We start from the raw sequence: 236,475 nt of genomic DNA, 5'->3' as shown, positions 1-236,475 counted from the left end.
GTTCGTGGCTCTGCCCTCGACAGGGGTTGAGGTAGAGTAAAAGTATTGTCCCCCTGAGAGGGTATGTGAGACACCTCATTCAAAGTATATTTATATCTACTTCTATTTTAACTGCAGAACATTTGTTCACTTTTAATCTCTGGCTAACCTTACAACAATCAACAATAACTAAGTGAAGGGTGTAAATCCTGATGTGGGAACTCTGCAGGTAGCAGTGGTACCTTCAGTCCACTTGGTCCCTAGTATGGGTGACCTTTCATTTGTTACTGGCGATCTATATCCCCATTTTTATATCGTGTCGTTGCCAAATAATCAGATATTTTGAATGTTCTACAACTAGTTTTAAGTCAATCTGTGACATATTGCTAATTATTACACTGTACTTGTTCAAGTCACACTGTGACTGAAATATTGCCGACGTGACTTACTCACTCACTCACTCACTCACTCATTCACAGTCAGCAACTTGGTACAGTATCATTGGTGGGACTATATCCATTACTCCGCTTCCTCATAGGTGGTCAGATATGAGAAGTGATGCGTATTAATGAGGTCAGTTGAAGGGCCCAGACTTCGTGGCCACTACCGTTGGCGAGGTGGGAGGCGCAGTATACTTATCTATCTGCCTGCATTTAGTTCAGTTTGGGGCTCTCGTGGCTGTCTGCGAAAGTGAGGTATAATGATCTGCAATTTGTTTAAACAATATCTACTAGGACGTGTCCACTGACAATAACATAAGTCAATAATTTCAAATATATATTTTATGTACCATGTTTTTCGTGCGTTGTAACTCATCAATTGAAACGATTACACAAATAACAATTGACATTGATTTTCACTCCATTTCATAAACTGCCTTCGTATTCATTTTGGACATTAAAATGACATTCTATTAACGAAACTAATACACAAAATAAATTACGAAAAACAGAAAAAATAAATCGATCCCTTTTGAAATCAAATACAAACTTTGCCAAATGCATACAGGGATCCTTAAATGTTTGGGAGTTCATTAGTAGCACCGGTATGTTGCAGCTAACATGTCTCTTACATCGAAAGAGTTAAAACTTTACGATAAATATCCAGTGATTGACATCGTGAGCATCGATCCACGCATATGGGATACGATGACATGCATCAACGAAGTCAGCGAGACTGACCACACAGCTCCGTTGGTCGCCTCTTACGACAAGCATGGTTTGCTGAAGACCTGTTCTACCCCGGATCCTGACTGGTCGTGGGACACGTTAATCCGGTTTAGACAGTGTATTTGATGATTAACATTAACATAGTAAATACGGTACCGTGCGTGCGTGCGTGCGTGCGTGCGTGCGTGCGTGCGTGCGTGCGTGTGTGTGTCTGCTTGTACTAGTCCGGACTTCAGCTGAGTGCTATCTCACGGATAATACCTCAGTCTAACCTGTATATTTCTCTCCGACACATTATACAGAGTCCGAGCCGACCAGTTCTAGTTTTATCCCCTTAATGTCGAGCGCCAGGCAGGGCAAGAATAAGAAGCATATTTAAGTAGTAAACCTATAAGCAGCACAAACCATTTCAGGTTCTCATTTATTATTGCCTGACAAATTCCAAACATTTCATAAAACATTAATCAGTATATATACATAATAAATACATTCATTCAAAACTCTTTCCATAATCATAAGAATTCTCCGCTAAAAACTGAATTCAATGGTTTATGAATCATTGTCAAATAGTGATGATATGAGTTGATCGCCTTAAGGTTGGCGTATCTTGTCCCACCGGTAACACCGTCACAAACCGTTATGCGCTATCCATGAAGCAGATAAGAAGCTGTTAAACAGATTTCCACCATTCCGGCAATCGTCTAGAAGTGGTTTCTGACCACCCATCTGTTGCTGTAGAATGTAGTGTTGAAGTCCAGACGTCCTTGCAGCTCTTGTGCCACCTTGTCCTGGTACCAGGCCTCTAGGCAGTCGTAAGCGAGGTGGTGGTAGTCGTAGAAGAATTTGTTGGCAAAGAGTTGGGGCGAGGATGTCATCCGAACTAGATCACCGACAGAGAAGACACATATGGCACGAACAAACTTCCCGGAACATACAGTAGGTTGGTACCATATCTTGTAGCGGGTCATCAAATCGTGGAGCCCGTCGTCCACATCTCCTGCATGTGTAAATATACAAGTCATGATAGAAAACACAAACAGCTTCGCAGAAAAGACAAAGATTAGCAAAACATTTTAGAAATGTATGCTTTGGTAGACACTTAATGACAGTCCTCTGTTTTCTCTGCACTTATACGCAGCCGACTTGCAGATGAATTTGAAACTAACAATTGTGTTTAGTTTCAACAACATCGGTAAATGCGCTATCGTGTCACTGGATTGTCTGATCAAGACTCGATTGTTTAAAGGCATTCGTCGTATGGAAGGGGTACTGCGGTGCAGCGTTGGGCAAAAACACTTTCTTTATTATGCCAAAGGGGCGGTCGGGTAGCCTAGTGGTTAAAGCGTTCGATCGTAACGCCGAAGACCCGGGTTCGATTCCGACAAGGGTACAATGTGTGAAGCCCATTTCTGGTGTCCCAATTGCTGGAATATTGCTAAAAGCGGTGTAAAACCATACTCACTCACTCACTCACTATTATGCGAAGTGTTTGAGTGGCGGGTGCCGCCAGTTGGGCAGGACATGCTCACCCTTTTCGAGAACACCTGGTGTCATCACTGATTTTTAGTGATCAATTCACTTACTGTTCACCACTATTTTGCCTTTTACATCCAATGAAATACGTTTCGGGAGATGATCGAGACTAATTAATTATTCTCTTGACCTTTAAATCCATAGTTTAATAAAACTGAGCGCCACGTCAAAATGAGAAGCAACTGCCCTCATTTCCAGATATCGAATGGTTGTTTTAGTGTTTTAGGCCTATCGTTGTTCTCGAATTGGAAAGAGGAAACTGTTATATACCAGTTCCGATAAAAGTCCGAAGTGATGCTCTTTGAGATGCATATTTGTGTTATAGTGCAAACCATTTCAATACTTTTAATTAGAATAGTGCAAACCATTTCAATACTTTTATTTTACATTTCATTTATCTAAATACCTAACTGGATCAATATGTTTCCAAGTGCACCGAAATTCTATGACCTTTGTCTGTTTAATATATTCAGCAAACATTCGGCGTTCCCCTCTTATCATAAGCCCCTCCGGGCAGGACCCTTAATCTCCAGCGCTATCTATCAATTTTAATTAACACCTCCTAACGTCGCCGGATCTTACGTATATACATACACGTGGGACAATGACCTTGCCACACGTTATGTAATACCTCTCTCTACAAAACCCGACTGACATGGTCAGTCAGAGAGACAACCCGGAGACAGCCAGAAGATCGACTCGTGTAAGTGACAGAACGGTTCTCCCACCCGGGAACATTGGCCACTCGGTTCCGGTGTGCGTTCTGTCACGTTCTTATCAACATGTACCTTTTCGACTTATTCCAAACCATCAACAATAAACATGGCTGCTGTCGTCTTAAACTTCACCCCTGAGTTTTGTCTTCCGTCATCACCCTGAGCTACCATCTGAGGGCCGAAACGTACGCCCTTGGACAGATGATGGAGAATAATCCGGGTAGCGTGAGTTTGCTGTGACTCACGCACGATCCCCCTACCCTAACTCGCAGCAAAGCAAATGGTAGTTCAAATGGGAGACAAAAAGCAGCGTCAAGCCAGCCGCCATCTTGACGGGAGAACGAAGAAAATGACAGACAACAGTCCAGCCAACCCGATCGTCAGCAACAGACAGCAGCCCAGCCTACCCGAACGTGATCAGCAACAACGACATCCAGACAATATTCATGTAACCATGCTACGAACACTCAAGATCAAGTCGACCAACGTCAAGATTCTTTAGCAAGTGCCTACCGATATATGTGCGTGTGACAATATATTTGAACTTTCGTTCCAACTCTCAACGTGTATTGTGCTTATACGTATTTTCACGGACATTCTTGTTCCTATAAGGTATGTTATGTAATCAAGTCATTATTGTTTCGTTGTCTTAAAATTTTGTCATGTTTTTCTATAACACTGCAAACACGAAAACGTCGTTTTTTTCCGTATATGGTCATTGGACGGAAAAACGACTAAATATTCATTAAAATTGATTAATTGGTCAGCGTTTAGAAAGTGTCCAGAAAAGGGTCGAGTTTTTCAAGCGTAAAATGGACGGAAAAACGATGCTTTTTGCTCTGCCTTGTACAACTGTTAACGGCCAATCAGATGGCGCTGGTCCCCCGACGCACGTGATGTCCAAGGCTTCCTTTCGGAAGCTTTAGGTTTCGTATTTCTGGCATGCCTTGCTCTAGTATCTCTCGCGCGCAGTGCAGCGAGATTTGCTGATAAGCTAGTTTTAGGATATGTTACATGTTAATGGAATTCAGACACGCGCCAAGAAGTCAAACCAAACAATGTTACTAAGTTTATTGTGGTAACGGCTATGTACAGTTACCCCTATCGGATAATGGGTTGTGTTTCATTTGGTTATAACAATAACTATTTTTTTAATGTGAAGTTTACAAGATATACGACTTGGACGCGAGGTCGGTCTCATGACGTTCTTCACGTGACTGTATTCTTGAAAAGGTGTAAACACTGACTACTTCCACATTCCTGGGGAAAACCATTGGAATTCCCTAGTACGAATTCATACAGAAGCGTGGTTGCAAGCCCATTTAAGGATACCCTCGCTACAACCCATCCCAGAGAGAAAAAACACGAAAAAAAATCCAAACTGTCGCAGTGACAATTTACAGAAATCTATGAATTTACCTTAGTATCTATTTGACACATCTTCACAATCACCTTTCAATGATCGGCCAATTGATCAGTGATGCCAAAGGTTTGAAATAGCCACAGGTTAATTAACAACTTCGAAAATATCTCCCGTCACGTTTATCGTGTCGGCCATTTTGACGTATTGTACTTGATGTAAATGTATTACGACGCTCTGTCATTGTGATTGACTTACTGAGGTAATTCTGTAAAAGATCTTCTCATCTAATGAGGATATTGTTTGGAATATATTTCTTGTAAACATACTAAAACGTGTGTTCCTCGCTTTGGGGGGAACTATTTTATTCCGGGGTGGCCCATTAAATCTAGTAGTAAGTCAAGGCACCATGCGTGATCTGTTATTTTATGTGTTTAAATTACGATTTGGGGCGTTAATAAAATACACTGACGCAAGTATATTCTATTCAAATCAATTGGCTAATTGAATATGCTTTCTTTTACATATTACATAACATCACTGCACAAAATATGAACAGTTGCAGTAACACACTACGGTAATCGCATCAAACATCATTTTCAACTGTACAGTATATCAGTATTTCAGTTATATCATGGTGTATCAGACTGATGTTGGATAAAAATCCGAAGTGGTTCAGGTCATCCAATGGGTGTTCGGGAAAAGGTGAGCGTATCCTGCCACACAAGTGGCACCCGTCACAAACACATGCAAGGACAAGTCAATTGTTCACCTGAACAAAGCACGGAAACACACAATGATGCCCGTCCTCAGTTTTACCGAGCATGTAAATTATTTTGTCCGTCAAAAACATGGACGAGTATAAACAATATGTTCATTCACGTAATACATGTCATACATTTGACAAAATGTATTGACTCGGAGAATTATTGTTAATCACAGCGTATGCATTTGAACTCATCACCCATCCCATTATTGATAACCCTTCTTGAAGATCTATGAAATCAGAAGCTGCAACACTCTATCTTTTAACTGGCATGTCAGACTTCTATTTCATTACTCAGCTTTATTTGCACGGATTACTATGGAAGGGACATTGTCTCGTTGTAGCATTGTCGCATTGACGCCTTTACAAAAACAAGCAAAACGTGTCTAAATTAACAAAAGCGCGACAATTGGCCATTTGTCGCATTGTCGCGTGTTCGCATTGTCGCTCTTTGATAATCCTTTTCTTTATTTTACAAAAGGGCGACGATGCCGTAACGCGACATTTTCAAGGTCAAAATATGTCTCGTTGTCGTATTGTCGCCCCATCACAAATGTGTATAAAAGGCGTAAAGTTCAGTTATTGTTACAGTTAGGAAGTTCAAACTGATAAATGTACGTCTTGAAATGAAAACACAAGTCCGTCCGCGAGTCCATAAAGTTTTATTGTGAGCTCTTCTCTAAAAGTGCTTAGTGTTCAACTCCCAGTTCCAAACACGTAGTACCTCCTCAATAATCCACATACCTCCAGTGCAGTGGTCTTCCGGAAGATCTTACTCTTGACCGTATTAGACAACTGACGAGGGCATTGCCTAAAAGTAGGGCCGGGCCGGGCCAAGACGGGCCAAAGTGTTATTGGCTAATTACTTCATTATCGGCGATCATATATTATTATTGATGCAACATACACACATGACATTAATGAACAATCACCAACCAAAAACGTGAAACATAATTAGGTATTTCGGAGTAAATCGCTTGAAATCCAGAAAGTGGAGCTGTGTGTAAGCGTCGCTGATCTAGGTAACATGTAAAAGAGCAATCGTTAAACGAAATAAGATTTGAAACGTATCAAATACTTCTAGCTCTCGCGATATAAATTTCCATCTGTCGGCATAGTGTTTATATTTATAGGATAGTACTTTATCTATGTAAATACCACTTAATAATGTCACTGTTCATCGTGTATAAAGCAGACACGTTGGTTAAAGTAGACCTCTTCTCCCCATACTCTCAACAGTCTCACAAGTGTTCGGTCCAACTTGGCCCGGGCTGTCAAAATCAACTTAAACCTCACAGATGTAACATGAAATGGATTCACACCTATAGATTAGTATTATATCTACCTAAATATCTCTTTATAGTGTCTCAGATCGCGTTTTTTTTTAAAGAAAACAAGGTGCTCAAAGTGAAGCCCTTTTCCCTCTACATTCTCAACATAGTCTCTATCAGAAGTGGTGCTCGGTCCGACTTGTCCCGGGCTGTCAAAATCAATTATACACACAGATGTATCATCAAATGTGTTAATATCTGTAGCTTAGTATTGTATCTACATATAAAACACTTTATAATGTCACAGTACATCGTATTTAAAGAAAACAAGGTGCTCAAAGTGAAGCCCTTTCCCCTCTAGATTTTTTACTGTATTTTCTTAAGAAAATTCCTGTTAGAAGTGTTCGGTCCGACTTGGCCCGGGCTGTCAAAATCAACTTTAAACACACATATGTATCTTAAAATGTGTTTACATCTATAGATTAGTATTAAATCTACCTAAATACCACTTTATAGTGTCTCAGATCGCTGTCCTTAAAGAAAACAAGGGGCTCAAAGTGAAGCCCTTTTCCCTCTACATTCTCAACATAGTCTCTAACAGAAGTGTTTGGTTTGTGGTAGGTCCGACTTGGCCCGGGCTGTCAAAATCAACTTTAAACACACAGCTGTATCATCAATGTAGACGGAAAAGGGCTTCACTTTGAGCACCAAGTTTTCTTTACATACCGCGATCTGAGACACTATAAAGTGGTATACAGGTAGATATTATATCATTTTGTCTTGGAACATCTATAAGATGTACAGCTACATGTATTTACCAAAAGAAAGAATCTACGTTTTTACTTCATTAAATAAACATTCACTCATTGAACATCTCCAACAGTTTTGTCCATGTTGAGATCCACTGAAATGGTTAGTTCACTTGTTACATTTATATAGAACAGAACGATATTTGTGATTAAATATGATTGTGGATACATTTACCTAGGCTATATTTTAAAATTCAACAATAGCTTGCGTGTGGTTTGTTTGGAAGCATAAAATCAACTATTGTTTGTAAAAACCATTTGTGTGTGTTAATATATATGTTTTTTAAAGGAAGAGGTGTTTGAATAAATAATTATTTGTGTGTTCACAAACCCCTATCATGTAATTATATTTTCCTGAATAACATGTTGTTTGCATGTAAAATAAATGTCCCTGTTCACCTATGTAGAAAGTCAATAAGCGAAATAAAACTGAGTAACAGACTGTGTTTTATAGATCCATAGAAATACGATTGCATAGACGATCAATTCAGAATACAACAGGTGTAAAGTGTGGCTAATTGACATGTATCTCGATGACTAATTGAAATGTATTTCGCAGGTAATAATCAATAAACATTGTGACAGAAAAACAAGTGAAGGATTGAGTTGAATTTTAGTTTTGCGAAAAAGGTCCGTGGTTTCTGTGGATGAAACTAAGTTTGACAATGTTGCAAATGATCACCTTCTTTGACTTCATTACGGATTCCTCAACCTGTATCAAGGAGAATTGTTTACAGTTAAGTAAAATTCTAATTAAGATTTCTTAAAGCTGTCACGGTGGCAAATTCAAACTTCGATATCATGGTACACAGTTCTATTGTAAAGTCAGATTGGGAGTTCAAATTGGCGCTATGTATTTTTATCTCGAATTTGAAATAAGCGGTTAAATTTATATGTTTTGTTTGTTTGTGTTTTTGTTTAACTCAGCAATATGCCAGCTATATGACGGAGGTCATGCAAATAATCAAGTCTGGACCTGCCAATCCAGTGATTGACATCACGAGCATCAATCCAAACAATTGGGATAAGATGATATGCATCCAATCAACCAAGTCAGCGAGCCTGACAACCAACCCGATCCCGTTAGTCGCCTCTAACGACAACCATAGTCACCTTTTAATGCTGAAGATCTGTTCTAACCCTGATCTTCACAGGTCCAAATCTATATGTGAGGTGAGGTGAAATTGGGTTTAACGTCGCGTCCAAGATTATTGCACTTATATAGCGACGTGCATGCACGTGTATGTGTGGCTGCTTGTGCCGATTTATAGTGCTAGCTCACTGAGATACCATGCCGCAGTTTAACATGAATACCCCACTCAGACACAGTATACTGACTCCGAGCCGACCAGTCCTTGTTTTAGCCCCTTAATGTCGAGCGCCAGACAGGGTAACAACAAGTACCATCTTTTAACGTCTTTTGGTCTGACGCGGCCGGGGATCGAACCCCGGACCTTCCGCTCTCCGGGCGGACGCTCTACCACAAGACCACGGAGGCGGGCCTAAATCTATATGTATTTTTATGGTGAGGCGGTCGTGATCGGAGAATAGGTTCGAGAGTTCGGTACACACATTCGTGGTCAATATCTCTCATGTTGTGGATGATAGGGATTTTGTCATGTTTTGAAGAAATGCTTTTGATGGTACACAAAACGTAAGCTTTACCTCGAACATGCTAGTTCCGGTCACAAAATATATGCTTTATCTTTTACTGATTTTTGTATTAATAACATTACAACGTTTCACAAGGTTACAGACTCCAAGGATTCATTAAAGTGCATTTTAAGCACCTAAAATTGACAACTAACACCCTGATCGCAAAACTCCTAACGATTTTTACTAAAAATAGATACGAAAACTTTTGCTGAACCCGAGATTTGAATGACTGACAAATCCGTACTTTCTTGTTTTCTCATACATAAAACTGCAGTGTAAACATGATCTAACATGGCTTAATGTGGAATGTGCCTATGATTGTAAACTTTCCATATTATTCCAAATTGTATGCATACACATGTGTCATGTCTTTATTTGGTTTTGTGTCTCTACCCGCAAACATATGTGGCAAGATACACCTTCCATGATAGTGGACGATGTGGACACTGACGAAAATTTCTACAACATGTCCAAACATTCCCAAACAGACAGAATCATATGCTTTCTGAAAGTCAATCCAGCACATCGTTGTTGTCGTTGTCGTTTTTGTCGTCTACGTCATCATTATCCTTCAAGGATAGTGGACGGTATGGACACTGGAATATTTCGAATATTTGGAAATGTGTGCATTTTAATTAATATAAACACTATTTTAAGCGTCAGGAAACGGGATTTTTCTTGTCATGAATGGCGAGTATAACAACTTGGGAAGCTAGCTTGACATTTCGTTAGTACGGTCCTCATACTGTCTTTGCCTTGTTTCTCCTGAATCTCATTAGTTTCAAAAGAAACAGATAAATCGGTCATACAATGCTTTCATTGGATTTATCAAAAAGGACCATATCAGGTTTGTTCGCTTGGATACGTCTGACTCTGTATTTGGGCGTATTCCAAAGAATTTTATATGTAATTATCATTTCCCACGACGCCCTCTGCATATTCTGGGTGGTACCATTGATGGTCTCGGAGTCAAAACCACGCAGTACGGTAACAAGAGGATCGAACCATGCCAAAGATACTGTGTTTGTGTCAAGCTGGACATCAACTTTGACACAAAATCACACATTGACGTTTTCGAGTAACAAGTGACTGGTTCTAGGTCGATTTGATATGGCACTTCGCTTGATTGACACTCATTTCTGTACCGTCCAGCACCATCAACAAAATAAACATTAACATTGATATTCAGTACTGCATCAATGGGTCGTTTAGGAAAATCCATTGAATGACTTGTTTTCAGTCTTGACATGCTTCACAAGAGGATCTTCAGATAAATAAATATGTGCAATAGTGCACGATTAAATTCAATCATGAAAGGCCTCCTTGTTAATCACAACACAGACGTTAAAATATGGTGATCATCCTCATCATAAACAACTATCATCATCATTATCATTATGATGTTTATGTTCCCGTCAGAGTACATCGTATTTAAAGAAAACAAGGTATAGATATAAACACATTTGATGATACAACCGTGAGTTTAAAGTTGATTTTGACAGCCCGGGCCAAGTCGGACCCAACTCAAGCCAAACACTTTTGATAGAGACTATGTTGAGAATGTAGAGGGAAAAGGGCTTCACATTGAGCACCTTGTTTTCTTTAAAAAACGCGATCTGAGACACTATAAAGAGATATTTAGGTAGATATAATACTAATCTATAGGTGTGAATCCATTTCATGTTACATCTGTGAGGTTTAAGTTGATTTTGACAGCCCGGGCCAAGTTGGACCGAAAACTTGTGAGACTGTTGAGCGAACCGAACCGAGACACTTTAAAGTGGTATATAGGTTAATATTATACTCGTTTATAGATGTGAATACATTTGAATATACATCTGTGAGGTTTAAGTTGATTTTGACCGCCCGGGCCAAGTCGGACCCAACACTTCTGACAGAGATTTTCTTAAGAAAATACAGGAAAAGTGTTTGACTTTAACGGACCAGTTTTCTTTAAATACGATGTACTGAAACATTATAAAGTGGTATATAGGTAGATAAAATACTAATCTATAGATATAAAACACATTTGATGATACATTTATGTGTTTAAAGTAGATTTTGACAGCCCGGACCAAGTAGGACCCAACACAAGCCAAACACTTCTGATAGAGACTATGTCTAGGATGTAGAGGGAAAAGGGCTTCACTTTGAGCACCTTGTTTTCTTTAAAGACGATGTACTGATATATTATAAAGTGGTATTTAGGTGGATATAATACTAATCTATAGATGTGAATCCATTTGATGATATATCTGTAAGGTTTAAGTTGATTTTGACAGCCCGGGCCAAGTCGGACCCAACACTTCTGACAGAGATTTTCTTAAGAAAATACAGGAAAAGTGTTTGACTTTAACGGACCAGGTTTCTTTAAATACGATATACTGTGACATTATAAAGTGGTGTATAGGTAGATATAACACTATTCTATAGATGTAAATACATTTGAAGATACATATGTGTGTTTAAAGTAGATTTTGACCGTCCGGGCCAAGTCGGACCCAACACAAGCCAAACACTTCTGATAGAGACTATGTTGAGAATGTAGAGGGAAAAGGGCTTCACTTTGAGCCCCTTGTTTTCTTTAAGGACAGCGATCTGAGACACTATAAAGTGGTATTTAGGTAGATTTAATACTAATCTATAGATGTAAACACATTTTAAGATACATATGTGTGTTTAAAGTTGATTTTGACAGCCCGGGCCAAGTCGGACCGAACACTTCTAACAGGAATTTTCTTAAGAAAATACAGTAAAAATGCTTCACTTTGAGCCCCTTGTTTTCTTTATATACGATGTACCGTGACATTATAAAGTGGTATATAGATAGATTTAATATTAATCTATAGATGTAAACACATTTGAAGATAGATTTTTGTGTTTATAGAAGATTTTGACCGCCCGGGCCAAGTCGGACCCAACACAAGCCAAACACTTCTGATAGAGGCTATGTTGAGAATGTAGAGGGAAAAGGGCTTCACTTTGAGCACCTTGTTTTCTTTAAATACAGCGAACTGAGACACTATAAAGCTGTATATAGGTAGATATAATGATAGTCTATAGATTTAAAGACATTTGATGATACATTTGTGTGTTTCAAGTGCATTTTGACAGCCCGGGCCAAGTCGGACCCAACACAAGCCAAACACTTCTGATAGAGACTATGTTGAGAATGTAGAGTGAAAAAGGCTTCACTTTGAGCTCTGTGTTTTCTTTAACTACTGAAATATGAGACAATAAAGTGGTATATAATTAGATATAATACTAATCTTTAGATATAAAGAATCTTAGGAACTTGAGAAGTGCTTGGACAGTTATTAACACGTGTCGTGTCAGTCCTTTGACATTCGCGAATATCCACTTCCAGAAAACATCCTGTGTTGGATTAACACGAATTAGTAAAGATTAATTAGCGATGCCCAACACGTTAATTAATGAAAGAAGAGTAGTCAAAACACTGTCGTTTCCTGCCCAGGACATCACGCCCCTACACGCCAAGGTCGGTGAGAAGCATTCTAATCAAAGAATACACAAAGTCAATACACAGTCATCTCGGCTTGGACACTCGCCCCGTGCAGACGTGTCCTTCCAAGCTCGCTACCCACGCTCAACTATGAGAGACATCGCTCTGTCGCTACCGAGGGAGCTAGTTGCCATCCTGGAGCCCTTGCTGGCTTTCAGGGTTGGGGACTACTCCCTCAGGACTTCCTACAAGTCCAACTCCTCCACCCTCTCCATCTCCTTTGACTTAGGTCAAAGAAAAAGGCCTCTGGTCAAAGCTCCGGCCAAGACCAAGCCTAAGGAGAAAACCACCCCGGCCCTATCCCTGCTGCACCACGCCCGGTACAGAAGGCCAAGCCGCCCAAAGTGAAGAAGGCTCCACCAGTCGCCGCCATGGAGATCCAGGAGAGCCTACCCACCACCCCTCCGCCCCCAACAGCAGCATTGGAACTCGCTCCCCTCGAATCCAGAGGGGAGGAGCCCTTTCGCACGCCTGTAGGGACAGGACACGGAAGGAAGAAGAGAAAGAGGAAAAGTATCTTCTCCCCTGACCCCCCCCCCCCCCCCCCCCCCCCCCCCACCCTCCCTCCCATCACCACCTACAAGCAAGACCACGGAAACACAGACCGCCGTAACACCAGGCCCCTCCCTCAACACCAGCCAAGTCCAAACCGACCCGGTTCCGGAACCAGTTGTTGAGGAAGACGTCCGTGTCGACCTTGCCCAGAAGGCCAGTCTCATCCTGGAGCAGCACTAGGTCCACCCTAAACCCTGCTACCAGCATGAGAGCGGCAAGGTATACCCCAGCAACCGCCCACGACCACCCATGGTGCTGGTGCAGTACTGGGGAGAAGAGAGATTTGAACATGAAATCCACAGCTACCAGGATCTCTCGGATTTCCTGGTCGACTGCGATCTTCAAGTCAGCCCCCTCTTCATCACCAACGCCGCCGCCCGCCTCACCACCGCACTGTTCCAAGCTCTTTTCCATATTATTATTTTTCTCTCATCACCCCCTCCTTCCCAGCCAAAACACACACCCCTAGATTATCATTTTAGGTTTACCTAATTTACATTTTTTGGGGTCGCACTTCTTTATTTATTCATTATTCTTTTTTCCCCCAATAGTATAAGTGTTTCCCCGTGTGCGAGATACGCTAAAGTGTAATTTATTACACACGGAAAGCGCAAGTTAAATCTCCGAATGAACGAACGAGCACAGTCAAGACACTGACTTTTCTACGAGACTCACGGTATGTAGTCATAATCATCAGTTTATTACATTGTTGAAGGTGCATATTTATTCAAACTCAATTAAATGAGCAAAACTATACGTTTGTGGACATTAGAGATCTGCCTAGATATGCGCGTTTCGTTTTATTATTCTGCAATCCATTTTTAGGATTACCCGCTGGCCCGGCCCGGCCCGACTTTTCTTGGCCCGACTTTTAGGCAATCCCCCACTGACGAGTGCACGCCTGACCTGTGACCTCGTTGCAACCCTCGTGATGTGTTTGCCGAAGGGAGAGGTGTAGGAAATGTGTGCTCCAGCCCAGCGCAGAGCTCGCGACACACTGTATACTGATGTATACAGTATATTGCAGTTGATATACTGTATACTGCATGTGATACATATTTGCGGAAACGTTACAACTTTCAAGATTCAAGATTCAATTTGCATATATTTCATATACAACAGACCGCCGTCATATATCACTGGAATACTGCTGAGAGCGGCGTTAAAACAAATTGTTTTCATAATGGAGCGCTGCAGTAATTTAAAATAGAACCGTATACATATGTACATGTAGTACCAACTCACTCTATTTGTTTCGAATATTCAGCAGAAAATATATTATTAAGCAGGTCTTTGGGAAAAGATATCAGATTTTTATAAGCAGCCACATAGGGATGATAAAGGACCCCTCGCTGATTAGGTTCTTGTTTACTTAAGAGCAGAGTTGGCCATGTTAGATGATATAACCAAAATCCAGGCGCTCCGGCGGGGGGCAAGCTGGTCTTGTTAGTGTATGGTATGAGCTGTGACGTTGACCCAAGAGAATAATGTAAAACATGAGACCAACTCAAGTCTATAATGATTGGGAAAGTCTAGATTTCCACAGCTCTAGCCTGAAATTAAGAATTGTTCTATGCTCCATTTTAATTGTATTATTTTCATTTTGTAGACATGGATGGACCAACCAGGAAATTAATTGATGGAATATTAATATCACATGTTACCACTGATCCAGTTAAATTCATCACACAATAATAAATTAGTATTTGACATTACGGCATTTGATTATTAGGGCATGATCATGTACATGTTCACTGTAGTAATGTACACATCAGTCAACTTGATTATAATTTTTATCAAAGTGTAGCGCGGCATCAAAGATTACTTTATGATATCCTCACTTGTCATCGATGTATTGACATCGAACAATGGACGGCAATTCGAAATTCTTATGGATAGCTTCAATAGGGACAGCGCCGGTGTCAGTACAATTTTCCTAGTTAAAATAAGTATCTACAAAATATAATCTGAAGCAGACAAGAACAATATTTTTTTATTAATGCTTACTTTCATGGATAGAATTAAGGCAATCTAGGCTTGCCAATTGCAAATCGTTCTAGGCTTGAGCTGGATTCCTTTTAAATTTATTCTGTATGGTCTGGGAGACGAACGGGCGTCAGTATCGCATGGAGAACTGGGACAGCCTTAATCAGTGTAATCGGATATGTTGTGGAGTTTCGGTTTTGGGATGTTTGCTGAATATATAGAATTGCGAGTTATGTATACTCTGTATTCTTTCGTCATGGTAGCATATATATATTCTATGTTGCTTTTTGAATTATCCACAAATAATGAAAACTACAATGTAAACCTCTCTCTGGAGATATGCAATAATACTACTGAAGGGCATATCTGAAAAATGGGACTTCTCGACAAATATTTCTTTCTTAAATACTACCCATTACAGGCATTGTGATCAATATATCATACTTTGTACAGTTTAAAAGTCAAATAATGGCAAATTGTGTATCTTTCTACATTTTGAATTAATTATATTTTCTGAAATAAAACCTCTGCATCAGATAGTGATATACACGAATATGATATATACTATTATAAATGAATTATCAATTTCGTATTATGAATTAGATAAACAGAAATATGATAGTAAAACAAATTATTTTAATCTATTCTTGTGAGTAGGTAACGAGAGATCTAGGCAACGCACTAACGTAGCCATTTATGAAAAATGAAATATTAAAAGTTTAGGGGTGTGAACATGCACATTGAATGACAGGGAAGAAAGCAACGCAATAATTAAATTATGAATCAAATTATGTTATAAATATAACAGAATATTTAGAAAATATAAGTTTAATTTCTCATTGTTGGAAGGTGTTTAATAATTATATAGATTTTGTTTGATTGTTTGTTGTTTAACGCCGCACTCAGCAATATACCAGCTATATGACGGTGGTTGGTAAATAATCCAGTCTGGACCAAACAATTTAGTCATTATCATCAAGAGCACCGATCTACGCATTTGGGATACGATGACATGCATCAACCAGGTCAGCGAGCCAAGTCGCCTTCTTAGAAGCATGGTTTGTTGAATGCCTATTCTAACCCGGATCTTCACGGGTATTTTTTTAAATAATAAGGTACAATGAAATTCTGTATATGTCCATAATAAGTGTGTATAAGTAGATGGATAATATGTCCATACACGCCAAGTAAATGGTATATGCATTAATTTAAATGCAAATGATTCAATGATGAGTTCTTTCACAAGTCCATAGTTCAAGGCATGTGTTTGATATTCATAATAACTCCACAAAAGCTACACAATGGCAACAAAACGGTACCAGCATAACAGATACCAATAATACATGAGATACATATAATTACTTTAAAGTTAAAACATGTATCTAAATAGAAAATTAGAAGGATACACTTCCGACATTTTTCTTATTTTGTTTTCGTTTGGAGAGAGAAGTTGTGATTGGTATCTGATGGGTGCAAATAGGTGTTCCCTTCCGCCCAGGCCTTGCGGCAATGCCATAGCCCAAAATGAAACAAGCCTTGTTCAACAGCTTCAGACTCAAATTTCTATCCCACTTGGGCTCCTTTTAAATTTAAATATAATTTCTCGTGTCGATATGTGTCAGAAGAAATGAAATATTACAGCACTGGTGAATAGGTTATATGCGCATGTCAGCGTCGATCCTATAATATCCCTTTATGCAAAATACATATATACTGATGAATTAACGTAGTAATACTACGCAAATATATGTCAAGATGCATACATCAGTATCATCTCGTGATCTTAATTCGTGCTTTGAGCCCTTTTTCTACCGGAGATTCTGGGGTGTTACATCACACCAGAAAGCCAGGTCCAAATTCAAGTCATAATTTCATGGTCCGTCTTGTATGTTGGAAACCAATATCGCAATATGGCTAAATATTGCTGAACGTGGTATTAACCCGATTACTCACATAATTATTCCATTTTCTACAGTCATCTACGAACACTATCTTTAAGGAGGTATATCTGTATCATCCAAATGTCCATACATATATGTCCACATTTATATGTATAAAGCAAGTCATCCTGCACTCTTCCTTAAAAGATAAATGTTAAGCATTTCCTCTGTATGGATTTATATAATGTAATATTGTTTTAATGTAATGCTGATGCAGTAAACGTACCACAGACCTAATGCTAGAATAGCATCTAATTTCTGAAATGAACATATTTTACAGAAAAAAACAGTTGTTTAAACAATACTTATAAAATATAAGAACAAGGAGCCAAGAGCCAAATATTGGGCTGTGTTGAACATATTTGTTTCGGGGTCTTATGACAGACAAACCTGATGCCTTTAAGTGTAAAGATAAGTAAGTATAGATGTTGTACATATTCAAATATGTTCGTGATTAACCCAACCTTGAAAAATATTGAAAGATGAGTGGTAACTATTTACGCCATTATTTCAAATTAGAATGAGAGCACATCAGGAAAGCATGGTACTTTAATATACGTATCTTGTTAACCCAATATTCTTTTTTAAGTAAGAGCAGCATGTATATCGAGAGTATAGGTTTGGTGCGTGACTTATCACACAGTACTTTCAGAAAGTGTGCATATTCTGTTTATCGGTAATAAATAACATAAGACGATTCATACGGGTAAATACGATTTACTTCAGAACTAGTATAGATTATTTAAGGTTAGGGGGAAATGTATGTAATTAACAGAACTTTGGCCGGGTTTGAAGGATTTGGGTCCTGGCTTGGGCTTTGTGTTGGACGTGTAGACGGCATTTCCAGGTTTGACGTATCAATGACAAAAATGATGTCAGATGCAATTTTCTGCCTTTTCGGGTGAACAATTTGCTTGCCTTTGGATGTGTTTGTGGCGGGTGCCACTAGCGGATCGGAATGAGCTCGCGTTTTTGCGAGCATCCAATGTCATCATTTATTATGATGAATCATGAAACATGCTCCTGATGTTGTCGCAATGGTGCAGTTGGCGCTACTTTTGGCAAGGGTTTCTCATGATTATGGAAATGCTTATGTCGCTTTTGTTGACCGATAAACATGAAAAGATATAATGTTAGTGTATTTGGTCATGTAATTAAGAAACAAACGACGAGTGGGAGTTGTTTATTGTACGATAAACAACGACCGAGACTCGTTTATTTCTATATGAGATATCAACATTACGTACAGCCTCTTTTAGGGTGTTAAATTAGGAAAAAATACACGCTTTACAATATTTACCCGTACTTAAATAATGATGATTCCTTGAATAGAATCCGACAGCGGCCATGCTAGATAAATCCATTTTAGGATTTGAGTTTGGTCCCACATATCGTCACAATTTTCTCGTCAATCATCTGTACCTTTTCTCCCAATACCGATTGTCATATCACTCTCATTTTCGGATTCTCCAGCAACATTTATTGGGAACAACTCACTAGACACATACCTCTCAAAAATAAGGTCAAATTTACAAATTTTACTTTTCAAGTTGCGAGTGCATGTTCGAATCTCAATAAATGACGTCATGATAGAACAATGTTTTATCGTGAAATAAATATCGCTTCCTTCTTTGTTCTTTGTGATTTATCGCATAGCTATCTTATATCATCAAATGCCAATTTCTAATTGCTTTATCATGACGTATCCGTGTCATGTAGCAATAACATACACAAATATCGTTGACTTCGACGTTGAATAGTGTCATGAAATCTGATTATCCTCTTGTGTGCAATATTTCTGGTTGATAAATCTAACATATTCTTACTTTAAGAATAGCGACTATACATTATTATATATCCCTTATCAGGTCTCTGTAACATTTGCAAAATGATACAAATATAAAAATACAACTGAACCTAAATGTAATGTTTTAATATCCTTACGTTGCTGAGTGCAGCATTTAACAACAAACAAACAAAACATAATATATTTAAGAATTATGTTAACAATTCCGATGCTAAAAATAATCTCACAATCTCCATATACCTCTTCTCTCTCTCTTTTTCTCTTTTTTTTAATAATCTGAAGGAATAATAATGGCAATACTATCATAATTATCATCATTATTTATGTTACTTATCCTCAAGTGAAGTAGTCCTTCACACTATACATTCAGTGAAGAAGCCCATGAACATATGAACTATGTAACATACATTCATGGAAATTAGATGAACAGTTGAAGTAAGCAAATGATATTATTCGGTCGAACGTCTATCAGCCATCTATTCTATTCATGAAGAACATTTCACGTGGGACCAACAGAGGGAATTATGACTATCGACTTGCTAATTATTTTTTATATTCATTCCAGCTCAAACGATCTATTGGCTTGATTTATTGTTATGGTATCCACAAAATAAGTAGGATCCGATTTTTTCCGTTTTTGTTGAAATAAAACTGATTAATATTTGCTGTTTACATATCAAAGTGTGCGAAATTGTTACAAAATGTTTGCCCACAGCAAGGCTACGGATCCCCAACATATTGTGCTAGGCACAGTATCACTGGACTGAGGGAGGGCGGTATTCCTCCTTGTGGGTCACCTGCTTGGCAATATGGGACGGGAAAACTGCAGGGGGTGAGGGCAGTTAAGTTGATGGTACAGACAGATAAGAGAGATCATTTTACAAATGTCAAACCTCAGTCCACAAAGGAAGAGGCGAAAGCTGAAACTTGGTGAGGTTTACCGAACAAAGGCAGTTATTTCTAGTTTCTTACTGACTCTCGAAGATACATTTAATAAAACAATTAATGCGTGTGTGTGTGTGTGTGTGTGTGTGTGTGTGTGTGTGTGTGAGGTAGAAGAAGAATTGTACACCATAAAAATGGCTACGTATGTAGTTGGGGTAGATATGTTGAATGCCCGGCCAGTATGACCTTTGAGTCACTACAGTTTCAGTCATTAAAATGCGTAAAACAGTATTTGAGTGAAAGAAAACACTATAAGTGAGTGAAACAAAAGACCTCAGTACAGGCACACCCAGTCCCCCAACCCCAAGTCTGCATGTATCAATACTCATACCTGCCACATCCTCAACCACTTAACTTACTCACACAATGATCTGACAACATGTTCGCCAACCCTCGTATCACAACGCATGCACGCACGCATGCACGCACGCACGCACGCACGCACGCACGCACACACACACACATCACATTCTTCTTTCCCCACCATTATGTCTACGTCAGCCATCATGGATCCATACGCATGCTTTCATACATAATCCATCCTCCCACCATTCCCCAACATCCATCGAACTATAACTATATCCGCCCTCATGTATCGGTATTCGTGCTTTCATACATACATACACACCCCTACCATTCCCCTACATCCATCGCAGTATAACTATGACTATAACCGCCTTCGTGCATCCGCACTTATGTTCACCTTGCATTGCATATGCATCGAATTACACGTTTAACATATCGTAAATATTTTACAATATGTACATATTATATATCAGCAAACAGAGATTATTATAACGCAATAGATTTCATCCGTCAAAACATCACAGAAAGAGGGGCAGCCTGGAATTTTACAATGGCATCTGAATGCACTAAGACGTTCAACTGGTCAGGAGGTGAGAGTTGCGGAAGATTACGGTAAACTTCAGTTACAGATTTCCATTACGAATATCTAAAGTATGAATAAAGATCACAGCTTGCTATGACGTGTACTTCATGCCGGCAGAATTAGCAATGTCCTTAGCTCTAAATTGTATGTCTAAATGCTTATGTAGACAAAGACCCAAATGTATATAGGCATGACCATATTATATTCTACGCAAATATCACCACATTTAAAAACAAAGCTAGATTGAGTCTTTGAAGGGCATTAAGAACTGATACACACAAGGAAAACTATTTATGGATGTCAACGGAGGAACACTGCGTTTCGGAATATATACTTTCTCCTTCATCAGGTGCATATTATTAAATGCTATGAGGCAGAGAACATATATTTGTACCTGTAAGAACAACAAAAGTAAAAAGATAGCAAAGAAGGGAACGCAACAAGGGAAGCCAACAGTTAACTGGCATGGCGCTGATTACACCGCCTCCCGTTTGCCCATTGTCCATTTCCCATTACCAATCATTCATAAGTTAAGTTTTGGCTTTAATTTGTCCATTGATAATCAACCATCAACGTCTATTATTTCCACCCTAAAAATATGTAGTTTACTAAGAAAGTGGTATCCAAATATAATGTGTGTTACTGTTGACCACTTTCTTAAAGGCATTGTTGGTTCAAAGCTTTCGGTCATAGAAGCCGTGCCATTTTTCTCTTGTCAGAGGAGTACACAAAGTATACGTCATCTGGACTAACAATTTTGGTTCGATGGCTGGGTTAGATCGCCAACTTTGTGTTCTGGCGATTGGGTGCCTCACTCACAGTGTGGGTTCAAATCCCGGACGGGACTCAACCCAAGAAAGTACGAGAATCTGTACTTTACTCAGAAAGTGTTATCCCAATTATAACATTTGTTGTCAAGAAAACACAATAAATGTATATTCGGCTTTGGATGGGTAATGATATCACAGACATATACGGATATTGATGATGACTTGGAGGAGCTTCGTAACGCACGTCTTCTCAATTCAGGGATTGGTAAATCCAAATATGTGTGTGCGCGTGCGTGCGTGCGTGCGTGCGTGCGTGCGTAAATATGGGCCTGTTGGATGTTACATAAAACATTCATCTTGAGCGGGATGGTAGTTCGAGTTGGATTAGCATGTTAACTATATGATCTTCTTTAGGCAGAGAATGCCGCGCATGAATGTATTGATGAAATTCCTAGGTACATGGGGCCTTTTCGTCCCCAGGAATACCCACAGTGGAGACTTCAATGGGGATAGGGTGTACACAATGTGCTACCTGGTAGATTGTGTGTCATCAGATCGGACAACGTTGGTCTTTGACTGATTGTGGCGTAAAACACACTTATTCATTTAATTATATCGGAAATTGAATGTTCATCTTAATTGTTATTGTTGAACATGTAATATATTTTTAAAGAAATAAAACAGTGACATAATAACTACAACTTTATGTGAGCGCGAGAAGCTTTTTTGGAATGAGATGAATAAGTCTTATAAAGTTTAAGCTTCTTCACAACCGTGTAACTATGAATTGACTTTATTGGGTAATCAAAAAAGAGATAGGACCTAAAATAGCCAAATTTCATACGATTTCACTTGTCCGCCATCCTGGATGCAAAGGCGAAAACATTTCAGCGCGTTTGAAGCCACTGAGAATGCCCCCTGCAGAGTTGGACGAACATTCTGCGGTGGCGCGGCTGAGTTGACCAGAGGCTATCAGCAGTGTTTCCTGTCGAGGTTATTTAGGTCAGTTGTTTGTGTGTGTGTGTGTGTGTGTGTGTGTGTGTGTGTGTGTGTGTGTGTGTGTGTGTGTGCGTGTTTGCGTGCGTGCGTGCGTGCGTGCGTGTGGGGGGCTGGGGGCGGGGGGGGGGGGGTGAGATTGGGGGGATAGATGATAGATTTAGCAACATGTAAGGTCATCTTGAGTGGGAGGGTTCGCAGATGGATTAGCATATGAACTATGATTCTCTTAAGGCAGAAAATGAGGATCCACGATGTTCGACCTGGTAGAAGTGTGTTATCAAACCTCACATCATTGGTTTTTTGACTGACTGTAGCGTCAAAACAAACTCATTCATGTACTTGAACTGAATGTTCATCTTAACTGTTATGGATAGTCACGGAGCCATGATCCAGAGAACAGGGTGTCATTAGATAGAAATAAACTAAGTAATCATAGGATTACCAGAAAAACGGGGTTTTACACACAAGCCAATAAACTTCGCTCATTAACACCAGAGTAAGTCAGTACAAGATTGAAAACTGCCCCATAATTATGTATGACATGCTTGTCGGGTATTGCTACATATATATGTGAAAACAAAGTTATTAAAATGAAGAGCAAAACTGATGAAAGTTAACAATAAACGTGTATACGTGTTATATCGTCACTGCAAAAATAATGATTGTTTGTCTTTAGTATTAACATTCAAATACGTTATATCTGTATTAGCGATATTGTCTTTGTTCCACCGGTGAGTCAGCGTTAGCCGTACTATCTCGTAGTATAATTGAATTTCTGAAGACATCACGATACAGTTTTTACGATGCATCACGTCTGCACTAGCGCTTGATAACAGCCTTGTGTTTGGGTGTTTCAGTGGTTTAAATCGCTGCCCTTGATATTGTTGATTAAACTTTGATACTATGAACAATATAATGTTATGTGAGAGGTTGACTTTAGAACGGTAACATACTAATAGTATATAGGATGACATAAACAGAACAATGAGAAGTTCGTCCAGATTAGTGTATAGGCAACATTTAATAATTAAAATAATTACATTCAACAACTCCCCTTTTAAGTCCATTTTCCTGACTTATAAGTAAATGCAAGAACAATCGGCCGGAATACAATGTATAGTTCAATCGGCCGGAATACAATGTATAGTTCTTGTCCACTTCCATATGACTATAGAGCATACAATAAGCTATCGGGTCCCGTTTAGATCGGTTTGGGTGGCAGCCTAGATAGCCATAGAATAGTTTCATCTTGGAATCTCCCATATCACTGGGGATCCTCTTCAATTTAAATGGAGTTACTCGTTACGATTCCGAACCTTCACGTGACTGTGTTTATGAAACATTGTCAAATAGTGGTGACATTAAATCTAGGAAACAATACGCGAAATCGCGCATGCACAGAACGGAAAATTTGGTCAAGGCATTAAGTAATCCGCATGCGCAGAACGATTGATTTCAGGACTTCCGCTAAGCGCTTCGAGTGCAGCGTCAAACGCGGGCCTGTAATCTAACACGCGGGGACTGACCAATGAAATCTGAGAAGTAGAAACACCGGTAGACGCTGTTGCTTGATTGACAATGTCAATCAAGAAAGGGAATAGCTTAACGCTATCGTTCTCTCCCAGTAAATTCCGATGTCAAATAACGACGTTATTTGGACGGAAAAACGATGGTTTGAAAACGTCCAAATAACGTCGTTTTTCCGTCCAATGACCATATACGGAAAAAAACGACGTTTTCGTGTTTGCAGTGTAATGTGAATGTATTGCAATATATGTATTGTTATCAGAGGTACATCCTTATCAGATTAAGTTTTTGAAATCGGCTAGGCTCTTACTCTATTTGTGTCCTACACCCTACGCTTATACGCATTTAGTGCAGATCCACGATATCTGCGGGTTTCGAGTCGTCCCATACAAATCAGACTCCCGGTTTCAAGGATTTTTCTTTTAATTTGTGGCCCCATAACCGTTACTATAGACAATAGCTTTCACAAAGTTATCCAATACCCTATAATTTCCTGCTTATAGCTTCATTTATTCCTTTTTAAGTATGTAAGCACTGAAATTATTTGTACTCTTTGTGAAAACTGATAAAATCGATGTAGTAGCAGCGTTTGTAGAAGTATAATAAGTTAGGAAGCCTCGTTGCTTACCAAGCTTATTCAGTGGAGATTGTATATACAGTCTATATCCTACTTCTTCGTTTTGCCAACGTGATTTTGTGCTTAATTATGATACCGGCGAAAATTATGTATATTCGTGCGATCAACCGTAAATGGTCTCTGGCACACAAAATACGATTTGTTCAAATATCTTCGAGACAATTCACATGATTGAATTTTTCATTACATTCCAGTTTAGACTTTTGAAGTTGGTTAGGTTTTGCATACACATTCTACCTTTTAGCGCAGATCACACTTCACATCTGCTAGCCTTGTCGAGTCTAGGCTCACAATATAAGACTCCCAATTTCAAAGATCTTACTGTTATCATGAAAATATTACTTTCATATGCAAACGACAACGCTTTACGAACATTATGTTTTTGTCCCTACGTCATCAGTCTACTTTACTTCAACAATGTTTATTGTCTGTTTCAATGTGATACCTGTGATCTAGCAGTCTGGTATTCCGACTGTAAGGGCGACCGCGAGCAGGATGTGCTGCTCGATGGAAACTCGTCCAATGTTCTTTGTGTATGAGCCGGAATCTCCGCTCACCTGTATTTTGTGTGTACGAGCCGGTACCTCCGCTCAACTTGTTAATGTTATGTATAATTGTTTCACCGATATTGACAATGTTGTTATTCACTTATTTACTTTTACACGCCTGTACATCTTATCTACTGTCATTTCATTCATCCCAGTCAAGTGTAGTGCATGAAGCAACCACTTGTCAACATGTCATTCTCACTTGCATTGATCTGTACTTGTACTTGTACTCCATATTGTCATTATTTTTAAAAAGCTTTTGAGGACAAAAGCTCCACGACGTTCAGGGGTACTGTTATAGTGCAAACCATTTCAATACTTTTAATTAGAATAGTGCAAACCATTTCAATACTATTATTTTACATTTCATTTATCTAAATACCTATCTGGTTCAATATGTTTCCAAGTACACCGAAATTCTATGACCTTTGTCTGTTTAATATATTCAGCAAACATTCGGCGTTTCCCTCTTATCATAAGCCCCTCCGGGCAGGACCCTTAATCTCCAGCGCTATCTATCAATTTTAATTAACACCTCCTAACGTCACCGGATCTTACGTATATACATACACGTGGGACAATGACCTTGCCACACGTTATGTAATACCTCGCTCTACAAAACCCGACTGACATGGTCAGTCAGAGAGACAACCCGGAGACAGCCAGAAGATCGACTCGTGTAAGTGACAGAACGGTTCTCCCACCCGGGAACATTGGCCACTCGGTCCCGGTGTGCGTTCTGTCACGTTCTTATCAACATGTACCTTTTCGACTTATTCCAAACCATCAACAATAAACATGGCTGCTGTCGTCTTAAACTTCACCCCTGAGTTTTGTCTTCCGTCATCACCCTGAGCTACCATCTGAGGGCCGAAACGTACGCCCTTGGACATTTGTTTGAAACGTTTGTGTTGCCAAAGGGGTAGCCTTGCGGTTGAATCGTTCGCCATACAATTGCTGGAATATTGCTAGAGGCGGCTCACTCACTCAATAAACCGTGTAGCGTCAACTGTCGGGCCATCCGACACCCATTATTTCCACCTGATCCCAACTTGCGTCGCCACTTGTTGTACTGGACACCATGCCCCGGGATCATGAAAGTGGTCTTAGCTCAAATTTTGCAAAGCACGAATTTTGTCTTAAGTTTTTAAGATTTTGCTTAGCTAAGATTCGGTCTAAGACTGGATCTTGAAACGGTTTTAGCAAAATCTTAGCTAAGTCTAAGTCTGAGACCGTCGTCATAAGGACACGCGCACGTTATACCGTACTACGGTAATCATTGGATTCCGAGGTTTTCTGACGCACATTTTCCAGAGATCGGAAAAGTGAAGGTTGTGCGAGAATTGCGCTCACTCCTCACTGGATCTTCCTCTGGCTATAAAATTACGCAGAGATGTAGAATATTAGATTTCCTATCTGATCTTGTAAATTTAACTGTAAATATTAAACCGTAAATGTCAGCATGTTTACAAGGAGGCTGCGAATATCTAGACACTGTTTGGCGACATTCACAAACATACACACACACCTTTATAAGACCCTGGAACCTTGAGGTGAGGGTTGTAGTTGAGAGTAGCGAAGTAGGTTTCATCTGGGACGCCGGTCTTCTTTACCCACGTCAGTAAGTCACGTGACACATTATTGTGAAGAAGGTAGTCGACGTACCCCCGGGATGCAGCGATGTGAACGCTACCTTTCCGTGGTTTGATGTTGTGGGGAGGGTCTCCACGGCCTTGCCATCTATTAAAATTAGCACTGCAAGACAAGACAAGAGCAACACATTTAAATTACTACATTGCTGTATTAGCATTGCACCTTGCATTAGTGCAACACCTTTAAACTGCTAAATCGTTGCAGTACGCCTTGCATTAGTGCAACTCGTTTTGGCTGCTAAATTGTTGTATTAGCAGTACGCCTTGCATTAGTGTAACTCGTTTTGGCTGCTAAATTGTTGTATTAGCAGTGCGCCTTGCATTAGTGCAACTCGTTTTGGCTGCTAAATTGTTGTATTACCAGTACGCCTGGCATAAGTTCAACACATTTAAACTGCTAAATCGTTGCAGTACGCCTTGCATTAGTGCAACTCGTTTGGGCATCTAAATTGTTGTATTAGCAGTACGCCTTGCATAAGTGCAACACATTTAAACTGCTAAATCGTTGCAGTACGCCTTGCATTAGTGCAACTCGTTTGGGCATCTAAATTGTTGTATTAGCAGTACGCCTTGCATAAGTGCAACACATTTAAACAGCTACTTCGTTATGATGGGCTATTGGAAGTACGTATTGAATATTATCCAGGTTCGCCGTTCTAAAATATAGTAGCTGAAACCTGAAGAACGACAACAGCATTGTATTTATGTTTATTTTTACAAACATAAAGACTATTAAATAATTAAATATCAAGCCTCAGAAGGTGAAGATTAACAGTTCCGTCTCACAACATACCCACGAGAACTATCTTATAATGATTCCCTAACGAGAACAATCCCCAGAACATGATCTCCTAACAAGATAATCACGAGAACAATCTCATGATGATTCCCAAACGACATAACCTGGAGAACAATCCCATTATAATTCCCTAACAACAAAGCCACGATAGTGAGTGTGTGAGTTAAAACTCAAAGTCACATTGGCAGTATTTCAGCCATATCGTGACGGGAAGTTATACATTAATAATACATATCTTTTAGACTTAATAAAACCTGTCATCAGCAAAATAACTAGAATAACTAGAATATAACTAGATTTAATACTAGTTGAGAACTTTTGTAATAATCAGTAAACAAGACAACTGAATGTAGATCACTATACGTACAGTACCTTTGCTACCTGTAAGGATCCCAGCAGGATTTACATAATTCTTTCAGATGTTGGCGATTATTGACAAAGTTAGCCAAAATTTAAAAGAACACATATTCTACGATTACAATTGTGGCAGATATGAAACTACTTTGAATGGCGTGGTCTTACAAACCCTCTCAGGGGGACAATCATTTTACACTACTTGAACCCCTGTCGACGGGACAGCCAATAACATTCTCAGTTAACAAATTTCTTTCTACCAAGTCTAAAAAGATAATTTATTAATTACAAAACATATGTTTCAAAATGTATTTAACAATTCTGTTTCTTTTAAAAAACCAAGAATTAAATGAGAGCAGATATCAATAAAAGATCCCTTCATCAAACTTTAAAATAGTTATATCTTGTGATGGAAAATGAATTCCATGTTCTTGCAAACACAGCCAGTAAGTTATATTGGTTTATAATTAGAAGGGTCAGTATGATTACGGCCAGGTTTCGGTATTGACATTATGACAGCATTTCGCCACGATTAAGGGAACTTATGCGTTGTCCAGATATTATCAAATATAGTTAACAATGTCTCTAAACAGGAATCAGGTAAATGTTACAGTAACTGATAGTGGATATTATCAGCACCTACACCATATCATGAGCTTGCCCTAAGGCAGTATATAGCTCAAGAATGGAAAAGATTTCATTATAATCTTCACATTAACGGAATTAAAATTAATTTTCTTTCTTGTTGTTTAAATTTCTGAAAGTTTGGGGTATACTTTGATGCAGATGAATATTTGCCTAACGTTTCTCCTAATGTATTTGCTGTATCAGATTTATCAGTTAATAAAGTGTCACCATCTTTAGATTTGGAACCTTTACCTTTAATCTTTGGCACTATATTCCAAACCTTAGGCATAGGTGTTCGGGCACTTATTTGAGAAACATAGTTTCGCCAAGATTTATATGGTCGACGAGCTTTTGCATTTTAAATATATATAAGTTATGGACAATACGGTGGTGGCGGAAATATTTCTCTGCCTAATACTATCTTTCCTAGCTTGTTTACAATCAGTGTTAAACCATGGTTTACGAATATGTGGAATTGTAGAGGACTTTGAAATACATTCATCAGCAATTGTATTTAAAGCGCCAGAAAAAAACTGAATAGGATCAGCAACATCACTGAAACAGTCAAGAATAAGTGTATTTGATCATAATATTTAAGATAAAGGCCATTTTGCGTTTGTAAAATTTCATCCCGTAGTAGGTAGAATATCAGATGGATGTATTGTTTTAATGATAGTTGGGAAAAGGTCACTGCCACAAAAGTAATTGTGGACTGACCATTCAAAATCGTTGAGTAGGTTAGAATCAGTTATAGATAAATCTAGAGAAGCGTTGGTTCCAGTTGCAGTAAGCAGATCAGTGCTTGAGTCACCATTAAATATACTTATTTCATTATTGGAGATGAAATCCTCATTAATTTTAGCTTTAGTGTTTGTACCACCCCAGGGGGCACGGGTGGCCCAGTCGTCTAAGGCGCCGCGATTCGCAGTGCAGAGTTGCGTCCCTTGGGCACGCCAGAAACCTATGATTGTGGGTTCGAATCCCGGTTCGCCCCGATTATGCTTCTAGGTTTGTCAGCACCATAACCGTGCTCGTGGGTTTCACCGATGTTGTAAACGTCTGCATCATCTTTCCTCCCACATTAAGCTGACACGCTGCCATATAACTGGAATACTGTTAAAAGCGGCATTGTACCCAACTCACTCACTGTACCACCCCTGATTTGGTTAAGGTCATTTAGATCACTCGTGATCAGACAGGGCTTGGGAAATTGATCACAGAGAGCTTGAAGAGCTGACGAAAACGGAATATACAAAGAACACAGAGTAAAAGCACCGTTCAAAGTAAGTCGCACTGCAACGGCTGAGATTGATGTTAAGTGTAACAGGGTTGTGTTGTGGTGAACAACATTGAGGATCCTCCAGTGGCCCTTTCACCCGGGGGAGAAAAATAATGGTATGCATAAAACTGACGTAAATTAAAATCGTGTGTCTGCTTTAGATACATTTCCTGAAAAAAGAATGCTGATGGTTTAAAATACTGGACTAACATATGTAATTCATTAAAGTTAGTCCTTAATCCTCTATGATTCCACTGAGCAATATCATTTGAAGAAACTATCTTTTCAGGGGGATTGATTGGTGATCTATCCCGCACTTTCCTTGAGGGCGACAAGCTGTGTGCCCTAGGGTGCATGTTTTCAGGCACATCCACGTCGTCAAGGGATCCAAACTTAATAAATAGTTAGATCTGGTTATTTGACCACTTAGAGGCTCTGCCACTTTGATATAGATTTGAAGATTCTGCTCTTAGTTTGGTTTTACTTTTTACAACCTGCTTCACACTTGTTCCAGATTGACCTTGTTGAGAGGGCTGAGAAAATGATTGCTCTTGATAAGAAAGATGATGACTGTGTGTGAACTAAAGAGAGATTCGGTGTATTAGAAAGGGATTCTGTAGTTTGAGTGGACTGCAAATGTGAATAAACTTGAGAGTGTTCTGTGTTGACCCACGTCAAGTCCCTCTGGCAGCTTATTGATGCTGTGGTTAATTCGGGAGTTGTTTCGAATTGATGTTCCGGTGATAGAAACATAAGTTTATTTTAGTTCTGGAGTTTGAACAAGTTGTTTTGCATAAGCAAAACAGATGTTTCTGGTAAGTGTGATTGAATTGTGTTGTTTCCAAAAAGATGTTTTAGAAAGATGAATGACTCCTGGAACAAGTCGCTGTCACAATCGTCTGTTTGATGTGTTTTCTCACCAAAGTGAGCACACGTAACAGACAACGTGCAAGTGTTCACACAATGACTGTACTTTTGGCATTTGAAACATCGTAAGGCATTGGGAATGTAGATTTCAACACTGATATTGCAGTAACCTGCCATAATGAGTTAGTTGGTTAAGGTTGAGAATATTTACGGGTTGGGAATCTGTTTCCATACAGAACACCTTGGTCTCTCATTTCTGACACTATTTCAGTTTCAGTCATGTCTGTGAACAAGTGATCCCTGTCTCGCACAATTCCTTTGCAGGTACTGAGAGTTGACCAAAACTGGAACGCCGACAAACGAAACAGTTGACATGAGGTTAGTGAATTGCTAATAACAAGAAAAAGAGTACATATATACACTTCTAGAAAGTCAAGTTGTTTTCTCAATATGCACAAACTGAGCTCTAAGAATGGCAAACCCTCAGCATGTAGAGTACGTTGCGTCCCAACGAGGAAGAAGATGGCTTTAGATACAGACTAAATAATACGCGACTGACATGTGTCCACTGGGGATGAGTAAACAGGATGTACTGGTAAATGTACAACAATTGGTGAGTTTGTTAGAAACCTGAATCCACACAACCATCCAGCAGAAGACATAACAGCCAGATTCCTGAACACAGTCCGTGAACAGAAGAAACTGAAAGAATCAAACTTGCCCAGGATTTGCAGACCTCCCCAAAGCACATTTTGTTAAATCTTGGGTGAACTGTTTAGGTTTCAGAAAAAAATTAATATTATATTGTTCATCTGCTGCTGCAGTACAGAACAATTATTTCTCTGAAATAATTTGCCGACCTGTCAGATTTCAGGTATATTGCTTGTTGACTGTATTATAATATGATATATTTGGTCTTTGTGTATATTAAATCTATTCAACTCTTACACTGTTAGTGGTCATAAGTTTCTTAAACTGTGACAGTTTGGAAACTTAAGATATTGCTGGGGGCAAGGGTGGCCTAGTCGTCTAAGGCGCCGTGATTTCCAGAGATACGTTCCTTTGGCAGAAACCTATGATTGTAGGTTCGAATCCCGGTTCATCCCGATTAGGTTTCTAAGTTTGTCAGCACCATACCCGTGCTCGTGGGTTTCACCGAAGTGGTGAACGCCTGAGACCTGCATCACCATGATATAACTGGAATACTGTTAAAAGCAGCGTTAAACCCAACTCACTCACTCACTTAGATATTGCTTATTTATGAGTTCATATCGCTGTTCGTGAAAAGCTTCACATTGAAATAAATAATGAAATTCATCACCCACAGCGACTGAATCGCAGAGTGGACACTGGCGGTCTTCCTTGGGAATGTTCAGCCATCGACCAGTTTCAATGGGTAATCTGTGATTAGTAGTTCTGAATTTTAATAATAGGGAGAAAAACTGATTTTGAGAGCAATAGATATTTCTCATATGAAGGTTGATTCTTTAGGTAATTGTAATACGACCCTTTGGAGTTTGATTCGGCAGTGGATCTCCAGTTCTGAAGGAATTGATATTTATATATACTTTCGACCGTTGAGGCCAGCCATGTCAAGGAACATGCCGAAGGGTTTTAAAATACATATGATAGACCGCAGTTATCTGATACATTCTTAATAAATACTAACCATGGGACGTTTTCAACTTCTACATGGATAGTATACATACATTTGTAAAGTATTTGGGATGGTCTGTAGAAGCAGGCTTATGCCACAATAACACGTTTATAAACTTTCATACTTAGTGATTCGCTACCCATTTCGCCATACAACATAGAGTTTTGAGTTGTGTTTTTCAGTCCAGTAGCTAATTAAAAAAATTCTATAAGAAAGAACCCTTTCTATAGTAGTTAGATTCTCAGATTTGGACACAATATAATAGTATAGGGACGACTATTGTATCAGATGCAAATGAGAGGCAATCGAATGTAATATTAATATTATGGGACCTTATGAGTTGGCTGAACATGGCTTTAGACAAAGATTTGACTGCTTGTATAATCCTATTGTCTATTCCTGTGTAGTTTTAGGCCGATGTAGTGATATGAATCTACGGTCTGGATACCAAATGTAGAGCATGCAGCATCAACAAGTGCGTGTCCCATATCGCGGGCCATGCTGTTGATCACTACCCCGTCAACCTGAGTTTCATGCGCTGCACATGCTCGCTCCATCAGTTCACTCATAATATCCCTGTTGATATTTTGACAAAACATGTTGGATAAATTTGCGTCATACCGCATGGGTTTACCAATGGATGGAGTACTAGGAAGCTTAATATGGACATCTGGTTTCTGATGAGGTATTTTGACAGAGAAGTATACGCGGCAGTGAACATCAGAGCAAAAATGTGAGTAATTCATAATTTCAAAATCAATGAAGAGTTGCAAGGACAGTGGTGATGTAATAACATAATCAATTACTGATATATCTTTACAAGTTGCTTCACCAATATTTCTGTCGTTTTAAGTTTTTGCAAATTTCAATGCGTTTAACACCAAATGTATTCACCCTACTCTTGTCTTGTGTACGTCTGTCATGTGGTAAGCATGTTCTTATTCAGGTGGGGTGGTCGGGTGCACATTTTATGATAAAATATTTCACATTTTTATAATAAGTTGTATGTTTATATTTTGCATATATTTGCCATATTTCATGTAACATTGAAATGTTACTTTAATTACCCATCGTGTCAAGGCAATTATTCCGAAGTCACCTCTGTCCTCGCTGCCATTGATGTACCTCAACTGATACGAGTCAGTGATCGTCAAAGGCAATGCACAGACTTTGTAGACATCTTCAACTACAAGGAAAACCAAGACATTCCAACAAACTACACAGAGCCACAGATCAGAGGACTCATGGGCAGAGCAATTAAATATGACATCAGAGAACAGAACTCTCTACCACTTCTACAAGATGAAGTTCAGGGGTTCCAAAACCAATCGTCATCCAGTCATCACACAGCTTGCAGTCCCCAAAGTCGACAGACCCGCTCTTCTGAAAGCCTATCACGACTCCAAAGCAGGAGGGTGCCATTTTGGTAGAGATGCCTTCATCACAAATACTACTGGACAGGTACGTTTGAAGATATCAACAAGTATATACAGACATGTGAAGTATGTCAAAGATCAAAGCCTCCAAATCATATCATACCAGCCCCAATGGTACCTATGCCAATCGAGGACACCTTTGAAAGACTTCACTTGGACATCCGTGGACCTCTTCCAAAATCAGAAAAGGGAAACAAGTATGTCTTATTGGCAATAGACTCCACGACACGATGGACTGAAGCCTTCCCAATGAAGACCCAAGAAGCATCAGAAGTCGCACATCACCTATTCACAATAGTTATCTGTAGGTATGGTGCCCCAAGAACTCTATTTACAGATCGTGGTCGACAGTTTACTTCAAAGCTTGTTAATGCTCTTTGTGAGATGCTTGAAGTCAAGCATGTTACCACGTCCTCCTACCATCCACAAACGAATGGAGTATGTGAAAGACACAGTGTCATCGAACAAGCACTCAGGGCCTATACCAACCAGAAGCAAGATGACTGGAACTCTCTTATTCCATACACCATGATGTCACTCCGGAGTATGCCATGCCAAAGTACTGGATTCTCACCTCATTATCTTCTCTTTGGCCGTGGCATGCTACTTCCTATTGACACCAGCCTGTTGCCAAAAGACAACCTCTCAAAGGATAGTGCTCATCATCTTCAATTCATCCTGGATAAACTCAAAGCTGCCAAAGAACTTTCTCAAGACAGCACAGCGGTCACACAGCAACAATACAAGGCAAGACATGACCAGCGAGCAGCACAACCTTCATTTCAAGTTGGAGACACAGTTCTCCTGTACAACCCTAAGGTACAGAACGGTCACAGCCCGAAGCTGACACAAAAGTGGATTGGTCCATGGTACGTTACCCAACTAGGACCTAATCATACTTATGAACTTCACCATGGACAGACCCTTAAGGATCACAAATCATTGGTGCATGCCAATCGGCTCAAACATTTGCATCACCACCAACCCAACCCAGACCCAGATCCAATCCAACAGCAACCAAATGCCCCACCACCTAGGATCAACAATCCTCCACAAGCGCCACCAAGACCAACCCAAAACCAGACAGCACTACCATCATCTCAACAAACCGGATCACAGTCATCCTCAAACCCGGATCCAAACAAGGATGACACCCTAAATTAAGTAGAGAAAATCATGCGGTACCGCTGACGAAATGGTATGAAAATCTACAGAGTCAAACGGAAAAGTTCATCACCAACTACATGGGTACCTGGTGAAAGCATTCCAAATCACATGTTAGATAGATTTCATACAACCACGACTGCCTCAGGACGTAAGAAGAAGCTACGTTTCTTCAGGACTGACTCATAATATTTTTCATACATACAATATCAGACATAGCAATTATCCACCATGAAATTTCCTCTTATCTCTCTTCTTTCCTATCACCCTTCTAACACAATGATGAGAATAAGTCTCAACAAATTGCATAGTACATATGTGTCTATAAAGTGCTAGGGATATGAATGAGACGTCATACACTTCTCACCCCTAGACTAATTCCCATCTAACTGTGATTTCCTTATTTCTCAGGACTCTTGTTCCTCTTGGGATGCATCCTGTTTGGACTTCTTTTGCATCCAGTTTCTGTTGAGAAAGCTACAGATGATATCATTCAGCGTATGAATTATGGAGTAGTCTTCACCCCTTCAGTCAAAGTACAGTTCGCTGATGAGTATTGGCTCCACACATACGAAATCGAACTACCAACACCATTACATTTGCACCGGATGTCACAGGGACAAGGCAACATGTAATATTGTGAACCTTGTTCAGGCCAATCTGAACTCCATCAAGACTAGGACGGCAACCATGATGAATCTAACAATTCAATAGGTGTACGTGCTCATTCCACAAGAGACATTTCCAACAAAAGGACGATCCAAATGAGCTATCTTAGGATTCATTGGAAAATTTTCCAAATCACTCTTTGGAACCTCCACAATGGACGACATCAACGTAATTGCCAGACACATCAATGTCCAACAGGCTTCTCTTATTGATCACAATTTACAAGAATTCAAACTTGGAATTCAATCTTTGGTAAGTGGTAAGTTATCTCCCCTTTTGATTGGTCCTGATTTGCTTACTACAACATGTCACCACATTCAGAACCTCCTAGAAAAAGAATATGTTGGGTTCTCTCTGTTGGAAATGAATCCCAATTTCTTTTATGAACATGGAAAATTTATGTTTGCACGCACCAAATCTAACAAACTCTATGTAACTCTTAAATATCCCGTTGCTTCATCACATTATACTTTCAAACTTTTTCACATTAATTTATACCCTGTCCCAATTGACGCAACTTCAAAACAAGCCACACAACTATAAGACCTGGCACCACATGTAGCACTCTCTACTAGTGAGAAATATTTCACAATCTCATCGGACACACTCCTAACACAATGCTATGGTCACAAAACATTTCACTGTCCATTCAAGCCAACCCTCATTGCTATGTCTAAACCATCTTGTGAAGTTGCCATCTTTAATAATGACAAAACTGACATAAAGAAACTCTGTAACTTTAGATTTCTACCAGATAACCAAACTTCCATGCTGATCCCACTAACATCTCACTCTATACTTGTTTATAATACACCATTCCTCACACTTAATTGCCCCGATGGCTCCAATTATGTCAAAGGTTGTTCTATGTGTGTAGTTACTATACCATGACTTTGTACAGTGAAAACTGAAAATCTTCTTATAACATCACACCTTGGTACATGTCAAAACAAAACTGACTCCAAGGTGACATATTCCCATCCAGTCAATTTGGCATTAATTCAAAATTTCTTTGAGGATGATTGTTTGGCTCTTCTTCAAGTATAGAGCACTAGCTGCTACACTTTGTTTAGTTACTCAACATTCTCTGGTTAAATCAGAACAACCATCATTTGAGTATCATAACCCAACGTCCCCTCTCCCTGCAATCAGTCTATCAGTGGTTACAGCCACATTAATGGACTATCTTCCCATTTTGCTTATGTTATTACCATTATATTCCTCATTCTAATTGTATACCAACTTAAAGCTAAGAAAGCACAGTGTACTTTAATTTCACTTGAGTTTACAACGGGTTTTCAATGCGAACTCCTTTCTATACTTAGTTTAAATACATGTCCATCCAGTTGGGACGCTACCTTGCTAACAACTGCATATGATATTTATGTACATATATTCCCAACTGTTCACATTCAATGGCCAGGTCTTAAAATCAAAAATATATATTCAGGCCAACCTATCAATATCCCAACAAAGGTCCGTGTTAACTGCTTTAAAGCTAGATGCATTCGTGTAATCTTAAAACATCCCTTTTCAGCTACTATTTATATAATCCCATCAAGGATTATACAATATTCTTCATCCAGACAACAGTCAAATATAGGTAACAGACTTCCATGCTAATTGACCACAGTTGTGTAAGTAATTAGAACGGCAAACAAGGGTACCAACAATTGGTCAGTGTGTTATCAGTGTATCATACCAGGAAAATATGAACATTCATTGTGAAGAACTTTGAACCCTCATCATATGCTTTTGAGGACAAAAGCTTGTTGTCACCCGAGGATATTTTGACAGTGCACAATTTATGATAAAATATTTCACATTTTTATATTAATTTGTATGTTTATATTTTGCACATATTTGCCATATATTTCATGTAATTATTTCTATACTTTATTTGTATGTATATATTTTGCAAATATTTGCCATATTTCATATAACATTGAAATGTCACCTTTAATTACCCATCATGTCAAGGCCAAGCTGACCTAGCAAAAAATATTGACATCAACCATATGCTATCGCCAGTGTCTCTTAAACATCGAATCTATTGATTTCTTTACCTGTAAATTATCTTTATGACCATTGTATAGACATCCAGACAGCGGCTGTGAAAACAAGCTATACTTAATCTGATGTAATTACCCCAATAACCATCGTGTCACGGTCACGTGACAAATCCTCTAAAAACTCATTAGACATCCAGATCAGTGGTGTTTCCAGTACTTTGTAGACTATAAAAAGAGGTCCGTGATTATATATCAACACATTGAACCTCACAATAAATACTGGAACATCTCTTTTGACTGATCACTGACTCACGGAATTCTCCCGTCTAATTTAAGGATAAGAATACGTCTTGTTATCCCATAAGTAACGGGATAACACGAGCATCGCTATCTGAATTTGTAACTACTTTATCACCATGAAAACATAATTCATTGTCAATATTGATAGCATGGGTTTTAACCCAGTTGTTATGAAGATCTTCATTGTTCATGTGAACCTATACTTTATTGTCAATTTCAGCAACCATACGGTAAATATTTGCTTTTACATTATTAGTAAACTTGTCAGCAGAGGCATAATTCCAAACGTTTTCAGTAATATCATTATTGACACTTACACTGCCTGTAATTTCTACATGTATTTTCTGTATGTTGAATAGTTTGATTGTCGTATTTGATTTTTATGTCATTGACTGAATTAACTTTCAGATCACAAAGTTGTAGAGTTCATTGTCATGGCATTGATCCAAATTACAAGCAGGAAAATGAGCATCAAAGCCAAAGACACCTGCATCCTCAAATATAGAAAAACAAAGGAAAAAAGAAACAGTTCCAAGACAGAGTATGCAATAAAGCTCAATGATCGCTCATCTAAACAATGATGGACTTGCTTTGATTACAGTGGAACGTCACGGCAATGAACTAAATGCACTCGTCAAAAAAGAAAAAAACAGGTGTTTGAGCCGTCATTCTATTACAGGAGACTAAATTCAGTGAAAAAGCCAAATCGTTGAGAAAAATGGGTTGAAGACGACAATCTCCAAACTCAAAACAACGGCAGTCACACACGTTATGGCCATGTGCACAAGACATGAGAGTTAAGTTCAGAGTTAAGCTTACAATTACCACTAATTGAATGTCGCCTCACATTGCCTATGGCAAGTACATGATGACATTTGGGAAAGCGACAACCTACCCATACTCACCTACATAGATCGCTTACCACAATTAGCGGAATAGCCCATATGGGACAATGTGCAGGCTGATTGTCCCATATTCAGGGAGGAATGTTCATCAATCAAATCCTCAGAAAGTGCCTCGGATAATCTTTTTTTTCCAAAATCTCACCGAAGCAATTATTGCCGCAGCTGAAAAATCAATTCCAAACGAAAGCCAACAAACAGTCAATAATTTTCATTATGAATATACAAAACTATCGGACCAGGGGAAACAGATGGAGCTGTGATGAATACCGTCTTAAATAGATAATCATGGAAATGAAAAAAGCAGACACACTGGCGAAGCGGAGATACAGCCTATTTCCTTCAGCAAACTGGAGATAAATATAAAAATCAAAGCCCCCATAGCCAACAAATGGCAGGTCCAATGGAACGCAAGTAAGATTGGCAGATGACTATACTATTATATGATCGTTTGTTTGTTTGTTTGTTGTTTAAGGCCACACTCCGCAGTATTCAAGCTATATGACGGCGGTCAGTGATTGACATGAAGGTCTGAGCTGTATATATACGACTGTAAGTGATAGCACGAAGTGGAATAGGGGTGGGTGGGGTGGGGGTGTTATTGGAATTGGTGCTAGATCGAGATTTTAGAAAAAAAAGAAGTTATTTTTCGAGTTTCCTTGGCAAAGACCACGACTTCGACCTCGACTGAAGACGGCGGTTGTGCTCATTTCCGGAGCAGGTCCTGAAAGCCAAACTTGGCACATAGATAGGCCTAGTGGTTAACTGGTGTATTTTGATAGTTTTAGGTTTTCGAAGTTTTTTAGTTTCCATAGCAACGACTTTGACTTAGACTGAAAGCTTCCATACATAGTAGTTCCGGCCCAAGCACTGTGTAGGTTCCCCACTGAACACTGACTGGCTTAGGAAGAAGAAAGATTTACTTATTGATTGCATCGCACCTTTGAAAATACTACTTAATTTCGAGTCTACATTATGTGGCCGCCATACTGCTCGCAGCAGCCTCTCCACCTGTTCTGCATGTTTATACACCAGAATACTGAAGGCAATGGGAAACAGCCTTTCTCCGGGAGTCATGGAGCTGTTTATGAAACCTTGTGTTCTTTTATACCGTTGACAGTCATGTGTTAGAGATGGGTAAATATCAGGTAAAAAGCTTGAACGAAACTCTTTGGTCATAATTCCATTTGCCTTTTTCATTTCCTTTGGTCCACCAGCTACAATTTTCTTACAGGAAATATTGTGAGTGCCCTGTGCATACCTATCAGCTGTTTGGTGCTGTGGGCGAAATATTCTTTGTAGTAGCCAGTTTGAAGTGTTTGAGGTATATCCTTGAATGAAGGAATCAATGCGGGAGTGCATTTGAATAATACTCATACTCAGGATAGCGAGCAGAAAAAAAGAAAAATAGACGCTTCCTCATCCAGATGTTGCAGTAGTTTCCCATACCAGTCTGTATGTCGCAATCCAGGCGCACCTGTAGAGTAGGGAATAACACCTGGGCTTTATTTACTAGCATGGTTCACATTCTGTCAACATATCACAAAGTGATTCACACTTCCAGTTTAGCATGGTGTGTTGACAGGTCACAATGTGATTCACACTACCACTGTAGCATGGTGTGTTAACATATCACATTCTGGTTCATTTACCAGTGTAACATGGTGTGCTAACATGTCACAATGTGATTCACACTACCAGTGTAGCACGGTGTGTTAACATATCACATTCTGGTACATTTACCAGTGTAAAATGGTGTGTTAACATGACACAATGTGATTCACACTACCAGTGTAGCATGGTGTGTTAACATATCACATTCTGGTTCATTTACCAATGTAACATGGTGTGCTAACATCACAGTCTGCTTTATCTAAATGTATGACTATATCAAGGTCAGGTTTATCTCTCAGTTAGGCAACAAACAAACACTTACATATACTCGTGGCAGACGATCAAGCCACTCCTCCATGGTGGCGGTCTAGCTGACTAACGTGATGATGGTAGAGACATCTATACCACTGTCAGAATTGAGGGACAGACATTACTTCCTTGTGTTCGTACACCTGGCTGATTTTGGAGCTGTGATAGCTTTTTCGTAATAACAATATTAAATACAAGCATGGATTTGCCATAGAGCCAAATAATCAATATGTATCAATATGTACATTAATAACATGAATACTATACCTGAGTCTTGTATTTGTACATGTAAACTCACGATTGTTCACATGGGAACAGATTCTGTTGGGGATGCTACGACCATCACAGTCTTATGCAAATTTTCAACAGTCGTAATCTATAAACACTGCAAATGTTTGAGTGGCCTCTGACGCTAAGACACCATCGGGTTCTAATGATATAGGTTACAGATGCATCCCGAAAACATAAGAATATTGTAGCAAATCCAACCTTTGACATGATGGTAATCGTCATGATGGTTTTAGTACTGCTGATGATTTATTAAAAGCAAAGGCGACAGAGAGGCTCGAGTTAACCCAAGGAAATCTTTAGAGAAATGATATATCCCATGTATCATCGTCATTGTTTCGATATCCTAGTCTCGACGCCGACATTTAAGAAGGTAAATACTGAAGGATACATCCAGCAAATCAACGCATTGAGCACAGAGCACAGGTGTGCTACAGCGCCCACGACAGTAGGAACAAACATGATCGGATGGAGAGAATTCCCGTCTACATGAAAGACACGCGGGACGATGCGTGGACTGTTCGTCAACGATGAAAGACCGATCAAGAAGAAGACGAAGACTGGCAAATTGAAGAGGGGAAAATTGAATAAGGGCAATAAACCAAACGAATTTCCTCAGTGTTTAAAACACGTCACCACAACGTGGCGATTAGAAAGAGAATGACATGGCTTGGGAAATCGACCGGCTCGAAAAGAGTGCATAACCCAGATTGTTTGGTTTGGTTATTGAGTAACGCCGCATAGCAATATTCCAGTTGTGTGACGTAAACAATCGAATCTGGACCAGACAATCCTGTGAAACGATGAAATGCTTCAACCAAGTCAGCAAGACCGACCACCCGATCTCGTTAGTCGCCCCTTATGACTAGCACGGGTTCTAACCCGGATCTACACTGGTCCAGCTTGTTGGGAGGTTACCATTATAAAGCTAGGTGTGTTCGGGTGGATTGTATTTTAGAACCTGGAAAACCACGTTTTCACTTAAATTCGAAAGAAGGCTGCCAAATGCATAGTATGAAATAGGATAAGTTTCACAATTTACTTTTTATGTAAATTGTGTGCGTCGCGGGTACCACTGACAGAGCAGGACATGGGGCTGTACCTGGTGTCATGAATGATTTTCAGTGATATATTCACTATATATTCACTAAATTTCCACTGCTACTTTGCCTTTTACAAGGGAATGTGTTTGGGCCTATTATCGAGATGTGTATTCGAAACCGTTATTGGAAACTGTCCCCTTGTGTCCAAACGCCATTACTTCACTGTTTTAATTCTATTTGTGGATGCAGGGGATGTTCAGCCTTGGTTCTGCAAAGGGCGAACAATACTTCTAGCAAAGAAAGGTTATCTGACTGATCCTAAGAACTTCCGCCCAATTACTTGTTTGAACACACAGTACAAACTATACTGAATCGCAAAAGAAACGTCACCATGGATCGATATATGAGAAACCTTATTTGTCCACACAGTAAACATACTTTGAGACATATTAAAAAGATGAAACTTGTCAAAACTAATCATCAAGGTTGAAATTAAAGCGTCAAATGTTCTTAAAGAGAAACACAACACTAGTCTCTGAGAAAGTGGCATCACAAGTCAGTATCTCGTGTGTCCGCCATGTACAATGATGACTGCCGTGCAACGTCGATACATGGAATGGATGAGGCGGTTTGTGAAGGCCATAGGCACTTGAGCCCACACTCTGAGGAATGCCTGACGCAGTTCAACTGCAGTTGTCGACCTTGGTCGGACGTCATTCAGCCGTCTTTGAATCTCGTCCCACAGGTGCTCAATGGAATTTAAATCGGGACCGAGGGCAGGCCACTGCATGGTTCTGATGCCAGTCTGCTGGAGGAAGTCTCTTGATGCTCTCGCAGTGTGGACACGGGCGTTTTCATGTTGAAACTCCTGGTTGCGGCGACGTGCCAAATGAGGTATGGCGTGTGGTCTCAAGACTTGATCAAAGTACCGAGCTGCTGTGACGCCATTGCCTCTCCCAGGACCGATGTGCTGGAAGACCATAGGGCCAATTCCATCTCACACCATGATGCTCGGACCACCCCACGAGTCTCTCTCAACAACACAAGCATTCGAATAACGTTCCCCACGGCGTCTCCAGACTCTATCTCTCTCTGCCATCTGCTGTTGAGATACAGTAACGGCTCTGGTCTGAGAAGAGGACTCGTCTCCACTGATGGTGGCGCCAATGCTGTGCTGTGTTGCCCACTGAAAACGGTCCTGGCGATGATGTGGTGTCAGAATGGGTCCTCGGTGTGGCCTGTGACAGTGGAGGTGTCTGCTCGTCAATCGTCGACGCACCGTGTCCGCACTAATGTGTCTCTGGTGTGTCCCCGTGGTCTGCCAAGCAGTTTCCGCGGCAGTAACAAAGCGATCTTGAAGATGCTGTCGCACAATCTGACGATTCTGACGTCGGGTGGTGACCCTTGGTCTTCCATTACGTGCTTGGTCATCTATACCGTTGTTGGTCTGGTACCGTTGCTGGAGCCTGTATATGGTCCTTAGGTGGACTTGAAATGCCGGGCGGTTTGTACAGCTTGCAATCGTCCAAGGACTTGGTGTCCCTGATTTCTTGTCAATCTTGGCATCTGGTAGCAATTCAATAACGAATTAATGTTATCTTACTTACTTACTTTGGAGATTTAACGTGCGCTTTCTGACTGATGCGTATTTCGCACACGGGAATGTTATCCGATCTGGGTGGATTTTTATAGGGCAAGAAACGAGGGAACGCATGTGCATTTCAGTTTGCACGGAACTCACGTGCATCGGGTTACCATGGCCGTTGCCGTGATGCGTTTGGGCGATCGGTTTTCTTGTCATCTGCTTTGATTTTTTATCATCAAATTTAATTTTTCTGGACAAGGTTAAATTTGAGAAACTTTGACAAAGATTACCCAGATATGTAAATGGCAACTTTTCATGCAATGTTACTTTGGGTGACGTTTCTTTTGCGGTTATTTACAGGGTGTCTTACAGATCTCGTGTCATGGTACTGTGCTTCCAATGACATTATCTACGTGGAACTACTTGTTCAGAAAATGGTCCTTGAAGAGGCTAAAACATACCACCGTAACCTCTCAATGTGTTTGATAGACTACAGAAAGGCTTATGATTCTGTACCTCACGAATGGATTTTGATGTCAGTTGAATGTTTTGACCTCCCCGAGCGACTACTTGATTTACTCAAGTCTTTAATGAATTGCTGGTCAACACACCTTGAGATGTATTTCACAGGGGCAGGTGGTGACTTCGGAACCCATTTCTATTAGAAGAGGAATATTTCAGGGCGATTGTTTTAGTCTTTTGCTTTTCTGTTTGTCACTAAATCCTTTAAGCTTTTTGATTAGAAAAGAGAAAGGTTATCACCCTGAACCTCCTCAGCACAGATCAACCAACAACCTTTACTCACCCCCGTTACATGGATGACCTAGAACCTATTGCCAATGGAGTATAGATTCACATTCTCATTCTCTAATGTCATCGGCATGTCCTTTGGACTCGACAAATGCATCTGAACCGTGGTAAGGTAGTCGAGGAAGGATCAGTCAGTTTACTTGGGGGAGGAGTTATTGACCATCTCGGTGGAAAGTCAGGCCTATACGTACATAGAAATGCGGGTTAGGGACAAATTGTTGTTGATTGGACGAAACAAGAAATTCAGGGTATTGACACCCTCACACGAAGAATCATGTCAGACAATAGATCCCACCATTCCTTCCCTCAATCGCTTATATTTACCAATTATGATAGGAGGGCGTGGTTTGATTAACGTTGCGGCTCTTCATGATAGAATTGTTTTGTGCACTTTTGCACACATTTCGTTATCTGTTGTCAAACATGGCAAAAATGCAGACGCGCTTTCGAAATGTCACGCTTGCATCCCCAGTACTCCAACACCCCATCGTTCTCTGTGCCTTAGGTTTGGTACCTCCAATTCCGTTGACTGACTTTGGGATAGTACCGGGGTTTGCTGACAGGAATACAGCCCTACTGACAATCTGGGCAATGCAGAATGATCGTTTACAGTGATCAAATAAATTGATTATATGGTGTTACAAACGTGAATATTTGAAAAGTTTAACAGCAGGTCTGCGGTTGACTGATAGACATGGACTAGTTAATCTTATGAATGCTTTTTGCTGTATTTTGGTTCAATATTTCATTACTATGCGTCACGCGTCACGATATTTTTGCCCTGAATATGGATATGTATGAATAACATATATAATTCATGTTGTATCAATAGTCTAAGATTCATGTCGGGTAATAAATGTTGAAATCAATAACGCTGTTAACCACTAAAGACAAATTATACCATTCAGACCATCATAATTTATGCATCATATCGACTTGAGAACAATATCAACAAGCGTAGAACATGAGAATAAAGCAATGTAACTTGGAAATCGCCAATGCCAAAAGAATGTCATATATCACATCATTACTTATCCTTTCGTACACTGAGTATATGCATCTGGGTCCACTTTTCGGAGGGAGTCTGCTCCACATCATTACGATCTCCTCTACCGAGCCAGTTCAGCGTTATAACTACGGAGTCTCCTATCAACCCCATTTTACAATTAATTTCGCTTCGGAGCACTATGTCCATACTTGCCAGAAAAACAATGCTCGGCCACCAAAGCTTTCAATCATGCATAGATGTAATACCAGTAATGGTAATTGTGCGCTGATATGGCAAATTCAGACATTCGTAAGCGCTTTCAAAACCAGGCATATTGTTAACACAACAAAGAAATTCATTGTTATACATGCATCATGCCAAATACTAAGCAGCATGTCCCTTTTAAGTCCAAGTTTGAGATTTTTAAAATTTTGTAGGTAGCATTTCCAAGACTCTGTTTTGAACAGCAGGCACTGATGATGTAAATATGTTGGTAAAGCACAATCAAGACTAATCACGATACACGTACCATTCATTTGCGGCTGCTACCCTTAACAAAGACATCAATTCTTGAAAATACTCTTTTATGTCCTTGTCACCATTACATAGGGATCAGGTAGAGCTGGCACCTTCCATTGTCCCTCAACTAGATGAACTAAAACTGAGTTTGTTCAGTGGTAGGATGTTACCTCTCCTGATCGCAGATGAAATTCATACATCTAGCATTTATGGGATTAGGATATATATCGATTCTATTTTGTCGTCCAGGCATTGTCATTCGTTTTTTAAACACTTAATCAAATAAAAATTGTCTTGTCTTAGAGATCCCCACTGGCCCAGCTTGTGTTATTATCCTTATTATTTCTCTTTTTTTATGCCCATCTTACTGGACCATCCTTCTGTACTTATTTTCATTTCTTAGAGTTGCCAGTTACTTCTTTCCTGGTCTTTCTTTGAATGGACAAGTGTCAAACAAATTAAACTCGTTTAAACGTTCATACCATTCATCAATCTTGCATAATTACTTTTTAAAGAACAAGTTATTAAAAATTCACGTAATATAATCAACGGTGATGTTTAGCGCGATACACATACATTTTCTGTCTCGAAGACGTGATATAGTCGGAAACAGACGCACACTGAATAATTTAAATTATCGTTTAACAGTTTTTCAGGATAAAGCTAACGGGTAAAAAAACAGTACCCGTTGGGGTCATTTACGGATACTTATGCAAAAAAATAGTGTCAGGTAGGTCCTTCGTCATTGTTTACCAACAAACATGGCGTTGCCTTTATCTATCAGCCATCGAGCCAGAACGACATGTTTTATTTTGATACTACTATCGATCTCTATGCCTTTCTCCGAGCAGACGAAGTCAAGTGCAGACATTTGAAGATAAAAACCCCTTCACTTATGTTTCAAGTGACATTCATTGAAACATATTCTTACGTTTTTCCATGTATGTGCTATCATTATAAAAATAATAGTTACCGAAAATATGTATAAAACAAGTTAAGTTTTACATTTATTGACTGCTGTCACTGTCCGACTGACGTAATATATCATTGTGCACAGTCCAGGAAAACTTTCCAGGTCAAGGTAAGGTTTGGAAGAAATGAGAATACATATAACTTAAGAATGACATCATAGGATAATAAGTTACCAGGTTCCGTGTTTTGGGGAGGTAAATATCCTTCATGTATGTTAGGGATAAACTCACTAACTTGAAAATCTCTATTTGTTTAAAATGGTGCGGTGAATTAAAGTAAGATGAGCTATATATCGCTACAAATATGGCAACGAATTGGAAGTTACCTCGCGTTTGTTGTATAATTGTTATCATATTTATCTGGTTGATTAATACGTTAAAATAACAAAGTCATTTAATTTCTTTTATTTATGTCATTAACGTTTTAGAATATAAAGTCTTGATACATTTTCAATTTCAAGGAAAAGAAATATGAATTTCGTATTGAGTGTTGATAGGCTTATGACGTTAAGGATTCTTGGACAAGACATACAAATTACTGACTATTTTCGACAGTTTTCGGAATATTCGTTGATAGTTCACTACACGTTGATTTCTTTTGTTTTGCATTTCCCTGTTTCATGCACAAACCAACTGACAACATTACGCGTTATGAGAATGTATATCTGAAACACAACTTATTAGCGTCTAAAGCAAGTTTATTTTGAATCTCAATGTATGCAGTTATGACTATTGCCATAAAACAACAATGCATATTTATTTTGATTACATCTGTCGAATTAGTGTAAACATGACTGACAGTGTAACCTTATAATGATATACTGTTGCAGCGTCAGTTAGAACGTGACACTTCTAATTTATGATCGTGTAGAATATAACGCACTAGTTCCTCGTGCACGGCTAGAATGTTGCCAGAACAACGATCATAATCTGGATCAGTAGAGATAAATATGTAAAACTTACCCTTTATATCCTCCGCCAATATCGTTTGTGCCATTAAAAGCATCCAGTGTCCTATATAATTCATAGTTAGTTTTCAAAGGAAATTCTTGGCCTGTTAGGTTGATAAAGTATTTCCAAAGAGTTTTATGTTTCCACAAAGCTTCCATACATAGTAGTTCCGGTTCAAGCACTGTGTAGGTTCCCCACCGAACACTGACTGGCTTAGGAAGAAGAAAGATATTATCAAAACATTTACTTATTGATTGTATCGCACCTTTGAATATGCTACTAGATTTCGAGTCTACATGTATGCAGTATACATTATGTGGTCGCCATACTGCTCGCAGGAGTCTCTCCACCTGTTCTGCATGTTTATACACCAGAATACTGAAGGCAATGGGAAACAGCCTTTCTCCGGGAGTCATGGTGCTGTTTATGAAACCTCGTGTTCTTATATACCGTTGACAGTCATGTGTTAGAGATGGGTAAATTTCAGGCAAAAAGCTTGAACGAAACTCTTTGGTCATAATTCCATTTGCTTTTTTTATTTCTTTAGCATCACCCGCTACAATTTTCTTACAGGAAATACCGTGAGTGATCCGCGTATAACAATCGGCTGTTTGGTGCTGTTGACGATCTGTTCTTTGTGGAAACCAGTTTGACGTGTTGAAGGTATATCCTTGAATGAAGGAATCAAAACGGAGGTGCGTTTGAATAATACTGATAATCACGACACCGAGCAGAATGAAAAAAAATAACTGCTTCCTCCTCAAGATGTTGTTGCAGTAGTTTTCCATGTCAGTCTGTATGTCGCAATCCAGGCGCACCTGTAGAGTAGGGAATAACAGTTGGGGTTTATATACTAGCATGGTTCACAGTCTGTTAACATATCACATGCCATTTTAGACATCAAGATTTGGTTCATCTACCAAGGAAGCATGGTGTGTTAATATATGAGTCTTATACAAGTTTTCTACAGTCGTAATCTACAGACACTGCCACTGTTGGGTTCTACTGATTCCATTGCAGACACTAAGCAATGGAATCAGTACAGTGATCGTACACTAAGCACTCATGTTCCAGGTGAAATCATATTATATCGTACAGAGATAATATTACACAATCTATTTTCACTAATCTTTCTTCATTATGGATAGGTGAGGTTAGGTGCAATTGGGTTTAACGTCGCGTCCAAGATTATTGCACTTATCAAGCGACGTGCATGCACGTGTGTGGGTGTGGCTGCTTGTACAATTCCGGACTGATGCCGATTTATAGGGCTAGCTCACTGAGATACCATGCAGTTTAATATACCCCCACTCAGACAAAGTATACTGACTTTAGCCCCTTAATGCCGAGCGCCGGACAGGGTAAGAACAAGTACCATCTTTTAACGTCTTTTGGTATGACGCGACCGTGGATCGAACCCCGAACCTTCCGCCATCCGGAGGCGGTCTCATTATGGATAAGAACGGCGGATACTTGATACAATTTCATGAGGTAAGCCTCCAAAGGAAGCCCATGCCCGTATCCTAAATGTCTTCGTTTGTCTGTGCTTGGGACGAGACTTGAATGCTGTTCCTCCACTGTGTTGTAAAACGAACATATTTCTTAAATGTTTTTTCTTTACTCGTAAGCATGAGAATCTCTGCACTTGTGGACAGCAGACGTAATTAAAAATTGACATCGTTTTTAGTTTTTAAAAAGTCAGTAAACGCACGACTGTCTGGTCAAGACTCGAATTCTGAGCGGCGTTAGTCAACAATCAAATAATTATTGCAAACAAATCTCAACAAGGAATGGGTTTCACATTGTACTTATATGGGGAAAGAAACGTATTCGGCATGACGAGCCAACACGTTAACCACTGCCCATCAGGCAGTGGTTTTCAGAGTGAGTTGATTATAGTGTCATAGCGACTGATTTATGACTACCATTGTCTGCAGTACATTTGACTTCAAGGGCAATTTACCCTGTAGCCATGTCTCCATAACTTAATTGTCATTACGTTTTAGGCGCTAATCCCCGTTGTTAATCCTCACCAACATTTCATTGTATTTTGACTGTCAGTCAGCCTGGACTACCATATCACTTCCCTTTAACTACTGCTTTTTATAGTATGGCATTTATTGCCCTAATTGATCATCCCATGAACTGTGTTTGTTAATCACGCCCATATGTCCAAAGCAACGTCGTTGTCTCTTTGTCTGTCCATTGTTGTTCATTACTATATATGTGCTACCATTACACAGTTACTAGGGTGTTAGTCAGGCTTGGTATTCCGAGTGCTGGCATAGGGACGACCTCGAGCAGGATATGCCGCTCGTAGGAAACGCCCTGAGGTGAGCTGGAGCTCCGCTCACCTCTTGTACGCCTGAGCTGGAAAGTCTGCTGATTGCTGTGTTTGTGTTGTCAGAGCAGGTATTCCGCTCATTGTGCAATTGTTGTTTATTGTTTACATGTTGTGCATAAAGCGTTCCGGGACAGTGATGTCGATTTTGTCCTTTATTCCCCCAAGAGCTAATTTCCCGTCAACACATGCACGTTGACAACTGGCGTTAGAATCCGGCTGGAGTAACTTTTGAGCTTACTCCCGATCCCGTAACCTCTCTGTATGCCTACCACCCTGAAGAACAATCATCAACTCGAGCCATGAAGAAACAAGATTGAAGAAAACTACAGGAATCTCTCCGAATCTCTCAAGATTTCGTTCATACACTGGACCAAGGAAGTATAAACGCCTATCCCGCAGTGATCCTGACCACAGCCATCATGATGCAGATCATACAAAAACCGCCTCACGGGCACCTACAAGATGGACACTGTGTACAAGATATCTCATTGGGACTTACTAATTTGTGTTTACTTACATGGACTCAATCAAGGATATATATTGTGTGACTGTTGAATAGTGCAACCATGTATGTTTAATCAAAGCCAGTATATTAATGCCAAAATGTGTCTTTCCAAAATTCAGTTTTGTATGTGTGCAATATACTCCAAATTACATCTTTAGTCAAGCTAGATCTTTGAAGTTATTGTGTAGGGAATCTTTGAAATGTCCCCAGGCCACGCCAGACATATAGATACAGCTAGGGCCCAGACAAACCTAAGCTGTAGGGTTATCGAGTCACACCTTAAAGCTCGACTCGTAATTTCAAAAATCTAAACGACAAGATTTGTCATTTGGTACAAGTTATTAATGTGCACAGTTTGGTACAAAATTGAATGTATTGTCTAGGACTTTGAATTCAGATTAGGGATATTCTTGGGTGAGCCACCCCCACACATATGTTTTATTGTATGTCAGTATTAAGTAATTAACAGCACAGCAGTATTCAGCATTTCAGAGTTTTGATGTCCGAATTAAGGCTTTTTTTTCTTGGGCATCGCACCCACAATATCTGGGCAAGCTCCGTCAAAGACACGGGAAGAGCACCCATTGTACTTAAAAGGGCAATAGTACCCACAAGTAACGTTTGAGTCGCGCGGTAAAGTTAGACTCCTGGTTTCAAATTTCTTTATGTGAAATATTTGCTGAGATGTTTAATTTGTACTTTTTATGACATTACTCATTATCATTATTCAGTACTGAGTAGCACCGCCAAACCAGACTCCTGAATTCAAAGAACCTCAATAATATATTTATTGAATCTGTCCAAAGCGGTAATTAACTCGTAGTGAATTTGCACATTACAAAGATCACTTTCAAACTGGCACTTAATCAAATTGGCTAGATGACCACTTTCATACCGTCATTGCATAGGTATATTTGTTGCACAAGAATTTCAACGATATCATGAATTCATCTAACTGATTTTGTTCACATTTGGCACTATTGTTTCCGTTGGTGAAAAAGTTCACTCATATCAATTTGGACTTGTCAAAGCTTGGGGTCCAAGCTTCACGGAACGGAGGGAAGTTGTCATAGCGACTGATTTATGACTACCATTGTCTGCAGTACATTTGACTTCAAGGGCAATTTACCCTGTAGCCATGTCTCCATAACTTAATTGTCATTACGTTTTAGGCGCTAATCCCCGTTGTTAATCCTCACCAACATTTCATTGTATTTTGACTGTCAGTCAGCCTGGACTACCATATCACTTCCCTTTAACTACTGCTTTTTATAGTATGGCATTTATTGCCCTAATTGATCATCCCATGAACTGTGTTTGTTAATCACGCCCATATGTCCAAAGCAACGTCGTTGTCTCTTTGTCTGTCCATTGTTGTTCATTACTATATATGTGCTACCATTACACAGTTACTAGGGTGTTAGTCAGGCTTGGTATTCCGAGTGCTGGCATAGGGACGACCTCGAGCAGGATATGCCGCTCGTAGGAAACGCCCTGAGGTGAGCTGGAGCTCCGCTCACCTCTTGTACGCCTGAGCTGGAAAGTCTGCTGATTGCTGTGTTTGTGTTGTCAGAGCAGGTATTCCGCTCATTGTGCAATTGTTGTTTATTGTTTACATGTTGTGCATAAAGCGTTCCGGGACAGTGATGTCGATTTTGTCCTTTATTCCCCCAAGAGCTAATTTCCCGTCAACACATGCACGTTGACAACTGGCGTTAGAATCCGGCTGGAGTAACTTTTGAGCTTACTCCCGATCCCGTAACCTCTCTGTATGCCTACCACCCTGAAGAACAATCATCAACTCGAGCCATGAAGAAACAAGATTGAAGAAAACTACAGGAATCTCTCCGAATCTCTCAAGATTTCGTTCATACACTGGACCAAGGAAGTATAAACGCCTATCCCGCAGTGATCCTGACCACAGCCATCATGATGCAGATCATACAAAAACCGCCTCACGGGCACCTACAAGATGGACACTGTGTACAAGATATCTCATTGGGACTTACTAATTTGTGTTTACTTACATGGACTCAATCAAGGATATATATTGTGTGACTGTTGAATAGTGCAACCATGTATGTTTAATCAAAGCCAGTATATTAATGCCAAAATGTGTCTTTCCAAAATTCAGTTTTGTATGTGTGCAATATACTCCAAATTACATCTTTAGTCAAGCTAGATCTTTGAAGTTATTGTGTAGGGAATCTTTGAAATGTCCCCAGGCCACGCCAGACATATAGATACAGCTAGGGCCCAGACAAACCTAAGCTGTAGGGTTATCGAGTCACACCTTAAAGCTCGACTCGTAATTTCAAAAATCTAAACGACAAGATTTGTCATTTGGTACAAGTTATTAATGTGCACAGTTTGGTACAAAATTGAATGTATTGTCTAGGACTTTGAATTCAGATTAGGGATATTCTTGGGTGAGCCACCCCCACACATATGTTTTATTGTATGTCAGTATTAAGTAATTAACAGCACAGCAGTATTCAGCATTTCAGAGTTTTGATGTCCGAATTAAGGCTTTTTTTTCTTGGGCATCGCACCCACAATATCTGGGCAAGCTCCGTCAAAGACACGGGAAGAGCACCCATTGTACTTAAAAGGGCAATAGTACCCACAAGTAACGTTTGAGTCGCGCGGTAAAGTTAGACTCCTGGTTTCAAATTTCTTTATGTGAAATATTTGCTGAGATGTTTAATTTGTACTTTTTATGACATTACTCATTATCATTATTCAGTACTGAGTAGCACCGCCAAACCAGACTCCTGAATTCAAAGAACCTCAATAATATATTTATTGAATCTGTCCAAAGCGGTAATTAACTCGTAGTGAATTTGCACATTACAAAGATCACTTTCAAACTGGCACTTAATCAAATTGGCTAGATGACCACTTTCATACCGTCATTGCATAGGTATATTTGTTGCACAAGAATTTCAACGATATCATGAATTCATCTAACTGATTTTGTTCACATTTGGCACTATTGTTTCCGTTGGTGAAAAAGTTCACTCATATCAATTTGGACTTGTCAAAGCTTGGGGTCCAAGCTTCACGGAACGGAGGGAAGTTGTCATAGCGACTGATTTATGACTACCATTGTCTGCAGTACATTTGACTTCAAGGGCAATTTACCCTGTAGCCATGTCTCCATAACTTAATTGTCATTACGTTTTAGGCGCTAATCCCCGTTGTTAATCCTCACCAACATTTCATTGTATTTTGACTGTCAGTCAGCCTGGACTACCATATCACTTCCCTTTAACTACTGCTTTTTATAGTATGGCATTTATTGCCCTAATTGATCATCCCATGAACTGTGTTTGTTAATCACGCCCATATGTCCAAAGCAACGTCGTTGTCTCTTTGTCTGTCCATTGTTGTTCATTACTATATATGTGCTACCATTACACAGTTACTAGGGTGTTAGTCAGGCTTGGTATTCCGAGTGCTGGCATAGGGACGACCTCGAGCAGGATATGCCGCTCGTAGGAAACGCCCTGAGGTGAGCTGGAGCTCCGCTCACCTCTTGTACGCCTGAGCTGGAAAGTCTGCTGATTGCTGTGTTTGTGTTGTCAGAGCAGGTATTCCGCTCATTGTGCAATTGTTGTTTATTGTTTACATGTTGTGCATAAAGCGTTCCGGGACAGTGATGTCGATTTTGTCCTTTATTCCCCCAAGAGCTAATTTCCCGTCAACACATGCACGTTGACAATAGCTTGGAGAATAAACATTCATGCTGTTACGTAGCTGTGGATTGCAAAAGCTATTTATGTAATGACACAAGAAACATTTCGGTGGAAACTATTATCGCATACGTAAAAGGAAGTGATATTCGTCCCCAGAAGCGTCACAATATGGTTGATATATCCCTTCAAGCCAGTTGTGATCATTGATGTGCCATTACAGGCGACAACCACGACACACAAACCCCTGATCTTAGAGTTTTTTAATAATGGTATGATGATCGGACCTGATATAAATTGATAGCGATTTGATCATGTTAAACACTCTCACAAACAGCGGTCTGCAAAAGAATATTAATAAAATTTGATTACCTTGAGAATCAGGATGTCAAAAGGCAATACCTTGCTGTCGCTGAGCTGAGAGCTGATACACCGGGACGTCTTTCTGTATGAATTATACATACTTCGGGTAGAAATATATTCCGTTTCAAAATTGACATTGCAGTCGTGTATATTGATTTCTAGAAATACAGTTGTAATATAGAACGTCAATAGATTAGTGATTTATACTCAAGTTAAAAGATAAAAGTGAACGCGACAAAAGCCTTAACTCCACATTCCGCCACACGACAGACCGTATGTATTGAAAAAAACATCAAGTAGAGAAATACATTTCCACAACTAGAAATCAAATGAATAAAAATCAGTTTCATATATAGATCTTAGTGGACATATCTGCACATAGTTTTATGACAAAGGGGATGATTTTGAGAGATTTTCAGTGATTCCATTCATATACAGTGTAATTGTCACCACTATTTTTCCTTTTACACCCAAAGGAATATTTCAGCAGATAATCGAGGCTGATTATTCACTGGCGTTCACGTTTTACATTCAAGTATGCAGTCGTCAGTTTCCTGTTTAAACATATTTCAGTTACCGAGGCACCAGATGGCAACTTCATGATACACCGACTTCAGCTAACGCCCTAAATAACTAAGTTGGTTAAAAGTCTAACGGTATTTCTGTCACTTTAACTTTCCAATAGTCAACTTTCCCTTCATGTCGAGCAATATTCCAGCAGCTCCAGTCTTTGATGTTTACATTTCACAACTTTTGAGATGCAATCGGGCATGCTCGTTCAACAAAGATTTTAAAGAGCGTCATTCGTCTCTGCTCAGAAGTTGTTTGATCAAGGTTACATCATTAAAGGCCTCAGTAAAGCTTTCAAAAAGTTTTATGGTAGACGTGTAGAGGACATTTCCAAATTTGACGCACCAGTGACAGAAATGATGTCCGATGCAACTCCCTATTTTGACTTGTACCAGATGTACCCGTGTGTTTTCAGGAGAACAATTGACTTGCCTTTGCATGTGTTTGTGACGCTCACCTTTTCGCGAACACCTGGCATCATTACTATTTGATAGTGATTTACAAACGCTTGCCCATGATATAGTCGGAATCGTACAATCGACTCTGCTTTATGCAGAAATTTCTATTGGATATGGAAAGGTTTTGGCGCTTGAAACATTGTATGGCGAACACAAGCCAAGTACAGTAACAGATGCCACACTCCGCGTTTCGTTTTCGACCAATTATTGCTGTTTTAAACGTTGTCATATATTTTAGCCGTTGAACAGACAAGATACAGTTTCGTCGTGTCATTCGTCGTTCAAGTGTCTGTCATTAGTACATTGTGCACAGAACATGTCCGTTTTAGGTGATGGATGGTCTCTTGCGGGGCTGTTCGGTTTTATATTCATGAGATATAACTACTAGTATATTGCTATGGGTTTATGACTATTTAAGTAGCCTGACGTGTGTAGCATCGTAATGACTTTATCTATCAGATTGTTTTATTATTGGTTTCACTATCATGGTTTTGTTCTTCACTATTTATATATTTTGATATTTAGTTTTTATTTAGCTGATTGCTTACAGTGAAGATGTATTATTGGTTTATATTTTTTGTTTGATGATTGTTCTAGTTTATGTCAACAGTTTTATTATGCCAAATATACCCCTTCCCTCCCAACACCCCTGTTCCCAGCGTCTATCAATACATTTCCCAACATCTACACGCATACACAGAGTTTGTTGCGAAACCGAATTTAGAAACAATATATCAGCAATATAAACACATGTGATTAGATTTAATAATATGCCTTTCAAGTTTCGGGTCTCTTGAACATTTTGAATAACGATCATTGGTGACATGGGAACATGTGACATGAGCACAGACTTGTTCTCTCTTCTTTAACCTCAACCCACGGAGCTATAAAGTATGTGTCCCCCACCCACACCTAATATTGTAAAGTACAGCACCTGCTGCCACATATTTTGCCCATTATATCATATATTGTCCGATTGCATTGACTGAAATTATCTTATTCAAAACACATGTCCTGTGAATTTCTGTTATACTGAGTTAATCTTTGTTCTACTATATTGATCTTTGTGGTTATTAACAATTTTCTGTGTTATCATAACGTTTCAAGATGGGAATCAATACTTAAAAATTAACTGTAATATTGTCCTTTTATTGAGGTTGATGAATCGAAAAACCTATGTGCAAACTGGTGGGCGGAAAGTAGGTTTGGTATATATCATGTATTGTAGGAAATATGATTTGGTTATCCTGACCTGTATGGTATATATAGTCTAGTGTGCATGTTTGAAACATTTTATGTCATATTAATGTATTATCTACTAGTTTGAATTTTGTGTTATATGATCGTAACTGATGTTTTATATACAATGTTTTATATACATTGGCTCAACTTGGCGGATACATTTCTCGATTACGGATGTGTTATGCCATTCAACTTTTATCAGCATGAAACTTAAATTACAATTGTTATAATAGTTTAGGTGACAAGGAACTGTTTCGGTCAGATTTGAACAGTATTGAACTGAGAGCTGATACACCGGGACGTCTTTCTGTATGAATTATACATACTTCGGGTAGAAATATGCTCCGTTACAAAATTGACACTGAAGTCGTGTATATTGATTTCTAGAAATACAGTTGTAACATAGAACGTCAATAGATTAGTGATTTATACTCAAGTTAAAAGATAAAAGTGAACGCGAAAAAAACCTCCATCCACATTCCACCACACGACAGACCGTATGTATTGAGAAAAAACATCAAGCAGAGAAAAACATTTCCACAACTAGAAATCAAATGAATAAACATCAGTTTCATACATAGATCTTTGTGGACATATCTGCACATAGTTTTATGACAAAGGGGATGATTTTCAGTGATTTTCATATACAGTGTAATTGTCACCACTAGATTCCACCAGATATACATAAATTTAGGTTAGCGGTGATTCCACCAGATATACAAAAATTTAGGTGAGCGGAGATTCCACCAGATATACACAAATTTAGGTGAGCGAATTTTCTGCCACGTACACCCAAATTTAGGTGAGCGGATGTTCCGCCAGATATACACAAATTTAGGTGAGCGGTGATTCCACCAGATATACACAAATTTAGGTGAGCGGAGATTCCACCAGATATACACAAATTTAGGTGAGCGAATTTTCTGCCACGTACACCCAAATTTAGGTGAGCGGATGTTCCGCCAGATATACACAAATTTAGGTGAGCGGTGATTCCACCAGATATACACAAATTTAGGTGAGCGGAGATTCCACCAGATATACACAAATTTAGGTGAGCGAATTTTCTGCCACGTACACCCAAATTTAGGTGAGCGGATGTTCCGCCAGATATACACAAATTTAGGTGAGCGGTGATTCCACCAGATATACACAAATTTAGGTGAGCGGAGATTCCACCAGATATACACAAATTTAGGTGAGCGAATTTTCTGCCACGTACACCCAAATTTAGGTGAGCGGATGTTCCGCCAGATATACACAAATTTAGGTGAGCGGTGATTCCACCAGATATGCACAAATTTAGGTGAGCGGAGATTCCACCAGATATACACAAATTTAGGTGAGCGAATTTTCTGCCACGTACACCCAAATTTAGGTGAGCGGATGTTCCGCCAGATATACACAAATTTAGGTGAGCGGTGATTCCACCAGATATACACAAATTTAGGTGAGCGGAGATTCCACCAGATATACACAAATTTAGGTGAGCGAATTTTCTGCCACGTACACCCAAATTTAGGTGAGCGGATGTTCCACCAGATATACACAAATTTAGGTTAGCGGATTTTCTGCCACGTACACCCAAATTTAGGTGAGCGGATGTTCCGGCACGTACACACAACTTCAGATGAGCGGAGATTCCGGCATGTACACACAAACTCACGATGACGGTGGTTAATTCAGCCAGGTGCTCACAAAACTCAATTCAAGTCAATGTGAGCGGAGAGTAGGGTTCATACACACTTCGGTGATACTGATACGCATAGACTGACTGAATGTTACGGACCTTTCAAACGTCGTGGCGTTATTTGATCTGGTTAGTAATTACATTATAATCAACTCCAATCAACCTGAGATCAAGGCCAAGGTTGACCTGTAACCTGATATCTTTCTTCCCCCCATTGCCATGGAGACTGTATTGAAAATGAGATTATATCAGATTGCTGTGGGAAGTTGTAATACAATCAGCGGCTTGGTAGAACCGGTATCATTCTATCTTCGTTCTATGTTCATGCACAATCAATAATTTAAAGTTGACATATGTGATCTTTTATTATACCTCTATCTCCATGTCGAGGACTGGAGGGGGGGGGTGGGGGGTGGGGGGGGTGGGGGGCATCTTCTTTCGGGTTGGGGTGGGTGGTGGGGTGGTGGTGGTGGTGTCAGGTCTTCTGCACCGGGCGGGGTGCAGGAGGGGCAGAGGCCAGGGTGGGTTGCTTCTGAGGCTTGGTCTTGGCCGGAGCTTTGACCAGAGGCCTCTTCCTTTGATCTAAGTCAAAGGAGATGGAGAGCGTGGAGGTTTTGGACTTATAGGAAGTCCTGAGGGACTAGTCCCCAACCCGGTAAGCCAGCAAGGGCTCCAGGATGGAGACAAGCTCCCTCGGCAGCGACTTAGCGAAGTCTCTCCTAGTGGCTAATGAGTTTGGAGAGCTGGGAAGGACACGTCTGCTCAGGGCGAGTGTCCAAGCCGAGATGGGGGTTCAAAATATCTACAGATAAAACCAATTACACTATGAATAGAACAACTGGACAATACTCTGATCTGATGGTTCACTCCGAATTGTCAGACGTCCCATTTGTCAGACAGACCAGTCAAGTGTGACCAGTTGAACTGCCTGGTCTTACCTACTAATTAATGAGCTGCTCCCAACTCGTTAAGCGATACAGATTAAGCAGATTATGAATGTATTTCGCTTTTGATCTGTGGTGGGTGTCAGACGTGTCAAATCAAAATAAACACAGCGCAAAGTGGGTGTTATGTGACAACTGGGGGTTACGCAAGTGATCACCTTTCTCCATCTGACAAGTACACAGAACCAAGACAATGAATCGACAAGTTAGCGTTGTTAAAACTCACTTCGGCATTTATGGCTTCGTTTATATTTTTCTGTATTATTGTATCATACCAATAAGATATATACTTTCACTTTTGTCTCCTCCTTCATAGAATCCAGCTTCAAACCTTAATGGCTCTACTTCACATCTATATAAGTAAATGTACGGCAATGTTAGTTACATTTATAACTCTCGCCTGAAATAATCAATTGAATTATATGGACGTTATATATTGCTACCTGATCCACAAGATGGTGTTCATCGTATTGAAAAAGCATCCAGTTTTTAACATACATTGAAATAACCTGATTTAACGGATTTATGGTAGTGGAATTATTAGATAAACTGCCAATGTAAGTGATTCCTATCGAATTTTGGCATCCACGTGCACTGATTGACCGTGATAGATACACACAAGCTGTAACTTTCTATTTATGTTTACTTTGTATTTGTATATTCGGACCTACTTCCTTGTTATTAACATTTTACGCATTTTATAGATATCCATAACATACATAACTTGCCTTGCTATTGTTGTTTGCTTGTTGATATGTATGTCACATATGGATTGCCCAGAAAGTTGGCAACAAATATACCAGTTTTCCAAGTGATAATTGATATGTTTAAGTCCACCTTAAGTAACACCTACCTTAAAATATGTCACGGGGTTCTGGTAGTTTTCCTCTCTGTTGCCCTGTGACGTTTATCTCAACACATTAATAACAGCATATCAGGTTAGTAACGACCACCAACCTATGCTGCAGGTGTTGCTACACACAATTTCAATTGCTTATAATTTACATCGAATGTGTGACAGGCATATAAGGGTTTCATTCAGAGTATTATTGATATAGTGGTGTAGAAACTTTTTAGAGTTTAAACTTTAATATCGGATAGGCGTTTACTTGGAATAAATTTAGCTAAATTACCATAGCTTCCAGGGTTTTGAAAATGTTCTGGTGTCATAGGGTGTACTGTCAATTGGGTATTTAGAAATAAGACCTTTGAAATAATAATAATGATAATAATAATAATAATAATAATAATATAGTTTATTACACTGTCATGTGTTACAAAGTAATACAACATTTAGCACATACTTAAAATACAAACACCAGGCCTCAGAGGGCCGAAATGACACCTCATATTAAGAAATTACAAATATTAAAATACAATTAGATATAAAAAGTAATCATGCACATTCTTAATATCTACATATACACATATTCACTGGGGCGGTCGGGTAGCCTAGTGGTTAAAGCGTTCGCTCGTCACGCCGAAGACCCGGGCTCGATTCCCGACATGGGTACAATGTGTGGAGCCCATTTCTGGTGTCCCCCGCCGTGATATTGCTGGAATATTGCTAAAAGCGGCGTAAAACCAAACTCACTCACTCACTCACATATTCACTAACACAATCACATAATGCATGCATGCATACACACATATGCACACACGCACGCACGCACGCACGCACGCACGCACGCACGCACGCACACACACAATCAATCATTCTAATATTCTCTCGCACACATACTAAGCAGACACCCAAACACATCCCCCACCCCCTCACTCGAGACATACACACACATACCTAATCATCATAGAAAGCAATGCATATTACTTCATTTAAGACACAAGCAGAAAATCAAAGTAGCTTTGATACGTGCGAGTACGAAGGATTAATAGTGGTTAATACTATACTGATGATATTAATACTGGTTAGTGGAATTAATCACAATCAGCGGTGAACTGTGTAACCAGCCCTTATGTCTCCCGTTCATATGCACGACATACCGATCAATTTGTGTCATTGTACAGTTTGTCCATAAAGTTGTATAATAGGAACGTGTCTTACCACAATAACGATGGTTATGAAGGTGTTCCATCAGGGTTTGGACAAAACCTCCACGGGTACTGCCCGCTACGTTGTTGGTGGTATAGACGCGGTCTTTCCTCGACAACTACAACGTGAAACACCTGGCCCTCGACAACTCAGCAACAATGAAGTGTTGTAAAAGAGGGAGTTATCACGCAACGTGAACATTAGTCATAACTATTGAACATAAACATAGAGGCATGGGTAGTAAATAAGACAAAGTGAAATAGCATACAGGAGAGGCGAGAAAGAAATCTACATCAATAATTTGATGATAACAATGATAATTATAATGAGCTATATTTTGCTGAGAAGGGTCGCATTACCATTTATTGCACTTTACCCGGCTTTATTGACTGATGCGAGAATTTGATCGAACAAAACATGTGAACATTCTATACCATACTTAACATTGCTTTATCAGCATATTGTGTACATCACCCAATGGCGTGATCGTATCCACGCTTCACATATCGTCTGTGTGTTTAATAACATTATTTTACAAATCATCATGTGATTCCTAGCATGTTCTTTTGCGTTTCTTTCTATAAACCTAAACAATAAGGCCACGTGCACAAGCGGACTAGTGTTTCCTGTTTGACTGAGAAATGGGGTGGGCGTGGCAAGAGTTGCATGCGCTGAACTTTATCACTGATTTCGTATTGGTGTCTCCACTGTTTAGTGTTTATGTTTAAAAAGCAATTTGTGAACTTATTGCTGTTGACTTTATTTCTAAGAATTGACTTCTATGTATATATAATAGAATGACGGGTATAATTATTTATCTCACCTTACATTAAACACAACCGTGTGTGCGAAATACGCTACAGTCGGAAAGCGCACGTAAAATCTCCAATATAAGTAAGTAAAACACTAGCTTCTGATAGGTTGAGGAGCCTGCAAATATTTTCAATGTAGTTCGCTTATGTACCCCGCTGAGTAGTCAACCGTAACACACCTTAGGCAACTTGCCTATCTTGCACAAGTATCGTTGAGCTGAAATGAACCGATGTTTATCCGTGTGTATTTGGTAAAGGGAAGTAACTCGGTACGTTTGCGTCGTCTGCAAGCTTTCAAAATAGCTGATTCAAAGTGTTTTACGCAATGAAACTTCGGACATATATCCTGGGTCTGTATGAATGAATATCGCCGAGATAAATTCATTGTCAATTGAACCCTGGGGGCATATGGTGTATGTGGGTGACCCTATGTACCCCTCCCTCGCCTGACGACTCGGGGTACACAGGATACATCACACCAGGCTGTGACATTATAGGGATAACGGAAACACACTTGCGAGGATCGGACACTATTAAAGTTGATGGTTATGTTTGGTTTGGTCACAACCGTACTAGGGGCGGTCGGGTAGCCTAGTGGTTAAAGCGTTCGCTCGTCACGCCGAAGACCCGGGTTCGATTCCCGACGTGGGTACAATGTGTGAAGCCCATTTCTGGTGTCCCCCACCGTGATATTGCTGGAATATTGCTAAAAGCGGCGTAAAACCATACTCACTCACTCACTCACTAACGTACATGTGAATGCAACGAGAGGGTCTGGAGGAGTGGGGTTTCTTATAAAGACAGAACTTTTGACTTTTTATGATTTTGATATTGCTGAAAATTCCATTGAGGGAATACTATGGCTCGCTATGAAAAATAAATGCGATGATGGTGTCCAGTATATTTCAGTATGCTACTTGCCCCCTGATCACTCTTCCCGGAATGTGTGTGCTGAATTCAGAAATATTTCAGTTATATGTGGAGATTTTAACAGTCGATGTGAAGAGGAAACGGACTTTATTGAAGGCGTGGACGCTATCCCAGAGAGACATGTGCTGGACTATACAGTTAATAACAACGGAAAATTATGTATTGACTTTTTGATAAGAGCTAATATGTGTATGTTGAATGGACGTAATGTTTGTAAAAATTATTTTACTTTTGTTTCACAGCAGGGTACATCTGTTGTTGACTATTGTTTCATACCTTGTGAAAGTTTAGAAAGTTTCAATGATTTTAATGTTATGCGACCGTCTACTCTTGTGGAACGATCTGGGTGTGTGGGGGTCATTGATGGAAGTGCTCTACTGAAAGTTGATCATTCAATGCTGGAGTGGACGATGAAGGTAGAATATATACACAGACCAGAAAAGGAGACTGAAGAATTGGAAATGGAGAAAAAAAAACTGCCAATGAAGAAAGGAAGATATACTAAAGAAGGAATAAGGAATAAACGTCGACGAATAAAACAACCCTGGTGGAATGATGATCTCAACAGAAAATGGAACGAAATGTGCAAGGCAGAAAGATTATGGTCACGAACTAAAGATCAGAGAAAGAAAGAGAAAACGGAAAGGTACATAGCTTTGAGGAAGGACTTTGATAGGAGTGTACAGAGGTGTAAAAGCACCTACAGGAGTCAGATGCACCGTGAACTGGAGGAGATGTGCGAGGAGAACAATGTGCAGCTGTGGAAGAAGATCAGGAAGATTGGAGTGGGTAGCAATGTACGGTTGACATACCAATGCTAGATGATGAACCCTTTAGTGCAAACATATCCCTATATGAGGTGAGGCGGGCAGTAGTGAAAGCAAAGAGTGGAAAGGCATCAGGTGTTGATGGAATCCCAGGACAACTACTGAAGGGAGAGGATATCATCCACACTTTGCATAGGCTCTTCTCGGTGTGTTTTGAGACGTCTACGATACCGATCCATTGGTGTCAGGGAATTATACGTCCTATTCCGAAGTCATCATCCCCAGATCCCAGAGATCCACTGAATTATAGAGGGATAACCCTGGCTCCAGCCATTTACAAGCGCTACTGCAGTGTGCTAAATGAACGACTGACCACATGGGCCGAAAGGAATGACGTCATTTGTGATGAGCAAAATGGTTTCGGAGGCCGATCTACAACTGACCATATAGGGACGATAACATCCATTATTGAAACAAGAAAATTGAAGAAAAAGTCCACATTTGTAGCTTTTGTAGATTTTAGGAAAGCGTAGAAGGGAACGACTCTGGCATAAGCTGACCCAGGCTGGAATCGGTGGTAAAATGTTTAGTGCTATGAAATCCCTCTATCACAACGTACAATGTGTTGTTCGTGTCAACCACTCTAACACCGAATGGTTCAATGTGAGACAAGGGCTTAAACAGGGATGTATTTTATCGCCAATGTTATTTAACATATACATTAATGACTTGATATTAACCATGAAGGGACTGGGGATCGGAGAACAATGTGGTGAAGATGTTGTTAGCGTCCTGGCATACGCCGATGACGTGCATGTAGCTCTCCTTGCAGAGACAGAGGAGGATCTCAACACACTCCTGTCAGTGCTGGACACCTGGTGTGGCAACAAGATGTTCGTTAATAAGGACAAGTCAAATATAATTCATTTCAGAGGATCATCCGTGACCCAGACAGCGGCAACATTCAGATTTGGAGATAATGTACTGAGGATTGTGGATAGTTATCATTACTTGGGAGTGCTCCTCACAGAACATTTAGATTATAACCTGATGGCAAAGGCGGCGACTAAATCTGCAGGGCCCTTGGACTTCTAATTGCAAAAGCGAAATCGTTTGGAGATCTGCCTTTTAACGTGTATTCAAAGCTTTATGACTCTCTAGTGTGGCCAATAATGTCCTATGGAGCAGGAATATGGGGTACCAAGGTCCATTCGCCAGTCAATGCGCTACACCACAGAGCGATTCGGTTTTACCTTGGTTTGGGAAAATACGCCCTTAACTTGGCCGTGAATGGAGATTCTGGATGGGTGCCACCGGAGGTCCGACAATGGACATGTGTTGCTAGACATTGGGCGAGAATGACCAACACAAGTACAAGGAGAATCAACAAGAGAATATTCCGATGGGCACATGAGACATCATTGAAAAACTGGAATCATCGTGTGAGGAACTTTTTACATACTTCAGCTTGGATCATTTCATTCTATACGATGGCAATCTAGAAAAGGGTCTCTTTACTAAAACTGTACATGATACAGTCTTTAACAGATACAAACAGTCGTGGGAGGGAACAATCCGGAGTGAAGCAGCACATAGTGGAAACAGCAAGTTACGGTCGTACAAACAATTTAAGAGTGAATATGGACAAGAAAGCTCTGTCAGTCGACCAATCCCACGCAAACACAGAAGTGCACTAGCAAAGTTTAGACTGGGCCTGGCCCCTCTGCGGATCGAAAACGGGCAGATACGAGAACATACCCAGTGAGATGCGGCTGTGTCTTAACTGCAAAAATGTCATAAAAGATGAGAAGCATGTGCTTTTATTCTGTCCCCTTTACGACGAAATACGTTTTAGCCTCATCAACAAGTGCAATAGTTTATGGATAGATTTTACTTCTTCGACAGAGCAAGATAAATATATTAGGATTCTATCAACTGATGACCTCACCTTTTACTGTGCCAGAACCTGCCATGACATTTTATATACCCGGAGGAATATTTTATATCATTGAGTCTTAAACATTGTATTATATATTAATGTATGTATATTTTAATATTTAGCTTTTGCTATTTTTTTTATTATGTGCCTGTTTACAATGTACCGTCTCTTATAAATCGCTGTGCTATTGGTTGTATACAACTTTAATGTAACTATATTTTTAATTTGTATTAACAAAAATGTGGTATACAAGTGAGACGTTAATAAAATCTTCTTCTATACCTCTCGTGGTCGGTTGACAACTAAGGGATATAATGTATCATGGAAGGGCTTTCATTGTGCTTACATACCATATTATAACTGAACTGCTGATAAAAATCGTCCGAATCCTCTCCAACAACCTCCACGACATCTCTAAAAGAAAACTTACAGAAGCAGTCCACATTCGCCACCTCAAACCGCCAATCAACAGAGATCATGGCTATTTCATCCCATCCGCCTACTATGAACTCATAAAGCAATAATCACCCCACCTATGTACACTTAATCCTGTTCAATTAGGTTCCTGTGTTATTGGCTTCCTCATCATGTGTTCTCTGTCCATCATGGTGTTTCAGTTTTATCCTTCTGTTGTCATTGTTTAACCTACTCACGTTAATCTCTCTGATGTATGCAGTTGTTGTTACTGTTAATCCTCCACCTACTATATATATTCTACACCATGTTCATTAATCATTAATCAAGATAATCAATCTTAAAACAAGAATTGCAGTTAAATCCGCTATCTGTCATAGATCTCCTAAAGCCAAGAGATGCTATAGCGAAGGTCAAACTAAACTCTATTTCTGAGAGATGGACAGCCTTACTTGACAACGGTACAGTAGAATGATCTGTACCGAAACGTCGCCTTTACAGTAAATAAAGAAATTGTTATCCATAAAGAGGTTTTATTGTGAATTATAATCTAATCTAGGGAGGGGTAACAAATGATTGATCAACCACAGTTTGAATGAAACTGTGCAATCACAGGTAATGTAAGCTCAAGGTAAACAATGGTGGGGTAAGAAAATTAATTTTCATAAGTTGTCTGAAATGTCACCAAAAAATTGTCAGACACACTACAAGTTCATTGTTGACACAGTTGCCTTCAATAGCGTGTATGACCTCCAGCTGCCTCAATGCATGCTGTATTATGCCGCCTCATCGATGACGTCATTCTTCTGATGACGTGGACGTTGCCACTCGTCTCTTAGGGCCTGCTGCAATTCTTGTCTGTTGACGGGAGGCTGATGGCGTGCTCTAATCTGTCTGTCAAGATGGTCCCACAGATGTTCAATAGGATTCATATCGGGTGAGTGGGCAGGCCAGGGCAAAACATCAACGTTCTGCTGGTTTAGAAAGTTCCGAGTCAGTCTTACAGTATGGGGCCTTGCATTGTCGTGTTGAAACAATGTCCCCTGCTGTTGGTTTTGAAAAAACGGAAGTACAACTGGCTGCAACACTTGGTCTCTGTACTGCACAGCGTTCAGGTTCCCTGTATAATCACCAAATCAGTCTTCTGATCTCCACAAATACCGCCCCACACCATGACACCTCCCCCGCCGAATGGATGGACCTCTCGAATACACGCCGGAGCAAAACGTTCCCCTCTGCGTCGATAAACTCGTTCTCTGCCCTCATTTCGAAACAAGTTAACCCGACTTTCATCAGTAAACAGCACTCGACGCCAATTTCTCACTTGCCAGCGTCGAACCTGCCTCGCCCATCGCCGTCTCAGGCGTCGATGTTGAGCAGTCAGTACCATTCCTCGGAAAGGACAAGGACGAATCAGCCTGGCTACTCTCAAAGGTGTACAACCAAACCTTCTGGCAATTTGGACCTGTGTTGCCCCCATTTCGGTCATACCGATTGCTCTCTCTCTCTCTCTCTGCTCCTAACGTGTTGTTATACCCTGCAGACGAACGCATTTATACAGCTAACATGCACGTGCAGTTTGTGCCATAGGCGGGAAACCTGTTTCACCAATTTTTGTCACCGCACGAGCGCCGTAAAAGTGGCGCATTCGGGTGAGGTGTTTTTTTGGTACCTGTTCCTGGGCAGTCATATTCCCAATACCCGCTTTCCACTAGTTATCGCTGTTTTTAGGAAAATTACAAATTGCCAACCTATACTTTCTTTTGCCGCTTAGTTTATATACCATTAAAAGGTGACATGCCCAGTAATATTTAAATGGGTTATAGAAAATGCAACATATATAAACACATATAAACGCATAAACGCCAAAAAACCTATTAAAGTCAAATACATGTCACAAACTTTGTTATATAAGTTAATATATCCAACTAATTAAATTAGACCTCATTTTTAATTGTTTGATTTTCCGGGTTCCATACCCGTCATCGGTACAATGTGTGAAGCCCATTTCTGGTGTCCCTCGCCGTGATATTGCTCGAATATTGCTAAAAGCGGCGTAAAAGCATACTCACTCACTCACTCCTCACAGAAGTCCGCATGTATGGCGAAAGCAAGGAGGTATATTCTATGTCGCTGCATGTGGTTCAGTGAATGCTGGTACACTAAACTCACTCACTTGTCTTCAAAGGCCGCAAATGGTGACCATGTGTATCACTGTACCCCAAAAGTGTCGATCGTTGTTCATTCGAACCAACCGGGTATATCATTCCTGTGGATAAAGATGCCGACTGCGATGCAAAATAATATCAACTCGTTCACTCTAAGGCCAATAATGCGCCTAAACTTAAGTTCAACACATATTTCAATTCATTTATCTTATAGGTCGGCGGTCGGATAGCCTAGTTGTTAAAGCGTTCGCTCGTCACGCCGAAATTCCGGGTTCGATTCCCGACATGGGTACAATGTGTGAAGCCTATTACTGGTGTCCCCCGCCGTGATAGTGCTGGAATATTGCTAAAAGCGGCGTAAAATCTCACTCACTCACTCACTCTTATGGGTAGTTACGAGTGAATAGCCTCTCACTCATAAAGGGGGGCACGGGTGGCCCAGTCGTCTAAGGCGCCGCGATTCGCTGTGCAGAGTTGCGTCCCTTGGGCACGCTAGAAACCTATGATTGTGGGTTCGTTTCCCGGTTCGCCCCGATTATGTTTCTGGGTTTGTCAGCACCATACCTGTGCTCGTGGGTTTCACCGAAGTGGTTAACGTCTGAAACCTGCATCACTTCGGGCTTTCCTCCCACATTAAGCTGACACGCCGTGATATAACTGGAATACTGTTAAAAGTGGCGTAAAACCCAACTCACTCACTCTTATAGGTACTATAACAGTACGAAAATCATCATATTTTTTTCTTCAAGTTTTATCAAAATCAAATATATTCTTCTACTTTAAGTTTCACATTCCAAAGCCAGTAAACGCTACATAGTTTACAAGACGCCTATCATAATACGTAACGCATGGAGATGCAAGCTGTCGAAACCAGTCAAACGAGCTGGCAGATGCTAATCAGCTAGCGCTATAGAAATTCTAGACCCAGCTGACCAGATTCAGACACAGCTGACCAGCCAACAAACAATTAACTAAGTAAGTCAGCACATCAAAACTTGCATAATTTGAACAACATGTGAGAAGCCATTGTGATCAATTGAAATTCTAGACCCGGCTGACCAGTTTCAAACACAGCCGACCAGCCAATAAACAATTAACTAAGCAAGTCAGCACATCAAAACTTGCATAATTTGACCACCATGTGGGAAACCATTGTTATCAATCCCAAACTGGACAGATGGGTAGTGACATGCTTTCAAACGTGGACTGGAGGTCTCGGGTATAAATGCAGGGGTATCTTGGCATAGAGTCATTCCTGCATTTCGCCTGAAAACCTCTCTGTCTGTTTTTGAAGGTAAGTTACTTTTACTCATTACTTTGCCATTTTGGTTAAACGTGCTGTAAATAATTCTAACTTTGTTACTCTGCTGGTTCAATGAACTTATGTTACAGTTAATGAGAAAGTATTGTTCAAAATCTACGATTTGGCTGCTATATGTTAATTTCATACAGTTCATCTAGAAATCAAATACTATACTGAATAATAGGGAATAATAGAGCGTCCCGGATAAAATACGAGCGTTAGTATTCTAGTCGTTTAAATATCAATCTAACATATTACGCCATTTTAGTTATGGAAGTCGTGGATGCTTATTAAACAATATGTTCAACGTGTATAACGTTTCTGTATCAAGTGACTTGTAGGTCAACATGTTCTATTATCTGCATTTATATTTCTGGTCATGTTATTCGTCTCACTGTTTGTATTTTCACGGGAAACATTTCTTGTTTCAATATAATGAGTAGCATAGCATCGGCAGCTAAATGTATGTATTTAAAGATAACCAGTCTGTGACCGTATATGTCTAGAACACAATACACGAAAAGTAACACTGTTTCCGTAGCTAAATACGCACAGATTCGGCAATGTCTGTTAACTATTTGTCACATAAGTGCATCCGCACTATCGTGAAGCGCCGGTTGATTTTGTGTTTTATGTCGTAGAATAGTCTATAAAGATACAGGCAATTCAGCGGCAGTCTAGTAGATAAGAGTTACAATACAAATTCCAGCATTTCTTATATAAACTGTTTCTCATGTTTTAATTTATTTACTTATAATTGGTAAACGTCAGAAGTTTTTGATTAGTGTTAAAGTGTTTAATCATCATTATCTTGAAGTAAGTGTCGGCAGTTACCTCGTTAGGGTTAAGGCTACGGTTCAACGCACGCTTGGCCGCCAGCCATTGTTCAAAGGGTGCACGTACCGTGACGCCCGGCTTAAGCCCCAGGTATCTGTGCCGCGGTTACCCTGGTTACAACTATGTAATCATTGTTATATCTCCAACAAGGCACCAGAAAATATTTTACTATGCTGTAATGATGTAACTCATTATCATTCTTAATTATTGATTTCTATATGTTAATGCTGTACTATTTAATTGCTTATTATGATGTCTAAACTATTAAATATAATACTGAGATGTTTTGAATATATGTTGTTGCATTGTGACGTCATAATAAAGATTCCGGCATTTCGCCTGAAAACCTCTCTGTCTGTTTTTGAAGGCGTGGAGATCCCGGAGTTAATTCCCCGTAACAATTCTATGTATAAACGGTCCCCTAAAAAGGACGGTTTCAGTAGTTACAAGTGAATAGCCTCTCACTCATAAAGGCAAGGTATATGGCTTTGGTCCAGTTTCCCGACAGCTGTAAATAATTAGAAGTACCGCTTTACGGTGTGTCAGCTTGATTGGGGAGGTCCAGATGTGCCGGGCCACTACAATCAAAGTACTGTTATCGCATTATAAAAAGTACATTGATTGACTGATTAGATTTAAAGCAGCTACTTTTTGCGCACATGCCTCTTACCAACACAAAACATGTCACAAAATGCGACCGTTTTCCTGTATAGGTCGTGCCCAGTGTTTATTGTCAAATTTGTTTTCTTTCTGTTTTGCTTTATAAAATCTGATACTTCTGTAAATATAGAGTAATGTATTTCCAGGGTACTAACTAAAACTTGACACCTAGGACACATAAACGACTTCACAATTTGTATTCCACCCACTGCATATGCGATACCCTTTATCGATCTAATCTCACTGGTAGGACTTATCAGGCTGGTGGCATGCTCATTGATTTGTAGATAAAACTGAAGGCAACGCCGACACGTGTACAACGTACTTGAACATACCTCATTTACTTGGCCAACTTTTAGTCAAGTCTTATAAAGCCCAGTTAACGGAATTGGAACAATAATAAGTTTAGTAATGAGACGATTTATTAAACATAATTAAATGTACACCACCGACTTCGTGTTATAAGTCATTGCCATGACACATCAAGGTAGACAGTTCTCATGTTAAGCCCGCTGGAGTTCTATACGTTTGTGATCAGTGTTGGAAGCAGGACAAAAGAAAATGAAATCCACCTCATGTGTCAGATAAACAGGTGTACTGACGGCTCTTGTCACGGACAATATCGTTAAGCGAGAGTTGGTTGGTTTGTTGCTTAACGCCGCACTCAGCAATGTTCCAGCTATTTGACGGCGGTCTGTGAATAATTGAATCTGGACCAGACAATCCAGTGTTTGACATCATGAGCATCGATCCATGCAGTTGGGATCGATGACATGCATCAACCAGGTCAGCGAGCCTGACCACCCGATCCAGTTAGTCGCCTCATACGACAAGCATAGTCGCCTTTTACGGCATCAGCGAGCCTGACCACCCGATCCAGTTAGTCGCCTCATACGACAAGCATAGTCGCCTTTTACGGCAAGCATTGGTTGCTGAAGATCCTCTTCTATCCCGGATATTCACGTGTCGTTAAGCGAGAGATAGTTAAAGATCTAATGTACTGATGAACCTGCTGTATTGATTATACTAGTGAGTTCAAATCACTACACGATTGTAGTGTTGACTAATTCCTGTCTAATCCACTGAAAGCTTGTATTTCGATGTATGAATAAAAGTGCAAGTATCAATTCCGGGGTACCACGCATACCCAGGATATCATCCTACAGCTACGCCATAAAACGCAAAGAACAATGAAGAATGAGGCGTGGTTTATTTCACGATGAAAACATGTTCTATCATGGCGTCATTTCAGGAGATTCGAACATATGCTCGCAACTTAATGTCGTAAATTGGTCGACGCAATGTAGCGAGCTATTCCCCTTAGACGTATCTTAGCAGAGCAGATATACGCAATGGCCGAACCAACCAATGACCTCCCCCCCCCCCACACACACACACAAATGGGCAATATAGCAATCTGTTGTGGGACGTGCAGATAATGGCCGGCAATTGTTTGTGTAGAATAGTAGTCAACAAAGCACTACGACAAGGCTTAAGGACAGACGATTCCCCAGAGAAGTCCTGTCAGAGATTCACTATTTTTACTACATGCCAGGCTAAGACTTTTCTAAACGAGTTTATATATTTCTCAGAAAATTCTTAGAATGTTTAAAAAATACGGCCCAGTATGTTCGCCATCACATTCTTCTATTTGTGATACCAAGAATGGCTTTAATAACAGAAGTGAATTCAAATGTAATCGATCTTATCGGAATAAGAGAGAAAAACGGACATTGATTTATTAAGAATATAAGCAATTCATTCCGTCTTACATTGAAGAAGGGATCTTTTATTCCGGGTGCAACACACCACAGCTTACTCGTCATATCTAATGACGTTGTGACTGAAAAGGTTAACTTAACAATGATATCGTTTTGGATGAAATATGTCCCAAACCCCCACCACCTTTATTTCTTGTCATATTTATATATAATGCAATTGTATGAAGTTGTAAATGTGAATACAAAAATACAAAATATAAGCAATTCATTCCGTCTTACATTGAAGAAGGGATCTTTTATTCCGGGTGCAACACACCACAGCTTACTCGTCATATCTAATGACGTTGTGACTGAAAAGGTTAACTTAACAATGATATCGTTTTGGATGAAATATGTCCCAAACCCCCACCACCTTTATTTCTTGTCATATTTATATATAATGCAATTGTATGAAGTTGTAAATGTGAATACAAAACCCTTCTGCCACATGAAGAGTCGGGTCTTCAGCATTTCCATGCTTGCCGTAAGAGGCTACTAGTCGCATGATTGATTTATGTTATCGTATACCAATTGCGGTGAGGTGGAATGGGGTTTAACGTCGCGTCAAGATTATTGCACTTATATAGCGGCGTGCATGCATGCATGTGTGTGTGTTTGTGTGTGTATTTGTGCGTGTGTGTATGTGTGTGTGTGGCTGCTTGTACTAGCTATAGTCCGGACTGACGCCGATTTTATGGTGCAAGCACACTGAGATACCATGTCGCAGTTTTAATAGAATACTCCACTCAGAAACAGGATACTGACTCCGAGCCGACCAGTCCTTGTATTACCCTCTTAATGCTGAGCGCCAGACAGGATAACAACAAGTACCACATTTTAACGTCTTTTGGTATGACGCGGCCGGGGGTCCCGGAGCTCATGATGTCAATCACTGAATTGTCTGGTCCATACTCGATTATTTACAGACCGCCTTCAAGTACCCGGAATATTACCAAAGACAGCGTCAAACAACAAAACTAAATTAGTATTCGTACTTATAGTAGTAAAAGGGCTATTTGGGTTCCATGAAAAAGTACATTGGTGTGTTAACTATTCCCCATGTGTCAAGATGAATTGACAAATATGGGCCATATCGTGAACAGCTTTGAACATGTACAATGCATTATTTCTAGCTGATCATGAGTAAGCAAATGAACGGCTCTGCGTGACTGTGTACACAAAAGCCTGGTGATAATATCCCCAGCCCCGCTGTCCACTGCGTGACCCCGTTGCCAAAGACACACCTGAACAACAACGCTGTTTATGATTGTGAAATTGACGCGAGGCGATTGAGCAAAGTTTCGAAGCTTATGTGATTGGATACTGTATAGTGTGGGTCACCCATGCCATGTTGTGCCGTTCTGTGATATGTCGCAATGAATGTGAATGTATATTTATCCATGTGCCTACAACGTTAGTTTGCAAACCGACACAACCATGGGTAAATTGAACATATTTGCTATCACTTTAAATAATCCCCAAGGAGTGTATTACCCGGGGCAGTTCCTTGAGGGTCATGTAACAGTGGAACTGAATGAGGGAATGAAGATGAGAGGTAAGTTTTGGATAACATTTATCATACATCTTGACAATTGCCAGAATATATATTTCAGTTGCAAATACAACACTTAAGAATGTTTGGTTCATGTGAACTTATAATCGTGCAGTACATGGCAAACATGATATCCCCCAAATTGCTTAACTGAGCATAAGGTGTGTGTGTGTGTGTGTGTGTGGGGGGGGGGGGGGGGGGGGGCGTCGGCGTCGAGGTGGTTGGAGGATAACCCAGTTCCCCTACAATTAGTTAAAACAACACGCAGCATTTACCTGTCTGGCATTATGAACTCACCTAAAGGAGAGATTAAGGTCTGGAGTAGAGGTAGTAAAAATTAAAGGGGTAGAGCTGTAGGGGATTAGGTGACTTAAAGGAAAGTTTATAAAGAAGAAGAATTAATGTAAGTGTAATGAAAGATGCCTCTATGATGAGAAGACAATTTTTAGAAATTACAAAAATAACAAGAAGAATCAATTATTACACTGAGAAACTGAGATGAGACGATTTACAGTTGAGATGGCTAGGTTTAGTATATAGATACTTGTAACTGACTAACAGGTTTAAAACGACATAAAAAAAAACACCTAGCATTAACAACTCAACCAACCCCGCCCAAAAAGCAAATATTCTCGCCAACCACTTTTCGGCCGTTAGCAGTAACTCCAACTTCAGCCAAGAAATTCCAAGAAAAACTTAAAACAGAAAACAAACCCACAAAAGAACCAAACAATAACAATCTGGAAATAAACCAACCCTACACAATGGAGGAGCTCCTCTACGTAATCATAAACAGGAAAAAGGGCACAGCCCCAGGATTACGCCTAACTTCTTACCAAATAATTAAAAAACTCCCCCTAAAACTACTCCAGGCACTACTCAAACTATACAATCTCATCTACGTAAACGGACAGGTTCCTACTCCCTGGAAACAGGCCCTAGTCATACCAATCCCTAAACCTAATAAATCAGCTAATCAAGCTAACTCATATAGACCAATATCCCTAACTTCAAACTTATGTAAAGTAATGGAATCAAGGGCTAAAAATAAATTACAACATTACCTAACCCATATAAACACCATAAACCCTGATCAAAGCGGTTTCACTCCTGGCCGCTCAACCCTAGATAACCTCGCCCGACTAGAGCAAGATATTAAGACAGGACAACTAAATAAACAATATACAACAGGCATCTTCTTAGACTTCTCTAAAGCTTTCGACATGGTATGGCACGACGGGCTAATACAAAAACTTCAAAAAATAGGACTCAAAGGTCAGATAATAAATTACATCCAGGACTTCCTAAACAATCGTAAAATAACCGTGGGTATAGACCAAATACTATCGGACCAATGTCCCCTAGAAAATGGCACTCCACAGGGCAGTATCCTCAGCCCCACCCTCTTCAATATAATGATAAACGATCTATTCGAGGGCCTATCCCCTAAAGTAAACACATCGAAATTCGCGGAAGATGGAGCCCTCTGGATCCGCACTAAAAGCATAAAAATGGCCCAAAATTTACTCCAAAAATCTCTTAATAAAATACAACAATGGGCTGACAAATGAGGCTTCTCCATTAACTCAGAAAAAACAACAGGAATAGTATTCAAACATAAAAACATGAAACCCGCCTCCCCAATCCTCCAGCTAAACAACCAAACAATCAAATTTCAAAAACAAACCAAATTCTTAGGACTTATTTTCGATGAACATCTCACCTGGGATGCTCACATCCAAAACCTAACAACTAAATGCAGTAAAGACCTAAACACCCTACGATGCCTAACTGGCTCTAACTGGGGAGCCTCCAAAGATACCCTCCTCTCTCTCTCTACATATCACTAATTAGATCAAAACTAGAAAAGTTATCATAAGGAATTATATTTTTTTCATTATCAGAAAGACACTATATATACAACATAAACTGAAACGAGTGCTATCACACATTTTGATGTATTTCATTACATCATTGCAAAGGACACTATTCCTCAAAGTTGTTGTTCTGGCTTTGCTTCAAGTGTTTAAGTGTGATCGTCTTCTGTCTGGGCCACTTTGGCTGACCTGTCTCCTGTGGGACTCGTATGTGAGTAGGGTACACATCTATTGCGAGTTTTAGCATTCATAGAATTTATGTTTGTGATGATCCCATTACTTTAGCTGCTCTGTGTACATATGTTAGAGTAGCTATCTCTCAGAAATGTAGGGAAATTTTGTTTGTTTGGCCTTCGCTATTACTTATCTACGACAAAGCGGATCTAACTGCAATTCTTGTTTAAACCGAGCAAAGTATGGTCTTGACGTTCCAGGGAATTGATTCAGGTTGCAAAATATAGGCGTACCTTGTCATTGCGATCTTAGAGAATTCCTCAATGTCTGACTGACTGATATAGAAGATTTAACGTGCGCTTTCCGACTACAGAGTATTTCGCACACGGGCCTGGCCGGACCATTTAGTGTATTCCGAGAAGGGTGAAAGTGGTGTGTGCAACCCAAGAGGGGGCTTTTAGGGGTTGCTTATATTGATGTTTTGAAATTTTGAAATTTGGAATAAATGCCGAGGTGGGTGGAGGAGGGAACTAAGGGAGCCGGGTGAGGTGGGTGTTTGTATGTTTATTGGATTTTGGATTGGTAGATTAATTAATTTTTAGATGCGCTTAATTAGATCTGTTTTGATTAGGAATACGCCTAGGGCCTTGAAGTTTTCTAGTTTATTTTGAGGGTTTAGTATTTCATCTAGAGTAGGAACCTTATTTAGATTGAGGGTGGTTTGTACTGTGGTTCTGTGTGTTTGATAGTGGGTGCAGTGAATGAGTGCGTGTTCTGTGGTTTCGGGTTGTTTGCAGTGTGGGCAGTTGCCTGTGGTGTGTCTTTTAAGTTGTTTTAGGTGGTTATTTAGGTTAGTGTGTCCTGTTTGGAGTTTTGTAATTAATCTGTCAATTTTTTTAGAGGGGTGTAGGATTTTAGGTTTGGCTAGTGGTTTTCTGAGCACTTTTTTGATTTGGCTATTTGAGTTTTGATATTGATTATGCCATTTTTTGGTTATTTTTTGTTTGTTTACACTATTAATTTCTGATTTTGAGATGGGTAGGTTTAGGCTTATTTCTGGTATTTTGAGAGATAATTTAGCTGCTTTATCGGCGCTTTCGTTGCCGTAAATTCCTACGTGGGCGGGGATCCACAAGAAGGTTATTTGTTTGCCTGCTTTTGTTAGGTCGTTGGAGCTTTTAAGTATTTGGTTTATTAATTTAGGTCGTTTTTTTGTATTTTTGTTTTGGAGGGCTTGTAGTCCACTAAGGGAGACAGTGAGAATTAGGATTTTTTTGTTGTTTTTAGATTGTTGGTTATGCAGGGCTGAGGCCATGCCCATTAGTTCTGCCGTGAATATAGATTGGTTGTTAGGGAGTCGGTAAGATTGTGTGGATATAACTGGTTGTGTGGTATGGACTCCGAAGCCTGTGTGGTTGGAGATCGGGTCTGAAGATCCGTCAGTGTATATGTGACACCAATTTGGCCAATTTTCGTGCATGTATGCAAGTGTGGTGGTTTTAGCTATGTTTGGGTCGGTTTGTTTATTTATTTGGTTAGCTAGCGTTGTGTCTATTTGGGGTATTTTGAGTTTAGGGGTGAAGATATTTGATTTTTTGCAGTTTTGTTTAAGATTTTGAGTTTGGTGTTCATTGAGGTAGTTAGTTATTCTTTGGGATATTGGGGTGAGTAAGGGGTGTTTGCGAGCTAGAGCTTGGTTTCTCGGGCTAATGTTTTGGTTAATTAGGTTTTGGATGAGAGGGTTTGTTTGGGACGCGGCCCAGAAATTAAGGCTTAGATGTTCCCTGCGTAGATATAGTGGCATTTCTCCTGTAAGGGCCTGAAGTGAGGTGTAGGAGGTGCCATGTTGGGTGCGTGTAATTAGTTTGAGAGCCTGATATTGTATTGAGTCAAGTTTTTTAGAAAGAGAGTTGTTTAGGGTATTGTATATGGCACAGCCGTAGTCTAGTTTTGATCTAATTAGTGTTGTATATAGTGAGAGGAGGGTATCTTTGGAGGCTCCCCAGTTAGAGCCGGTGAGACATCTTAATGTGTTAAGGTCTTTGCTGCATCTAGTTTTTAGGTTTTGGACGTGAGCATCCCAGGTGAGGTGTTGATCGAAAATAAGTCCTAAGAATTTTGTTTGTTTTTGGAATTTGATTGTGTGGTTGTTTAGCTGGAGGATTGGGTAGGCAGGTTTCATGTTTTTATGTTTGAATACTACTCCTGTTGTTTTATCTGAGTTAAGGGAGAAGCCCCATTTGTCTGCCCATTGTTCTATTTTATTTAGAGATTTTTGGATTAAGTTTTCTGCCATTTTAATGCTTTTAGTGCGGATCCATAGGGCTCCGTCATCCGCGAATTTTGAAGTGTTTAGTTTAGGGGATAAGCCCTCGAATAGATCATTTATCATTATATTGAAGAGGGTTGGGCTGAGGATGCTGCCCTGGGGAGTGCCATTTTCTAGGGGACACTGGTCCGATAGTGTATGGTCTATACCCACGGTAATTTTGCGATTGTTTAGGAAATCTTGGATGAAGTTTATTATTTGACCTTTTAGTCCTATTTTTTTTAGTTTTTGTATTAGCCCGTGGTGCCATACCATATCGAAAGCTTTAGAGAAGTCGAGGAATATGCCTATGGTGTATTGCTTGTTTAGCTGTCCTGTTTTTATATCCTGTTCTAGTCGGGCAAGGTTATCGAGAGTTGATCGGCCAGGAGTGAAGCCGCTTTGGTCAGGATTTATGATGTTGTTTTGAGTGAGTGAGTGAGTGAGTTATGGTTTATAGTCACATCGGCAATATTTCAGCCATATCGTGACTAAATCAAGTTATATAGTCATGAAACACAAAAAATGAACTATAAAACCTGTCGACAAAGGACAGTACAATAACTAGAGTATCACAGATTTTAGTTAAAACTAGTTTGAGAGTATATAAAAGAACAATGGAACAATTCAACAAAACAATATAAAAACGGGTTATAGATCGCCAGCAACCAAAGTTCGGCCACCACACTAGGGACCGAGGGGACTTCGATGCTTTTGCTACCTGCACGGCTCCCTAGCAGGATTTACACCATCCCTTCAGTCGCTGGCGATTGTAGGCAAGAGTAACCACCAATTAAAACGAACAAATATACTACGATTAAAAATGTGATAGCTATAAATTTACTTTGAAAGAATGGAAGTTAAGGATCCTCTCCAGGGGACAATAGTTTTACTGTACTTTAACCCCCTTCGAGGATACAGCCATTTACAATCACAGTTTTTAATTTATTCTACCAAGTTTAAAACATAGTTTATATACAATATTATTTATCAAAATTTTGAAAACAATTCAATATGTTTTAAAAAATCTATAATTAAACGAGAGTTGATACTAGTAAAAAGATCCTTAAAAGATGATGTTTTGAAATATTGATCCCTTGTGATGGAAAAATCAACACAGTCAAGCAGGACATGCTTGACCGTGATTCTTTCATCACAAGGGACACAAAACGGAGGATCCTCACCTTTCAATAAATACTCGTGGGTGTAGCGACTGTGACCAATGCGACATCGTCTCAGGACAACTTCGTCGTGTCTGGACTGGCAACCCAAGTAGGTATAGCCTAATGTGGGTTTAAATTCATGAAGTGTATTTATACCTACTTGGGTGTCCCATCTTTTCTGCATCAAACTACGAATATATTCCTTGATGCCTTGTTTAAAATCACTGTAGGGAATGGTAAGATGGGACATTGGTTTATCAAGAGCTGCTTTAGCTGCAGCATCAGCTCGTGTGTTACCAGCAATACCAACATGACTAGGCAACCAACAAAGTACGATGTCGTATTGACCAGTAGCAAGGTCATTATAAAGTTCTAAAATATCAAGAATTAACGGGTGTTTCGAGTTAACAGTCTTAAGTGCTTGTAGGCATGATAAAGAATCGGAGAAAATGATGAAGCGTTTACATACAGTTTGTTTTTGAATATATGTCAAGGCTGTGTGAATAGCCTTAGCTTCAGCAGTAAAGATTGAGCTGTTATCCGGTAATCTGGAGGAAACGGTTTTTGAACCAATGATGGTGGCACTGGCAACTTTGCCATCGTCCTTGGATCCATCTGTGAAGATGGAGCGGTGAGAATTATATTTAGAGCGTAACTGGACATATTCTTGCTGAAAGATTAATTGGTTTGTATCAGATTTCTTAAAATTGGTAAGTGTAAGATCTACTTCTGGTTTGACCAATTGCCAAGGAGGCGTGGACAATAAACGGTAGGGTGCAATAATATCAAGGTCTATATTACCTGCTGTTACATGGGGTTGTAATCTGATCCCCAGAGGTGGAACCAGTTTTGGTTTAGTTTGGAATAACTCCTTGTAGAGAGGATCAAAAACACAATCATAAGCTGGATTGGACGGGTTTGATTTTAGTTTTGTTAAATACTGTAATGCAAGTTTTAAACGACGCTGTTTCAACGGAGGCTCATCAGCCTCTACATACAGACTATCGACAGGAGAGGTCCTGAAAGCTCCAAGACAGAGTCTCAAGCCCTGGTGATGAATTGTATCTAGTTTCTGTAAATTAGTTTTACAGGCTCCACCATAAATGATGGAACCGTAGTCTAATTTTGAGCGGATCAAAGATCGGTACAAATGGAGGAGGGTTGTCTGATCCCCACCCCATTTAGAATGTGATACGACTTTCAGCAGGTCTAGTGCTTTCAGACACTTAGCCTTGAGATATTTTATATGTGGCAAGAATGTTAGGTGGCGGTCAAAAATAAGCCCCAAGAACTTGGTCTCCTCAACTACCTTTATGGGTGTATCAGATAGAAATAGTTCGGGGTCTTTGTGCTGTCTATATTTCCTGCAGAAGTGCATACAATTAGTTTTTGTTTTAGAAAATTTAAAACCGTTAGCAAGCGACCATTTCTGGATTTTATTGAGACACAACTGCAGTTGTCTCTCAATAGTGTTCATGTTTCTCCCGCGACAAGAAATGTTAAAGTCGTCTACAAATAGCGACCCATCAACGGAATCATTCAAAACATTTGACAGACTGTTAATCTTGATACTAAATAATGTTACAGACAAAATACTGCCTTGTGGGACACCCTGATCCTGAGTATAATGGTCAGACAGGGTTGAACCCACTCGGACTTGAAATTGTCTGTCTGTTAAAAACTGGGATATGAAATGAGGCAAACGGCCTCTCAAACCAAAATCATGTAAATCCTTTAGAATGCCGTGCTTCCAAGTAGTATCATAGGCCTTTTCAAGATAAAAAAAAGACTGATACTACATGCTGTTTGTTTACGATAGCATTTTTCACAAAGGATTCCAAACGTACTAAATGGTCGATAGTACTTCTATTTTTTCGGAAACCACACTGAATATTGGTAATTAGATTATTGGTTTCCAGATACCAAATTAATCTATTATTCACCATTCGTTCCATGGTTTTACACACGCAACTTGTTAAGGATATAGGTCTATAGTTAGAGGGATCTGTATGATCCCGGCCAGGATTTGGTATTGGAACTACAATGGCATTATGCCATGAAGGAGGAAAATTCCCAGATATCCATATTTGATCAAATATATCTAAAAGTGTCTCCAGACAGGATTCAGGTAAATGTTTTAAAAGCTGGTAATGAATGTTGTCAGCACCCGTTGCTGTGTCATGAGCTTGCCCAAGGGCGGTGTGTAGCTCATGTAATGAGAAGACTTCATTATAGTCTTCACCATTATCAGAAGTGAAATGTATTTTGATCTTTTCCTGTTGTTTCTTAATTTTTTGAAACTCCGGGACATAATTAGATGTTGAAGAATGTTTTGCCAACGTTTCTCCAAGCTTATTTGCAATGTCAGTTTTATCCGTTAATAACCTGTCATCATCCTGAAGATGATGAACAGAAGATTTTGAGCCTTTGCCTTTTATTTTCTGAACCATGTTCCACACCTTGGACATGGGCGTACGGGAATTTATTTTGGAGACATAGTTCCTCCAAGATTGACGCTTATTCTGTTTAAAAGCACGTCGTGCCTTTGCATTTGTAATTTTAACTCTATCCAAATTATGGACAGTAGGATGTCGGCGAAAATATTTTTCTGCTTTCTTCCTACACTTTCTGGCCTGTTTGCAGTCATTTGTAAACCATGGTTTACGAATATGGGGATTTGCAGAGGACTTCGGAATGGTTTGGTCAGCAATGTCATTCAATAAATCCGAAAACAACTGTATCGGATCTGGAATATTCTGGAAAATGTTATGTTTTAATTTGTCAGTACACAGTACCTCGTATAAGGACCAATTGGCCTTGGTAAAGTTCCACCTGGATGACGGTGGTTCATCAGTAGGGTTAACAGTTTTAAGTATAGTGGGAAAATGATCACTCCCGCAGAGGTCATCATGGACTGACCATGCAAATTCATTATACAAAGTAGAGTCTGTGAGTGACAGATCGAGGGCAGAATAAGTACCAGTGGCTGGATGTAAATAAGTGCTGGAATCATCATTAAAGATATATAAGTTATTGTCAGAAAGAAAATCCTCAATGATTTTTCCTTTATTATTAGCATTTGGACTTCCCCACAACGGGTTGTGTCCGTTCAGATCACCCATGATAATGCAGGGCTTTGGAAGTTGATCATATAGATTTTGAAGATCAGATGGACGAAGATCAGAGGAAGGCGGAATATATAAGGAGCACAACGTAAAAGCAATGTGGAGAGTCAGACGAACAGCAACAGTTTGAAGATTTGTATTAAGAGGGACTAGGCTATGTATGATGCCCTGTCACACCAAGATAGTTGATCCTCCTGTTGCCTTATCTCCAGGAGGAGAAAAGGAATGATAATCATCGTACTGTCGTAAAGTAAACTTATCTGTACTTTTGAGGTAGGTTTCTTGAAGACATAGTGCTGACGGCTTGAAATCTTGTATCAATAATTGGATCTCATTGAAATTATGTCTAAGTCCTCTGCAATTCCATTGCATTAGATTGGGCAATTGAGTCATGGTGGCTCAATCGGAGATATTTCACGTGAATGTGAGGAGGAACTACTCCTCCGCCTGTCCTGTGAGGACAGGGTGACCTCCATATCCAGAGGTCCAAAAAGGTTCTGTAGAGGAACCTCAGAAGGTGTAGGGACGGTTGGTGTTGAATGTCTATTTAGTTTTTTTCTTTCTTTTCTTGTTAAAGGAACTGTGGCTGGTTGTGAAACAGACGTTGAGGATTGTTTGTCAGGCTGACTCTCTGTCTGAGATCCAGCACTAGACTGAGTGACTTCGGCAATAATCTGATGGATTGAATCTTTGTCAACAGGATGTTTCGACTTGACCCATGTCAAGTCAGTCTGACATGAAATAGAGGACATTGCTACAGAACGAGTGACTGCAGCAGAGTAGGTTAAGTGAGAAGGAGTCTAGGTCTGATTAGTGAAGAGTTTCTTGGCATCTAGGTATGATAGGTTTTGTTCACTTTTAATTTTCATGATTTTTGATTCTCTTTGCCACACAGGGCAGGACCTTGATGAGGCAGGATGTGGGCCATGACAGTTAAAGCATTGTACATCATTTACACAGTCGGAGTTTTCGTGGGAGCCACCACAACGATGACAGACCACAGAGTTGTGACAAGATTTTGACCCATGACCGAACTGTTGGCATTTGTAACATCGGAGTGGATTGGGGACATACACCTCCACTCCGATATTGATGTAACCTGCCTTAATTGATTGCGGAATCGATGTATGCGCAAACGTCAAGAGATATGTGTTTGTATTTGTTATGACACCTTCTTTCTTGACAGTGAAACGTTTCACTGCAGTAACAGCTTGCTCTTCTAACTCCGCAGCAATGTCCTCTTCCGACATGTCCGACAAGCAACGAGCCCGGTCGCGAACAATGCCTCTACAAGAATTCAATGTTCTGTGCACAGACACAGCAACCTCAATATTAGCAAATGTTGTGATAGACAAAAGATTGAGAGATTGCTGTCTCCGTGCACACTCAACCAGAAGTGAGCCACTACGGAGACGGGTGACATTTTTCACCTCTCCACAAATTCCAGATACTGCTTTAGAGATAGCAAACGGGTTCAGTTTAATGGGTAGTTGATCCTTAGCCTCAATAACTAGGAATCTAGCCCAAGCATCAATGTTTGAAGAAGTATTTCCATTTGATTGATCTATATCCTCAATACGTCTCTTCTTTTCATTTCGAGAGGAACCAGATTGTTGTAGTGACATGATGAAAGAAAATTATTCCACACCCCTGCTCCCCACCCACCACCGAGTGACAACAAGGACGGAGTCAAATTGCACCGGATATCCAGGATGCAGACACCAGGGATACAGGGATGCTATACTCCAGAGAATATGACGCGAACAGCTGTATTTGTCTACCAATTTAATGCCAGACTGGTTCGGCCCATGACAAGAAATTGGAAACATACATCATTCGGAGGTCAACATCACCAGATTGGCCCATGAGCCACCGCCTTCTGGCGTAAGACTCTAGGCAATTTATTCAATCCAAAATTGAGAATTCACACAAGTTATGCGTGGCCAAGACCAAAATATGCATTAAAATACAACACAGGTGTGCATATACAATATTACACACAGGGCTTGGCATGACCAGCCGATTGATAAGACCGGGCCCATCTTACCACCCGTCCAGGCGAAGTAAGGGTCGAAGTAGTGTGTTGGGCAAAGGAACACAGTTCCAGGAACCAGTGCCCTCAACTACCAGACTCCCGTCCTCCGCCGACACAGGGACGCAACCCACGGCAAACAGGTTGCCCATTTTAGTCGCCTCATACGACCAGCAATGGGAGGCTGTGGAAATATTCTGCCCCGGTTCCACACGGGGGAAGAGCTACTAGCGTTACCCAGCACTTGATGTTGTTTTGGTCTAGGTAGTGCTGTAGCCTATTTTTAGTCATAAGTTCCATTATTTTGCAGAGATTTGAGGTTAGGGAGATGGGCCTATAGGAGTTTGCCTGATCTGCTGGTTTATTTGGTTTAGGTATTGGGATTACTAGAGCTTCCTTCCATGAGGATGGGACCTGTCCGTTTAGGTAGACTAGGTTGTATAGTTTAAGTAAAGTTTGGAGTAGTTTGGTAGGTAAGTGTTTGATTATTTGGTAAGAGGTGAGGTCTAGGCCAGGGACTGTTCCTTTTTTTCTATTGTTTAGTACGTGATTTAGTTCTTCTATGGTGTAAGGTTGATTTATTTCTAGGTTGTCTTGTCTGTTTTCTTTGGAGAATTTGGTTGCTTTATTTAGTTTATCTTGGAATTTCTTACTGAAGTTACTTTAGAGAAGTGTTTGGCTAGGTTGTTGGCCTTTTGGGTGGGGTTAGTTGAGTTGTTTATATTGGGGCTTTTTTTGTGCCGTTTGATGCCTCGGATGGCGTGTTTTTTGCGCCACACCTTCCTAGCGTCGGTGTGGTGGTTTAGCTCCTCACAGAATTTTTTCCAGTTTTTGGTTTTAGCAGTTTGAACTAGGTATTGCACTTGGTGGTTAAGTTCATGAGCTGTTTTGAGATGAGAGGGGTCTCGTTTAGCTCTGTTGAAAGCTGATTTGCGTTTTAGTCTAGTTAGCTCTATTTCCTCATTCCACCAAGGGACAGTGGGTTTTCCTGGGCTGGATGATTTGAAGGGGATTGCGGATTTGGCTGCGTTGATTATGAAGTTAGTTTTGACAGAATGTTTCGGGGTCTGTTGTTTCTAAATCGTTTAGATTAGCTTCGTTGCATAATTCTTGGAATTGGTCCCAGTTGGCGTTTTTGTACTGAAATTTAGGTTCCTGTTTAGGGGTTTGATTTGGTATTTTTATATTTCCTAGGGTTATATTTATGGGAAAGTGGTCGCTGCCTAGAGGTACTGGGTGGACGTCCCACATCAAGACTTTGTGCTAAGTCTGGCGTACATATTGTTAAGTCGATAGCCGACATGGTGTGGTGGGTTTTGTCGTATCTAGTTGGTTGGTTATTGTTTAATAGTATTAGGTCATTTTTTTCCTCAATGTAATATAATACTGTACTTATAGTGGGTGAGATTGTACTCAGGTTATGGAGCAGTTTAATCTGTGTAACAATATATTTAATGAAAATGATGCAAAACAACCTCAACGATTTGTTTTTATTAATCTTCTTAATTTCCTATATTCTATATCACTGAACAAACTACTCTGTGCTAACAACACACCCACAACCCGACACAGATCAAACGCCACTTACACAATCATAATCTGGTTAATCTGTATCACTTAACGAGTTTGAATAGCTTACTCTGCCCACAGTCGAGAGCAGCACAGTAATTAGTAGTTTTGACCAGGCGAATACACTGGTCACACTTGACTGGTCTGTCTGATGATTCGGTCACCTGCCAAATGGGATGTCTGACAATTGGGTGTGAACCTTACAGAGGAAGTTATTTTATGAACGCGTCACGTGTTACAAAGGAGATGACCATTATCTAAGTAAAATACTTCTAAGATCATAAAGGACATAACATTGAATAAAGTGAAATTCATTTTCGACAAACTTTAATGAACAAATTTAAAACAGTGCGGGCAGATTCTATTTTCTAAAAGGGTTGGGGGGGTTGTAAATCGTCCTGTTTCGATCCAGATCCAGATTTTAAAATGCGACGGTGGTCCCTGTATTTAAAACATAAGGAGCAACAACGTTACGATCATGAAAGTTCTTAATGTATTGCCCTTAACGTTATGTTTATCGTTCCAAAGCTCTGTTCTCCAGCTCAGTTCATCTTTGTTTACAAGAACGTTTTTAATATGGGCAATTTTCTTCTTTCGGGACATTGGAGCAGTCATAATATTCATAACATCATAAATATTAAGATTACAGGCAGTTTTAACAACTTTAGTACTCCATGTACTTTAGTGAGTGAGTGAGTTAATTTAAAGTCACATCGGCAATATTTCAGCCATATCGTGACTTGAACAAGTTATGCAGTTATATTATAGATTTATATAAAAGCTGTCAACGAAGGACAGTATAACAACCAGCAATATATCACAGATCATAAGTGTAAAACTAGTTTTAGAGCAATAAAATGATTTGATTACAACAGACGACACATTATAAAAACAGGCTATTAATCACCAACAACTAAAGTTAGGCCACCATACTAGGGACCAAGGGGACTTACAGTACCTTAGCTACCTACAAGGTTCCCTAGCAGGATCTACACCATTCCTTTAGTTATTGGCGAATGTTGACGAGATTAGCCGAACATTAAAATATACAAATATTCTACGTTTAAAAACAGTGATAGATAAATTACTTTGAATGAATTGGTCTTACATATCCTCTCAGGGGGACAATAATTTTACACTACTTTAACCCCCTTCGAGGAAATAGCCACTTACAAACTCAGTTAATTATTCATACTATCAATAGTAAAAGGTATTTATTTATTTACAATACATAGTCATCAAAATTTATCAATCAATTCAATTTCTTTTAAAAAAGCAAGTATAAAATGTGGACTTATCTGATTAAAAAGATCCCTAATGGATGATACTTTGAAGTACTTATCCCTTGTGATGGAAAAATCAATACAGTCAAGCAGGACATGCTTGACCGTGATTCTCTCATCACAAGGGATACAGAACGGAGGATCTTCACCTTTTAAAAGATATTCATGTGTATATCTCGTGTGGCCAATACGACATCGCCGCAAAATGACCTCATCAAATCTGGACTGACAACCCAAGTAGGTGTAGCCAATAGTTGGTTTAATTTCATGCAATTTATTTACACCTGCTTGGGTGTCCCACTTCTTTTTCATGAGATCACGGATATAACATCTGATCACTGGCTTATAATCGCTGTATGGAATCAGAAGTGGTGTCTCAGATTTGTTGAGTGCTGCTTTAGCTGCAGAATCAGCCATTGAGTTACCAATAATACCAACATGGCTCGGTAACCAGCAAAATACGATGTCGTATTGGCCAGTAGCAAGATCATTAAACAATTCAACAATTTTGATTAAAAGGGGATGTGTACAAGACAGATTTTGAATAGCTTGAAGGCAAGAAAGTGAATCGGAAAATATAATAAATTGTTTATGTTGGGATTGGTTATTTATATATTCCAATGCTGTTAATATGGCCTTAGCCTCTGCCGTAAAAATGGAACAGTTATCTGGTATTCGGTTTGATATAGTCCTGGATCCAATGACAGTGGCGCTGGCAACGGCGCCATCATCCTTGGATCCATCAGTAAATATAGATTTGTACGTATTGTAGGAGGAACGTAATTGGTTGTATTCTTGTAGATAAATTAGGTGATTTGTGTCAGATTTTTTAAACTTAGTTAGAGAAAGGTCTACTTCAGGTCTGACTAACTGCCAAGGTGGAGTAGACAGAAGTGCGTGTGGAGATATGATGTCTAAATCAATATTAGTAGCTGCAATATGAGGTTTGATCCAAACCCCAAGTGGTGGGATAAGTTTGGGCTTGTTTAGAAACAGTTCCTCATTAAGTGGATCAAAAACGCAATTATAAGCTGGGTTTGATGGGTTGGAACGTAATTTAGTTACATATTGAAGAGATAATTTCAAGCGGCGTTGTGCAAGCGAAGGTTCATCCGCCTCCACATACAAACTATCTATAGGAGAAGTTCTAAATGCTCCAAGACAGAGCCGCAGGCCCTGATGATGTATGCTGTCTAATTTCTCTAAATTACTTCGCGCAGCTCCACCATAAACAATTGAACCATAATCTAGTTTAGATCTAATAAGGGATCTATACAGGTGAAGTAAGGTTGTCTGATCCCCACCCCACTTAGTATTTGCAACAACTTTTAGTAGATCAAGAGCCTTCAAGCATTTAGTTTTAAGATATTTTATATGGGGTAAGAACGTCAAGTGGCGATCAAATATAAGACCCAAGAACTTGGTCTCCTCAACAACCTTGATGGGGGCACCGTTTAACAACAGTTCCGGGTCTTTATGCGGTCTATAATTTCTACAAAAATGGATACAATTTGTCTTTGCTTTAGAAAATCTAAAACCATTTTCAAGTGACCACTTTTGGTTTTTGTTAAGGCAAAGCTGCAGTTGCCTTTCTATTGTGTGCATGTTTTTGCCACGACAAGATATGTTAAAGTCATCTACAAAGAGTGACCCATCAATTGAGTCATTCAATACCTTGGAGAGACTGTTAATTTTAATGCTGAATAATGTGACAGACAAGATACTGCCTTGTGGAACACCCTGATCCTGATTGTAATGATCAGACAGGGTTGAACCCACACGGACTTGAAATTGTCTGTCGGTTAAAAAACTGGATATAAACTGAGGCAAACGACCTCGCAATCCAAAATTATGAAGATCTTTTAAAATGCCATGCTTCCAAGTTGTATCATAAGCTTTTTCTAAATCGAAAAAGATGGATACGGCATGTTGTTTATGTACAATGGAATTTTATATGAACGATTCTAAACGCACAAGATGATCAATGGTACTTCTATTTTTCCGGAAACCACATTGTATATCTGTAATGAGATGATTGGTTTCCAAATACCAAACTAATCGATTATTCACCATACGTTCCATAGTTTTGCAAACGCAGCTAGTGAGAGATATGGGACGGTAATTTGATGGATCTGTATGATCCCGTCCAGGTTTGGGTATAGGGACTACAATTGCATCATGCCACGAAGGAGGAAAAGTCCCTGATGTCCAAATAGCATCAAATATAGTTAAAAGTGTTTGGAGACATGATTCAGGCAAGTGTTTTAAAAGCTGATAATGAATATTATCAGCTCCAGTTGCAGTATCATGAGCTTGCCCAAGGGCGGTATTGAGCTCATGTAGTGAAAACACTTCATTGTAGTCTTCACCATTATCAGAATTAAAATTTACCTTTTTCTTTTCCTGTTGTTGCTGAATTTTCTGAAATTTAGGGTCATAGTTTGATGATGAAGAATACTTGGTTAAAGTTTCACCTAATTTATTTGCAATGTCAAATTTATCTGTCAATAAATCATTACCATCTTTGAGATGTTTAATGCTGGATTTAGAACCCTTGCCTTTGATTCTTTGAATCATATTCCACACCTTTGATATAGGTGTGCGTGAATTGATTCTGGATACATAATTTCTCCAAGACTGACGTTTATTTTGTTTAAAAGTTCGTCTGGCCTTTGCACTATTTATTTTTACAATATTTAAATTATGGACCGTAGGGTGTCGGCGGAAAAACTTTTCCGCTTTTTTCCTACGCTTTCTAGCCTGTTTGCAATCATCGCTAAACCATGGTTTGCGAATGTGCGGGTTCACAGAGGATTTAGGAATGGATTCATCAGCTATGTGTTTCAGTTGTTCTGAGAATATCTGAATAGGGTCAGGGATGTTTTGGAACGTTTCAGGTTTCAGAGTTTCAAAACAACGTGTTTGAAATAAGGGCCAGTTTGCTCTATTAAAATTCCACCTTGTTGAAGGTGGTTCATCGGTTGGGAGAATAGACTGTAGTATTGTGGGGAAATGGTCACTTCCACATAGGTCATCATGGACTGACCAGTCAAATTCGTGTAGTAAATCAGAATCTGTGAGTGACAGATCTAATGCTGAATAAGTTCCTGTTGCAGGATGTAAATATGTGTTTGCACCATCATTAAATATACATAAATTATTGTTTGTAATAAAATCTTCAAGGACCGTGCCCTTAGCGTTCGTATGGACACTTCCCCACAGAGGGTTATGTCCATTTAGGTCACCCATTATGACACAGGGCTTCGGGAGTTGGTCAAATAAAGACTGAAGTTCAGCCTGCTGAAGTGGAGAAGATGGTGGAATATACAAAGAGCAAAGTGTGAGGGCGATGTGAAATGTTAGCCGGGCTGCAACGGCTTGAAGATTGGTGGTAAGAGGAATAGCTCTATGAATTATATCCTGTCTCACCAAGATTGAAGAACCTCCAGTGGCTTTTGCTCCTGGAGGTGAGAAGTGATTATACATGTTATATTTCCTGACATCACATTTGTCTGTGTTCTTAAGGTATGTTTCTTGTAAACACATAGCTGATGGTTTAAAATCTTGAATTAAAAGTTGTAAATCGTTAAAATTATTCCTAAATCCTCTACAATTCCATTGGATTATGTTAGACGATTGAGTCATGGTGGCTCAATCGGTGAACGCTCACGTACACGTGAGGATGAAGGACTCCTACTACTGCTCCGTGACGATGGGGTGACATCCATGTCCAGAGCATCAAAGGAGTTATTGACAGGAACCTCTGAAGATGAGGAATTTCTGATTGATTGTTTTCTATTAAGTTTTTTACGTTCTTTCCTTGTCAGAGTAACCTTAGATTCAGTAGGCGTAGTTTCTACAGCCTCTGGCGTTGTAGGAGGTGGTTCAACAGTATCAGGTTGAGCAGTATCAGCTTGATCAGTCAAAGGTTGAGAATGGCTTATAGTTTGAGTTGAAGACGAATTTGAAGTAAGCACTGATGATATGCTGACAGGTTGATCTGATGTGATCCATGTCAATTCTGTCTGAATAGAAATGGATGCAGTTGGAGGAGCGGAGGTAGTGACAGCAGCAGAAAAGGTTCTGGAAAGTGGACTTTGTGGGCTCTGACTTTCGATCAGCTTCTTGGCATCATAAAAGGATATATTTTGCTCATGCTTGAGCTTCAGGATTTTGGATTGTTGAAGCCATTCTGGGCATAACCTGGATGAGGCCAGATATTGTCCTTTACAGTTCGAACATTTTATTTCTGCTGAGCAGTCGGTGCCGTCATGACTGGCACTACAGCGCTGACAGACCACTGAGTGAGCACAAGATCTGGAGCCATGTCCAAACTTTTGACACTTGAAACACCGGAGTGGATTGGGGACATACACCTCCACTCCGATGTTGAGATAACCAGCTTTAATTGACGTAGGTAGTGCTGAAAGTGTAAAAGTAAGCAAATAAGTGTTGGACGGGATGATGTTTCCGTCTCTAGATTTCATGGTAAAACGTTTAACTCCTGTCACTCCTTGAGATTTTAATTCGTCTGCAATTTCTTGCTCTGAGGCAACGAGCAACGAGCTCTGTCTCGAACAATGCCTCGGCAAGAATTCAAGGTTTTATGAAGGGACACATCAACCGCAATATTGGCAAAAGTGGTTATGGACAACAAGTTGAGAGATTGTTGCTTCCGTGAGCACTCAACAAGAAGAGAGCCACTACGGAGACGTGTCACATTCTTCACTTCGCCGCAAATTCCTAAGACAGCTTTGGAAATGGCGAATGGATTAAGTTTAATGGGTTGTTTGTCAGCTGCCTCAATCACAATAAAGCGGGCCCATGAATCTAAGCCACGAGATAATTGTTCATTTTGATCAATGTCATCAAGATCGACATGACGACGTTTTTAACGGGTTGAACCAAGGTATTTGTGCGACATGGTGAAATATAGTAATTCAGCACCCCTGCTCCCCACCCACCATGGAGTGCCACAAAGACGGATGTTGTGTTGCACCGGATCTCCAACATGCAAACACCAGGGATACAGGGATGATATACTCCAGCAAGTATGACGCAAATAGCAATATTTGTATACCAAATTAAATGCCAGGCTGGTTCGGCCCATGACAAGTAATCGGATACATACTGAATTTGGAGGTCAACATCACCAGATTGGCCCATGAGCCACCGCCTTCTGGCGTAAGACTCTAGGCAATTTATTCAATCCAAATTGGAGAATTCACACAAGTAATGTACGGCCAAGACCAAAAGATACATTAAAACACAACACAGGTGTGCATACACAATATTACGCACAGGGCCTGGCATGACCAGCCGATTGATAATACCGGGCCCATCTTACCACCCGTCCAGGCGAAGTAAGGGTCGAAGTAGTGTGTTGGGCAAAGGAACACAGTTCCAGGAACCAGTGCCCTCAACTACCAGACTCCCGTCCTCCGCCGACACAGGGACGCAACCCACGGCAAACGGGCTGCCCAATTTGGTCGCCTTTTACGACCAGCAATGGGGTGCTGTGGAAATATTCTACCCCGGTTCCACACGGGGGAAGAGCTATTAGCGTTACCCAGCACTCACCACGAGGAGGCTGCTCTTCACGAGTGCCCCATGAACTTTAACATAGTAACCATTTTCTTCATCAAAGCGTTACAAGTACTGTTATTAATCTTGGGGTAGTCTAAAAACATTAGCATGTAATGTAACAAACGGGGAGGAGAGACCCATGTCTCCATTAGTGGTACCGTTACTAAAACCAAGAAATAATTTACAGGCTCTATTTTGGATTAGATTAACGTTTTATCCTCATATACCAGAGCCATAGAACATTACCGGCTCCACAAGACTTTCATACAGTTTCATAAAAACATCATAAGACATACACCCAACAGAATAAAACAAAGACAAAGCATGGTTGGCAGAATTGTACAACTCTTTCACAGTTTCACATATCTCGATGCTCGTCAACCCGTAGTCCCAGATAACGATATGATTCTACATAGACCAGTGATTGCCCAGCGTAGAGGAATGAAACCGATGATCTCGGTTGTGATTTCTAAAATGAATTATGTTTGTCTTATTCATATTCACTGACAGTTGCAAACGTGTTGACCATTCATGCAGTACATTAAGCATGGATTGTAATGAACATTCATTGGGGGCAGTTAATGCAATATCGGCAGCATACATTAAAATGGAGAGCATAGTCTCATCAACAAGTACGCCACAATTGAGATTGTTAATAGCAAGGTCGTTAACATACACAGAAAATATAGCTGGGGATCATTTACAGCCTTGCTTTACACCATGTTAAACAGTAAAACGTACTGTAAGAAATTCTCCTACATGTGCAGTACAATTGACATCGACATACAATCGACTGGATAGCATTCAATATCTTTCCTCGAACTCCAATATTCCTCAGCTATAAACGGTGTTGAAGTTGATATCAAAGGGTTTCTAAAATCCTTCATACCGCTCTTAGGAATAGGATGGATATATCGCTGTTCCACATAGCTGGTACAGTTCCATTTACAAAGCAATAGTTAATAATTCTGTACAACAAATAAACTGAACTTACATTTTTTTAACACTTCGGCAGGAATATCATCCACACCTGTAGCCTTTCCATTCTTAAGTCTAAAGACTAATGGGATGTCTGGCAGTGAACCTTACATGTTTATCATTTATCCCATCCATTTCTTGAACTAGCTATTCCGAATTGAGCCATAATTCATTCACCACAGTCCTAAGGGGAAATTCAAACATATCCACCTATAATTCACGACTACTGCAATCTTGTTAAATAACATGTGCTTGACATCAGGTCGATTTTATTGATATCATGTTATGACTGTTGGAATATTATCTATGCATTATCCTGTCTAAAAATCTAGATATATTTACAATATCATGTGGTCTTCATATAAATTTCTTGAACAATCCGCTTCATGTACATTTTCAGAAAAACAGAACATAACATGGGAATACCGTTCGAATTGAGCCTCGCTCAATTTCCCTGTGCGCTGTGATTTTTTATTTATATTTTTAAATGAAAAATTTACAGGGACTAGCTGTGCTACCACAATACTTGTGTTAATTAATATTGATAACATTGAATGTTAAACCATTTTTACAGTTTTGTCTAATTTTAGCGATAATGAAAACTGAATAGAGATAAGGTATATTGATGAACAACGTCTTTATTACAGTAAGGAGCGACGCTTAGGTGTATGTTGTAACACCATTATCAAGCAAGTGATGTTGTTCATCCAGTGATCTTATCCTCTCTCAATACTCCAACTTCTGAATTCCTCGCAAAGAAGATAATGATACTTGTTTTGAATCCTGTCATCGCACAAAATATTCTTTGCACAGTATTCAAGAAACAATGTAATATTAATATCATAATACGCCATCAATATATGTTGTGCAATATTTGAGAGGTTGGCGCCTGTCGGGACGGTGTGAGATGCTAAAACTGTTCTTGTATAGTCTAGTATCCTTTGGCTAGTGACAGCTACCACTCTTTATTCCCATTCAAGTTGCTAACGGTGTTTCATCTAAACAGTATCATGGGAATGGAAATTAAAAAAATTACTTCATTCGTTATGCTACCATTTTTGAATATATGTCCATGAGATTAATCTGTTCATTTTTCCGTATTTTTATAACGGAACTTAGTGCTTTGTGTGGCATAAACGATCAAATAGTAAGATGACTACAATTAAAGGGCATTATTAACGAGAGGCTGTTCACATATATGTACATCATATATGTATCACGCGAATCATTTCTGATTTTACCTACTTCCGGCGCAGCGGTTCAAGATGTTGGCGCTATCTAGATTGGGTCCCTGACACATGCAGCTCTATTTGATGGGTGTATTGTACTTAATAAGCTGAACTTTTATAAATCTATTTTTTGCAAATATATACTAGTCACTCCAACTAATCATCGTTACTAAAATATATAACGTTCAATAACGTGTCCATTCGTATGTCTGTTTTAAGTCTGTTCCACTAATTATTGACACTAAGAAACTCGCACAATTTTTTAAATCGTTACTAAACGTGTTCTACTTGTCTACATCTTAATTGAAAAGTTGGAGAAAAGTTGCTTACTGTATTTTGCGGCCTTTGATGGTTTTGATGATCAAGATGACAACGTCAAAATCGTAGTATTCAGGAGTCGATGAGGATTCAGGAGTTTTTGAACAATGCACAATGCGTGGATGCAAAGAAAGAAACCATTTTAAACCCTTTCCATTTTAAACCCCTTTCTGTATATTTGTATTTGTATTCCTTTCTGAAACTATCATTCTACAAACAGTTGTGTTCACCGCCCATTCTACTTAAGAAAATAAAAAAAGGATGTTTATTTAGTCATTTGACATGCGTTCATTGTAAACAAAGATTAGTGTGAAAGGATTACTAAGTTTGTCATCCAGTATAAAGCACTTCCTCGATTAGCATAATTAGAACAGAGTTTGTAATTAGTTTTATCCTGACTCCAATTAACCAAGGCAGCTACATCAATTGAGAGTGTGAGCTTCTGGAGAAGAGGCGAGCAACTCAATGTGATTTATGAATTTGTGGAATCTTAATAAATAAACGACCGCCTGTCGCAAAAATGCATTCGAACATTGAACACGCACAGTCGCAGATTTTCCATTCGTACATTTGAGGGTGAACGTGAACGAAGCCGTGCAAGATGCTTTACAGCGATTTGTCTTCAGAACACATATTGAGCTCAGGTAAGTTTATGAATGATGATATTTTCATTCATTCATAGATATGGCGATCATGAGCGCTGACACTATATGTATTCGCAATAGAACATTTGGAAGACTAGACACAAATTGAGTCACAATATGACAACATCAAATCAAAGAATTTGTTTAATGCAACAGATTTAATGTATTGAAAATTTGAAATTGTACATTATTATAAAAAAACATGAGTGTCGCTAAGTCTCATGTCAAATACATCAATGAATTATTTATAAAAAAAATAATTTAATATTACTATGACTTTATAGCTAAAATTATGGAGTCTTGCATGTCGAGCCAACAAACTATAGTACATATTATTCACCTTGGAATGTCTGTTTACTGTGCTTGCGGTGGGGTCCACCCAATTCCCAAAATGGACAGTTCCAAATACTACTGCGTAAAATATTAATGCCGATTTGGAGAAAATTACCAAATGAATGAATGCAAGTAAAACTTAATCCAGGGAAAAAGAAAACTGTTCAATATCACGTCAAAGTGTGCCCAAGTGCAAAACCTAATCTTAAAATGAAAGGACTTTGGTATTAATATTTCAGTCAGATTCTGATATTGGCGAGTTAAAGAGGTAAGCCCTATGATTAATTGTCTTAAATACCTTTCTGGTGTCCACCGCCGTGAACCATACTCACTCACTCAGATAAATAAACCCTTTTACATAAGTCATGAACAAGCATATATATATTGCCAATATTTTGCTCCCATGTTTTGGATATATGTACCAAAGAACAAGAATTAATCCTAGAATGTCTACACATAAATTCATTACGGACGCTGAAATAATGCCGATGAGATGTTAATTTTTACCTTGCCCACTCACTGATTACGGACTATTTGTGGGGCGATAAGAGGTACAAGCCACGAGAAAATGTATAGTGAGACCAACGTAGCCATTACACCTTTTTACAAGATGGAAAACATCTTTGCTGTTAGTGATTACATATAAAGAAATCTAACCAATTCACAGGCTATACGTTGTACATCAGAATGCTATACCAAGTCATTCCTACCTGATACCATTAATAATTGGAATAGTCACCGGAAAAAGAGGATTATTAAACTTGGAGAATGTTATATTCAGTTAAGCCATGATACCAGATTTTGTCACTTTAAACTTCCATCGGCTTAAAAAAACACATCTCAGATAACACATCATGCATGCTCTTGTGGCTGTCACAATGGTACACTGCATTAATTTTTTCACATGCCCCAACTACAATATATTAAGAAACGATTCTATTCTAAAGGTTAAGTGAGTTTCTAATCAGTGGTTTATTGGAAACAATTTGAACAGTGCCTAATTTAGCTATTTTGAACTCGGCCATGTACATCCGACGTTCGGGTGGATTTGCACATATATAATAACTAGTAGTAAGAATTAATACATACTTTGAGACACGTATTAAGTATTAAACAGTTAAATAGCTTTTCTTAGGAAGCCCCTTTCCATCAACCGCACTGTTGACCTATCTTGTTTGTTCTGTTTTGATGTATTGATGTATTATTTAATACAATATGATATGTATATCTCCCCTCATCCCAATGTTAATAAAAGGAAGCTTGGTGGGGACTTTTGGGATATAAGAAATGAATACAGACTGCCATACTGTCTGAATGTCTTAACACTCACCGGGTGTGACCACGTAGACAGGATATCATTCGGGTTTCTCATAATTACTCCATGAGCATGCTGGGTATTGTAGCTTGGGGATATTAAATGTAAGTTTGTTATCAGAGGAGATTGATAGTGAACTTTTAGTACCAGTTAGATATGATATCTATATGACAAAGGTTAAAGGGTATATGTGTGGGTAATCCTTTCACGCTGATGAAAGAAAGTCACTCTTCTAGTTCATGTAATCTACCTCAAATAAGATCAGAACACATGCATTATTACAACATACTCAGGATACTAATAACAACGAAATGTACAAATTAGCAAACATGATCAATATTATTATTACATGTTAATGCCATGTATGTAAATATAGCTATATAAACATATGTTTAATTTTTCAGCTTGTGTGAAGTCGTCCATAAATACAAGAAAACAAGAAAAATTATATTACCGTCATTTTACATTTTTTCAGTCATTTTTTTAATTCGAATTACGTTACATTTATGTTACTTTGATTTTATTAGACCCATGTTGTTATTACTGACCCAGGGATTGACTAGGTTCATTACATGTCATAAAAGTGCCGGGACATGTGGTGGCAATACATTCTCTAATTAACACCTGTCACAAAGGGACGGGCAATTTGGGTTTGTCCTCAGGGAATGTGTTATGCAATTTGTGTATTCACGAAATAACATTCAACAAATTACAATGTATGTACATGGTCCTGTGATGTAGGATTGATGCATTCGTACTTCTTATAAATAAATGAATTGCATTTTTTTTCTTTACCATGTGCGAAATATGCATAATGTCGGAAAGCGCAAGTTAAATACTGACTTCATCCCAAAATAAATCACAAACCCTCTCTTATAATTTGTATATTATTCTATATTTTAATTATGTAAATCACGTTCCTGTCACTTTTAATGTAGAATACGTTAGTCACTCAACCAATTCCATTATTATTTTCCCAAAGATCAAAGATTAAAGCAGTTATCAAGATTTATTTTCCATATCTTTAGAAATACTTAATCTTTACATTGAAACTGCCATCATGATGTATTATTATTATTATTATTATTGATGTACATATGGTTCGCACCATATGAATATATATCAAGTTTCCTTTTGCTAGAACATATGCATGCTGTTGTGTTTTTTCAAGGTAATCTTCGTTCTCTCATTGATAACAATATTAAAAGAACAAGTATCATAAAATATGATACGGGAATATATTACACACGTTATTTACGCATCCGGTTGCTCATAATACAATGTTAGTAAACAATATTTTTGTTCCAGGGAGTGAATACCAATTAGACCAAGCCAGCTCAACATCTCATTCACTTATAAAAGACAACTTCATCATAAACATAGTCATCATCGGAGTATTAACAGTTTTTATGTGTGACGCCACATTCCCCGTTACAGTGCAAGTATCCATGATAGAAAACGTATGATGTCTGGAAACGTAAGATCCGACGATTGTGTTATGAATAATAATAAAGGCATGTTTGATGCTGAACGCTCTGAACGAAAACAGGACAATCCGGCAACACAATATTTTTGTAGTATTTTAAAAAAATATTTTTGATAATATTTTGTAGATAATTTTTGCAGGGACTACCGTCTTACAAAACGCGATTTTCCGCTTTTCGCCGAGATTTCACATTATCACAATGTATATCTACAATGAAACCGACAGCTCAGAACAAACCAAATTCAACACTTTTAAGTAGTGATAAAATAGTTTTCATCCTCTGTGCAATCCACTCTGTTGGTATTGTGCACGAGAGCATGTTAAAACACACAACGCGGCCTCCTCGTAAAACGAATCGAAGCTGCAACACTTTCAATACAGAAGTTACCGCCAGTGGAATCGCCCCCGACAGCTAATCCTCTCTGTGCATTTACTCACATACCAAGCACCGCGCCAGGAAAAGTACCAGGCGCCTCAACCGCCCACCCGTCAATATCATTGCAAGGACAGTATGTACTCCCGCTAACAGTGTGGAGTGCTAATTAAACATTCTAGTAATGTTACCCGCCACTATATCAGTTTTTTGTAACTTGCTGATACTATTTTGCACATACAAAACAATTATAGAGCAATACACAGCAATTATCCTCCTTTACCAACATCTACAAAGAAACACAGTGCTCAACTTAAAACACTTCAATTTGCACATATATAATAATTATACACAAATACATAATAATTATCTCCCTTTACCAATATATACAAAGAAAACAAATTTGGATACACCATATATACAAATTTGTATATTTTTGTATATGTCGTATATACAAACTTGTATATTTTTGTATATATCATCATTCCAATCTTGTATATATATCATCTTTCCAAAGGATATACAAGCTTGTATATATGGATTTTTTTTGCAGTGCAATCATGCAGCTATAACATACACAAATATCGATGACGTCCACGTACAATAGAGTTATGACATATGATTATCCTTTGGTGTGCACTATGTCTGGAAGATAATTCTAGTATATGCTTACTTTTTAAACATAGCGACTATACATTTTATTATCACTTTGTCAAGTCTCTGTAACAATTGCAAAATAATATAAATTTAATAATACAACTGAACTTAAATTTGCTGAGTGGGGCATTAAACAACAAACAAAGAAACTTAATATCTTTAAGAATTAAGAATTATGTTAACAATGCCAATGTTAAAAAATCATGAATCTCCATAATCTCCATACTGCTCATGTTTAACATGAAAACATAAGAAATGTTGTTACTTTTCCGTAACTGAAGTAGTCCTGCACACTAAACATTCAGTGAAGAAGCCCATGAACATATTAACTATGTAACATACATTTTTCTAAACTAGATGAATAGTTGAAGTTAGAAAATGATGTTACTTGGTTGAACGTCTATCAACCAATACTACATTATGGAATTGTGTGTATATGGTGTTGTTTGCAAGGCTACTCTCATAAATTACAGGTCGAATAGCTTAGTGGTTAAAGCGTTCGCTCGTCACGCCGAAGACCCGGGTTCGATTCCCGAGATGGGTACAATGTGTGAAACGCATTTCTGGTGTCTCCCGCCGTGATATTGCTGGAATATTGCTAAAAAAGGCGCAAAACCATACTCACTTACTCATAAATTACATCACGCATTTTAGGCCAGGGTTCTGTTCTATACTCGAATAAATGTGGTGACTATATATTGCGTTAACTTAATGAATTACAGTATTCATGAAGAACATTTCATGTGGGACCAATAGAGAGAATTATGAGCATAGACTTGCTAATTATTTTATTATATTCATGCCAGCTCAAACGAAACTTTGATTTATTTTTATGCTATCCACAAATTAAGTAGTATCCGGCTTTTTGTTTCGTTATTGTTGTTTTTTGTTTAATAGCTGGAATATTGTTGTGTGAGGAGCTAAACAACAAACCAACCACAACATAGTTCATTTTGGCCTTAGGGGTGGGGACGAACATCGATCCATGTGTTGGGGAGATTCAAACGGGTTGGAGTTTCTCACTTTCAAAGAAAAAGAAACTCAAACATGTAGGCGTCCAGGTACAAGTCCAAAGGATCCCTGGATGTCACTGTGGGAAAATCTTGACTATCCTGATAGGTAGGTTGTTATAATCTACAAGGTCACCCTTTTCAGTTTAGGCCTTGGATACGCATGGATGGATCAGGGTTTGGGAAATGTCAAGATGTTTATGTCCTTGTTACTCCAAAGAGCTAAAGATTGTTTTCGGCAAATGTGGATAGAAAAAACTAAGAAATAGCAAATGTTTATATACCTATTCTCTCTTAAAACAACAATTTATACCAGAAGAATATCTAATATATGTTACAATAAAAACAATTCGAGTATCGCTAGCGCAGTTCAGAGCAGGATATTATGATTTAAAGATCTATAAAGGAATATTTAAAAAGTCTAACAATATCTGTACATCTTGTAACCTTAATGTGGTAGAAAATGAGTATCATTTTATGCTTGTGTTTAAACTCTGTCGTCAATTAAGAAACAAGTACATTCCAAAGAAGTTTATAACTTTCCCAAATATTAATTTGTTTTGCATACTCATGTCAACGTCAAATATTACTTTATTACCAAAAATTGCATTGTACATACATTGTTAGTTAGAAGAAACACCCATGCCTTGTAAATACCTTGAACTATGGGCCTATGGCCTTTCAGTTTGCAATGAATAAAACAATTTGAATCTACAAGGTGCATGCAGCTGTATGCTTGTACTAGTCCGGACTGCTGCCAAGTTTTAGTGTTAGCCCACTGAGATACCATGCCGAAGTTTAAAATGAATGCCCTTCTCGGAAACATTATACTAACTCCGAGCCGACCAGTCCTTGTTTTAGCCACTTTATGCCAAGCGCCAGACAGGGTAACAACAGGTATTTCAGGAGATACCACTGCATCCATGATAAGTGTCTCACTTAATGCTACAAAATCGATTTAAGATTTACCTCCTGTTGTCCTGAGAAAGCAGCAGTCCTCGTATCCATTTACAACTCAACTCCCTGAAGTTGGTGGGTAGCCACACGGGTTCATACTCGTTTTGTAATGACTATACTCAGAAGCGACATGGTCCGTTGACTATATACAACGAATAGAACATCCGACTGGATGTCAACAAAATTGAATGACTGGATGTGGCCGACACACACACACACACACATCCTCACCACCACTCAAAACACACACACACACACACACACACACACACACACACACACACACACACACACACACACACACACACACACACCCTCACCACCACTCAACACACACACACACACACACACATCCTCACCACCACTCAACACACACACACATCCTCACCACCACTCAACACACACACACATCCTCACCACCACTCAACATACACATTTCATATTTAATATCAATCACAAGCATTAGGATTATTTACATCAGTCCACAACTCTGACAAACAGGCAGTTGCACCCAATTAAATAGTTGGGGTTTTTTGTGTGTGAGAAGAGTGAACTGACCGCGTGCCATCGACTAGACATCGATCAAATCGACAACGTTTAAGTTTCTAGCAAACTAGAGGGCCCTCTTTCGCCTGATCAAGCGTGGATAGTACGGACCAGTCTTATAATTTCCAATAATCGACACACTTCTAAACATTGCTTTCAAAACATGATTTCCAACCTATGGCTCCCCTAGCGGCAACATTTGACGTGTCATAGCTTTCTTCTAACACCAATCCCTACTAGAAAATATATATTAATCAACTTATATCGGTAAACTAATCTGACTATTCTTAAAGTAAATTCAATGCAGTGAATGCACTGACATTCAAGATATTTTATGTTTCACAAATGCGGGTTAACTGACGGTTTCTCCAGCTGTGTAGCTGTGTGACAGTGGCCCATCATGCATGTCTGCCCAGCCAGGCTGACACAAAGGGTGACTCCCCCTGACAACCAGTGAATAGAGTGTTAACTACACATCACATCACATCACGAAATATACCCTACGAAATAAAATCTCCCCCCAGAATACTTCCTGCCCCGGTCGTTTTATAAATACTTGTGTGGTGGCTTGTGTTGCCACTAAGTCTACGCAGGGAACAGCTAAGCTTAAATTTCTGGGCCGCGTCCCAATCAAACCCTCTCATCCAAAACGTAATAAACCAAAATATCAGCCCCAAAAACCAAGCTCTCGCTCGTAAACACCCCTTACTTACCCCAATATCCCAAAGAATAACAAACTACCTCAATGAACACCAAATTAAAAATCTTAAACAAAACTGCAAACAATCAAATATCTTCACCCCTAAACTTAAAATACCCAAAATAGACACAACACTAGCTAGCCAAATAAATAAACAAACCGACCCAAACATAACTAAAACCACCACACTAGCATACATACACGAAAATTGGCCACATTTACACGGACGGATCTTCAGATCCGACCTTCAAACACACAGGTTTCGGAGTCCATACCACACAACCAACTAAAACCACACAATCCTTCCGACTCCCAAACAACCAATCAATATTCACGGCAGAACTAATGGGCATGGCCTCAGCCCTCCACAATCAAGAATAAAAAAAAACACAAAAAAATCCTAATACTTACCGACTCCCAAAGTGGACTGCAAGCCCTCCAAAACAAAAATACTCCAAACCGACCTAAATTAATAAATCAAATACGACCTAACAAAAGCAGGCAAACAAATAACCTTCTTGTGGATACCCGTCCACGTATGAATATACGGTAATGAAAACGCCGATAAAGAAGCTAAACTATCCCTCTTGGGTTGCACACACCACTTTCGCCCCTTTCGGAAACACATTAAATGGCCTGGCCGGGCCCGTTTGCGAAATACGCATCAGTCGGAAAGCGCACGTTAAATCTCCCAAGTAAGTAAGTAGTAACATGACCGTGTGAGAAATACGCATCAGTCGGAAAGCGCACGTTAAATCTCCTAAGTAAGTAAGTAAGTAAGTAAGTAACATGACATCAACATGGCTGTTCTTCGCAAGGTTGAGTTTGTTATGTCACAGAGAGGAAAGCCCCAAGTCCTATTTGATGGTTATCTTCACACTAAGAACGTCGAGAGACTGACAGGCTGGGATAAAGAGTGAATTGAACATTTGAGATGAAATTTATTATAATGTATTATGAATTTTGAAAAATAAACATTTTGTAATAATGCATTATGAATTTTGAAAAATGAACATTTTATCATAATGTATTATGAATTTTGAAAAATGAACATTTTATTATAATGTATTATGAATTTTGAATGATATCGTAATCTTAATTCCATATTTATCTCAATCTATTCGTGTTTCTTGGGTTGTTCCATTGTATGAAATAGGTAACAGACTAGGGATTAGCAGTGCCATGTACCGTGAACTTTGTTGTCTTAAGCTGTAGGGGAAATGGGATGTAGGGGTTTTGGGAGGTTATCTTGGACACTGCTTTAAGACGCGCAGTGTCCCCCCCCCCCCCCCCCCCCCAACACACACACACATACACACACCTACCCACCCACCTAATTTATTTGTTTTCACATTATTGTCAGAACTTGCAGGGACATGAGGGGTGAGGGTTAAACCTAAACACATGGTTCATTTTTTAATGTTTTCTGGAACAAGTTATCTTTTTCAAGAAGCCCCAATGTCACAGAATATCAAATGCTAGATCCTATAGAAGGCAGCATAAAAGTGAATTGGAGTGTGCATTTGCGCGCGTGCGCGCGCGTGTGTGTGTGTGTGTCTGTGTGTGTGTGATTGCGTTTCACGTGTGTAGGGGAGGGGCGAATTCAGCTGAAAGCCCAAGGGATTAAACAACTTGCAATTGCCTCAAATCAATCTAATACTGTATACGTCATACTTCTCCCAGTGTCTCAACATCGTACTGAAGATGCACTCATCAATTACATGCCATAGCCCGTTTGCGGATATACCTTGCCTGTCAAGTGAATTGTTTTGTGTAATCATATACTTTGGGAAACTAAATCCCCAGATTTATCAGTTTTCGTGATTATCTTAAGGGAAATACTTGATCAGAGTTCAATGGGAAGAATACACAATGCCATTTAGAAAGTGGTCAAATGTAACAGATGCTATATTTGGGATAACACTTTCTTAGTAAAGTATAGATTCTCGTACTCTTTTGGGGTTCGAATCCCGGACGGGACTGAACCTCCAAAAAGTACGAGAATATGTACTTTACTAAGAAAGTGTTATCCCAAATATAGCATATGTTCAATGGGAAGGTTGTCATATATAAATGGATCAACGATTCAAACACTATCGCATGCGTTCATTCTTTTTACTTTGATTTTATACAGGATGTACAAATCATCAGACCATATATACATTTTCCTCATCAGGTGTATCGTGTGAGGAAAAAGAGATTGTATAAAAATTGTATGCAACGTTTCGTTGTCGTGGTTACGATGGCTTTTTAAAGACCAACAACTACCAATAGTCGAAGGGGTATTTTAAAGTGTAGGTAAACATCACAATACAATGAAAGTTACCCGTTCACGTTCTGAATTCAGATATGATCAACAATACGTCATGCTCATGAAGCATGCAGCCTGACGTGAGCAAGGACAATTTTCTGCTCACTACACAATAAGGGGGAGATATGAGTCAGAACCTAATCGTGCTTACATAGTCTTCAAAGAGTCTATAAAAGAGTGCGTTCGACCCACCGTTCACGTGCTCATGTTTGCATATACAATGCATGAATATCTCTCACCATAACGCTGTTACTAGAGGGAAATAGTTTACAGGTAAATCGTAATGTTTCACACCGCAAAAGTAGTTTGACTGTTAATGTGACACCAACACGACAGAAAAGATCGTGAGATAAGAATTCAATTGTTTAAGTTTTCAAATATATCTCGTGAGGACTTCAATCGGTCTGGTTGGACTTTGTATTACTTAATACGGTTCCAGTCGAATTATTATTTACATATGGTTGTGTTAAGGCGGCCTACTGAATAGTGCATTTCAACGTGCTCCTACAGGTTCAACTGTTGAGTGTAGAGGTCAACTAAAACATGTAAATCAAATACCGTATTCGACGTAATAAGCGCCCACGGCGATAATTGCAAATGTATTGGCAAGTGAACAATCCCAATTAGCACGCCTTCCGATTGATCAATGTATACAAGACTTATTTATTCGTGTATAATACCCACTCGTGTGTTATATGGGCCCTTAATTGTGGAGAATTAAATTGTGGAAAAATTTATCTGTCGTATATTATAAACGTTTCAGGCTGTCAGCATAAACCACGAAATTTACGATCTTTCAACTCTAATATTCTAATAAGAGCCTCCTATTTCTATTTTTGAGAGCAAACTGGGCGCTTATTACGTCGAATACGGTAAGGTTCACGGGGACCTATTGATACACGATAAGAAAATTTGTCCTTCTTTTCAGGCATTAGGCTTCAATTCTACGGTGGCGCTATTGTGAGATGGTCGGAAAGGCATAGCACGGGATCGGGGAAGCACAGGCGGACTGTCACGAGGTACTACTCAGCTCACGAGACGTACTTCAACCATGAACTGGTGTTATTTGGGAAAGGTATAAATGCCACGTCACTTATTGTATACAGTGTGTTTCCTATCATGGAATCAGACACTGGCAAACGTATGTCAAATACATAAGGTGAAGTGAGGTGAAATTGGGTTTAACGTCGCGTCCAAGATTATTGCACTTATATAGCGACGTGCATGTACGTGTGTGTGTGGCTGCTTGTACTACTCCGGACTGATGCCGATTTATAGTGCTAGCTCACTGAGATACCATGCCGCAGTTTAACATGAATACCCCACTCAGACACAGTATACTGACTCCGAGCCGACCAGTCCTTGTTTTAGCCCCTTAATGCCGAGTGCCAGACAGGGTAACAACAAGTACCATCTTTAAACCCCGGACCTTCCGCTCTCCGGGCGGACGCTCTACCACAAGACCACGGAGGCGGTCTCAAATACATAAGGACATGCATGTGCATGGTGAAAACATTGCCGAGTGGTGAGATCGGATGACTAAATTGCGTGTCAAGGTTCAGGTCAGGATATTTTGTGTGTGTTCAAGGCCTCCGAAATTATATACATGCATAATTAACTACACTTGTTGACACATATTTGTCAATTTGGTTGGTTGGTTGGTTTGTTGTTTAACGCCGCACTCAGCAATATTCCAGCTATATGACGGCGGTCTGTAAATAATCGAGTCTGGACCAAACAATTCAGTGATTGACATCATGAGCATCGATCCACGCAATTAGGATCGATGACATGTATCAACCAAGTCAGCGAGCCTGACCACCCGATCCCGTTAGTCGCCTTTTCCGACAAGCATAGTCGACTTTTACAGCAAGCATGGGTTGCTGAAGACCTATTCTACCCCGGAATCTTCACGGGTCAATTTGGAGTCAACAGTGTTTTTCTTAACAGCAGCAATAAAATTTTTACATGGCCATTAACGCAGTCTCACAAAACAGTGTACAGATAAGTGACAGGGATGATTGTTCTCCTCAAAGCATCACAAGATTCACACACAAGTTGAATATGAAATTGTGTCGGGTTGATGTGAAGGTATTGTTTGAATAAAGTTCAGCAATTGGATATGAGAATCTCTGTTCATTTGTACTTAACAATGGCCCAACAGTGATAAGAACTGAGTTCTGGGAGGAGTTAACAATAATTTGTACTTGGGCTTTATTCACAACAACACCTTTATTGGTATAAAGGTTACATGCATGGGCGGATAAAGATACCCCCCCCCCCCTTTTTATTTCGAAAAAATCTTTATTTCTGTATAAATTACCACCAAAGACAATAAATAGATCTTAATTGTGCCCCCCCCCCCCCTTTTTAAAAAAAGCTGTATCCGCCTTGGTCATGTATGTCATCATGTAAATGCATGTCGAAAGATGTAACAAATAGATGTTGAGAGGAGAGTAGTCAACGTATCGGTGATGCGTATTTTTTCGACAATAAATCAGTGTATATCTATAGCCAAAAACAATATAAAAAAGCCTTAGCCTGGAAATGACCTCCATATCTCGACTGAGAAATACAGTTATATTGACAAATATGATATTTATCGCTATCAGATTACTCTTACAAGTTAGAAACAGGCATTGTTGTCCTCCTTGCTACCATGTACGTACAACAAAGGATCACTAAATATTTATTGTTGGTATATTGCAGCGTCGGGACAAGGGGGAGACAACCCTACTCTATCCAGTGGAAGTTATACATACCCCTTTCGATACCAGCTGCCAAACGAACTACCCTCCTCGTTTGAGGGTTCGGTGGGGAGGATAAGATACTGGCTTAATGGTACCATTGACAAACCATGGAAGTTCGACCACACAACAAAAAGGGCTTTTACAGTTGTCAATCTACTCGACCTCAACACAGAACCTGGAGCTGCGGTAGGCGAAAGTTTCTTCGTGAAATTATTAAATTTAATTCGTCGCTTCTACTATTTCATAATGATCCTTGATTGTGGTTATAAAAATCATGATTATTTGTTCATGTGTCAGCAGGATATTGCAGCATAGCGTTTGGAAATGTGCTCAACGAAAGAGAAAATTTAATGCATCACTTGATGATTTATGTTTGCAGGAAGGTTCACGGGGACAAAATGAAAAAAACTTGTGTTGCTTATGCTGCAAATCTGGACCCATCAGCTGCACGTTTCAAATTGACCGATGTGGTTATGTTCCGGGGGAATCTATTCCTATCAAAGCTGAGATCATCAACCACAGCAACAGGAGGATGGCGAGATCATACGCTGAATTGTACATGGTTAGTAAGAATTGTGTGAACAGAATTAGACGTGTTTACGTTCAACCATGACGTCGATGTGTATATTTTGCTCGTTGAAGATCTAGGTATTTCATTGATTGATGTTATTCTCTTAAGGTTTTGAAACTGAGTTTTGTGTTTTAGGTTGGTTTTTATCGAGCAACAACAAAGACACGAACAGTCTTCCAGAAAATAGGGGAAATATCCCACGGAGAAATTCTTCCTGGAGACTCAGATACCTGGAATGGAGACCTTCTACCCATACCACCAGTGCCGCCATCTAAACTTCACGGATGCAGAATAATTGTAATTGAGTACTATGTGAAGGTAACTGTTCTTGCATTGATGTCAATTTTTTGTTTGTTATCCATATACATGAGCGTATAACTTGTCCTACAGTTTTACTTGCTTGTTATGGCAATAAACCATTTTAGGACACTGTTTTAGATCCATGTAGCTAGTATACGTGCAATAGTGCTTGCAAATTTGTTGTTTGCGCAATACATTTCACTGTCCTTTATGGCCTTATCATATAACCTTTATGTCTAGGATCTATGGACTATTGTTTGTTCTGTTTCAGTTCTGTGTTAGTCCCGCTGGGCCCGCATTCCAGTTGGAAGTACCGCTCAGGCTGATCATCGGATCAATCCCACTGAGGACAACAATGCAGCAGTACGGGTTTGCTCCTCCGCTGCAGGGTCCCAGCCAGTCCCAGCTTTACCAGGGAGGGGCACATGCTTCTGCCCCACCTGTAACATCAATGCGTGAGTTCCGTTTGTCTTCTTGTCATCATAATACTTCCTCAAATCTACAACCACTTCCTATGCAAATACACTAAACAAAACGTTTTATGTGTGTCAAAGACGAATGCTGTTATATACTATTATATATTATACCTTTTAACTGTGTGAGCAGAACTCAATACAAGAAATTCGCTACATTGTTTAAAAACAGAAATATATATTTCCCCGTAGACATTTTCAGTTCCTTTTCACTGTATCCCCAGTGTACTTTGGATGCCCTTAATAAAAACATATCGGCTAATTGTAAGAAACGAAGGCTACGGGAACACCAAGCCATTCAGTCTCTCTATCAAGTGTTTTGTCATGTACATTTATGTGTAGTTTGCAACCTCGCCATATTTAAAAAACCCCCAACTGAACCCTCCTCTACTTTGTATATATTAACTAGAGATTCATGCCTTAATGTTTGCTACAGCGTGTTCTTCCTTAGTCCGTTTGATTTTGCCACCTGAAAAGTAATTGCGTCATTTGTCGTTTCAGCACCTCCATCTTTCTCAGAGAGTGCGTTTGGCACAGTGAACATAAAGGATGATGATGACACCGAGTATACCAAAGGAGACATGAACTATGCTCCAGTATACGCTTACTACAACTGGGGACAAACAGCCCAGCCTTCAGCTCCTCCACAGTAGATATATCTTCATCGGCAGCTGTAACAACATGCAATAGCTCAGCATCACCTTCACGGCAGATACATCGTCATCGACAGCTGTAAAACAACATTGCAACAGCTTAGCCATCAGCTCCTCTACAGTGGACAATTCTTCACCAATAGCAGCTGTAACAACATGCAACAGCTCAGCCGTCACCATCACAGCAGAAACATCCTCACCAATAGCAGCTGTAACAACATACAACAGCTCAGCCATCACCATCACAGCAGAAACATCTTCATCAATAGCAGCTGTAACAACATGCAACAGCTTAGCCACCAGCTCCTCCACAGTGGACAATTCTTCATCAATAGCAGCTGTAACAATATGCAACAGTTCAGCCTTCAGCTCCTCCACAGTGGACAATTCTTCATCAGTAGCAGCTGTAACAACATGTAACAGTTCAACCTTCAGCTCCTCAACAGTGGACAATTCTTCATCAATAGCAGCTGTAACAATATGCAACAGCTCAGCCGTCACCTTCACAGCAGAAACGTCTTCATCAATAGCAGCTGAAACAACATGCAACAACAGCTCAGCTATCAGCTCCTCCACAGTGGATACATCTTCATCAATAGCAGCTGTAACAACATGCAACAGCTCAGCCTTCAGCCCTTCCCTGTATCTGGACCAGACAATCCAGTGATGAACATCATGAGCATCGAAGTACGCAATCCCTGTATTAAGCCATCTGTGAACGTGATCCAATGCATGTTGCGACGTGTATTTCCTCATGTAAAAATAAGTGGATATATTCACGTTTAAGACGGGAACAACATGTTTCAAAATACACGTTCCAAACGTCACACTTGCTAAAATGACTTATAGCTAACAAACAATTGATAATAGATCATGGCATTACAGTCTATATAAACAAAATGTTGTATGGATAAACCTATCCAAATGACTTTTACGTGTCTTTCAGTACATGTCGAAATACAAACATTTGCTTATTTTTGCATTTGAAAGTGACCCTTTCTTGACGAGGGCAGTCAATATTTTGAGAGCGAGAGTTCTCTATATTAACCAGATATAATCCGTGGGGTACCTTTAGGTTATTTATCGATGGAAGGAACATTGTTTCAAGTGAACTTGATATACTGATTAGATGAAAATGATTCAGTTATATTCTCTTTCAAAAATCGCGAAAGAAACAGAAATCTCCCAATCATATATGTTGTTGGTGGCAAAGGTTTACGTGTTTTTATTTATAACCCATGTGGTTGTTCCTAGCATGCATACCACACACGCGACCCTTTTGTGGCATGACTATCTCATATTCACTAGTGACCGGGTCGTTATTCAGCCTTAGGATCAACAATGTTTACAAGTCTTTACACTGTTGTCACTACCCCTAGTGTACAGTACATTCACCCTGTGCACTCAAAAGAACCCACTCGTCCGATGGTAGATGACCAGATGGTGCAAACACGAATACGTACATACACCCGAAACACGTGTGTAAACACGTGTGGTGTCACTCGGGGCAAGTGACCCGATATGTGGTTTGGATGTAAAAACCTTCTAGCGCCTCTGGGCAGCTTGAGTTGTATACTCCCCAGGGAGTTGAGAATGATATCTATTATCTATCATATATTACTCATATTTATAATTCGAGCAAATTTGTAAATTTTCTAATAAATTGTATATTTATATACTTATCATATCTCACACTATACATTTCTTCTTATTCTTCGATCCTGATGTGGAAACGTCCTAGAACAAAGTTTCAAGCTTCAACACATCCCACACAGCACAAAATCACCACTGTGATCACGGGCCATGCACCACTGCAATCCCGTGCAGCACGACCCCTGCGATCTGATCACCAGACATATCCAGCACCCTCATTTTCAATCAAGAGCGTACAGGCTGGTGTAACTGTGATGCCGGGATGGTTGGGTGGGCATTTAGCGTGTGAGATAGGATAAATATATAAATATACAATTTATTAGAAAATGTACAATTTTTTATACTTATCCTATCTCAGACTATGCATTTATCCCATGGTTGGATGGTGGGGCGCTGATACCCTAGCCTGTAGGGATGTCAACCGTGAAACGTACAAGATGAAGCTGGAACTAATCAGGAAATCAGGAAAATTCAAAGGATTGTACAAGGATTAGTGACAAACTCGTGTAAGAGTTGCTTCAAAAATCCCTCTTTGTGCTACCAAGAGATATACGTCATGACATCAGGGAATCATGTGTTCCATGGTTTCACACAGGACGCCGTTCCAAGAACGACCGCGTAACCATGAGCCAGTCGACACCGACTCGGTCACGACTTAAACCTCACCCGGGATAGGAGGAGGTGTTTTGTTTCAAACACCCCGTCCCAGGCCAGTAGGTTCTACAAGACAGACCTCACACATACACTCCCAAGTATGTGTGGCGGAGCAGCTTGGCACCTCTTTTTGGGCTTCGTCAACCTATCAAACTCACATAGAGATTGGATAAGGTAAGAACGAGAAGAGGAAACGATCGACGATACCCATTTATCACCCAGGTCTTCAAACAACTACTGAGAAATCACATGTGCAAGACAGAGGTGAACAGGTGGAAGATTGGGACACCATTTAAACAAATGGCCACACCGGATGGTCGCTTCTGTTGATGTAGACGTAAAGTCCCAACAGACAAGTATATATACCCTCCCTCTGTGAGCCTGTCTTGGAACCTGATTAAACATAATCAAAATTGTAATCATGTGAAGACTTTATTGCATGATATACAGGATACTAGACGCGGTACTTGTAGCACGCTGGGCATCCTCATCTGCGCTGTGAGGCTGTTGTGAGCTGTTGTGCAAAGACAAGTGGTCCAAGTGATGAAGACATCCCGATGTAGTGGGAGGCAAGGATCATATCAGAGCGCCAGAAACATCCCTCCATGATGGCCGAGAGTGTGTAATTACTGTGCAACGCCAAGATGGAAGCCACTGCCCTTGTCTCATGAGGATCGGAGGCAACCGGGGGTGGTAGTCCCACAAAGGTGTAGGCCTTGAGGATGATAGAATGCAGCCAAAAGAAGATGGTGGTTCGAGATACCTCTGAAGTTGCATCCGGGATGAAAAGACGCTTCCCAAAGCGACGGGAGGCCTGGGATGCCTTTAAGTAGATCTTTAAAGCTCGAACTGGGCAAAATGAGATGAGAGGTATGGAAGGGTAAATAGACGATCTGGTTGTCCTGGGAGCTGATTCTTAGCAATAAAGTCCCAGCGCAATCCCAGGAAGACTTTACCATGCTGATGACGTTCAAAATTGACTCTACCAACATCTGAGGCATGAATCTCACTAATACGAGCCACTGTAGCCAGTGCGAGGAGGAAGACTGTCTTGAATGTAATGAGCTTGAAAGTCTTCTCTGGAAGTGTTTCATACTCGTCCTAAGACAAGTGACACAGAATGATGTTGAGAGGTCTAAAATGGGATGATTGGTCGACATGGTGTTAAGAGCAAATTAACGCCTGAAGCTCAGCGACAGTGGAAACCCGGGAACCAGTGGTCGAGGCTACGACTGAATTAATAGCAATTAATAGTTGGTTGATAAAGTAGAACCCTTCAACTTCCTAGTAGAGAGGAGATGTTGGAGGTATTCAGCTATTATCTGAGGAGACGCAGTAGTAGGAGATGAAACATCACTAGCTGAGTAATAACGCCTTCCACTTGTGGTCGTACAAAGCTTTAGTAGATCTGCGATGCGCCTCTATAAGAGTTCTTGCCACCTTTTGAGAATAACCCTTGGCTACAAGAGATCTCTGGAGATGCACCAAACGCAAAGACGGAGAATGTATGGAGACGGGTGTAGTATGTCTGAGTGCGGTTGTAAGAGGAGGTCTGGTCACTTAGGAAGAGGATGGTAACCTGGATAGGCGACGGCGATGAGGACGGTGAACCAACTTCTCACCAGACATAAGCGCGCCACCAATAGAAGTAGAAGACATTTGGTGTTCTTTACTTTTTGCAGCATCTGAGGAAGGAGGCCAGTCGAACGATACGTGTAAGTGTGGAGACCTTCCCACGATACGGCTAGGGCATCATGATCCTATGCCAGTGGATCTGGTATGGGAGATATGAATCTTGCCAACTGGTTGTTGAAGCGGGTTGCAAATAGGTCAAGGTCTGGTGTTTGAAAGAGGCATTAGATCCAGCGGAAGACTTGAGGGTGGAGACGCCATTCTGTTGGGCATGGTTGCTTTGGGCGGGATAATGCATCTGCTATCACATTCTGGATACCTGGAATGTGCCTGGACTGAACTTGGATGTGAAGGGAGTCGACGAGGGTATAGAACTGGAGCGTCATTCTGAGGAGGGAGGCAGACTTGGTCAACCCCATCTTGTTGATGCACCATACGACAGCCGCATTGTCTGATTGGATCATGACTGCTGACGATCGTAGAAGATCTGCCCAATGAGTATTTGCGAGAATGACCACTTTGAATTCGAGATTCTGGATGGGTAAGTTTCTGACCATCACCCTGCAGTCTGTAGGTTGTGAAGATGAGTGCCCCTACCGACTGTGGAGGCGTCGACGAATAGGTGGTATACCGTGTAACAGCAGCAAGGAGACTTCGCCGATATCATTCAACTCTTAAAGCCACCAATGAAGGTGATCGTGGAGGTTCAGCGGGAGGCGAATCTGGATCTCATAATCGTCCTTCTGGAGGAGGGGCTTGCGGAAGCGCTGTAGTGGGCGTAGGTGTAATTGACCTCGCAAGGTGAGGGCTTGTGCCGACGTCAGAAGTCCGAGAAGTTCTTGCCACTGTCAGAGATGGAATTTCTGTCTGAGAGCCAATGGTACATGTCTCTGTATCTTTGCCCACCTGTCTGGGGAACAAACATCTTTCCCACCTGAGTGTCTAAAAGGGCTCCGATAAATTTGAGATGCTGAGATGTTGGGATCGTCTCCGACTTTGATTGATCAACCAGCCAGGGTGATGAAGTAGCTTCCTTGTAAAATCTAGATGTGTCACCACTGTTGCTGAACTGGCATAGGCATGGATACAGTCATCTATGAAGGTCTCGAAAACAATGCCTGGGCAATGCAGGAACTGTCACCAGTTTCGTAAGACGGGTGAATAGCTACGGGGTCGTGTGGCGGAGGGTCCAGGTATTGTGAGTTGGTGTCGTTCATGATGAAGATCAACAGCAACTTGTCGCTGTTCTTCTTCGCAAGACTGAAGATCGGGGAGTAAAATCCTGGGACAGAAGGGGCGCGACCAAGACATTCTATTGCATGCTTTGTGATCAACGTACCTATGACCTCTGTGATGGTCGACAGTTGGCGGGCAGCGTAGACCTTTTGCCTGGGATGAAGATTGATGGGAGGCAGAGCTGTTAACGGGAATCTGTACCCTTCTGTCAAAATCCTTTTTACAAAGGGGTCACCCAGCAGAGTCCAGTTGGCTGTAAAAAATGAAAGTCTTCCGCCTACAGGAGTGTGGAACAGGGGGACGGCTGGGGATCCAGTCGTGTTGATCTGGTACAAAGTCACTTGAGGGAAGAGTCAACCGGCCTGGTTGACTCACTCGAGGCAGACCCAGTAGTGAAAGAAGGGGTGGGTCTGGTCCTATGGTTGCCACGTCCATGAAAGCTCTTGTCATGAAAGGGACCTCGTCAATTGCTGTAGGCCTCGTGCACATCCTTCTGGGCTGGGATGTACTGCGCTGCTTATCTTCAAGCTGCTGTTTATTGAGTTTGAGAAGGTCAATGGAAACTTGCAGCTGGGTGTCCTTTGTGACGTCCTGCATGACAGTGTGAATCGTATTTTTGAACAGGAAGGGGGAAGACCAAGGGACTTGCTACAATCGTGTCTTAAAAGGGTCCTCCCAAGGGCAAAATTGGAGTATACCACAGCGAAATACTGTAGTAAGGCAACCCATACAATGCGACAGGAGGTCCATTACGTCCAGAAAATTGGCCCCACGAATATATAAGCTTCTTCCGACGAACGGGCGCGAGCAACTGACATGGCAACAGCTTCTGTAGTAGAGAGTGCAGCTGATAGGAGGGAAAGCGTGCGACAGATAGTCTGGTCAACATGAGCCAATTCTTTATCCTCCACAATAGCAGAAAATGTAGAATGATTGGGAGTGATATTGTGGATGTCGCCATCTAATTCTGGGGCCGCAGAGACATACCATGCGTTCCAATGTCTGAGTAGTTAAAGCGAGGAGTTTGTAACCTGTCCCTATGGCAGCGGAAAGTAGCAAAAGCCAGATCAGGATTCTTGCCCATATCTGTGAAAATATGTTTAGGTGGTAAGGTAAGAGTGTTAAAGGAGGGACAAATTCAGTTGGTCGATCCTCCTTAGAGGTACCGCAGGGGAGTCCCAGTTGATCAGCAGTCCAGAATAGCATGTCCACCTGATACACGATATCATAATCACCTTGAGAGGAGGCTGACGACTGTGGATCATCGCATGCAGTAGCAGAAGGCGTAGGTAAGGTAGGAGTCTCGGCCGACGGGAAGCCATAATGATCTAGCGACTAAGACACCGCGTGTACAAGAGTCCGAAAGTTTGAGGTGGTGAACGAGGCAGAATCTGTGAGATGATCCCACGACGTAAAGAGAAAAAGACGATCCTGCGAAGCCATGTGATCCATAGTATGGGAGCGTTGAGGTCGTCGAGGTGAAGGAGAACGGTATCTAGATCGCTGGCGACGTCGATCACTAGGAGACCGAGGATGAACTGGAGAATGACAACGATCCGATGTGATATGACTGTTTCCAGCATTATGGTCCTGATAATCATAAGTACAAGAGGTAGAACGTAGATGAGTCCGGGACCTACGACGACTGTCATCCCTCCCACGTTCTCTTTAATGTCGTCTATCTCGAGAGCAGTGACGATCCGATTCACGATGAGAGGCCTGATTTATCCCGGAAAAAACGTTGTTCCATGGAAGAATTACAATCTTGTGAATGATGACGATCCCTGTGTCGGGCAGGTGAAGTCGTAATAACGGTTGATTTCACGGTCAATTTCACACACGGACGACGTGTCGATATATCGATGTGTCGATCTGTTGAGGTATCAAAACGTTGATGAGTAGAAGAGTGTCGATCCGTCAGGCCTTGATCTGTAGGTAGGTACCTCTCCACTGAGGTAGGATCGGGCGAAATGTCCACATCATAATCCTGGAAGAACGGAGAACGCTGGTTTCTATGCTACGATGACAATGATCCAGTCCTGTTCACATGGGGTTATCGAAGGAGAGCTGTAACTGTATCCTAAGAGCGCAGGGAGCGACGATGAGCCGAATCCCGCACGGGTTGGGGTGTGTGTGTGTGGGGGGGGGGGGGGGGGGGGGGGGGACACCCCTCTGCTGGCTGTTTAGACTTCCCAACGTATGGTCAAGGGACTCCCATCTTCGAAATAAGGAGGGAAAGCTCCTGAGGACGACAGTACAGTCCGGTGGTCAGTTGAACGCGAGACGACTGTATGAGCCGTCATGTGCATGGGGGCGTGGTCCGTTCACGAGGCGGGAATGTCGGCATTCAAAAACGAGTTGGACAGCAAATATTTCTCCACGGAAGAATCTTACCACGAGGTAACTGTTGCCGATTTTGTAGATTTATATCCTTTCTTGCAAGACGATGAAGGCACAGTCACATGAGATAATACTTGTCGCTTGGGTTTTCTTCACGGAGGAAGGGCCATGCTCAGAATTCTTAGATGCCTATGAACTTACGATCAGTCTATCGTTTGGGCAATCACAACAACTGAGGTGGTGATCGAGAGGGGGAAAACAGACTATGGCAGTCGGAGCAAAGGGAACGTGGTGGCTACATATCGTTTTATTAGTAGATTTAACTTGTAAAAAAAAACCCAAAAAAACTATTCTCTGGTCAAGTCAAGTGACGTCTTGACATTTCAGGCGATAGATCTGAGAATGAAGGTGCTGGATGTGTCAGGTGATCAGATCGCAGGGGGTCGTGCTGCACGGGGATTGCAGTGGTGCATGACCCATGCTCACAGTGGTGCTTTTGTGATGTGTGGGATGTGTTCGGGAGATTGTTGTTTTTGAAGTTGGAAACCTTTGTTCTAGGACGTTTCCACATCAGGATCGAAGAATATTGAAAGAAATGCATAGTGTGAGATAGGGGAAAATTTAAAAATGTTATGATTCAAATTCAACACAGCAATATTGAGTATTGTTTCCTCTTGCCTGACAAAACGGCCTAATTTATACCATCTTTAAGATATTTGTGCACAGGAACAAAAAGAGCACACGTCATAGTATTTTAAGAATGTGGTGATTGATCATCACTTATCTGTGTAAAGTAGTATATTATATATATATATATATATATTTTATGAAGGACCGCGTTCTTCACTCTTATAAAACAGATACATGCTCTTGTGATAATTTGTTAGTTACCTAATTAAACAACATTCATGCGCGCGAGCGCACGCACGCACGCACGCACGCACGCACACACCCACACACTAACAAACACACAAAATCACACACGTGCACATACAAACAATATATATATGTATATATATACATGTTTCACATTCTGGGCAGGGTTCTCGAAAACAACTGATGAAAATGGTATCTCTTATTGTAATTTACGTATATATATACTTTCAGTGCTTAAAAATCACATGGGGTCGCACTTGTCCATCGGCGATTTGGAAAATTACCAGAATAATTGTTATCAAAATAAAAATAATAGTTTAAGATACTTTACATCAGTGTCTAACAAGGGTATACAGCTGGCTGAGGCACTGCCAAGAGCAGGCCACATGGGATATAGTAATTACGATTATATTACGAATAACCCTTTCTATATTTTCTTAAGATTTCTTTGCCAAAAGCAGGGTTAATTGTACGATTCCGACTACATCATAAGCATGTGTTTATGAATCACTATCAAATATAGATGGTACCAGGTGTTCGAGAAAAGTTAAACGTATCCTACCCCACCGGTCCCACCCACATAAACGATCTTCAAGATGAACAATTCAAGCATATCCACGACGGTTAATGTTTTTCACTTGAGCGAAAATCATTCTAAACACCTTCCAACGATGCCCACCCCCCCCCCCCCCCCCCCCCCCCCCCCCCCCCCCCTATCAACCGTTGCTAGCACGACATTTAATTACTACCAAAGAAAGGGGGCTAAACAACGTCTACAGGCTCAATTGACGACTTGTTAACTAAAGAATAGAATTAGCCCTTGTTTCACTTACAACTATATCACGTGGATAAATATTTCTGCGAAGTTGAAAAACTGATAACTACCGGACTGTCTGTAGTTCACTTTTCAAACCATTTCACAACGTCTGGTGAGAAAGAACTAGCCCAGTGCATATCACGCTTAACACAATCATATTACATGTGTAATAAATAACAATATTACATTCGGCACATAATATGTATGTTGTTACACCTTTTGCCACCATTGTATCTGTATTACATGTATCTGATTCCTAAATCTATAATCCTGTAACGAACAAAATTTGAAAAAGATTTTTGAAAAGATCCCGCAATGTTCATATATTTTCACCTAATCATCATATTAAGTCCACTTAAAACAGTTTTCCTTCCAGCGACAGAGGTGTCTGCTAGATTATATCTGCTGCCCACACAGTCAAAGGGAAGGAACTCTAGCTCTCAAATTCGTGACTGCCCTTGTCACAAGCAAGGGTCACTGCAGAAGTAAGCAATGCAAATGCTGGTGTTTCGACATGTACTGAAAGCCAAGTAAAACCCGTTTAGATAGGTTTATCCATGTAACATTTGGTATATGATGTATTGTCTACTGTTATCGACTGGTTGTTAGGCATGGGCCATTACTGGTCAGTGCGATGATTGTATTCTGAAATATGTTGTTCACGTTTTAAACATTAAAAGGTTCAGTTATATTTTGTTGATGAAATACACGTTGGTATTAGATCATACAAACATGTATTGTCCGTGTAAGCATTGTCATTCTTAAATCAGATATATTTTCTACTCTACCGCTTATATGGAAGATACTTGATTGTGATTGGTCAATCAGAGGTTTCACCGGCCGACTTGTCACCGGCCGACAAGTATCATCTTTTAAAGTTTCTTTGGTACTGAGCGCCTTGGCAGACACTCTATTCATTAGATCACAAAGGTAGTCAGTGAGGCTGGAGAAGGTGTCAGCCATTAATTCAGGAAGGTGTGAATAATGATACAACAGTGGACGTTATTAAAGTCTTGGTGACATATTCGACATATCAAGTAGTCAACGGTTGCCAAAAACGGTTGGAATTTAGCAAAGTGTCTGACATCATAATCTAGTAATTATTGACAAGGTTTGGTAATGCTTCCCTCTTATAACTGTATTTAGTGGCATGATAATGTCGGCCGACCTCTATCACCGAAATATATTCAGCATTTTGATTGGTCCATGTGGTAATCATATTATTGACAGACGAGCGTCTGGCTGGATCGATGAGATTATTTCTGAAAGTTACTTCCACAGTACTCGAATAACAGCACAATCGTTGTCAGGCTCAATACTTGAAATCGCGCCAATACATAAATCTAGAGGTCATGCAGGAGTACCAGGAAGGTTCCTGTGGCTCTCCCTACTGTAATCTAAAACTGTTCAGGAAACTCGACTCGTATGCAGGTTGTTTCTTCCTTTTCCATCTAGGTTTTTAAAAGCTCTTCAGTCTACCACCGTTTTCCAGCAAAAAACATGCTCTCGTCTAGGAAAGTCTGTGTAATATGATGTGTGCCATTAACCTACTGAAAATAAAAATATTGTTTCTATTTTTCGATGTGTTCCAGTCATTTCTATCATCATATTATTTTTATATAAATTATTATGATGTCTTTTGTGTCTATCTTGCCCGATCTGTGTTCTTTTGTTCTTTACATAATATTACACGGACACGCCTTAAACGCATGTTTGTTTTCTATAAGTAAATAACGTAAACATCATACAATGCAAGTCATTCACTAAACCAACAAGGGGGCATGGGTGGCCCAGTCGTCGGAGGCGCCGCGATTCGCTGTGCAGAGTTGCGTCCCTTGGGCACGCCAGAAACCTATGATTATGGGTTCGAATCCCGAAGTGGTAAACCTCTGAGACCTGCATTACTTCGGGCTTTCCTCCCACATTAAGCTGACACGCCGTGACATAACTGGAATACTGTTAAAAGCGGCGTAAAACCCAACTCACTCACTCATTCACTCGAGCTCACTAAACCAACTACGTGACAAAAAGAGTAATGCGACCACAGACAGCAAGGTTGACACTGCACTGCGTATATACATGAGACATGAGGGGACATAAGCTAGGTGAAATGGAGCTTGACGTCGCGTTTAAATTTATCACTCGTGTAGCGACGCAGACAGGTAACGTGAAGCCACGCATGTTGTCGATATATCCTTGACCTTTGTATTACTTTTAAAGCACACATGATTGTACATTTAAGTGTCATCGTCTCTATACCTGCAATGTTGTCTATCATTGTCGTCTACACCTTAAGGTTAACAACAAGAGGTCGAATTGTTTGCATGTCACGAGACGCAATTCAGTTCAACACTTGAGATAACTCCTTGTTGCTCACCTTACCCTGATTTATGAGCATGACTTGTTTTGGTCCGGGTTATTTAAAAGACCGAGGGAAGATAGGTGACGGTGAGGTCAGAGATTTACAATCAGGTCTCACATTTTACACATTACCGAAAGTTTTAACGCTAAAAAATCCTACTTGAAACCTTGTCTATTGTTGTGTAAACAAGAAAAATGTAACTATGCAAAAACAGATCTGGTTTAATCACTTGAAAACCCCTATGCAGAAGTAGACTCGACCAGCTCCGAGTTTTTGCGGGTAGAAGTTGTGGAGAGAACACGGTGGGTTTTACGAGTACAAGTTTCGCAAATGTCTTTGAAGAAGTTTGTGACTCTTGTGATTTGACCGACATCTGATCTGCGCTCCACTGCGCCCCACTGCGATCTTCTTTCAGCATTACTCCGGCCTGGACAAGGCCCGGCCCAACGACCAGGAGCGCCTTTGTCCTCATAGATCCCGGCAAGCGTGAGACATGCTGGGGTAAGAGAAACACTATGCTAAGAGGACAATGTCGTCAAACCAACATCGGAGTAATGAAAAGATGTTCTACTTCGAACCTAATAACTTTCTTTTTTTATCTTGTATGGTAACATAACGATGATCTCGAAGTAAACCAACGATCACAATTGCACTCAGTGCATTATTTTTTATTGTTTGATTTTGTTCCATTTAGGTTGAGGTCATAATGATCCCTGTGTACAAAACAACGATACATTGGACCATTCCAAGTAATGTCCTTCCTGGTTTACTGCAATAACAAATCTAAAATGTTTCCATTTTTGTCTCAAATATACTGAATGTAATGTGTAGCAGGAAGTAATAATACACTGCAATAGCAATAGCAATTCAGATACATCATATGTTTCAATGTTAAAACGATCGCCTCTGTGGTCTAGTGCTAGAGCGTCCGCCCGGAGATCAGAAGGTCCGGGGTTCGATCCCCGGCCGCGTCATACCAAAAGACGTTAAAAAGATGGTACTTGTTGTTACCCTGTCTGGCGCTCGGCATTTAGGGGCTAAAACAAGGACTGGTCGGTTCGGAGTCAGTATACTGTGTCTTAGTGGGGTATTCATGTTAAACTGCGGCATGGTATCTCAGTGAGCTAGCACCATAAATCGACATCAGTCCGGACTAGTACAAGCAGCCACACACACACGTGCATGCACGTCGCTATATAAGTGCAATAATCTTGGACGCGACGTTAAACCCAATTTCACCTTCAATGTTAAAACTGATCTTATAGAAATAATATATATTGGTCGTAACAGGCGACTAACGGGATCGGGTGGTCAGGCTCACTTACTTGGTTGTTGCATGTCATCGTATTCCAATAGCATGGATCGATGCTCATTATGTCAATCACTGGATTGTCCGGTCCAGACTCGAAAATTTGCAGACCGCTGTCATGTAGGTGGAATATTGCTGAGTGCGGCGTTAAACAACAAACAAACAACCAAAACGAAGAGAAGTCAACTGTTGGATTTGTGCCTAATCTCGCCATAGACAATTTAAGGTCCATTTTGTATCCTCAAGATAAACATGTACATGGTCAGGTCAAAAAAGTTATTTGAACTTGAATTTAAAGTGAAACTAATAATTACATATTAAATTAAATACTGTAATTGTCTTGATCAAGGTGTTCAATGCATGTGTACATCTTGACATTAGATGAGGAAGAAGTGAAATGTAACAATATCATGTAGGTACATGTAGTAAGCAGGGTATATCATGTGTGCTATATGTTGAAAGTATTTGCATTTTGTACTGATTCTCGTAAAGATTCTGCAACAATGAAACTGCAACATTGACATGACCAGTACCAGTTTTAACAGTTTGGTCGTGTGTTACAACCACATTGAAAACAAACATTTGCGATCAAGTGACAAGTGACATCCTAGTAATAATTATGTAGGATATATATATATATATATATATATATATATATATATATATATATATATATATATATACATATATATATATATATATATATATATGTATGTATATATATATATATATATATACATACATACATATATATATATATATATATATATATATATATATATATATATATATATATATATATATTCACGTGTCCTGTTGTTTTAAAAGTTTGCTTGATTTTATTATACTACCCTCCTTACAAACCAATACTGTGTCATTAGCGTGGCAAATGTAGGTCTCAACACAATAGAGGTAACACTGTTATATACCTACTGGAGCTGAGAAAGCTGCATTGTATGGTATAAGTTTGTCCAAGTATTTTCCAACACTGTAGCAAACCAGCATCTCAAGTCCAACAAAATGATTTCACATTATCAATGTCCCTTGGACGGTCCTTACATGAAAGGCTCTGAACAGTTCGGAATAATGCATTTGTGAATTTATCTGTTTCAGGTTTACACAGCGAAACATAAAACTGGCAATGCCCCCCTTGGTTCTTATTGGCTGTGTCGCAGTCTTCGTCTACATACTGAACACAGAAACATTACGACCACATGTGATACACTCTTACCTCAGGTACATATACCATAGTTTTATATCTTCAAGAATATATATCATAGCTCTTTATAGTGTATTCGACATTATCACCTATCCCTGCAAACTAAACTTCTTTTTTTAGTTGTTGTTTCAAAATAATGACGATTACACATGCAGGTACGATGTAAATCGTTTCCATACGATGAGTGAAACTTGAGGCTTTAACATTTCAAGTTTATATTATTTCTTTATGTCGTACCAAATTCTATATTTGTCTCTCAAAACTTATCCATGGTTTGCTGCAAGATGTTTACCAACTGCGGACAATTGTATCTCTTCCAGCCGTTCGAGAATACATGTCTCAAACATCAGCTCTATGATGGAAAACACAGTTAAGTATAAAGTTGGTACAAGATCGACTTCTCTCGCATTACAACAGGGTGCGAAAAACCACTCAACAGTTAATGAAGGTAGTGTGAAAGTTTCACCTGGTGATACAAATTACACAAAACATATTACAGACTCCAAACGTGATGCATTCAAATCCAACCTAAAGCCACGCAGACGGTATCTGATCTACCTGTGTGACAAAGTGCGGTCTTGTGGAGGCTGGGGCGACAGACAACGGGGTATGGTAGCGGCCTATCTGCTTGCTAAAGTAACAGGTCGACAGTTTGGCATCAATATGTCCTACCCATGTGATATCAAGATGTTCTATGTGCCAAATAAAGTAAACTGGTATGTGAAGGTAAACGACATTCGTGGTTTGAATTGGGAAATGGTGGATTGGATGGATAACCGCAAAGGCATTGTCGACGTTGAAAGTGACTTTGATATTGATCACCCAAGTGATGTTATCTTCTTGAAAACAAACCAAGATATCATCAACAGAATTAAAAACAGTCCAAGATATGGTCGCTTTGTTCCAAAGGAGTTTAAAGACATGAAACATTATAAAATCTTTCAAACAATTTGGCACCTTCTGATGAAACTATCTATTCATTTTGAAGAACATGTTGACATGTTTATGAACAGAATTCCAAAGAACAGGACTTTAATCTGTGCTCACGTACGACTGAGGAAGAATCCTACCATTCCCAACGACGGTTCCCAAATAAATTCATTATCGTCTGTAGATTCCTTATGGAGATTTGTGTCTAAGCATGACAACCAAAGTCGTGTCTTCATAGCCAGCGACTCTCTGGGTGTGCGTAAGAGTGCCAGGAAATGGTTCGGTGAACGTGAAGTTGACACTGATGGTTTAGTGCTTCACATTGACCGACAAGGAAAATGGTCTAATGCTTGTCTGGGTTTTGAAATGGCCCTTCTGGATCAGGCTATCCTAGGTCTCTGCAAGGTCCTTGTTGTTTCAGGCAGCAACTTTAGTATCAGAGGCGCCATGATGTCGCGACTAAAACAGAAACTTTTCATATTCAAAAATGGAACAATTACGCCATTTAAATTGTAATGGTTGATGTGGTCATTATTGTATTCTTTCACAACATATAATTTAGTCCCTAATTTGTGAATACATTAAGGAAGGGATACAATAAATACCTTCAAACAAAACGTGATCAGTTATTTATTTTGATGTTCACATCAATCACTCGCGCCAACAATCAAACAACACCTCATTGCATTTTTTATTTTAATCTGTATTTAATGGTCCGACAATTTGGGTAATGCAGAAGGATGCAGTGTTGGGAAAAAATACTCATTTTCCGAAAAGTTTTAGTGCATTAAGTTTATGTCGAGTGTACTGAGAAGAACAGCAGCCCGCAGAGTCCTTTGCTTGGATGAAACCGTCAATGTGTGATCTTGCATGAAGATGTAAATATGAAATGTAGATTATGCAAGAACATAATGAGACTGTCCAACACATCGTCAGTAGATGCCCAGCTTTGGCACAAACACGGTATCTTAAGTGACGTGATGGAGTGGCTCCATCCTTCTATTACCGTCTTCGGCATACTTGTGGTTTTGACACAGAGGTCGATCCATGGTACGACCCAGAATATGTAGAGGGCGTCATGGAAAATGATAAATACAAAATTCTTTAGAATAGGCCCGTAGACAGCCTCAGCCCCAAAAAACTTGATCATGTCCTTTTTATGACAAATCCAGTGAAATCATATATAAATATATCATTGTATTTTCTGTGCCCTTTGACAAGGTTCAGAAAAAAACATGGGAAATACGAGGGCTGGCTGAAAAGTTCTAAGCCTAACTGTGAAAGACCCGTACCAAGTCGATGGTTTTCATTTATTTCTCCACCTAGTCATCTTCCAGGTTTACACACTTTTGCCAGCGATGCTGCAAGGCCTGGGTGCCAGTCAAGAAGAAATTTTCTGCAGCCACCCTAAAAAAGTCATTCACAGCGGAAATGACGTCATCATTACTAGGAAAATGGCGACCGGCTAGTTGCTTTTTCATTTTGGGAAACAGGTGGAAGTCTGACGGGGCCAAATCGGGAGAATAAGGGGGATGGTCAATGAGTTCGAAGCCACAATCATGGATCATGGTTGACTGTACAAGGACCACCCAAATCCCCTTTGCTCCATTTATATTTCAATCTGTATACAATAGTGATAATAATGCGTCGCAAGTACCAAGTTGTCTGACTCCCCATTGTTCTCGGTGCCATAGGTTTGCTACCTCCCGATCTGTTGACTGACATTGGGAGAGTACCCAGGGAGTGTACAAGCATTTGCAACCCCAACCGAGCCACAGGAAGCGTAATAAAATCCCACTTCTTACATACCATACATGGCGACTTTTGCGAGTCGGACAGACAATTGGCTCAAAAAGGCGGAGCAATGTGATGTAATTATTGTCCAAAACAGAATGAAACAAAGTTTTAATTTTGTTGTTATTTCTTAAAAAAGTCTATTATGAAAAATAATGTTAGAGTATCGTTTTAAACATCAAATGTATTCAACAACTTGCATCCTATTATAATTACTCTTGTTGAAGGAATGCCCATAAACAAAAGACACGGGGGGCTGGTCATTCCGGATGTTTCCATTGTTTAGACTGAATTTTGGTTTCTGGTTGAAAGTGATGAATCCACTCATCCATGGTAACAAATCGGGCCAAAAAATCATCGGGGTCTGCTTCAAAACGGCACGGGACGTCAGGGATCTGACACGTTTCTGATCAGCTGTCAAGAGCTTTGGCACCCATCTTGCAGAAACTCGTTGGTGATAATGACAGCATGTATCTTTGTTGGAGTAAGCCCTTTCAGTTGCAGGTACTTGATGACTGCCCTATAGCCAGTTTTGTCCATTTCTGGTGATTTCAATGGGTAGGTTCACAAGATGGTCTGGTACAAAGACAATAATAACACTACAGTTGCAGTTCTTATGTCTATGATTCATTAAATGATTGTACTTGTTGGTGGCAAAAGTTTGTTTCAATCCGATTGAGATATCCCACTTAGGCTTAGAACTTTTCAGCCAGCCCTCGTATGCAAACCTCGCTTTCGAAATGTCACGCTGGCATCCCGAGTACCAAGTTGACTGAATCCCCATTGTTTTCGCTGCCTAAGGTTTGGTACTGCCCAATCTGTTGACTTAGAGTTGGGAGAGCATTGGTAGAATACCCACCGGGTTTGCTGCCAGGAATACAACCCTTCTGACAATCTGGGTAATGCAAAAGCTTGCAGTGTTGGGAAGTCTTCACATTCTCCGAAAAGTTCTGGGTGGGTTGGACTTGGCAGCGCTTCCTTGGCAACTTGAACATCGACCTTCGCAATTGGGATACGATGACATGCGTCAACCAAGTCAGCGAGCCTGACGATAAGCCTCTAACAAGCAAGGGTTGCTGCAGACGAATTCTAGCCCGGACCTTCACAGTAACATGATTTGCCATCACGAGGCGTGACAAGTCTGTACTAGCAATGACCCTGGTTGGGTCGACGTGAAATGGGGCTTAACGTCGCGTTTAAGATTTTTGCATTTACGAGGGGCGTTCAATAAGTTTTGCAACTTCAATATAAGACCCGTGAAGATTCCGGGGTAGAATAGGTCTTCAGCAACTCATGCTTGCTGTAAAAGGTGACTATGCTTGTCGTAAAAGGTGACTAACGGGATCGGTTGGTCAGGCTCGCTGACTTGGTTGATACATGTCATTGATCCCAATTGCGTGGATCGATGCTCATGATATTAATCACTGGAATAATACTGTCCATTGATTGTAGTGTTTGGTGGCATGTAATCAATCAGTAATATGCCTCTTGCATCCCAAAATATGGTGGCCATTACCTTGCCAGCCGATGGTTGAGTGCGAAACTTCCTCGAAGGCGGAGAATTGGGATGCTTCCATTGCATGGATTCCAATTTAGTTTCTGGGTCTCAGTGGTGTATCCATGTTTTATCACCTGTCACTAGACGAGAAAGAAATCCGGCTTCTTCAGCAGTATAGAGATCCAGGAGGTCTCGACAACGTTCAGTTCTCTGATTCCTTTCTAGGTACCCATCTTGCAGATACTTTGGACATACCAAGATGCTCATGAATAAGGGTTTCAACAGTTCCAACGGATATTTGGAATTACCTAGAAAGTTCAGATACTATCATTCGTCGGTCAGACAAAATTCTTCTTTCTATAGTAGCAATGGTTTCCGGTTGGGTGGCATCTGAAGGCCTGTCTGACCTTGTGTCATCGTCTATGGACTCCCTACCCCTTTTAAACAGTAGAGACCAACGGCACACTGTGGAATAGTCAGGAGCATCCTTACCCCACACTTTACACATGCGATCATGGATTTCGTTTGATTTGCATCCCTCCTTGGTGAGGAACTTTATTACAGCGCGTTGTAAATGTTTGAGAGTATCAATGATTATGACCACCTTTAGGTGAATGAAGCCATCACTTCTAACTCATTGTTGTGTCTGGAACTTGTTATCACACGTGTAAACCTGATGTTATGACTAGTGTCACACCTGCCACAAGTTGACATTGTTTGTGTAAACACAAATTCCCAAGTTGCAAAACTTATTGAACGCCCCTCGTATATTCTTGCACACTTGTGTGCCATGCTTGTGGGAGATACCATGCCGCAGTTAAACATGACTCTTGGATGTCCCATCACTCGGACACAGTGTATACTGACTCCGAGCCTACCAACCTCTGTTTTATCCCCTTAATGCCGAGCGCTAGGAAGGGTAACAATGAGTACAGTAAAGTAGTTTGGTATGAAGCGGCCGTTGTTCGAACCACCGACCTTCGGCTCTCAAGCTCCAGACTCTTTCACCCTTTCCATCTGGTTGGATGTGGAATCTCTTCTGTTTAGATGAGTGCATCAGCAGCACAATACTAAGGTTTGCAGACATAAACTTCTGATCTTTTATACACATAAACGCAAAATAGTGTAGGGATTGTGTGACTTGATCTGATAGAAACTTGACAAAAGGTTTTTGCTCAGGTTTTAGTTCCACAATCCATTTCACAAATGTGGAATAAAATAATTGTTCATAATTATTTCTGTTCATTCTGTTTACTGGTATCAATTCTGAAAATAAATTCAAAATAGGACAATAAAGGACGCAAATGATATTCTCCCTTGACTTTTCATTTCAAACACATTTTTCTATTGTTCACCGGTGTTTTCATTTCAACCACCGTCACATTTTGGTAACACAATCCTGAAATGTGATAGTTTGCCATATATTGCCTATTCGGGAATGACAATCCGACAAAACTTATTAATAAAGCGTAACGTTACTTGATCTGCAAAGCTAGAATAAAACGTCTGGCACTTAAGGGGTTCCCTGGCGTATTGGCTTGCGTATACATGTACGCGAAACATCCGAACAAATTAAGCTACCATCAGGACCCACATATTCCCTGATGTACTGCCTTGCGTATACGTGAAATATCCGAGCAAATTAGAAACATTAAGTCAGACACAATCATCGACATCTGAAACGTAAAATAAAAATATTTAGGTGACACCAGTTTGAAATATACAAAATTGCCAAGCTACCACCAGGACCCACAGTAGTAAAAAGCTGCAGGCCCCGATGAAACTCTTCAGGCCCACATGTTAAAGACCGCTGCTTATAATGACAAATAAATAGACACGTAAATGTACTGCAGGCCATAAGGACCCATACAGATTTGAAACTACGGGCCCGACACAAGATCTACCTGCCACGGGCCTACGGGCTGGCGTTTATTTCGGACACTGCACATGAAGCTGACGTGAACCATAATAAATAACGGAACACATCCCAACGCGGTCCAAAATGGTTCTACAATACGGGAATGAACACTATTAATTGTACACACATTGCAAGATTCATTAAACATAATTATTAACGAAATTATGGTTTTGTTGTGTTTCATAAACTCAACTTTGTCCATCGATGTTAACCCATAATCGAGGAAATTCAGAACATAATAAACCTAAATAGTGCGTTCCCTGTAGTACAAGAGTACAAGAGTTATAGACCTTTGGTTATGACGTCATTGGTGCCAACATTAGTGACTGTTTTCGTTCACGTTCTGTTCAGACGGTAATGATCCTGCAGTCGTGCGTTTATTTCGTTACTATGCTAGTGACATATGCATTACCCTGTCAAATCCTTGAACAAGTAATGGATTTTCTTGGCAGGAATTCAGAGAATCTAAACTGCTTGGTATGATTTTTCGATGGTGGTGAACCATGGTATTTGATATGGGTATCTTTGTTGAGAGCTGTTGTTTGCAGTGTTTCGGCGACTGTTTTCAGCGAAGTAACTTTTTAAAAACGTTTGTAATATTTTCGTAAATGTTGGTGTAATATATGTTAATATGTTAACACTACGCACCTCAAACAGTCGTGTGTGGGCATGTTCTAACGTGGGCACGCACGCACGCACGCACGCATGCTATTGACAGAATCATTCTTTTGACCACTATAATCTGTTTCAGCAGAATCTTCAGAATATTTTCTGGATTGGACGTTTTGAATCTACACATGCTCTTGTAAATGATGGTAAAAAATACCAAAAACATATATTAATATACATGTAGAACATTATAAAACAAAAGATGTTTTCTATCCAACTGATCATATATGTACATAATGTATAAATGTCATAGACATTCCGCTGAAGGTTGATAAAGAGGGTAGGTAGGCGCATTAAAGAAGGATTCTGTCAATAAAGCTTCACCCCACACTAACTATTTTTGTCTACTAAGATAGTGTTTCACTTTACTCTCTTGCGTAGATAATAACTATAGAAAAAACCGCTATGTTATCTAGGGTCGTCCCCACCGCAAATTAAAATCGTACTTATTAACACAAAGTTTGTCACCAAATATGTGATTGTCCGTTTACTCAGCTCTAAAACAGGCGGGAGGGTTAATTTTAACTGAACGCAATTTACATCTCAATGTCCTAGAGACATTCCAATCACATGAGGGGTTTTCAGATGTGGGAGATACTGTTCGTTGGCACTTTATTTCGCAAAGGGTCCGTCATTTGATATTTGTTTTGAGGTTTAGAATTGCTTTGTGAAATATGTTTAAAACAACTGCTCTAAAAATAATAAAGTGTGCCCTGATTTTAGCCCTGTCACAGAGCTGTGCTCCAATGATCAGGGGTGTCATAAAATAAGAATAAAGTGATAAAGAAAACGTGGTAATAGGTTCACAGGTTTATTAAAATAACTGCTAATAACACCCGAGTCAATTAACTCAACACTCTTTAGAGTGAGTAACCTCGGCTGAGCAAAATAACGGGAAATAAACACTGAGAGCTTATCCCTAAAATGAGTCACTTAGACTACAAAATAGACGAATACGTCTGAATATCAACTAGTTTTAATCGACTAAAGATTCTGTCACTTTGACTGAACAAGGAAATACTAGAGTTTCCAAATAGTTAGTTAACCACAGGAAGGATGGTCATCAACGAATTACTAATTATAGACTTTTGGAAACCCTAGTTACTAAGTGCCTCGTCAATCGCGGGAAGGTAGGTCATCTGAGGATTGCTACAAAAACTCAGAAACACTTAGTTTCAGAAACACTTGTAACTCAAAGCTTAGAAATCACGGGAAACTTGGTTATCCACGGATTACTATCAAGACATTGTATTACAAACCCTAGTAACTAAGATTAGTTCAGTACAACCAGACTAAGTCAGAATCAAGATCGACATAGCCCCGAACCCACCTCTCGACCGTGACCACTCCAGTAGCGAGACAATCATGAAGGATTTAACGGAGCCTGAATGGTAGGGACACAAGATCTAGAAAGACTTTAGATACACAGCGCGCGCGGACGTCAGAGGGAGGAACCTCTCCGGGACCGCCGGGGAATACAACTAACTGGGGCGCCCAGCTAACGTGTGTTTCTTAACACGGGGAAACACGAATAGCAAACTAACTACTATATGAACGCTGAAGAAATAAGGATCAAAATAAAGCGCTGAACATCAGCTATCCAACGGCATCATTAACGATTTACAACAAGTTATGTACAATTACTGATGAGGCAAACATGACCATAAATACATGACAAAGTTCTGAATGTAGATACAAATTCCCCTAATGTTTGCAAATCACAAATACAAAAAGCATTTTAGATACAAGAATATGGTAGCGGGGAACAAAGAGGCACTAGACCGTGACATGGGTAACAACAGCTCCTAGAGATGAAGATGTATCTACTGTGAAGGATCTGAAGGCTGAGTTGTTGCATGTTGTTACAGCTCCTAGGGATGAAGATGTATCTACTGTGAAGGATCTGAAGGCTGAGTTGTTGCATGTTGTTACAGCTCCTAGGGATGAAGATGTATATACTGTGAAGGATCTGAAGGCTGAGTTGTTGCATGTTGTTACAGCTCCTAGGGATGAAGATGTATCTACTGTGAAGGAGCCGAAGCCTGAGTTGTTGCATGTTGTTACAGCTCCTAGGGATGAAGATGTATGTACTATGAAGGATCTGAAGGCTGAGTTGTTGCATGTTGTTACAGCTCCTAGGGATGAAGATGTATCTACTGTGAAGGATCTGAAGGCTGAGTTGTTGCATGTTGTTACAGCTCCTAGGGATGAAGATGTATATACTGTGAAGGATCTGAAGGCTGAGTTGTTGCATGTTGTTACAGCTCCTAGGGATGAAGATGTATCTACTGTGAAGGATCTGAAGGCTGAGTTGTTGCATGTTGTTACAGCTCCTAGGGATGAAGATGTATCTACTGTGAAGGATCTGAAGGCTGAGTTGTTGCATGTTGTTACAGCTCCTAGGGATGAAGATGTATCTACTGTGAAGGATCTGAAGGCTGAGTTGTTGCATGTTGTTACAGCTCCTATTGATGAAGATGTATATACTGTGAAGGATCTGAAGGCTGAGTTGTTGCATGTTGTTACAGCTCCTAGGGATGAAGATGTATATACTGTGAAGGATCTGAAGGCTGAGTTGTTGCATGTTGTTACAGCTCCTAGGGATGAAGATTTATATACTGTGAAGGATCTGAAGGCTGAGTTGTTGCATGTTGTTACAGCTCCTAGGGATGAAGATGTATCTACTGTGAAGGATCTGAAGGCTGAGTTGTTGCATGTTGTTACAGCTCCTAGGGATGAAGATGTATATACTGTGAAGGATCTGAAGGCTGAGTTGTTGCATGTTGTTACAGCTCCTATTGATGAAGATGTATCTACTGTGAAGGATCTGAAGGCTGAGTTGTTGCATGTTGTTACAGCTCCTATTGATGAAGATGTATATACTGTGAAGGATCTGAAGGCTGAGTTGTTGCATGTTGTTACAGCTCCTATTGATGAAGATGTATATACTGTGAAGGATCTGAAGGCTGAGTTGTTGCATGTTGTTACAGATCCTAGGGATGAAGATGTATCTACTGTGAAGGATCTGAAGGCTGAGTTGTTGCATGTTGTTACAGCTCCTAGGGATGAAGATGTATATACTGTGAAGGATCTGAAGGCTGAGTTGTTGCATGTTGTTACAGCTCCAAGGGATGAAGATGTATCTACTGTGAAGGATCTGAAGGCTGAGTTGTTGCATGTTGTTACAGCTCCTAGGGATGAAGATGTATCTACTGTGAAGGATCTGAAGGCTGAGTTGTTGCATGTTGTTACAGCTCCTATTGATGAAGATGTATATACTGTGAAGGATCTGAAGGCTGAGTTGTTGCATGTTGTTACAGCTCCTAGGGATGAAGATGTATATACTGTGAAGGATCTGAAGGCTGAGTTGTTGCATGTTGTTACAGCTCCTAGGGATGAAGATTTATATACTGTGAAGGATCTGAAGGCTGAGTTGTTGCATGTTGTTACAGCTCCTAGGGATGAAGATGTATCTACTGTGAAGGATCTGAAGGCTGAGTTGTTGCATGTTGTTACAGCTCCTAGGGATGAAGATGTATATACTGTGAAGGATCTGAAGGCTGAGTTGTTGCATGTTGTTACAGCTCCTATTGATGAAGATGTATCTACTGTGAAGGATCTGAAGGCTGAGTTGTTGCATGTTGTTACAGCTCCTATTGATGAAGATGTATATACTGTGAAGGATCTGAAGGCTGAGTTGTTGCATGTTGTTACAGCTCCTAGGGATGAAGATGTATATACTGTGAAGGATCTGAAGGCTGAGTTGTTGCATGTTGTTACAGATCCTAGGGATGAAGATGTATCTACTGTGAAGGATCTGAAGGCTGAGTTGTTGCATGTTGTTACAGCTCCTAGGGATGAAGATGTATATACTGTGAAGGATCTGAAGGCTGAGTTGTTGCATGTTGTTACAGCTCCAAGGGATGAAGATGTATCTACTGTGAAAGATCTGAAGGCTGAGTTGTTGCATGTTGTTACAGCTCCTAGGGATGAAGATTTATATACTGTGAAGGATCTGAAGGCTGAGTTTTTGCATGTTGTTACAGCTCCTAGGGAAGAAGATGTATCTATTATGAAAGAGCTGAAGGCGGAGTTGTTGCATGTTGTTACAGCTCTTAGCGATGAAGATGTATCCACTGAGGAGGTGAAGGCTGAGTTGTTGCATGTTGTTACAGCTGCTATTTATGAAAATGTTTCTGGTGCGAAGGTGACGGCTGAGCTGTTGCATATTGTTACAGCTGCTGATGAAGATGTATCTACTGTGGAGGATCTGAAGGCTGGGCTGTTTGTCCCCAGTTGTAATAAGCGTACATTGGAGCATAGTTCATGTCTCCTTTGGTATGCTCGGTGTCGTCATCATCCTTTATGTTCACTGTGCCAAACGCACTTTCTGAGAAAGATGGAGGTGCTGAAACGACAAATAACGCAATTTATTCTCATGGCAGTACTATCACATATAGTAAATCATTTACAACATACAACGTATTGTTTAGTAGATTTGCATGGGAAATGAGTGAGTGAGTGAGTATTGTTTTACGCTACTTTTAGCAATATTCCAGCAATATCATGGCGGGGGATACCAGAAATGGGCTTCACATATTGTACCCATGTGAGGAATCGTGACGAGCGAGTGCAATGGAAGTGGTTGGAGATTTCAGAAAGTATCATGATAACAAGAAGACAAACGGAACTCACGCATTGATATTCCAGGTGGGGCAGAAGCCTGTGCCCCTCCCTGGTAAAGCTGGGACTGGCTGGGACCCTGTAGCGGAGGAGCAAACCCGTACTGCTGCAGTGTGGACTGGAGTGGAATTGATCCGATGATCAGCCTGAGCGGTACTTCCAACTGGAATGCGGGTCCAGCAGGATTTACACAGAGCTGAAACATAAGACACAATAGTCCAAGGATCCCAGGCATAAAGGTATTATTTTTAGGCCATAAAGGCCAGTAAAATGCATTGCGATAACAACAAATTTAAAAACACAATTGCACATTTACTAGAGCTGAGACAGTGTCCAAAGTATGGTTTATTGCCCATAAAAAGACAAGCGTTAGGTTTCATGTATATGGATAATCTATGTAAAAAAACTAATTTACGTCAATCTAAGAACAGTTACCTTCACATAGTACTCCATTGCAATTATTCTGCATCCCTGTAGTTTAGATGGCGGCAGTGGTGGTATGGGTAGAAGGTCTCCATTCCATGTATCAGAGTCTCCAGGAAGAATTTCCCCGTGGGATATTTCCCCTATTTTCTTGTTGTTGGTTATTGACTTTGTCGTCGCGTGATAATTGACAACCTAAAACATGGAACATCAAAACCTCAAGAGAATATTATCAGTCAGTGAAATACCTAGATCTACAATGTGCAAAATATACACATGGAGAATCACAACCACTGCTTTCTAATATTTTTAAAGCCGAATGTACGAATGTTACATCAAACAAATCATAATGTTACCAACAAAATTCCCCAAGGTGTCAACTTAAAACTAGATTTACTACAAATCTGACAAAATCTAAAGTGCGATATACAGTTTCTGTTAAGTTAACATGTTCAGCAGTGTAAACGACAACCTTGAAAATGGATACTGGAAACATTTCTGAAATTAATATGGCAAAGGCACCTAAATTTAATCAAATGACCATCCGTTAAATGTTTTCATCGTGTAATAGTTTGACACTACCACACTAAATATAAATATTAAACATGAGAGAGAATAATCAATTATCTTTTGATACATCGGCCAACTCGTGATGAAAGTTGTATCAAAGGCTGTATCACTGAACACCAGGTACTGTACTGGCAGCACGAGTAATGATTGTGTGTCGCATAAGACAGCACCCAGCAATAACAACTGTCTAGTTCGACCATACAATGACATTGAAAGTAAGCACGTCTAGCTCTGTTGTCAAAATATGAAACAACATTTTCACACACAATTCTTACTAACCATGTACAATTCAGCGTACGATCTCTTCATCCTCCTGTTGCTGTGGTTGATGATCTCAGCTTTGATAGGAATAGATTCCCCCGGAACATAACCACGCCGGTCAATTTCGAACTTGCAGCTGATTGGTCCAGATTTGCAGCATAAGCAACACAAGTTCTTTTCATTCGCTCCCTGTAAGCCTTCCTGCAATCATAAATTATTAAGTTTTCTTGCATGCCTACTTCGTTCAGCACATTTTGATTTGCAGCAATACCCTGCAAACATATCAATAAATATTTCTGATTTTTACAATCACAATCAAGGATATTACAATTTATATTGAATGATCCTTATAAAGTGAATTTATAATTATTAATTTGGTTAAATGGAATACTTTTACGAAGTAACTTTCGCCTACTTTAGCTCCAGGTTCTGTGTTGAGGTCGAGTAGATTGACAACTGTAAAAGCCCTTTTTGTTGTGTGGTCGAACTTCCATGGTTTGTCAATGGTACCATTGAGCCAGTATCTTATCCTCCCCACCGAACCCTCAAACGAGGAGGGGAGTCCTTTTGGCAACTGGTATCGGAAGGGATATGTATAACTTCCTGCGGATAGAGTAGGGTTGTCTCCCCCTTGTCCCGACGCTGCAATATGCCAACAATAAATATGTAGTGTTCTTATGTTGTACGTTCATGGTAGCAAGGAGGACAACCACGCCTGTTTCGAACTTCTAAGTGACATCTTTTAGCGGTGAGATATGGCTTCGTTTTCAGGCGAAGACATTTTGAAAAATTATACACATGAACACTGATTTATTGTCAAAAAGAATTCGTACCATTCATACTGATGGCTCCTCTCAACATATATTTTTCACGTATACCGACATGCACATGCATTGTCATGATGACAATCATGTTACCTTCATCACACTATAGACGTTGTTATACATAAAGGTTTCATGACTTCATACAACCCCAAATACAAACTATTGTTAACTTTAAACATGTGGACACATGCAGATCTTCCAGGACTAGACTCCTTTCACTGTTGGACCTCTGGTAAGTACAATTAAACACTGAGGAACTCTCTAATAAATATCCGATTACTGAACCTAATTCAGACACTAATTGTCAACATGATACAGTACACAACAGAACTCCTGCCATGCGACGGCCGCCTCTAAACAAACCAGTGTGCAAATATATATATGTACGTATACAACATGGTTGCGCGTATATGGGCTGTAGGCCTTGAATACAATACACTATCTTGATCTGGAGCTTGACACATAATTCGTCATACGGTTTCGCCACTCGGTATTGTTTTGATTCCATTATAAGAAACACACTGCTTTTGAATATTAATGGTAGCTGAAGTGGGTTTTTATACCTTTCCCAAATAAAACCACTTCATGGTTGAAGTAGGTTTCATTAGCTGAGTAGATCTTTGTATAAGTCGTCCCGGAAACGGTATACGTCTCCGACCATTTCACAGTGGCGCCACCGAAGAAATGTAGTCTTATGCCTGTGAAGAAGACCAAATATTATCATCTTATGTTATAGGCGCATTTGATTTAAAAAACTCTTGTTTTAGTTGGCAGCTGAATGTGTACAAGCCCGTGCACCAGAAACACCCTTGAGGACAGAATTGTGTATTTGGTTTACAGATTTTGAAGTGATTTGGATGAGTAGGTGATAAAAATAAATAAAAGCTCAGCCTGGTTTTGCTTTCATACATATTATAAATCTAAAACCTGACAGCGGCATTTCAATGTCATTTTTATTGTCAAAGCGACCTTCACCGTCGACTGTATTAGAAACTCCTTGTCATTATGATTTGTTTTTGTTGCTGAAATTTCGATTTTTAAGGTCAGCGGATCCGTAAACCAAGCAGACTAAATGATGGTAGTATTAAGTCCATTTAAAATGGCCTTATTCCACATCCTTAACACCATGATATGTAAATGAACACAATTAGTATAGCACTCGACTAGAACCACAGCAGATACATTGAATGCAACAATCCAGTCAAGCTTCTCGAGTTTCATGAAGACCTGCCAAGATGCATTTATGAACAACATACATTTAGTTGCTTAATCTGTTCTGTCGTGTTGGTGTGACACCAACAGTCAAATTACTAAGTAAGAAGTCTTCATGGAGACATGGCAATCTCAACCATCAACCGACTCAACAACCTTGAGAACAAGTATCCAACTTCAAAATGCATATCAAAGAAGCCAAAGTACTATTGATGTGGAAAATATATTACGACGTTATATTACCTTCAAATCATTTCCCACCAGCAAAAATATTTTGGTGAGAAATATTCATGCATTGTCGGGATTTCTTTGTATATGCAAACATATGTGTTTGGGAACGTTGGTTATAACAAACTCTTTTACAGATCTCTACTCAATCTTTTCTATCGTGTTGTGTTAAATTCACAGTCAAAGTACTATTAATGCGCATAACGAACTTTTTATTGATCTTTGAAGACGATGTAGGCTGGATTAGGTTCTGATCCATATCTCCCCTAATTGAGCAGTGAGAAGAAAATTGTCCCCATGATCAGTACACGAAGAGTGTACGCCTTGTTTATTACTACCTGTGATGGTGTACCTGCTGGTAAGATTCAGTCAAGAATGTATTGGATACTTCACATACAGTAAGGAAATGACATATTTACCAATCATATAATACATTGTATATCGAGGCAGGTATACAAGACCTAATATATGAGCTAAAACAGATATACTCACGTGACTATGTTACCATGCACAATTAACCATGGTTGGTGGTAACAGGTATTCTCATTGCAAAGTGTTGTGCATGATCGACCATCGATCATGCCACAAAGGGCCCGATTTAGTGATTGCTACCAGGCATTGGTTAAGTAACCAAATCAGGTACATCTATTACTTCCTACTGTGTACCCTCATTCAGGATGACTGAGCCCGATGCATTGACAGCCATTGCCCCCTGTGAATGTTACCACCAGTACAGACAGTGGCCATGGATTGTACACTTATGCGTAATACTATAATTGGGGCTGCTTGGGAGAAATAATACCTACATGTATAATACTGTTAACCCAAGTGTGAATTCCCTTCAGTGGTTGAAAACTGAACACTAAATAAATAAAGTCTGAAATTACTTTTAACTAAATAATTAAACATGTTTCGGTGGTACAGGGGTTAGGGGTCGGAGAAGTGAATTGCACACTGGTTGAGTGTAAAAAATGCTGGCTGCCGGAACGATAGAGGCCACGTGCTTGTGTGCATGCGCCTTGCTGGGTTCTTTACTGCGCGTGTCCTAAGACCCCGTTACTTCATTCCGCTGTAGTAACGGGCTTAAATCCTGCTGGTAGCATGTTTAGAGGCCTACTATAGTTTTTGTAATAGCCAATTCTCTTTAAATCAAACAGCCGATTCCCTTCATCTGATTTATCCACCTGAACTAGAAATAAAGGAGACCAGTTAGACAACCTTGTCTGATCATAGTCAGTGGTTGAAGATATACAATTTGTTGTAGTTACTAAATGAGACCGCCTCCGTGGTCTTGTGGTAGAGCGTCCGCCCGGAGAGCGGAAGGTTCGGGGTTCGATCCCCGGCCGCGTCATACCAAAAGACGTTAAAAGATGGTACTTGTTGTTACCCTGTCTGGCGTTCGGCATTAAGGAGCTAAAACAAGGACTGGTCGGCTCGGAGTCAGTATACTGTGTCTTAGTGGGTTATTCATGTTAAACTGCGGCATGGTATCTCAGTGGGCTAGCACTATAAATCAACATCAGTCCGGACTAGTACAAGCAGCCACACAAACACACACACGTACATGCACGTCGCTATATAAGTGCAATAATCTTGGACGCGACGTTAAATCCAATTTCACCTCACCTCACCTCAACTAAATAAAATCGTAACAAATTTAACGAGAAACCCTCTATCACATTGAACGCATCTATGAGTGGTCAATCGGGCTGTTGACCTGTCATTAAAAACTATCTTAATTGACATGAAGTGGAGCATAAAATACGTTGTGATTATTAAATCACATAGTCACTGTGTCTCGAATTTCCTCATGTCACGGTCTAGTGACCGGCTATATTTTCGGCACCGCTCGGCAAGGTCCGGCTGTCGATATCCTACAGCGTTAGTACCTTCTGTGTTAGAGACTTAGTGGCCCGACTAGTTCATTCCCTTAGCAGTCTCAGACCATGGATTGACTTGATGTATGTTATCTCTTGTATGTTCGCTACCGTATTCTTGTATTTAAAATGTTTTTGTCACTATGATTTTCAAACATTCGGGAAATTTATAAGTACACACAGACATTTCTCGTGTATTTATGGTCATTTTTGCCTCATTAATAATTGTACATAGCTTGTTGTAAATCCTGATACCGTTGAATAGCTTATGTCCAGCGATCTATTTTGATACTTACAACTCCAGTATAGATATAGTAGTTAGTTTGCTATTTGCCACACGTTAGTTAATACTCTAATACACGCATATACGGTTTTTGCTTGACAACGGTATAAGGATCTATAGCGAAACGTCGCCTTTACAGTAATTAAGGGTGTTGTTGTCCATAGATTGTGTCTACTTTGTCATCCGTCAACTTCTAAGTTATGCCTGTCAATCAGTTTATTCATATATAACTGTAAGGCCACAGGCCCATAGTACAGAATACATGACAATGTGGAAGCGGTTAGGAATGTTACAAGGATTCATTTCTTAATAACATGGCATGATATATAAAGAGAGAGAGATTTTGTATAGCCGTTTTGCTCACATGTAAAATTAAAGAGATAAACTTGTATTTATTTGGATGTACATAGTATTTCTGTTCAATATATTTTTTCCTTAAATTGTCATATTTACAACATACAAGTAGAAAATGAAATTCATCTTCGACAACATTTAAAGAACATTGTTTACATAATATTGAACATTTGGGTATTTTGTTGTGCCTGCCAACTTCAACCATTAACCTGTGTGAGCTGCATCTAAATTGTGTTAATGATATTCTGCATTTTCTTATATTTACATCAGTTAAATATTTTTCTGCGCATATTTGCATTTTAAAATATCTATAATATTCACATTTGCTAGAAACATCTACAGTAGATCTCCATGTTTGAAAGTACATGTCAAAAAGCGTCTGCCTTATTTTCGATATGAACATGGCATGATTCTCTAAGAAACATTGGTTTTCCCAGATGTAACCATACCCACATTTATACAGTAGACATTTAACATTGTATGCCCAATTTTGATCTCCATTCTTTTCATACAATAGCATCATATTATAACATTTTTTTGGCAATCTACTTACTGGCATTTTTAGTAATTTTAACCAGTATCTTATGATTTTTAAGTAGTGATACAAGGGCATGCGACCACATTCACCATAAACCATTACGTTAGACGTACTATGTTTAACACCAAGAAATCTTTTGCATGCGTATAAATGTACGGATTCAATTTCTTTAGCCTCTGCAAAACCCCATATTTCTGAACCATAGGAAAGAATAGGAGCTATTTTTGTGTCAAAGATTTTGAAAAAAGATTTATAAGCACACTCGCTAAAATGTTCAAACGTTTGTAAAATGCCAAATAGCATCTTTTTAGCTTGGATTGCTGCATTACATATATGTCGGTTCCATGATAATTTACTTGAAAATATTACACCAAGATATTTATATGAGGTTTCAGTTTGGAGTAATTGTCCCCGAAAGTACCACTTTTCGTTTTTTGACAGCGTATTTCCTTTGCTAAATACAACAATTTTTGTCTTATCTAGATTAGCATTAAGTTTCCACGTATCACAGTACAATTCTAGCTGATTTATCAAAGTTTGTAAACCTTTCACAGTACTCGAGAACATGATTATATCATCTGCAAATAGTAACATAAATATTTTTATAAGTTCAGGATGTAATTGTATACCATCATCATAATTTCTTTTGATTTGGGCTGCAAGCTCATTAATAAAAAAACAGAACAAAAAAGGGCTTAATACACATCCTTGGCGTACATCAGTATGACATATAAAAGAATCTGAATACTTGCCGTTTTGTTTAACACATGATTTAACTTCCTTATAAATACCACATAACAATTTACCCATTTTATTACTGACACCATGTGAATTAAATAGATACCATAACTTATCTCTACAGACTGAATCGAATGCTTTCGAAAAATCTACAAATATAGCATACATTTTTCCACGTTTACGTTGAATATACCTATCTATAAGAGCCTGGAGAATAAACATATTATCAGTGGTTGAGTAACCTTGTCGAAAACCTGCTTGCTCTTCCTCAATCTTATCAAGTGCTTCCGACCACAATACCAAGCGTTTATTAATAATGCTAAGAAATATCTTACTGAATATACTGGTAAGTGTAATCCCCCTATAGTTTTCAACATCAGTCACTGAGCCTTTTTTGTGAATTGGAACGATAGTTCCAAGTGTCCAACCTTTTGGAAAGTAAGAGGTATCCATTATTGTATTGAATATACAGTATTTAAAGAATTCTGTTATAAGTTTATCAAATCCCGGGCTTTTCAAGTTTTTCCGATTTTGAATAACAGATTTATTTTCTTCTTTTGAGACTGGGGAATCTAATATTTCCGTTGCAAAATTGGTTTCATCATTATCAAAAGAGTTCAACTGGAGGTTATTTGTGGAATCATCACCGCTGAAAAGATTTTTGAAGTAATTAAACCACTCATGCATTTCGATGTTACTTTTAGTTTCCTTCTTTTTGCTGATGTTTTTCAAGGTCGTCCAAAACTGTTTTGATGAGCTGATACTTTCTTCTAGTTTTTAGTAGTTAGTTTGCTATTTGCCACACGTTAGTTAATACTCTAATACACGCATATACGGTTTTTGCTTGACAACGGTATAAGGATCTATAGCGAAACGTCGCCTTTACAGTAATTAAGGGTGTTGTTGTCCATAGATTGTGTCTACTTTGTCATCCGTCAACTTCTAAGTTATGCCTGTCAAACAATTCAGGTAATACAGTTGCTTAATTAAGCCGCTTGTATATCTGCGCTGATTTAATTAATCAGTGATCTCTGTCAGTGCAGATTGTGTTTATCAATTTTTTAATGTCATCTATTGGTACAATGAGCTGTTATTAATAACCCTGTAAAGCTATTACCACATTTTTATTAGTACTTTATTCTTATTTTTTTAGACCCCTGATCATTGGAGCACAGCTCAACTATATCAAAATTTCATATTTGACACTGAAATGTTCATGTGGTCACATACTGTCTAATAGTTTAATAATATTCTTACAACTGTCTAGATGTATGATAAGTCTTATCCAGTACTTACCTCTCATCTTCATTCCCTCTTTCAGGTCCACTGTTACATGACCCTCAAGGAACTGCCCCGGGTAATACACTCCTTGGGGATTATTTAAAGTTATTGCAAAAAGGTTCAGTTTACCCATGGTTGAGAATCCCGTGTGCCAAGAAATGCCTTGGTCTACGATCTAACGTGCAGATATATGGCGTAATCCACATTCAGATTCATTGCGACATTCACAGTCACAACACAACACAGCACAGCAAACATGACCCGCAAAATATAGAATCCCAATCACATAAGGTTCAGCAATCCTTCCGCGTCTATTTAATAAATACATAATGCCTTGTTGCTAAGGTATGTCTTTCGCAATGGTTGAAAGCACACAGTTGAAAGGTGAGGATATTAGCAACACCATTTATGAAAACCTTTCGGTACACCAGCTAGCATGTATACATAGAAATTACAACTTATATATGTTCAAAGCGGTTTGCAATCAGGCCCTCGCAATTAGGCCACTACTGCTACCACCACCACCACTATCACCACCACCACCACTACTACTACTACTACTACTACTACTTCTACTGCTACTACTACCACCACTACCACCACCACCACTACTACTACTACTACTACGACTACTACCACTACTACTACTACTACTACTACTACTACTACTACTACTACTACTTCTACTACAACTACTGCTACTGCTACTACTACTACCACTTCTACTACCACTTCTACTACTACTACTACTTCCACTACTACTACTACTACTTCTACTACTACTACTACTTCTACTGCTACTACTACTACTACTTCCACTACTACGACTACTACTACTTCTACTACTAGTGCTACTTCTACTACAACTACTTCTACTACTACTTCTACTGCTACTACTACTACAACTTCTACTACCACTTCTACTACTACTACTTCCACTACTACTACTACTACTTCTACTACTACGACTACTTCTACTACCACTTCTCCTACTACTACTACTACTTCGACTACTATTACTACTTCTACTACTACTTCTACTACTACTACTTCTACTGCTGCTGCTACTACTACTACTACTACTACCACTTCTACTACTACTACTTCTACTACTACTACTTCTACTACTACCACTTCTACTACTACTACTACTTCTTCTACTACTACTACTACAACCACTTCTACTACTACTACTACTTCTACTTCTACTACTACTACTACTTCTACTGCTACTACTACTACTACTGCTACTTCAACTACTTCTACTACTTCTACTACTAGTGCTACTTCTACTACAACTACTTCTACTACTACTTCTACTGCTACTACTACTACAACTTCTACTACCACTTCTACTACTACTACTTCCACTACTACTACTACTACTTCTACTACTACGACTACTTCTACTACCACTTCTCCTACTACTACTACTTCGATTACTATTACTACTTCTACTACTACTTCTACTACTACTACTTCTACTGCTGCTACTACTACTACTACTACCACTTCTACTACTACTACTTCTACTACTACTACTTCTACTACTACCACTTCTACTACTACTACTACTTCTTCTACTGCTACTAGTACAACCACTTCTACTACTACTACTACTACTACTTCTACTTCTACTACTACTACTACTTCTACTGCTACTACTACTACTACTGCTACTTCAACTACTTCTACTACTACTTCTACTGCTACTACTACTGCTACTTCTACTACAACTACTTCTACTACTACTTCTACTGCTACTACTACTACCACTTCTACTACTACTATTACTTCTACTACTACTACTTCCACTACTACTACTTCTACTTCTACTACTACTACTACTTCTACTTCTACTACTACTACTACTTCCACTACTACTACTACTTCTACTTCTACTTCTACTACTACTACTACTTCTACTGCTACTACTACTACTGCTACTTCAACTACAACTACTTCTACTACTACTTCTACTGCTACTACTACTGCTACTTCTACTACAACTACTTCTACTACTACTTCTACTGCTACTACTACTACTACCACTTCTACTACTACTATTACTTCTACTACTACTACTTCCACTACTACTACTACTACTACTTCTACTACTACTATTACTACTTCTACTACTACTACTACTACTTCCACTTCTACTTCACTACATCTACTACTACTGCTACTTCCACTACTACTACTTCTTCTACTACTACTACTACTACTACTACTACTACTACTACTACTTCTACTTCTACTTCTACTACTACTTCTACTGCTACTACTACTACTACTACCACTTCTACTGCTACTGCTACTACCACTTCTACTCCAACCACCAATAATACGCCATACCTGAAAGCATGTTCATGGCGCGAGTGAGGCATTCAACTAGCTAAACCTAAATATATTTCTGTAGATAATGTTAGTCAGTCGCCGTGCACGTAACTGACCGTCACAAACCAGTGACTCTGGATTATCTAACTCAGCCAGGTGGTCAGGCTAGGGTTAGGCCTCAGGCTGTAACATGCAGTGTATGGCCGGACGCATCGTCATTTAAGTATCAGATAGGTGGAATATAAAGGAAATTACGCGGTCGGTGCGCTCCGTAATTGTCGAATAATTGTAATTAATACGCCATGCATGTAGCAGATTTAGATCATAGTTTCAATATTAGGTAACTAACGCATTCTATAGAAGGCCTGAGTCCCTATATATACGGAGTCCAGTGGCAGATGCTTCACTCTGCCACGAATAAAGACTTAAAGGGACTCAGCAGCCTTCTCTCTGTTTTAAGGTGACAGCCGAGTAATCAGCTCTACCAAGTTAATTCCCCCACTATCTTGGTTATTGTGACGTAGTAAACGGGACCACGCCCACACAAGGCAAAACGGTCCCGAACAAAAGCTACGTCATATGTGAGAAGTAAGTTGTGAATAAATGATGCTTTATACATTCTCTTCAGTGGAATATTGGATACACACACTTTTAAACTTTGCTCGCCCACGGGCGAGATATTTTAATAACGCTATGAATTAGTTAAATGAAGTTAAAATGAGTTGAATTTTGTATCATACTTCTAGACATACCATGTATTTTTTGCAAAATAAAAACTAGGAATTTGATCAAAGGAAAACATTTCTTCTTCAGTATGTACTCTTGGAAACAGCATGTTGAATTTTGTAAATTCCTTTGACAAAGAATGGCAATATCGCGGAGAGTCTCTGGACAAATATGAATTAAAATGGCACGTCCTTATTGCATAACATGACATAACCTCCGTATATCTGGTTTGAAATAATCCATTGACATCTGATATACTCATGTTTATGAAACGTATTTATTTAATGCGACCTGGATCATACACTGGGCAAAGTTTCAGAACTGTTTCAAAGGGTATGCGTTCAGCTACATTTTAAACTCAATACACTGATAACCCTCAGTTCAATGGCATTTTAATACCCCTTTTCTGTGGTTATATCACGATATTGTGGGAATGCGTGGTACCCGGAAATTGATACTTGCACTCATGTCAATGAATCGAAAAGCAAGCTTTTATTGGATTAGGCAGGCATTAGTCAAGACTAGGTAGGGTAGGATCTAGTGACCTCTCCGGGTCCTCGACACCGCTCGGCAAAGTCCGGCGGTCGTCGTTGTGCAGTGTCATTGCATTCGGTGTTCGAGAATTAGTGATGCGACTATTTCATTCTCTTGTGATTAAATGGCTCACACACACAATATATTGCCCTGATGTTTGTTATCTCTGTTATGTTCGCTGCCTTTTTCATGTGCTGAAATTGTTTTGGTGACTATGATTTTCAAACATAAGGGTAATTTATATGTTCACTCAGATATTTCCCATGCACTTATGGTCATTTTTGCCTCCTCAATAATGGTACGTAGGTTGTTGTAAATCTTTAGTAACACCGTTGGATAGCGTATGTTCAGCGCTCTATTTTGATATTTACATCATCAGTTGCTCTGATGTAATTATTCAGTGATCTTTGCCATCGCAGGTTGGGTTTATTTGATCCCTTTTCATGTAATCTGTTGGTACAGTTAGATGTTAATAATGGACCTGTGAACCTATTACCACGTTTTCATCATTACTTTATTTGTGTTAAATGACACCCCTGATCATTGGAGCACAGTTCCGTGACAAGCGCAATGGACACAATAGGGAATCACAAAACCCACTTCCTTAATTCTAATTTGTCAATAAACCCAATTTTCAGAGAGCGAGAACTATACACGCCGTGATATATCTGAAATACTGTTCAAAGCCGGGTTAAACCAAACTCACGCACTCGTAGGTCAGAGTGATAAGTAACATGGCGATCGTGCTCCACATTCCTTGTTGCTTGTGACCGAGCTTATTACCTCCATCCGTGAACATTTAATTCTGCGGGTCATGGCGGTCCAGTGAAATTACGGGTAACTGTCATGTATCAATGTGTTAAAACACAATGATATTAAATAAATGTACGTTCGAACAATCAACATTTCTCCACGACACACATGTATCAGACACGCCCTCACGCTCATGAAAATTCGCCAATACATCCTAGGTACGATTGGTGGCTAAAATGTTCTGAGCCTAACTCCACTTGACACAAAAAGAAACACAAAAGTGATTTTAGATTTTTCCTTCATATGTCAAATAAAAAGTCACCAGAGAGTAATCATTTGTCCGAAACTGTCACACATCATTGTAATTGACCCAGGTTCCATATTGCAAACATGAAACAGTAGATTGTCAACGCGAAGGTCATCTGTTCTAAATTTCTTGTATGGCCACCATTAGAGTCCAAAACAGGAATGTTCACCTGATCTGCCTGCATTGCTTGTGCCCCTCGTCCGAGGTTCTGTAGGTGTTAGTGACATGCTCGCTGTCGTTGATCAAGTGCAAACCATAAATGTTCTATCGGGTTTAACTCTGGAAACCTTGAGTGCCATGCCAGGACATGGATGTTGTGACTCCTGAAAAAGGGAGTTGTCAGTCTTGCCGTTTGAGGTCGGGTGTTGTCTTGTTGGAAAATGACGTTCGCTTGTTGTATAATGGGAAGGACGTGTGGCCATGGTTTCGTCATGGTGCTTGGTGCTACGTGAAAAAACCCTGTCCACAGCTGAAGATGATTCTCCCGTTTACAGTCAGCCTATGGCGTTGTTGTAGTTAGGCTTCCGTAAGTCGTAGCATGTTTCCGATGTTTACTTGATGAAAGACCGTGATACAAACCAAATTAAACACAGCGTTTTGCAACCCAACAAGTAATTTTGAACGTGCGTGTCATGATGTTGTATTTCTGCGCCAGTCTCTCGCGGAGTTGTGTTTTGGCGATTTGTCCATCTTTGCACCAAATTTCTGCAGTCCCTCATTCTTTCCACACAAATCAACCCCAATCCACACAGAAATGACCTTTTCACATTTACAACATTTTCGTTTCTGTTTAGGCAGAGTACAAAATGGACCTCATAGATACAGTTGGTTGTCATATTATAGTTCATCATAAACCAGTCCGAGGTCCACGCTCTTCTCCCAACGATGTTGTAGTGCCTAAATACCATAACTGATAAGACATACTTTGCCTTCCTTGGAGGCCCGTTCGTCAGGAAATGCCTGTTGGAAGCGCGGTAGAGTATTTCAACATTATCACCAACAGAGAATACTTCTGCAAACATAGGCTGCCTGGTTGTGTACTAGGTTCAGTCTGTAAGCATGGAAAGAAGTGTACTTAATACATGTAAATGTGTTTGTACATGCATTCTTCGTAGTCAGGCTCAGAACCTTTCAGCCAACCTGTTGTGCAAGGATCCACCTGTTTCAGATTTCTTAAATCGCTGTCAGTTTCGTCCCCTAGACGTGTCAGTAACCTTTGTCGTGGGTTCGAATCCAAGATTCGCCTTGGTAGTGGGCTTCACCTAAGTGTTAATCCTCTATGACATGCATCACTTCGAGTTATCTTCCAACGACGAGCCGTTAATCCCAGGGATGTATCTTGGTTTTAACTGGCATAGCATTTGCTACCCTAAACGAAGCGCAATACAATTCCACCTACTCCACCAACTTGCATCCTACACATGTGCATACTTTTTTAGTCTTCTTGGAGTCGGACAGATAATTGGCTCAAAGGTCGGCGTAATAAGATGGTTAAGCAGAATTGCGTAAGTCTCAAAGCAAGGTTTTAATTTGGTTGTTATTTTTAAAAAAAAATATTACCAAATGTATTGCTGGATTATCGTTTTAATAATCAAATGTATTCATCCACTTGTATCACCCATCCATGTATTATGGTGAGGTGAGGTGAAATGGGGTTTAACGTCGCGTCCAAGATTATTGCACTTATATAGCGACGTGCATGCACATGTGTGTGTGTGTGTGTGCTTGAACTAGTCCGGACTGATGCCGATTTATAGTGCTAGCTCACTGAGATACCATGCCACAGTTTAACATGAATACCCCACTCAGACACAGTATACTGACTCCGAACCGAGCAGTCCTTGTTTTAGCTCCTTAACGCCGAGCGCCAGGGTAACAACAAGTACCATCTTTTAACGTCTTTTGGTATGACGCGGTCGGGGATCGAACCCCGGACCTTCCGCTCTCCGGGCGGACGCTCTACCACTAGACGAACATTTCACAAATGTGAAACAAAATTATTATATATTTCTGTTAACTAATTTCAGTTCTGAAAATAAATGCAAAATATGACAATAAAGGACGCGATGTATATAATCCCTTGACTTGTCATTTTAAACACATTTGCCCGTTTTTCAACCGACGAAAATTACTTTTAAAAAGTTGTTTTCATTTCGACCATCGTCTCTAGCTGGGAATTTGGTAACAATATCCTAAAATAAAATAGTTAACAATGGATACCATATATGTTGTCTGTTGGGGAGTGACATAACGACAAGAATTAATACAACAGCATGTTGAGTTATCTACACATCTAGAATGACCCGTCTAGTATACGTAGTTTAGGGATCCGTTATTGCATTGCCTTGCGTGAACATGAAACATCCGAACAAATGAGAAACCTTAGGTCACACACATGAACTAAAAGTGAAACATCGACCCGTGAAACGTGAAATGCAACTATTCTCTTCATAAACATGAACCATCGATAATAGATAACAGAACACATGTCAACGCGGTCCTCAATGGTCCTACACTATGAGAATGAAAACTACTAAAGACAATTGTACACACATATTGCGACATTCGTAAAACATAATATGGTAAGTTCATTAAAAACAACATAAACAAAACTTATGATGACGTTTGTATTGTAATCTTGCCATCATGATCATGTATAAATTGTGTTTTATGTTTTCAATAATAAACGTATCTTTGTGCATCCATGTTAACCAATAATCGAGTAAATTCAGAACAAATAAAACTAAATACTGTGTTCCTGAATGACAAAAGTAGTACAAGAGTTATAAATCTTTGATTATGACTTCAGTGTTGCCAATATTAGCCAACGTTTTAGTTCATGTTCTGTGGAGACCGCAATGAAATTGTTTTTTCGATGGTGGTGTATTTGGAACGGGCATTATGGTTGAGTGTTGGGCCTTAAGCTTGCAGTGTTTCGGCGAATGGTTTCAGCCATGTAACGTGTAGATAACAGGGTCGTATCACCTGATAGTGTACAGGGTTTAGAACTGAAGTTAAATACACCCATGATCTCCTCCGTGGGGTCATGAAGTATGTTACATGGCACAGAGATGTTATCATTTCTTATTTATTGACAACCTACAAAAATGAGACGTGCCAAGTGACCATATGTTTGAAAAAGAAAATTCTGTTTCTATCAATATCATATCCACGCCCTCTTACCTTCCCGAATATGCCATGGTCGCCCCAAGGGCTACTGAATACTTTTGTACGTACCACAATACCTACCTATCTATACATGAATAAATCTACAGACATAACCTTAACAACACTTAATGCGACACAATAAGATAACAGAGTCAGGTTGCTTCACAAAGTCAGTGAGGGTTGACTAAAGTGCTGCACTGATTGAAGATACATTAAGCCTACAGGTACGGTTCGTGTCTTTTCGAGACCGTTTTGAGTCATGGTCGGTTCCCAAACACAACTCAGCTCTTCTTTTAAAGGACAGAAGGATGACCAAGGCCGCCAGGGACACTAGGATGATGACCACTGCCAGTGTGATGACCACCCCCTCTGGTATCAGGTCCCCATCTAGAACAGCGAGACACAAAAGAATGATTCAAAAGGTTCGTTGAATGTACATGCATGTATATCAGTGATGGTACTCAAAGCAACATCTATGATGATTCCTCATTGGAATTAGCAACCCTGTACTGAGGAAAGATTCTATCACATTATAACACTCACCATCGGTCGGTGCAATAACTGCTGTCTCGGTTGCACTGGTGGTTGTTGCCGTGTCAATGTAAGCCTCCGGAACAGAGTTATCTGAAGACACTATCATACACAAACTGTCAATTATTTTTCACTGATCGTGGCATTTAAAATGACCTTTTTAACGCACACTTTCCACACATGCTTTATACTAGTAATATAATACATAATGTCATGTGAATTTATTAAAAGAATAGAATAAACAATATCAAGTGGAAGTATTCCGCTAACAGTGTGATGACCTCTACCTCTATCATCACGCACCCATATAGAAGAGACAATTGACAATATTATAAAGAAGACCCGTTGATTTTGTTAATAAGGAGATAAACAAACAGTGTTAGCAATGAAGAGCAAGGTTACCTGTGTATTTTACATCGTTAAATTGAATTTGGGACCGAAAGCGCGGTTAAATCTACAGGTAACCCAGCTATGGCTATCCTCGTTCTACCAGGGGGCACGGGTGGCCCAGTCGTCTAAGGCGCCACGATTCGCTGTGCAGAGTTGCGTCCCCTGGACACGACAGAAACCTATGATTGTGGGTTCGAATCCCGGGGTGCCCCTATTATGTTTCTAGGTTTGTCAGCACCATACCCTTGCTCGTGGGTTTTCACCGAAGTGGTAAACGTCTGAGAACTGCATCACTTCGGGCTTTCCTCCCACATTAAGCTGACACGCCGTGATATAACTGGAATAATGTTAAAAGCGGCGTTAAACCCAACTCACACACACACTCGTTCTACCATGACCAGATAGAACAGGAATTCACTGTGTCAGCAAATATATTGAGTGAACGAAGCCGTACAAGGTAAATGTTTTGAGTGGGTTGTCAATCTGAATTATGGAATACTTGAGTGCGGCCCTGAACAGATGAACAGTAAGTTGATAATTTAGTTTGTATCTCCGGAACAGGATCATATGATGAGACAAAAATACAGAGAAAGCATTGCGTATTGTGACACAACAATAAAGGTTTTATTGTTTGTCTATTTATGATGATAAATATATTTCAGATGAATTTATTACTAACCCGCAATGATAAATGAAATATGACATATGCAATAAATGTTTTCAGTTTGTACCTGGACACAGTCTGGTGCAAATCTCGACAGTTCCTCTAACTTCGGCTTGATGGCACAACTCGTTACAAGGCTGGCACTTCCCAGATTCTCCATCCCTGTAGAAGTCCGTCGAACACATTGTCTTCGTCCCACTGGAGACAATATCTACATCCATAAATAACGTAACATAATGGAAAGCGCACAACACACACTGATTCGTTACAGGATATAAACAATACTGTATGAAGGTATCATGACTTTCAAAGAACTCGTCATAGTATATCATTTATGGCACCAGGCAGGAATCTTAACATTAGATTTTGAAAATTATTCATCACTGAGTCTATGAATAGTCCAGTTAGTTGTTACTCTGAACATCACGAACATTTGCGTGGTATGACCTGGTAAAAATGTACCATCACTATTTGATATTGATTCAAAAACACATGTTTATGACATAGTCGGAATCGTACAATTGAAATTTCTTATGATTATTGAAATGGATTTGTTGCCTTAAATTTGTATCAGTATGAACCTATGTGTAATCATTTGTAAAATCATTTGTAATCAGTGACCCGAACGTATATATTTGCATCCTCGTGTGTGTAGCAATATACTATCCATTTATTGTAACATTTCTTGTTCTCCGTTACCAATTCAATTCGTTTGTTTTGTGTGTTACATCATGACGACCTGCAGATAACAGAGCAGTAGAGTGCTGGGTGTCTTTGTCAACTCGATAACGTCATGACAAGCCAGTGACTAATAACCACACGACTGATTGGCATGCCATACTTAGGGTTTAACAGTCTATTCTGAGAACTGATGTCACTGCAATACCTCAGTTGATATTGGAGAGCTTTGATTTAACTTATCTCAGACATTAACTGTCGGGTAAAATGGGTTCAAGCAATATTTTCCTGCACGAAACATGTGAATGATGTAGAAATGCTGTCGATCGATTCACGCATGCATCAGACAGTGTCTGCATCGGCTGGATAACTCTTTGTATTCCTACAATTACATAATGAAGTAACCACGTGATCACGACCGACCTTCGTACTGAAATTCATGATCGCGTTGCAAAGAAATAGTCCCCAGACGTACGATGTGATCACCATATTTGAAGGTATCGTCTACCCTCAGGTTTCCTGATGCTCGAGTCTTGCCCATTGTACTAAGATGTTTGTACACTATGTTCAAAGCTGTGTATAATATATCGCGATTTTCGTTGTTTTCGTTGCCGTGGTGCCGGTTTAAGCTTAGATTTATCTTTTCGGCAAGGGTCATAGATAATAGAATGTAGGAAAAAGCCATACTTTCACATCGATTGTCGAATAAGCATATAAAATTACATCAAATGCTGGTCTTACGTGCACCTTGCTACCTGAAATGGTCTCTCTTCTATATTCACTCGCGCATTGATACAAGTCGTCGACTGATCGATAGCCAAACGAGAGGGCCAAACTGTATAAACGTTGATCGGATCTTTCGATGACGTTCATGCAATGTGTGAACTCATACAAAGTGAAAGTAAATCTCAATAATATATTATATCACCTTTTAGTATATAGAAGGACTTTAAAAGTAAATTCAGGTCAGTTAGTTCAGTTCAGTAAATTACTTAACAGCTACGTATACGCAATCACAGCGGTTACTCTTCGTCAGACCCTGCCAAGTTCTGTTCACCAATGTAACTGTCTTGTTCTTGGAGCTATGAGTCTCTAGACTGTGCTCATGCAGTAACTGTGAGCCAGTTTTAAGGAGTCGACTAATTCTGAAGGTTATAGGCTCTCTCTGCCTCATCGGCAACGGGGATCGTTGTTCCTGCAATCAACTCGTATGCCTGGCCCAGAGTGAACTATTTACTGGTTCACTGATGAAGATGGAGTATTGTATAGTGTTGCGTGAACCGACCTTCACTCATTCACTACAGTTTGGATTGTCCTGAGAGTTACTAGTGAGTGAGTGAGTATGGTTTTACGCCGCTTTTAGCAATATTCCAACAATATCACGGCGGGGGGACACCAGAAATGGGCTTCACACAATGTACCTATGTCGGGAATCGAACCCGGGTCTTCGGCGTGACGAGCGAACGCTTTAACCACAAGGCTACCCGACCGCATCCACCTGAGAGTTACTAATGAATGTGACCTGCTTTTTGGAGGAATATGAAATATACAAAATGTTTAGAAAGGTGACAATGAACAGAGGGAATTTGTAACTTGTTTAACTTATCGAGTGATCAGGGAAAGCTGAGATTTCCCTGAGTGGCGCAGCCATCTCAAGAGATGAGATTAACATGTTATTAGACAAGAAAATACAAAATGTCCTTTGTTTATTGTCATAAATGTTATGTATTTTATGAGTGAACATCATGAGGTATTGTGACACACTAATAAAACGTCCACAGGCTATTACCATGTATTCTTGAATATACCCATGTAAAGCACTTGAAACATAGTACGCTCTGACTTAAGAAAACTACATCCCTGTACATCAGCATACACTGACTTTCAAAACTTTCAAAAACAAACAATAAGATAATAATAAGGCGTCATGTTTACAATTCAAATATTGACGAACATATATCCATATGTTGTCCTTTTTTTAATTGAACCCTGAAAAAAGCCGTATATCGTGTAAACTTCACATTAAAAGATATACATGATTTAATAACAAGATTTAGAATTAACATTAAATGTTCCAGTGTGCATGTACACACGAGACTTCTTCTACAACACAGATTCCGACAGGTGTGAAAACTGTGCAGAGCGGTGCCACCAGGCATCAGTCAGGGGGACAGGATCTGAATGTAGAAGATTATGTCCCGGTGAGATGTCTCATAATATAAATACCATATATATGCCAAACCAATAAATCCTAAATATATTCCCTCTTCTTAATTCATAAAGAACCATAAACCTTATTTACTAATCCATATGTCCCACAAATATTATAGTTACCGCATTGTCACATGTGTCAGTTTATGCGATTTATAAAGATATTTTCTGCGAGTTTTCAATTGAATATTATTGGATGTGTATCATAACAATAAACTATAATTGTTTATTGAATTATCACAGAGCTCAGTGGTACATGACAACACACCATCTGTAAACAACACTGACTCAACGACTCGTAAATAGGTCTTTAGCAGGCCATGCTTGTCGAAAGAGGCGACTAACGGGATCGGGTGGTCAGGCTCGCTCACTTAGTTGATGCCTAATATCAATCCCTGGATTGTCTGGTCCAGACTCGATTATTTACAGACCAACGTCATGTAGCCGGAATATTGCTGAGTGCGGTGTTAAACAACAAACAAGCAAACAAATTGACTCAACTGAAAAACGGTCACCTAATACACTGGCAAGCAGTCAAGGTATTCTGATGCTTCGTATAAGTGAACCCCATCTATTTATCCGGGCGATGGGATTCTCTGTTCGATGACTCATTTGTAGATCAGAAGATACAGATATCGTCTGGAAAACGGGGTTTCTAGATTAACGATGTCTCGACTGACATTGTGTTACTGTGTTTATATGACTTGAACTGTACCTTATACACAATCTGTTTTTTTTCCATAAAGTAACTTTCACATTTGATTAGCAGTTCGTTGTTTTTCGTGTAGTAAGTTGTCGCCGTTGGGTTGGCATGACTTTGGTTGCTGGTCACCTAAAGCCCGACGTTATATTGTATGCCTGCTTTTACTTTAAGGGCATGCACACTGGATATATGCATAATAATGTCTGCGAACGAACTGGTTATTTTACGTTTCTTTCCTGGCAGAATTTATAACAGCAGATATGCTTTAGGTATAATATGGCTGAAATACTGCAGCCGTGACATTAAATTACCTTGGCACGCAACGTCTTAATGACAATCGCAATCGTCTTTCTATTATTGATTTAAGCGACAAAACCCGTTCCATAGTCATAATGCATCTCTGGTAGAATGCATCTCTGGACCTAGCAGATTCGGTCCTCAATATAAGCATGTATTTATGAATCACTATCAAATATGGGGCTGTCGGGTAGCCTAGTGGTTAAAGCGTTCGCTTGTCACGCCCATTTCTGGTGTCCCCCGCCGTGATATTGCTTGAATATTGCTAAAAGCGGCGTAAAATCTCACTCACTCACTCACTATGAAATATATATAGTGATAATATCAGGTGTTCCCAAAAAGGTGAGCGAATCCTGTCCCACCAGCGGCTACGTTATAAACACCATTAGTCAATTGTATGCTAAAATTTCTAAATGATGTTAACAAAGCAACAAATATACCTGGTCAATTTTCCCCATAAAACAGAAGTTCAAGCGGAAACAGGGAACTGCATCGGACTTTAATTTTATCACTGATGCGTCAAGTTAGGAAATGCATAATTTTCGTACGTTGTGTATCTATAACCTTTTCTCTGAGATCTATTTTGTCATAAACGTCCTCTTTCACAAATAGAGGAATGGGCTGTAAAGCATAATAGTAGAGGCTACACTCGGGATTGCAGATCGCTGGGGACCCGGGGTAGAATAGTACCCATGCAGGCTATTGATTGTGGGTCAGTGACATCCCATTGTAAGGATCGTTGCTCATACTAGGCTGTTACTAACTGCGGTGTTAATCAACATTCACTCACTAATTCACTGAATGTAGAACGTAGCCAAAGTTATATGTTACATGTTAAAAACGACATGACAATATTTCTGTGAATCCAAAAGGAAATAAGTGTGTTTTCTCGTAACAATACATGTGGAGAGATCTTAATCACAACATTGTTCATTCAGCAATTTTCAGTAATGCTGTGTAATTGATGTACGTACCAAAACATTTTATTTTCATATCACAGTATTAGAAACAGTTGATTCAGTGAATGTTACTCTACATATATGTACATAACAGTTATATACAAAAGCTCTTGGTGACACGTATTTGTAAATACAGTAAACTACGGTTATAACGAACACGCTTATAACGAACTGACGGATATAACGAACTTACTTTTTGGTCCCGACTATTTGCTGTAGATATGCTGTATATATGCTTATAACGAACTACGGTTATAACGAACTAAAATTAGTAGTCCCCTTGAGTTCGTTATAACCGTACTTTACTGTATACTGAACTACATGTATAGATAATCTATTCTTTAAAAACAAACCCCTGACACATAGATACCAGTTCTTGATATCTAGTATATAGTTCATCAATGATAACTGATTTAACCGGTTTAATATTGAATACGTCTTGAAACAAATATCCTTGTAAATACCCCATAACCTTGTGCCGCATTATTACACATGTACTGACTGTATATTGTATTGCTATTATTATGTGTATCTATTTTGGATTGGCAATAGACTATGACTAAGAACGTATCAGCTTTGTATACAACAGCCTGAATACCTCGATGGCTTTCAACAAACAAGTGAGCATATTCATGTTTACATAGCTGTGACGTAAACCTGTTTGATAGCTAGAGTGACGTTGTTGTTAGGTTGGTGACTATAAGACTCATACCCAGACTCTAGACTAGACGTGTTTATTTCCGAAAGACGAGATGTCAACATACGTATGCCTAGCATCCGTGATTGACAGTCGCTTGTGAGATACATTGCAGTACACGACACGCATTATCATGTAGGTCAATGAGATTTGAACGTTCGGTGAAGTGGAAATCCCTTCTAAAAATAACTTGAATATTTCACAACATCCGGTGACGTCACTTGTTTTCGAACCTTCGAAGTCCCTGGAACGTTCGAGAGGATTTCATCAGTATTTAAGAACTTTACCTACACAAAATGCCTCAGTATAAGCAGCCAGCGAGGTGGTCCACGTCTCCTCGGTCTGGTATATTCAACAGCAACTTCCATACAAGAAAGAAAACTGTCCACGAACTTGGCTTTTGTCCACCATGTTTGTCACATATCCTTCATCCCTGAAAGGATGTGTTTTGGTGTTTGTGGGACTCGCATTACCGTCTTTGTTGGGCGCAAGCACAACCTGTAATCCAGGTGTAAGCTACCTGGATCCTGCCACTGGACATTGTGATCCCTGCAGTGATATCTGTGAGTTTACACAGGCACAGAGAACACAGAAAAGATGCCAGGACATGTGTCCAGGTGAGTCCTCATTGTCATGTTTATTCGCTGCTCTACTATTACCCTGAGATATCCACTGGTCGTTTATACATAACTACAATGTACGATCAAATCCTTCATAACGTTCTAATAGGCACTGGTTGTGCATCCAATTCACCGTCATAGTGAACATTAGGGAAGGTCGTGGACATTTTTACCCCCTAGTTCACGTATTCGTTACACAATAATATTCGTACTGTTGTTTTTCATCGTGTACCTGCTGATTGGATGTGTAAATATAATGCCAGAATTATCGTTCTTGGGAGAATATTCGAGAAGGGGTATCGGTTGTTGCCAATGTCTACCTATAGACAAAGCGTTTACTCGTATATATTGATGCTCATCAAACTTTTAAACACAGGATTCAATCTAGGACAGGTTGATGGTATGGGTATTTGGAAATGTAAAATGAAATAAAGGCTACAATGTCCATTTAATGTTTAAGATCAATATGTCTTTTTAATGATTAATGGATTATAGATGTTTTAAATATTCAGTTCAATATTTCGTCTGCACACTTTTTGTTTCACGATCAGTCCAACAAACCTCAACCACGTCACCAAGCCTGTAATCTAAATACACACCTAAAATGATTATACATAACTCATACCTGATCTTATTTCAGGGTACAAGCCCATGGTTCATCAGTGTCCTCCACAACATTACTACGATGTCAACGTGGACAGATGTGAACCTTGTGAATCTCTCTGCCTCCATCCCCATACACGAGATGATTGTCAGAAGCTTTGTCCCGGTAAGACTTCGATGTATTCAGCCAGAGATACTATACAAGTGCATTGATACACACAAATCATATGTTAGATTAGACATACAATTATAATCTTATTGCTGTTATCAATATGAAACTTTGTAATATTACATTAACTTATGTAATACTTAGACTTAATTGTGTGAGTCAAATTTCAAAATCATGTCAACAGTATTTCAGCCACAATCTGACTATCATCTGTTTAATGTTTGTGTTCTTTCTGTAGGGTATCCTACGTTTCGAAAGGTGATTTATATAGGTTTAAGTTGAGGCTTATATGTCTTTGAGTGTAATGAATACCCCATATCTGTTTTCAAACCAATTATTGTGATTCTACAATATTTCAGACTGGTCCGAAAAGAATTCACACACAGAGCCTAAGGTGATTTCATCAGCAAACGTGTCAGCCAATACTGCTGAAAGGATCCATGCAACAGGTAGACAGCATCACATTACGTATACACACCCAGACCCTATATCGTAATATGGTCAGATGGTGTTACTCTGTTAGGCCTTATCCGACTTTTGACAAAAAAACGTTTTGTCAGACTCTGTAATACATAATACAATAAGGTGAAATTAAGAAATCACCAAGGTTTATCACAGGTTTTTGTAAGAAATGGGGATTAATACATACACAAATCTATATTCTAAAACAACATCAACAATGATCGAATTATCTTTCCTTATCTTGCCATGGTAGATCGTATTTGTCATTAGTACTTACATGTATCTTTCTTACCTAATACTTTGACTTTTAGGTAGAAATGAAGGGATTAGACTGGAATAAGAGACCCACCTTTTCATACTAGTATTCCTAGTGAATGGGAGGTGCAGATTGGTAGAAGTTTCTTACAGTCAGAATACTTTTTCAGTCAGTGCTTCAAAACATACAAATGTGTTCTCTGAAAGGATGATCCAAGCAGTCATTTTGGACCCATAAATTTCTTACTTTGGATATCAAATGGTCGCCCCTTAACTACCAGAATAAATAACTTTGTTCATTGTTCAAAGGGTTCACAGTGTCAGTGGTATCTTGAACTGCCTGGTAACCCTCCTGTTGAAAGGCGTTGGTTACCAACGGAGAGTGTTTCGCCTTGTGAGGATGCAACGCTTTAGTATTGTAATATGTATTCCTTCGTTTCAGAAAGTAACTATGCATCGTTAACAACTGGAGTTTGGATAGGCGTGGGGGTCCTGGCGGTATGTGCCCTAGGTCTTGCCCTGACAGCCGTGTTTGGGAAGGGCTGCATTGGCACCATTAAGTCACTTGCTTCAAGACACCTATTTACCAGACATCCTACACAGGTCCAGGAGGACGTCGAGACCAGGGAGAGCCTTAGTGAGTTATAACTGAGAAGACTCAGTACATGTAGTATGTTTTCATAAATTAAAAAAACCCACTCTTGTTTATATATGCCTAATTAAATATTTCAATCATTTTTGTTTTACGGCATAAGACTTCACTTGAAATTTAATAGCATATATTTGTTTCAGATCCCATATACAGACCTACTGGGCGGGGTCCAATTGCAACACCCATTGAAGACGTGTGATAAGCATGACGAAGAACATTCCATTACTATTTGAAATAAAAATGTTAAATTGGTTGAAGGAGAAGACGAAGAGGAAGAACATGTTTAGAGCATGTTGAGGAGTAGGCTAAGTCGCAAGATAACCAAGTCAAAGGGTGTGAAGACAAATACCAGTCTCGCCAGAGGCGACATCACACGAGACGAAGGGCGCTGGCCGAGGAGAGACAGCGAATAACATGATGAAATAAGAGTGTTGTGAGAAGGTAGAACAGTTCGAGTTGTGTCCCTTGGTACACAGAGCTGAAGTGTAAGCACCCACAATGCGTCACACAGCGGATATGCATTACAGAGTCAAGTAAAACAACTGTGAAGGAGATTGAGTCGTTTTCATATGATATCATATACACTCATGTACTTACACATACGTATTTGTTATTGATTCAGTTAGTCCGATCTATTTTGCCATTTTGTATTAATAGATACCAGTGCTTCTTGGCAGAACTGAAATGCATACAGAATCTACTGGAGTAGTGTTTAAATTACAAATATTTCTTGGTGTAGTGTTTTACCATGTAACCACCTCATGGTGGGTGATCATTTTAGGTGCAGGTGAGGACATGTGATGTGTCGAAAACTTTGCTCTGATGTAGTTACTAAGTTGTTTAGTTTTATCAAAGTTTACATACATGTGTGTACATATATAGTGTTTCTAGAAGAATAAAATAACCCTGTTTACTCTTGTTTGTTTGTTGTTTAACGCCGCACTCAGCAATATCTGTTAATTCTACACGTAAACGTATGTTTATGGTTTAAATAATGAACTTACCAATGCAAATCACACCATACATTATATAAAACTGGGTAAGTGCCCAAACAGATTTACACGGCTGACTATAGGAATCCCGGCCTAATTCCCGAAAAGAAGACGTTGTGTATGCTGCACAGATAAACTTTAAAAATGGGATTTGATACTGTTCTGTCCAAATATCGAGTTGGGTCGGAAACGGGCGAGGCGACGAGATGTGTGTTGAGAATGTGTTGTTGGTCATACTGATTGTTTTGAAATTTAAGTTTTCCTATTTTAAATTAAGTGGTTTCGAATGGTTTCTGAGGCGAAGCTAATAAGTGTTGGTGCAACTGTCATTTTCAATTTTGACCAAGGTAAGCACAGTGTAGGTTTACCTCCGTGATCTACAGGCACGACAGTCGGGACTGAGCCCGTATCGCTGTATTTCCATGAACTGAGCCAATAAATTACAAACATATCAGGTTTGTTCCATGTAGAGTGAAATGTTAGACAGGAATGAAAGTATGACAAAATGAACTCGTGCAGATTTTGTGTTTCAGCAAACGGGAAATCAAATGTGTAAAATTGGTGTGTGACGTCTTTTCCCCTGAATAACTGTAGGGAGATCTAACATGTTTCCTAAAACGAAAGTAAATTAATGCAGAATGTTGTGGGAAATCCGGTCTATGTATTCAACATGGCGTCACCTACGTGTACTGTTGTTACGTTGTTGTTTTGCTGCTTGTTATCATTTAATATTCCAGTGAAGCCAAATGTTTTGATCCATTGTACAGAGGAGAAAGATAGCTCGGGTACGTACTTGTACTTACATTTCGGGAAATGTCTGGTGGTGTGTTAGGAACAACAGTTGTCACACCAAGAGTTTGGTGTGACACTCCCTTTTTTTAAACATTCCGACTACGTCTATTTGCAGTATTGTTGATACATCCACAATCAGTAGTAGAACCTCTAAGTAACTCCCGTCAGTAAAAACTGAACATACCGTAACATGGGCGGATACAGAGGAAGGGGGTGTGGGGTGTGTGTGTGTGTGTGTGTGTGTGTGGGGGGGGGGGGGGGGGGGGGGAATCATTATTTCTCTATAAATTACCACCAAAGACAATAGATAGATCTTAATTGTGCACCCCCCCCGCCTTTAAAAAAAGCTGTATCCGCCCATGCGTAATGTCTCCTGAATGTAATATTGACGCGTAGACGATCCGCGTTTCAGAGAAGAAAGTGAATAACATTGTGACACTTGAAACATGGACACAATGTATATCATAATATTTAGATCAATCGACACCCAAGTAAAACCCTTATTCACTACTGTTGATCATGAGCACCCTCTTTAAAGCCCCATCTGCGGTAGTAACTACCGCAGTCTAGTGGGCGGAGCTTATACAAGTAATCTGACAGGTCAATATGACGTCATGAGAACACATACATTTCATTGGTTAATGCGTAAACGGGTGACGTCATGTAAACACCACCCACGGGGTCCGTTTGACAACAAGGAGGTAGGTTTTAATGGTAATATAAATATCTACCAAACGATTCCAAGACTTTTCAACAAACGTACATCTTTGGTTTCAAAACCTACCTGCCATGTCGTCTTCACATCTTCATAAAATGATACCGCGGAATGTCCACGATTTATCCAACACAATCCAACACACAAATTACGAAATACGTTTGTCGTGATGCATATGAGCAGTGTAAATGAACAAGAACATAATATGTGTTGGGGCACCAATCGCTATCCTGTGGTGTACGGTATATCTGCAGTTTATAAATAGCATTTCTCACAATATATACGGCAATCGGTGATTTCAACAATGTTTTTCTTCGTTGTGTTCGTCTTGCCTCATCTGAAATCTGGATGACAACTATCGTGTAAAAAACCCTGGTAATGGTCAAAAATATTTTCAAGTGATCAAAGTAGTTTCTTGCCGTTTTTTCATTGCCCAGTAGCAATGTATTTTGGCAAAGTCTCACTTGTCCGATGAAGCTCCTCATGGCGAAGTAACTCGATCCGTGAAACTTGGCGGATCCCAGTGACCCAGATCCCTGTTGATGCATGCCAAGTGTCATTTGCATAAGGCCATCCATATTTTTTGTATGTGTTTCTCCCCTCAAGCCTCAACTAACCAGAGAGCGGGCGGACGAAATAAAATAAATATAAAATAATATATCAAAAAATGTCTTTCAAAATAATTTTGTAAGTTATTTTATGACATTTTAAAAATAGTTCACCACTTTGTACTAGAATCTAGTCTATGAATTAATTTATGTTGTAGATCGATTCGTTTTGCTTCGGAAACGAGTGTTTAATAAACAACAGAACAAAGATAAAGTTGACCTGCTTCTTTTATGACGGTGCAATGGCAGATCTAGTAGTATTTCTTTTATTAGATCCGTGCGCAATTTTCAACAGCGGCAGCAAAATTGAGACACGAAGACATAATATTATTTCACGTCGGAATTGAGATAAAAATATTAAAATACGGAGAGCTACACAGACTTCGAAACGATGTTCAGATGAATATTTGTTCACATTAATTCTGTCATGTGCGTGAAAATGGGTTTCAACAATATTTTCATCAAGCTTACATTCAGGTCGCTGGCTACTTCGGCATTAACATATGTTTTGTATCGAAGCTCAAAGCAACAATGTTTCTCTCAGATACATTTTTTCTCCATCCATGACGAACATCTGTCATAATGTCAATGCCTCAACAATCTTCCTGGGCAGTTGAATTCAACAATGTAATACACACGGCTTCATTCACGGCGTCATCGCAAAGATTCCTTCCAAATACCCACCACGTGCTAATGGTTACGACCTTTGGATAAATTAATAAATTAATTTGCATTTTTAGAAAAGATCTTTTTTCGTGAATATTATTATTATTCAAAAATTACCTGTACGTGGTACTTTTGGATTGCACTGTGTATTTCTTTTATCACTTTCTAACAGTTTTTGTTTTCCCCTTTCTGACCACGCGATCTCCTAGCAACCACTCCCCATGAGACCCGTGAAGATTCCGGGGTAGAATAGGTCTTCAGCAACCCATACTTGCCGTAAAAGGCGACTATGCTTGTCGTAAAAGGCGACTAACGGGATCGGGTGGTTAGACTCGCTGACTTGGTTGATACATGCCATCGATCCCAATTGCGTGGGTCATGATGTCAATCACTGGATTGTCTGGTCCAGACTCGATTATTTTACAGACCGCCGTCATATAGCTGGAATATTGCTGAGTGCGGCGTTAAACAAGAAACAAAACAAGCAAAAAACACTCCCCATGAGCGCATCGAGTTCCTGCTTACAACTGTCAAGAACTTTGCAATTTCGCTTGTCTTCAATATGAGCAACAAAGAATTTTCATCAGAAGCCTAATTTGACAAAGAGTTGTTCGAGATAACCAGGGAGCCTTTGACCATTTCAATTATGACAGTGGTGACTTTATCGTGGAGAAAGTTCCAATTCAAGATGACATCATTCCGATTCACAACTCGAATCGACAAGATGGCGCACCTCTTCCCGCCCTTGCAAGTGCAAAAGAAACTTTGATAAATTCAGTGCCGATTCTTGGGATTAGTGAATCAGTGTCACAGCTAGATTTCAACGTGGAACCAGATGAAGTCGAATATGTATGTTCACACTTCTTTTGTCAACCATGCGTGACACGGCAAGGCAATCGCAGTTAGGGAATGGTGCGGCCACCATGTTGCAGAAATTCATCGATTCGAACGCATTGCTTCTGGACTGAGCTAAATAAACGAAGTGTTTGGAGAGATCGTAGATACTTAGACTTGAAGAAACGGAATTAAACGTTGCAGCAGATGAAGGATTGGTGTGGACCAAACGGGAAAGTGATCCAAGACTGTATTTTAAAACTTGTGCGCGAAGTATATCCAAATACCCCGAACAAAAAATACATGGGACAAGTGTGGATCTAATGATCAAACTCAGTTTTGTGTGTGAAAATTCTGTGAAAGAAAAGGAAATTCATAAGTAAAGTTGTCTTGGAGTACAGTCGTGCCTCGTTTATACGGACACTTGCGTCATTTCACAATTCGTCCGTATAAACGAATTTCCGTATAACTGAAACCAGCTTATTACTGGAAGAGTTACTTCCCTTCAATTATGCAACTGATGACAAAATTCCTTATAATATTGTTTTTATTAATTTCGGCGAAATCGTGTGTGAAGCGATCGGAAGATCGCACAACTCACCGTTATTAACAGCAACCACGGTCAGAATACCGCTATTGACGCCTTGAAACGAACTTTAGTTGACAGAGAATGGATACATATATCATAAATGGCATACTTTGACTCGATAAAAGTCATATTTGTTTTTGTTTGACTGAGGTTTCCGGATATCTGAAGTCCGTATAAGTCCGTATAAGCGGGGCACGACTGTATGTGTATTGGAGTTTTCGTTTATCGTAATTACAATATATATTATCTGGATACCCCTTCTGTAGGTCAAACATCAAGTATATTTCGTTACTTATTAACCAGATGCTTATGTGCATTATTATGTTGATGCACGTGACATATTCATCTATTGTAGTCAAGCTGAAAAATATTGGCGCAACTTCTGGTGCTTCAAATTAGGCCCCTTCCTAAACACTAGTTGAAAAATCTGTGTAATAATTTCAGTTTTATGAATATAAACTGGTTATTGTGTGGCACAAATCTAACTGTTGAATGCAAATGACCGAAACTAAACAAATGTCTGTAATTTTCGGATTGAACTGAAAGAATCGCGTGGTCAATTTCGTATTTAAGTATTGTTACTGTTAAATGTACCGAAATGGATGTTCTGCTGCTAATCTGCCGTAAAAATATACAACACAATACACTTTGACCACAAATGCATTGAATGTGTCACATGTAGACATGACCATGACCGTAAAAAAGCTCCGCCCACTGTGATTGATGCAGACGCCATACACGATCGATTCGATTTTTTATGATAAAACTACAGAAAAGTTATTGACTTATATCTTGATATTTGTTGTATCCATGGTTTGTCATTCAAGTTGATACGAAGTTTGACGGTCAATGGTGATCTGGTTCCCGAATGGTTTTCAAAACACTTCTCCTGACATTGTCAGTCATTGTTCGAAACTGAAACACCGCCACCTTGCGGGCTATTTATAGTTAGGGTGGGGCTTTAACATTGATGCCAAAAATGGGTCAAAAGAGAAGAGGAACCTGTTGAATGTCACTTCGTGATGTTGTCATTGGAAGAGTATGTTAACACAGGAAGAATTCTGCCCAAACAAAACCTTAATAGTCACAGGAAGTATATAGAACTCAAAGGATTTGCGGTCGGTCGGGTAGCCGAGTGGTTAAAGCGTTCGCTCGTCACGCCGAAGACCCGGGTTCGATTCCCGACATGTGTACAATATGTGAAGCTCATTTCTGGTGTCCCCCGCCGTGATAGTGCCGGATTTTTGCTGAAAGGGGCGAAAGGCTATACTCACTCACTCACTCACTCAAAGGATCTGCTTGACTTGATAACTTTTCAACAGTCAACTTTTCCGTCATGTCAAGTAATTATATAATATTCCAGCAGCTCACAAACTTTTGAGATACAATTGAGCATGCTCTTCCTACCAAGATTTCAAAGAGCGTCATAAGACTCCTGCTCAGAAGTTGTTTGATAAAGGTTAGAACATTCAAGGCCTCAGTAAAGCTTTCTAAACGTTGTATGGTAGACATGGGGAGGACATTTCCAAATTTGACGCATCAGTGACAAACATGATGTCCAGTGCAAGTCCCTATTTTGACTTGTACCATATTTTCCCGTGTTGTTTCAGGTGAACACTTAACTAGCCTTTGCATGTGTTTGTGAAAATGGAAAGGGTTTTTGTTATTTTTATATTAAACAAGTAAAACTGAAGCAATTATAGGTTATTATGAAAATATATAGATAAATCTGCCATAACATGGAGAAATCACTCGAATCCGGAAATGAGTTAGTTAGTGAGTATGGTTTTACGCCGCTTTTAGCAATAATCCAGCAATATCACGGCAGGGGACACCACAAATGGGCTTCACACATTGTACCCATGTCGGGAATTCGGCGTGACGAGCGAACGCTTTAACCACTAACCTCCCCCGAATCCAGAAGTACAGTCAACAGATTCTATTGTTTCTCCGTGACAAAACTACATGTTTTACTCCAACATAAAACTGAAAAGCCATGCTATAACTGGAATACTGCACTCACGCGGTTTTTATCAATGCTTGTCACAAGCATATGTCTTATCTATATATACACGTATGTTTCATATTTCACCCAAAATATTTGTGTCGTATTACTTGTTGTTTCAGTTTACTGCCCTATCGATAAATACTACGACGCCGATGCGAGGCGGTGTGCGAGATGCGATGAATTGTGTCATCAAGCAAAAGTCAGAGGTACAGAGAACAAGTGTCGCTGCCTTTGTCCAGGTGAGTCTGTTTTCGAATCACTGCTACATATACACCAAAGTTGTCAAAATGTCAGTGTCAATTAACATGGTATCATGGAGTCGTTCACCATTTCGTGTCCAACGTATAGTAGTCAATTTGTGTTTTCACAAGATATTTATTATCATGTCATTTACATATATATGAAATATATATTTAATATGTATCAACAAATTTCGTTAGATTCTGATTTGATACTTTTTTATTCTTCTCAGAGACAACATACATTCTATTTGTGTTAAGTACCAGAAAACCAGAATTCAACGTTTATATATTTTATATATTAAACTAATACAATATACTTGAGTATGAGTGTATTAGCTGTTACGTACACATTTGTCCTCAGTTGACAATGATGTCACACCCACAACGACCGGTACTACTCAGAGCGTAACGCGACGTGTTGTAGCAGTCAGTCCAAAGAACAACATTACATATGCAGGTAAGCGTTAAAACATCCACATATTGTGTCCATGATAAGTATTACATGCATGAGAAAAGAATTGTAATTGGGCCTAAAATATACAGAAAATAAATTACTTTGTCGTTGGAGCGGCGCCTCTTTTTTCCACAAAACGTTGCGATTTTACAAAGGCATATATTGGCCACATTAGGTAAAAAGTTACAAAATATTAAAAAAACAGTCTCAACATCGTTTTCTAGAAGAGGATAAAACGGTTATCAAGGAATATGAGTTCAATATTATCCATTCTGTAAAAAGATCGATCGTAATATCTTTCCGATATTTGCACATGTGTATTTCAGCGATTCTCAATGTTGACTGGTCAGTTGAAGCGATATAACGTCTCATCGCTTCATTGATGACAATAGGACGATGTGACGTTATCAATGGTTTATGATGACGGCACAAATTGAAAACATTTTACAGTTTTCTTTAGTTTATTTCTTAACAAACATCCGCCAATGAGAAATTGATAACCTACTCGATGCTCGGGATTATGCAATATGTCTGTCTGGTAAATGAGAGCTGTCAATCGGAGCTAACACCATTTATTCCTCGGTGAAGATAATCCCCAGTCCCTTGTACACCTTCGTTATGTGGGTAAAACCTTATTTCTGTTCTATTTTTCTACAATGATGATTTTCAAATAAATCCAAACAATAGCCTGGTGCCTTTTGCGTACAAATCAGTACATCTCTGCGCCTGTTTCTGGTTTTGGATAATTTCTGGACATTCATTTTGATACCTTTCCTGAAGACTGATCACAGTCTTTTGATAGACGTTGATACTTCTGACCAAAATATCGGACAAACAAAACATCCATTTGTCAAAGACGTTTTCTAATAGTATTGGTTTTTTTTACATCCGATTAGCAGGTGCAGGCATCACAAGTATATATATATTAGGTGCAATCCTCATTCTTCTTTGCACCACCGTGTTGGCTGTAACTGTTTTGTGGAAAATTGGAACCCGTAGATATTATGGAGATTGCTGTGGCTTCAAGGCATCCGAAGGTATCATGTTTTGTTTAATATACAACCCTTTAATATACAATCTGAAATGTATACATGCGTGTAAACACCGAGAGAGTGATGTTCTCATTGGGTATTGAAACCTGAAGAAAAGAGTAACTTATGTAAGAGTAAATTATGAAATATATAAGCATGCACACACAGGCCAAATATTTCCTTTTGTTTATAGTCAATTATGAGTAGAATGTTAATTTCAATTTTAGTATTGATAATCATAAAGAAAAACATAATCGCGATGTGTACACTGAGTTATAAAAAATAAATATGAACGAGAAATTAATGTGTTGCATTTCAGTGGTGGAGGTTGAAAGCTTCAATGGACGGGGTAAAGAAGAAACGCTCCGCCTCAACGACCGTGAAAATGAAGATTCGCAGATACCCAACTGACAGTAAAAGATACCATTCATCATTTAATTCCAATATCGAGAAGAGAGAAATATTGTAGTTATTGTACAAACTGCAAGAATCCAACAACCACACGTAGCTGGCATGCTAGATGTGAGAATACGTTTGCCTCATCACAGACTTCAAAAGACATGACCTATGCAGTACTGATGCATGTCGTGTCATTATTCTGTTACGACGTACGAGGGAACTGGGAACTTTCACTTGGAATTTGTGTTCTTTTGGAGTATATATTAATTTTACAGCTACAACCTTGTATGACGCATGCGTTCCTTACACACATAAAAAAACTGATAATCCTATGTACTTGTACAAGTATAATTACATATGAAAAATAGCTTTAACGCATCTTAATCCCTTTTATTTCGTCACATAGCCTTAAATCTGTAAAAGACATCAATAATTCGTTCCTGCCATTGAAATCACGATCGAGTCAATCCTCAACATGGTCTCAACAAACCCTCATCACCGACTATATTACCGTGTAACGGATCATGTTTATTTGTACCTGAAATTACTACTTGTTATTTATCACATAATAAACATGTACTTTCCAATAGCAACCGCACCTAGCAATCGGTATAGTCTTTTTTGTATCATTTAAATGGATGTATAATGTGTCGCTCATTTGAACCAAAGGTTCAAGTGATCTAATATCATTTGGTTTTGTGTGTCGTTACTCTAAGTTTTACTTTTTGTATGGAACACACGTTGTGATTGGATGGTGCAACCGGTAGAGAAGGGCTGGTTTACCTGTTTCGCAAACAGCTGATATCAATACTATTTTGCCTTTTACACGCAGTGGAATCAGTTTCAGCAAATACTCGAACATAGAATCTCAAGCGTTGACGTTTTAATATGTTCATATTATCTTGAATATTCCTCTTGATACAGAGGAATATTCCTCTTGAATGTCATCGGGAAAATTTTCACGACTATTGTTTAGCATAGGCTAAGAAACATAGGTAAAACTAGATTGTGTGTTGTTTAAGAGAAAACTTAAAATTTCTACAATCAGTACCTCTCGGGCAAAACCTATCAAAACATATGTCACCAACGACTGTTGGTTACATAGTTGGAAGTCTTTATATTTGAAAATAAATTCAGATCATTGATACTATAACAATAACATTTACTTCATGGAGATAAATGCAGTAACTGTTTATGAAATATTTACATCCATACACTTTGATGTACGCCTCAAATTTTGAAATACAAAAGCCTGAGTCTTGAATTTTGATTATTATTACTGTTTATATATCCTTGATAACCATTTTATAATTACCTATATAATCTTTGTACAAGAGACAATTTTCTCTGTATTGTATACATTTCTAATCGTCAATAACAATAAATAACCTTGTTTTATTCATCTACATGTATTTGTCTGTTTAATAACTTATTGGCATTCGAATTAATGAAAATATTATTAATATATAGCATGACTCTATATTATCGCGGTATCCGAAAATCTCGTAATCCCGGTCGACTGTTTACTTATTCAAATCAAAGCACGATATTTCATCGCGTGATCGAAAACAGGATTTGTTGCGTTATGTCACGGTTACTCGTAAGTATACATGCTAACTTTTTTATGATAGTTTCTGAAATGATTTTGAAGTGGAATTTCCCCTACCTACATTCGAAATTTATTACATAAGAACCCATTTGTTTAGACTATGTCCCTTGACCCAACCCAGGTCGTATGCATAGTGATTATGCATAAATTAAAACAGGGAGTGATGTAAACCACATAATCCACACGTATCACACTTCACAATAGTCATACCGCGATGAGCTGCCCGCCCTTGAGTAGCTGATGACAGGTACTTTGTTTACCGCACTCGATACCAGCTACACAAACACATACACTGAAAGATAAAAAAAAGATGAAAAAGTGTCACAATGGTGGTACTGTATCATTACATTTAACTGATGGAAGTTCGATGTTTAGGGCAGAGGCTAAGGCTGTATTATTAGCCTTGCAATAACGTTCTTACGAGAGCAATTTCATTATTTTTCAGTTTATGATGCTTACAGGCAATCAACAACCGTAAAACTGACCAATTTGTTTCAGTTTTCGAAATGTTGGAATATCCTTTGAATTTGTCCTTGGCTAACAATGACATCCTCTTTTGTTGGCTTCCCAGTGACGTTGGGTCAAGAGAAGCAAGGCTGGAATAACAAAGTAATTCATGCCCAACAACCCTTGATTGGGTGTCATGCCCAGACTGAGTTACGACGTCAGGATGAAGTTGTGATACGAAGATGTCGCATTGGACTGTCACTTATAGTCAATCCTTACTGAAGGGAGAGGGTCCCCCTCAATGTATTTCTTGTCATAATGTTATAGTCCTCGCACTGTCAAGGATCATTTGTTGAAGACCCGTGAAGATTCCGGGGTAGAATTGGTCTTCAGCAACCCATGCTTGCCGTAAAAGGTGACTATGCTTGTCGTAAAAGGCGACTAACGGGGTCGGGTGGTCAGGCTCTCTGACTTGGTTGATGCATGTCATCAATCCCAATTGCGTGGATCGATGCTCATGATATCAATCACTGGATTGTCTGGTCCAGACTCGATTATTTACAGACCGCCGTCATATAGCTGGAATATTGCTGAATGCGGCTTTAAACAACCAACCAACCAACCAACCAATCATTTGTTGAAATGTGTGGATTCGTCAACGTTTTATATAATGTTCAAACTATTTCTGATCTTTTTCATACCGTTTCTAACCACTTATATTAGCATATTTGAAGCAAATTAAACTGTGATAAGATGTACATTTTATAAATTGTCAGTTTTTACTGTTTACTGTGCTAAAAGGATTAAAGTTTTAGTGATCTTTGTTATCACTTTTTGTCTGTGTTCTCTTCCACAGAAAAAACTAAACTGCTTTCTCGCCGCGAATAGTTACAATACTGCTGATGCGGTTTAAAGCAATACTCACTCACTCACTCACTCAAGGATTGCGACTTCACTTCTGATGGTTGTGGGAGCGTTAAACTCCTGATATCATCACTATTTGATAGTGATTCATAAACACATGCTTATGACACACTCTATGGACATTGTAATGCGGAAGTGATCATGAGTCGGATTTTCCAGTGACGTCAACATCCATTATGTCAACTTATTTATGAATGGGACAAACCATACATGTTAGAAGATTTATTGTTATTACGACTGACGTACTTGTAGGTGAGTACAGGCCAAGGAGGCATTAATTGCTGTTCTTGTTTGGTTTAAAACCTATTTTATTCAATATGAAATGGGTCAGGTATGGAATACTGTAAGGGACATTCTCGCGATCTCGCATTCTCGCGATCTCGACCTTTGGAAACGAGGTAAATATGCCAAAAACACGAGAATGCGAGATCGCGAGAACGCGAGATTTGGCCAAAATCTCGCGTTCTCGCGATCTCGCATTCTCGTGTTTTTGGTACATAGCCATTTTTGTCAAAAGTCGACAACGCGAGAATGCGACATTTGAACATGATGCAAAATCTCGCAATCTCGCAATCTCGACTTGTCAAATTAGGCCACAAAAACACGAAATCGCGAGAACGCGAGAATGCGACATTTCATTTTCTCGCGATCTCGCGTTCTCGTGTTCTCGCGTTTTAGACGCTGTCCGTGCGCATGCGTAATATCATAAGGTCAAGGCCCATGCGCACGTTAGTAGTCCTATGGTCATGCTTCTTTCATGCTCTTCATTCTCCAAGTAGCATTTCGCAAACTTATGACTTGAGCTTGGAAATGCTATGTAATTTACATACACAAAGTCTGAGTCATCTCCCGTTGTTACAGTTTCCTATGTACTTTATAATAAAACCCTCAACATGCTCAATATATTTTACAAAAGAAATTGTGTGCATGAATGTCAAATGATGGTGAAAACATTAACTATCACCGTCAGTGAGTGAGTGAGTAATATTGCTTAAAGCCGCATCAGCAGTATTGCAGCTATTCGCGGCTACACTGTGAGTTACAGAAATAATCACAAGCCAGTGAGTTTCTCAATGAGGCAATTTTATACACGGCTAGAATATTCATTAAAAGAACATTCTCACAGACCAATTTGTAGCATTCGGATAAAATGATATTGTCCGATGTTTTTGTTTTTTTGTTTTTATACGATACCATATTCGCTACTTTAATAAATTAATGTTCATCCGCTCCCGGCTGACAACAAAACATCCTGCCTTACATTATTTTAATGCCCTCAAATTTCTAGAAATAGAAGTATCGTTAATATGAGTTTTTCTACTTTCTTTACCTGATAAAATACTCCGTACACGTAGCCCTACTGAACACACATGATGCATGTGAATCGCATCCGTCGACAGCAATTGTACACATATGCCTAAAGTAGGTCGATAAGAACAAAATAAAACGTTAAATTTAAATGTCTCCTGTCTCCCATGTTTTTTAAAAATCAATCAAACTGTAACTATTAATTTATTGCGGCCATAACATCCAAATGACAGGCATGCTTATACTGGAAAAGTACCCCCAATATCAAGCCTGGGGGACCGGCATGGATCTGAATAAGTGAGTGAGTTTGGCTTAACACTGCTTTGAACAGTATTTATATTTCAGTTATATCCCGGCTTGTAGGTTTAAAGGGGCACTAATCTTCTTCTCGGCTGTCTAACACTGCCAGCTGGGGTTCACTATCTGCCGATTTGCTCGCTGACGCAACTGAACGTGACAAGAGACTGGACTACAGTGTTCAAGAACACTGATTGGTTACCTGTAATCTCTGAATTTCAGACACAGGGCGCATGTTAATTAATTTCGTCAGCCTAAACAAACGGACAAAAACAACGATGGAAGCTCATCGGATGTCGTTATTTGGAAATACCCCAGATGGTTATAAACTGAGGGCCAAAAGAAACGTTACCAACATTAACTGATTTGTCACTTTGAAACAAAGATGCCAACCTGTTCAAAAACAGTAAAGAACGCATTTCACGAATACAGCCTTCATGTTCTCTGTCGTTCTTTACACGTGCTTTACGGATTTTGGGAAATATTGGTGTTTTTCAGCATTTTTATAAAACATTCTTTCCCAAATTATCGTGCAATCCCGGGTATAAATTACGCACGGATCTGTTCCCTATCAATGGTTGCGATGATTAACACCAACGAACATGCCAAGACTGACCGCTGTCCAGAGTGAGTGAGTGTGTATGGTTTTACGCCGCTTTTTGCAATATTCCAGCTATATCACGGCGGGGGACACCAGAAATGGGCTTCACACATTGTACCCATGTCGGGAATCGAACCCTGGTCTTCAGCGTGACGAGCGAAAGCTTTAACCACTAGGCTACCCGACCGCCCCACCGCTGTCCAGAGGGAGAGAGCCATATGTATGCTGGAGCGACACAGAGAGGGTTGCCATTAACATGAACTGCTCCAGACTGGTCGCATGTCTCCGACAGACTGGCAGAACCGCAGACAGACCACGGAGTGGCAGACCAAAGGTCACGACCCCGCAGGATGACCTCTTTTTACGGGTACTTCATCCGAGGAACAGATTTCTTACTGTGACGTCATCAGCTGCCAACAGCTTAGGACATCCGGTCAGCAGACAAACAGTGACCAGACGACTACGACATTATGGTCTCCGGGCTTATCGCCCTTTCAAGGGCATGACCTTGACCCGTCAACATCGACGTGCCAGATTGACGTGGTGCAGGCAAACTCAGCGATGGCAACAAAGGGATTGGCGGCGAGTGCTGTTAAGTGACGAGAGCAGGTTCCAAATCTTCAAACCTGATGGGCGGACGCGAGTTTATCAACGACGTGGTGAACGTACGGCTCCTTGTTGTGTCCAGGCGGTTGAACCTTACGGGGGCGGAAGTGTGATGGTCTCGGGCGGCGTTTGCGGGGACGAGAAGACGGATCTTCTCATCATCGAAGGCAATCTGACAGCACAACGCTACATTGACAATATCTTACGGCCGGTGGTTCTTCCTTTCATCCAGCGTCAACAACGGACGGTGTTCCAACAAGATAACGCCACACCCCATAAAGCCCGTATTACTAGAGACTTCCTCAACGCCAACAGCGTGACTGTCCTGCCGTGGCCAGCTCGATCACCAGATCTGTCACCCACAGAACATCTCGGACCAGCTGGGGCGTCGTCTTCGGAAACGTCAACATCCTCCCTTCACGAGACAAGCGTTGATCGTTGCCCTCCGTGAGGAATGGAATCGGATACCTGCGGTCGATGTGAGGACGCTTGTCTACTCAGTTCGACGCCGCATTCGAAGATGCATTGCCGCTCATGGAGGTCATATCCCGTTTTGAACGGTCTGGGCCGTCGTCACCTTAAAGTTGTAACCAATGTTGTTGATCGAATACTGGACGAATGACCCCTTGTCAAGAAATGTCCCTGTTGGAGGTCAAGGACTTTGTTGTTGAATTAGCAATTTTACGGTTCTGAATGATGAATTTCTACAATACAATAATTGGCCCATGGGCGAGATGGTGAAAATATTGAGTTTTTTAACTCTTTTTTTTCATTTTTTCTTCCTTAGTATGTTCCCATGAAAACAGCATGCTTATTTTTGTAAATACCTTTGACCGACACTGGGAAAAGACCGTAGAGTTTCTGGCCTTTAGGGTTTCCAGAATTAAAATGGGACGTGTTAATTGTTATTGCTGCTTCAATTTGTGTTGGTCATATTTTATCATAGAAATATCGTTGGATATATCGTAAAAACAACATACTTGGTTCAAAGGATTAGCCGATAATACGTTTATTGATTGTTCATTGCTTTCTAACTCCATGGATATTTATAAAGCACCATGGACATCATGAACATAATTGTCACACGTGCTATCTCAGCTGACCGATGAGACTAGACACCTTTGTGAAACATCTGAAACAAACTTAGTGATCAGTTGAGAAACGAACACGGGTTATAATATCCAGAAACGCTATATGTTTATATTTTAAAACATTTGAATGTAACAGAGCCATGTGAAGTCGAATAAATATATTTGCACAGCTGCAGACGTATGGGATATTGTTCCTATTTGTGAATGTTCACGGATACATTCCTCGAACAAGGAAGCTGCCCAAATGAATACATAAAACTTCGGTGGGTCGTTATTATGATATTTGCATTTTGTTTTCATTCATTTGCTGTTGCATTGGACAAAAATCATTTTTGTTCCTCTTGTACCTGTAGGTGTGTATACATGTATGTTACACTCAATGTGTAAAATGTGATTCACTCAGGCAATTTATAAAATGTCTAAATATATCAGTAATATAGAAATTGACTGAATCCAAGTCCAGATTGACTAACAACTTTTAAGAGGTTCAAAAGGGCTTAAAAATAGACTATTTATCCTAGTATTAGAGTGAGTGAGTGTGTTTGATTTTACCCCGCTTTTAGCACTATTTCAGCAATAACCACTAGGCTACCCGACCGCCCCGCTAGTATTAGAAGCCAAAACTATAGAAACATACTTTGAATTTCGTTTTCTTTAATTTAATCCTATCATTTTCAGTCACTGGGTGATGAAATTAAAACATAAAAATCTTTGGGATTCGTAATAACAATAACATAAATTGACCGATTTTCAGTCAATTTGTAAAATAACTAAATATTTAGGCGTTGCAAAAATTGCCTTCGTGAAACTTTATACATTTTGTCTAAACAATATACCCACAATGAAATACTATTAATAAAAGCGATACATGCGCTTACGAATGGCGCAGCACAGTTCGCGAACTAGTCTTGATATCTGCTATATCATCCGGATACTCACGGGGGAAAACAATAACAAAGACAACAACCAGTCTCGGGGCATTGCTGTAGATCAGTGCCCCTTTAAAATGGGAGGAAACCCACCATTGGGATTGCCTAAAAGTCGGGCCAAGAAAAGTCGGGGCGGGCCGGGCCAGCGGGTAATGCTAAAAATGGATTGCAGTATAATAAAACGAAACGTGCATATCTAGGCAGATCTATACGTCCAGAAACGTATAGTTTTGCTCATTTAATTGAGTTTGTATCAAAATGCATCTTCAGCAATGTAATAAAATGATAATTATAGCTACATACCGAGAGTCCATACCGAAAAGTCAGTGTCTTGACTGTGTCTTTACTTTGATGAGAAGGTTTCTCACCGACCTTGGCGTGCAGGGGTGTGATGTCCTGGGCAGGAATTCGAAATGACAGTGTTTTGACTACTCTTCTTTCATTAATTAACGTGTTTGGCACTAATTCGTGTTAAACCAACACAGGATGTTTTCTGCAAGTGGATATTCGCGAATGTCATAGGACTGACACGACACGTGTTAATAACTGTCAAAGCGCTTCTAAAGTTACAACACATACTTAACATTTATAGACTAATATTATATCTACCTATATTACACTTTAGTGTCTCATATTGCACTAGCAAACAAGGTGCTCAAAAGTGAAGCACTTTTCCCTCTACATTATCTCTATCAGAAGTGTTTGGCTTGTGTTGGATCCGACTTGGCCCGGGCGGTCAAAATCAACTTTAAACACACAGATGTATCTTCAAGTGTGTTTACATCTATAGATTAGTGTTATATCTACCTACATACCACTTTATAACGTCACAGTTTTTCGCATTTAAAGATCTTCCCAAGAAAATCTCTGTCACATGTCCTTGTCCCGACTTAGCCCGGGCTGTCAAATTCATCTTAAACCTCACAGATGTATCACCAAATGTGTTGGAGTGAAGTATACTCGTTAAAGTGAAGCCCTTTTTTCATGGTTTGTGTCTGGTCGGAAAATCCCTTGCTTTTACCTATTCCGTCGTGTTTTTTTCAAGGATCATACTTACAGGGTAACGCTTGGAGAAGGTAAGGTGAGACACTTTGGATTTCAGGATAAACCTCTCCCTCAACCCTGCTTAATGCTTCTATTATCCGGGCCATTATAAAGTGGTATATAGGTAGATATAACACTAATCTATAGATGTAAACACATATGAAGATAGATATTTATGTTTAAAGTTGATTTTGACCGCCCGGGCCAAGTCGGACCCAACACAAGCCAAACACTTCTGATAGAGACTATGTTGAGAATGTAGAGGGAAAAGGGCTTCACTTTGAGCCCCTTGTTTTCTTTAAGTACAGCGATCTGAGACACTATAAAGTGGTATTTAGGTAGATATTATACTAGTTTATAGATGTGAATCCATTTGATGATACATATGTGAGTTTAAGTTGATTTTGACAGCCCGGGCCAAGTCGGACCGAACACTTGTGTGACTGTTGAGAGTATAGGGAGAAGAGGTCTACTTTAACCAACGTGTCTGCTTTAAATACGACGATCAGTGACATCATAAAGCGGCATTTACTTAAATATAGTACGTTCCTATAAATATAAACGCTATGCTCACAGATGAAAATTTGTATCACGATAGCTAGAAGTATTTGATACGTTTCTTATTTCGTTTAACGATTGCTCTTTTACATGTTACCAAGATCAGCGACGCTTACACACAGCTCCACTTTCTGGTTTTCAAGCGATTTACTCCGAATTACTTATTTATGGTGCACGTATTTTGTTGGTGATTGTTCATTTATGTCATGTGTGTATGTTGCATCAATTATGTGTAGGTATGATCGCCGATAATGAAGTAATTAGCCAGTAACACTTTGGCCCGTCTTGGCCCGGCCCGGCCCGACTTTTAGGCAATGCCCCTACCATTGTAGGTTTCTGGCACATCCAAGGGACGCAACTCTACACAACGAATTGCGACAACTCAGACGACTGAGCCACAAGATGACTGTACTGGCAATCAAGCACAAAAACACGAGAACGCGAGATCGCGACACTTGACCAATGTCGCAATCTCGCGTTCTCGCGTTCTCGTGTTTTTGAAAATAGTTACATATAACTGTATGGGCAATTAGCACAAAAACACGAGAATGCGAGATCGCGAGATCGCGACACTTGACAAATGTCGCAATCTCGCGTTCTCGTGTTTTTGAAAATATTTACATTTAAGTGTATGGGCAATTAGCACAAAAACACGAGAACGCGAGAACGCGACACTTTACCAATGTCGCAATCTCGCGTTCTCGCGTTCTCGTGTTTTTGAAAATATTTACATATAAGTGTATAGGCAATTAGCACAAAAACACGAGAATGCGAGATCGCGAGATCGCGACACTTGATAAATGTCGCAATCTCGCGTTCTCGTGTTTTTGAAAATATTTACATTTAAGTGTATAGGCAATAATCACAAAAACACGAGAACGCGAGAACGCGAGAACGCGACACTTTACCAATGTCGCAATCTCGCGTTCTCGCGTTCTCGTGTTTTTGAAAATAGTTACATATAACTGTATGGGCAATTAGCACAAAAACACGAGAATGCGAGATCGCGAGATTGCGACACTTGATAAATGTCGCAATCTCGCGTTCTCGTGTTTTTGAAAATATTTACATTTAAGTGTATGGGCAATTAGCACAAAAACACGAGAACGCGAGAACGCGACACTTTACCAATGTCGCAATCTCGCGTTCTCGCGTTCTCGTGTTTTTGAAAATAGTAACATATAACTGTATAGGCATTTAGCACAAAAACACGAGAACGCGAGAACGCGAGATTGCGACATTGGTCAAGTGTCGCGATCTCGCGTTCTCGCGTTCTCGTGTTTTTGAAAATAGTTACATATAACTGTATAGGCAATTAGCACAAAAACACGAGAACGCGAGAACGCGAGATTGCGACATTGGTCAAGTGTCGCGATCTCGCGTTCTCGTGTTTTTGTGCTAATTGTCTATACAGTTAAATGTAACTATTTTGTAAGGTAATTCGTCACGGTAAACTCGGGCCGGTCAGGTAGCCGAGTGGTTAAGGCATTCACACGTCACGCCGAAGACCCGGGTTCGATTCCCGACATGGGTACAATGTTTGAAGCCCATTTCTAGTGTCCCCCGCCGTGATATTGGTGGAATATTGCTAAAAGCGGCGTAAAACCAAACTCACTCACTCACGGTAAACTCGCGTGCAGCGGCGTGAACTGAGGTGCACACGAACCATTGTATCCAACATCTTATTACTGTCTGCAAACTGAAAAAGTTGGAAGAATGATGTTGGATGATGAATAAAATCTCACGCTCGTGTCTTTTAACATCAAAACGACGGGATGAACCACAACGTTCATAGAAATTTCTGCTTTGCAAAGTTTATAACAAAATGGCTGCTCAAAATCACGTGACTTTTGACAATGTCAGAATGCAAATGTTCCAAGTCTTTTGATTATACAGAAATTTTATGTAGACTGGTAACATAATTAAGTCAAGAACACTCTCCGTTTCTTGCCTGTGAACTGACTGAATTTGACAAATATTGTCTAACAACTAACAGTCAAATAACCAACATGGATGCCTAAAGGTATTTTTCAGAAAGATTTTGTTTGTTTGTTTGTTGTTAACGCCGCACTCAGCAATATTCCAGCTATATGACGGCGGTCTGACATCAATATATCAACACTCGTTAGGGTGGCCCAGTCGTCTGAGGCGCCGCGATTCTCTGTGCAGAGTTGCGTCAGTTGGGCACGCCCGGAACCTATGATTGTGGGTTCGAATCCCGGTTCGCCGTTATCGTGGGCTTCATCGAAGAGGTAAACGTCTGAGACCTGCATCACTTCGGGCTTTCCTCTCATATTAAGCTGACACGTTGTGATGTAACTGGTATACTGTTTAAAGCGGTGTTAAACCCAACTCTCTCACTTACTCTATAGATCACTACACGTTTAATCGCTAAAATCATTGAAGAACGAAGCGGGGTGTATTATACGAATAATCATGACCTCATTTCTGATGATTCGATTGTGATCATGTAAATTATTACCGCAGAGAGTTTGATGCCGTTAATTGTGAGAGGGAAATGACCGTCAAGTTGCGCAACATAGTAATACATTTTCGTTGAAAAGGCGGTTGCATGAAGACGATAAACATCCCAGTGTCACCCGCTGGGTATGGGTAATTTACATGTTTGTCGTGTCTCGAAATATGAATTGTAAATAGTGTATCGTGCCAAATATATGTGAGTTACTGAATAAATACAGCTGTTTCAAGAAAATGGTAATTGTATTTATAATGTTAAGTGTGTTTTACAACATGGACCAGGTTTATATTGTATCTTATGAGTGATGTCGGGATCGAGTTATCGCCCTTGAAGATTGTTTGTTCATTATGGGGTTAATATAATGATTTTGTATATCATTGATTAGTAAGTTCATGTTCATGTACAGAATATAGACGTATGTTTATATGAAACGAATGAATGAAACCTATGCAGTATTGTCTTTATAATGTTATTGTTTTGTACGTTAAAGGATGTCATTATCTACTCTGGCAATAAACACTCACACCCGTAGTCTATGTTTGAAATTGTATTTTCCATCACAATCCCCGGTTACAATATGAAAATATGAAAGTTAATTTTGTATTACAAATTGGTCTATGAGAATTTTGCCTTTCATGAGTATGCTAGCCGTGTATAAAATTGCCTCATGGAGAAACTCACTGGCCTGTGATTATTTCTGTAACTGTAGTACTGCTGATGCGACTTTAAGCAATATTACTCACTCACTGACGGTAATAGTTTTGTTTCCAGCTTTCAGACACATTAATATTTTCACTATCATTGGACATTCATGCACACAATTTCTTTTGTAAAATATATTGAGCATGTTGAGGGTTTTATTATAAAGTACATAGGAAACTGTAACAACGGGAGATGACTCAGACTTTGTGTATGTAAATTACATAGCATTTCCAAGCTCAAGTCATAAGTTTGCGAAATGCTACTTGGAGAATGAAGAGCATGAAAGAAGCATGACCATAGGACTACTAACGTGCGCATGGGCCTTGACCTTATGATATTACGCATGCGCACGGACAGCGTCTAAAACGCGAGAACACGAGAACGCGAGATCGCGAGAAAATGATTTCGCGATTTCGTGTTTTTGTGGCCTAATTTGACAAGTCGAGATTGCGAGATTGCGAGATTTTGCATCATGTTCAAATGTCGCATTCTCGCGTTGTCGACTTTTGACAAAAATGGCTATGTACCAAAAACACGAGAATGCGAGATCGCGAGAACGCGAGATTTTGGCCAAATCTCGCGTTCTCGCGATCTCGCATTCTCGTGTTTTTGGCATATTTACCTCGTTTCCAAAGGTCGAGATCGCGAGAATGCGAGATCGCGAGAATGTCCCTTACAGTATTCCATAGTCAGGTACAAATGATGATTACTTTAAATGAACATGAATGTACAACAACGATGTACATATTTTCTATAGTATAGACTAAATAGTCTATGTCTTCAGATACACACACATGTTGTTTTGACCATTAAGCGAATTAGTGATGTCTGACAGTCGATTCCTTGATGTCATAAGATAATTCGTGTTATAACTTATTACATGATAATTTCAACTTTATATCAAAGAAGGATTCATTTATATAGGAAATGAGTGACACCCACGAGTACGGGAATATTCGGGGCGAGACGTGATTCGGCGCCTTGATTAGACTATTGGGCCACTCGTGCTACAAGGAAGCCGTAGAGGCTACCATACATACTACTCAATAAAAGTTTGAGAACGCTTGACATGTCATGACAGATTAACTGTAGTAACATGAAATAATATGGTGTTCTTTAGCTTCTTTTGAGTAGTATAATAATGTCTGATGTCAATCCCAACCTCCATGATGTTGTGTACCACACATTTTCAAACTGGAAGACGGACAATTAAATATTCATGGGAGAGTTGTACTAGGCAGAATATTGTTTCTGTTCCTGTTTCAAGTGACAAGACATATGATTTATTCCTCTAAATAGGGGGGGGGGGGGGGGGGGGGGGGGCACGGGTGGCCCTGTCGTCTAAGACGCGGCGTCGTTGTGCAGAGTTGCGTCCCTTGGCCACGCCAGAAACCTATGATTGTGGGTTTGAATCCCGGTTCGCCCCGACTATGTTTGTCAGCACCATACCCGTGCTCGTGGGTTTCACCAAGTGGTAAACGTCTGAGACCTGTATCACTTCGGTCTTTCCTCCCGCATTAAGCTGACGCGCCGCGATATAACTGGCGTTAAACCCAACTCATTCACTCCTCTAAATTGAGGGGCCAAACAATTAGATAGAGCGTTCTACACCTAAAGTCTCACTTTTGTCATCAGTGTGTACAAGAAGGGGATTGAAATGTCGGAGTGCCCAAAAGACTTTTACTTGGAACCATTGTTTGGGACTTGCAAACCTTGTGATGAATTATGCCACCAAGCAACTATCAGGGGGACAGTCAGACTCTGTCGAAGATTTTGTCCAGGTATTATAAAATATATTAAATAAATCAATCCAGTGACAACGACACTCCAAACCTTGTGTTAAAGACTTTTAGACAAATAGTCGGATGCATACATCGTGATTACAGTCGTGTCACTTAAACGATTTCGTCGTGTTTTTTTAGGTGAACATTTGACTTGCTTTTGCGTGTGTTTGTGACTGGTGCTACCCACGGGACAGGATACGACTCTCGGGAGCCTGGTATCATTGCTACACGTACTTCTGATATAGTTGGAATCGTGGAATGGACTCTGATATTAGCAGATATTCTTTATGATCATGGAAGGGCTTTTGTTGCGTTTAACTCTAAACATGGCATCTTCTGTGTTGTAGTGGTTGTTAAGGCGCCTGTCACGGAGGCTCCGACTGATCCAGTTACCACAGTTTTCACACCCAGTTCCGAGCAATAAAGCAACAACTTGAGTAGTGGTAAGTTAAACATTTCCAAACACTAAAATATACTTTTTGATCCTACGCTGAAGTGAACAAATAATGTTTTTTTAAAAATCTTTTGAAGAAAGTAAAATAAACGCTTATTTTAAACTGTTTATGTGGATTGACTGTCTTTTGAAAAAAATGAAAGTCAAATGATATCAAGTTATCAAGAATATTTCCAAACTGCATTGGATAGCATTGTTCTCGTCATTATTTCATGCTCATGATTGAGTCGGTATCGGACAACCGTCTCTGTTTGGGGCATTCATTTCTTAGGAATATGGAAAAGGGTTTTGTCGCTTTTATTTAATTATTAAAGTATGTGTTGAAAAGTGAAAATGTTAAAGTTGATACAGGATCATGTCTGATATGTATTACGCATTCCATTGTTAGTTATACTTGTATCTGATTCATCTAATACTCATTCGTTTTCATCTTCCACCTGTCCGTGACGCACGACTGTCTCCGGCGTTCCATTATTCCAGTGTTCTTCTTTGCAGATGGTTCACTTGCAGCGCAATATGCGGTCATTATTCTGGCCACTTTAATCATCCTGATTTCCCTGGTACCGTTCGTGGTTCTCCTAAAAAGAGAAACTATAAACTTTCTGAACCGACGAAATATGGAGACAAAACGCGAAACCTCGCCGGAACCCGGTTTATTACCAATCTACATATCTACAAATCATTCAACAGAAATCTGATGATAAATAGGAGTACATTAACAAAAACAACAACCTCCAAATCATGAAAATATGATTGATATTTCAACATTAGAAATCAGAATGCAGTCTTTATACATATATTTTTATTTGAAGCATGCCTCGCGTGAAGTCAATCAGAAGAATGTCCATGCACATAGCACGTCATACATTAAAATGCATCATATTATACAGTTTACTTCACAAGTAGATCCTTTCTGTGTTTGTGGCGGGTGCCATTAGTGGGACAGGATACGCTCACCTTTTCTTGAATGCTTGGTATCATCACTGTGTCATACTGAGTGAGTGAGTATGGTTTTACGCCGCTTTTAGCAATATTCTAGCAATATTACGGTGGGGGAAACCAGAAATAAGCTTCTCATATTTTACCCATGTCGAGAATGGAACCTGGGCTTACGGCGTGACGAGCGAACGCTTCAAATACCAGGCTATCCGATCGACCCTGTATCATAGTGATTCACAAGCACATGCTTGGGCACTGCTGTTAGAAGAGACTTATATAATGATTATGAGAAAAAGAGAAAAAAATGCCTGTTTTAGTCAAGTTTGGTCACTTTAACTGTAACTTTAATATAACTGCAGAACACATAAATCAAAGAGAGTCACCATTCGAAATTTGATATTTCATCAGACCTTTCGAAAAAACAAACATCCACCAATAAAACGTATTTTTGCGAATAGTATGTATCTCTGTTATTTTTGTATTTACTGAATAAATCCACTGTTTGCATATATTCAATGTCATGTCTCTTTCACTACCCTATTAAATCTCGGCTCACATGAAATGAGCCTGTTACTGTTTCACTCTCCTAAGCTCTTGTATGTATCTTTTACATGTTACATGTTTTAATATTGTTATTTATTTTGACCTACAATAATTACAAATTCTAGATATATCCAGCGAAAACCAAATTCGCATTGCAATAAAAGCAACAATAAACGGATTGGCCTGCGGTTTTCAGACAACAAACACATACTGTTTTATGCAAGTTGTCAAAGTAGATGGTGCTACCGACACGGTAAGACATGCTTGTCAATTCCTCGAACACCTGGCGTCATCACTGATTTTCAGTGATCCATTCATATAATTTTCACCGCTATTTTGCTTTTTACTCCCATTGGAATCTGTTTCGTCGGGTAATCAAGATGGGTTATTCCCTGACGTCTACGTTTTACATTTCACACATTGGTATGATGATAACTGGTGAATGGGTTAAGAAACGTTAACAAGCAAACATAGACTCTTACTGAATATCCCGCCTGATCACATCATACAGTGTTTACTTTCTGGCGATGTACTCAATGACATCAATGTGCACAGACCCGGACATAGAAACAGAGACGAGGCGATAAATGTATCGGTGACATGGTACTCGACCCATGACGGCGGGCTTTTTCAAATAATGAGGTCATGCAAATGGGGAATCATGAAAGGTACTGAACATTTTCTCCTCTGTATCACACTGTATATCTTCTTGGAACGTTATTCAGTCTTTTAAATGTACTTGATATGTAGATGTGGCATACTTGTTGCCTCATGTGATATATAATATTGGGTGGTGTTTCCGGTAACGACCATATTGTGTATACAGGCCATACCATCTGTTCATTCAGTCCAGTATATGACATTATGTTATTTGTTAATGAAGAAGCTGGATGAATGTGGTAGAATTACTTGGGCAACTCATGTTAAATATTTACTTGACATTTATGGATTTGGTTATGTGTGTCACGAGCAGAATATTGGCGATGTTAATTATTTCTTGCAGCTGTTTAGACAGCGTTTGTTGGATTGTAACAAACAGAGTATCCAGATGAAAATTTATGAGTCTTGTAAGTTAAGGTATCATTCACACGTTAAGATATTATTGGATATGGAATATTATGATACAGCCTCCAGAAAAAGAGGCCATAGACGTATGCTGTGCCTGTTGAGATTAAGTGTTTATTCGCAACGCTTTTGTCGGCTATGTAACAATGGTTGTATTGAGGACGAAGTCCATTTTGTGTTCGTCTGCCCGTTTTGAGCATCATTAAGACAAAAGTATATTCCTGTAAGATTCTATAACAATCCATGTATGAACACCTTTAGCAATCTCTTAAATAGCCAAAATGACTGTATACTCAGAAATGTAGCTAAGTATGTGAAGGAAGCTCTATCATAACGTACAAAGACCTAATATTATACCCTAAGTATTGTTTTCAATGTAAATTGCCTCAATTGTGTGTTACTATTTATAGCTGAAATAAACATGGGCCTATTGCCTCCCTTACATGAATAAACATATACACTGTTCAGCCTATTGCCTCCCTTACATGAATAAACATATACACTGTTCAGTATGACATTTTGTGTTTCGACATACGATTTGTATCATATGAGCCAACATAACCGTGTGTGTATATGTGGCAACCTAACAGTAGTTTATCGTTACCAGTGTCACAAGCATGGTAAATAACCGCGATGAAATGTCATAGGTCAAGGAAAATCTCCGCATGAATAGCTGCAAGAATCCTGATGCGTCGATAAGCAATATACACTTGTCATTTCAATGTTACAAAAAGCAAATACACTGAGCACAGACTATCCACTTTAATGAACTTGAAGACACGAGATGTTCGTGACGTTCCCTTCCCCGCCTTCCCTCGTTTTAAGCGCCAGTGATAGTGACCAGTAGTAGTATGTGTCACTAGTATGTATATTTAGAAAATATGTTTTTGCTGCAGACTGCCAAAGAGATTATTATTACAATGCTGATACCAGAGACTGTCAAAGCTGTGCCTATCTGTGTCACCAGGCTGAGGTACAAGGGACGTTGCAGAAGTGTGGAGACTTATGTCCGGGTAAATGAAAATATAAGTGTGAAAATATTATCATAAACTCTAATATTCGTTCGTTCGTAAGTAAGTGAGTTAGTGAACACTATTTCAGTTATGCCGCGGCGTGTCAGCCGATGTTGGCGGAAGCCACATTGTTTAAATCCACTAACACAGGTATGGTGCTGACAAACCTAGGAACATAATCACAGCGGATCAGGATTGATATCCCCCAGAGACGTAAGTCTGGTACAACGATTTGTGGCGCTTATAAATATAGTTTGTATCTTCTAATTTTCTTTAGGTGATGAGGCGAAAGGTATAAAAACAATCTTACAGTGACATTGATGACATATTCCAGTTCCGGTTACAAACCAGTTCGCACACCAAACTACGGAGAACATGAAAACAACTGCCACGATGAGGATTCCAGATGGTGTAACTGTGCACGATGGTAACTATGATATTTAAACTCAGTACACAACTACTTAAATTATATGTTGAAATATGAAAGACAAATCACATAAACATCGGTGTGATGACGATAACGGCAAGTTTTGGGGAAGTGGTGTTTGTGTCTTCTGAACGTACTGGCCATACGAAATGGACAATTTGGATAAAATATTCTGATTCAGACACATTGTGGAAACAATTCTGCATATTACCTATTAAAGACGCTAAGGCGAACATGACACTGGAGCTGTACAGTAGAAACGTTTGCGAATCGTGCGATGCGTTGAGGCTATTAACTGAGTCTGTATGGTAAATATGATATATCAAGAATTAAAATTTCATCTCATTCATCGCATCGAAGCACGGAACGGATAAGTAGTCACTGTATGTGACATATATAACGGATTGTGATACCACAATTATCTCACCTATGTCAAAACTTTGTTTACCAGGTTCCCCTCATGTTGTTGTCGTGGTCTGTCTGATGTCAGTTTTCCTGGCCTTCCTGGTGGTACTGATGGTAGCTGTTGCTATTGTCCGTGGAAGGAGAAAGAGAAAGCAACATAGACAAAGAACAACAGTTAACTACCGACACAGGGATACAACCGAAGATGGTATACTTTTGATAATTCTCATGTTGAAACAACTTTCGTAATGCCCTGTCTTATCTTAAATCTCATGTCTTTGAAATTAATTAACAAATTCGGCGTGATTAAATTACTACACCTAACAATTATTAGATGAATTGTTCTGCTAAATATCCGAAAGGAAGAATTGAAAAGACAAAGTGTCCACTTGAACATGTACCTGCAAATAAAAGAGACAATCCCCTCTCAAAAATCATAAGAAATCTCTGATAAAAGCAGATTCCAACTTTATCATAAACATGTGTTTATGAATAACTATATATATAGTGAGCATACTAAGCGTTCACGAAAAGGTCAGCGTAAACTGTCCCAACGGTGGCACCAGTCACAAACACATGCACCGGTAAGTCAATTACCTGAAAAATCGTGTGAACATATGGCACAATTCAAAACAGGGAACTGCATCGAATCGAGTCGTATGACGCTCTTTGAAATCTTTGTTGTGAAAGGCAGACACCCTAAAAGCTATAGCTGAAGAAATATTGCTCGACATAAAGGGAAAGTTGGAATCATTCCTCTAGTCATACAGTCTTGTGGATGGTCAAATTTGGATATGTTGCTTAATGTATACAAGATCTCCCAAATTAGTTGGAAGTACAAATTATACACGACATGTTTGAGATAATTAACATTGTCCAGAAGGAACGTTCGTACCCCAAATGGCCTTACAGTGATGCAATTCGATTTGGTATGGTGAGCTCAGTGACATCACATTTGTTAAAAAAACCATGATGCTGACATATATAGTAGACGTACAATGTTTTTGTGAACTCCGTGTGGCAAACGTAATACAATGATGCCGACCAGAGTTACCTCCCCTGAACCAGCATTTGACTGTGATTATTTCTATAAAGTGAGTGAGTGAGTTAACAATTAACGTCACAACGTCATGTCGTGACGAGACCAATTTACATATTAAGAAGATATACATTTATAATTCATAAAACCTGTAAAACAACTACAGATCCATAAAATCAAAGATAATAGTCACACAAGACGCTGTGTATAATACACTTTTCTTTATTTCAGACACAGAAGAAGCCTTTAGAGAAGAGCCAACCTCCAATATCAGCATGTTGTCATGATAATTTATCATCTTCTAACAAGGTGGTGTCTCTTTAACATGGGCATGTATAGTACAATCATGATGATTCAATATCATTTAGCAAGTGTTTTAATTACCAAACCTTATCATTCAACATTTTCTGTCAGTGTATGTCCATAAACATCTTTATTCTGAGATATAAGTCCATCATATAGCAATGTAAATATCACCATCATTATTCAATTGTTTGAATGAATGTTTTTCAATGTTCTTTTTTAACATTTATAATAAATGGTAATCATGCAAAGTACTTTATGAATGTCATTTAGACTTTTGTGTACAATACTGCAATAAACATTCAACAGCATTTATCATCTATTTATTTTGCTGTGTTCATCTTCAACATGTATATTAATGTCATATCTTTCAACACATTGCTGGGAATGTTTTCCTATAAAAAACACTAACATCTTCAAAATGTTACATGTGTACTTCATCGTAAAAAAACCCCTGCAATTATCAACAAATGATCATCATGATAGAAAATATTTTTAGATGTGTGTGGAATAATAGATACAAATAAAAGCTTATCAGTTGCAAACATGTGTATGTCATTTATTAACTGTGCAAACTGTTTTGTGATAGTATTTATGTAAATTTATGAAAATTATGTTGTAGTTTCTTGATTTAGGTGAATTTTCAGACAAGTGTGCCTCTGTCACATTGCACGGGCAATGAAAACGTGTGACGGAAACGGCAAAAAACTTCTTTGAACACTTGACAATAATATGGACCATTACAAGGGTCTCCACGATCGTTGTCATCCAGATTGCATATGTAGGCAAGAAGAACACTTTCAACCGACTAAAATTGCTTTGAGACTTCTAACGGTAAGCCTAGATCATGAATGGGATTTCTCAAAATAACCACGGCAATCGGTGATTTCAACAGTCTTGAAATCGTTTCATGGATATTATTGCCATTAATGGTGAGTGGCACATTGCACAAACTTTCGACCTTGTTGTCAAACGGTCCACGTGGATGGATGTTTACATGTCATGTAGCATTGAACAATGACATCTGTGTGTTATAATGACGCCATATTGACCTGTCAGATCTCTCGTTTACACTCTGCCCGCTGAGTATGCGGTAGTTCCTACAGCATATGCCGCCTAAGGTTACAGTTGTCTGGTCATAGGGAACATATGTTTGAAATACAATTACAAAATACATGCTACAGAACTCACAGTATAACGTTATTTGTGTTGCCGAAATTCTATTATTGATTGTCCTATTCCTTTCTCGATAGATGACGAATTGACGCAATGGGAAACGTTTGCCACACGAGAGGGTATCCCTATCCACCTGACACGTAGTTTATTCACGGCAATCCGTGGCACGATTCAGCAGACTTTAGTAAGCTAGTGGTTTCATGTGCATTGAAACAAAATACTCTCCTGAAATTGTTTCAGTTATCCAATCACGTTCATTTGAGATATAACAAGCTTCTGAAAGAATCAATACCATTAGCCAATGCGACGCTTTGTTATGATCATAATAAGTCCATTTATACTGCGCCAGATTCCATTCACCAGCGTAATGCTCATGGCTCTACATAGTTTTAGCAAATAATGCTAATGAAAGGGGAGTAGAGTTGATAGTATTGTCTGAAAAGGTATGTTTTCAGATGAGCCTTAAAGGATGAATGCGATGGCGACAGCTATGATCAGATGGAAGTTTGTTCCATTGCGAGGAATCGCAGAACTGGAAAGATCTCTGAACAAAGGTTTTGGGACGGGTTTCCGGGACTTGTTACAGGTGTTTCTTCCGAGAATGGAGAGATCTGGAAGGCTTGTATTTAGGCAGTAGTTCTATTAGATATAATGGGGCTGTTCCATTTCTATGTTTATGATATCACTTTACGTCTGTCACGTGGGTACAACTACAAACTTAGCATCTTCGCAGTTAATTCGCACGCAATGTACGTCAAATACCTCGAATTGTAACTTTGGCTGTCCTTGCTCACCTGGGTATCCGAGAGCCGACCAAGCTGCAAACCCGAAGAGTACTTTGACATTGCAACACATGCTTGTCAGCCGTGTTCACGTCAATGCGTTAGTGAAACCGATTCTCATGCCCTGTGTGGATCAACGAAGGCACATGGAGCTCACACAATGAATTTCATCACTCACAAGATTGGAATCGTTATTGCTGTTCAGACCAGTAATATTTGATGTATATAGAATACCATTATACTTTTTCATGCTAATGGGCTGATTGTTGATGTTTAGAGGCGATTGTCTTTTAATAAACGTTGTAATTATGACATGTTTGCTATTTTTTTCTGAAATTGAAAGTGTTTTGTGATACATATAGTACTACAGCCTGCCAGACAGACTTCTACTACGACGTGGCGTGGGAGATTGAGTTGTGCGAGTCTGTATCAACAGGCTGGGGACAACAAATACTGTGTTTGCTTGTGGTTTAACGCCGCACTCAGGAATATTCCAGCTATATGACGGTGGTCTGTAAAATATCAGTGATTGACATCATGAGCATCACATCACGCAATTGGGATACGATGATATGCCATCAACCAACTCGCCGAATCTGACCCCCATCAGTTTAATCACCTCTTAAGACAATAATAAGTTGAGGTTTATATTCTCACATGGAATTCAAAAGTGGAGTTTCATTTTGTGTAACAAGATGCTTTTACAATTAAATAAACTAACCAATCATTCATTCATATTGTTTGCAGTTGGAACGTCAGAGAGGACTGAACCAAAACGTAGTACACCAGTCCTTACCACGTCAAATCAAGCATTGACCTCACAGAGAATGAGAAAAGGTAAACCTTCCCAATTCCATTGCATATAATGAGCCATTCGTTTGCATTCATTGCCCTTCATTAGATACTGATTCAGACTGGAATTCAAATAAGAACAGATCACATAATTAATTAGCTTCCATGCTTGGTAATGTAAAAATTGTAAAAGAAATTGAATAATATGATATATTTCATAAATAACCGTTTTATATAAATGAGCTGGCAACATCAACAATGTATCCACACATATCGTGATATTGAAATGAAAATGAAGATTTTTAAATGATTGAAATGCATCATCTAAAGCCATCTTCTGATTTACACTCATACAGGTCTATATAAACATTCTATGGTCGTTTTGTGTGTGCAGATAGACATAAGTCAAGCATAGAAGTGGTCATAGCTGGGCTAGCCATCTTGGTTATCTCAGTGTGTGGCATTATTGCGTTTGTAAAGAAGCAATTGAAGCAACAGTGGCACCGTGTTATATATACAATTACTGCTTCTGTAGATACAGGTGGGCAATCCAGAAATTTAAAGGCATTGGTTATTACCTATAGCCAAGAAAATCGTTTATATTTGATGTTTTCCTGTGTCGCATCAGTCATTTTACAAAAGTTAGAAATAAGTACTCAAATTAAGACACGGTTAAGATACTGTGTTTGTGTTTGTCTCATTAAATTCATTACATAATCTACATTTCATATTTACATTTTGATGCAAAATCACACATTGCCGGTTTATTATTATTATTATTATTATTATTATTATTATTATTATTATTATCATTATTATTATTAGTAGTAGTAGTAGTAGTTGTAGTTGTAGTAGTACGATGATGATGATGATGATGATGATGATGATGATGATGATGATGATGATGATGCCTGCAGCCTTCTGCATTACCCAGGTTTAAAGAAGGGCTGTATTCCTGGTAGCAAACCCGGGATTATCATTATTATCATTATTATTATTATCATTATTATTATTATTATTATTATTATTATTATTATTACATGTACCTGTGATTATTTCTTGTGTTGAATTACCCTTCATGTACATGTTGCTATGAAACTGTTTAACTGTGTTTTTCAATAAGAATGTGAATTCTTATTGATGCCTTTGCTCTTTCGAAATTTACGGAGCAAAATAGTCCGTATCGTAACCCATTTATCTGAACCTGTCAATGAGTGTACATAAACTATATATCCATTTGTCAACACATTAAACATGAATGAAGGCTAATTGTTTCTAGAGGGTCATATACATTTTATTTTTAAATCTCTGCAGTGCAAACGTTAGTTCAACCGGACGTTGAAAATGTGTTAATATGTGAAAGTAGAACGTAAATCAAATATTACATTACGAACCAAGTCAGTTTGTGTGTTACATGTAGGTATTGGGTCTCTTAAACATGGGAATTCCTGTTAAGAATGCCAGCAACCGATGCTTGTCTGAAAAGCGAGTAAATAGTATCGTCATCCCAATTGTGTGGAGCGATGCTCATGATCAAACAACGGATCTTCTGGTCTAGATTCGACTATTTACAGACCGGCGTTGACAAACGCGACACCAAATTATGATTATGTTTATGTTAGTTGGCGATCAAGCAACGAATGGATAGAGATTCCTTGTCAGTTCCATCACACATTTATTCATCATGTGAGTTACATCTGTCGACAGTTAATTTACACAGATGCCAGTTTTTCAAATATTTAGATAAAATAAAATGCATTTCGATGCATTTTACAAAATTAGGAAGAACGTCTAATAACCAATGTATTGTGACCTTACCTTTGTAGAGTTGTATAGTTTAATACATATGTCTGTGTTTACATTTGTGATTATGTTTGTGTGTGTACCTTTTATGTAATTGGGAAAACAGAAGACAATTTGCGTATATGTCATGGTATAATTTCCGCAATCTAAATTGCGAAAACACACAGTACAAAGACAAACCTGTTCATTTCCTGGAAAGAATAGCACATGTGTGAAACCAACCATTCCTAGATTAATTGATATGAATCTATATGACCTGAAATGTTTAGTTTATACTAAAGCAAATGAGAATAACCCATACAGTACTACGAAGAGTTCATTTTGAATCACACACTGAGTTTATTCACAGAACTAGCGATGCAGTTTACGCACATATTTCGCCATGCGTCACACAGAAATATGAACTGACTAATTTACAGATAGTGCATGCCGGGATAAGTTCCCTTGGTCTTCTTACAGGTAACAACAGTGAACTAACAGTATATGTATATGTGAGAGCCAGGAACGTGAATCATGATGTTGATTGTGTGACGAATCTGGTATATACTGTTGCATCACACCTGACCGACGGCGAATCTGTTTTGAATGTAGGTGTGAAATACAACACAAATTGTAACACACGAAACTGGATTTGTATACAAGACCATAAGATTCACAGAACATGTGTATTGCACAGATATATTCTATATTTTATGAGACTACACGTTTTGTTTGAGTTCATCTAATATCATCTTCCGTAACTAGTCTGGGTTAGGGTATGTCCCCATCGTCCTATGCTAGTCGAAAGAGGCGACTAAATGAATTGGGTGGTCAGACTTGGTTGAATACACGTCGTCATAAACCGACGGTGTGAGACGTTGCTCATGGCATCAATTATTGGTTTGTCTTGTCCAGACGCGATTATAGACATAACGTTGAGGCACCTTAAGCCACTGTATACGTATATACGTCGGCAGTACTGAAAACCCCAACTAAAAACCAAGAAAGGTGTGTTTATTGAATATGTGATGAATTGACCATAAATGATAAAATACTTAGCCTAACTATACAGAGTGGCATAAACAACCGTCGTACATTCTGCCAAGTCATCATTTCCATGTTTTAAACGTTTACAAACGAGGGGAATGTCACTTGACCTACTTTCACGCATCAGCGAATCATCTCTACGTAGTGTGTTGTTGTGTGTCGTGTTGCAATATGCAAGGGGTCTTACGCAATGAGCAGACTGAATCATCGTTATATCGACCGTACAAGTATATGTAAATTGACGATTCAGAGTATTGACTTGATTCTATTATGTCTTTTGTGTGTGTCAGAAGAGCGTCCAGAAGGAATATACAACATGCCCTTTACAAAACACTGAAGCAGGACAAGGGAATGGATTTTAATAACGTAATTAGCATACACATATGAAAACTGAGGTAAATAATTAGGACAAAAGACGGCAAATCCCAACAACCCATTCCTTGTCCTAAGAAGCGACTTAATGGATCAGGTGGTCAGGATCGATATGACATTGTTTGATTGCGTGTCACTGTACCCAGTGGCGTAGTTAGATGGATTACTCACCAGATTGTCTGGTTCAGATTCGATTTTTTACTGGTTACCATCAAAAACAATAAACATTTGATGTGGTGCGTCTAGCTGTGGATTACGTCAAACATGAGAATTTCTTTTGTAACATCGGACAGGTATAAGGAAAAGCGGAAAAAATCAAATGCAAATTTAGAACGTCAAGGCTAATGAAAACAGTAACTATTAGCAGTCTCAATTATCTGCCGAAACACATTCCAGTGGACGTAAAAGGCAAAATAATGATGAAAATTACTAGTATTCAGCAGACACTTATTAATTCCTATTCCTTATGAAGTGTTTCACATGTAGCTTCGATTTCTTACAAATAGTAAAATAGATTCATATATTACGGCAATCATTATCATCTATTTAGATAGTTTAACAAATCAAGAGCTATACATTAGCCCTAAACAATATATGTGTAATATCAAGTTGTCTAAACATAACTTAGCTGACATACTCAAATGGATCGTAAACGATAAAACTCAATGGAATAAGATATCGCTATCAATTGAACCGTAAATTGAATGTAACCAGACGCACATGCATGGTCCAATATGTAACTAACAACATACAATTCATACAACACAGTTCTGATATCCATTGACTTTGTAGTGTCGAAATAATGACATACATTTTTCACAATTTATTAAATGATCACATATTGGATTTAAGTACTCGAGATTATTTTGTATCAAAGTACCTCCGATCATACCCGCATTCCGATTGATTTGTCGTATTTCCCACATACATTGACCGACAGGGATACGAGTATTTGTGCAGTGTTCGGAAAGGGGCGGGACGATATTGGATCACCATTCGTCCCCACTCGTCCCTTTCCGTAACCTGCAAGAAGACTCGTCCCCCCATCGATGAATGTTATGTGCGAAAATACAACAAACCAATCAGAATACGCGTATGATTTCAAGTTCTTCGTCATAGAATCCCTCAGAAATAATTTTTTATTTTACATATGTCTTGCATCTAAATATATACCCAAGACACAGTTAAAGTGGCACTGATCTAAAGCAATTCCCCGGGACTGGTTGTTGCCTTTGTTATTGTTTTTTCCCAGTGAGTACCCGGATGTATAGCCTCTGCTGCGCCATTCGTAAGCGCATTAGTCACTTTTATGGGTAGTAATAAGGGCGTATGGTCACATTGATCAACAAAATGAAATACAGTTTTCGAGATAATAAGGAAATGTAGGTATATTTGTTGGTAGAATCGGTAATGGTACGAAGTCACTTGCTTGGTAAATTTGCGATTTTCGTTTACTCTATTTTTGCTTGCAACACAAAGTAAATATTTCACCTGAGCATTGTTTTTTATATAGTGTGTATATTTTTTACAGTCAAAATGTGTAAAAAATTATTAAACGCCTCAATATTCAGTTATTTTACAAAGTGACTGAAAAACATTTCCATCTGTATTATTATGATAACGAATTCCAAACATTTTTATGTTTAATGTCATCACCAAGAGACTGAAAATGTTACGTTGAAAAGTACATTTCTATGTTGTTTGGCTTCTAATCCTACATAATAATCTGTTGTGATGTTTTTATGCCCTTTTGACCGTCTTAATCAATTTTTAGTCAATCTGGACATATTTTTCAGTCAAAATGACTGAAATATTTACACATTTTATAAATTGCCTGAGAGAATCACATTTTACAAATTGATATATACACGCTTACAAAGGAAAAGACTTGTGAAAACAACGTCTATCGCGCATTGAAGAATTTCCAACCAAGACGTAGAGAAACAAGAACGAATCGGTTCCATGCTACAGCAAATGAAAGAAAACAAAATGCAAATACCATAATTACAACCTACCAAATTTATGTGTATAAATATTAGGCAGCTCCTTGTTCGAGGAATGTATCCGTGAATATCCACACAAAGGAACAATATCTCACTTGTCTGCAGCTGTACAAAGAAACTTATTCGATGTCCTGTGTCACTATAACAATCCAATATTTTAAAAGATATTTATCGTTTCGGGATATTATAACTCGTGTTCGTTTCTCAACTGATCACTTAAATTATTTCAGGTGTTTCACATAGGTGTCAAGTCTCAAGGGTCGGCTGAGAAGGCCCACGTGACAACTATTTTCATAACGTCCACGGTTCCTAAAAAATCCATTGAGTGATAGATAACAATGAGTAATCAATCAACGTATTATCAGTTACCCCTTTGAACAAAGTATGTTGTTTTTACATCGGCACTTCACGCCATGATATGAGTGTATTCCCTTTGTTTTAGTAAACTTTGATATGTAAACACTCACTTTTGACATATCCACTGTGCAAGATAACAGTGATTAATCAATCAACGTATTTTCTGTTAATCCTTTGATGACTAGGAACGATCCGTTGATTTACAAAAAAAGTAAATCAACTGATCATTCACCTCTTGCTGGGCTGCCACGTGCATATTACATAACACACATTTCACCTCACCTCAAACCTGGATTTAGATTGAATAATTAGCCCAGACACAATAAATACCAAATGGAACCTTTGTCAGGTAATATAAGAGGTGCTACCACTAATTGTACCAGTAATAAATTCATTAACTGAGCATCAAGTGAATGACGACAAATACACAAGTGTAGGGTTATACCAGAAAACGTGAATCGCAACAAGGGAGTAGTAATCGTATTATCGACGCAATCCATCTGGGGTATTTCCAAATGACGACATCCGATGAGCTCCGCCGTTCTTTTTGTCTGTTTGTTTAGGCTGAAGAAATTAATTAACATGCGTCCTTTGTCGAAATTTTTATAGTTCACAGTTAACCAACCAGTGTTAAAAAATGCGTAAAACAAATATTGCCTCCAGCTTCCAATTTTATTTAGCTGTCCTTGCAGACGGTAGCCCAGTCTCTGGTCACGCTCAGTTGCGTTGCGTATCATCCGGGTTCTTACGGGTGAAAAAACAATAACAAAGGCAACAACCAGTCCGGGGAATTGCGTTAGATCAGTGCCCCTTTAAATGTGTTCAATCATGCTGTATAATTCTGCATGTCCCGATGTGCTTTAAATTGCATCTGAAATATATATAATACATGGGAAAATAAATGTGACCCATTACGCAACGAGTTGACAATTATTTAAGGTATGCCCGTTTGCGCAAAGACGGAACCCGGTCGCAAAAATGGCCATGATAGGGGCACGAGTCACTATTCGGCTTGTCCCGGAATAACACGAGTTGGTCACGAATGATTGGATCACCTCATAACATGCGCATGCGTCCAAACAGTTTTGAACGTAATGGTAGGGGAATACCCGCGCAGGTAGATAAAACTTTCATATCAGAATGAAGTGTAGTCACTCTTTTGCTGTCGTCCGAGGAGGCAACATCGGCCCCGATATCCTGCACACTGTTCCTCACACAGCTAGCGGGATCACTATTAGTTGTCTTGAGGCTTACAGGACCGAGTTTGAAAACGGATAAAATCCAACATGGCTGATCACCTTTCCTTCCTAGGATGTGGAGTACTGCTCGTTTGCTTTATTGCCGAATCGAGCTGTAAGCCGACATGTGGAAAGGAGTTGTACCTCGATGAGGCTACAGGCAACTGTGACCATTGTAGTGATATATGTCAACACGCTGTGATCCAGAAAACAGTTGACAAGTGCCACAACAAGTGTCCAGGTCAGTGTGCCATTTCACCGTATCTACATGTAAAGACCTTTAGGAACAGAACCTTTATGTGTCTTTCTAGTATCTTCTGCAAGTACTGGTGTTGACCGTAAGACCATTTTTCAAAATGATAAAGTGTTAATGTTGAATGACTCTTCATGTATATCACTAACACGTTGGCGGACTCGTGAGACCAATATCGAAGAAAAACATACATTTATGTTTGGCGTATTGAATTTGTCGCTTAGTTTACAGATATAATATTGACACATATGAAACCGATTGCTACATTACGGTGTATTATGATTTATCAACCTAAATGTTCGAATATAATTATAGAAATCACACATTTGTATATATTGAATGTGAGGGCTTTACACCAGCTTACAGATGCTATGAACACAGTGATGGTAACGTGACATATATTGGTTTCAACGTTCCCCTGTTCTCTAAGGTTACCTCGAGGCTGTCAACGAAAGGCCGTGCCTATCTACGCAGTACTATGACGAAGTAGTTGGGCGGTGCGAGGAGTGTGACGCGTTATGCAGACACGCTCAGCAGACAGGCCAACTGGAACAGTGCAACCGACATTGTCCAGGTAAATGATTCATGAGTCTTCTTTTAATAGATGAAAGTAAAGAGTTGTGTTGCCGATAATAGTATTCCTTAAGAGAATTCAGGGATAAAGAATATGTTTGTGCATATATTTAATCTACAGCTCAAATCTGAATTTTGTCTTCGTGGAGGCGTTTGGTTTTTTCATGTCAAGGTGATGTCAGTCGTAAATATTATATTATTCCATTGGAAGAATTTGCTTTCTTCGTAATATAACACTATATATGAATATATGTAATCAAACGTGTCTTATTCGCTGTGGTCGTACATTTTATTACAGAATGGACAACTGCAAATGTTTATGGCATTAGTGCAACTACCTTCACGTCATATAATGCAAACGGATCAACAGAGCCCGAAGGACATACGTCAGTAGGCAGTCATCGTAAGAATCACTTTTATAACGTTATCTTCGAATTTGTCAACCGTTCTGTAATTGTTTGACTATATGACTATACCAGTAGTTATAATACTTACTGTGGATGTTATTTACAGGAATTTCTTTTCATTAGCAGCAAATAAAGAGAGTGTTTGGTTTTCCTTGCCCTGAAGATTTGATTATTTTCCATCGCAGATAATATTCCGCTGATTGTCCTCGGAAGCTTAGCTGTGGTAGTTACTGTTGTAATGCTGGCCATTGTGATACACAAGATAAGACCTGAACTGTCCAGACGAATCACCCACAGACTGACCAAGGCAAAATGCACCAAGAGTGGGACACAAGAGCGTGGGCAGGCACAGGAGGAAATGCAGAGATTAAGTGAGGAAAATTTATGTAATTCGTTTATCAGGAACATAACCAATCCAGCAATCCGTTTTTCTCTCTGGAACTAGGAGGTTATTTGTTTATTAGACAATATATATTTCCGATGGTAATGAGAATATATTTTGTCTAGAATGAAGCATTTGTACACCAAATAGCATTTAAAAAGTGAATAGACCTCTTGCTTATGAATATCAACTATACAATATAGTAGTAATGTCCAATATACTTTTACGCTGACAGACGAAAGAGTCTATCTAAATGTGACTTTTGTATGACTGTATTAATATGTCGTTCATATCTGTTTATGCAAACACATTTATAAAAAGAAACAACTCTTTACTTAACCACAATAATATAATTTTACATTATGATGATATTCACCTCTGCATTCCTTACTGCAGGTGTTCCTGAAAACGAAAGTCCCTCGCCTCCTGCACCTGATCTAAACACATAGCTGTCTGCATTGTCAACGCTCATTCAGCTGCTAATCAGCTGTTGTAGCAGTCTGACATTGATATAAATGACTGATTTGGTGACAGTGTTATACGCAGCGATAAGAGCGCACAATATTCGGTGCTGAAAATGCACAGGGCAAGATTCAACACTCTCTCGTCATGGCGCAGAATCATGCCTAACATCCGAGAAAGGATTAGAAGGAGAGAATATCTTTGGATAAAGGCCTCGTTGTTGTTCAAGACCGCCCAAAATCCAATACCCTCTGTTACTTTGGCGATGCACCCCATCTATGGCCAATGTCCCAAAAAATGGAAATGCAGCTCAGGCTTGAAAAAAGTGACCCATGATGTTTATATGGCGGTATTACCAAACGAAAGTAACCACAGCAATTTAATTGCTGACAGGTCTTTAAGGCGAGGACAAGTCAAACGGTGTAAACGTGCTCTACATGTACATGCTATTGTATACCTAATCCACCTTTGACACGATTGCCAGTCAAACGGTATACAGATGCACTGCATACATACGATTTATAGTGTATCAAGGGATCCATTTGGAATGTGACATGTTATAGTTTAAGAACGATGCACATGCTTGGTTGTCATAATGGACGTTGGTGTGCATCAACACCAAGTTGGATTTTTGGTAAAAATTTGAAGTAATTATTCCAGTTGCTCTAATGATCACATGTTCCTATACCAATTGTAATTATAAATTCAAAAAAAATATGTTGTAAGGTTTTTGCAGTATTTGTAAATAAAAATGGATCTGGAACTCCTTTCACAGTGTTCTTGTTGTTAGCATAATTCTTTTTTCCCCCGCAGGAATTGGTAATAACCGTATTTATGAAGATGCTCCCCTGACCATAACACAATATATGTCATAAATAAATTGTTATTTATTAGGCTGTGTAAGAAAAATCCGTTTTTTTCTGTTTGTATTTCTACAGATCGAAATTTTTATAGTTATGTGAATGTTTATTTTGTGGGCTGATGGCCAGTCAACAAAGAAATACAGATGTGCACATTGGTTGGTTGGTTTGTTGTTTAACTTATTCCAGCTATATGACGGCGGTCTGTAAATAATCGAGTCTAGACCAGACAATCCAGTGATTAATATCATGAGCATCGATCCACGTAGTCGGGATCGATGACATGTTTCAACCAAGTCAGAGAGTCTGACCACCCGATCCCGTTCGTCGCCTCTTACGACAAGCATAGTCACCTTTTACGGCAAGTATGGGTTACTGAAGATCTATTCTACCCCGGAATCTTCACGGGTCATGTGCACATTGCATGACATTTACTTACAGGTTGCATTGATCAATGATGGCAACAGAAAAGCATTAATAGTGAACTAGTGATCCCCCCCCCCCCCCCCCCCCCCCACACCCCCAACACACACACACACCAACCCCCACCACTCCTTCCTGGTTCCCCTTTCCCTGATGTTAATGACCTACGTAAATTCTAGAACGAAATCAAACAAATTCTGACTGTTAATATTGTGAAATCTCCGTGGGTATATGAAAGATACACTTTCATGAATTAATTATTGCTCTTGCTTTAGAATCTGGTCGCTTGTCATAAATCTAACCATACCCTTGAAACTTATAACTTACTTAGGATTAACCTTTTCTGTACGACTCCCACTATATCATGAACACATTTGAATGAGCTGGAGAACAAAGTGTTGTCTCAGGGACACGAACCAAATTTGCCAGTTAGCCCGAGCATTGTCCCTCTTCAATTCCAAACATCCTTGTAGAATATTTAAACTAAAGGCCCTCATGATCATTGATGTTAGTGTGTTTTTCACGGTAACATGTCATACAAAAATGTGGAACAAATCTAAACTCACGGACTGCCATTTGGTATAAAGAACACGGATGTAGCTTAATTGATATACCATATGAAACCATGTTTATCCATGCAATGTTTACTGCAATGAAATGATTGTTGCACCCATTGTAACTACCACTGAGAGAGACCTTGATGCGACTAGTATTCGCGTACTTAAGTGTATTTACAACCTCCGTATTTTAACATTATTATCACGTTAATTGTGTTTGCAACAAAATCAAACATTTTTCCCTTATGAAAGTTGTAAATATTGTTATAGTGACCAAATTAAATCATGGCGTATTGAAAAACGTAAGATTACACGCAGGTTCTTATACAGTTCTAAATAATGGCAGTTCAAATACAGTGAGAGTTCATGTTCACTTTCCCAACATGCAACCCTGACATTCTCGTCTCCATTGTAGAGTGGGTATGAGAGAGAGATAACAGCAGTCGCCTTGTATGTAATAACCGCTATATTGTGTAGAGATCTCGTGACATTCTATTACACCAGAATGTACTCCTGACGACTAATCACAGTAACAAGACAATATCAAATTGTAAAATTATGGGGCCGATTGTAGAGTTTATTTTTTATTTAAAATGTCACTTCCTTTAGTTTAGGGAAAAGGTCACGTCCTGTTGTTGGGAGTGCACAATCGGTACTCCTTGTCATAACGTTATGAATACATGTTTGAGAGTTGTAAACTGATTAATACATGATATATTTTATGTTATACACCACATTAAAATTGACATTGATCCAGGCTGTATTTATTAAAGCTAGTAATGTTACTTGTGATGCAACGTAAAGTAGCACCGTGAACAAGTTCAGATTACTCCGCCTGCCTTCCGAAAAAGGAATCTCACATACGAGGACAGAGGTAAACAATTGTTATTTATAGATAATCGTTGGTCACGTGAATAAGTCGTTAATTTGTTTGGAGACTCTCTTAACTGTATTTCCAATTAATCTTCCAAAGCCGATACCTAAACATAGAATCAACACACAAAGCACTTTTATTACCTTAGTAATGAATTTTGTGTCGTGACTTACATATCTGGCTGACGTGTAACATGTTCAGATAGTCAAGATAAATGTCGATGGCCATTATGTAGATCGGCACCAAAGGGTAGATGTTAATATGGGGGACTATTTGTTTATCCACAGGGCGTGTGCTGACTTGTGATCGTTTTCCGCGTCAGTTAATAATAGCAATGATCACACGATTAGTGTGGCTACCTTCACACATACATGTATTTCAATTAGGTATGAACATGCATCCTGAAAGCATATCTGCGTGTTTACTGAACAGATTACACTCTTAAAAAAACACGCACATGTAGATTTTCAGTACACTTATTGTATCTTATGAAGCCGATATATTTAATTTAATAGTCACATGTTGTCGTTGGACAAAGGCATTGAAAAATGTTCATTGTCATGTCACATAAGGCCACAAGGTTGCGCTGAACTCATAACTCTCATAACTCATGAACTCTGCGCCATTCTGCTTGTAACGCGTTGGCGAGTTGTGGGAGTATCTGCGGCGTGTTCTGACGATGACGTACACGTCTATCGAGTTCTTCCCAGAGGTGTTCGATTGGATTGAGATCTGGAGATCTCGACGGCCAGGGCAAGGGGTTAATGTTGGCATTATGAGGTAGTCTACCGTGACACGAGTTGTGTGCGGTGGAGCGTTGTCCATTTGAAACAGCACCTCTGGCGGTCAATGATTGGAAGAAGGTGAGGGTGAAGAATTTGATTCATGTAGCGATTTGCTGTCACATTTCCCTGAACCACAACCAAGCCAAGTCAGATCTCGTGGCGTAGGATATGCCCCCCGCAAATTGTTGTCAAATCATACTTTCACCAAAATTCGTAACGAGAATATTTTTGCACGATGCAGATCGTATTGTTGTACCAGGAGAAGCAAGTGATGGGATTTTGCTCAAAAGATTTTTACTGGGAAGCAGTCTCTGGCACCTGTCAGCCTTGTGATGAACTCTGCCACCAAGCCGATGTCATGGGGACAGCCGCACGCTGTAGAAAACTGTGTCCAGGTACCATGGAATTCATATAATTAAAACTGATGAAAAATCTAATACGAGATGTGCAAGAAATATGACACAATATAAAGTATTAGGAGACTCGTCCAAACATTTCAGTTTGATACATTGACAACTGAAATAGATGTATTCACCTGTATTTAACATCCTTTCAGATCTTGCTATGAATATACTGTTTCATGTTATAAGTGGTAAACTATCGCTTTTAAAAGTATGATCTAAAATAATAAAAGCTCGGGACTTGTATGAAATTGATATGTTGCATGTCTATAACATTACTGTGTTTCAGTGTCGCTGCCGGAGCCTGTGACAGCATTATTGAATGCTCAAACTGCAACAACGTCTGCAACTCTACTATCAGACGATACCTCAAGTAGTGAACGATGTAAGGTTCCAAGTATCTAGTGCATAATAGGGCATTATATACAAATTATTATACAAAAAGTAGTTGGTGTATTGTCTCGATCAAACGCACAGAATACTAGCAGTACATGTGGTAAGATATGTAAAGAATGTAGTATTTCTTTAATACCTTATGAACAATCTGCAAAAGATGCACGTCACGTTATGAATATCCAAACCATGTTAAACTATTACCTCATACCATTTATTGTTGTCATAAAATATCTAACCCCGTGGGGATTCCGGGTTAGAATTGATCCCCAGAAACCTATGCTGGGCTGGCTAATTGACTTAGTTCATCGCATGCCATTGTCCCCGTTGCTCATAACATCAATCACTGCATTGTCTGGTCCAGACTCCATTATTTATAACCCGCCGCCATATAGCTGGAATAATGATTGCTGTAGAGTTGAGCAACAAACAATTAAGTGTCTCGATTTAGTTTGTGCACATGCAATTTGTTTGAGTAATTGAAGGCAACAAAGTTGAACATAACGAAAATATGTCATGCTTTTGAAATTCTGGGACAATTTAAACAATCAATGGAGATCTATTTGACAGATTTGTGCTCGAAACTGCCTGTTAAATAAAATGAGCGCCTTCTTACCAATGGTTATTTGCACCAGTTTATGTTTTTTTGACAAAAGAAAGCTTGATTTGAACCTTACTAAGGATTACGTTAGATTGATCTTATGTGTTATAATAAATATTTAGCTGAATAAACAAATAAGTTTTTTTCCAGATGGATATTGGGCGGCAGAATATGCTGTCGTTATACTGGCTGTGAGCATCCTCCTGATTTCCCTGGTGTCCTCAGCAGTTTTGTTCAGAAGAGAAATATATTTGATCTTTTACAGGCTAAAAGTAAAGTACTGTCAACGTTGTAAACCTAGTTCAAATCTGACAAGACAAGTATAATAGTTTGCGTCTGTTCGACTTTATCCTATTTTTCTTTATTACTGCCATTCTTATTTTAAGCCCATTTATTAAAATCAGAGAATGTTTCCTCGTATTCAAGTCCGTATTCTATCTCCAAAGATGACCTAAATCTGAAACTATGGTAGAGACACATTTTTTCGATTGTTCAAACAAACACACCAGCACGAGTGTTAATTAGAACATGAAATGTATAAGAAAAGTTAATATGAATGTATTCTATCATATTGTGTCTTTAGGCTTCATTTCCCAATCAATTGAAAATAATTATTACAATTTAAAGCAGTTCTGAAAATATATTTTTGATTAATGTAATATAGCTAAATTAAAGACAATTAGTTATAAGATTTTTCAGATTTGATCATTTCATACAAAATAGATTGGATGTCAATTTGCGTTGCGTTTTATTACTTACTGTAAAGGAGGGTCAATGAACATGATGGCGAGTTAATCAAATTTAAACCCATGTTCATAAATGCTTGGAGTGTTTATTCCACTTAACTTGTTGATATTAAATTTACGATAAAATCTATAAAATGACGATGTGATTTTGCAACGTGTGTATTGAGGTTTCACGCGAAAAAAGTAGACCCAGTCGGAAGAAGCAATAAATGAACTGAATCGATATCGACTGCAGGGTACATTCAGTCTGCAGTCTTGCCCTACATGTATGTAAATTGCAAACAAGCGCAAAGGCGCACAAACAAAGACCTGTCATGTTTGTGAAGAGTATTGTTTATTTTTAAAGCTGCGAACAGAAACTTACATGGGTGTATAATAATATTTATGTGAACAGTTCATCATATCCCAGAACGTATACAATGTGACAATTTAATATTTAAATGAAGATACATGTTGCTCGTAAATACAAAGTTAACTAATAGTATTAAGTCCAAATGCCCAAGTTGATTTTACAAAGTTTTGATAGATATATTAATTGACCTCTCCAAAAAATCTCGGAAGCGAGATTTTGGGAATTCCCATTTACGTCACAGTCCAGTCATGTGACCTAATATTTGTGGTGGCGTGATCCATATAGGTCATCTGCCACAAAGGTCATCCGGCATAGTGAGATCCAGGGTATAAAATAGGGAGTGTTTCTATCAACGATTTAGAATGGTCTGCCCCACCACCAAATCCAGGAGGGTCACTACAGACCCCCTAAATCAGTACTTGAGTGACGAAACACTGGAAAGAAGACTTGATTTGGATAGAGTTTATCACTCTCATGCCCGACTCAGTCGAAACAGATGTTTGGAGGGTGTTGGTTAAACCTCATACGAACATAGTACGATTCCTTTTGGCATCTGTGTTACTATGTCAAGTACCAGGGAAGCCGATATGTGAAGAAGGGACGTACTTTGACATCGTTACCGACAATTGTGACCCTTGTAGTCATATATGTGACTATTCCGAGGCACAGAAAACAACAGCGGAATGCGAAACTAAGTGTCCAGGTAAGATTAACGCTAGCTCTGCTTCACATGAACCTTGTTTATTCGCCTCGCGTTTTGATGTAATAACCAGTCCGTTACATGGTTGCAGTCGTAAAACGCGTACAGTACACTAACTGTAACTTTTCATAAATACTTATCACACGTTTGACATTAACAAAGGTAGAATGTAGTGCCTGTGTCATTTCATTTGGAAACGTATATATGCATTGCATGTGTTGTGTGTCCATGTGTCCAGAATTTGCTTTACTTTATTTGCGAGACCAGGGAGCGTGATATTTAAAAATCTATTTTCCTCCTAGAATATGGTATTAGAGGATCTCTCCATCAACGGAAATGCCCCTATCTACAATATTATGACGTCGCTGTGTCCCGATGTGACTCCTGTGAGAGCATCTGCCTCCATGCTGGACCACAGGACCCTGGTCATGAAGAAACATGTCGACGTCTCTGCCCTGGTCAGTTTATTCTCCTTTCCAGATACTCGATCATTTGAAAGTGAATTAATATTATTTCCTTTAATCTATGTTGGATAGTGTTACAGAGATAATACATGATATTGTAAAGGGTGTAAGGAATGTTGTTGTTTTGTTACAGAATGGCCTAGCATTACAACCGTTTCTCCTCAAGATTCCACCATGAAAAATCCACCGAATAAATCACTCGCCAACGACAATCTGCCGTATACATGTACGTGTATTGTACAATTTTGTTTTTCTTTTCTAACTTTCTTTCACATAAATGTATACAATGGCTGTAACCTCATCAATGCATTATGAACACGAATAATGTCTTTTAAAAAACCCACTGAAAATCAGATTACGTAATTATCACATACATGAAAAATGGCATTCAGTTACTTGAATTCCAAAATTTAATGTATGGTCCTGCTTCTTTTGTCATGATTGAAGCTAATGTAAACCACAGTACATTTTCGATGTTTTTTTATACAGTGGTCAGCAACGTTATCATCATACTAGCGACGTGTGTCATAACGGTTGCTGTTGCTGGCCTTCTGTGTGTGAGCGTGATGCGGAGGAAGAAGTCTTTGTGTCAGCGGCAACATCATCCAAAACCAAAACCAGGTATTTGTCCCCTTCTGTCACCAACACCAACTTTCACCAATACCCACACAAATATGAATCCCCAACATCCCTTAATAAATGATCTGTAATCTGTAATTTCATCCCTCATCCACGACATACGTCCACCCTTACGATTACAACATGTCACCAACATCTCCGGCCCATTACCCACACACTGCCACTGCCACTGCCGCATCAGTTCGGATCATATGACAAATTGTCGGTGTTTCCACAGATAAATATTGCTCACATTATATATACGGGAACCCTTATGTCATGTGATTCGCTAATACAAATCAGCTATAGTTAATCATTTTCAGTTGTTTTATTACATTTTAATAATAAGAAAACCCATAAAAAGATGGTTTTCTGTATATTCCGATAACACAATCTGTATAAAGTAAGACCCAAAACAGATTTATCAGATTTGATTTTCGTGAATGTATGCTTCATACTCAATTTTGTCTGCTCCTCAGAACTCTTGACTGGCGAAGGAAACCCTCTCACTCATCCCGAGGATGACAAACAGTTTCAAGGAAGATAGTTCATGCTACATATATCTTATCAAAACAATGTTATGTCAACATGTATTTTAATGTAATAAATATATCTTAATATCAACGAAATTTCTTGTGAATATATTGCTCAGCTTAGTTTTATTGGACAAGAAAGCATGTTCGTCCTCTTTATGGGGAATGTGGTCTGTTCGCCACAAAGGTGGTCATTACCATCCACACTCAAATCGGGATTTGAATTACCTCCCTTGAGTTATCGGGCTAGTGTAAGGTCCTTGCCAGACTAGCATTTTTGAAAGAAACAAACAACTCCTATTAATTTGCAGAGGGTTTTCAGTGCGGTTCAGAACATGTGTTTATGAATCGTCATCACTGATCTCTCTGATACTCAACAAACTGGTATTTGCATTTGGAATATTAGATGATTGGACGTCACATGTGTTCAGTAATGCACCAGTTACGTTTACATGTCAGCTGGTAACTTCGATTGCCTAAAGTGCACTTTCTCTACATTGTTATCAAAACAACTGCATGGTTCAGGGTACACAATAGCAAAGTTAAACCTTCATCCCCATACTGTAATAAACTCATCCATGCAATGCCATTGTCAACAAACAAGGAATAATGCTATACTTGTAGTTTAGTGTAATTATATTGACATAATTCAAATTGACAAAAAGTTTGACCCTATACACAATGTAAAACCTTAATCTTAATATTGACATTTGATCAGGACAAGATTTGAAACTTTTCACATTAACATACACACATCTATTTGATATGATTCATGGTCGCGTGGGAGTGACTATGTGACACCTTGACCTTGTCTAGCTTTATCAGTCAGAACTGGGTGAAGGTAAATGCAAACCTAGCATACTGTGAGGTACAATTATATGACAAGATACGAATAATATTAACAAACCAATTGAAACCTTTAAAAGAAAAAAACCTATTCATAGCTGAAAGGAAAAAATCCGTACCCTAAAAAGAAACATGACAGACATGTGGTAGCTTAGAATAAAGTCCTTTACCTATATACCATTGTTTTGTTACGACGAAATCAGGTCATCTTTCATGACAATGCAGAACTCCGCCATTACAGGTTTCCACCCGCTTGTGAAAACGGGATTCATCTCTTTTGCAGAACATATCTTGTTGGGTTTTTTATATGAGGCCGATGATCAAAGAGTCCTTCAAATACGGTAGTCATAATACCAAAATGCAGAAATGTGTAGGATTGTCTTTGACTACATAATAACCAAACATTTCAGGACGATCTGAAACAAATAAATCACCTTTATTTATCAGTAAAACTAACACTGACTTGAATCGTCGACCGCTGTTACAACATAAGTCATTCGTTGTGGATTTTGGACAGGTTGTAGCGGCTTTCGCCATATTAAGCTTGAAGATGTACATGTAAACTACAATCAACACTCATGTTAGTGGATCAGCTTTCATCCCTACCTGTGTTTCTGACAATTAAGTCCTTTACAAAAAAGTGACCTGAAGTGACCTTATCAGTGACAGCTGACATATTTTCATGGGGTTATTGGCAAGCAAGTATCATTTAATGGTCGTCGTTCCATTTCGGATCATGTTATGCAAAACGATTTTGATTATTCGTTTGAAATTTTGTTTCTCGCAATTTCTGATCATAAGAAACAAAACAGCAAGGAGACAGGACAACTGTACCCCTGGTGATATCTATGAGTACTTCTTGCCTAAATGTCCTATTCACAAATTGCACACAAATGATAATCTTTGAGGCCATCATTTCAAATATTGCCTTCTCAGTACATTTACATGACATTTGCTTTCATTTTTGTGAATTTGCACCGGACATTGGAATATAGAGCTATAACTATATCTATAGTCACTACGTTTAGTTCTAAAATTTAGCCTCCTGGATCAAGCAAGTTTGCCGTGTGGGATAGTGAAGTTGATAAATGTTTTATTTACGTACTTCAAGCAACTCCGTTGTGTTTTGAGAACCCACATGGTACAATAATTGATTCCGCTTGTCCCAATATTTTCTGTGAATATAAAGAAAGTCCTTCCTTGCTGCGTTAAGGAGTATCGTTAATCTTTGATACAGGGATTTGGTGGTACATTTGCTGGACCCAACAATATATCTGTGTTTGTACGCATTTTCCTGTACAAAGGAATGGACACGTCTTCAGATCTTAGAGTCAAGCTAAAAGAAGAAAGTACTGATGCAGATTTCTTCCTGACTTACACTGGTTTAATATTTTGCTTTACAAGATATGTCATTTATACCAAGTTCGTTGATGGAACAATTAATGACTTATAGTGATGCTTCAACATGATGGCGAGGTTATGTAAGGCCTTGTTACTGGGAAGATGTAGGGAAGCCAGACTTGGGATAACAACTGCCAGGGACAGAATGGGTTTATTCCAGTTCTGTTTCCTCTTTTTAATTTGTGCATTCTACCAATGACAACATCATGCATCAACTTAACCCACTCAGAAAGACATTCAACAGGTAAATCTGTTCTATAGTCCCATTTTGTAGAATTGGCTTCGACAGCATCCATAATGATTTTAAAGTTGTGATCCGAAATATAGTGTAGAAGGCTGTTCACGATATTTTCTGGCCTTATTTGAATAACTAACAATAATAGAGACGTCACTTGAAGTTATGGCCAACATGGTGTAAGCATTTATTCTTGACATATTCCTATGACATAAAAACATATATGGCATACCTAAACGAGATGAGCATGCAACTTAGATGAGATGGAAACGGAACGTTTTGCACTTGTGCAAGTGAACTGTGTGTTTATACATCCGGAACAACATGGACGGGTGCCACCGGTGGGGCATGATGAGCTTACCTTGAGCACCTGGTATTATAACCTGGTATTATGTGATTCATAAAAACATGCTCATGAAAAAGTCGGAATCTCACAATGGATCCTGCTTTTAGCAGAAATTTCTTATGATCATGGACTTGTTTATGGCCTCATTTATTATTATGTTGATTATGTTGGGGACAACGTTTTTATAGCTAATATGGGAGGGATACAGTGTTAACAGTGTTACCACACTGCATTTACCAGATGGTTCCAGATTAATGGCATCGAATTTGACGTTCACTGTCTATGATACAGTATGTACATTAAATGCACATGGCCAATTTCTTGACGAATGAGGACGAGCTATTCTATATTCGGCGTGCCTATATCTTGCGACCAATAGTTTATGGGAAATCGTACCATCATTTGCCGCGAATGAATGTAAAGCAGAAGAATGTTCAATCAAATCAATATACACATAAAACGTCAACGCTAGAGAATAATCAGTCTCAATTATCTGTCCGAACAGATTTAAATGGCCTTAAAAGGCAAAATAGTCGGTACAACTTCATGAATGGATCACTGAAAATCGTGACACCATGAGTTCTAGAAAAGGGTAAGTATGTCCTCCACCGGTAGCACTCGATACCCACATACTCTGCATAAAATGTACAAGTGTTTTCTTGTTGCCCAACGTCGCACAGAAGTACTCCTTGCATACGACGGCGGCCTGTAAACAATCGAGTCCCGTCTAGACAATCCAGTGATGGTTCAGAAACTACAGTGACATGTTAGCGCCTTTACTGATTTTGTTGAAGCTAAAAACGATGTGTTAATTTTGAATTAAATCTGCGGCGAACAAGTGCAGAGATTCTGCTGCTTACAAGCAAAGAAGAACTCTTGTTTCAACACGTTTTGGAGGTCGAAGGTCATTTACGCAGATAACTGTTACAAGAACAACCACTTTGTTCATAACTACTGCCACACATATCCTGTTCAACACGAGCAAATATCCAAGATAATTCCAGGAATCATTTAATCAAACTAATGTGTGTGTGTGTGTTTTTACTGATGTGTCTGACGCAGGGTTGATTATTTACCTGCTGCCATGATATAGACGGACTGTTGATGGCGTCTAACAACACACGGATATTAGACAAAATTACAATAATCAGTAATAATGGTTCATTGGATAATATAATGCGTTTAAAAAACCCTATACACGCCAGTAAAACCTGCACTACACTTCAGATCTATTATCATGGTATCATTGCTATTGGATTGTGATTAAAAAAACAAAGGCACGTGATATTCTCGGAATCGTCCAATCGACTCAGATTTAGCGGAGATTTCTTGTGAGTATAGAAATGGTTTCGTAGCTATAAATGTTCATATTTACGTGCCCCTGAACACCACGATCTCATCATTTCATTTGTTTTTCTGTGAGTATATATTCTATGCCCACTGGAATCTGTATCGGTGGATAATCGAGTCTGGCGTTGACGTTTTCAAAGTTTGAGTAATATATTAAAACACAGTAATCAATGCATTTCGACCATCACTGCACAACTAAAACATATCCATCGATTATATGACGTATTGATGAATGCAGGGTCATGACCCGGAATCATTTGGTTTGTGCGTGTCAGTCGGAAACGAGGGCAGTTGGAATTTTACAGGAGAAATGTCGACCTGTCCGAGGGACTTCTATATGGATGGAGAATCTGGAAAGTGTCAGTCTTGTGCTGAGCTGTGCCATCAAGCCGAAGTTATGGGAACTGTCGAACTTTGCTCCAACCTTTGTCCAGGTGCTGTCAATCCACTCATTAAATCCCAAAATAGAAATGTAACAAAATAACAAACATTCACTTTGTTTATATATATGATGTTTGCAGCTGGAAAGCATGAAACCTAAGCATAGCTTGTACATACATGTATAGGTACTTAAGATATACAAACTCACCGTGTTCATGGAAGCGTATTATAGGAGTTCTTATAGGAATGTCAAAAGCTGATAACCCTTATCATGGTCAATGTGAACCAAACAAATGATGCTATAAGCTTTCTTCTTGCTCTTTCTTTTTATAGTCGCTCTTATTAAGTAAATTAATTTCCAAGAGATAATTTATTGTATTGTATTGTTTGGTATGCAACATGTTTTGGAAATTGTTTCACTAAAAGGCCATTGTAAATGCCACTTCCTGTGAAATATATGTTCATGGCAGTCTGTGTATGATAGTGTCTTCAGATAGCCCTGTCCCGGATGCTTACATTGACACGGCTACAACCACCAGTGCAACTGAGACAGCAGTTATTGCACCGATCGATGGTGAGTGTTATAATGTGATAGAATCTTTCTTCAGTACAGGGTTGCTAATTCTAGTGAGGAATCATCATAGATGTTGCTTTGAGTGCCATCACTGATGTAGATGCATGTACATTCAACGAGCCTAATAATCAACCTGTTGTGTCTCGCTGTACTAGATGGGAACCTGATACGAGAGGGGGTGGTCATCACACTGGCAGTGGTCATCATCCTAGTGTCCCTGGCGGCCTTGGTCATCCTACTGTTCTGTGAAAGAATTGAAAAACACGCAAGCCATCGGAGAGGGCTGGATGGGGACGTGGAACCGTCGATTACCCTGAATAGCCTCCCTGTGAATCTGCATGGAATTTCTCAAGCACAATATGTGCATAAGAAACCTCGAATCGGCTGTTTTGGGCAGCATCTCATCAGCTGTTGCTTGATAAAGATAGCTGTAGGTGAATGAATATATCAGTACTTGGTATTAGTTGAATGTTATTATGTTAGGGTTTAATTTCATCAATTTAATTTATCTTTGTCTATTCAGCAACTACAAAACCAAAGTTGGATCCACACATATCCCTGAATTCTGTAGTAGAGATTTGAATGGTGACTGTAGTGTACAAACCAATGTTAAATTTGATGGTAAGTGGTTTGTTATTGAACTTTTATAAGTGTCATTGTGTACCAATAAAGCCTGTGTAACCATTATGTGCTTTGTCATAATACATTATGAATTTAGTTTTTAGTTTGAAATAATTTGACAGTAAGGAATAGTTTGAAATAATTTGACAGTAAGGAATATACATAAGTGAGTGAATAAAAGTGCACGCCTGAACACGTTTAAAATATATTTATTATGGACATAGAACATTGAAACGGACAGAGCACAGATTTGAACATTTTTTGTCACATGCACCAGCTAGTTACATATTAAAACATTTCTCACATTATTAGGGAATCAAAGTTTCAAGGGAATGCACATTTTCTAAGATGTGTTTAAGTTTTTAAGGAAACGTCGTAAATCCACGTATAATTAAATGCCACGTTATGTCATAAAGAAATGTGCATATCTATGCGCTTTGTCTTTGTTTTCTTCATTATTTTTTTAATTTGAACATACAAGCTTGATGGTCAATGTTTTATATGCATTTGTATCATGTAGTGATGGCTCAATCGGCGCGTTGGTAATTGTAATTGTAAGTGAGTCAGACTGAATTGTGTTGGGTTAGGGTTGCGGCGGGTATGTGGGTAATTATTTAATGTCATTCTTAATGTACATGTGAGCGTCATTGCGTTTTGGTTAATATGCCTTGTCTCCTACAGTTCACCTGTTTTCTAGTTGCTCTTTTCACGGCTACATGTAAATGAATGTAAATTCTACCAAAATATTCCAGGTATAAAGGCTAATACCCACAGAAATGGAGTTAATATAAAAAATTCATTCATTATATCGTACAGTTATTTGTGGATTTCTTTCAACTATATATAGCTACTTAAAATCGAAAAAGAATGGTTATTTAAACTCAGGAAAGCGTAATGGTTGTGTGAGTAATTAATTATTATATTATTTCATATATATATATATATATAAATTTGGATCACTTATACCTAAACAAACACACATACCTATATATATATGTACATGTAGCCGTGAAAACAGCGCGTTGGTAATTGTAAGTGAGCTTTTGGTGGTTAGACTGAATTGTGTTGGGTTAGGGTTAGATGTAGCGGGTGAAAACAGACAACTGTAGGAGACAAGGCATATTAACCAAAACGCAATGAAGCTCACATGTACATAAAGAATGACATTAAATAATTACCCATATATATATATATATATATATATATATATATATATATATATATATATATATATATATATATATATATATATATATATATATAGGTATGTGTTTGTTTAGGTATAAGTGATCCAAATTAATTTATAGAGGCTTATTCATATGTTATGTCGGTTATACATACATGTAGCTACATCTTATAAAAAATGCAATCAGTAAGTAAACGTAAGTCTTCATTACCTTATCTCAATTAACTCTCATCAATGACCGTTATCAAACTCGTAAATGCATTGGTAGTTTTTACCGCATTACATGTTCACCAGTTTGGAACTGATAAAACGGGTCATCTAAAAAAGAGCAACATGGGAAAATCCATTGACGTCACGAAAGGTCTCGTGATTCACAGTCCATTGTTAACAGCGGTTTAAAACATGGCGTCTTGGGTGGATCGGTCCAGAATGTCTGTCCTTATCGCCAGACACAGGAAGCAGCCGAACACCCGTCTGAAACAGACCAGGTGTGAACGGACACTGGAAACACAGGGAGTTTTGAATATATCGTTTCAAAGTCATGTCCGAGTCAACCGAAACCATTGTTCAGAGGGTATCGGTTAGACTTGATATGAATTGTCTATTGCGAATCCTTGTAACGAGTGTGTTATTATATCAAGTCAGCGGGAGGCCCCTGTGTAAAGAAGGGATGTATTATGACAGCGTCACCAACAACTGCGATCCATGTAGTGACATATGTGAATATTCTGAGGCACAGAAAACCACAGTGGACTGCAGAACAATGTGTCCAGGTAAAGTCAATTTTGTAAAATCCATCACATATTTCTGTGAAATAGGAACTGTGAAAAGAAATCAATATTTTCGTTTCTACGTGTACATCTACTGAAATATTTTCAAAATCCGGGTGTAGAATATAATTATCAATACAAGAGAATAACCAGCAAAGACTATCCTCCCAAACAGACTAGAATATATACAGGCTGGTATACGGAAAGAGCAGTTATTTCATTACAATGTAAGATTTACATGTAAATGCACGAAAGTCACATGACACTTTGGGACGGGATTTGCCCAATATCAAAACCAACCAAAATCAGTGGGTGTTAAGAAATACCATTGTCATATTGGCGCAACTTACATATAACTTATTCATTTAAGTTGCAGTGAAATAGTTTGTATATTTTTCATATGTCAGAAACCATACGAAAAATATCGACCAATTGGCACGCTATGTTAATAATATCAGCCAGTGAAAGAGCCAGATTGGGTGTAAATTCATTCTCTGCGAACATGTTCGTGTGAAGTGTTTTGTTCCGATCGGGAGAAAATCAAGTTTTGTTTAGGTAGTTTATTGGCTACGTCCTGTTGAAATAAAAGTGTTTTGTATCTGAAATGCATTAATTACCATAATCATGCGATATCAAGAACTAAAGCGTCTTAATCAGTATACATCATAATGGATGGATAGGACTAACCGTACTTTGATTGATACATAATGAATAAAAACGACAAAACCCTTTCTATATTCATAAGAAACTTCTGCCAAAAACGTCAATACGAGTCCGACAATATCATGAGCATGTGTTTATGAATCACTTTCAAAAAGTCATGATACCTGTTGAGCGTATACATGGTGTATACATGGTATTTAATTTTCTGTTATATGACTTCTTACGGCATCTCGTCTATAGGAACCGGGAAAAGACATTTCGAACAACGTAGACATGTACTCTAACAATATATATGTAGGATATTTACATTTCTTTCTCTTCTATAGGTTATGGTAGCAGAGGAAGCCGAGGTCTGCAAAGAGAAAGTATATGTCCGCCTCAACAATATTATGATGAAAATGTAAACCGATGTGACTCCTGCGATTCTGTCTGTGTCAATGCAGAAGGAGAAGTCTGTCGACGTTTCTGTCCGGGTAAGTATGATTTAAAACATGAATCATTTGTTATCTGCTTTATATCCTTGAAAAGTTTGCATGTGTGTAAATTTATGTATTTATTACCAAACACTCGGCCTTTGTTTCTTAATAATTATGCACTTTTATTGATGACGGATGATTAATTTACAAACTGAAACGTATGTGTTCATATAAATGATAAAGAATGCTTGTGTTGTTGTTTTTTAACAGAATGGCCTGGTATTACCCAAACAACAACATATGGTCAAGACGAATCCACCAAGATGAATCTCCATGCTTTATCACTGGCAAATGGTATTCTACCTTGTCGTGAATAACGACTTTAATGTATATTCATAATATGCTGGATAGAAGAGCATATATGATTTGTCTGTGTACTGGCTACAGATGTACACCATAAATGTCAGAGACACATATGCCTGTCACCATTAACACTTTAAGCAAAGACTCTGTGTCAGAGATGTACATGTGTTTGTATTCATAATGTAAACATTGTGAATATAATATTGCGTATATCAGTTGGAATAACGGTTCCTGTTCCTGTGTTGCAGTGGTCGTCACCAACACGCCCGCACCTGTGATTGTACTGGCATGCATTGTAGTAGTAACTGCTGCAGTTGGCTTTTGTGTTTTGATAATTCATCTCACAAGGAGGAAGATGTGTTTCTGGCAGCTTCAGCAGGCTAAACCAGGTGGGGATGCACATCAATTTAATACACAGATTAACAACCGTGCACTATTACTGAACATTCATGAAATCAATGTACACTATGTAATTATTAATACACACTAATGCATCCGTGTAGTGTATATATCGCATGTCCACTCACCATACATTTAATAGTACAGGTCATAAAGCTTGTTAACCCTTAACTATATTGAACGTCAGACTAACCTCATCCAGTAAACAAGCAAAACAAGACACACGGAAACACATTACTTAGAATCATACACTAACTGATACAATAGGCATTAAATTGATACTTAATCCTGTGTCTGCTCCTCAGATCATCTGACTGGCGAAGGGAACCCTCTCACCCAGCCCGAGGATGACCGTCAGTGTGAAAACGACACAACACAATGCCATGCTGCAGTTATTTCTCAACCAAGCAGCGAAATGTAGAAATAGATTTAATAAATATATCATCACAATCAGTGCGTGTATTTTTTCTTCTAAAGCGCAATACACGCATACGACAATTAAATCATATATTGCGAATAATTAAGGTTAAGTAATTTTATTTTCAAATATAGAAACATAAATATGATTCTGTATAATATTTTAGCTTGAAAGTAGTTGTTAAGGAGATATCGAGTTACTTCCCTTATTAAGGTCACGTTGCCATGGCAGTGTGTCACATAGGGCGTGACATTTTATTTTAACCACTATTCTGGCTTTTGTGCATGGTGAAGTCTGTTTCGGCTGATGATCGAGATTGGATGTTCTCTAGTGTTGACGCTGTATATTATCACAAATCGATGCATTTTTTGTGAATATCTAAGGTAGCCTTGTTGAATAATTAAGCGAAACTACGGACCGGAAATTGTCTGCAATTTTCAAACCTGACAACAAACAACACATTTGACTTATTTCTACAATGTATCAACATTTTAAAAATAAGCATTGGTTATATTCATTAATCTGTTAAGGCAGCGGGGAACTTTATTTGAATTGCATTAATTTGTGTCAAATTGAAAACCTCGTCATTGTGTGACCATTACGTAGTGTGTGCAGAGTATGTTGACGGATTACATAGAGTCTGCACAGGTAGGCAGTATACATTTTTATTTGATCAAAATATTCGGAGGCTGTAATAGTTTGTGCAGCAGATATCTGGACCGTATCAGGGTTAAAATGCATTTATCTCCCTCTATGCAAATAGTAATTGTTCATATTTTGATGGTGTTGTTGCCTTGCCTTGACTGAGCTGCGTACACCTTAATGACCTTGACCCACATACGATATGCAACAATATGCTGCAAAACTGGCTCGCTCACATGTCCAATCGGTAGTATCGTATACTGTTCAAGCGGTGTACAATGCAGTGTGAAAATGTGCGCCTTGTAGCGTGTGGAGTCTATGAAGGCAGGTTAGAATTTCTTTTTGAAAATGAGTATAATTCCGTTATATCGCAGCTATATATCGGCTTCTTTCAAAGTGTGGGACAAACTCTTCAAAGTTGGAATTTGAGCATCGATTCACATCGCCAGAGTTTCACAATTAAAAAGGTCACACATGAGTGTTGGCCGTCACATATTCAGTTTCGGTGAAACCTCGTCATCTTGATATCAGACCATCGGCCCACTTACTTCAGCTTTAGGTTTCATGACGTTACATCGACTTAAGCAAATATCGTGATAAAAGTGTTCGATTTCAGGAGGTTTCACCAGAGTGTCAATATTCTAGGGCTTTCAATACTTCGATACCTACGTCCAGAATCTTCATAATTATGCACAACATGATACTGAGTTCACATAAGGCGGGCCTACAATGGATCCTAAATGAATAAAAGTTGAATTAGGAATGCTTTAAAATACGAACGAAAGCCTAATACGTAGGAAGCATAATAGAATAGTTTTAGGACCTAGTGACTAGTCCCGCTGCATCACAGCGGCCTGCATGTAAGAATACTGAATTCATATTCTAGAATTAACACAATTATTTCTCGTATACCACAATACCACATTGGACGTACCTCCATTTATAGACTTTATTAAATTTATCGAATTTGGAAATGGTCTGTTTACTTGTTTTCCAATGATGCATTTGTCAGAGACTGCCAATACAATTGCATGTATCTCAAGCTTTAGATTCTTAGAAAAAAAAGACTTGTCTCATATATCCCGTATTCGAGGATGCTGTTACTTTTTAAAAAAAACTACTGACATGTTAGAACACAGGAGGATTAACTACAGTCTCCATATCTCGAAGGATTTACCGGATTTACTGTACATCTGTATTCTTTCCTGAATAGAATGTTCATGACAAATAACACAACAGGGAGGGATCTGGTGGTCAAACTCGGTGATGTGGCTGAATGGCCCAGCGACATTTGATCCAGGCCCGATTATAAACAGGCCGTCATGATATAGCTTCAATATTGAATGTGTCGCAAAACAACACTAAATAATAATCACATGTGTGTATCCGTGTGTGTGTGTGTGTGTGTGTGTGTGTGTGTGTGTGTGTGTGTGTGTGTGTGTGTGTGCGTGCGTGTGCGTGCGTGTGCGTGTGTGGTTATATTGTGTTTGCAATAAGATTCATAAAACCTGTTTACTGTGTTTTCCCCTTCACTTTATGCATAACTGATATCATTTTAAGTTAATTCCAAGTTAATTTTTATCGTTCGGGGAAGGGTGACGGATAGACAAATTACAGAAATGTATGCCCATGTACATGTAAGTGTACAGAGCATTAACAGTTATACGCATCAACTCTCTTTTAGAATATGCGTATTAAATGATGTCATGAATTGTTCTTTTGGAACTGACGGTGTGCATCTCTCATATATGTCCAAGTGAAAAATGATTAAAGATGATTTCGAAAATATCCTATCAACGTTTTGATGACTAAGCTTTTCTTATATATATATATATAGCATGTATGCTTATAAAGAACTACGGTTACAACGAACTAAAATTAGTGGTCCCTTTGAGTTCGTTATAACCTTAGTTTACTGTAAGTATGCTTTGATAAACAAATCGGAGGAAAACAACATGATTACATTACTTGAGTTTAAGGATAAAACAAACAAAAAACATTGGACTACAGCAAGGTGTGACGATTGTATTTTGACTGATATATATATATAGTAACTTAATTAAATTACGAACATGCAGACATTGTTAATATGAATTATGCTTTGTCACGGGAACATAAAATAAATGTACTCTATAGCCTTTTGTGTCATCCTTCCTGGCCACCCTGACCTGAATTTGACTGTACTTTCAGTACCCAGACAACTAAAGAATGCCCTTCCTGTATGGGAGGGGCAACATTCTTGTATTTGTCGTCTTCCTGAAAAGTCAACTTCCTGAATTCGCAGCCCTTGAATTGAGTTCCAAAATGTACCATGACTATTTCCATGGAAGTAAATTTATTTATTTTGTTATACATAACAAGATTAATCCATAATGGGCAAAAGTAATCATTTCTCAAAAGAGAACAAAACAAAATATAAAATGTAAATCACTTCTGATTTATTATGTATCCAGGAATATTTCCAATGGCTGTTATACTGATCAATAATTTACTTCTTTGTTTCGGTATTACAAGTAAGGCAATGTTGTTAAAGAGAATATACCACTTAATGTTCATGGCCATCGAAAAGTTGTTAAACGTGAACAGGTCAAGTTCATGCAGATATGTGTAAATGATTACATTATTAATCAGCGGTTCTACAGCTGTAATTGTCGGTGTCGTTTGCAAAGGGTCTTATCCGAAGGGTGATTTCACGAGCTGCCCTGTACATGAACATATGCACGTCCGCATTAAACGCTCTGTCATGTCATGAGTCATAAGGACTGTATTTGGTTGGTGTTGTGTTTGTCTCGTTGATACTCTCATAACATGCACGTAATTCAGATAATCCTTACTGGGTAAGGATGTAAGGGAGTTCCTGGTTCATACAACCGAAAGTCCATCCGGCTGTTTTCTGTTTTCAAAGTAGACGGGATGGTATAAGTATCCTGACTGGTGATACACAAGTTGTAGCATTTATAATATCACGAGTTTATATTTGCAAAGGTAACCAATATCTTCTATATTTTAAGTCTTTCGATTTTAACAAGTGCTTTCTTAGTGATGAAATCTATACACACCGCATAGGAAATGTTAACATTGATATGTCTGATGCATAGATTATAATAGGTAGTTGTTATACTAGTACCTTGTGATTTTCTGTTATTTATGTAATGGACTCCGTTCCAAATGTGACGCATCTGTGACACAAATTATGTCCGATGCAATTCCCTATTGGGGCAGGATACGCTTACACCTTCGCGAACACCTGGACTTTGCTTCCTGTTTCTCCTGTCCCTTTTTCATTAAAGGGGATATATTCTTACTTTGAACCCCGTTATAGGTAATGTAACACATTATTATACGCTTACAAATAATCCTTAAAATATTCAAAATTTAATTTTAAACAATTTTTTCATGTGCCGACGTGGCCGAGGTTGACTATTGCACGACCTCAAATAAGACGATGCGTATTCGAGCCCAGCAGTTGACGACACATTTTGAAATAATTTACTTGATTGTCAAACCAAAATATCGAGTTGGAGTGTACATTTATACTAATATTGGCATGAATCGTTGACAACCAATAGTGGACAAACAGATATAATGGAGGTTTGAACAATATAGTGATGTCGCAGCTGTGTTTTAAAGTTGATGGAGTGAGGGTCCGCTGATGGAATGAATTAAGCCTGTCTCTGTTGATGGTGTTGCTGAATGTGGTCTGAAATGGCCAACTTGTTTGTCGGTTGATTTGTGGTGTTCTTCGTTGCGGATGTAGATGTGTCTGGATGTTTCTCCAATGTAAGTTTCTTCACAGCTGCATTAGTGAGTGAGTTGGGTTTAACGCCGCTTTTAACAATATTCCAGTCATATTACGGCGTGTCAGCTTGATGTGGGAGTAAAGCCCGAAGTGATGCAGGTCTCAGACGTTTACCACTTCGGTGAAACCCACGAGTATGGGTATGGTGCTGACAAACCTAGAAACATAATCGGGGCGAACATTGATTCGAACCCACAATCATAGTTTTCTGGCGTGTCAAAGGGACACATCTCTGCAAAGCGAATCGCGGCGCTTTAGACGACTGGGTCACCCGTGCCCCCCACAGCAGCATCTTGTGGACAGCAGTGGGGTTGGGCTGTTGGTTGTACATAAAGGTGTTTCTATGGGCTGGATGGTCTTCTTAATCTTCAAGGTGGCGTTGCTGGTATAAATGATGTATATGACTCTTATCATCAATAGATGTTTATAGATGTAGGTGACAGTGCGAAGTTCATGGTTCTGTTGGCGAATGTAGCTGGGTTTCCATGATGGTATGTTGTGGATATATGTCTAAGGATGTCCAAATCGTGTGGGAGAGATTCAGATATTCAGAAGATGTTCTTTGCTCTTCTGGTGAGGGTGGCAAACGTGGCAATCTTTGTCCGAGGGAGTGCGTTGGTCTGCATGGGTCGATGCCCTTACTTTAAGATGTTTAACGACTATTCTTGGTATATTGGTATTGATAATTTAACCTTCATCAGTGTTGCCATCCTTATCATGTTCATACAAGCTAATAATACATCTATCACACTGGTATCTATAAAAAAGTATTACAAAACACTACAAAGTGAACTTGAGCTCTCACCATCACTCCCATCATTCAAGGCACATGTAAAGACCTACCTTTACAAGATGTATTTATTCAGTCTAAATTCAACACCCCCTGCCCCCAGCCACGACTTTTTATTTGCCGTAGCATAACCTGCTTCAACGTATGTAACGCCATGAACAGTAACTCGGTGAACTGAATCTAGCGCATAATAAATGGACTTATTATCATGATTATTATGATTCACAATTGATCATCAACGTCTGACCTAATGATAATAGAAAATCGTCAAATTTAGTGCATAGTAATCACGATTACACATCTGCACAACCTAAGAAATAAACTATTTAGAAATTGATATCAATATCTGAATGACAATGAGACCTTTTCCATTTGAAGTCTTGCATATTTTGGACTTAAAACAACTCGTGTGTGGCAAGGCTTCAGAATTGTAAGAAGACTGCTTTGAGATATGTTCGTTTCTTTGAGTATGTGAACATGACCGATTGTAAATGAATCTTTGACGCATCTTATTTTCATAACGATAAAGAGTTACTCTTGTACTTCGACATATCCGACTGTTTCGATTACTTTAGCCATACCTATGCATTTGATCATGTCCAACACATGCTGGTGCATTGAAATAACAAAGGCTAGTTGTCAGTCACATAAACAGGTACCATGTTCCAAACTACGTTTCATTTATATGGCATACAAGTTTTCATTTATATGATATGTCCAGTCAACCAAAAGGTCCCTTATGATACGTCATCTGTGATAGTGGCAAACATACATGCAGGTGGGTATTTACAACAGCAAGTGTATCTATTCATAATAAATATATTCCTCTTTTGTAAAACTTAAAGACACATAAAGAAGACGAAGGCCGTTTGGCCAAGAGTACAAAACACGAGATAAACGTTTTCACATAAATTTATGTTTCATAGCTAAACAAAATGTATTTTAATCGGGAATGAAAATAAGAACCATCTTTCTGCTTATATGCCACAGTGAACTTAGTATAATTAGATTTTTAGAAGTATCTAGAGTAACCTACCAACTAATAATCTCTAGATCTGAAAGATACTTAACAGTTATCAGTCACAAGAACACATTGACATATACTGAATGCTGAGATAAGAATGTTGTGTGACAGATCATATGGGTAATACACGTGAGTAGTATCTTTCCACATGATTCACGTGAGATAGTAAATGCTATTCACATGATTGATCTTAAGTCTACATAAGCCTTACTATATGCTTATCTGTACTATAAACATTACGACATGATTTGATATTGGAACGTACAAAATGTATTTATTTCTGTCGTCAGTGTGTCAGTGTGTCGACAGTAAGATGTCTCGTTGTTCATGGCACAGTGGACAGTGAGACGGCTAGCACTTTCCAATAAGTCTACTGTTAAAATCTACCAAAAATCCATTTTGAAATCTCATCAATTATCCACTGTGAAAGCAACTGATAAAAACTTTTGAATGAATGATGAGTTTTTATGCACTTTGATGTTTAAATTGGTATATTATTATCATGATTTCGAAAAATGAAAAATTAATTCGGGTTTCAGATCTCAAACGGGTGCTCGTCAGAAAGCAGATCGCGTCTTACTTGTAATTAACAAAATTTCGAATAAAACGCCATTTGAAACGTGTTTGGTAGCTAAGTTGCGTTTTAATTCTTAGAAACAGGAATCACATGATCAAACTTTGACAAAAAGCTACATTTATTTCTTCTTGTGATCAAGTTCTCCCCAACGTTTGGTGTTACTCACATTAGTTTGTCGTGAAGGCCGACGTTTTTTAACAAGTGTTAGTGTTCGTTTTAATATTTAATTGATATTCACGAATTCACATGTCATTGTAGGGGAGAAGCGTGCCATACGCTTTTCATTCTTTCAAACAGTAAAAGGTCATAGAGAGACGAGACAGTAGAGCACTATAAGAGTCCGCCGCAACTTGAATGCAAGTTTAAGCGGATTTAGTAAAGTCTATCGAAGCAAGAAATCAATGATTGTGTAGGCGCACTTCAGCCAAAGGTATGACATTTTACAGTGATTTTTACACCTGGCATGACTAACAACACAATTTCCTTTCATGGTCTTTTACCAAATCCGGACGTCATGATTTCAGGCAATGCGTTGCCACGTGTAGTATATGTAAATTGTGTGATTGTTACCTTATAAACGAAGTGATAAAATATTCTAGGAACATACATGTTACCATATTGAGTCATGCTCAATGTAAGTTTATAATACGTGCTTAAAGGGCAAGTTCACACGGAAATGAACCATTTTTTCTTGTACTTTTTCCACATTAAAAGTGTTAACATAGAAGTGTCATAGACAAAAATATAAAAACATCATATTTAATAAACATATTTTTTGCACTAAAACGATTTATATTTTTCACATTTACCAAGTGTTCTATTTCCATAACAAAAACACCATGGCTTATGCCCCTTGCAATATGACGTCATTGGTGCCAATTGATAAACATTATGACGTCATCATGCTTTGTTAGAGCCGCTTCACGTGGTGTAGGTACAGTTTTGTGATTCTAGCATCTCAGATGCCAGCCAGAATTGTGTTATGCTGAGTCACCCTGCGCCGGAGTGTGTCGTAGACCAGGTTGTTTTACCGCAAACTGGTCCTCGATATCTTTTGCGTTGAGAATAGACAGGGACCCAGTTGAATTGGCACCAATTACGTCATAATCTAAGGGGGATAACTCAGGCCTATTTCGCTCGTAAAACGAAGGCCTCATAACGGCATATCACTTTCATACTATTGTGAGCTTCCTACTTTCACTGTGAAAAAAAATGAGTGTATATTTTCAAACACAGATACTAACTAATTCTAAAATTGCGTTTTGTTTAGAAAAAGAAAGAAAGTGATTTTTGCGTGTACACTTCCCCTTTAACGTGTATAGTACAGATGAAAGTGCATCAAACATGATGTTTGTCTTTTAACATGTGCTTTATTTGCATGTTTTACATGATATGGTTAATAAGAGCAACAATTCCGTGGAGGCATGTTAAAGGTAAATCATCACCATGACACCCTCTTCGCTACACACTGTTTCTGTTGGGGTTTTCCTCAGGAAAAATGGGTTGTCGTTGTCGTTGGAGTGGGCGTGGGCGTGGGCGTGGGCGTGGGCGTGGGCGTGGGCGTGGGTGAGTCATTCTTTGGGTGTGCCCATGCAGGAGCGTTAGAAGGAAACTTGACTTCTCCTTAGCAACGCACATTATGCACCGAACGGCAACTGTAATTGGTGTTTTAATACATTTCTTAGTCGCCTTTCTTGGCGATAGGTAAAGAGTACATATTAGAGCCAAATATTAACAATGCTAAAATATTTGTAATGATTGAGTGAATGAATATGTCTTTTACACGATCTTTAGCAATATACTAGATTCCCGTTCCACAAAACAACCTAAGCTAAGGTTAACCTCAGGTTGGAGCTACGCCCGTTTCGCGCTGCAATTGTATCTCCCTCCTTAGTTAGGCCAACCTTAGTTAGGCCATATGACATCGTCCGCTGAAATCATTACTCGATATATACTACTCAAAATTTGATAAGGATCACTAGGTGTTATGTGTGTAAGTTACCACAAACATAACAAAAGACATGACTCTGACTCAGAAACGTGTTTAATCATGTTATGAATGAAAATTCATGAACGGCATGAACTTGTATCAATATGGAATGTTTGAAATCTGCAAACACCAAAAGGCATTTCATTAAAAAATGTTAACAGCAAACAAGAGAAAGAATTACACAGTTATGCGGGATAGTCCATCATTACACTTAGTCGATGAAGTGTCAATATCGAGTATGACCTCCCCTTGCATCAATGACGGCTTGACAACGTCGAGATATGCTGTCAATAAGCACCCGGATGTTCCCAATGGGAAGGTTGTTCCACTCTTCCACGAGGGCATGTTCGAGCTCTGCCAAAGTCGTGGGTTGTGCTCTACGGCGTGAAAGGGCAACCTGAAGCATGTTCCAGACATGCTCAATCGGGTTCAAGTCCGGCGAACGCGCTGGCCAATCCATGCGGACAATTGTCTCCTGCTCAAGGTACTGCTCAACCACCCTGGCGCGATGAGGACGGGCGTTATCATCCATCAGGATGAACTCAGGGCCAACAGCACCAGCGTAGGGTCTGACGTACACATCGAGGATCTCATCCCGGTACCTCACCCCCGTCATTGTTCCTCTCTCCAGGACATGAAGATCTGTCCTTCCATCTCTGTTGATTCCACCCCAGACCATGATGGAACCACCACCATAACGGTCATGTTCACTGATTTTGGCATCATGGAAACGTTCACGTTGTCGTCACCACACCCGCTGCCTCCTGTCTGTAAAGTCCAAACAATACCTGGACTCATCGGTGAACAGAACTGGAACCCAATCGTTCCGTGTCCAAGTGACATGATCTTCAGCCCATTCCAATCGCTCCCGCCAGTGTCGAACTGTCAGGGGGATTCGGACACATGCCCTTCTCGAGTAGCGACCTGCATTGTGAAGACGATTCCGTATCGTCTGAGTGGACACATTCACCCCCTAGGCGTTCAGGAGGTCGTTACGTAGGCTGGTTGCTGTCCAGAAGGGATGACGTCGTGCCTGAAGAGCCACAAAATGATCTTGGCGTTGGGTTGTCGACCTCTGACGACCACCCCCATGTCGGTGTGCTGCTGTACCAAAAGTTTGCTGTCGGGACCACGCCTTGCTTACAACGCTCTGGCTGACGTTTAGTGCATTGGCAACGTCACGTTGTGAATAGCCAGCATCAAGCATTCCAATACATCTGCCCAGTTGTTCTGCCGTCAGGCGACGCCTTACACGTTGAGGGGGCATTGCGTAGATAAACGTAGTGTAAACACTCAATTGAGTTTAAAGTTTCAGAATGAATCAGACACCGTTGCCTGATTGGAAATCGTGCAATGGTAGCAAAAGCATGAAGTGTGATGTGAAACGCATTTCCCATGGCATGAAATGCACGTGCAAGTGTGTTGGAGACGTTTTTGATTTCACTTGAACACAATATTGCCAGTTATGCAGTTATTTTGTTTTTTTATTAAGAAAAATATCTACGATCCTTATCAAATTTTGAGTAGTATACTATAAAATACACCACAGTTTAGGATATTATTGCCCATTTCTAGCATAATTTGTGTGTGCCAATGTTTCAAAATCGTCAAATGTAATTTCTAAACATAAACGTTTACGAAACTATCCCTATCTTCCGCCACATTGAACCTACCTGCGTGTTGCTTGATATCAATGTTTATCACGGTTGTCTTCACACCATATCACGGCGGTCTCCACACAATATCACGATGGGCTTTACATAATTTCACAGTGGGCTTCACAAAATATCACGGTGGGGTTCAAATAATATCACGGCGGTCTTCACACCATATCACGGTGAGCTTCACTCTACATGACGACGGTCTTCACACTATATCACGGCGGTCTTCACACCATATCACGGTGAGCTTCACGCTACATCACGACGGTCTTCACACTATATCACGGCGGTCTTCACACTATATCACGACGGTCTTCACACTATATCACGGCGGTCTTCACACCATATCAGGGTGAGCTTCACGCTACAATACGACGGTCTTCACACTATATCACGGCGGTCTTCACACCATATCACGGTGGGCTTCACTCTACATCATGGTGAGCTTCACTCTACATCACGATGGGCTTCACACATTATCACTGTCGTCTTCACGCCATATCACGGCGGTCTTCACACCATATCACGGTGAGCTTCACTCTACATGACGACGGTCTTCACACTATATCACGGCGGTCTTCACACCATATCAGGGTGAGCTTCACGCTACAATACGACGGTCTTCACACTATATCACGGCGGTCTTCACACCATATCACGGTGATCTTCACTCTACATCATGGTGAGCTTCACTCTACATCACGATGGGCTTCACACCATATCACGGTGAGCTTCACTCTACATGACGACGGTCTTCACACTATATCACGGCGGTCTTCACACCATATCACGGTGAGCTTCACGCTACATCACAACGGTCTTCACACTATATCACGGCGGTCTTCACACCATATCACAGTGACCTTTACACTATATCACGGCGGTCTTCACACCATATCACGGTGAGCTTCACTCTACATCATGGTGAGCTTCACTCACTTGTACATCACGATGGGCTTCACACATTATCACGGTTGTCTTCACGCCATATCACGGCGGTCTTCACACCATATCACGGTGAGCTTCACTCTACATGACGACGGTCTTTTCCAACTATATCACGGCGGTCTTCACACCATATCACGGTGAGCTTCACTGTACATCATGGTGAGCTTCACTCTACATCACGATGGGCTTCACACCATATCACGGTTGTCTTCACACCATATCACGGCGGTCTTCACACCATATCACGGTGAGCTTCACTCTACATGACGACGGTCTTTTCCAACTATATCACGGCGGTCTTCACACCATATCAAGGTGAGCTTCACGCTACATCACGACGGTCTTCACACTATATCACAGCGGTCTTCACACCATATCACGGTGAGCTTCACACTATATCACGGCGGTCTTCACACCATATCACGGTGAGCTTCACTCTACATCATGGTGAGCTCCACTCTGCATCACGATGGGCTCCACACATTATCACGGTTGTCTTCACACCATATCACGGCGGTCTTCACACAATATCACGATGGGCTTTACATATTATCACACTGAGCTTCACACAATATCACGGCGGTCTTCAGACCATATCATGGCCTTTGATTCATACAACAGGTTCCATCACTGCCCTAACTGTAATGTATCAAACAGTCACTGCATCTGCATCAAATCAAAACACGTGTATACTTAATAATAAGTAAATATATAAATATTAAGTAATAATTATGACGTTGGGCATGGGGAAAAACTGTCGTTATTTAATACCAGCAAAGTTACGAATTCAAATTCATAAAGCCCATTCACGTTTTCGGCTTGCATTATCTAACTGTCTGAAACCTAGCTAGTTCGTTCTGGGAGCTGATTGAGGGAAATAGGATGTGACACTAAAACTATACTAAATGACTAGACAGACTAGTACTATTTTATGCAAATGTGCAGGGAATGACAGTTATCAAGAATGTGTTGTACATGTATGTTCGATGTAAATAACTCTTTATGTCTTTTCATTTAAAAGAGATATAGAAAAAGAAACATGCATCAATAATTAACATTCCCTTGAAATAAACGATGTAAAATATCTGATGTGAAATTATATCGTTATGACCCAAATACTGACACTAGTTCTGTGTTCAAATGGTTACAGTACCTATTCACAATTACTTTAAAAAGGGGGTAAGGCTGGGCCAGTCGTTTACGGCATCGTTTTTCAGTTATTCATTCATATAAGTGCCAACACTATATCGCTCTTCACGCCATATGGAATCTAGTTTCGGCAAATAATCGAATGTGCTTATTGACATATTGTGCTTACTTGCGTTGACGTATTGTAATGTAACAAGACGTGCTGACGAACTCCATGTGTAAGCTGTTACAATGTTTGATATTTAGTTGATACAAATATAGGCTTTTCTTGTTCAGAAACAATTTGTTTGTTG

General features: G+C 39.4%; 12 protein-coding genes and 2 long non-coding RNA genes across 22 annotated transcripts; 11 read left to right on the top strand and 3 right to left on the bottom strand.

Annotated features, from left to right (window-relative positions):
- Positions 1–839: 839 nt before the first annotated feature.
- Positions 840–103,729, bottom strand: LOC139467882 (beta-1,3-galactosyl-O-glycosyl-glycoprotein beta-1,6-N-acetylglucosaminyltransferase-like). Of its 4 annotated transcripts, XM_071249407.1 has the most exons (6): positions 103,614–103,729; positions 69,077–69,173; positions 55,098–55,170; positions 48,194–48,999; positions 26,914–27,140; positions 840–2,145 (listed from the first exon to the last, which is right to left on the bottom strand). In XM_071249407.1, the coding sequence occupies exons 2-6, from the start codon at positions 69,169–69,171 to the stop codon at positions 1,850–1,852; spliced, it is 1,497 nt and encodes a 498-aa protein (XP_071105508.1). In that variant the 5' UTR covers positions 69,172–69,173; positions 103,614–103,729; the 3' UTR covers positions 840–1,849. The 4 variants fall into 4 exon arrangements, with proteins under 4 accessions (XP_071105508.1, XP_071105510.1, XP_071105509.1 ...); XM_071249409.1 differs by lacking the exon at positions 103,614–103,729 and having other exon boundaries at positions 69,081–69,115; XM_071249408.1 differs by lacking the exons at positions 69,077–69,173; positions 103,614–103,729 and adding an exon at positions 62,055–62,190.
- Positions 74,989–113,407, top strand: LOC139467883 (arrestin domain-containing protein 3-like). 2 transcript variants are annotated; one of them, XM_071249411.1, is made up of 7 exons: positions 74,989–75,187; positions 108,087–108,233; positions 109,868–110,094; positions 110,288–110,470; positions 110,615–110,797; positions 111,051–111,234; positions 111,754–113,407. In XM_071249411.1, the coding sequence occupies exons 1-7, from the start codon at positions 75,019–75,021 to the stop codon at positions 111,903–111,905; spliced, it is 1,245 nt and encodes a 414-aa protein (XP_071105512.1). In that variant the 5' UTR covers positions 74,989–75,018; the 3' UTR covers positions 111,906–113,407. The 2 variants fall into 2 exon arrangements, with proteins under 2 accessions (XP_071105512.1, XP_071105513.1); XM_071249412.1 differs by lacking the exon at positions 108,087–108,233.
- Positions 113,408–123,755: 10,348 nt separating this feature from the next.
- LOC139468887 (uncharacterized) lies at positions 123,756–127,457 on the top strand. Its single transcript, XM_071251020.1, has 3 exons — positions 123,756–123,976; positions 125,898–126,020; positions 126,324–127,457. The coding sequence occupies exons 1-3, from the start codon at positions 123,969–123,971 to the stop codon at positions 127,447–127,449; spliced, it is 1,257 nt and encodes a 418-aa protein (XP_071107121.1). The 5' UTR covers positions 123,756–123,968; the 3' UTR covers positions 127,450–127,457.
- A 387-nt stretch (positions 127,458–127,844) lies between these two features.
- Positions 127,845–137,057, top strand: LOC139467531 (uncharacterized). Its single transcript, XM_071249066.1, has 3 exons — positions 127,845–127,983; positions 134,681–136,967; positions 137,051–137,057. The coding sequence occupies exons 1-3, from the start codon at positions 127,845–127,847 to the stop codon at positions 137,055–137,057; spliced, it is 2,433 nt and encodes an 810-aa protein (XP_071105167.1).
- On the bottom strand, positions 136,767–146,239 carry LOC139468878 (arrestin domain-containing protein 3-like). Its single transcript, XM_071251012.1, has 7 exons — positions 146,100–146,239; positions 140,137–140,271; positions 139,165–139,391; positions 138,768–138,950; positions 137,931–138,113; positions 137,508–137,691; positions 136,767–137,220 (listed from the first exon to the last, which is right to left on the bottom strand). Exons 1-7 carry the CDS (start codon positions 146,215–146,217, stop codon positions 137,069–137,071), a joined length of 1,182 nt encoding a protein of 393 aa, XP_071107113.1. The 5' UTR covers positions 146,218–146,239; the 3' UTR covers positions 136,767–137,068.
- Positions 146,240–153,772: 7,533 nt separating this feature from the next.
- LOC139467881 (uncharacterized) lies at positions 153,773–156,958 on the bottom strand. 4 transcript variants are annotated; one of them, XM_071249404.1, is made up of 4 exons: positions 156,899–156,958; positions 155,565–155,708; positions 154,456–154,545; positions 153,773–154,299 (listed from the first exon to the last, which is right to left on the bottom strand). In XM_071249404.1, exons 2-4 carry the CDS (start codon positions 155,680–155,682, stop codon positions 154,097–154,099), a joined length of 411 nt encoding a protein of 136 aa, XP_071105505.1. In that variant the 5' UTR covers positions 155,683–155,708; positions 156,899–156,958; the 3' UTR covers positions 153,773–154,096. The 4 variants fall into 4 exon arrangements, with proteins under 4 accessions (XP_071105505.1, XP_071105503.1, XP_071105507.1 ...); XM_071249402.1 differs by having other exon boundaries at positions 156,917–156,958; XM_071249406.1 differs by having other exon boundaries at positions 155,565–155,695; positions 156,917–156,951.
- On the top strand, positions 156,615–174,459 carry LOC139467880 (uncharacterized). Of its 2 annotated transcripts, XM_071249401.1 has the most exons (6): positions 156,615–156,672; positions 158,254–158,376; positions 171,127–171,246; positions 171,611–171,706; positions 172,600–172,740; positions 173,054–174,459. In XM_071249401.1, exons 1-6 carry the CDS (start codon positions 156,615–156,617, stop codon positions 173,143–173,145), a joined length of 630 nt encoding a protein of 209 aa, XP_071105502.1. In that variant the 3' UTR covers positions 173,146–174,459. The 2 variants fall into 2 exon arrangements, with proteins under 2 accessions (XP_071105502.1, XP_071105501.1); XM_071249400.1 differs by lacking the exons at positions 156,615–156,672; positions 158,254–158,376 and adding an exon at positions 164,802–165,580 and having other exon boundaries at positions 173,054–174,457.
- On the top strand, positions 161,296–164,716 carry LOC139467879 (uncharacterized). The gene is made up of 5 exons (XM_071249399.1): positions 161,296–161,659; positions 162,303–162,431; positions 162,794–162,883; positions 163,594–163,788; positions 163,944–164,716. The coding sequence occupies exons 1-5, from the start codon at positions 161,452–161,454 to the stop codon at positions 164,000–164,002; spliced, it is 681 nt and encodes a 226-aa protein (XP_071105500.1). The 5' UTR covers positions 161,296–161,451; the 3' UTR covers positions 164,003–164,716.
- Positions 174,460–176,296: 1,837 nt separating the features above from the next.
- On the top strand, positions 176,297–189,333 carry LOC139469066 (uncharacterized). The gene is made up of 4 exons (XR_011653705.1): positions 176,297–176,365; positions 187,364–187,509; positions 187,860–187,955; positions 188,462–189,333. It is a non-coding gene; the product is annotated as an uncharacterized lncRNA (long non-coding RNA).
- Positions 189,334–190,056: 723 nt separating this feature from the next.
- LOC139468894 (uncharacterized) lies at positions 190,057–194,230 on the top strand. The gene is made up of 5 exons (XM_071251025.1): positions 190,057–190,116; positions 191,410–191,526; positions 191,861–191,953; positions 192,405–192,566; positions 193,629–194,230. The coding sequence occupies exons 1-5, from the start codon at positions 190,086–190,088 to the stop codon at positions 193,682–193,684; spliced, it is 459 nt and encodes a 152-aa protein (XP_071107126.1). The 5' UTR covers positions 190,057–190,085; the 3' UTR covers positions 193,685–194,230.
- An 8,772-nt stretch (positions 194,231–203,002) lies between these two features.
- On the top strand, positions 203,003–205,679 carry LOC139468876 (uncharacterized). Its single transcript, XM_071251011.1, has 5 exons — positions 203,003–203,490; positions 203,933–204,076; positions 204,374–204,478; positions 204,668–204,853; positions 205,261–205,679. The coding sequence occupies exons 1-5, from the start codon at positions 203,298–203,300 to the stop codon at positions 205,311–205,313; spliced, it is 681 nt and encodes a 226-aa protein (XP_071107112.1). The 5' UTR covers positions 203,003–203,297; the 3' UTR covers positions 205,314–205,679.
- A 2,274-nt stretch (positions 205,680–207,953) lies between these two features.
- Positions 207,954–210,837, top strand: LOC139469183 (uncharacterized). The gene is made up of 4 exons (XR_011653714.1): positions 207,954–208,040; positions 209,067–209,220; positions 209,516–209,611; positions 210,371–210,837. It is a non-coding gene; the product is annotated as an uncharacterized lncRNA (long non-coding RNA).
- A 111-nt stretch (positions 210,838–210,948) lies between these two features.
- LOC139468875 (uncharacterized) lies at positions 210,949–213,702 on the top strand. The gene is made up of 5 exons (XM_071251010.1): positions 210,949–212,021; positions 212,321–212,476; positions 212,616–212,708; positions 212,972–213,103; positions 213,580–213,702. Exons 1-5 carry the CDS (start codon positions 211,793–211,795, stop codon positions 213,645–213,647), a joined length of 678 nt encoding a protein of 225 aa, XP_071107111.1. The 5' UTR covers positions 210,949–211,792; the 3' UTR covers positions 213,648–213,702.
- Positions 213,703–220,955: 7,253 nt separating this feature from the next.
- Positions 220,956–223,637, top strand: LOC139468874 (uncharacterized). The gene is made up of 5 exons (XM_071251009.1): positions 220,956–221,346; positions 222,333–222,479; positions 222,693–222,776; positions 223,034–223,174; positions 223,490–223,637. Exons 1-5 carry the CDS (start codon positions 221,115–221,117, stop codon positions 223,603–223,605), a joined length of 720 nt encoding a protein of 239 aa, XP_071107110.1. The 5' UTR covers positions 220,956–221,114; the 3' UTR covers positions 223,606–223,637.
- The last annotated feature ends 12,838 nt before the right edge of the window (positions 223,638–236,475 follow it).

This window comes from Haliotis cracherodii, unplaced genomic scaffold (assembly GCF_022045235.1).
Source record: "Haliotis cracherodii isolate W230 unplaced genomic scaffold, xgHalCrac1.p SCAF_2, whole genome shotgun sequence".
Lineage (NCBI taxonomy): Eukaryota > Metazoa > Mollusca > Gastropoda > Lepetellida > Haliotidae > Haliotis > Haliotis cracherodii.
This window is presented reverse-complemented; position numbering and strand designations above follow the sequence as displayed.

Excerpts from the sequence above, each read along its gene's own strand:
- LOC139467882 (XM_071249407.1), bottom strand. The coding sequence starts at position 69,171 with ATGATATACCCGGTTGGTTCGAATGAACAACGATCGACACTTTTGGGG. Across the intron at positions 55,171-69,076 it reads CGGCCTTTGAAGACAAGTGA|AAAGACGTCCCGGTGTATCA; the intron begins GTGAGTTTAGTG and ends TAATTCATACAG. Across the intron at positions 2,146-26,913 it reads GGTTCCAGGGTCTTATAAAG|GAGATGTGGACGACGGGCTC; the intron begins GTGTGTGTGTAT and ends TTACACATGCAG.
- LOC139467883 (XM_071249411.1), top strand. The coding sequence starts at position 75,019 with ATGTATATTTATCCATGTGCCTACAACGTTAGTTTGCAAACCGACACA. Across the intron at positions 75,188-108,086 it reads TGAGGGAATGAAGATGAGAG|GCATTAGGCTTCAATTCTAC; the intron begins GTAAGTTTTGGA and ends CCTTCTTTTCAG. Across the intron at positions 110,798-111,050 it reads TAATTGAGTACTATGTGAAG|TTCTGTGTTAGTCCCGCTGG; the intron begins GTAACTGTTCTT and ends GTTCTGTTTCAG.
- LOC139468887 (XM_071251020.1), top strand. Across the intron at positions 126,021-126,323 it reads GTGATACACTCTTACCTCAG|CCGTTCGAGAATACATGTCT; the intron begins GTACATATACCA and ends TATCTCTTCCAG.
- LOC139467531 (XM_071249066.1), top strand. The coding sequence starts at position 127,845 with ATGAGACTGTCCAACACATCGTCAGTAGATGCCCAGCTTTGGCACAAA. Across the intron at positions 127,984-134,680 it reads GACACAGAGGTCGATCCATG|CTCCTAGGGATGAAGATGTA; the intron begins GTACGACCCAGA and ends ATGTTGTTACAG.
- LOC139468878 (XM_071251012.1), bottom strand. The coding sequence starts at position 146,217 with ATGGGTAAACTGAACCTTTTTGCAATAACTTTAAATAATCCCCAAGGA. Across the intron at positions 138,951-139,164 it reads ACACAGAACCTGGAGCTAAA|GAAGGCTTACAGGGAGCGAA; the intron begins GTAGGCGAAAGT and ends TTATGATTGCAG. Across the intron at positions 137,221-137,507 it reads CCCACCTGGAATATCAATGC|CACCTCCATCTTTCTCAGAA; the intron begins GTGAGTTCCGTT and ends TTGTCGTTTCAG.
- LOC139467881 (XM_071249404.1), bottom strand. The coding sequence starts at position 155,682 with ATGTGTTCGACGGACTTCTACAGGGATGGAGAATCTGGGAAGTGCCAG. Across the intron at positions 154,546-155,564 it reads TTGCACCAGACTGTGTCCAG|TGTCTTCAGATAACTCTGTT; the intron begins GTACAAACTGAA and ends TGTGTATGATAG. Across the intron at positions 154,300-154,455 it reads AGTTATTGCACCGACCGATG|ATGGGGACCTGATACCAGAG; the intron begins GTGAGTGTTATA and ends TCGCTGTTCTAG.
- LOC139467880 (XM_071249401.1), top strand. The coding sequence starts at position 156,615 with ATGATCGCGTTGCAAAGAAATAGTCCCCAGACGTACGATGTGATCACC. Across the intron at positions 171,247-171,610 it reads GTGTCGCTGCCTTTGTCCAG|TTGACAATGATGTCACACCC; the intron begins GTGAGTCTGTTT and ends ATTTGTCCTCAG. Across the intron at positions 172,741-173,053 it reads TGGCTTCAAGGCATCCGAAG|TGGTGGAGGTTGAAAGCTTC; the intron begins GTATCATGTTTT and ends GTTGCATTTCAG.
- LOC139467879 (XM_071249399.1), top strand. The coding sequence starts at position 161,452 with ATGTTTGTCACATATCCTTCATCCCTGAAAGGATGTGTTTTGGTGTTT. Across the intron at positions 161,660-162,302 it reads ATGCCAGGACATGTGTCCAG|GGTACAAGCCCATGGTTCAT; the intron begins GTGAGTCCTCAT and ends ATCTTATTTCAG. Across the intron at positions 162,884-163,593 it reads TGAAAGGATCCATGCAACAG|AAAGTAACTATGCATCGTTA; the intron begins GTAGACAGCATC and ends CCTTCGTTTCAG.
- LOC139468894 (XM_071251025.1), top strand. The coding sequence starts at position 190,086 with ATGAGGTCATGCAAATGGGGAATCATGAAAG. Across the intron at positions 191,954-192,404 it reads TGGTGTAACTGTGCACGATG|GTTCCCCTCATGTTGTTGTC; the intron begins GTAACTATGATA and ends TTTGTTTACCAG. Across the intron at positions 192,567-193,628 it reads CAGGGATACAACCGAAGATG|ACACAGAAGAAGCCTTTAGA; the intron begins GTATACTTTTGA and ends TCTTTATTTCAG.
- LOC139468876 (XM_071251011.1), top strand. The coding sequence starts at position 203,298 with ATGGCTGATCACCTTTCCTTCCTAGGATGTGGAGTACTGCTCGTTTGC. Across the intron at positions 204,479-204,667 it reads TACGTCAGTAGGCAGTCATC|ATAATATTCCGCTGATTGTC; the intron begins GTAAGAATCACT and ends TTTCCATCGCAG. Across the intron at positions 204,854-205,260 it reads GGAGGAAATGCAGAGATTAA|GTGTTCCTGAAAACGAAAGT; the intron begins GTGAGGAAAATT and ends TCCTTACTGCAG.
- LOC139468875 (XM_071251010.1), top strand. The coding sequence starts at position 211,793 with ATGCCCGACTCAGTCGAAACAGATGTTTGGAGGGTGTTGGTTAAACCT. Across the intron at positions 212,022-212,320 it reads ATGCGAAACTAAGTGTCCAG|AATATGGTATTAGAGGATCT; the intron begins GTAAGATTAACG and ends TTTTCCTCCTAG. Across the intron at positions 212,477-212,615 it reads ATGTCGACGTCTCTGCCCTG|AATGGCCTAGCATTACAACC; the intron begins GTCAGTTTATTC and ends GTTTTGTTACAG.
- LOC139468874 (XM_071251009.1), top strand. The coding sequence starts at position 221,115 with ATGTCCGAGTCAACCGAAACCATTGTTCAGAGGGTATCGGTTAGACTT. Across the intron at positions 221,347-222,332 it reads CTGCAGAACAATGTGTCCAG|GTTATGGTAGCAGAGGAAGC; the intron begins GTAAAGTCAATT and ends TCTCTTCTATAG. Across the intron at positions 222,777-223,033 it reads TGCTTTATCACTGGCAAATG|TGGTCGTCACCAACACGCCC; the intron begins GTATTCTACCTT and ends CCTGTGTTGCAG.